Genomic DNA, 288,358 nt, shown 5'->3' on the forward strand with positions numbered 1-288,358 from the left:
AACCTACAGATAAATTATTAAAATTGTAAGCTCTATTAGTAAGGTTGCTGGCTAGGATCATTATCAGAAATCGACTGCATTCCTGTACACCAGCAACACACGGAAAATATAATTGAAAAAACACCATTCATTACAACATCTAGAATAATCAAATACTAGGAACATATCTGTCTACACAGACTGTATGGAGAGAATTATAAAACTCTGTTGGAATCCATTAAATAAAAGCTAAAACATGGAGAGATAAGTCATGTTCGTGGTTTGGAAGACTCGGTTTTATGAAGATGTCAGTTGTCCCCAAACTGGCCTGTAGACTCGATGCAAGTGCAATAAAAATCTCAACAGATATGTTGTGTGAAACTTGACAATCTAATTTAAAAACATGTGTGGAGTTGTAAACAACAAGAAGAGCAAAAACATCCTAGAAGAACAAGGTGGGGAGATCTGCCTTCCCGATAGCAAGACCTGTAATAAAGTTATGGTAATTAAGAGAGTGTGATAGAGGCACAGAAATGGACAAATAGACCTGTGGAACAGAAGAGAGCTTAGAAGCAGATTTATGCATATTATATCTTATATAATAAAGAGCTAATATGCTAATTAGACCAAACAGCTGAACGACCTTTAGGATGTCATTCCTGACGAAGTCACGGCAGCTGGGGCTGAGGCAGAGGCGGTTAGGGGTGATCAGGCAGGCAGGCAAGTGGTTAGAGATGATCAGGCAGGCAGATGAGCAGTTAGGGACGATCAGGCAGGCAGGCAGAGTGGTTAGGGGTGATCAGGCAGGCAGAGGGGTTAGGGGTGATCAGGAAGGCAGGCAAGCCAGCTGTTAGGAGCCAGCAGTCCTGAATTGCGAGAGGGATGTCTGATTGGGATCCCTGCGGGATCGGGCCTAAACTGGCAGTCGGAGATTCCCCAAGGGGACCTGGATTGTGAGAGGGTGCAAGCCAGGCTGAGGGACACCCCGCCCCCCTGCACGAAGTTCGTGCACCGGGCTCTAGTGTATATATATTTTTTCCATTGATTTTTTTAGAGAAAGTGGAAGGGAGCGGGAGAGTTAGAGAGAGAAACATCGATGTGAGAAAGACACATCGATTGGTTGCCTCCCACACATGCCCCAACCAGGGCTGGGGATCGAGCCTGCAACCAAGGTACGTGTCCTTGACTGGAATCAAACCCGGAACCCTTCAGCCTGCGGGCTGACGCTCTATCCACTGAGCCAAACCGGCTAGGGCACAGATTTATGCATATTTAGACCTTTGGTAACATGACTACAGAATAGTAAGGAAAAGACAGACTTGCACTAAGTGGTACTGGGCATGTTGGGAGCCATAGCATCAAAACAGAAACTGAGCCAAAACCGGTTTGGCTCAGTGGATAGAGCGTCAGCCTGCGGACTGAAGGGTCCCAGGTTCGATTCTGGTCAAGGGCATGTACCTTGGTTGCGGGCACATCCCCAGTAGGAGGTGTGCAAGAGGCAGCTGATCGATGTTTCTCTCTCATCGATGTTTCTGACTATCTATCCCTCTTCCTTCCTCTCTGTAAAAAATCAATAAAATATATTTAAAAACAAACAAACAAACAAACAAACAGAAACTGAGACTGGTTAGAGGTGAAGGCAAACACTCTATCCAAATGACTGGTTGGAAGAAGTTCAGAGAAGGTGACTCCTTGGACAAAATTTAAAGTTTTTACTGAGGCAAAGCTCAGGGTGGAAAAGTACTGGGAAAGCATGTCAGCTGACTCTGAGGATGGATGGTCACACAGCTTGTCTTTTTTCAACATCCCCATGCCTTTTTCTGGTCAGCCAGTTCCAGTTCAAGGTGCTCACTACTCAGAATCTGATCTTGCTCCTTGGAATTTATTGCTTCTTGGAATTTATTGCAAGTATGTGCTTGTTTTTCAATTCCTAGAACTGCCCTTAGGCACAGACATTCAGTTCAAGGTTCAGGAGTGGAAAAGGATAGCTTTAGACAATAAAAAGAAATAAATAAATAAAATTAAATAAAAATAAAAATAAATAATTTCAAGTAGCTGAAGGACTTAAATAGGAGAGACAAAACTACAAAGACAATAAAGGAGACTTGATGATTTTGGGGTAGAAAAGTGTTTCTTTCTGGGGGGGTTTCTTAAATAGACATCAAATACACTAACAGAAAAATGATTGCCAAATTCGACTACATTAAAACAAGTACTTCCACTCATCAAAATACATCACATCAAGAGTGAAAACATCATCTTCAAACTGGGAGAAGATATTTTCCATATCTATGGCCTACAAAGCTTTAGTACACAGAATATATAAAGAATTCCTGCTGATAAATAAGGAATAAGTGAAACTACAATTCAGAAAAATGGGCAAAATTCATTAACAGTAGTTTCATAAAAGAGGAAGACAAATGATCCATAAATATGTGAAAAAGGTCTTTAATTGCCCAGCTGGCGTGGCTCCGTGGTTGAGCATCGACCCATGAACCAGACAGTCATGGTTCCATTCCCAGTCAGGGCACATATCTGGGTTGCGGGCTCAACCACCAGTAGATGTGCAGGAGGCAGCCGATCAATGATTCCGTCATCATTGATGATTCTATCTCTCTCTCCCTCTCCCTTCCTCTCTGAAATCAATAAAACCTTTAAAAAAAAAAGGCCTTTAATCTCATCAGTTATCAGGGGAAACCCAAAGTAAAAAATAATAAGATACAACTTCTCATCCATAAGATTGGCAAAAATTGAAAAACGGATGGTATTGCATGTTCTCAAGGAAGTGGGATAATGAGAACATTACACTCCCCCTGCTCGCTGGTAGGAGTATAAATTGGTTCAATCACTTTGGGAAGCTGGCATTGTATAATGAAGTGAAGTGTGCACTGACCCTTTGACCCGGCAAGTCAATCACTGGGTGTATTCTTTAGAGAAATTCTTGCATATGTGGCCCACAAGACCTGCAATGATATTTATAGAAGCTTTATTTCAATTAGGTAAAACCCAGAAACAATACACATGTCCTTCTATGGTTGATGGTCTAAATGAGTAGAGCCCTTTTCATATAATAGGATGTTACACAGAATGGGTGAAAATGGGCTAACTGCTACTGCAAGCAACAATATGATGGATCTTAAGACATAAAGCAAGTAAAAGGAGAAAACCACAGAAGAATATATACATATGATTTAGTTTTTATGAAGTTTAAAAACAAGCAAGGCTATTATGTTGGAAGACAGGTCAGGGGTTACATTAGGGGTGAGGAGGAGCTGGTGATGCGAAGGGGGGAGGCCAATCAATTTGTTTACTCTTTGATCATTCTTAGAGCTGAAAACTTATCTGTGTTCTTTTCTGTAGGCACACTATACTTCAAAAAAAGAAGTTAAGCCCAGCTGGTGTGGCTCAGTGGTTGAGCATTGACTTATGAACCAGGAGGTCATGTTTGATTCCGGTCAAGGGCACATGCCCAGGTTGCGGGCTTGATCCCCAGTGGGGGGCATGCAGAAGGCAGCCAATCAATGATTATCTCTCAGCATCGATGCTTCTATTTCTCTCTCCCTCTCCCTTCCTCTCTGAAATCAATACAAATGTATTTTGAAAAAAAGAAGTTAGAAAATTCTGGGGCATCGAGCCTCAGGGTACCTCAAGAATTTAAAAAATACAGGCAAAATTAAATATATATTGCCAAACATAATGGCAAAAACTGTAAAGAAAACCGATGAAATAACACAATGTACAGGACAGTGGGAGGAGAGAGGATTATGAGCTTGGAGTGTAAATTGTTACAACTATTCTGTGGAACAATATAAAAAAACATAAAATGGTCATAGCCTATAACATAATTCCACATTCAGCAACTTAAGGAACTTGGAGAAGATATCCTATATAATAAAAAGCTAATATGCAAATAGACCAAATGGCAGAACAACTAAACAACTGGTCGCTATGATGTGCGCTGACCACTAGGGGCGCACGCGGAACATGGCGGGTGTCGGTCATGGTGGGATGGTGGAGCAAGTCAGCAGGGGCACCAGACAAAGGCAGGACACCAGTCGCTGTCATCAGGGTGAGCCTCTGGTGGTTACTGAAAATGCTTTACTCCCACGCGACGTGGCAGCTTGCACCTGCTGCCAGTGCTGGCCCTGCTCGCACCTGCTGCCGGCGCTTGGAGCTGGCCCCAATCGCCCCTGAGGGCTTCTCCACCTCCCCCTGCTCATGAGGGACGATTGAGGCAGCAGCCACTGCTTGCACCCGCTGATGGTGCTGGCCCCGATTGCACCTGCTGCTGGCGCCATCCCCAATCACTCTGCACTGTCAGAGGGCGCGAGCAGGGCCAGTGCCATCAGCACGTGGGAGCTGCAGAGGCAGGAGCGGGACTGCCGGCAAAGGGGAACAGGGGCCGCAGCAGGAGGGGCTGGGTGGGGACATGCAGGATGGGCCAAAACCCACCCCTTTGCCCAGAGCAGCCTCTTGGCCCACAGTTCCTTTCAAGGTGCATGAATTCATGCACTAGGCCCCTAGTAAAGATTATAAAGATGTGTGTAAGGATGCTTATCAAATTGTTTGTGTAGCAGAGTCCCAAATGCTACTAATCCTGAACTTGATGTTCAGAAAAATACAGCTCTTCTGTTGTTTTTTAAAATATATTTTTAAAATTGATTTCAGAGAGGAAGGGAGAGGGAGAGAGATAGAAACATCATTGATGAGAGAGAATCAATCGGCTGCCTCCTGCACACCACACACTGGGGATTGAGACCACAACCCGGGCACGTGCCCTGACCGAAAATCGAACCATGACCTCCTGGTTCATAGGCTGATGCTCAACCACTGAGCCACGCCAGCCGGGCTGACTCTGGTTTCTTTGCTGCTGTTTGAACATACCAGGGGTGTTCTCTCAGTCCAGCACCTGTGCCTTCTGCACCTTCTGCCTGGAACACCTATTGTTGCCTTTAAATAATCTGAATCCTCCACTGGCAGGGGCAGGGGCACTCCACAGGAACCAGGATGAATGTCTGTTTTACTACCTGCCCGGAATAGTGCCAGGCTCACAGTAGGTGTTCAATAAGTGTCCACTGAGTGAATGATTTCAAATGCAGAACAGCAAAAGGGAAAAGCCAGTGAATAATTTATAAAACCATTATCTTCTGCATTATATTTATAACTAGTGACCTGGTGCATGGATTCGTGCACATTGAAAGGAAATTAATTAGAAGGTGGCTGGCGGGGTGGGACTGGGCAAGATGGGCTGGACATGCCCTGGAGCCAACCTCCTGCGGTCCCTCCCCGGCTGGCTGCACTTGGGGTGGTGTCTTGGCTCAAAGGGCTTCTGTGGAGTGAGCGGGTTCCCTCCAGCAGGTGGGGTCCCTCGGCCTGGCCTGCAGGGATCGGGCCGAAACTGGCTCTCTGACATCCCCTGAGGGGTCTTGGAATGCGAGAGGGCACTCTGCAAAGTTGCTGTCATACAGGGTGTGGAATGCAAATGCAAGTGTACGGTAAACCAGATTCGGGGCCAACAGTGCCCCAGCAACTACATAACCCACGGCCAAAGGTGGAATCACATGGCCCCATGAGGAATTGGGCTCCCTCCTCTTTGGTTTCAAGGTGCGTCACCTGAAAACCACCGCTGCCAAGTCACTGCAGGTCAGCAGTTCCTGTGTTGAGTGTTTGCACCCTGGTGGTCAGTGCGCATCATTGTGACCAGTTGGATGGTCAGACACTTAGCATATTATCCTTTTATATATATAGATAGTGAAAACGTAGAAAAACCTTAAATACAGTCACACACTGATGAAGGATGAGGAGACTTCTGAGAAATGTTAAGTGGTTGCATTGTTATGCAAACATCATAGGGAGCCTGTACACAAACCTAGATGGTGCAGCCTACTGCATGCCTTGGCTGTATGGTACAGCCTATTGCTTATAGCTCTACCAGCCTGTATAGCACGTCACTGTACTAACCTGAGAGTAAATCAAGCACAAGAGAAAATAATGCAATCAAGAGACATGATGGCCCAGCTGGTGTGGCTCAGTGGTTGAGCATTGACCTATGAATCAGGAGGTCATGGCTCGATTCTCTGTCAGGGACTATATGGAAAAAAATACGTAGACATTTATTGATAGGGAAAGATATCCATGATATGTCACAGTGAAGAAAAAAGTAAGCTACAAAATAGCATGCACTGTGTGCTATTTGGTAAAAGAAAAAGTATCCATGTGAATGAGTTTCTGTGACTGTGTGTGTGTGTGTCAGGATTTCTCAATCCTGTGTTCCAATTTCTGCACGTTATACCCTCTCCTGGAGATTCATATTTGCCTTTAAAGGCTTTTAGAGGTCCTACAACAAAGAAACAAACAACATGGAAACAGACTCACAGATACAGAGAACAGACTGACAGCTGTCAGAAGGGAGGGGGTTTGGGGAACCTCATAGACACAGAGAGCAGTATGGTGATTACCAGAGGGAAAGGGGATGGGGGGAAATAGAAGGGGGTAAAGGGGGGATAAATGGTGATGGAAGGAGACTTGACTTGGGGTGGTGAGCACGCCATACAACATACAGATGATGTATTATAGAAGTGTACACCTGAAACCCATATAATTTTATTAACCAACTAGAGGCCTGGTGCATGAAATTCTTGCACTGGGGGGGGTCCCTCAGCCCAGCCTGCACCCTCTTGCAATCTGGGACCCCTCAGGGGATGTTCGACTGCTGGCTTAGGCCCGATCCCCGAGGGTATCGGGCCTAAGCCGGCAGTCGGACATCCCTCTTGCAGTCCAGGATCCCTCGCTCCTTACCACCACCTACTCGCTGCTCCTTACTGCTCCGCTCACTGCTCCTTAGCACTTCCATGGAGGCGGGAGAGGCTCCCGCCACCACCACTGCACTCGCCAGCCATGAGCACGGCTTCCAGCTGAGTGGTGCTCCCCCTGTGGGAGCACACTGATCATCAGGGAGCAGCTTCTGCATTGAGCATCTGCCCCCCCAGTGGTCAGTGTGGATCATAGCAACCCGTCATTCTGCCATTTGGTCGATTTGCATATTAGGGTTTTATTATATAGGATGTCATCCCAATAAATTCAATTTAAAAATTAGAAAAAAGAAATATGCTTACATCTGGTTAATCCAGCATCTCTCAAAACTTAATTGAGCCCTGGCTGGTTTGCTCAGTGGATAGAGCGTCGGCCTGAGGACTGAAGGGTCCCGGGTTCGATTCTGGTCAAGGGCACATGCCCAGGTTGCAGGTTTGATCCCCAGTGGGGGGCATGCAGGAGGCAGCCGATCAGTGATTCTCTCTCATCATTGATGTTTCTCTCCCTCTCCCTTCCTCTCTGAAATCAATAAAAAATATATTAAAAAAACTTAATTGACCTCAGAGCCCCTATTGTCTCATAACATTTATTAAAACAGAAGTATTGTTTCATAGAACAAATTTTGGGAAACTGGTACTATGAGCATAAAAAGATTTGAAAAGAGACACACCAAAATGTTAAGAATGTTTATTTTTGGGCTCTAGGATTATGGGTACTCTTTCTTCTTTTTGTATTTTATGAAAAAAAAATTTTGCAACAAGCATGTGTTACTTTTATAATCAAGACAGTAATAAGGGTATTCCCATTTTCAATTGCATGTTTTAAAGGAGAAAATAAGGCAAAATAGTGTAAGATAAAGACAATTTATTTTTTAATGTTTTTTTTGAAATTGATAGATACGTTCTCATTATAAGCAAATGGCACACTCCACTTTCTTGAAATCCAGCAAATTAAACTCCATGCTTGCCCAATGGAATCTTCTAGTACTTTACTGGTCTGGTTCACCCACAAGAATGCTGGGGGAAAAAGAGAAAATAAAGAATGCTGAACAAAGTTTAAACTCCTCTACACTCTCCTGGTCTGCCCAGTTACTTCGTAGTTACGTCATCTTTTCCAAGATAGGAAATTAGACAGCTTTTTCTCTTAATATGAACCAAATGCTTTGATCTGAACCAAATGCTTTGGTGACTTGAGAAAATGCTTCTGGTATAGGTAGGATTGGAGGTGAAGGTATAAGTATGGTCAGATAGTTTTTCTTCTTTTGTTTTTAAAGTATCTTTGAAAAAATATTCTAATCGCCCTGCCGGCTTGGCTTAGTGGTTGAGCGTTGACCTATGAACCAGGAGGTCACGGTTCAATTCCTGGTCAGGGCACATGCCCGGGTTTTGGGCTCGATACCCAGCGGGGGTGTGTGCAGGAGGCAGCCAATCAATGATTCTCTCTCATCATTGATGTTTCTCTCTCTCTCTCCCTCTTCATTCCTCTCTGGAATCCATAAAAATATATATATATATTTTTTAACACAAAGGTTTTATTATAGTTTTTTTTTAAATATATTTTATTGATTTTTTACAGAGAGGAAGGGAGAGGGATAGAGAGTCAGAAACATCGATGAGAGAGAAACATCGATCAGCTGCCTCCTGCACACCCCCCACTGGGGACGTGCCCACAACCAAGGTACATGCCCCTGACTGGAATCGAACCCGGGACCCTTCAGTCCGCAGGCCGACGCTCCATCCACGGAGCCAAACCGGTCAGGGCCATAAAAATATATTTTTAAAAATAAAAAAATACTGATCAAACAATACAGTTTGTTGTGGAAAGATTAGAAAGTGCAGATGGACAAAACTAAACATGAAATTAAATAACAACAGCAGTAATAATAATTAAAACCACCTACTCACTACTACAAGGAGTTAACCCATGTCTAATAGTTTGATTTGGTCCTTAAAGGCTTTCCCCCTGTACATATGGTTTTTAATAACAAATCAGATTAAATTATATATCTTCTGTTATAACCTGTTTTTTTCCAGTCAACAGTGTTTCATTAATATGATTCCGTGTAATTGTTCTTTTACAACAATGTTTTGGTTACTATATAGTACTCATTGTATGAATATTCAATGCTATCTTAACCAACCAATGGACATTTGTTTCTAGCTTTTCACTATTACAAACAGTACTAAAAAGTCCTTATATATGTATCTTTGCATACTTGGTAGTGCCTGTCAGCCCCCCTGATTGGCACTGGAGTTCCAGAGGCTTCCATGTTGATTTCCTCAGCTAACCAGAAGCTGGCTTAAGCCTTCATTACAGCTGCAGCTAATGGTGTATCAGAGGCACAAGATCAAAAACTATGTCTAGGCCCAGCTGGTGTGGCTCAGTGGTTGAGCTTTGACCCATGAACCAGGAGGTCATAGGTTTGATTCCTGGTCAGGGCACATGCCTGGGTTGCAGGCTTGATCCCCAGTGTGGGGCATGCAGGGGCAGCCGATCCATGATTCTCTCTCATCATTGATGTTCCTATCTCTCTCTCTCTCCCTTCCTCTCTGAAATCAATAAAAAGATATTTAAAAAAAAAAAAAAAGAGGCACAGAGAGATTGCTTCTTGGCCTTTTGGCTAAGATCAAGTGTAGTATTTGTTCTTATCAGTTTACTATCTGGTATGTCCTCTAGCCGAGGACAATACACTGAGTGGCCAGATTATTATGATCTCTGAATGCATAATAATCTGGCCACTCAGTGTATATCCTATACAATAAAAGGCTAATACGCAAATTGTCCCCTTGACCAGGAGTTCGACCAGCAGGCAGGCTGGCCAGCCACCCATGTCCCCTCCCCCTGGCCAGGCTGGCTGGACCCCACCCATGCACGAATTCATGCACCGGGCCGCTAATATATATATATATCCTATCTAATAAAAGAGTAATATGCAAATTGACCATCACTCCAACACACAAAATGTCTGCCCACATGTGGTCAAAGATGGCTGCCCCCATGTGGACACAAGATGGCCAGCAGAGGAGGGCAGTTTGGAGGGACCAGGCCTGCAAGGGAGGGCAGTTGGGGGTGATCAAGCCTGCAGGGGAGGGCAGTTAGGGGTAACCAGGCCTGTAGGGCAGGGCAGTTAGGGGCAATCAGGCTGGCAGGGGGGCAGTTAGGCATCAATCAGGCTGGCAGGGGAGTGTTTAGGGGGTGATCAGGCTGGCAGGCAGAAGTGGTTAGGGGCAATCAGGAAGGCAGGCAGGCGAGCAGTTGGGAGCCAGCAGTCCTGGATTGTGAGAGGGATGTCCGACTGCCCGTTTAGGCCCGATCCCAGTAAATCAACTGAACAGCAGAACAACCAGTCGCTATGACACACACTGACCACCAGGGGGCAGACGCTCAATGCAGGAGCTGCCCCCTGGTGGTCAGTTCACTCCACAGAGGGAGCTCTGCTCAGCCAGAAGCCAGGCTCACTGCTGGCAAGTGCAGCAGCGGTGCAGGAGCCTCTCCCGCCTCCACGGCAGCGTAAAGGATGTCTGACTGCTGGCTTAGGCCTGCTCCCCGAGGACATCCCCCGAGGGCTCCCAGACTGTGAGAGGGCACAGGCCAGGCTGAGGGACTCCCCCACCCCCCAAGTGCACCGGGCCTCTAGCATATATATATATATATGTATGTATGTATGTATATATATGTATGTATATGTATATATATGTGTGTGTGTGTGTGTGTGTGTGTGTGTATATATATATATATATATATATATATATATATATATATATATATACTGTGTCTATGAAACAACCTTGGGTATAGTTACTGGCACATAGAACCGGTTGGAGCCAAATAGAAGTCAGCTAAGTTTTTGAGAGAAGCTTATTGCTAAAGAAACCATGAACCAAAACAAAATAAGCTATTCATTGTCTGAGCCTTAAAACAGTATTTGGGCACAGGCTTCGAAGGCTCCTAGGAGAGTGTGCTCCCCAACACTGACTTCAGATGCAGCCATAGAGAATAATGGACAGGAAGGGCCTCCCAGGGGATGGGCAATGGGCCAGGGAGCTCCTCCTATAAAGCAAGGTGCTGGCCTAATCCATGTCTGCTCAGCAGATTCCACGACTAGTACAGAGCAGTGCCTGCTGTGTCTCCCATTTTTCCTCTTTCCATATGGGAAGGTTGAAGGTGGCTATCCTCTTCCTGCTCCATCATTGTATATGGGGCGTGGAGATCAGGGGCAGATAACAAGCTGCCTAGTGAAAGGCACCTCAGGGCAGTGAGGGCATGAGGGCAGGCCAGAAAGAGCAAAACCGAAGGAGATAGTGATGAAAACATGGACAAGGAGGTTTGGAATGCAGGATCAAAAAAGCCAGTACTATGAAAGAGAGATAAACCAAGAATTTAATGAAAGTAAGATCAGAGGGAAAATGATAGATACAGGAGACAATTTCTTTGTAGAGGAAAAGCAAAATAATACAACAGGAAAAAAATACTTCAAGGTTTAATTTTTTAAAATGTTGCAGATATAAAGGAAGAGTTGAGTCTATGGTCATAATGAGCACATCAAGTCACAGGAAAAATTGGCACTTGGCACTGGAGCATGTAGTACACTCTCATAGTACTCTTTTATTAGATAGGATATATATATATATTAGAGGCCCGGTGCATGAATTTGTGCATGGGTGGGGTCCAGCCAGCCTGGCCAGGGGGAGGGGACATGGGTGGCTGGCCAGCCTGCCTGCTGGCAGTGGGACATCCCTCGAGGGGTCCCAGATTGGAGAGGGTGCACGAATTTCGTGCACAGGGCCTCTAGTATATATATATATATATATATATATATATATATATATATATGTATATATATATATATATGTATATGTGTATATATATATATATATATATACACACACACACACACACACACACACACACACACACACTGAGTGGCCAGATTATTATGTGTTCAGAGATCATAATAATCTGGCCACTCAGTGTAATTTTGGAGCAGGGAGATGGAATAGAGCTTGCTCCATGCACTCTGCACATTAACCCAGTATTGCAGTACTTCTGGGAAAAGTGCACACACACAAAAGAAGCAAAGAGAAACTGTTTGCAATCCTTGCTGTGAAATGTATTAATACAAAAACCAGCTCTGGCCAGTTTTCTCAGTGGTTAGAGTGTCGGCCCACCGACCAAAGGCTGGAGGATTGGATTCCTGGTCAAGGGCAAGTACCTTGGTTGCAGGCTCAATCCCCGGGCCCCATCGGGGTGCATGTGGGAGGCAACCAATCAACGTGTCTCTCTCACATCCATGTCTCTCTCTCTCTCTCTCTCTCTCTCTCCATACCCCTGCTCCCTCCCCTCCACTCTCTCTAAAAAAATCAATGGGAAAAATAACCTCAGGTGAGGATTAAAAAAAAAAAGCAATAGGTACTATGAGAGTGTACTACATGCTCCAGTGCCAAGTGCCAATTTTTCCTGTGACTTGATGTGCTCATTATGACCATAGCCTCAACTCTTCCTTTATATCTGCAACATTTAAAAAAATTAAACCTTGAAGTATTCTTTTTTCCTGTTGTATTATTTTGCTTTTCCTCTACAAAGAAATTGTCTCCTATATCTATCCTTTTCCCTCTGATCTTACTTTCATTACAATCTTGGGTTATCTCTCTTTCATAGTACTGGCTTTTTTGATCCTGCATTCCAAACCTCCTTGTCCATGTTTTCATCACTATCTCCTTCGGTTTTGCTCTTTCTGGCCTGCCCTCATGCCCTCACTGCCCTGAGGGGCCTTTCACGAGGCAGCTTGTTCCCAGTGAGGGCTCACTGGGTTTTCTCCTCAGGCTGAGCCATTTACTTCAAAGGAGAAAGTATTTCTCTTGGTCCGTTGCCTGCTTTATCTTCACAGAAGTGCCTCTGGACGTGCCTTTTAACCAATCCTTCAGATGTTTCTCATGCAGCTGGCCTGCTGGCCATCGGTTCAGTAACATGACTTAAAAAGGTACAGAATCAGATATATCTTGACTTTGTTGTAGGCAGTTAGACAGACAGGAGCAGAGCCAGGGCGATGGGCCAGGTACAGGTCTCCAGGGTGGAAAGCCCCAGGTGCCTAGCAATGGACAATCAATGGTGGGGTGGGACCTCGCCCCCAGGGTGACCTTCCCTCCCCTAGCAGATCGCTGGTCCTGTGGTTTGGAGCCCCTGGCCTTTCCTCCCAAGAGATGACATCCAGGCCTCAGTGGCATTTCAGCTCCAGGCCCAGATAAGCGCCCAAACCTGTGACCTCAGGACCAGCTGCATGGAATAATGGCCCCCTGCCCTGGTGCCGGCCAATCAATCAGTGGGGACCACAACCCTGACAGGACACACCTGGAAAACTGCTGGATATTCTATTGAGATCTTCCCCTAAAATCTCCGCCCTTAAAACCCTTAGGATGGAGGACCCAGTGTGCTCTCTCTCCTGGGAGCAAGCTCAGGCCTTTTCCTTTCCTTTCTCCCTCCCCCTCTCTGCCCCAGGCAAGTTACCTTTAGCTTTCTCATTCCCAAGCTCCACGGGCCTTTTTTTTTTTTTTTTTTTTTTTTACCTTCATACCTTGTTTCCTAAGCCCATTTCGCCTAGGATTTACTATTCTGCCTCTAGAATTTACCCAGGAAACGTTCTCTTACAGTTGGGGTCTTGCTCTGAATTCTTTCCTAACCAGGACCCGAGAACCAAGGTTGCTGAACCCAGGGTTGGTCTGACTCCACAGGTCAGACACCTGCTGCTGTTCCCTCCACCTACAACAACTTCGGCTTCTTTAGCTGGGAAATGCAGTCTTCCTCTGCGTTTGTGATGAAGGAATAGGACTGGTGGACGTATAGCCCGTCTCTGTCACAGTCTGTCTTCCTGACCACCAATACCTTTTTCACTCTTCCTTCCATACACAGCACACGGCTGCCCTGTAGTGCACACAGAACCATGACACCCAGACTCCCCCTTGGAAACGACCTGGTTTTTCCAGCTGCCAAGAGTTCTGTCAATCAATACTCAGCTTCTAGCTGTTAGCAATTTCAGGGTTTGCCTCAGCTGTCAAGAGCTGCCTGTACTTCCCACATCCATTAACGAACTGAGGTGTGGTTATACGGGTCCAGCTATTTCAGGCTAAGGTGGGACAGCTCTGATGGGGTCAACCAAGGCTTCGTTGAACTTGCAAGGCAGTTGAACTTCTCCTTCCCCCGGTGCCCCCCAATACCTTCCACAGGCATTGATCACTGATAATACTCTGTGTACCAAAGTCTTATTTCACTGTCCGCTTCCAGAACACCTGACTTGTGGCACAACATTTCTCCAAGACTCAAATCCAGTCCTAACCTTGTCCAACTCAAAGTCCAGCGTATCTGGGTGATGCTTTCTTCTCTCAAGTCTGGGTGTAGCTCTTCCTGGTTAAGTGGCCTATGAACTGAAACAAGTTATCTGCCCCCGATCTCCACGCCCCATATACAATGATGGAGCGGGAAGAGGATAGCCACCTTCAACCTTCCCATATGGAAAGAGGAAAATTGGGAGACACAGCAGGCACTGCTCTGTACTAGTCGTGGAATCTGCTGAGCAGACATGGATTAGGCCAGCACCTTGCTTTATAGGAGGAGCTCCCTGGCCCATTGCCCATCTCCTGGGAGGCTCTTCCTGTCCATTATTCCCTATGGCTGCATCTGAAGTCAGTGTTGGGGAGCACAGTCTCCTAGGAGCCTTCGAAGCCTGTGCCCAAATACTGTTTTAAGGCTCAGACAATGAATAGCTTATTTTGTTTTGGTTCATGGTTTCTTTAGCAATAAGCTTCTCTCAGAAACTTAGCTGACTTCTATTTGGCTCCAACCGGTTCTATGTGCCAGTAACTAAACTATACCCAAGGTTGTTTCGTAGACACAGTATATATATATATATATATATATATATATATATATATATACACACACACACACACATATACATACATATACATACATATATATATATATATATATATATATATATATATATATATATATGCTAGAGGCCCGGTGCACTTGGGGGGTGGGGGAGTCCCTCAGCCTGGCCTGTGCCCTCTCACAGTCTGGGAGCCCTCGGGGGATGTCCTCGGGGAGCAGGCCTAAGCCAGCAGTCAGACATCCTTTACACTGCCGTGGAGGCGGGAGAGGCTCCTGCACCGCTGCTGCACTTGCCAGCAGTGAGCCTGGCTTCTGGCTGAGCAGAGTTCCCTCTGTGTAGTTCACTGACCACCGGGGGGCAGCTCCTGCGTTGAGCGTCTGCCCCCTGGTGGTCAGTGTGTGTCATAGCGACTGGTTGTTCTGCTGTTCAGTTGATTTGCATATTAGCCTTTTATTATATAGGATATATACACTGAGTGGCTAGATTATTATGATCTCTGAATGCATAATAATCTGGCCACTCAGTGTATATCCTGTATAATAAAAGGCTAATATGCAAATTGTCCCCTGGACCAGGAGTTCGACCAGCAGGCAGGCCAGCCAACCACCCATGTCCTCTCCCCCTGGCAAGGCTGGCCAGACCCCACCCATGCAAGAATTCATGCACTGGGCCTCTAATATATACACTGCATTCAGAGATCATAATTATCTGGCCACTCAGTGTATATATATATTTCACAAAGGAAGGGAGAGGCAGAGAGGGAGAGAAACATCAATGATGAGAGAGAATCATTGATTGGCTGCTTCCTGCACACCCCCCCAATGGGGATTGAGTCCTGACCAGGAATTGAACTGTGACCTCCTGCTTCATAGGTCATTGCTCAACCAGTGAGCCACACTGGCTGGGCTTAGACATAGTTCTTGATCCTGTGATCATTTTGGGGTTCTTAGGAGTCATAGGTGGAGATGTTACACCCTCAATCTAATCTTTTCCCGCAGCTACTTGATTAGATTGGAAAGTTTGAACAGCCCTTTACCACACAAAGCCTTCTATAATCCCATCACATTTTCATAGGTTTCCCCACTTGGACTGTGTCCCACCATAGCACTGACCCACCAGCTTTGTCATTATTTCTCTGTCCCTCTAGCAACCAGGACAGAGACAGTTAGGTAGGTAGCTCTTGGTAAGTCCAAAACGAATTAATGAAATTTAGGCTTTTCTAACTACGTAACTATATTGTTTACTATTTAAGGAATCTCTTTGGCTTCATGTGACTTATGTAGAGCAGCAATTTTCAACCTTTTTCATCTCATGGCATGACCAAACGACTAAAATTCTGTGGCACACCAAATAATATTAAATTTTATGCCTCTCTGACAAAAAAATAGATAGAATTTTGATTCATTCACACTGGACAGCTATTGTGTTGGCTGTAGTCATTTTTAAATTTAAAAATCTAAGGGAAAAGAGGTCAGTGCCCCTGACTAAATAGTCTATTATGGCTTGTTTTAAAAATTCTTGCAGCACACTGGTTGAAAATCAATGATGTAGATAAATATTTTGGTAAATTTTCAGGCAATTGAAAAAAACAGTTAATTATATATTTTCCAAGTATAGTTCCTAAACCAAAAGGAAGGATAATTAAGAGTTAACAAAGTTAGTAAAAAAAAAAAAAAGTGATCAGTTGCAAACACTGGTTATTAAAGGTCACCTGTAAGTTGCTGGTAATGGACAGAGCAGGTTGGAGGAAAAAAAGAAAGTAGAGGCGACTTTTGAAAAGGGGGCACATGGCCTTTCAGAGTTTTGTTCCCAGAATTGAGGAGATGGAAGGGCTAGGTAGACAGTGAGGGGACCATGGGGGTGGGTACTGGAGGAAGTAGAACCTGGGGAGCCCAGCTGGTGAAATTTACTAAAGAAACCCAGCTGCACGGGGAAAAGGGAAAGAAGGGCGCTTGCATACTTAAGCTTTAAAATGTATAGATGTTGCTAAGACCAGCAGCTTGCAGATAACCAATCACAAGGCAGTGAGGCGTATAACCAATCACAAGAATGTTACTAGGGCAGAATTCTTTGAAAGGACCAATCAGGAGCTAGCAAGGCATGTATCTACCTCTAGAAAAAGAAACTCCCTCTCGCGCTCTCTCTCGTATGGCTTATGGCCATGTGGGACTCTACACATCGACTAATAGACTTCAATTCGCTTGGATGCTGAACTACACCCAATTGCAACATGGAACGGAATCTCTGGACCCTGACCTGCTCCTGGAACCCCAGCTGCACCTTTTCCAGGACTGGCTTCTCTCAATAAACTTTACTTCTGCTAACCATTTTTGTCCACAAATCCATTCTTCGGTTTTGCAAGACAATGAACTCGGACTCAAACACCACACCTTGGGTTTAGAATCACATTCCTTATCATTTCCCCTGAGTTACCTATGTGCAGGCTGGTGTGGAATCTGAATGTTCCTGTCTCTTCCTCAGGTTCCCTTTCTCCTCCCCTCCCCTCATCCCACAGCAGCTTACGTGAGGCAGCAGAGGGTTCCCATTATTGCGGTGCTCACAAGAAAGGCAAATATGGCTGCCCGAGGTAGGGAGCTTTTGATGAGATCCCACAAGTAACCCCTGACGTTGTTCAGCCAGGACCTGTAGTTTCCTGCAGAAAGAGCATCGAGTTTCAGTGAGGAGCGGTCAAGTACATAAATGAAGAGGCTATGATTTCAACCCTGATTCAAGTTCAAATAGTTGTCCCAGGTATAATGCTTACAGTTGGCCAGAGCCCATATCCTTATCTATTTTGCTTTGCTGCCTCTAAGATGTTCAAGGGGTCCACATTAAAAAAAAAGAAAAAAAGTATCCACAGCCCTAGCCAGTTTGGCTCAGTGGATAGAGCGTCAGCCTGCCAACTTAAGGGTCCCAGGTTCGATTCTGGTCAAGGGCCCATGCCCAGGCTGTGGGCTCGATCCCCTAGGGGGTGTGCAGAAGGCAGCTGATCCATGATTCTCTCTCATCATTGATGTTTCTCTCTCTCTCTCCCTCTCCCTTCCTCTCTGAAATCAATAAAAAGATATATTTTTAAAAAGGTAGCCACAGATGGATATAATCTTTGCCTCCTTATGAGTCAAATAGAAACAATAATCTCTGCCCTAGACATCTTAGGGGCTGGTTTGAGATCTTGGTGAGTAAATGGGGTACTTTATGAAAGAGGAGTATGAATTAACTAGAGGCCCGGTGGATGAAAATCATGCATGGCGGGGGAGGGGGGTCCCTCAGCCCGGCCTGCGACCTCTCACAGTCTGGGAACCCTCGTGGGATGTCTGTCAGTCAGACATCCTTAGTACTGCCATGGAGGCGGGAGAGGCTCCTGCCACTGCCACTGGGCTCACCAGCCGTGAGCCCAGCTTCTGGCTAAGTGCACTGACCACCAGGGGGCAGCTCCTGCATTGAGTGTCTGCCCCCTGGTGGTCAGTGCACATCATAGTGACTGTTGATTTGCATATTGGCCTTTTATTATATAAGACTAGTGGCCTGGTGCATGAAATTCGTGCAGGGGGGTGGGGGAAGTGTCCCTCAGCCCGGCCTGCACCCTCTCCAATCTGGGACCCCTCAGGGGATGTCCGACTGCCAGTTTAGGCCCGATCCCTCTCGCAATCTGGGACCGCTGGCTTGTAACTGCTCACCTGCCTGCCTGCCTGATCACCCCTAACCACTCTGCCTACTGGCCTGCTTGCCCCCAACTGCTCCCCCCCCAGCCTGCTCACCCCCAACTGCCCCCCACTGCCGGCCTGCTCGCCCCCAACTGCCCCCCCTGCCGGCCTGATTGCCCCCAACTGCCCCCCACTGCCAGCCTGCTCACCTCCAACTGCCCCCCCTGCCAGCCTAATTCCCCCAACTGCCCCCCACTGCCGGCCTGCTTGCCCCAACTGCGCCCCCTGCCAGCCTGATCACCCCCAACTGCCTCTGCCTTGGCCCTGCCACCATGGCTTTGTCCAGAAGGATGTCTGGAAGATCTCCTGGTCTAATTAGCATATTAACCTTTTATTAGTATAGATCAGTGGTTGGCAAACTCATTAGTCAACAGAGCCAAATATCAACAGTACAACGATTGAAATTTATTTTGAGAGCCAAATTTTTAAAACTTAAACTTCTTCTAACGCCACTTCTTCAAAATAGACTCGCTCAGGCCGTGGTATTTTGTGGAAGAGCCACACTCAAGGGGCCAAAGAGCCGCATGTGGCTCGCGAGCCGCGGTTTGCCGACCACTGGTATAGATACCTAACATGTTGTTGCCCACAGTATGTTTGGGAGTTCTGCAGGAGGCTGAGTGAGGGTAGTTGAGTGTCCCAGAAAGAGAAAGGAGAAGGACACCAACGCCAGGAGCATCCAAAGGGGGAAGGGGCCAGGGCAACTGGCAGAAGGAGCTTTAGAGGGAGTCCACTGATTAAGGTAAGGCTCGAGACAGTGGGTGTTTTCTTTAGGAAGTGAACATTACTTTAAAATAGAAAATCAGTATTTCCTGACCTGAGGCATGCATGTTATGTTTTAGGAAGGCAGGAACATTCATTCTAACAACAGACAAACCCCCTGAGAGAGGTTTTGATCCGTCCTCCTTTCGTAGTCTAAAAGCAGTTAAAGATGACATAGGGGAAACCAGAGGTTCCAAGAAGCAAGTTAGAGAGCACAGCAGAAATCCAACGATCAGCAACTTCTGGAGGTTCATGGCCTCTCGCGAGGGCCACTGAGCTGCGCTCGCTCAGCCAAGGAAAGATGGATTTTTCCCTGGCTCTTTCCAAGGCAGCTTTGTCTGAAAAGTTACAAAATGATGGGTTAGTTTTGTTAAAAAAAAAAAAAAAAAAAAAAAAAAAAAAAAATATATATATATATATATATATATATATATATATATATATATTATTGATTTCAGAGAGGATGGGAGAGATAGAAAACATCAAGGATGAGAGAGAATCATTGATCTGCTGCCTCCTGCACACCCCCTACTAGGGATCAAGTCTGTAACCCAGGCATGTGCTCTTGACTGGAATTGAACACAAGACCCTCCAGGCTGCAGGCCGATGCTCTATCCACTGAGCCAAACCAGCTAGGGCCAGGCAGTTCCTCTTAAACGGCCACACACTGAACTCAGACTCACTCCCTCTGAGCTCCAGAGTTGGGCAGAAGCTTGAAAGGCACCACAGACATATGGGGAGGAACTGAATTGTTTGCCATCAGGGTAAGACCTGGTCGGGTAGCTTTCTCCCAGACAGAAGTGCTGGCAGAGGCCATTGTTCCTTTGATGAGCCCTCCCCCCACAGAGCCGTCATCTGAGACTCCATTAACTGGGCTCACACTCTTTTCCCCACTCTGGTGATTCCCAAAGTGCCGCACCCTCCCCCCCAATTTTGGAACGACCCAAGCTGTTTCTAGTGGCTTTTCCACAGCAATGGCCTGTCTTGGCTCATGCTTCAGATTTCCTAAAATCTCGCAAGCAAGCAGCTGCTGGCTTCAGAGTGTCCCTTACTTCTTCCTAAGTGGCACCAGCCCTGGCATCAGGAGCAGCCAGCCTTTGTTCGCAGCTTGGCCTCTACTGGGTACCTGCAAGCCCAGCAGAAATAGCAGCCATTTGCAGATCACTTTGTAGCTCATGCTGGGTGGTCCTGAGCAGAACACAGGCAGTGGTTGACCTTGGCCTGCACCTCTCAGGAGGCCCCAGAGCCAGTGCACCCAGTAGACCATGTCCAAGCATTACCACCCAACCACCTCCACAAGTGACACACTTAAGGAGCAGACTCAGTGAGCACAAGAGCCCCACTGAAGAAAGTCCTTCTGTGTGGGATGGGGCCCTGCACAGCTGATCCTCCACAGTGGTTGGTGGTCAGAGGTTGGTGGTTGATGGTTCCAGCCAGTCCTTGTAGCTGATTGGCCTGGGGGGTAAGTTCCTCCCATTGACATGCCAACAGCCATCAAGGCTCAACTACAAAAGGAGGGTGTACACAACCCACACTGGGGCACACATCTTGAGTGATTGGGGAGGCTGTGTCATTTTGGACTCTAAAGAACACCTACTACATTAGGCCACTCAACCAAGTCTGGGAGATGTAGCAGCTCTACCTAATACATAGAAACAAACACAGGGAGGCTACCAAAATGAGGAGACAAAGAAACAAACAGAAATCTGATGGGTAGTTTCTGGGAAGACTTTTTGCTCTATTGATCAAAGAGAAGGTGCTACCATTTTTCCTTTGTGCTGCCTTGACCATTGTTGAAGTGTTAGCCGAAGTTGGAGCAGCCATCTTGTGACCATGAGGCAATGTACATGAGGAAAAGGTCAAGAAAGTGACATCTATTCTGGCTCTGAGAACTTCAGGCCTCTAAACGAACACGTCCATTTGCCTACTTTGAGACTGCTTTTATGAGAAAAATAACTCCCTATTTGAGTCACTGTAATTTGGGGTTTCTGTTATTTAAGACATTTATAACTGATAAACTCATCCACTAGGTGATAGGGTTCAAAGACAGCCATGTCAGGTGGGAAACCACTTACCTGAAAATTGACTTAGCACCAAGGGATCCAAAGAAGCAGTGAATTTGGCCTCAGTCTTCAAAGCACAACGGAAGAAGCTGGTAACAGTCTCCCCCTTACATCTGTGAAGTTCCAAATAGAATTCTACCACTCCTTATGACGTCATTACTGCAGTTGAACTGCACCCAGCCTCTCTCCATTTGACAGTTAAGCATACAGACATCTTTTTCTGTCTATGCATAAACATCTATGTTGATTCTGAAACCAATCCTTACAGTAGCTGTAGCCTCTTAACACTTGAAGAATTCTAAGATATTTTATTTGCCACATGGTAGCTACTACAGTTTACAATAGTGTATATATGGAACTTTAATAGATGAAAATGGTGGCATTTTACATCAGTAGAGGAAAGAGAGATGGTTTAATATAATGATTGGCCACCCATTTGTATGCACTAAAGTGAGAGCCCTATGCACAAAAACAAACTCTAGATGGATTAAGAAAAAGTAAAACCCTATACATAGTGAAATAAAATATGGATGAATGTTTTTATAATCAACGTGGAAGAAGCTAATCTGAGCATGTCATAAAACCCAACAGTCATAAATGAAAATGCTGATAAATGTATTGCATAAAAATATAAAGCTTTCATACAGCAAAATATTATAAAGATAGATTAATGACAAATTAGGTAATGCATTTTTTTAACATATATGACATCTTCTCCAAGATTCTGATTGGTCACAATCTCTAGAAAACTTATAAAAGGAGGTTAATAGGATGAGCCACAGGCCCCACTGATGCACTTAGTCCTAAGAGATACCCCCTGTTCCCTTGTGTGCCCAGTATATTACTCGCTGCCCCTATTGTGTATACCAGGGTCAATTACTCCTGATGGTATGGTAACTCTTTTTTTTAAAATATATTTTATTGATATTTTACAGAGAGGAAGGGAGAGGGATAGAGAGCTAGAAACATCGATGAGAGAGAAACATCGATCAGCTGCCTCCTACACACCTCCCACTGGGGATGTGCCCGCAACCAAGGTACATGCCCTTGACCGGAATCGAACCTGGGACCCTTCAGTCTGCAGGCCGACGCTCTATCCACTGAGCCAAACCGGTTTCAGCAGGTATGGTAACTCTTACCTGTGAGGTAAGAAAGGAGAGAATGCTAATTGAGTAAGCATCTCTTTCTTGATCATGCCTGGTGCCTCCTTTTTCTTAGATCCTCTCTTCTAACCTCTCTAGAGAATCAATTTCTACTCATGTTGCTGTGTGGAACTGAATAGAAAATTGTAAACTGTAGGATTAAACTACTGTTCAAATTGTCTAATTCAACAGTTTCTCAAGCAATTTAGCATGCCACCTGTGCTTCCATTTCCAGAGTTAACCAAAGCCACTAATTCCTGGCTGTTTTGAAGGATTCTTAGTGTAAATCCAGTTGTTTCTTGGCTATGTTCTGTTCTGGTCTTTCCTTAATCCTTCCTTGTACTAAGAGACTATATTTGATCTGAAGATTCAAATTTGTTTATTATTATTACTAGGGGTCTGGCCGGCCTGCTCCTATGGGAGCTGATTGGGCAAGGCCGGAGTGGGGGAGGGACTGCGGGAGGTTGGCCAGCAGACCCCACCCCCGATCGGGGTTGGTGGGGGCCGTTAAGGGGGAGTGGCCTCCCCTTGATCGGGCCGGTTGGCCAGCCGTAGTGCACGTCATAGCGACTGGTTGTCTGGTCGTTCCAGTCATTCTGGTCGTTCTGGTCCCTTGGCTTTTATATATATATATATAGATTATTATTTTATCTCAAATAAAAATTTTTATATTGTTTTATTTGACCACATTCATTCTGATCTTTCCTTCAGGACTTTCAATTTCTTATCATGGTAAGAACGTTTAACATGAGATCTAACCTCTTAACAAATTTTGAAGGCACAATACCTTATTACCTATAGAAAGTAGGCTGTATGGCAGATCTCTAGTACTTATTCATGTAGCATAACTGAAACTATACCTGTTGGACAGAAATTCTCCATTGCTCTCTCAGTTTCCTTCTATATAAGCTCTGCTGGATCAATGCTTCATTTCTAATTTTTAAAATTTTATTTTGGTTATATCACTTTTTATTGTGAGTTCAATGTAATATGGTTTTCTAACTCAGTAATTTATTTATTTTTTAAAATATGTGTTTATTGATTTCAGAGAGGAAGGGTGAGGGAGATAGAGATAGAAACATCAATGATGAGAGAATCATTGATCAGCTGCTTCCTGCAATGCCCCACATTGGGGATCAAGCCCGCAACCTGGGTATGTGTCCTGACCGGGAATTGAACCAACCATGACCTCCTGGTTCATAGTTTGATGCTCAACCACTGAGCCACACTGACCCAGCAGTGCCTCTCTTTTTAAAAATATCATCATTTACACTTTTATTTCAAGGGTAAAACACAACTCTCAAAGGCCACTTGTTTATATGTGTCAATGTCTTATTTAACTGCTTGTTTAGGAAATCGGCAGGAAGACAAAAAAGCTGGTTCTAAGAACATTTGAGAAATAAAGATGTATATATAGTCAATGGGAAAAGAATGCCAAAACCAGATTATTAAATTATACTATTTCAGATTTAGTCAAAGATAGCTTGAGTAGCGATTGCCTTTTATAATGCACTTTGTGGCACAAAGGTCCCTGAATATCATCTAACAAAACTATTACTGTGAATCGATGAAATACTCTGTAGCATTTCCCTTTGGAACCTGTAAAAAAATTAATAAATTAGACGTGAGTATTTAACCTTTTACAGAAATAAAACCATATCACCTTTGGGGTTAACTTCTCTACCAGGCTATAAAGCAAAACAAGTTATTGATTCCTGTAAATTAACCTTTAACCTTAAAAGAATCTTATAGGACCATAAACCATTTGCACTTTGATCAGCTGTGGACTGTGATTGTGCAGGGTGGGGCAAAAGGAGGTTTACAGTTGTGAGTACACAAAACACAGAGTTTATTCTTGTATTAGTGATCCTAACCTATTATATTTTTTGTTGATTAGAATTAAGACCAAATGGCTTTATTTCTACATCTTTCTGATATTTTTAAAGCCCTGTACCCTTAAAAATCTTATTAAGTCTTTAGACACTCTTGTCAGAAAACACACATATGCATTCATACATAAATGTATTTAATCCAGAGGATTTGGGGGCTCTTGTATCCCATCTATGAGCCACAGTTTAAGAACACTAGTTTTAGCCCTAGCTGATTTAGCTCAGTGGATAGAGCAGCGGCCTGCAGACTGAAGGGTCCCAGGTTAGATTCTGGTCAAGGGCTCATGCCCGGGTTGCAGATTCAATCCCCGTGGCGGGGGAGGACCTGCAAGAGGCAGCTGATCGATGATTCTCTCTCATCATTGATGTTTCTATCTCTCTCTCCCTCTCCCTTCCTCTGAGAAATAAATAAAAAAGAACATTATGTATCTGTATACATAAAAGCCTAAGCGACCAGTCGACTGGTAGCTATGATGCGCACTGACAACCAGGGGGCAGATGCTCAACACAGAAGCTGCTGAGCTGTAGTGACTTGGCAGCTGCGGTTCTCAGGTGATGTACGGGAACCAGAGAGGAGGGAGCCAGATTCCATGGTGCATAACCCGAGAACTGCCCCCAGGACCCCTCAGGGGATGTCGGAGAGCCAGTTTCAGCCAAATTCCCACAGGCCAGGCTGAGGGACCACCCCACCAGTGCACAAATTCGTGCACTGGGCTTCTAGTATATATATATAATTGTTTATTGATGGAGCCCACAACCCGGGCATGTGCCCTTGACTGGAATCAAAATGTGACCTCCTGGTTCATAGGTCGACGCTCAACTACTGAGCCATGCTGGCTGGGCTAGAACACTAGTTTCTGAGTTAAGAACATGCCACTAACAGTGCCCCAAGATGGCTAACTAAGGCAAGAACATCTATTTTTAAGGAGGCAAAACCAGACTTTAATGGAGTCATCCTTATCTCCATTTTAACTTCGAGGTTGTGATGATCCGATCCCCAAATATGTGTTGCTCCATGTTTGACCAGGATAATAAAAAAGTGAGAGTTTTATTTTCAATGTTCGAAGCCTAATCTGAAATGCTTACATCAGGCCTGTCTCGGCCAAGTTTAGATACATTGTTTTTCTACAGAGGAGGAAGTGGTGGCTGTGGGAGAGGCCCCATTTGTCCGGAGGAGAATGCTTTCCAGATGGGTTTCTTCAGATATATCTTTTTGTCTGACTACACGGAAGGAAGGACCAGTCTTTCAGCAGCTGCAGAAATGCTTAAGAATTAAGTAGTATGCAACACTCCTCTAAAATGCAGGCTTAATGACAAGTGCTTTGGTAAACTTCAGGGAAGTGTCTGCTTGGACTGCGTTTTTCTTTTTCTTAAATTTAATTTTTTTTTATTAAGGTATTATATGTGTACATATCTTACCATTGCCCCTCCCCCACCCCACTCCCATACATGCCCTCACCCCCCAATGTTTTGCATCCGTTGGTTACTCTTATATGCATGCATATAAGTCCTTCAGTTGATCTCTTATTTCCCCCACCTCTCCCTAACCTTCCCGCTGTAATTTGACAGACTGTTTGATGCTTTACTGCCTCTGTATCTATCTTTTTGTTCATCAGTTTATACTGTTTTTCATTATCCCCAAATGAGTGAGATCATGTGGTATTTTTCTTTCATTGACTGGCTTATTTCACTTAGCATAATGTTCTCTAATTCCATCCAGGTGCCTACAAATGGTAGTAATTCCTTCTTTTTTATGGCAGCATAGTATTCCATTGTGTAGATGTACCATAGTTTTCTAATCCACTCATCTGCTGATGGGCACTTAGGCTGTTTCCAAATCTTAGCTATTGTAAATTGTGCTGCTATGAACATAGGGGTGCATATATCCTTTCTGATTGGTGTTTCTGATTTCTTAGGATATATTCCTAGGAGTGGGATTACTGGGTCAAATGGGAGTTCCATTTTCAGTTTTTTGAGGAAACTCCATACTGTTCTCCACAGTGGCTGCACCAGTCTGCATTCCCACCAGCAGTGCACGAGGGTTCCTTTTTCTCCGCATCCTCGCCAACACTTGTCGTTTGTTGATTTGTTGATGATAGCCATTCTGACAGGTGTAAGATGGTATCGCATTGTCGTTTTGATTTGCATCTCTCAGATAATTAGTGACTTTGAGCATGTTTTTATGTGTCTCTTGGCCTTCCTTCTGTCTTCTTTCGAAAAGATTCTATTTAGTTTCGTTGCCCATTTTTTTATTGGATCATTTATCTTCCTTTTATTAAGTTGTATAAGCTGCCTGTAGATGTTGGAGATTAAACCTTTATCAGTGATAACATTTGCAAATATGTTCTCCCATACAGTGGGGTTTCTTGGACTGCGTTTCTTTAAAAAAATAAATATATATATATATATATATGTTTAGCCCTAGCTGGTGTGGCTCAGTGGATAGAACGTCTGCCTGTGGACTGAAGGGTCCCAGGTTTGATTCTGGCCAAGGGCACATGCCTGGGTTGTGGGCTTGATCCCCAGTGGGGGGTGTGCAGGAGGCAGCCGATTCATGATTCTCTCTCATCATTGATGTTTCTATCTCTCTCCCTTCCTCTCTGAAAGCAATAAAGAAATATATTAAGCTGGGCCCTCCCTGGAGAAGAAACCTGAGGTCCCCGAGATATGTGATCAGTTCTGGGGCCCGGCCAGCAGGCCAGGGGATCCCAAGGCAGGTGCTGGGCGTGGAGGCCACGGGGGCATAGGCTACCAAGGAGACAGAATTGAACCTCACATCACCCTGCTTGGCCCCGGAGGATGACTGGTTAGCCAGAGACGGGTAAGATTCCTCAGGAAAGGAACAACCTAAGACAGGCATAGTCGCAGAGGGGCCATCAGGAGAGAACTTGGGGATCATCAGAGGTGGGGCACAGACCCTGACCCCCCCAACCTTGCAGGGGCCTGAACCCTCGCCCCGTCTGAGGGAGGTCTCCTGCTCCCATGGCTGCTTTGCTTCCCACGCCCAGCTCAGAATGGGACACAGGTGACAGACAGTGTGACTTGGCCCAGCTCAGATTGGGACCCAGGTAACAGACAGAGACTTGGCTGACAGCAGCTGCCCTATATCTAAATCCAGCCTAGCACCAGGAATGCTCAGGGCCTACTCAAGAATGCAAATAATCCTTTCCACTAATATTTACAGGGTAAACTAAGATTGTTGGTAGAGTATTAAATTTGACAGTAAAATAATAATCAAGTTTTCAGATTAATTTAAATAGGCTAATTCAAATAAGTGAATATTCAAGAAAATTTAATTGTACTGGACAAAAAGCTGTTCCTAAAGAGTTAACTAAAATTTCTATTGGGAGAGGATCCAAGATGGCGGCGTAGGTAAACACCTAAACTGCTGCCTCGCACAACAATTTCAAAACTACAACTAAAAGACAGAACGTCTATCACCCAGAACCACGGGAAAGCTGGCTGAGTGGAAGTTCTACAACTAGAAGGAAAGAGCAAACAGCATTGAGGGGTGCACAAGTGCGGAAAAGCTGAGGTACGGAGACGCGCGAATCGGGAGCACTGCTGTTTTCAACCCGAAGGGAGACAAGCTCCCGATTACTCCGAACTCCAGTTTCTGGGGAGACGCGGGGAACCCAAACTCCTACAGGGAGAAGCTGGACTGTCTGCCGTGGGGTCGGAAAGTGAGGGAGGCTTGCTTGCAGGGCTGCGCGCAGGAATAATTGTTTACTGTGCTGGGGCTCGGGACGCGGGGACACAGTCAGAGATGCAGAGCCGACTTCTGGCAGCCATCGCTGTTTGCCACGCCCTAGCCTAGTGACGCCCTGAGACCCCGCCCTGCACAACCTACAAACCCACCCAAACTCCAAGCAGCGGCTTTAGCATATGAATGGCCTGCCCTTTGCAGCTTAACCTAGCAAACTTGCAGCCCGGGTCAGACAGCTCCAAAACCTCCAAACCCCAAGCAAAGAGGAGAAAACTGTAGTTCTCGCTGTAGCGCCTGCTGGGTGGCCTCAGACAGTAGCTGACCTGCACCCCATTGGAGATCCAGAAGCCAGTGTACCTAGTGGTCAGTGTGAGACACCAGATTTCAACTCCTCACATCCATAAGTGACACATTCAAGAGGCAGACTCAGTGAGCACCAAAGCCCCACCGAAACAAGTCCTGCACCATAAGCGTGTCTCCAGCGCAGCAGTTCCTCCATTATAGACACAGTGGGTCCTCACAGCCAATTGGGCTGGAGGTCAATTCCTCCCAGTGTACCAATAGCAATCAAAGCTTAACTACACCAAGACTTTGCACTCAGCCCACAAAGGGGTGTACCAAAGGCGTCCACCTCAAGTGATTGGGGAGGCTGAGCTACTGGCCCCTATAGGTCACCTACCACACAAAGCCACTCCATCAACACAAGGAAGCAGCAAAATGCGGAGACCAGGAAACATGTCACGAATGAGAGGAATGGAAGAAAGCAAACTACTGGACGACATAGAGTTCAGAACCACATTTATAAGGTTACTCAAGAATCTTCTAAAAACCGCTGAGGAACTTAGTGAGACCTTTAAGGATCTTAATGAGAATACCAAAAAAATGGAAAAGGACCAGTCAGAAATTAAGCATACACTGTCTGAAATAAAGAATATACAGAAACTCAACTGTAGATCAACGTACCCCAAGAATCAAACCAAAGATCTGAAATATGAGGAAACAAAAAACACCCAACCAGAAAAACAAAAAGAAAAAATCCAAAAATATGAAGATAGTGTAAGGAGCCTCTGGGACAACTTTAAGCGTACCAACATCCGAATTTTTGGGGTGCCAGAGGAAGAGAGAGAGCAAAATATTGAAAACCTATTAGAAGAAATAATGACAGAAAACTTTCCCTACCTGGTGAAAGAAATAGACTTACAAGTCCAGGAAGCACACAGAACCCCATACAAGAGGAATCCAAAGAGGACCACACCAAGACACATCATAATTAAAATGCCAAGGGCAAAAGACAAAGAGAGAATCTTGAAAGCAGCAAGAGAAAAACGGTTAGTTACCTACAAGGGAGCACCCATACGACTGTCAGCTGATTTCTCGGCAGAAACTATGCAGGCCAGACGAGAGTGGCAAGAAATATTCAAAGTGATGAACAGCAAGAACCTACAACCAAGATTACTCTACCCAGCAAAGCTATCATTCAGAGTTGAAGGTCAGATAAAGAGCTTCACAGACAAGAAAAAGCTAAAGGAGTTCATCACCACCAAACCAGGATTACATGAAATGCTGAAGGGTGTTCTTTAAGAAGAGGAGGAAGAAGAAAAAGGTAAAGATAAAAATTATGAACAACAAAGTGACATCAAATACATATCTATCAACAAGTGAATCTAAAAATCAAGTGAATAAAAAATCTGAAGAACAGAATGGACTGGTGAATATAATAGAATCAGGGACATAGAAAGGGAGTGGACTGACAATTCTCAGGGGGGAGGGGGTGTAAGGGGTGCGGGAAGAGATTGGACAAAAAGCTTACACCTATGGATGAAGACAGTGGCGGGGGGTAAGGGCATGGGGTGGGGTGGGGAATCAGGTGGAGGGGAGCTATGGGGGGAAAAAAGAGGAACACCTGTAATAATCTGAACAATAAAGATTTATTAAAAATAAATAAATAAATAAATAAATAAATAAATAAATAAATAAATAAATAAATAAAATAAAATTTCTATTGGTAGTTCATCTCATGGTAAAATTCCTGAACATGCAATGAAACTAAAGCAGTCATATTTTTGTGCAAAAAATTAAAATTTAAAGTTATCAAGACTGCATTATAAAATTTACAAAAGCCTCCATTAATCAAAAAAGGGGGGATAGTAGGGTAATATCATGTAAGGAAAAATATCCTATAAGTAAATTACATCTAGAAAATTTTTACTTTACAAAATTAATTTTTATTTGTAATGCTAACCGCAAGACACGCATGAAAAACACACATGGTGTCTAAATAAGACAAAGGAAAATCGTTTGGGCAAAAATAAAAAGGATCCCAAATCAATTATATAGAAAAGATTCCTTTATTAACTTTTGGTCGAGAATATGTTTGTATATTTTCAGAAAACAACTCCAAGACCATGTGGATTCCTGCAACAGAAAGGAATTGACAGGTCTGCTCCAACCACGAAGACAAGAGGAGAAACAGTCCAGAGATGGGAGACGCTGATGACGCCTTGCCACGCTAGCAGTCAGCAGCTGTGCGACGCAGCAAGTTGCCTAGGACCAAACCAGAGAGGGTTGGACCTGCATTGCCACCATGTGCCCACCATCCAGATATCATTGCTGACATGTACACATAAGGAACTGTTTGACATTGAAACGGGGAATCAAAACTGTTGGACATTGAAATTGGGACTCAAACATTTTTTGTTATTATATGTTTATTTCTAGTCTGCAGTGGCAAGATTTTTTAAAGGAAGAAAAGGGGGAAAAATAGATACAGAAGCAAAGAAGCATTGAACAGACTGTCAAACTACAGCAGGAAGGCAGAGGAGGTTTTGGGGTGGGGGGCTGTAAGAGATCAACTGAAGGACTTGTATGCATGCATGTAAGCATAACCAATGGATAAAAGACACTGGGGGGGCAGGTAAAGGCATGTACTGGGGGGAAGGGTAGGGTGGGGGAGGTCAATGGGGGAAAAAAAGAGACATATGTACTACTATTTTTAATACTTCAAACAATTAAAAAAAATAATAAATAAATAAAAACCAGAGGGGGGGGGGAAGAAATATATTAAAAAACTAGAGGCCTGTTGCAGGAAGATTCCTGCAAGAATAGGGCTTCCTTGGGCTTATTCCTGCAAGAATAGGGCTTCCTGCGGCCGGAGCAAAGCAGAGAAGCGAGCGAAGCCCGCCTCCCTCCATCCCGTCTCCACTGCCGTGCTCCCTTCTCCGCCGCTTCACTCCCTTCTGCAGCACTTGGCTTCCTTCTATGCTGTCTTCAGTCTTCGCTCCTAGCCTGAGCACGCAAATTAACTGACATCTTTGTTGGGTTAATTTGCATACTTGCTCCTGATTGGCTGGTGGGTGTAGCGGAGGTATGGTCAATTTGCATGTTTCTCTTTTATTAGTGTAGATGTTTATTGATTTCAGAGAGGAAGGGAGAGGGAGATAGAAACATCAATGATGAGAGAGAATCATGGATCATCTGCCTCCTGCACACCTCACACTGGGGATCGAGCCCGCAATGTGCCCTGACCGGGAATCAAACCGTGACCTCCTGGTTCATAGGTCGACACTCAAGCACTGAGCTATGCTGGCCAGGCTGCATCCTTTCAAAACACAGAAAAATGATAGTGCCAAGAGCAGTGAAGGGCACGAAGTAACCCAGAAGCCAGGCTCACAGGTAGAAGGCAAGTCTCAGAGGCATGTTGGACTGGAGTTAAGGTACGCTCTGGGCCTAGGAGGGAGGGGCAAAGGGACCGGCAAGGGCTTTGCTTCAACTGGGACAGTCCAGGCCAAACTGGGATGGTTAGTTATGCTAGTGGTGCCATGCTAATAGCTTTGGGAGGGGCATTTAAGACAACCCTATGATTGTATACTATATAAACGATTGTATTTTACTACATTTTATGACGGGAATTCTATGTTATAGTGGTTTTATTGGATCAGGAGAATTTATGAAGGTCTCAGAACCAGTCCCTTGAAAATGTCAACGTTCTCATACTTTATTTCTGTTTTTTAAATATGTTTTTATTGATTTCAGAGAGGAAGGGAGAGGGAAAGAGAGAGAGAAACACCAATGATGAGAGAGAATCATTGTTCGGCTGCCTCCTGCACACCCCACACTGGGGACTGAGCCTGCAACCCAGGCATATGCCCTGACCGGGAATTGAACTGTGACTTCCTGGTTCATAGGTCAACGCTCAACCACTGAACCACACCAGCCGGGCTCATACTGTATTTCTTGTCCTGCTCAGGACAGCTGCTGCGCCTCGCAGCCCAGAATCTCCAGCCTCAGGGCAATGTGGTTCTCCCAGCTCCGGGGGTGAATTCTCAGGTAGCGCATCAGGAGCGGTGGTTCTAGCGAGTTCACCACGGGTGTGAGGGAGTCTTGATTTCCCTGAAAAACCTAAAAGAGGAATGACAGCATTTATTTGTTGTCTGGCAGGAAAATAATTATGTTTTCCCAACATGGCCAGGAGAAGTGGGTGTGACATCTAGAATTAAGGGCACTCTGCTTACTGCTGTGCAGGCCTTGTCTTTAGTTCCTGGACAGTGCCAACTCCTTTTATCATGAGAGCCTTTGTATATGTGGTTTCCAGTGTTGAGAATGCTCTTACCCCTCCTGTTATCCCATTTTTATCCTTTGGGTCTTGGTTTAAATACTACCTCTTGCCCAGCTGGTGTGGCTCAGTGGCCTACGAGCCAGGAGATGACAGTTTGATTCCCGGTCAGGGCACATGCCTGGGTTGCAGGCTTGATCCCCAATAGGGGGCGTGCAGGAGGCAGCCAATCAATGATTCTTTCTTATCATTGATGTTTCTATCTCTCTCTCCCTCTCCCTTCCTCTCTGAAATCAATAAAAATAAATTTACCAAATAAAACTAAGGTCATTCTTCTACATAACCACAGGATAACATTATACCCAACAAATGTAATATTGATATCACAATGATATCTTCATATAGTTTTCCAATCCAGAATTTAATAAAAGATCTCACATTTCATTTATTTATCATATCTCTTTGAATGTTCTTTAATCTAGAACAGACTCCTACTCTCTGGTCTTTTGTGACCTTCATGACATTGACTTTATTTATTTATTTGTTTGTTTGTTTGTTTGTTTGGATTTGGAACATTTACTTTGGAAATTTGGGGCATTGGCATTTTAAAAAATATATATTTTTATTGATTTCAGAGAGGAAGGGAGAGGGAGAGAGAGATAGAAACATCAGTGATGAGAGAGAATCATTGATTGGCTATCTCCTGCATGCCCCCTACTGGGGATCGAGCCCACAGCCCAGGCATGTGCCCTTGACCCGAATCGAACCTGGGACCCTTCAGTCCTCAGGCCAACGCTCTATCCACTGAGCCAAACCATTTAGGGCAGGGCATTGGCATTTTTAAAAAAGTCCAGCACCATTGTGCTGTAAATGTCCTACATTCTAAATTTGTGTGACTGTTTTCTCATTATTAGGTTTTGGTTAAACATTTTCAGTGAGAATACTAAGTAGGTGATGTGTCTTTCCCATTACACTGCATCAGGGGACACATGATACCAGTTTGTCCCATTATTGACATGAAGTTTGATCACTTGGTTAAAGTGATGTCCACCAGATCTGTTTGTTATAGAGGTAACTATCTCCCTTTCCTAGCCAACAATCTGTGAAACGATGTAAATATTCTGTTCCCCATCAGGCTTTCAACCAATGGTTTTGGCATCCATTAAAGTTCCCTGCAAGCATTAAATAGTATACTGATAGTTGCAAATTGATTTCCTAATTTTGTCATTTCTTCCACATTTTTATCTTATGGCAGAAGGCAGAGGCACAAGATGAGTCAAACACACAATCACATTTAAGGCTTCTGTTTGGAAGTGGTGTATGTCATGTCTACCTACATTCCATTAGTCAAAATGAGTACTATTGCCAAGTTCAAAGTCAATGGAGTTTTCAAGGAAGGAGGGAATGAAAAAGCAAGAACAAACACTAATACCCTTTACCTCATCTGCCATTTTCTGTTCATTTAGAAATTCCTTATTTTTCCTTGTTCTATCAATAAGAGGTGGTTTTATAAAAGTTTGGGCGACCTATTAGGTTTCTTAGTCCATGAGTACCCCCTACTGTTGATAAAGTGAAGTGCAATCTATTTCTTTAATAGATGGGCCAGTAAGGGGTTGTTTCTTGTGATTTGTTTTTGCTTTTTACAGGACACTTAATTTTCACCGTTTGAATTCTGTTTTTTTTTTTTTTATTAAATATCTGATTTTCAAGATTTTTTTAAAATATATTTTTATTGATTTGTTACAGAGAGGAAGGAAGAGGGACAGATAGTCAGAAACATCGATGAGAGAGAAACATCGATCAGCTGCCTCCTGCACACCTCCCACTGGGGATGTGCCCGCAACCAAGTTACATGCCCTTGACCGGAATCGAACCTGGGACCTTTCAGTCCGCAGGCCGACGCTCTATCCACTGAGCCAAACCGGTTTTGGCACCGTTTGAATTCTTTTTGCTCATCACAAAGCCTGCAAGATATGTATCCCCGTACATCAGAAAAAAAATGCTTTTTCAAATCTGCCGCCTCTAGTCCCACATACTTTCAATCTCTTTCCTTCAAGTTATCCACAAGCCAATGCTCCGATGCAGCAGTTTCATCACTCAGGGTGTGACACTCTTTTTGGAAGTGATTTTGCAGACTTGAATGGGAATTATACCATTGGCTCTCCTGGGTGTCCAGCTTGCGGATTCACCCTGTAGATCTGGGGACTTGTCAGCCCTCCATAATCACGTGAGCCAATTCCTTATAATAAATCTCTTTATACATACACTCCCATGCACCCATGCACACACATGCACATCCTATTGGTTGTTTCTCTGGAGAACCCTGACTACTACTCGTGTACGTGGAATCATACAATATTTGTCCTTTTATGTCTGGCCTATTTAACTTGGCATAATGTTTTCAAAGTTCATCCAGAATATCCTCCAGAATATACACTGAGTGGCCAGATTATTATGATGTCTGAACGCATTATCATCTGGCCACTCAGTGTACTTAGGTATAAGGGAAAGCTTGCAAATCTTGATATTTCAAGGGATCAGGAGATAGTGGTCCCCAGCCTCTGGCTAGTAAGTCCTCTGCTTCTTTCTAACTACCCACAATTCAGCTCTTATACATGGAAAAACCTTATTTTAACATCCGAACTCTGTGGTCAGTCTACACTGAGTGGCCAGATTATTATTATTATGTGTTCAGAGATCATAATAATCTGGCCACTCAGTGTATATTACCTATACTCTAAGTCTTTCATTCAGCTTTGAGAGACCAGGGAATTCTTGAAGGAGATGATATTTATCTGAGACTTTTGAAGGATGAGCAAGGTGACAGGGACAGTGGGAAGTCCCTAGAAAAAAATGTTCCGGGTAGAAGAAATGGTATGTGTAAAAGCCTGTTGTCAGAAGGAACATGCAATTTTTAGGGGCCTGGGAGTTTATTAGTATGTGTGGAGCTTAGAGAGCAAAGGAGCAAGTGGCAAGAGACTGTACTAGAGAGATTAGTGAGGGCCACATCATTCTTGGTGAAAAAGAAGATAAAAGACACCATAGAGATGAATTATATATCCCCTCATAACTCATGAGATAGCAAGACTTTATACCATGTCCTCTAGTTAGCATAATTTGTTGACGTATCTAACAAATCAACATCAAAAAGGAAGACTGTCTGGGTCACTAAAGTTCAAGATCAATGAGGCGTGGGAATCTAAGGTGCTGATGAGGAATACAGACACCAATAAGCATTTGGGAAATACCTGTCATTCTTCTTTACCCCTCTGATTCTTGCCACAATCCTGGATGATATGAAAATTCATGAGGAAAATCAACTTTGGGCTCTACTCTGCCCTTTTCTGGGGATTATACATCCTTGCTTGGAGTCACTGTGTCCTCCCCAAATGCTTTTCCTGGTGTCCTATTACTACAGATACTCGGCCAAGTTTATCCTGAAAGTTGGATCCTATATCAACCTTGTTGTGCTCTTAAATGGCAAGCTCTAGGAGAGCAGCATACCTTTACTTGGCCATTCTGAAGACACGGAGTCCAGTTATGGCCATCTTGACTGCTGGAGATGAGAAACTCCTTCACATACATGCTGGTAAGGAGAGATTTCACCCCCTGGGTGGTTATTCCTGTGACTTTCATTGTCTTCCGGAAGTCCACTTGCAGCCACTCTTCTGGACTATTCACCTGAGGAATAATCTAGTTAGACTAGTTTCCTGTTGGTCAGGATTTGCTCCCAGAAATCCCTGAATTCCTTCTTAACCATGTCACAGCACTTACACTCTGCATTTTAATTGTCTCTTTGTCAGTCCCCCTTTTTATACTCTAAGTAACTTGAGGGCTATCATTCTTCATGATTCATTTCAGTATCCCCAGGGTCAGCTATTGAATAGATACTTAATAAATGTTTGATGAATGAATATATGAGCCATATAAAGATTGGCTACATTATTAAAAGTTTAGCAATGTGTTTATACAACCTATTTTGTTTAATGTAAGCCCCCAGCCTGGCTGGTGTGGCTCAGCGGTTGAACACCGACCTATGAACGGTTCAATTCCCATCCCAGTCAGGGCAAAAGCTTGGGTTGTATGCTTGATCCTCAGTAGGGGGCATGCAAGAGGCAGCCAATCAATGATTCTCTCTCATCATTGATGCTTCTCTCTCTCTCTCTCCCTCTCCCTGCCCCTCTGAAATCAATAAAAAATATATTTAAAAATAAAATAAATTAAGCCCCTGAAGGAGCAGACACCATTAACTCCATTCATCCCAAAAAGCTATTCAGCGGTTGAAAACGCACAGTCTGAGTGGTTCTGGAAAAGAACTGTGCCCAATGAACTGTTACAGGATTGGAACCCTTTTCTTTGAGACACTGAGAAATCTGCATAGAGAGCTAATTATTGATATTTCTTTCTGTGAAAACGCACTTCAGCTAAAATTCTATGACACGTATTAGCCTACTACTGCATCTAGAGATTCCGTTTCCAGTTAGGGATCATTTCCCCCAATGAATGCTGTGTGAAATCTCATGGCACCACTAAATATCTGTGGGTTTTTCTGCCCACAGTCAACCTTCCTTGACACACTTGGGGAACAACCAGGTGACATAAATGCCTCTGCAGAAACAGTCAAGGGCTTTCTTCATTCTTTCCCAACCACTACTTCCCACTCTGCCTCAGTTGAATAGAACATTTGTTGTCTCTTACCCGGGGTCTCCAGGCATTAGTCCTCCCCTGGAGGTGAAGTCGGGCTTGTGAAGGAGACCAGGTGGCAAACATATTGTTTAAGTAGGAGGAGGCAGTAATCTGTGCATCTGCTATTGCTTTATTTTCCATTCCTAGTGGAATGCTGCAGCCTCAAAGAAATGAAAGGAGAATGTAACCACAAGGACAAGATGCAGCCCTGGTTCCACTAGCCTGCCTCCACTGACACTTGAGGACTACTGTCATCATGACGTCATTTCAAAGGAATGAACTTTTGCATTGATTCTGTTATTGGTAACATACTCCCCCCCCCTTTTTCTGGTCAGATCTGCTCAGCTTTGACTTTGATTTATTTGCCTTGTTAATAGTAGAGTAGGAGGTGGCTTCCCATGGGGAATCCCATGATTAGAATGACCAAGTCCTGCCCAGCTGGCGTGGCTCAGTGGTTGGGCATTGACTTATGAACCAGGAGGTCACTGTTCGATTCCAGGTCAGGGTTGTGGGCTCGATCCCCAGTGTGGGGTGTGCAGGAGGCAGCTGATCAATGATTCTCTCTCATCATTGATGTTCCGCTCTTTCCCTCTCCCTTCCTCTCTGAAATCAATAAAAATACATATTTTTAAAAAAGAATGACCAAGTCCTGGGTTTGTCCAGGACTCTGCTGGTTTTAGCATTAACAGTTCTATGTGCTGAGAAAACCCACAGCCTCTGGAAAACTAGGACTATTAATTATTCTATTCATGGTTGGGAGATGGAAGGATATGGGATGACATGGCACTTACTGTTTAAATCACAGCCCATCAATTCCATGCGGAGAGTGCTGCGGATGCTGTAGTGTGTTGGGTGCAAACGGATGTACCGAGCAATAATTGGAGGGTTAAAAATATTGTGTTTTATTCCAGATGAATCCACATTGCCAAAAAAGACCTGTAGAGAGGGATTAGCACAGATACATGGAAAGTGAAGACAGAGCAAAAAGCAATTCCTCCCAATCATATTTTCCTTTGTGCATTTCTCAAAAGCATCCAACATTCAAAACCATTTTGGCTAGACAGATGTTAGGATAGAGTACAAGAAGGAGAAAAATACCAGGAAGAGGAATGGAATAAGGGAAATGGGGTCTGGGCAGGTAAAGTAGTCTATTTTGGGGTCCCATAAAAAGTTCACCAATGTTGAGGAAGCCATCTGGGGCTTTGCTAATCCAGTGTGGGTCACAGACCAGTAGCATCAGCGTCACTTGGGAGCAATTAGAAATGTCACATCTTGGGCCTTATTCTAGAACTACTGAATCAGAACATAAAATTGGTGAGGCACTAGCTTAGGGCAGAGTCAGCTAGGAAAGAGGACTGGGAATCGGCAGCTTACCACACTGGTCTCAACTGTCTACCAAGAATGTGGGCTCTGCAGTCAAATGCTCTAACCAATGTCACCCCAATAAATTTAAAAAATACTCTAGGCTCTGTGTGCATGTGTGAACTGCCGGGCATTAATGAATGATTCCTTATGTATGAATTTATGAGAAAAATGTTAATATCCAACATGTGAAATTTAGGACCTTGACATGCCTACATTCTAGAGAGAAGCACATGACCTATTTAAGGGAAAAGGAACACAGTTTGAGAAATATGGTAGTAATGACAATTCCAAAGGCCTAGAATTAAAACATGGCATACAGTGCAAGAAAAGTTGAAAATCATCTCTCATAAAATACCTGGCATTTTGTATCTACTTGAATACACTGAAATAGGGATCAATGTGCTTGTTATACAAGGTGGGGCAAAAGTAGGTTAACAGTTGTTCATATGAGAAATAATACAATACTTAATAAATAGTAATAATACAAGAATGAACTCTGTTTTGTGTACTCAACTGTAAACCTACTTTTGCCCCACCCTGAATCACACATCAGAGTTATAGTATTATGAAGAATTTTTAAAAATTGAATCCTCTCTCTTTTTTTATGAGCTTGATTAAAGGCTTATCAATCTTGCCCTAGCTGGTTTGGCTCAGTGGTAGAACATAGGCCAGTGGACTGAAGGGTCCCGGGTTCGATTCCAGTCAAGGGCACATACCTCCTCCCCGGCCTGGGCCTTGTTAGTGGCTCATGCAGGAGGCAACCAATCAATGTGTTTCTCTCACATCAATGTTTCTCCCTGTCTTTCTGTCTCTTCTACTCTCTCCAAGAATCAATGGAAAAATATCCTCGGGTGAGGATTAAGAAAAAAAAAATTATCAATCTTGTTTATCTTTTCAAAGAATCAGCACTGATTTTTTAGATTCCATTTTGTTTATTTCTGATCTGATACTTATTTTTATCTTTTTTTCTACTCACTTTGGGCTTTGATTGTTGTTCTTTTTTCCAGTTTCCTTTAGTTTCTTTAAGTGTTAGGTTAGAATGTTTATTTGAAAATGTTCTTGCTTTTTCAGGTAGTAAACTGTAATGCTATGAATTTCCTTCTTAGGAATGTTTTCACTGCATCCCCTAAATATTAGGTTGTTGTGTTCCCATTTTCATTTGTTTCAAGATACCTTTTGATTTCTTCCTTTATCTCACTGTTAACCCATTCATTGTTTAGTAGTAACATGCTATTAAGCCTCCAGGTGTTTGTGTTTTTCATATTTTTCTTGTGATTGATTTCTAGTTTCATACCGTTATGGTCAGAGAAGATGTTGATATGATTTCAATCTTCTTAAATTTATTGAGACTTGTTTTGTGTCCTAAAATGTGGTCTATCCTAGAAAATGTTCCATGTGCACTTGAAAAGAATGTATGTTCTGCTGCTTTGTGGTGAAATGCTTTGAAGATATCAAGTAAATCCATCTGATCTAGTGTGTCATTTAAGGCAGCTGTTTCCTTGTTGATTTTCTGTCTGGAAGCTCTACCCATTGATGTCAATGGGTTGTTAAAATCCCATACTATGATTGTATTAGTGTCAGCATCTCCCTTTATGTCCATCAAGATTTGCTTTATATATTTAGATGCTCCTATGTTGGATGCATAAATGTTTACAAGGGTTATATCCTCTTGTTGAATTGATCCCTTTATCATTATGTAGTTTCCTTCTTTGTCTTATTATAACTGTTGGGGCATGTTTCTTTGTCTACCCATTTTTGGCTCCCTTTATTTGTTTCCGTGTTAGTTAGATATGTTGTGTTTCCCAATCTTGCTGTGATGGCCTTATGTGGTTGGTGTCCTATGAGGCTCAATAGCACAGTCTTCCTGATGACCCAAGCAAGGTGCTACAGGAATGTCCCTTCTATGGGTTATGTGAGCCTTCTTATTGTAATTGAATCTTGATTGCTGTTGGCATGTCTGTGCATAGGGTCAACCCATAGGCTGGCTGACTGTGGAGACTGAACATGACTATAGTGCATGAGCTGCTGTGCGGGTGCTGGTTCGCCTCAGCAGGGCCTGGTGCCTGTCGACCTCTCCCTTTGGATGTGCCACTTGTGGAGCTAATTCAATCCTGATCTGATGTTATTTGAAGCAGGTGCATTTGTTCTGGGGGCTCTTGGGAGGACTCTGGTTCAGGTCAATGCCAGATGCTGCCTGTGACTGGCCTTGGGCAACCTGTTTGGAACTACAGTTTGTGGCTGCCTCTACTGGGCCTTGGTGTGCATGGGAAGGAACAAAGCTGTGAACCAAGACTGGCTTCCACTAGGGGGAAGGTCAGTAAAAGGCCCAAGGCATCTGAGATCTGCCTCTGCCTGCTTCTACCTCCTGGCAGCCTATTTGGCTCAGTCACTGAAAGTGTCTCTGGTGGTACTAGAGTTTCATGAGGAAGGGACTCAGTGAGTCACCAGGTAGGAGAAAGTAGTGTTCACCAGATTGATACAGGTTCAATGTTGGTGTCAGTGCTGGGTCTGTGGCCACTCAGCAAATGTCCCAGGGTATACCAAATCTAGCTGCCATCCTCCAGGTGCCCATAGACCTTTGTGGAAGGGCAAGGCCTCACAAAATTGTCAGGGTGAGGCCAGCAGAGTTTATCAGGCCCAAACAGACCAAGATTTGGCCCTGTGAAGGGAGGGCTCAATACCAGTCAGGTGTGTGAGGGGAAAATGGCCCCTGTCCTTGAGCCACACAACTCAGTGTGTTCCAGATTCTGCCAGGAGCTCAAGCTCAGCAGGGCAGGGCTGCTGAGAGTTGGGAGGGCAGGGCCAGTGGATCTCCCATGATGGGGACGCATCAGTCAGGCTTGGGGGAAGGCCCCGTCCCCAGAGCCACGAATCTCAATCACTGACACTGTCTGAGTCTGCCCAGATCTCTACACCCCTGCCCAGGCAGTTGATTCCTCAGCAGGGTGTGAGCTCTGCAGGGTAAGGTGACAGTGAGTCCAGAGGGTGGGGCTATTGCATTCCCCCAGGCTGATGATGTAAGGGAGTACTCCATCCAAGAAAAATGACTTCTGTGGTATGGGAGAGGGACTCAGCACAGGGATCCTGGTGGCTGTCCCTTCATCTCTATCCCAAGAGTCACAAACCCCTGCTTCCCCCCACGTGACTCTAGTCTGCTCTGCCCTCCCATCACCAGAGCCCAGGGTGTGTGGTTGTGAATGAGATTTTTGTGTGCTGGCCCTTTAAGAGGGTGCCTGGGTTTCTAGCAGGCTTCTGCCAATTCCTGGCAGTTAGAATTCCCACTGATTTTCACAGCCAGATGCTACGTGGGCTCTCTTCCTGGCTCTGGTGCTGTGGGCTGAGAAGCCCAGTGTGGGGCTGAGACCTCTCACTCCTCAGGGATAAAATTTGCTGCTGAGATATCCCTCCAGATTCTCAGGCCTGCCCCATGAGAACAGGGCCAGCCCTTTTCGAGTCTCTGCACTTCCTACCAGTCTTGATGTGGCTTCTTCTGTAAATCCTTGGTTATAAGACTTCTGTTCAGCTAGTCTTTGGTTGGTTACTCAGGTTAATTGTTCTATATTTTAGTTGTAATTCCAGTTTGGTTTTTGGAGGAGGTGAGTGTACACCTACTCTGACACCATCTTGGATCTTTCCTCTACGAAATATTTAAAGAAAGATTAATGCCAATCTTTTCCAAACTCTTCCAAAAGATAGAAAAGGAGAGAAAACTTCCCAACTTATCCTACAAGGCCAGCATTACCTTGACACCAAATCCACCAAATCCTTGATATCCAAATCTTGTGATATATATACCACAAGAAAAAAGTTACAGACCAATTTTCTTCACCAATATGGATGCAAAATCCTCATAAGAATTTTAGCAAAATGAACCCAAGAGTATAGTATAAACATTACATTCCATGTCCAGGTAGAATTATCACAGGGATGCAATGGTGGTTCAACATCAGAAAAGTGATTAATCAACATCACATTCGTGAACTAAAAATAAAAACCCATATGACCATCTCAACTGATGCGGAAAAATAATCAACAAAATCCAACAACATAAATTTCCTCAACATAAAAGAGGGCATTTAGAAAATACCTAAAACTAATGTCATACTCAGTGGTGGAAGATAAAAACTTTCCCCCTAACATCAGAATAGGACAACAATGTTTGCCTTCACTGCTTCTATTCAAGGTTGTAAGGGAAGTCCTAGCTAGAATAATAAGGTAAGAAAAATAAATAAAATACATCCAAATTGGAAAGGAAGAAGTAAAACTACCTTTATTTTCAGATGACATTATCTTATATATTAGAAATCCCTAAAGAATCCACAAAAGATTATTAAAGTTAATAAATAGATTCAATAAAGTTTCAGGATACAACCCCCCCTCCAAGTTGTATCTCTATAAACTAGCAATGAAAAATCCGAAATGAAATTAACAAGTCTATTTAAAATAGCATCAAAAGAAATAAAACACACAGGAATAAATTTAGCCAAGGAGGTGCATGACTTGTGCATGAAAAACTATAAGGAATTGCTGAAAGAAATTAAAGATGACCTTAAAAATGGAAAGATATCAGCACTCATGAATTGGAAGTCTTAACATTGCTAAGATGGCAATTCTAACCAAAGTTATCAACAGAGTAAATGCAATTGCTATCACAATCGCAATGATTTGTTACAGAAATGTAAAAGCCAATGCTAAATTCAAATGGAATTTCAAGGGACTTTAAATAGCCAAAATAATCTTGAGAAAGGAAAAAAGTTTGAGGATGCACACTTGCCTATTTCAAAACAGCATAAAGCTACAATTATCAAAACTATGTGGTGTTAGCATAAGGACAGATAATTAGATCAATGGAATAAAATTAAGAGTCATTAAATAAACCCATAATGCTATTCATGGGTGTACACCCCAAAGAACTGAAAACAGGTGCTCAAATGGAACCCTGTACTAGACTGTTTATTGCAGCACTACTCAAAATAGCCAAAAGGTGGAAATTACCCAAACATCCATCAACTGAGGAACTAATGCACAACATGTAGTCCACCATACAATGGAATATTATTCAGCCATGAAAAGGGAATGAAGTGCTGATTTACGTGGTTGAATTATAACGAGAATATTATGCTTAGTGAAAATAGCCAGACACAAAAGGCCAACTATTTATTGTATGATTCCTTCTCTAAGAAGTTTCCAGAATTGGTAAACCTCTACGAACAGGAAGCAGATTCATGGTTGCCTGGGGTCTAGGGGAGGAGGAAGGGGATGTGGAAGTGGGGAGAGGAGGAGAGCAGTGGGAGTGACTGCCACACAGGGTACAGGGGAGATTCTAACGTTTTGGAAGTAGTTATGCTGGCTGTCCAACACCAGGAGTGTATACCCTGTGCCACCTATTGTATATTTGTTGTACAATGTTCTGGTCCAGTGGACAGTGAGAGTTCCCTCAAAGAGAAGGTCCCGTAAGCAAGGGTGCATAGGGTGCTGCCAGCATCCCTTCTTTGCAGGCCCAGGCCCAGGCCCAGCAGGGCCAATGGGAAAGCAGTGACCTCACGGAACTTATAGGTTACAGGGCCTGTACCTGGACCAATGAGGGGCCGGTCCATGGTCGCTAGGATACAGAGCAGGAAGCCTCTGTACTGGCCATTTGGAGCGGTTGAGACCAACTGGCACCTTCCTGCACCTGACCGCACTGAACCGCACCGCACAGCACTGCAGCGCTAGGCCGGTCGGAGACAGTGCACCCCAGCGCCATCATGTCTGGGCAAAGGAGCCGGGGAGGGTCTTCTGATCACCAGAGGCGGAACCGCCACCGCAGCCGCACCACCAGAGCAGATTTGACCTTTTCTGTGAGCCACCTGGAGCGCCTCCTGCGGGACGGCCACTACACCCAGCGTCTCAGCTCCAACGCACCTGTGTACCTGGCAGCCATCATCCAGTACCTGACGGCCACGGTCCTGGAGCTGGCGGGCAACGAGGCCCAGAAAATCGGCTGCAGGCGCATCACCCCAGAGCTGCTGGACATGGCGATCCACAACAACGCACTGCTCAGCGGCTTCTTCGAGAACACCACCATATCCCAAGTGGCCCCGGGCAGGCAGTAGCTTCCCAACAAGACCCGGGTTCCCGGGGCCTCGACCCATCACAGCCCAGGCAGCCTGGCGCCTTGGGCAAAGTTATTGAAAATAAAGTGTTGAAGGAAACCCATGTGCCTGCTTCAGTCACTTTGTGTGGAGGTGGTTGGAGGGATGGGGCTGGTGGTGGTGTGTCCCTGGGAGCGGGGGTGGAGTTGGGGATGACAAGAGAGGAGCAGCCCCTCATGGTGACAGTGCAGGGGGTGGTCCAGGGCGGGAGAGGCCGGCTGGGGTGAGGGTAGGCTGGGGTATGGAAAACTCCCCCATCGCCTCTGAGCAAGTCAGAACCTGGCAACGTCCCCAGAAGGCTGGTGTTCACTGGGGTGGAGTGCAAGACCATGACTCAGGCATCGTGATAGGGTGAAGGTGCAATGCCAACCCGCGTGCAGAATGAAGGGGTGGGCGGAGTGGTTTGCATAGACTCCCATGGGGCAGTGGCTTTGACGGGAAGATTGGGGACTGCTGAGGGGAAGACAAGGAGAAAGATGCAAAATCGGAAGGAGGGTCAAGCGGGATCACGAGTTTAGTTTTGGTCCTGTTCCTTTAGAGATGCTGGAGACACCCTTAGCAACCTGGGTAAACAAGCTGTCACCAAGCAACAGAGGGCTTGCGGCCAGGCCCCGCCCCAGGACCCGTGATTTGTTTATGCTCTTTGCACCAGGCCAGGCCCCGCCCCAGGACGCCGATATTTTGCATATCACCACGGCAACTAGGGGGCGCGGGGCTTAGGTGCGGGAGCCTGCGTGCGGCAGACGCAGGGCACCTTGCAGCCAGGCGCCAGCACCCGCAGGTCCACCCTGCTGCGTCACCGCGACCGGAAGCGCTCGGGCTGGGAACATGGCGGCGTCCTCCGGCGGCTTGGGTGGCGGTGCGGGCCCGGGGCCCGAGACCGGGGACTTCCTGGCGAGGTACCGGCAGGTGTCTAACAAGCTGAAGAAGCGGTTCCTGCGGAAGCCGAACGTGGCGGAGGCCGGCGAGCAGTTCGCCCAGCTGGGCCGCGAGCTGCGCGCCCAGGAGTGCCTGCCCTACGCGGCCTGGTGCCAGTTGGCCGTGGCGCGCTGCCACCAGGCGCTGTTCCACGGGCCGGGGGAGGCCCTGGCGCTCACCGAGGCCGCCCGCCTCTTCCTGCAGCAGGAGCTCGACGCGCGCCAGCGCCTCGCCTGCCCCGCCGCCTACGGGGAGCCCCTGCAGGCGGCCGCCAGCGCCCTGGGCGCCGCCGTGCGCCTGCACCTCGAGCTGGGCCAGCCGGCCGCCGCCGCCGCCCTCTGCCTGGAGCTGGCCGCCGCCCTGCGCGACCTGGGCCAGCCGGCCGCCGCCGCCGGCCACTTCCAGCGCGCCGCCCAGCTGCAGCTGTCGCAGCTGCCCCTGGCCGCGCTGCAGGCGCTCGGGGACGCCGCCTCCTGCCAGCTGCTGGCGCGCGACTACAACGGCGCCCTGGCCATCTTCACGCGCATGCAGCGCCTGGCGCAGGAGCACGGCAGCCACCCGGTGCAGCCGCCGCCGCCGCTCCCGCTGCAGCCACAGTCGCAGGTACAGTCGCAGCCGCTAGGCCTCCAGCATGGACCCGGCGCGGCCCCCGCCCCGACCGCCGCGCTGCTCCCTCCGAACGCCGGCTCTGCGGCCGCGCCCTCCCCCGCGGTGCTGGGCGCCTTCTCAGACATCCTGGTCCGGTGCGAGGTGTCCCGCGTGCTGTTGCTGCTGCTCCTGCAGCCACCGCCCGCCAAGCTGCTGCCGGAGCACGCCCACACCCTGGAGAAGTACTCCTGGGAGGCTTTTGACAGCCAGGGCCAGGAGAGCAGCGGCCAGCTCCCCGAAGACCTCTTCCTGCTGCTGCAGTCCCTGGTCATGGCCACCCACGAGAAGGACACAGAAGCCGTCAAGGCGCTGCAGGTGGAGCTGTGGCCACTGCTGAGCGCCGAGCAGAACCACCTGCTTCACCTCGTGCTGCAAGAAACCATCTCCCCCTCGGGACAGGGGATCGGATGACTCACATTAGCCTCGTGACTTTGCTGCCAGACCTCAGGCACCGCCTTTGCATTTGGAGGGAAATAAAAGATATTGATCACAGCGGTTCTACCTTTGTTAGCTTATTCCTCTTGCCACCACAGAAATTTAATTGATACATTTCCATAATAGTGGGGGGAAAAAACAGTATGATGGATGGGGTAGAACACATGGCTCGCTTCCCCAAAACTGCAACATAAAAATGAGACTCCTTTTTAAAAAATATCCTCACCGGAAGAGAGCCGCTGCTTTTGATTTTTAGGGAGAGAGTGGGAGGGAGGAGGGAGGGGGGGAGAGAGAGACATCGATGTGAGAGCTGTACATCGATTGGTTGCCTCCTGCATGCGCCCCAACAGGGGATGGGGATCAAACCTGCAGCCCAGGTACCTGCCCTTGACGGGAATCAAATCTGCAATCCTTGCAGGTCTACGCTCTAACCACTGAGCAACAGACCAGGGCAAAATGAGAATCCTTTTATCCTTTTTCTCTTCCACCCAAGTTGATCCACCCCATGCACCCACGCTCTAGTTTTTGTTTCATTGTCAGGAATTTATTGCACACACTGTAAATAAGCTATGTGGGGTTTTTTATGGTGACTAATTTATTGTCGTATTTCTCCTTCGTTTTATCTGCCTCATACTTATTGGTGGGAATCAGCTGATTGGTACAATTGTTGCTGTAGCCCTAAATCCATGGTAAAGCCATTCCAATACTCCTCACTTTGCTTTAGATTTAGTTCACCTATAAAATGGGTATAACTTATCTACCTGGCAGGAGGCAGAAAGCAGAAACAGGTAGTTCTTAGTTCCAAGATGTGTTCATTTATTTGAAGTTGACAGTGCATCTGGTCTGGTATATGGGCTATGCCGGACAGTGAATCTACAGAGATCATTTGCCCTGTGGTCCTCCCTCAGCTGCAATACAAATAAATGTATTCCGTGCAAGGTCGTTTCAAGGGTAGACTGAAGGGGAGTGGGGCCCAACCTAAATGTGTCAGGTGTGCACTGAAATTCACATTTATGGTTCTATTCTGAGAGGTATCTGTACTACCCAGGACCATTTTTATTTGTAGCGATCTCTCTGTAAGTCTTAAATATATAAAATAGGCATGGTTCTTTGGTATTGTGTGATCATGTATATGCAAGCCAGTGTCATTCCCTAAAATCATCATGGCATGCTATTTATTTATTTAATTTTTTAATGATTTCTGAGAGGAAGTGAGAGGGTGAGAGAGAGAAATAGGAACATCAATGATGAGAGGGAATCATCAATCAGCTCTTCTGCATGTCCGCTACTGGGGATCAAGTCCATAACTCGGGCATGTGCCCTTGACTGGAATTGAACCTGGGACCCTTCAGTCCACAGGCTGACGCTCTAGCCACTGAGCCAAACCAGCTAGGCTAGTGGTCGGCAAACTCACTAGTCAACAGAGCCAAATATCAACAGTACAACGATTGAAATTTCTTTTGAGAGCCAAATTTTTTAAACTTAAACTTCTTCTAACGCCACTTCTTCAAAATAGACTCGCCCAGGCCGTGGTATTTTGTGGAAGAGCCACACTCAAGGGGCCAAAGAGCCACATGTGGCTCGCGAGCCGCAGTTTGCTGACCACGGAGCTAGGCGATAGCATGCCATTTAAAAACACTAAATTTCCAAGGCTTTTCGGTCTAAATGTTACATGCAAACCCACTTAGCTGTTTTTTGTTTTAATGCAATCCTATATAATAAAGAGCTAATGTGCTAATTAGACCGAACAGCCAAACGACCTTCCAGATGTCCTTCCGGAAGACCTTCTGGATGAAGCCGGGGTTGTGAGGGCCGAGCCCCTTGCACGAATTTCGTGCATCGGGCCTCTAGTTTATTATATTTACAGTTTTGAGAGTGATAATAAGAACTTCAGAATATACTCTTTGGGTATACTTCAGAGTTCTCATCCTTTAGGCTGAAATTGTATACAGTACTAATCTTTTGGGGTGAGATTGAAGGACACAGTTTGGGGGTAGGTTTTTGTTTTGTATTTTTTGAGGGGATATGTGGATGATTGTCTCTATGAATTAAGTGCCTCAAAATGGGTGGGAATTTTATTTATTTATTTATTAAATTATTATTGTTTTCTTTGTTAATCCTCACCTGAGGATATTTTCCCATTGATTTTCAGAGAGTGGAAGAGAGAGGGAGAGACAGAGACAAGCATCGATGTGAGAGAAACACATTGATTGGTTGCCTCCTGCACGCACCCTGACCAGGGCCCCAGGCTGGGCAGCAGTCTGCAACCAAGGTATGTGCTCTTGACCAGAATCAAACCCAGAACCCTTTGGTCTGTAGGCTGACGCTCTATCCACTGAACCAAACCAGCTAGGGCTGGGTGGGAATTTAAAATATATATATATATATATATATATATATATATATATATATATATTGATTTCAGAGAGGAAGGGAGAGGGAGAGAGAGAGAGAGATAGTAACATCAATGATGAGAGAGAATCATTGATCGGCTGCCTCCTGCACACCCCCTATACTGGGGATCGAGCCCACAACCCGGCATGTGCCCTGACCCGGAATTGAACCATGACCTCCTGGTTCATAGGTCGATGCTCAACCAGTGAGCACACGGGCCGGACAAAATGGATGGGACTTTCCTGCTTCTATTTCTACAGTGTGGAAGCAATAGGAAAGGAGTGACAGCATACACCTATTTGTGACAGATTGAGCCACCATTCCTGTGCTCTCATTGGCTGCCAGGAAAGGTCCTTTGGTACCCTAAAAGCCTAGTCCAGTTTATTGCAAAAGTGGTAAGGGTGCATGCTGCTTTGTGCTTTGCTGTTTTGGGTATACTCTTCTCACCCTGTTCTGTAGGCCCGGCTGGCTATCTTACTGTCTTATGACACGAATGCTTAGGAGTTATGTAATGTGACTAATGGTAGTATTTGGGTTTGGGTTTAAGAAAAACCCTCCCGCCCTAGCCGGTTTGGCTCAGTGGATAGAGCGTCGGCCTGCGGACTGAAGGGTCCCAGGTTCGATTCTGGCCAAGGGCACATGCCTGGGTTGCGGGCTCGATCTCCAGTGGGGGGCGTGCAGGAGGCAGCCGATCAATGATTCTCTCTCATCATTGATGTTCTATCTCTCTATCCCTCTCCCTTCCTCTCTGAAATCAATAAAAATATATTTTAAAAAAATCCTCCTTAGGCTTCTGATCTAAACTTCTTGCATTAAGGAGGTGGGTGTAGGGGTTACCAGAGAGGCAAGTATTGGGTATACAAGTATAATTTTAGGAAACACTAAATGTTGTTTTCCATTCGCCATTGGCTCATTTATGTATGTCCCTCAGAGATTTCATAGTATAGATAGCTGGGCCCAAGTCAGATTTCCACGATTTTGACAGAGTTCTCTTGCCACATATTAACTTAATACCCAAATTAACACTGATTTCTAACATGACCAAAAATAAATATTTTAAAGGATACAGCCAGTCTTTTTAACTTGAAAACCAGAGGGAAAGATTTGCATCATTGAAACGTTCATTTAAAATAAGCATTCAAAATATTATCAACCTGAAAATGGCAGTGAATCATTGATCTTTAAAGGGTTTTGGGGGTTCCCTTTCCTCCCTTTATGGGGGGGGCTTCTGTGATGAGAAATATTGATTATGAAAAATATTTCGGTTTGGTCATGGTGGCTCAGTGGTTGAGCGTTGACCTATGAATCAGGGGGTCACGGTTTGATTCCCAGTCAGGGCACATGCCCAGGTTGTGGGCTCCACCCCCAATTGTGCAGGAGGCAGCCCATTCGCTCTCATCATTGGTGTTTCTCTCTCTCTTTCCCTCTCCCTTCCTCTCTGAAACCAATAAAAATATATTTAAAATATTTTATATGTGAATGGTACAAATATATAAAACATTTGAGAACCACTGCACTGGAGGAAGATTACTAAGACTGAAATTTATAAATTAGACAAGCTCTGGAACAGAAGGTTCTGGTTAATGCTAACTGCGCCTATACTGCCATTAGACTAGACCACCAGTCTGCAAACCTTTTCTGTAAAAGACCAGCCAAAATATTTTAATCTTTTCAGGCCACAAATGATCTCTGTAGCGTAGTTTTCTTTGTTTTTGCAACTTTAAATATGTAAAAACCATTCTTAACTCACAGCCCATACAAAAAGCAGGTTGTAGTCCAAATCCATGGGTTCTAGTTTACTCATCCTTTTGCTAGAACCTAGAACATAGTACAGTTGACCCTGGAACTGCACTGGCCCACTTATACTTGGATATTTTCAACTGACCCATGCAGTTCAAAGCCACAATGTTCAAGGGCCAACTGACCCATGCAGTTCAAAGCCACAATGTTCAAGGTAATTTGGAATCCACCTAAGTGGAGGGCCGTCCTAAATTATAAGCGAAAAGGGAACATTGTTCACTGCTGGTGGGAGTGCAGACTGGTGCAGCCACTATGGAGAACAGTATGGAGTTTCCTCAAAAAACTAAAAATGGAACTCCCATTTGACCCAGTGATCCCACTTCTGGGAATGTATCCTAAACACCTCAAAACACCAATCAGAAAGAATATACGCACCCCTATGTTCATAGCAAGGTTTGGAAATGGCCCAAGTGCCCATCAGTATATAAGTGGATAAGAAAGCTGTAGTACATTTACACAATGGAATACTATGCAGCATTAAAAAAGAAGGGTCTCTTACCCTTTGAGACAGCATGGAGGGACCTGGAGAGTATTATGCTAAGTGCAACAAGCCAGTCAGAGAAAGACAAGTATCACATGATCTCAGTCATATGTGGAATCTAATGAACAAAACTGATTGACCAAGAAAATAAGTCCTGAGACATGGAACAGATTGACATATCTCAGAAGGGTTGGGGGGGAGGGTGAGAAGAGAAAAACCAAAGAACTTATATACTTATATGCATAGCCTATGGGCACAGATAATAGTATGGTGAAGGCTGGGGTGGGGGAAATGGGGGTCATCTGTAATACTGTCAACAATAAAAATATATATTAAAAAACTATAAGCAGATTTTCAACTGCCTGTGCTATAGGTGCCCAAACCCCTGAGCTGTTCAAGGATCAACTGTAGTTAATAACTTAAAGGAATGACCCTTATGAGAGTGGTTAATAACTATTTTATCATTATCATTGAACACGAAAGATAAAAAATGAATGAACTAGTCCTTCAACTGCAGATTCTAGGAAACAAAAAATAAACTAAAAGAAAGTGAAAGACAATTCTAAAAGTTTTGAACAGAAATTAATGAATTACAAAACAATACTTTAAAATCTATGTTCAATTTTAAGACGCAGAGTTGATTCTTGGAATATCTGAAGGAATAGACAAACACCCGCTAAGTCTGATAAAGAAGGGAAAAGAGATCCCTAGCTGGTTTGGCTCAGTGGATAGAGCACTGGCCTGTGGACTGAAAGGTCCCGGGTTGGATTCAGGTCAAGGGCACGTGCCTGGGGGTTGCAGGCTAAATCCCCAGTAGGGAGCGTGCAGGAGGCAGCCAATCAATGATTCTCTCTCATCATTGATGTTTCTATCCCTTTCTCCCTCTCTCTTCCTCCCTAAAATCAATGAAAATATTTTTTTAAAAAAAAAAGAAGGGAAAAGAGTGTGTGTGTGCATGTGTGTAGATATATGACATGGGAAGGGAGACAGGACTCTAATGTACACATTTACAGAAATTAATTAACAAAATGAGGTGCCAGTGGTCAAGTATATACCACCTAATAAGGCACAAGTTGCTTTTCCATCTAACTTTCATTACACACGTGATTACTACATTAATTAAACTATTTTAGAGCAATAGTTTAATGTAAAAAAATGGAAGCTTTTCCACTTTATTTTCAAGTTTAATAAAACTCTCATGCCAAAACCTGATAATAGAGCCCCTGAAAAGGTAAACCAGTTTTATTTATTAGTAAGATAGAAAAGATCTAAATAGGATGGTAGCAAATTGGATCCAGATAAGTTTTTTTGTTTGTTTGTTATCCTCCTCCGAGGATATTTTCCATTTATTTTTATTTTATTTTTATTTTTTAAATATCCTATATAATAAAAGCCTAATATGCTAAGTGTCCAGTCATCCATTCAACCAATCAAAGCATAATATGCTAATGATATGCTGAGACCGCTCAACTGCTTGCTTGTGAGCTTGCTGTTGGGGTCTGGCTGATCAGGACTGAGCAAGATGGGCCGGACACGCCCTGGAGCCCTCCTGCGGTCCCTCCCTGGCTCCGATTGTGCACCGATGGGGTCCCTCAGCCTGGCCTGTGCTCTCTAGCAATCCAGGACCCCTTGGGGGATGTTGGAGAGCCGGTTTGGGCCCGATTCCACTCAACGCAGGAGCTGCCCCTTGGTGGTCAGTGAGCTCCCATGGGGGGGTGTGGGGGCGTGCTGCTCAGCCAGAAGCTGGCTCAAGGCTGGTGAGCGCAGCGGTGGTGGCAGGAGCTTCTCCTGCCTCCTTGGCAGCACTAAGGATGTCTGACTAGCCATCAGTCGGACATCCCCCGAGGGCTCCCAGACTGAGAGAGGGTGCAGGCCAGGCTGAGGGGACCCTCCCATGCCCCCAAGTGCACGAATTCGTGCACTGTGCCTCTAGTATATATACATAATTTTAGAATATTTAATTATTGAAGTACAAGTTTAGTCCACACAAAGTACAAAGTTTAGTTGCACAAAATGTTAAAATAGATTATTCAGAACTTCCTTTAAAAGTTTTAAACGTCTAAAATCAAGTCTAGGAACTTGAGTAAGGTAGCTAAATAAAAGCAATTTTTAATTTTTTCTTCTCATTCTATAAAAATATATTTTTATTGATTTCAGAGAGAAAGGGAGAGGGAGATAGAAACATCAACGATGAGAGAGAATCACTGATCTGCTGCCTCCCGCATGCCCCCCACTGGGGATCGAGCCCACAACCCTCACATGTGCCCTTGACCAGAATCAAACCTGGGACCCCTCAGTCTGCAGGCTGACGCTCTATCCACTGAGCCAAACCAGTAAGGGCTTCCATTGATTTTTAGAGAGAGTGGAAGGGAAGGGGCTGGAGTGCAGGGAACAGAATCAAACCCAGGACCCTTCAGTCTGCGGGCCAATGCTCTACCCAATGAGCCAAACCGGCCAGGGCCCCAGATAAGTTTAATTTTTTTTTTATATTTTATTGATATTTTACAGAGAGGAAGGGAGAAGGATAGAGAGCTAGAAACATCGATGAGAGAGAAACATCGATCGGCTGCCTCCTGCACACCCCCCACCAGGGATGTGCCCGCAACCAATGTACATGCCCTTGACCAGAATCGAACCCGGGACCCCCGAGTCCACAGGCCGACGCTCTATCCACTGAGCCAAACCAGTTTCGGCAACCCAGATAAGTTTTAAATGATTAATACACTATGACTGAGGGCAGTTTTCCCAGGAATGTAGTACAGGGCTGTGCTGGAGCTCACTAGTACTGGCTTGTGAGAGCCAATTGTGTTCATGGGTTCCAAGCTCTGCATTCAGTGACATTACACCAGCAGCTTGGAACCTGGTGAAAAGGGAGTATTTGCATCATAGAAATCAGCAAATGCTACAGAGAAGGCCTTTCCCCCATCAAACCTTCCTGCATTTTGCCCCAGAGCCAGTTGTTAAACATTTGCTAGCACACCACTGAATGTAAATACACACTGAGTGGCCAGATTATTATGATCTCTGAATGCATAAGCAAACAGTTGAGCGGTCTCAGCATATCATTAGCATATATATATATATATATATATATATATATATATATATATACACACACACACACACACTGAGTGGCCAGATTATTATGTGTTCAGAGATCATAATAATCTGGCCACTCGGTGTAATTTGACAATAGGAAAGAAAAAATGTGATCATAGCAAAAATGCTCAAAAAGCATTTGATGAAATTCTGCAGCCAGTCCAAGTAAAGTAAGAATAGAAGGAAACTTTTTAAATAGGACAAAAGGTATTTGTTTGAAACTAACCGTGAACATTATATAAAACAGTAAAATGTGGGCTCCATCCCCATTAAAGCCAGGAATAAGATAGGCTTATTTGTTTTATATTATCTATCTATCTGTATATGTGACTGTGTGTCGGTGTCTATGTATATTAATATGTTAATCATAGGAACATTTAGGATGATTGCTATTTCCTGTTTACCAGGTCTTGTCAGCATGTCATCAGTGTAATGGACCAGTATGGTGTTTTGCGGGGGGTGACAAGATGTTTGGAGTCCCTTGGTTTTATATTATGACAAAAAAACAAGAAAGCTGGCATTAACCTGAGGCATGAACAGTAAAGTTAATACCCTTGTTCCTACTTCATAAATGCAAATATATTCTAATTTTGCTTATCAATGGGAATAACCAAAAAACATTTTCCAGGTCAGTAGTTCCATATCAGGTGCCTGCTTCTGTCTTCATTTATTCCAGAAGAGATACCACATCTGGAATTTGCCATATTTTTGTCATCACCACCTGATACATTTGTGATGATCTGTCATTTTCCCATGATTCATCTGGGTTTCATAAGGGCTACAAGACTAGTTAGGAATGTAACATAATAGGTCATTTGCAAAGTGGTGGGGCCCTGGGCTATAGTAACAGCAGTGTCCACAAAGCAGAAGAGGCGTGAGAGACATTACAAAGAAAGAATTGGCTGGATTTGTGAATCAATTCATTAGAGGGCATAAAAATGAGGGAAGAGCAGATGATGCTGCTAAGGTTTTAAGCCTGTTTAAGGGTCTTGGGCTTGCCCCTAGAGAATTCATCATTTCCCACGTTTCATCCATTCCTTTGTGTGGAAGATGCAAATCTTCACCTGCATTGGTGCTTTTGCCCCATTTCATCTACTGCCTGCTGGACATTTAACCTGATTGCCCTACTATCACCTCAAACTTAGATTATCCATAAGCAAACTCACAATCTTATCAGTCCACCCAGTCCTGAGTCACATGTTTCTGTCAACAGAGCATCTCTTCATTTCTATTATCTATGAGATCCTTGATACTACCACATTTTTTGTCCATCTATATATATAAAAGCCTAGGTGACTGTTATGACCGGTTGACCGGTCACTATGATGCACACTGACCACTTGGGGGCAGATGCTCAATGCAGGAGCTGCCCCGGTGGTCAATGTGCTCTCACAGCAGGAGCGCCTCTCAGCGAGCTTACTGAGTGGTGGTGGCAGGCTCAGCAGGGTCGGGATGAGTGGGAGCCATGAGGCAACTGGCCCAGGCTCGGGGCTCCTCCCCGGCCACCTGCCACTTCGCACACTACTACATCCCTCGGCCAGGCCTGTGGGGATCGGTCTGAAACTGGCAATCCGACATCCCCCGTGGGGTCCTGGATTGCAAGAGGGTGCAGGCCAAGCTGAGGGACCCCACCGGTGCACGAATCCATGCACCAGGCCTCTAGTATATCCATAATCACACCTACTACACACACATGGAAAACTCTGGGAGTTAAGTCTGTAGATGCTAGGAGCATTTGTCCTATATCTGAAATCTGTCAAAAGCTCTTTAAAAGATTCATGCATTCTCTGGAAAGGACTAATTACATACCATTAAGGTCCCAGTGGAATTCCCTCGATAGCTCTGCCACTTCAGCCCATCGATACTATACATGATGATAAACTGAGAGATGTAGAGGCTGGAGAACTTGTGACGGGCACCCTGGGTCATGATGCTGTGAATAATCATTGGTGCCAACAGATCCACCTGCCAATTAAAACAAAACTTTATTTTAAATGTATGGACCACCTTCTGAAATTAAGTATTGGCTTAAGGAGAATCTACATTGACACAGATATGCCCAGTATTACCTTGGATGTGCAGGTGAAGCAGATACCAATGTTGAAATGTGGGTGTGTGTGAAGCCATGGGGTATATGATAGAATGAGTAGGAAAGGAGCTTATTTGTAAAAATATATATATTTTTTTATTTCAGAGAGGAAGGGAGAGGGAGAGAGATAGAAACATCAATGATGAGAGAGAACCATTGATTGGCTGCCTCCTGCATGCCCCCTACTGGGGATGGAGCCCACAATCCCGGGCATGTACCCTGACCAGAATCAAACCATGATCTCCTTGTTCATAGATCAATGCTCAACCAATGAGCCAGGCCAACCAGGCAAAAGGTGCTTATTGAGTTTCTAGCCTACTTCCTGTAAAACCAGACACTTGGAAAGAATTGAAGCGTTTCCTCTACTCACATCCTTTGTGCTGTACACATGAACCCACATAACCTAGTGCTTTGCCCATACCTCAGCCTAGCCAAAGTCAATTTCCTCCTCTCTCTCCAGCCCAGCCCCCAGCCTAACATTTCTATCTGTGATAAAATGCTTCTCCTCCTTCAAGTGTTAGTTCAGAAACTACTTCTGGTTAGACTTTCCTACTACCCCAGACAAATGTAGTGCTGCTGCTTCTATGCTTCCACTCCATCTATACTAATAAAAGGGTGATATGCTAATTAGACCGGGAGACCTTCTGGACGTCCTTCCCAACAAAGCTATGGTGGCAGGGCCAAGGCAGAGGTGGTTAGGTGCAATCAGGCTGGCAGGGGAGGGCAGTTGGAGGTGAGCAGGCAAGCAGGGGGGGGCAGTTGGGGGTGAGCAGGCTGGTGGTGGGGGACATTTGGGGGCAATCAGGCCGGCAGGCAGAGTGGTTAGGGGTGATCAGGCAGGCAGGCAGGTGAACAATTAGGAGTCAGCGGTCCCAGATTGTGAAAGGGATGTCCTAGATTGGAGAGGGTGCAGGCCGGGCTGAGGGATAGACAGCCTTGCCCCCCCGCCCCCCCCCCCGTGCACGAATTTCATGCACCGGGCCACTAGTTTTGTATAATAACTTCATTATAACAAATTATTGCACCATGTTATAAAGGTTTCTTTGCTTATCTGCCTTCTTTGTTAGATTGAAATCCTTAAGGCAATGAACCTATTTGAGTGGCCCAACCTTTCAGTGTCTCAGCTTCTTCATCTGTAAAGTGGAGATAATAATGGTGTTTATCTCAAAGGTTTACCAGAAGGATTCAAGAGTTGACACGTGTGGCCAGCGTGGCTGAATGGTTGAGCATTGACCTATGAACCAGGAGGTTATGATTTGATTCCCTGTCAGGGCACATGCCCAGGTTAGGGCTCGATCCCCAGTAAGGGGGTGTGTAGGAGGCAGCCGATCAATGATTCTCTCATCATTGATGTTTCTCTCTCTCTCTCCCTCTCTGAAATCAATAAATAAAATATATTTTTAAAAAGCTTAGTGATCAAGTCAATAAATTCTGTGAAACTGGGAAGACTAGGAAATGCTTTGGGATACGGAATCTTGGCAAGCTGGAACAATGGGTCAAGTCTAAGAAGCGGGATCCTTACAGGGTATATTCCTCAGGGTTCTTTGGCATAGAAAACCCTCTACTAGTCTCATCAGACTGTATCCAGTGAGGGAGATATAATTCCCCAAGTGGAAAAAAGGGTGCTATTACAAAACAATAAATACACAGAACAGATGCAAAGCAGCCAAACAGATTAAAATGTCCACTACACAGGGATATATATAAGGTTGAATGAAAGTGGTAACTACAGGAATACAAGGTGAGAACATGTGGTTTGGCAGCCTCACAAACAAACAAAAATACTTGGGGATTAGTGCACAGTCCTCTCAAATCGAGTCATAATTGGCAGCGCCTACAAAACAAATAAAAAAGATGAACTAATGTGGCAATAACAGATGTGCTCTTTGCGCCTGCTTGCTGGTAAGCTCGTTTATTTTTTCCTGATTCCTATTCAGTAGTTTTAACCTCAGGAAAAAGAGAAGAACAGATGCCATCTCACAAAGAAAAAAAAAGGTAGGGGAATGTCCTCAGCTAACTAAGAAGAGAAAGAAGAAAGCTGGTACATTATGAGAAGTGGATGGAGCTGTGGGAAGCAGGTGGTAAAACATGTGTACCTTAGTCCCTCTCCAGGGTGTAAGTACCAGAAGTGGGAGGCATGTTAGGTCGAGAGCAAAGCCGGAAGCAGAAGTTTCCTCCCTTTTCCTGTTTGGGCTCTAGAAGGAACCTATCCTCGTGGTTAGGCAGAGAGGTTGAGTTGGCACTCCCAAGCTGCGCTCAGCTCTCCTGTGGCATGGAAGGGACACAGAAGTTCCCGTATGTATGCCCTTGAAGGGGGTCATAGTCCTGATTGATCACATGTTGACATGATACTATTTTTGTATATGTTGTACTAAATAAAATGCTATTAACATGAACTTCACATATCTCTTTTATAAGATAGCTACTAGGAAGTGTAAAATGACACATGTGGTTTGCACTTGTGGTTCACATTATATTTCTATTGGACAGTGCTGCTCTAGAGGAAATGGGGAAGTGAGAAGAGCTGAAAGACTGAGTCATTTCAAAAGAAACTGAGTTAACCGAAAGGCACTGTTTCAGTTCCTGGCTCCAAGTTAGTTTACAAGATTGGACTAACTTCAGTAGGTGCTGCCTACCACCCAGCGGTATAGAATTTGTGAAGAAGATGGATTCAGTTCTCTCAAATAAAGAAGCCAACTTTCCTTGGCTTGTGTGATGGGAGAATGAGCCATTTGTTTCTGTGTTAAAATAAAGAGATTGGAGGACCACAGGCCACCTGGGCAGTTGGAGGCATCTAATCACAGAATACACGATCTTGGGAGGTGGTGAGTTCAATGATGTGGAAAGTATTCCGATGTGCTAATCCCAGGAGAAAGATGAAAAACCATAAATAGAACACCTCAGCATGCTCCATTCTATTCCCCAGTTCTCCCCTCATCTGTTACCTGGAGTTCGATGAGAATGTATAAAAGAGATGTGCAGTGCTGTGAGCTTGCAAGAGGGAATGTGTGATGCATTTTCTAACCTTGATCCAGGAAAAGGGATCCTTGGTGCTCCAGGCATTGATTGATCCAGAATAATGAAGTCTGGCCAGCTTTGGGGCCCACTGTCCTTTGCCCAAGAAAAGGGAGAGAGATTAGGTTCAGCTGGGTTGGTTCTAGGCACATAGGAATAAAATTACTTTCTCTTTTTTTGAAAATATATTTTTATTGATATCAGAGAGGAAGGGAGAGGGAGAGAGGAGACAGAAACTTCAATGATGAGAGAGAATCATTGATCGGCTGCCTCCTGCACGCCTCCCACCGGGGATCGAGCCCGGGCATGTGCCCTGACCCTGGTTCATAGGTCGACACTCAACCACTGAGCCACGCCGGCCAGGCAAAATTACTCTCTTGAGAAATGTCAAGCCTAGCTGTGAAGATGATAAAGGCACAAAGTAAGTAGTATCGATTACTACCTATGTGTTTTGCTTACCCTTATTGTCCTTTTTATTTTCTAAAATGTGATAATTTTGTTGACCGTTAGTCCCTCTAATTAGCTGACACTGGGATGGTACCAGCACTACCAAATATTATTATTTCTTTATTACACAATGTATGTTCGTTGTGGAAAAATTAGAAAATGAAAAGTAAAAGTAAAACATAACTAAATAGAAAAGCGAAATAAGCCAGTTAGAGAAAGACAAGTATCACGTGATCTCACTTATATGTGGAATCTAATGAACAAAATAAACTGATGAACAAAACAGGTCCAGAGACATGGAAGCCTGGGACAGAATGAGGAATCCCAGGGGGGAGGGGGCGGGTGGGTGGTAAGAGATTAACCAAAGAACTTACATGCATATATGCATAACCCATGGACACAGATATTAGTGTGGGGAAGGCTTGGGGTGGGGTGGGACCAGGTAGAGGGGGGCAATGGGGGGACATCTGTAATACTCTCAACAATAAAGATAAATAGAATAAAAGTGCAGCTTCCTGTTACAGTATAGAGAATGGACTCAAGGGGAATAATATCAAAGGCAGGCAGGACATTTAAGGAGGCAGTGGCATTAGCCAGGTGAGAAGTGATGGTGGCCTGAATTAGGATGGTCACAGTGGGAAATGAAGAGGAAATACATTTGAGAGGCACCTATGGAGTAAAATTAATAGAAGATTGAGATGGATTGGTTATCTGAATTTATCCAACAAAAGTAAAAAAGATAGCTCAGTGGGTGGGGCTCAGTGGTTGAACTCAACCTATGAACCAGGAGGTAATGGTTTGATTCCCAATTCCCGATTCCCAGTCAGGGCACATGCCCAGGTGGCGTGCTTGATTGTCAGTAGGGGGCGTGCAGGAGGCAGCTGATCAATGAGTCTCTCTCCTCATTGATGTTTTTATCTCTCCATCTCCCTTCCTCTCTGAAATCAGTAAGAATATATTTAAAGAGGAGTAAAAACTATATATACTCATTCCAGTTCTTAGAGAGAAAATAATATTTACCATATTGTCCTGAAGCTGTAATCTGAAAATCTCTGATGCGCCCGGAAGCCATTCCCAGTGGATTCTGACACTCTGAAATCAAATGAGGGAAACACAGTAGCTAGAAGTGCAGAAAATCGAGCTTCACAAATGCAAGTCAACAAAAATGGGAGCATACCAACAAATGCTCATACTTTGTTTACTATGTGCCAATGATTGTATGAAACATTTTATTGTATAATCTCATTTAATTCACCCCAACAGGTAGGTGCTAGAACTATTCACATTTTTCAGCTGAGGAAACTAGGGTCTATACCAGCCGTGGGCAAACTACGGCCCGCGGGCCGGATCCGGCTGTTCTATCCGGTTCTCTTGCTCTCCCCGCCGCTCCTTTACTTTGAATTTATATTAGTTCACACAAACACTCCATCCATGCTTTTGTTCCGGCCCTCCGGTCCAGTTTAAGAACCCATTGTGGCCCTCGAGTCAAAAAGTTTGCCCACCCCTGGTCTATACATTAGGTAGACCAGTGGCTTTCTTACTTGTTTAAGGTTAAATATCAAGCTCTTCCAAGCAATATTTGGAGTTCTCTTTAGTAATCAAACCAAAATTAAGTTTCAAAATTTGCTCTTGGAGATCTTGGAGCTTCACAAAGTTGTGAAAATGAAGAGATAGTTTTTTTTTATCATTAGTTTGTTCAATATGAGGGGATCAAAAGTAGGTTCACAGAAGTTCATATGGAAAATAATACAATAATTAATAAATCATACTACAAAAATAAACTCTGTATTTCACATACTCACAACTGTAAACCTACTGTTGCCCCACTCTGTATTTAGAGCTTCAAGTTCACAGTGTTCAAAGCTTCAAGCATAACCGCCTTCCTCTGAAGACTCATAATTTCTACCAGCAATATTTATTTCAGATTCCCTAATGACTGTGAGCTTGTATTTATTAATTGACAAAGGCAACCTCTCTAGGAAGGAGAAAAGGTGGGTTGAGTAGGCAGCTAGCCTCTGCCCATATCACTACTCACTCTTGTTGTACACCAGGAAAAGAGTGCTCATCCCAGCTTGTAGGTGTTCGCCAATAAGGCATTCTACCCGCCAAATTCCAACTTTGGATGGTAGCATTTCCACTGTCTCAAAAACCCCTTATAAAAAACAAAAGGAACAAAAACATTTCTTTTCACTAAAAAATGAGCATGAGATACATTGGCTTATGCAGAATATCAACAGAGATCTACCGAAGTCAATCCCACCACCGATGGATCCTGAAACCCAAAGTGCTTGCTATCGGACCCCTATTTGGGGGCACTGGAGATTGAGTTCTTTTTTTAAAAAAAATATTTATTTATTTATGAGAGAGAGAGAGAGAGAGAGAGAGAGAGAGAGAGAGAGAGAGAGAGAGAGAGAGACTGACTTGTTGTTCCACTTATTTATACATTCATTTGTTGATCCTTTTTAAAAAATATATATTTTATTGATTTTTTACAGAGAGGAAGGGAGAGGGATAGAGAGTTAGAAACATCAATGAGAGAGAAACATCAATCAGCTGCCTCCTGCACACCCCCTACTGGGGATGTGACCGCAACCAAGGTGCATGCCCTTGACCGGAATCGAACCTGGGACCCTTGAGTCCGCAAGCCAACGCTCTATCCACTGAGCCAAACCGGTTAGGGCCATTGGTTGATTCTTATATGTGCCCTGACCAGGGATTGAAGCCCAAAACCTTGGCGTAACAGGACGATGCTCTAACCAACTGAGCTAGCTGGCCAGGCCTGGAGATTGAGTTCTGACAGCCTCCCACCCTGGCAAATGGGAGAGAGGGCAACAGAATGCTTTGATGGCAGAGACAGGTGGAAGCTACTGCATAGGCCTGTCCTCAGGGTTTTTCAGAGCCACAGGTGTGTTTCTCATTGACCAGATGTGGGCCCCCTGGGAGAGAAAAGCCAGGGAGGTCCTCCCAGATGTAACCCACTGGAGCTGTCTTGAGGGCTAAAGTAACTCCATCAGCAGAGAGCTGGAAGTGCATGCTGAGGGCCTGAGGAATGAGTGAGCAATCACTTGGGGTAAAGGTGGAACCAACCAACCAGGTCAAGGGGATTCCATGAAAGAGGGTCCCCAAAAGAGCCCCCTGAAAGTCCCCTGCAAGAAGAGTCAGTTTTAAATATCTTCCAGGTAGCCCAGCTGGTGTGGCTCAGTGGTTGAGCGTCGACCTATGAACCAGGAGGTCAGGGTTCGATTCCCAGTCAGGGCACATACCGGGTTGGGGGCTCGATCCTCAGTGTGGGACATGCAGGAGGCAGCTGATCGATGTTTCTCTCTCATCGTTGATGTTTCCCTCTCTCTCTGGCAGTCGGACATCCTTAGTGCTGCCACAGAGGCGGGAGAGGCTTCTGCTACGGCTGCTGCACTAGCCAGCTGTGAGCCTGGCTTCTGGCTAAGCGGTGCTCTCCCTGTGGGAGCACACTGACCACCAGGGGGCAGCTCCTGCGTTGAGGGTCTGCCCCCTGGTGGTCAGTGCACATCATAGCGACCAGTAGTTCTGCTGTTTGGTCGATTTGCATATTAGCCTTTTATTATAAAGGGACAGTGGAGAACTAAAATGCAGTTGTGTTTTGATCAACACTGTCAGTGGTACTTAACATATTGGTAACAGACATAAACAAGTCACTTCTTGGATAACTACTGGTGCCATGTAGGATTTAAGATGGAAAAAAATCCCTTCTTTTTCTAGGAAAGTGTTACACCATGAATTATCCATTTATTCTGTTCTATTTCCTTTATAGCACATTATCTGTACCTGAAATGATGATATTCACTTATTAATTTATTTATTATCTTTCTGTAGGGTAAAGTTACTTGAAAAAGTAAGTTACCCACGAACAGGAAGCTTGCCTGCTTTTTTTCACGGACCATATCCCCAGTGCCTAGACCAGAGGTCGGCAAACTGCGGCTCGCGAGCCACATGCGGCTCTTTGGCCCCTTGAGTGTGGCTCTTCCACAAAATACCACGGCCTGGGCGAGTCTATGTTGAAGAAGTGGCGTTAGAAGAATTTTAAGTTTAAAAAATTTGGCTCTCAAAAGAAATTTCAATCGTTGTACTGTTGATATTTGGCTCTGTTGACCAATGAGTTTGCTGACCACTGGCCTAGACCATTTCAAGCAAATACACAATAAGTCCAGTAGGTAAAAGAAAGAGCGCAAACCAGCCCATACCTGGATAGAGGTTGTAGACTGCCATTTTGTACTCCTCTTTTTTCCGTACAGTGAAGACGTGTCCACTGAAATGAATAGAATGGATGTTTTCATTGCTGCCCATGCTGAGCAGATACCATCGGATCCTTTGATCCTGAGCCATTACTAAGCCAGGTAGAGTATCCATCACATAGCCATTGATCGCTGGAGAAGGAGAACAGAGAAGGCTGTTAAAATCTATTTTTAAAAAATGATGTTTTAGCCCTAACCGGTTTGGCTCAGTGGATAGAGCCTCGGCCTGTGGACTGAAAGGTCCCGGGTTCGGTTCCGGTCAAGGGCATGTACCTTGGTTGCGGACACATACCCAGTGGGGGGGGGTGTGCAGGAGGCAGCTGATCGATGTTTCTCTCTCATCGATGTTTCTAACTCTCTATCCCTCTCCCTTCCTCTCTGTAAAAAATCAATAAAATATATTTTTAAAAAATGATGTTTTATTGATTGCAGAGAGGAAGGGAGAGGGAGAGAGAGAGAGAGAGAGAAGCAGCAATGATGAGAGAGAATCATTGATGGGGCTGCCTCCTGCACGCCGGGAATCGAACCGTGACCTCCTGGTTCATAGGATGACACTCAACCGCTGAGCCACACTGGCCAGGCTAGAAGTTTCTTTTCCTCCACCCCAGTCCAAAATACTGATTCTTTGAAGATTCCACTCCCATACACACACTCTCAAGTCATACAGTGTCCAAGCCTCGGGCTCGAGGCTCCTTTGTCATAGTGCACACTGCTTTTCACAGTGAGTGCTATTTGGGCGTGGGCTATATTACCATGGAAGCGATACTTTTCTTTAAAAGCAGGGTCCTCCATCCGGATATCGCAGGGAGCCTTGCAGTTCCTTTCCATGTTTTCAGTGAAGTACCAGCTCTTGGTCTCATCAAAAATAGTGAAAAACAGAGCAAATTCCTTCACTGTCACTTGTCTCCCGTGAGCAGGGTTCAGAGTGTTGGCGCGGCAGATCAGAAGGGGTCCAATCAAACCCGAATGCATATCTTTCTCCTGAGAGGGAAGACACCAATCCTGTTAGTATAAGCTCCCCCACCTCTAAAGCAGCGTAGGTTTCTCATCAACTTTTATGCCACTCCAACCTACTCCCCATCTTCCCACAGTATGATTCATCCTCCTCAGTAGATTTCAGAATGGTATTTCTAAAACACAAATATGATGCTATCTCCCTCTATTTTTTTATTAAAAATTTTAATATGCCTTTATTGATTTTAGAGAGAGGAAGGGAGAGGGAGAGGGAGAGGGAGAGAGATAGAAACACCAATGATGAGAGAGAATCATTGATCGGCTGCCTGCTGCCTGCCCCACACTGGGGATCGAGCCCGCAACCAGGCATGTACCCTGACCGAGAATCGAACCAGTGACCTCCTGGTTCATGGGTCGACGCTTAACCATTGAGTCACACTGGCCGGGCTACCTCCCCCTATTTAAAACTTCCCATTATGCTTAGGATAAATACCCAGATTCTTAGCAGATATTGCAAAGACCATTTCTTTTATTTTTTTTTTCAACATTTTTTATTTAACCATTTTAGAGAGAGAAACATCAGTTTGTTGTTCCACTTATGTATGCATTCACTGGCTGCTTCTTGGATGTGCCCTGACCAGGATGGAACCCACATCCTTGGCACATTAGGACGATGTTCTAACCAACTGAGCTACCCGGCCAGGGCACAGCCCCTTCTGTTGAAAAGCCTGTCCTTTCCTATTGAATTAACTTGGTCCCTTTATAGAAAATTGATTCCATATGTGTGGGTCTATATCTGGACTCTTTTATATTCTCCTGATTTATAAGACCATTTCTTTTTTTTAAATATATTTTATTGATTTTTTTACAGAGAGGAAGGGAGAGGGATAGAGAGTTAGAATCATCGATGAGAGAGAAACATCGATCAGCTGCCTCCTGCACACCTCCCACTGGGGCCGTGCCCGCAACCAAGGTACATGCCCTTGACCGGAATCGAACCTGGGACCTTTCAGTCCGCAGGCTGACGCTCTATCCACTGAGCCAAACCGGTTTCGGCAAGACCATTTCTTTTAAACCAGAAAGTGGCCGGCACAATGTAGACCTGCTTACCAGATCAACATCAGAAAAATAAGCCCAGGCTTTGCAGTCAAACTCATCGTCAGTGGGCGCCATCTGATGTTGCACTTTCCAAAAGTAGATTCTGGTTTCATTGGGCTCCACGAACTTTTTTCTAGGTTCTGTTCCTTGCCTCTGATCTTCCTCATACGAAATAAGGCTGGAGTAGAAGGAGTACGGACGAGTGGCCTGGTTTCTGAAAGTTACCTGCAGAGCAAAAAAGAAAAAGAAAAAGAAAAAGAAAAAGAATGCAAGTATTTCAGCGTTTACATCCCTAATCGTAATGCCTGTTTTGGCTCTGTCCAAGTTTTAATACCCAGAGAAAGTGGTACATAGGATGGATATTGTAAGAAGCCAAACCTAAAGATCTATAGAGGAAACGCTGAGGAATTTTTTTTTTAAAATATATTTTATTGATACTTTACAGAGAGGAAGGGAGAGGGGATAGAGAGCTAGAAACATCGATGAGAGAGAAACATCGACCAGCTGCCTCTTGCACACCCCCCACTGGGGATGTGCCCGCAGCCAAGGTACATGCCCTCGACCGGAATCGAACCCGGGACCCTTCAGTCCGCAGGCCGACGCTCCATCCACTGAGCCAAACCGGTTAGCCGCTGAGGAATTTTTGAATTAACAATGTTTTAAGGCATAGACTCAAAGGAGGAAATTCCTAAATACTAAAAGCAATTCCAAAGTAAAAGGGAAAATACCGCCACAGGGGGTTTAAGAGACAATAATCTCAGGACTTGGTACTTAAGGTTCTTCATGACAAATTTCAGGATGAATGCACATAATCTTTTTAAAAGCCTCGTTTTCAGATTTGAAAAAAATGATACATGTTTCATAGGACATATGAAAAGTAAAATAAAAATCAAGGCACCATCCCATAATTTTGTATCCTTCTATATCCTTAATGCAAACCATCAATTGGGACAATGATTGACGATTTTTGGGGAAAAAAAATAAAACTAATTTGACCTTTGGCTCCCACAATGCACCAAAATAACTTTGTCTATAGAAATTATTGATGGATTAAAAAGTTAATTTTTAAGAAATTAAATTGTAAAAGGAAGTTCAAGAAAGTATAGGTGATTTTAAGAAAAAGTCTCGCCCTGCCCGGTGTGGCTCAGTGGATGGAGCATCGGCCTGTGGACTGAGGGGTCCCGGGTTCGATCCCGGTCAAGGGCATGTACCTTGGTTGCGGGCACATCCCCTGTGGGGGGTGTGCAGGAGGCAGCTGATCGATGTTTCTCTCTCATCGATGTTTCTAGCTCTCTATCCCTCTCCCTTCCTCTCTGTAAAAAAGCAATAAAATATATTTAAAAAAAAAAGAAAGAAAAGAAAAAGTCTCTGTATGGGGAATGATTTTTATAAACATGAAAGCTATGAAAGTGGCATAAAAAAAGATTATAGGTTACTTCCTGTTTTTAATGTAAAAACCACTATATATAAAATTAAGAGACAACAAACTTGGAAAAATACTATTTACTAAAATGATCAATGATCATTAGTAAGTCAATGATCTATAATATATGAGGTAATATAAATTAATAAGAAAAGCACTCCTCCAAAATTGTCAAATGTGCAAAGAACATTAACAGATCATTCATTACAGAAAGTCTTAAACTGTTCACATACATTTCACTTTTAGAATTTTATCCTAGGAAAAGTTGTGATTGTAGCATTATTTAAATAGTGAAAAAAACCTATTACAGGGTTATTCAAAGTGCATGGATAAGTAAATCATAAATTCATGTAATAGACTATTATGCTATCACTTTAAAAAGATACTTAGGAAGTATTTTTTTATTTATTTTATTTATTTTTTTATTGTTTAAACTATTACAAATAGTAGTACATACACTGAGTGGCCCGATTATTGTGATCTCTGAATGCATAATAATCGGGCCACTCAGTGTGTGTGTGTATGTGTGTGTGTGTGTAAATATATATACATATATATATATATATATATATATATATATATATACATACACACATACATATATATATATGTATATGTGTATATATATATGTATATGTGTGTGTGTGTATATATAGATAGATATATATATATATATTAGAGGCCCTGTGCATCAATTCGTGCATGGGTGGGATCTGGCCAGCCTGGCCAGGGGGAGGGGACATGGGTGGTTGTCCGGCCTGCCTGCTGGTTGAACTCCTGGTCGAGGGGACAATTTGCATATTAGCCTTTTATTATATAGGATATACACTGAGGCGCCAGATTATTATGTGTTCAGAGATCATAATAATCTGGCCACTCAGTGTATGTCTCCTTTTTTTTCCCCCATTGAACTTAGGAAGTATTTTTAAATGACATTAGAAATGTTTATGATGTAAATTTAATCAAAATAGAAGTAGAATTATACATTATGTAATTTTGAATACATAAATAGAAGAATACATAGGAAAAAGATAAGAACATACATCAAAATGATATTTACGAGATTATTTTTCAACTTCTTTATTTTCTATATTTTAAATTTTTCAAAGATGATAATACATTATTTTTATACTCAGAGACAAAAAATACACAGGATTCATTTCCTTGTGATTCCATTGTCCTCAACTCACCCTGATATTGTCTTCGACTTCTGCTCTTATACATGGCCCCAGGAGTCCCAAGTGCTCATTCAGTTCTCCACGGTATAAGGGCTGAGTAAAGGAGCCATCGGTAAATTCCTGGAAAATCACCTTCTTGAACTGAGCCCTGAAGACAAAAGCAGAGGAAAAGCAATATCCTTATGGACCAGGTGTGTAGAAAAACCTTTCTTTTTTTTCCTTTTTTAAAAAAATATTTTTATTGATTTCAGAGAGGAAAGGAGAGGGAGAGAGAGACAGAAACATCAATGATGAGAATCATTGATCGGCTGCCCCCACATGCTCCCCACGGGGGATTGAGCCTGCAACCTAGGCATGTGCCCTGACCGGGAATTGAACTGTGACCTCCTGGTTCCTAGGTCGATGCTCAACCACTGAGCCATACTGGCTGGACAAGAATGTTCCAGTTTCAGGGCTTTTGCACTTCCTGTTCCCTTTGCGTGGACACATCTCTTAGAGCTCTGTTAGTTGGTCTATCATCATTTAGGTCTCAACTCCATAAAGGATTTCTCTGACCACCACAGCTAAAGTAACACCCCAGTGTTACTCTATCATATTATTAAATTCTATCTTCTGAATAGCATCATCAAGACCCCCTATTTATTTTTCCATTCATTTATTATATTTTGCCCTCCCCAATAGAATGTAAGCTCCTACTTTGCTGCACTCATGCTTACCAAATTGTCTGGCATGTAGTAGGTGCTCAATAAATATTTGTTGACTGCTTGACTCTCCTTATGTTTACCTTCCAAATTTCTGTTTTCTCTCCCCTGCCCAACCTCCTTCTGTTCCCCTAAATTTGCCCTCTGTACCCCAGCACCATGAAAAACAACTTTTCCTACATCCTCAACTTTTTTGTCACACACTTCACTTCTTCCTCCTGCCTCTCCAGGGCCCTCTCACAACACCATGTCTTTTACTGCAGCTCATAAGGCTGATAACGTTGATTTTCTGCCTACTCTCCATTGCTGCTTCTTGACTCTGACACTTCTACCCTTCTGTAAGCCCCTCGCCTTCTTCTCCATCCCACCAGAGTACGAGTTTCATCTGGATTTACCATCCTCTTTCATTGTTGGGCTCATCTAACCTCCCATTTCCTCCTCAGCTTCATCTAGACGTTTCCATCTGGTTCTCAGGGGTCTTCTATAAAGCAATCTGGAGTCACACTGCTGAAGATTGGCTGTCCCTTTCCTATTGTTTCAGTATTAGTAAAATCAAAGGTCATAGCAGGACAAAGGAATAATCAATATACCCATACCTGTTTCTTGGTGCATGGGGGGATTTGCTCAATCCATAATCCCAGAGCCGCTCCACTGCAGCAATAAAATAGTGTCGTGTTCTCTTTTGAAAGCTGCGAGGGCCCTGACCTTCATCCTCACCATATATTTGAAAATCTTCTCTCTTCGTTTCCATTGAGAAGGTATCATCATAGTCCATGTCATGTTCCTCTGGCTGAAGAGGAGTAGGGGTTATTTCCCTTTGATGGGGTTTCAAGACTGGTGGATTTTGAAGGCCCAATCTTCCAGTCCCGCCTTGTTTTGCCTGGGTGGCTTCGCTTTGGGACTTATCTTGTCTTTCGTATATTGATGTTATTGAATGACTGTTTTCATAGGGGTCTAGGGGTGAAACGGTGTCTTTTGTCTTAAAAGCTATGTTTTGTTGTGACTTCTCTTGGGATTTCCACTCTTCTCTTGGTATCTGGGTAGCATATTGATTATCCCAGGTGAAGAGATCTAGCAGCTTGGAGGGAGTCTTTTCAGAGCTTTCAGTTGCCCACTTCAGAAAAGCCATTTTCCCAGGTCTATTTACTTCGTTCAATTTAACAGCGTCCTGTGTTTTCGGAAGGAAGATCTCTTCTACCAGGTCCTGGTGGCCAGGAGAACCATTGCCAGTTTTCATAGGCGAAGAGTCTACCTGATGAATAAGAACTTCAGGAAGTGATTCCACTTTGCCAGATGCTTCAGACAAGCCTGGTTTCAAGAGAAGAGTATTCTCAAGTTTCTTGTATATGAGTGATTTTGTAGCATTTTCTCCCAGAGAGCTAATATTTTCTTGACCTCTAATCATTTCCATTAGGAAGGCTAAAGAAAGATTTCTTTTGTCTCCTTGTAAGACATGACTGCTTTCTTGGACTCCAGAACTCCTTTCCCTAAAGGTATAATTATAGGCTGGTGCTAGAAGATGAGAAGGGTTGTCTTGGGGTGGGATCTTGGTCACATCTGTAGGTCTAATTGATGGAAATGCTGATGCTTTTACAGTAGGTAATGCAGAGCCATCTGTTTGAATGATGCCATGAGTTCTCATAGAAAAATCTGATAAGAGGGACTGAGTAATGGCCCTTTTCTTCTTCTCATGGTACTCTATCTGTGTGAGGGTGGCCTGGGTCAAATATTTCATGTTTTTGGACCACTGGGTTGAGGTGTCATTCAAAATTACGCCCCCTTCAAGCTTTATTTCTTCTTTTGGGAGTCTAAAGCGTTTTAAATCCCGCTTACCACGCTGAGCAATAACATTCTGTGGACTTGGATTTGGAGATAGCCTTGTGGTGTTTGGATACTTCTCTGCCACTTGTTCTGTTTGATTTCCCAAGCCTTCCAAGTTTGCTTCCTCCCTTATTTTTGAGAAATGGGTCATGTGAATCCCTGCTCTAGTTGCTGAATCATTTAATGACCTGGTGCCTTGAAGTATTGGCGTATATGTGCCCTCATTTAAACTGTCTACATTTTGCTTAGTGCTTAATAAGGAAAGGTTCTTCAGGAAATTCTTAGTGCCATTCACTGTATACACGTGAGGCAAAACTATGTTCTCTTGGATTAACTTTTCCTTCATTCCTATATCTTCCTGGGATAGTTTTTCTTGATTGTGTGTATCATTTCCTTGGATATTAGTCAAGTTAGTAAAAAATATGACTTTACTGTTTGGAGAAATCATCTCTTTGAGTCCCTGGTCCTTTGTAAATTCATCCTCTTCTACTACCACTTTATTCTTCTCTGACAAGAAGTTCTGATCTTTCACAGGTTTTCCTGATCCTAAAGGTACCAATTGCTTTAGACCAGGCCTTTGTCCAGAGCTTAGGGAGTTCTTGTCATGGGTCTTTTTCATCCAATTTGCTGAATCTGGCAGGATGGATGTATCTGGATTTTCTGCACCTACTGGAACAGGACCCTCTTGTTTATGATGGACCATTTCCATACTTTTTGGTGAAGTTGTTTTATCTGACACATAATTTAGCTCCAAAGCTGTAGTATTTTTGTCCATGAGCGTTTTATCATGAATCAAAGAAGTCACTTCTTGAACCTCATCATTACTTTTTAATGTAATATCTTGCCAGACTGATGTACTATTCTCAATTAATAATGTTGGGCCATCAGTGTGAGTCTTTCTATTCATCGTTGAGTTAACTGGTGCCTTGTTTGTCTTTACTAAAGAGACATTAATTTTGAAGAAAGAATTATCGTTGGTTGGTGAAGTAGGTTCATGTACTCCTTCCTCTTTAAATAACCTATCACCCTCCATTGATGATACATGTTCTCCTAGTGAACTTTCTTGACTATTCATTAAAGCTGCTTCTAACAACTTGGAATCATTATCTCCCTTACTTAAGTCCAAAGGCACACCAGACCTAATAAGGAGAGATGTGTTTTTGTCCAATACAATGGTGCCTAATTGATTACTAAAGTGAATTGGCATATTTGGGGGTCCTAAGGAACCTGTCTTTTCAGTACCTGCTGTCAACTCTTCTGATGGAATTGTTGGTAAAGTTGTTAGATTGTTTGATAAATTAGAAATTGTTAAATCAAGTTTCTTTGAGTCTACTTTTATAGTTGACCGCAAATTCTTGTTTAATCTTAATTGTAGTTCTGGCTCAGGAGTAAATACTCTGTCCCTACTGTTATGGGGCTCTGGCCTGAGATGTGCCATTTCAGATGGGCCTTTGTTTCTTTCTATTGGTCCAGGTAAATGATCATCAGCCTCATATGTAGTTTCTTGGGGATCAGATAAGGATAATCCATGTGGAGTAGGGTTCTGTCCCAAGAGCATCAACAAATCATCAGAGGAAACACTTTGTACTTCATGCAGCGGTGTTCTCTCTCCAGACCAAAGCTCAATCTTCTCCATATCATTTTCTGGAGCTGTAGTGACTCCAAATTGATTCTGCCTAGTGCTGGGGTGCCTTGAATTCCGGGAGAAGCTTCTGGGTCCAATGACATAATTTTCATTCAGCAAGGAAGTTGGAATGTCTTCATATGTGTCCTCATAATAATCACCAGTGTTTCTGTTGTTACAACTAGAAACCTTCAGTAAGGCTGTCATGCCTCTGTTCCGAAAGTCTGAGTTGTGGCACCCCAGAACCCACAGACCTGGAGATGAGGAAGAATAAGACTCTGGTTACTCATAACCTAGGTACCAAGCTAGTTTTGTGTTAGAGGGTATCTCCTATTCCCAGATGAATGAAAAAATACTAGTTGGTACCATTATATTATAGGTAAAACTAGACACCCAATGCATGAAAATTCATGCAAGAGTAGGCCTTCCTTCTCTCGGCTGCTGGCACCGGCTTCCCTCTGGCACCCGGGACCAGGGCTTCCCTCCTCCGGCTGCCCGCAGGCATCCAGGACCCCGGCTAGCTTCCCCTGGGCCACCCACAGGCACCCGGGACCTGGCTGGCTTCCCTTCGTCAGGAAGGACATCGGAAGACATCTAGTCTAATTAACATAGTACCCTTTTATTATTATAGACTAGAGCAGCCGTGGGCAAACTACGGCCCGCGGGCCGGATCCGGCCCGTTCGGCTGTTCTATCCGGCCCGTGGAGCCAAAAGAGCGGAGGGTTCTCTTGCTCTCCCCTCCGCTCCTTTACTTTGAATTTATATTAGTTCACACAAACACTCCATCCATGCTTTTGTTCCGGCCCTCTGGTCCAGTTTAAGAACCCATTGTGGCCCTCGAGTCAAAAAGTTTGCCCACCCCTGGACTAGAGGCTTGGTGCATGAAAATTCATGCACTGGAGGGGGGTCCCTCAGCCCGGTCTGCCCCCTCTCACAGTCTGGGAGCCCTCAGGGGTGGGAGGTGACCCAGAGATCAGGGGAAGGCGATGCCCCATCACACCTCTGATGCTGCCACTGCCGGCACCGCAAGCCTTGCCGGTCCTGGTTACCTGAGCCTTGGGCAGCCCTGGGCAACTGGGCAGCCACCACCTGAGGCTTGCCTGCACCACAGGCTGGCCCTGGGCAGCTGGGCAGCCACCATCCAAGGCTTGCCTGAGCCTCGGGCCGGCCCTGAGAAGCTGGGGGGCTGAGGGGACTGGGGGACTCCAGCAGCAGGTGTGTGGAGTGGCCAGGCCTGGAGGGGGGCAGGCCCGGCCTTGCCGCATGCCTGCCACCCCGGCAGGGCTGAGGGGACTGGGCGCTGCCATCTTGTGGCTGTGGGCACTGCCATCTTTGAGGACATGGCAGTCAATTAGCATATTCCCTCCTTATTGGCTGTGGGCGCCGCCATCTTTGAGGGCGGGCAGTCAATTAGCATATTCCCTCCTTACTGGCTGTGGGTGCCACCATCTTTGCAATGGCATGAGGGTCAATTAGCATATTCCTTCTTTATTAGATAGGATTGGGTTAAATTTATGCCACATGTAACAGTAGCTTAGCAATGGTAGCAAAAGTGAGATCTGCATGGCTGCTGTTGTGGTATATCTGTTTGTGACCATAAGAAAGGATTGTGATTAAAAGCGAATAGATGTTGGAATAAAAATGGAGAAATGTAATTAGCATGCACAATAGTGGAGAGTCTTAATAGTCACACAGAGCTCTAATGATGACAATGCCTTAACTCAGGAAAGGTTATATAGGCTAGCTGTTACTGCTATATAACATAGTGACACAGGTTCTAGAGTCAGATTGCCTGGATTCAAATCCTAGCCCTTCAATTTACCAGCTGTGTGACTCTGAGCAAGTCAATTGAGCTCTCTGATTCTAGTTTTCCAGTTTATAAATGAGGCTAATAGTATTTAGCCCATCATATAATGCCTTCTAATCATATAACACAATGCCTAGCATCCACAGCATCACCAATTTGCAGAGTAAGAAAGCACAAGGGAGTAGGACTTAGGTTTAGAATACACATACAAATCCCACTACAATGTTAGCAATATTCATTTCTAATGTGGACAGGTTTATCCAAGTGAAGGAATTTCATGGATAATCTACCTTTAAAGTAGATGCATAAGCATAAGTGAAAAACAAACACACCTTTACCAAGCTACGCATCAGGTACCTAAACAGCCTCATCATCTGACACAATATCTGAAAACAAAACCTTAAGTGAGTCCAGCTTTCCCTCAAAGGGAAATATTTCCCCAAAATACACTGAGTGGCCAGATTATTACGATCTCTGAATGCATAATTATCTGGCCACTCAGTGTATATCCTATAGAATAAAAGGCTAATATGCAAATTGTCCCCTCGACCAGGAGTTCAACCAGCAGGCAGGCCGACACACACACACACACACACACACACACACACACACACACACACACAGAGTGGCCAGATTATTATGCATTCAGAGATCATAATAATCTGGCCACTCAGTGTATATTTCCACAGAGCCCTGTGAAACTATGGAACTCCATGGAAAAGGTTTCTATGATCAAATAAATTTTGGAATTAATGCACATTTCACTCTATGTGCAGCCAGATAATCAATCAAATGGGAAATGAGAATAAAGGCAGTTTCTAATGTACAAAGAACCAGAAAATCTACCTTTAATGCAACCATGCTCAGGAAATTATTAGAGAACGTTTTCTACCAAAATGAAAGAGTATATTAAAAAATAGGCAGCCTGGCCAGCGTGGCTCAGTGGTTGAGCATTGACCCAGGAACCAGGAGGTCACAGTTTGATTCCTGGTCAGGGCACATACCCAGGTTGTGGGCGGGAGGCATCTAATGAATGATTCTCTCTCATTATTGATGTTTCTATCTCTCTCTCCCTCTCCCTTCCTCTCTGAAATAAATAAAAATATTTTAAACAAATAAAATAAAAATTAATTAAAAATAGGCAGACAGGAACCAGGGACCTATCTTGAGGGAGCATAATGAAAAGTCCCAAGGCAATTAACAGCCTCAGACCTAAAAAGAACAACCAGCCCACACTGGAGTAGGAGGATGCATGGGTCTAGGACAGTGGTCGGCAAACTCATTAGTCAACAGAGCCAAATATCAACAGTACAATGATTGAAATTTCTTTTGAGAGCCAAAAACCGACTTCTGCGCATGGGCCACGAAGTCTCAATCACACTACGTGTGCGCCTGCACGTGGTATTTTGTGGAAGAGCCACACTCAAGGGACCAAAGAGCCGCATGTGGCTCGCGAGCCGCAGTTTGCCAACCACTGGTCTAGGAGGTCAGTATCTAAGCAAGAAAGAATATGTTATACGATAGAACTATTTTTATTTTTTTTAAATATATTTTTATTAATTTCAGAGAGGAAGGAAGAGGGAGAGAGAGATAGAAATATCAATGATGAGAGAGAATCATTGATTGGCTGCCTCCTGCATGGTCCCCACTGGGGATCAAGCCCACAACCTGGGCATGTGCCCTTGACCGGAATCGAACCTGGGACCCTTTAGTTCGCAGGTCGATGCTCTATCCACTGAGCAAACCGGCTAGGGCTGGAACTATTTTTAAAAAGATAATTAGAGAAAAAAACAATACAAGAAAAACAGGAACACAATTAAGGGTTTCAGTTAAACAAGTTATAAAAATAAAAAATGTACTCCTATTTGGTTCCACAGTGAACATTTATAGTTCACTACGATTTCATTAAACATAGGGATATAAGTATATCATACGTTTGGGGATTGCGAGCCTCATTTAATGATATTTAAAGCAAAATTTTAAAAATGTTAGTTCATGTCTTTTATTAACCCATATACAATTACTTGTCTTCTGGTTTGTTGAAGCACTAATGCCTGTAAAATGGCTGGCCATAAAAACTCCAGCACCACATTCATCTGAAGGGCACTCCCCACAAAGGTGATGGCTTTTGCCATTCTTATCCACTTTGTAGTATTTCAGGACAGCCTGGTTAATCTTCTTTCTCTTACGCTTGTTCTTTTTTCAAAATATTTTTTATTGATTTCAGAGAGGAAGGGAGAGGGAGAGAGAGAAGCATCAATGATGAGAGAGAATCATTGATCGGCTGCCCCACACACAACCCCCACTGACCAAGAATCAAACCGTGACCTCCTGGTTCATAGGTCAACACTTAACACTGAGCCACACCAGCTGGGCCAAAGGTAGTTTTTAGAGCAAAGACTTTTTAAAGAAAATTTCTTTATTGATTAAGGTGTTACATATGTGTCCTTATTCCCTCATTACCCCCCATACCCCCCATTCATGACCCCACCCCCCTGGTGTCTGTGTCCATTGGTTAGGCTTATATGCATGCATACAAGTCCTTTGGTTGATCTCTCCCCCTTACCCCCACCCTCCCCTACCTTCCCTCTGAGGTGTGATGGTCTGATCGATGTTTCTCTGTCTCTGGATCTGTTTTGTGGTGCTGTCATTAAAATGCCTTGCCATTACCCCAAATCACTTGAACCACTTAATCTCTGCCCAAATGTGGGCCAGTGGACCAAAAAGAATGAGTGGCTAGTGGTGCAATCACAGCTGTTACTAAAAGAATAAAGTAAATAACTAACCTGGGTTTTCCATTGACATGAAGACAGTTTCTCCGGAAAACGGGAATAGGGTAAGTGTGTCTTTGTAGACCGTTTTGTGTTTAAAGGTATATCCAGAGAAGAAGACAGAAAGGAAGTCAGTCTGTGCTCCAACACTTAGAATGTACCAGTAAGCCACCTCATGCAAGCAAACCGACAGCTGCAAACTACCAAAAACATAGCCATTGATGCCTGCAAAAGAAATGGAGAACAAGAGGTTTTAGCAGTATCAGGGTTTACTATTTTGGATTGTCGTGATAGGATCAGATATGATTGTTATGTCCAAGAAGAGACAGCATTATACCTTCCAGAAAAGTCGATTGTTAATACTTGGTCAGCTAAGTCCTAATCCCAAGGGCAGAAGAGTCATAGAGCATTACGGTAGAGATGGCTTTGAGTGCTATATGGGGGTGCGGGTGGGGAGCAGGGCATTTGCATGGTCTCAAAGTGTCTCTCTCCAAACGGCTTATAGTTGCAAGGGGGAAAGTAGTAACCACACAGAGGAAAAATCAGGAAGAAAAAAAATTTGATCACGTGAAACAAATGAATATCTGTAATGTTCCAGATTCAAGGACTAACAGGTTTCAAAAAAGTAGGACATCCCGGCCAGTGTGGCTCAGTGGTTGAGCGTTGACCTATGAACCAGGAGGTCATGGTTCGATTCTGATAGGGCACATTCCCCAGTGTGGGGCGTGTAGGAGGCAGCCAATCAATGATTCTCTCTCATCACTGATGTTTCTATCTCTCTCTCTCCCTCTCCTTCCTTTCTAAAATCAAGAAAAATATTTTTAAAACTTTTAAAAAGTTCTCTAAATATTTGTTGCTTTCTAAATAAAAAAATATGTTTTATGATCATATGCACTTATATAAAATTGTATATGTTTGTATGTAATGATTTTTAAGGAACTATGACTTGCATGGCAGATAAAGCAATCCATTATATGGACATCAATTTGGTGGCGTCAATTTCCCTTTGTCTAGTACTCATTAGACAGGTGCTGCTTTACTTACTGTGCATGATGTTAGAAACTTGGAACTCTGGATCCTGGGGCTGCATTCCATCTGCATCGGGGAGGAAGCGCTGCATATTCTCTGTGAGGTACCAGCTTCGGTTCTCATCAAATATAGAAAACAGGATGACATTTCTCTTGTCTGACATCATCTGTTAATTACACCCATGAAAGAAGGAAATACTACTACTATGGTCAAGTAGGAATTTGCAGTCTACAATAGAAGTGATAGCATGCATGTGATATATCTATAATCCTTTGGTTCAATTCCACTTCTCCATAGGTCACTATTATGGCATGGACCAGAGCCTGGGAGTGGGAGTGGGTGTTATGAGCAGTAAGAATATGTTTTTTGTTTGTTTGAAAACCCTCACCAGAGGATATTTTCCCATTGATTTTTAGAGAGTGGAAGAGAGAGGGAAAGGCAGAAAGAAATACCAATGTGAGAGAAACACATCAAATGATTGCCTCCTGCACGCACCTGACCAGGGCCCAGGCTGGGAAGGATCCTGCAACTGAGGTACGTGCCCTTGACCGGAATCGAACCTGGGACCCTTCGGTCCGCAGACCGACATTCTATCCACTGAGCCAAACCGGCTAGGGCAGCAGTATGCATATGTTTAAAGTGAATGTGTCCTCAGGACAAGAGGTTGACTGGACCCATTAAACTTCATTTATTCTGGAGCCAAAGCCACATGCTGGCTGATTTTTTGGTACAGTCTGTAGCCTCATTCTTTCCATGTTCAGAATAGAGGAGTTTTACTCGTAAAGACCCAAGTGATTATTCAGTGTCTTTCTTAAGTAAGTTAGTCACATCAAGTAAGATTAATGCCTTTCCTAAACTTCCATCTAGCAACTGCCCTTGCACAAGGCTGCCAATCTATGAAAAAATTAAAAATAGGCGCTAGCTTGTTTGGCTCAGTTGATAGAGCGCCAGCCCTCGGACTAAAGGGACCCAGGTTCAATTTCGGTCAAGGGCACATACTTCAGTTGCAGGCTCATTCCCCAGCCCTGATTGGGGCACATGCGGGAAGCAACAAATCGATGTCTCTCTCTCTGTCTCTCCCCCTTCCTTCCACTCTCTCTAAAAATCAATGGAAAAATATCCTTGAGTGAGCATTAACAAAAAATTTTTTAAAATATTTTGATTTTTTAGAGAGAGAAAGGGAGAGGATAGAAAGATGGAAACATTGATGAGAGAGAATCATCAATCAGCTGCCTCCTGCATGGCCCCAATGGGGGATCAAGCCTGAAACCAAGGCACATGCTCTTGACTGGACTCAAACCCGGGACCCTTTATTCCACTGGCCAACACTCTATCCATTGAGCCAAACCAGTTAGGGCAAAAAATTAAAAAAAAAATAGAAAACAGAAATCAAATAACAAAGCTCAGATAAACCGTAAAATGTTAACTAATACAAATACCTTAGGTTTTCTGTTGAAAAAACTGTGTTTTTCAGAAGATCAGTTTGTGTAAGAACCAGTTATGAGTTAGTCAATTGCTAATTGAATCTTTTAAGATTTAATGTGTAAACTTCACTAACATGTATCAATTTCATTTTGCATAATCTACTGCTACAGAAACCAAAATTCTGAGGGGAAGAGATTGAAGTATATACTAGTAGACGTACATTTTAGTCCTCTTCCCCAAAATAGTGGAGAAACCATAATTAGGAAAAATTTGTCAAGACAGGTACTTGGTCAAATTGATACCGCTCTGGGTTTGTGTGCCACATGTTTTTTCTGCATTAAAATTCATGTGCTTTAGTCTCTAAAGTTCCAGGTGTCCTCAAACTACGGCCCGCGGGCCACATGCGGCCCGCCGGGTGCCGCTGCCTGTCCTGCTTAGCAGCCGACTCGTCCCAGGCCCGCAGTGCGCATAGGAATTTGTTCATAGTTTTTTTTTTTAAGCTATAGTCCGGCACTCCAACGGTCTGAGGGATAGTGAACTGGCCCCCTGTTTAAAAAGTTTGAGGACCCCTGCTGAGTCTAAACCAATGAAGAGTTTTCAGATTAGTAGGAATCTTATGTATCATAACCAAATGGACATATAGTCAAGCCTCAGCAATATGGCCATGCGTTTTTGTGAAGTTTTCTTATTCAGAGAATTTAACTTTATTTTTTAAAGTAGCAGAAGTGGTCCAAATTCTAGTCATATTCTGAAATATTTTATATCTTTCCCTGTATTTTGCTCAAAAAATATTTATTGAACTCTAGAGAAGTCTAGGCTGTGATAAGATTTGTGTGTCATCAAAAAATAGGTGATAATTGCCCTAGCCCAGGGGTGGGCAAACTTTTTGACTCGAGGGCCACAATGGGTTCTTAAACTGGACTGGAGGGCCAGAACAAAAGCATGGATGGAGTGTTTGTGTGAACTAATATAAATTCAAAGTAAAGGAGCGGAGGGGAGAGCAAGAGAACCTGATAGAACAGCCAGATCCGGCCCGCGGGCCGTAGTTTGCCCAAGGCTGCCCTAGCCGGTTTGGCTTCATGCATAGAGCATTGGCCTGCAGACTGAAGGGTCCCGGGTTTGATACCAGTCAAGGGCACATGCCCAGGTTGTGGGCTTGATCCCCAGTGGGGAGCATGCAGGAGACAGCCAATCAATGATTCTCTCTCATCATTGATGTTTCTATCTCTCTCTCCCTCTCCCTTCCTCTCTGAGATCAATAAAAATATATTTTAAAAAAATAAAATAGATAATAATTGAGCATATTAAAAGGGGCAAGATCACCTACAAAGAGTGGAATTTTAAACTAGGTATGAGTATTATAGAAATAATCTAGGGCGCAGGTCTCCTATCTATCCAGCAGGCAAGATTATTACACCAAACTCAAAATCAATTAACACATGTGAGAGACCCAATGCATTTCTTTTACTGGCCAATATCGCAGATTACTGTATTTTCTGCATTCTACTGGGAGACATACACTGAGGGAGTATAGGAAATCTTATGTGGAAGTTCATAGACATCATCATTCCATTTTCAGCTTCAAATTCAGCACTTGGAAAGAGAAGAACTCACCTGGTTTCCCCTTTGATCTACAGATTCTTTGTAGCAGATGAGGAGAGGGCCAATGAGCCCTGAAGCCAGATCTCTCTCTGGATTAACGAAGCTTGAGTAATAGCGGGTCAGGCACCGAGGATCTGATTTAGTTGGCCCATCTTCTACAGTCACTTTCCATCTGTACTTGAATATATTTCCTGGCATAATTGGCATATCTTTCAGATGTTTCACACCTACCCACATGCAAACCCCAGAATAGCTTGATTAGAGTATAACAAGCCACATATTGGTAATCATATTGCTATTGCAAGAGCTCTACACATCTATATGTACATAAGATGTTTTTCAATAAGTGGAAACTAAATTTGCACCTATTAGAAGTTTAAGATTCATACAATTTAAAAAAATAATCTTTATTGATTTCAGAGAGGAAGGGAGAGGGAGAGAGAGATAGAAACATCAATGATAAGAGAGAATCATTTATTGGGTGCCTCCTGCATGCCCCACACTGGGGACCGAGCCCACAACCTGGCATGTGCCCTGACCAGGAATCGAACCGTGATCTCCTGGTTCATAGGTCAATGCTCAACCACTGAGCAATGCCGGTTGGGCACCCCCATAATTTTCTAAAACTACATATGTATGTTTAAAGCAACAATTATAGCATTTTCTTGAGTGCCTTATAAAGTACATAAATGAAATAAATCTGGAAAGTATAGCATAAAGGATTGTGGGTGATAAATGTGCCTATATGGTGCATAACAGCTGGGGCAAGGCCCAGCATAATTTTAGTTGTTATTGAGACTGTGACCTCATCGGTACCTACAGGTAAGTAAGAACTATAAAACAGAGTTAACACTTACTTTTTGGCAATCTCCCTTCATGCAAAGGCCTGACATCAGTGATTCCATGAGGGAAGATGTTATATGGTCGGCTTGCTTGATTCTTAAATATAATCTGAAAGTATAAATGAGCTAGAAGATCAAGTCCTAACACAACCAGGATCAAGAAGAAAAGTGTGGCCTATATCCAGAAAACAAAAGCTTCTCTGCATCCACATTATAGGAGTTTGTTCTTTGTTTCAAGATTTTTTGGTCTATGGGGGTCCTTTGCAATTCTATCTATATTTTAGGATTAGCTTGTCAATTTCTATGAAAAAGGCAGTTGGGATTTTGATAGGGATTGACTTGAATCCTATATAATAAAAGGCTAATATGCAAATCAACCGAATGGCAGAACAACTGGTCACTATGATGCGCACTGATCATCAGGGGGCAGATGCTCAATGCAGGAGCTGCCCCCTGGTGGTCAGTGCACTCTCACAGGGGGAGGGCCACTCAGCCAGAAGCCCTGAGCCAGGCTCATGGCTGGCGAGCACAGCAGCAGTGGCGACAGTGCTAAGGATGTCCAACTGTAGGCCTAAGCGATCAGACATCCCACGAGGGCTCCCGGACTACAAGAGGGTGTAGGTCGGACTGAGGGACCCCTGCAAGTGCTCGAATATTGTGCACTGGGCCTCTAGTCTGTAGATAAATTTGGAAGAGTCTTAATAGTAATTGACTCTTCCAATCCATGAACATAATATATCTTTCCATTTATTTACATTTTTAGATTATCTAAGTAGTGGTTAGTAGCTTTCAGTGCACAAGTCCCTTTTTGTTAATTTTTTTTTTTAAATAAATCTTTATTCAGATTATTACAATTATTTCTCCTTTTTCCCCCCATAGCTCCCCTCCACCCCTTTCCCACCCCACCTTCTGCCCTTACCTCCCCCCCACTGTCCTCATCCATAGGTGTATGATTTTTGTCCATTCTCTTCATGAACCCCCCCATACCCCTTTCCCCCTGAGAATTATCAGCCCACTCCCTTTCTATGCCCCTGATTCTATTATATTCACCAGATTATTCTGCTCCTCAGGTTTTTAATTCACTTGATTTTTAGGTTGGCTTGTTGATAGATATGTATTTGTTGTTCATAATTTTTTCCCTTTACTTTTTTCTTCTTCCTCTTCTTTAAGAATACCTTTCAGCATTTCATATAGTACTGGTTTGGTGGTGATGAACTCCTTCAGCTTTTTCTTATCTGTGAAGCTCTTTATCTGCCCTTCAATTCTGAATGATAGCTTTGCTGGGTAGAGTAATCTTGGTTGTAGGTTCTTGCTATTCATCACATTGAAAATTTCTTGCCACTCCCGTCTGGCCTGCATAGTTTCTGTTGAGAAGTCAGCTGACAGTCGTATGGGTGCTCCCTTGTAGGTAATTAACTGTTTTTCTCTTGCTGCTTTTAATATTCTCTCTTTGTCTTTTGCTCTTGGCATTTTAATTATGATGTGTCTTGGTGTGGTCCTCTTTGGATTCCTTTTGTTTGGGGTTCTGTGGGCTTCCTGGACTTGTAAGTCTATTTCTTTCACCAGGTGGGGGAAGTTTTCGGTCATTATTTCTTCAAATAGGTTTTCAGTATCTTGCTCTCTCTCTTCTTCTGGCACCCCCATAATTCTGATGTTGGTACACTTGAAGTTGTCCCAGAGTCTTCTTACATTATCTTCAACTTTTTGGATTTTTTTTTTTGCTTTTTGCTTTTTCGGTTGAGTGTTTTTTGCTTCTTTGTATTTCAATTCTTTGACTTGATTCTTGTGTTCCTCTATTCTGTTTCTGGGTCTCTGTATAATATTTTTTATTTCAGTCAGTGTATGTTTAATTTCTAGTTGGTCCTTTTTCATATCTTCGAGGGTCTCGTTATATTTATCGGCCTTTTCTAGGATATTCTTAAAAAGTCTTATAACGGTGGTTTTGAATTCTATATCCAGTCGTTTGTTTTCCTCCATTTCTTTCGTTTGTGATCTGATTCTTTGACCCCGCATTTTCACTGAATCCCTGAGTTGGTAAGGTAGATATTTGTGCTAGGTTTCCAATATGGCCCAGTGGGTCTGCTTCCCCAGTTAACCTGAGGTGGACACTCTTGGTGCACCCCTTTGTGGACTGTGTGTACAGCCTTGTTGTAATTAAGTCTTTATTGTTGTTGGTATCACTGGGAAGAATTGACCTCCGGGCCAGTTGGCTGTAAGGATCAGCTGTGTCTATGCTGGGAGAAGCCCGGTGCTGGAGACAGCCTTATAGGATTAGACTTGCCAAATTGCAATAGCCTCTGTGCTCAGCTTGGATGGGGTGGAGTCTCAGTCTTGGCTTCCTGTCAGCCCCGCCCCTGCGCGCATGTGCGCTTTCAGTCCTCCGCCTTCCCCAGCTCGAGTCTCCGCCTGAGAGTCCAGACTCCCCCCACAAGAGCGTGGGTCCCCAGGGGCTCGCCTGGAACTGGGGTTCACTGCAGTCAGAACTGGGGCTCGGTGCAGTCAGAATCCTCTGACTCCCCTCCACTAGGGAAAGCCTGTGGCAACCCCCGCAGCCTTTGTGCGCACCGGCGCGGTGCGTGTGCGCACTTTCAGTCCTCCGCCTTCCCCGGCTCCTGAGTCTCCGCCCGAGAGTCCAGACTCCTCCTACAAGAGCATGGGTCCCCAGGGGCTCGCCTGGAACCGGGGTTCACTGCAGTCAGAACTGGGGCTCAGTCAGGATCCTCTGACTCCCTTTCACTAGGGAAAGCCTATGGCTACCTCCGCAGCCTTTGTGCGCACTGGCCCGTGTGCGCCTTCAGACTTCTGCCTTTCCCAGCTCGCGGTCCGAGGCTTCCTTCCCCCTTCCGCCAGAGGAAGTCAGCCAAGCTCTCAGCCGCCCTTCCTCTCTGCGCGCACAAAGCCCCTTTGCCGTACCTCCAATTCTCTGTGAGCTTTTCTCCTTCCTTCTAGTTGTAGAATTTTCACTCAGCCAGCTTTCCTGTGGTTCTGGATGGTGTCCGTTCTGTCTTTTAGTTGTAGTTTTGAAATTGTTGTGCGAGGCAGCAGTTTAGGTGTTTACCTATGCCGCCATCTTGGTTTCTCCCCCTTTTTGTTAAATTTATTCCAAATTATTTTTTTGATATTATAGTGAATGAAATTATTTTAATTTCATTATCAGAGTATCTACACTAATAAAAGAGTAAGATGCAAATCGAGCATACCTGTGTGACACCACCAGCCAATCAGGAGCGAGTATGCACATTAACACAACGAAGATGGCGGGTTAATTTGCATATGCAGGTGCTGAGTGGCTGGGGGAGGGGTGTGGGATGCTTGCATTGTCACCATGGCGACAACGCAGGCGTTCCGCACTGCCTCAGCCGCTGTGGGCCTCTGGGCAGCATGGGAAGGTGGAAAGGCAGCTCCAGCCCGAGCAAAGGCAGTGCCAGTAGCCAGGGGAAGGAAGGCTCATTCTTGCACGAATCTTTGTGCATCGGGCCTCTAGTTCACTGATAGGAATATACAGAAATATGTAGAAATACAACTTATTTTTTAATATTGATCTTGTATCTCACAACCTTGCTAAACTTGTTTATTCTAACAACTTTTTAGCAGGATTTTCTACACATAATATTATGTTACTTACAAATAAAGAGTATTATTTCTTCCTTTTCAATCCAAATGCCTCTAATTCCTTTTTTTGTGTGGCTCATTTCACTGGCTTCCAGTGCAGTATTAAATAAAAGTGACAAGAGTGGACATCTTAGCTTGTTCCCAATCTCAAGGGGAAAACATTCAGTTTTTCACCACATTATGAAGTTTTCTTAGATATTCTTCATCAAGTTAAGGACCTTGACTTCTGTTGCTAGTTCCCTCAGAATTTTTCCGATCATGAATGGGTAGTGGATTTTGTCAAACCCCTTTCTCCACCTATTACATGAGCATGTGCTTCTTTTCTTTTATTGAAATACTATGGTGTAGTTCTTTATAGGCTGTCCAAAAAATAGACTATGAGCCAAATCTGGCTCACAGGCCACAGTTTGCTGATTCCTGTACTATATAATTGGTGGGAAAAGTTTTAGAAGAATATGTATCAAAGCCTAAGCAATGAATATTTCAAAGGAGTGGCAGGTTTAATGAGTGGCATTAAATTTTTAAACAAATTTATAATACACATTTGTGTAGTATTTATGATTTTTAAAAGATAATGCCCATTAGAGATAAGGCTGAATTATGAAGTTTTAAGAATCTCAAATCCTTCCAGACTTTTTCTTCTTACCCAACCTTATATCTTTTCCTCAACTTACCAACAGTGTATCTCCAACTTCTCCATAAAGTAAAGGTCCCAGGATTCCTGATTCATATTGAATAGCCTCACGAGTTTTAAATGTTTCATTTGTGTATGCCATAAATCGGACTTTTCTGTACTTTCTACCAATCCGCTGAGGACCATTATTCAAATATAGACTTTTATAACTGCTGAACGAGAAACAAAAAGATGAGAGGTTGAAATGGAGAATTCTAGGGAGAGGACAGGTAGCTAAAATCCAACTCTAAAACAGCTGAATGATTTAACTGAGGAAAAGAGTTGGAAAAGTACATGCATCCTTAATACTTAGCTATTTTTTTAAATTAAAACTTTATTGTTGAAAGTATTACATGTCCCCTTCTTTCCCCCACTAACCCCTTCTAGCCTGCCCCAGCCCATCCCAGGCCTTCACCACCCTATTGTCTGTGTCCATGGGTCATGTATATATGCATACAAATTCTTTCGTTGATCACTTCCCACCTACCTACCCTCCCCCACCTTTCCTCTGAGATTCTGTATTCTGTTCTACGCTTTTATGTCTCTGGATCTAGTTTGTTCATCAGTTTGTTTTGTTCATTCGATTCCACGCAGGAGTGAGAGCATGTGATACTTGTCTTTCTCTGACTGGCTTATCTCGCTTAGCATAATACTTTCCAGGTCCCTCCATACATCCTTGATGCTTAGCTATTTTGGTTTCCAAACATATTAATGTCCTTGACATTTGATTTCATGCCTGCACCTACCCCAAATGTGGTTTGAAGATTTATTGTTTTGAATAACTAGGAAGAACCTTTTGAGTATTGGGAAGAGATAGTAGCAAGAGTCAAAAGGTGCTTACCTGTCATTGGGGGTAGGGACTGAGGGAGCATAGTCCCAGTCCTCCTCTTCAGCAGCAATATAGTGGACCCAAGTTTTAGGATGCTTCTTGGCAACTGAGCGGATTTGGATAAAGGGAGAAGAGTCGTCATCATCAAAGCTGACAACATCCATGTCAGAGTCATAAAAATCATCATCATCATCATCATATTCCTCTTTTTCATTATTTTTTTTCCGTAGTTGGGGTTCCTCTGGGCAGCTCTCCACTTTGACATAAGCTTCCATACCATCTGGAGTCAGACAAACAAAACCATGTCAAATTCCTACAAAACTTTCTTGCCTTAACTTCTATGACATCATTCTCTGTCATTAGGCCTTCAAGGCCCTCTCTCTTTTTTAAGAAAATATATTTTTTTTGATTTCCTAGAGGAAGGGAGAAAGAGAGAGATAGAAATAGAAACATCAATGATGAGAGAGAATCATTGATCAGCTGCCTCCTGCATGCCCTACATTTTCTCATAAATCATCTCTTCAGCTATGTATGACCTGCCATCTCTCCACAGTATCAAGGCCGAGTTAATGGGATCAGGCTGGAAAACCAATAATATACTGTCCTCCTCACTTTTGCCATTTCATTTATCCTGAACCCATCTTCCTTGCCTCTATCACAGGTATTGAACTAAAATGTCACCAATACTACAAGTACTCAAGCCCCCTTATACGCAAGGCAACATCTTTACTCTGACAGCTGGCAACCAGGGAATCTCAGTTGAGGTCTAACATAATCCTATACTGGACAGTGGACAGAAAATTTAATTAAAATAAGAGCTGGATACTTATCATTCTAGTTTTTAAGATCCACAAATATTACCATGTTGGTGCGAAGAGATATGGCAAAACAGTAGAAACTGGCCAAGGTCCATCAGGTGTGTCTGAGCAGTAAGGAAGGTTATTGGTGAGATCTCCAAGGAGGCCTGTCGATGGTTCCTCACAAGAAATGTGTGACCTTCAAGGAAAATTGAGTGCACTTCGGGGGTGGTGCCCATTCCAATCACATGCCAATAGACCAATTTCTTGTGACATCCAATCAGACCTGTAAAGTTGGAATAGGATAGCTATGGTCATGAAGTAGAGAAATTGCAATGGAAAACCTTTTCTAAGATAGGATGAACAGCCTGGCCGGTGTGGCTCAGTGGTTGAGCGTCGACCTATGAACCATTAGGTCACAGTTCAATTCCCAGTCAGGGCACATGCCCGGGTTGCGGGCTCAGCCAATGATTCTCTCATCGTTGATGTTTCTCTCTCCCTCCCTCATCATTCCACTTTGAGATCAATGAAAATATTTTTAAAAGTACAGGATGAACAAATTGACCTTATAAATTTTATTATCTTGACTTGAAACCAAACTTTCTAAGGACTCTGGGGTACTGTGAAAGCAACAGCTCTTGCCAGAGTCACGAATGATTGTCATGCTGCTAATTCCAATGGGTATTTTTTAGACTTCATTTGCACCTGTTGACCATTCATCCCTTCTTGTGATTCTCTCCTCCACTGGCCTCTATACCAACACCTCTCTGGGTTTTGTTCCCCTGTTGCTTAGACTGCTTCTTCTTCTGTCTCCTTCCCTGATCCCTCCTTCTCTAACTCACCCATTAAATGACAGATCACCTCAGTGCTCAGCTTTAGGCCTTATTCTCTTGTTGATCAATATTTTCTCCCGGATCAATATCATCCATTCTCATGGTGTTAATGATCATCTGATAACTCTCCTGTTTCAGACCTCTCCCATAACTCCAGACTCATACAATCGCCTTTTCAATATCTTCACCTGGATATTTCATAAAACCCACATATCCAAAATCAAATCTGAGATCTTTATTACCTCATCTTCTTTCAGAGCCTCATTTCAGTGATTGGTACTATCCTGCATTCAATTATGTGAGAGTTATTACTGTCTTCATTCTCACTTCTCACATCCAATCTTACACCAATTATGACAATGTGATTAATAACACTAATATTTACTGAGCACTTTATTTCAAGCACTGTCCAAAGGCTTTCCCAAGTTTTAACTCATTCACTCCTCACAATAACCCTATGAATGTAGAAATTACTATCATCACCCTTCCCTTAGAGGAGAGAAAACTGATGTCCAGGGAGGTTCTTTAACTTGCTCAAATTTGAACCCAAGCAGCTGTATTTTTAGATATCATACTAGGGCACAACTGTTTTCTATTTTGGCTCCTGGAGATTTCAAATATATCTGTTTTTCACTATCCTTACTACCCCAACTATCTTAAGCCAAGCTAGCTACCATTATCTCTTACCTGAACCACTGGAATAGCTTTGTTACAGGTCTTCCCACATCTGGTCATACTCCCTTCCAAGCTTTTCACTCACAAGGAACTTATGTGGTATGTTTGCATTTCAGATCTGATTATAGTATGCTTCAGCCCAAAACCATTCAGTGACTCCCATTCCATATAGAATCAAGTCCAAACTCTCTAGGAAGGCCTAGAAATTGCTGAATGGCTGGATCCCTGTACCTCTCCAGTCTCATCTCTTGGTTTGTAATTTTGTGTTTATTATTATTTGATTATAACATGTCTGCCTATTATGCTACTAGAGGCCCAGTGCATGAATTCGTGCACAGGTGGGGTCCGGCCCACCTGCCCCACTTGGGGCCGATTGGGCGGGCCGGCCAGGGGGAGGGGCTGTGGGTGGTTGGCTGGCCTGCCCTGCCCCCAATGGGGGGGCGGGTCAATTGGGGGCGGGGCCAGTTGGGGTGAGGGGCTGTGGGCAATTGGCCGGCCGGCCCCACCCTAGATTGGGATGGGGGGGCTTATCAGGGGTGGGGCCAGCCTGGGGGAGGGGCCGCAGGCAGTTGGCCAGCGGCCCCGCTCCCTGGCCAAACACCCAGTCAAAGGGACAATTTGCATATTAGCCTTTTATTATATAGAATAAGCTATATGAGAGCAGGGACTTGCATGATTTGAAAATTCTTTTCTAATTCTAAAATCATGTATTCATGATAGAATTATTGGAAATACAGTAAAGAATTAAGAAAATACCTGTCCTCGTCCTTTATTATTTTCTTGTGTTTCTAAATTTTCCATTTTCCTCTTTCTTGGCTTACATTCTAGTTTTACTTAATATATCTTTAATGGCTTCTAAGGACTACCATTTCTAAAAATGTCTTTATTCTTCCCCCAATGCTGATTTATAGTTTGGCTATGAACTCTAGGTTGAAAACGACTTTTACCTTAGAACTTTAAAGTACTGCTTCATTATATTGCCAATCTAATTCTCATGTCTTTGTATGTGACTGTTTCTCCCAGGTCTCTGTGTTCTTGGAATTCCACAATAATAATTTTGTGTTGGGACCTTTTTTATTTATTTATCCTGCTGTGAAATTTTAATACAAAGACTCAAATCTTTTTTATTCTTAACACATTCCTTTGATTTTTAAAATCTATATTTGAACATATTCTTAATCTCTTTTTTGGTTTTACTTTCTGAGAGATTTTTTTCTATTCGACCTACTTTCTATTTTGTATTTTGACCATTGTAGTCCTAATTTTGTGAGAATATTCATGTTTTGATTATTTTTTCATAGAATCCTATTATTACTTTATTAATGCAGGATCTTATAGAATCTTTAAAATATATATATATGTATATATATTGATTTCAGAGAGGAAGGGAGAGGGAGAGGGAGAAACATCAATGATGAGAGAGAATCATTGATTGGCTGCCTTCTGCACACCCCCTACTGGGGATCAAGCCTCCAACCTGCGCATGTGCCCTTGGCTGGAATCGAACCCAGGACCCTTCAATCCGCAGGCCAACACTCTATTCACTGAGCCAAACCAGCTAGGATGAACCTGAGGATTCTTCAGTGAGTGTGTACATACCTGGAAGAGACCGGTTTACATAGCCATTGATTGTGTGCATTTCAGTCCGGGGCCGAGCAGATGCAGGATCCGTATCCTGTGTGGAGGACTCATATGTTTCTGAATGCCAACTTTTTCCTGATGAGAGAGGATGCAAATGTAGGGCCAACTGAGTGTCTGTCTCATGACTGACCCTCCTTTTCTTCTCCCCTCTCTCGCATGGGGCAAAGACTGCTCATACCTTAAGCATTTCTTCTTCTTTTTTTTTTTAAAAAATATTTTTATTCATTTCAGAAAGGAAGGAGAGGGAGAGAGAGATAGAAACATCGATGAGGAGAGAGAACATTGATTTCCAGTCAGGGCACATGCCTGGGGTGCAGGAGGCGGCTGATCAATGATTCTCTCTCATTGTTCATGTTTCTATATCTCTCTTCTTCTCCTTTCCTCTCTGAAATCAATAAAAATAAAGAAATAAGTAAGTAAATAAATACAAGTTAAGAGGTGAAGATAAAAGAAGGTATATTCATTGAAGCAGAGAGTAGAATGGTGGTTTCCAAGAGCTGGGGTGGGGAAAATGGGGAGATATTAGTCAAGGGTACAAACTTTCAGTTTTAAAATGAATAAGTTCTGGGGATATAAAGTACAGACATGATAATCATAGTTACTAAGAGTGTGCTGAACACTGGGAATACGCTAAGAGAGTAGATTTCACATACACTTGTTACACACAAATGGTCACTGTGAGGAGATGGATGTTAATTAGCTTGACTATAGTTAACTATTTCACTATATATATGTATGTAAAATCATCACCTTAAATACATACAATGTACAATTTTCACTAAAATTTTCTTAAGCAAAAAGTCCTTGTTTGTGGATTTAATGAGAGGGCTTAGGCTAACCTGTGACCCAGCTCCTGTATCTTCTTATATCAGCTGTCAATGAAATCAAGGGTGCATTTAGGGGTGGGGATTCATTGTCATTTCCACCTCCTTCATTTCTGAACAGTAAAGAAATTTATGATCTTTCTAGAATCACTTCCTCTGGACAATAGCAGTTCTCATCTCAAATATCAGAATAAATTAATGTATTTGCTTTCTTTCAGTTCAAAATTCAGAGTGCAGCTCACTAACCTTCATCAAATACAGCAAAAAGTAGTACAAATTCGTGTGTCCTTTCTTTGGCCAGACTCCCTGCAAAAGAAGCAAGGGCATTCATTGTATATTGAAAATCCTTTCCCAGCAATTTGACACTAGGAGGAGACATTACTTCATCAACAGCCTGAGAGTAGCACAGACGTAGTCCTGCCTCTTGTTAACTTTACCATAACATCATTTCTTTGGTGTGAGGTCTCCTATACCAATGCTTCTAAAATTATTTGGGTGCTCGCTTCGGCAGCACATATACTAAAATTGGAATGATACAGAGAAGATTAGCATGGCCCCTGCGCAAGGATGACACGCAAAGTCGTGAAGCGTTCCATATTTAAAAACAAACAAACAACTATTTGGGGTAAAGAACCTTTTTTTTTTTTCAAATTTCAAATTTCAAATTTGTTGCAGACCACGACTTTTGTAAAATGTAATAAAAATGAATTACTAGCCCAGCCGGCGTGGGTCAGTGGTTGAGCATCGACCTATGAACGAAGAGGTTGTGGTCCGATTCCCGGTTAGGGCACATGCCCGGGGTTGCAGGCTCTATCCCCAATATGAGGTGGGAAGAGATTAACTAAAGAACTTATATGCATATATGCATTACCTGTGGGACACAGACAATAGGGTGGTGAAGGCCTGGGACGGGGCGGGAACCAGGTGGAGGGAGGCAATGGGGGGAAAAAGAGGGACATCTGTAATAATCTCAACAATAAAGATTTAAAAAATAGATATATTTTTTAAAAAGATATATAAAATACAAGCCCATGTAATCATATTTTATATAGTATATACATATGTGTTCAGAGCAAATATAAGAGAAAAAGAAAAATTACAAAATGTGCCTATAAGCAATTAATATAGAGAATTTCTATTATGTTTAACATTTTTACTTCTGCAGTTGTAAATAAACAAAAAAGTTGTGCCGAAACTGGTTTGGCTCAGTGGATAGAGTGTCGGCTTGCGGACTGTAAGGGTCCCAGGTTCGATTCCGGTCAAGGGCATGTACCTTGGTTGCGGGCACATCCCCAGTAGGAGGTGTGCAGGAGGCAGCTGATCGATGTTTCTAACTCTCTATCCCTCTCCCTTCCTCTCTGTAAAAAATCAATAAAATATATTTAAAAATAAAAAAGTTGTGAGCAAAATAACAACTGTCTCTATTAAACACCTCAGTCACACTTTATTTTTTTTATTTTTTAAAATATATTTTATTGATTTTTTACAGAGAGGAAGGGAGAGGGATAGAGAGTTAGAAACATCGATGAGAGAGAAACATCTATCAGCTGCCTCCTACACACCCCCTACCGAGGATGTGCCTGCAACCAAGGTACCTGCCCTTGACCAGAATCGAACCTGGGACCCATGAGTCCACAGGCCGATGCTCTATCCACTGAGCCAAACTGGTTAGGGCCTCAGTCACACTTTAAATGAACACCATGTACACCAATATTTAGAATTGTTAATGTTAAAAATGAGCTTGCTTCATGCATTAATGGTTGAATTTGTTGGTTGTCTTTCTTAGCATTTCTTCATTTTGGGGGGAAGTTTTCTTTGAAGCCTTATTTTGAGTAGGAAGATTTTTGCTTATGATATTCTCCTTTTGTCTCTCTTGTACCCTGGATGCTTGGAAAGTAAAAGTTGGACAAACAAAGTAACTCACCTACACAATTTAAAATACAAGCAAAGTTATCTGAAAACACTTTAATTACTTTATTTTTAAAATTATCAAGTAGTGGCCCTAGCCGATTTGGCTCAGTGCAGTGGTCGGCAAACCGTGGCTCGCGAGCCACATGTGGCTCTTTGGCCCCTTGAGTGTGGCTCTTCCACAAAATACCACGGCCTGGGCGAGTCTATTTTGAAGAAGTGGCATTAGAAGAAGTTTAAGTTTAAAAAATTTGGCTCTCAAAAGAAATTTCAATTGTTGCACTGTTGATATTTGGCTCTGTTAACTAATGAGTTTGCTGACCACTGGCTCAATGGATAGAGAATCGGCCTATGGAATGAAGGGTCCCGGGTTTGATTCCGGTCAAGGACATGTACCTCGGCTGCAGGCTTGATCCCTGGCCCCTGTCGGGGCATGTGCAGGAGGCAACCAATTGATGTGTCTCTCTCACATCATTGTTTCTCTCTCCCTCTCTCCCCATGCCTTCCACTCTCTTGAAAAATCAATGGAAAAAATACCCTCAGGTGAGTATTAACAAAAAACAAAACAAAAAATGCATTGTGGCAACATAGGATGAACACCTGTTCCTCTAGGAAACTAGATTACGTTCCTTTTCACAGGCATGATGCTAGCAGGGGTCGGCAAACCCATTAGTCAACAGAGCCAAATATCAACAGTACAACGATTGAAATTTCTTTTGAGAGCCAAATTTTTTAAACTTAAACTTCTTCTAACGCCACTTCTTCAAAATAGACTCGCCCATGCCGTGCTATTTTGTGGAAGAGCCACACTCAAGGGGCCAAAGAGCCGCATGTGACTCGCGAGCCGCAGTTGGCCGACCACAGCGCTAGGGGAAAGGAACCTCTTTCAGAGTAAAGAACATAAATGTTATCTTTTATGGATAGACCCAGATGTTTGTATTTCCCTGCTTATTTCCTCTCAATCCTACCTTTCCTTACACTTACCTTCTCTACAAACCAGGAGGGTTCCAATGAGACCTGAATTCAGGTCTTTCACCAGGTCCACATGAGAAAAATAGGAGTAGGTGAGACATGGTGGGTCAGAGGCCATTGGGCCATTCTCCTTCAGGACCTCCCAGACATAGGTATGACTTTCACCAGGAATGACTTTATCATCTTCCTTCTCCCTTTGGCTGGTCTGATCCTCATATTCAGCACCTAAAGCAAGAATGCATAAAATTGTCATTTTTATGCCCATTGTCCACTCAGGGAAACATATCAAGTTTACTGTCACCAGTAGATTCTACACAAGCAACAGCCTTTCTGCATCTTTATTTGGAAGACTAATAAGCAGCAGCTATAGCTCGGCAAGCATGGCTCAGTTGTTGAGCGTCGACCTATGAACCAGGCAGTCACGGTTTGATTCCCGGTCAGGGCACGTGCCTGGGTTGTAGGCTCGATCCCCAGTGTGGAACATGCAGGAGACAGCTGGCCAGTGATTCTCTCTCATCATTGATGTTTCTATCTCTCTCTTCCTCTCCCTTCCTTTCTGAAATCAATAAAAAAAATGACAGGCATGCAAAGCCATAGAGCAGTGGTCGGCAAACTCATTAGTCAACAGAGCCAAATGTCAACAGTACAACGATTGAAATTTCTTTTGAGAGCCAAATTTTTTAAACTTAAACTATATAGGTAGGTACGTTGTTATTAACTTAATTAGGGTACTCCTAAGCTGGCCTTTGCTAAAAACTCAAGGGGCCAAAGAACCGCATGTGATACAAAACATATCAGTGGTCACCTGGGACTGGGGTTGGGAATGAGGCATGAACTTGAAAGAGAGAACTTCTTTAAGTGTCCTAAAGCTGGATTGTGTTGATGACTGCACAACTGTCTAAATTTACTAAAAGTCATCAAACTACCTTAAATGGGTGAATTTTGTGGTATCTAATTTGTACCTCAATAAAGCTACTTAAAAATGCTATGAGGTAGCTACCCACAAAAATCAATTGGAGATGGATCACAGACCTACATGTGAAGGGAAAAATAATAAAACTTCTAGAGGAAAGCATAGGAGACAATCTTCATGACTTTGGGATAGGCAAATGTCTTAATAAACAGGACACAACGCTCTAAAATAAAAGAAAAATGTGATAAATTTTTGTGTTTCATTAACTGTTGAATTTCCATGCTTCATTAACTTTAAGAACATGTGTTTATGAAAATAAAATTTAGTAAAAATTCAACCAACAGACTAGAAGACATGCAAATATTTATATGTCATTGGATTTGTATTTTGAATATTAAGTACCTCCACAAGTCGTTAAGAAAATAATAAACAACTCATTTGTTTTCAACAGGATAAACACTTAAACACTACATCAGATACTTTACAAAAGGATATGGGAAAAGTCAACAAACTCATAGAATGATATTCAACATCATCACTTGACAATCGGGGGCTCCCAGACTAGCATAAGAAGGTCAGGTGCTTCTTGATTATAACATCCTATATAATAAAACCCTAAAATGCAAATCAACCAAATGGTGGAATGACCGGTTGCTATGATGCACACTGACCACCAGGGGGCAGATGCTCAATACAGCAGCTGTCCCCTGGTGGTCAGTGTGCTCCCACAGGGGGAGCGCCGCTCAGCCAGAAACCAGGTTCACGGCTGGCGAGCACAGCAGTGGTGGCGGGGAGCCTCTCCTACATCTGCGGCAGCACTAAGGACCCCTGTTCGATGCTTTACTGCCTCTGTATCTATCTTTTTTTTCAACAGGTTATAATGTTCTTTATTATCCATAAATAAGTAAGATCATGTGGTATTTTTCTTTCATTGCCTGGCTTATTTCACTTAACATAATGCTCTCCAGTTCCATCCATGCTGCAGCAAATGGTAAGAATTCCTTCTTTTTACAGCAGCCTAGTATTCCACTGTGTAGATGTACCATGGTTTTCTAATCCACTCATCTGCTGATGGGCACTTAGGCTGTTTCCAAATCTTAGCTATGGTGAATTGTGCTGCTATGAACATAGGGGTGCATATATCCTTTCTGATTCGTGTTTCTAGTTTCTTGGGATATATTCCTAGAAGTGGGATTACTGGGTCAAATGGGAGCTCCATTTTTAGATTTTTGAGGAAACTCCATACTGTTCTCCACAGTGGCTGCACCAGTCTGCATTCCCACCAGCAGTGCACGAGGGTTCCTTTTTCTCCGCATCCTCGCCAGCATTTGTCGTTTGTTAATTTGTTGTTGACAGCCATTCTGACAGGTGTGCATTCTCGGATAATTAGTGACTTTTGATTTGCATCTCTCAGAATATTAGTGACTTTGAGCATGTTTTCATATGTCTCTTGGCCTTCCTTATGTCTTCTTTGGAAAAGTATCTATTAAGGTCTGCTGTCCATTTTTGATTCGGTTGTTTATCTCCTTTTGTTAAGTTGTATGAGTTCCCTGTAAATGTTGGAGATTAAACCCTTATCATTGATATCATTGGCAAATATGTTCTCCCATGCAGTGGGCTTTCTTGTTGTTCTGTTGATGGTTTCATTTGCTGTGCAAAAGCTTTTTATTTTGATGTAGTCCCATTTGTTTATTTTCTCTTTAGCTTCCATTGCCCTAGGAGTGGTATTGGTGAAGAAATTGCTTTGGCATATCTGAGATTTCTCTGCCTGTGGATTCCTCTAGTATTTTTATGGTTTCCCGTCTTATGTTTGTCCTGTATCCATTTTGAGTTTATTTTTGTGTATGGTGTAAGTTGGTGGTCTAGTTTCATTTTTTTGCATGTATCTGTCCAATTTTCCCAACACCATTTATTGAAGAGACTGTCTTGACTCCATTGTATGTTCATGCCTCCTTTGTCAAATATTAATTGAGCATAGTGGTTTGGGTGGATATCTGGATTCTCTATTCTATTCCATTGATCTATATGTCTGTTCTTGTGCCAGTACCAGGCAGTTTTGAGAACAGTGGCTTTGTAGTATAGCTTGAAATCTGGTATTGAGATCCCACGAATATGGCATGTTCTTCCATCTGTTTACATCTTCCTCTATCTCTTTTTTCAGTGTCCTGTAGTTTTCTGTGTATAGGTCTTTTACCTCCTTAGTTAAGTTTATTCCTAGGTATCTTAATTTTTTTGGTGCAATGGCAAATGGGATTGCCTTTTTAGTCTCTCTTTCTGTAAGTTCACTATTGGTGTATAGAAATGCCATAGATTTCTTGGCATTCATTTTGTATCCTGCTACACTGCCGAATTCATTTATTAAGTCTATTAGTTTTTTGATGGAGTCTTCCAGGTTTTTTATGTACAATATCATGTCATCTGCAAATAAGGACAGCTTTACTTTTTCTTTTCCAATTTGGATGCCTTTTATTTCTTCTTCTTGTCTAACTGCAATGGCTAATACTTCCAGTACTATGTCGAACAAGAGTGGTGAGTGTGGGCATCCCTGTCTTGTTCCTGTTCTTCGGGGAAATGGTTTTAGTTTTTGCCCATTGAGTATGATGTTAGCTGTGTGTTTATCATATATGGCTTTTATTATGTTGAGGTATGATCCTTCTATTACCACCTTGTTGAGAGTTTTTATCAAGAAAGGGTGTTGGATTTTGTCAAATGCTTTTTCTGCATCAATTGATATGACTATGTGATTTTTATCTCTCAATTTGTTTATGTGATGTATCACGTTTATTGATTTGCGGATATTGTACCATCCTTGCATCCCTGGGATAAATCCTACTTGGTCGTGGTGTATGATCTTTCTGATGTAGTGCTGGATCCGCTTTGCTAGAATTTTGTTGAGGATTTTAGCATCTATGTTCATGAGGGATATTGGCCTGTAATTTTCTTTCATTGTGTTGTCTTTATCTGGTTTTGGTATTAGGGTGATGCTGACTTCATAGAAGGAGCTTGGAAGTGTTCCTTCCTCTTGAATTTTTTGGAATAGTCTGAGGAGGATAGGTTTTAGTTCTTCTTTGAATGTTTGGTAAAACTCCCCTGTGAAGCCGTCTGGGCCTGGGCTTTTGTTTGCTGGAAGCTCTTTGATGACTGCTTCAATTTCTTCCATAGTTATTGGCCTATTGAGATGTTTAGATTCTTCCTGATTGAGTTTTGGAAGGTTATATTTTTCTAGGAATATGTCCATTTCCTCCAGGTTGTCCAGTTTGTTGGAATAGAGTTGTTCATAGTATTTTTTAACAATCCTTTGTATTTCAGTGGGGTCTGTTGTTATTTCACCTCTTTCATTTCTGATTTTGTTTATTTGAGTCCTCTCTCTTTGCTTCTTGGTGAGCCTGGCTAGAGGTTCATCAATCCTATTATTCTTTCAAAGAACCAGCTCTTAGTTTTGTTGATCTTTTGTATTTTTTTTTTTTTGTCTCAATGTTGTTTATCTGCACTCTGATCTTTATTTCCTTCCTTCTGCTTACACTGGGCTTTTTTTGTTGCTCTCTTTCTAACTCTTTGAGTTGTAGGGTTAGGTAATTTATTACCATTGTTTCTTGTTTTTTGCAGTAGACTTGTAGAGCTATGAACTTCCCTCTCAAGACTGCTTTTGCTGTGTCCCATAGATTTTGGATTGTTGTGTTTTCATTGTCATTTGTTGCCATGATGTTTTTTATTTCTTCCTTGATCTCTCTGGTAACCCAGTCATTGTTTATTAGCATGCTGTTTAGTCTCCATGTGTTTGTTTTTTTTGGATGGTTTTTAATATAGTTGATTTCCAGTTTTATACCACTGTGATCTGAGAAGATGCTTGATATGATTTCTATCTTCTTGAATTTGAAGAGACTTTGCCTATGACCCAACATATGGTCTATCTTTGAGAATGACCCATGTGCACTTGAGAAGAATATATATTCTGTGGCTTTGGGGTGAAATGTTCTAAAGATGTCAATTAATTCCATCTGGTCTAGTGAGTCATTTAGGATTGATGTTTCTTTGTTGATTTTTTGTTTAGAGGATTTGTCCAATGGTGATAGTGGGGTATTAAAATCTCCTACTATTATTGTATTGCTGTCAATCTCTCCTTTGATATCCTCCAGGAGTTTCTTTATGTATTTTGGTGCTCCTGTATTGGGTGGGAATATGTTTACCAGCGTTATCTCTTCTTGTTGGATTGCTCCCTTTAGTATTATGAAGTGGCCTTCCTTATCTCGTTATGTCCTTCACTTTGAGATCTAATTTGTCAGATATAAGTATTGCTACCCCAGCTTTTTTTTTTCATTTCCATTTGCCTGAAAAACCTTTTTCGATCCCTTCACCCTCAGTCTGTGTGCGTCTTTTTTTCTGAGGTGGGTTCCTTGTAGACAGCAGATATATGGGTCATGTTTTCTTATCCAATCCGTTACCCTATGTCTTTTGATTGGGGAATTTAATCCATTTACATTTAAAGTTATTATTGATAGGTACTTATTTGTCGCCATTTTTATTCTTTACCCTGTATTCCTTCTTTGCTTCCTATTTCTTTGTGTTTTTTTGTTTTGTTTTGTTTTGTTTTGTTTTTTGTTGTTGTTTTTTTTTGCAGCAGACCCTGCAGCATTTCTTGCATTGCTGGTTTGGTGGTAATAAATTCCCTTATTCCTTTTTTGTCTGTGAAGCTCCTGATTTCACCTTCAATTTTGATTGATAGCCTTGCTGGGTACAGTATTCTTGGATTCAGACCCTTCCTTTGCATGACTTTGTATATTTCATTCTATTCCCTTCTGGCCTGATGAGTTTCTGTTGAGAAATCAGTCACTAGTCTGATGGGGGTTCCTTTGTAGGTAACTTTCTGTCTCTCTCTGGCCGCTTTTAAGAGTCTTACTTTGTCGTTGGTGTTTGCCAATTTAATTATAATGTGCCTTGGTATCAGTCTTTTGGGGTTCATTTTACTTGGGACTCTGTGTGCTTCTTGGATTTGTGTGGGATTTTTCTTTCGTGTATCAGGGAAGTTTTCTGTCATTATTTCTTCAAACAGGTTTTCTATTCCTTGCTCTGTTTCCTCTCCTTCTGGAACCCCCAATTATGCGGATGTTGTTTTGTTTGGTGGTGTCCCAAAGTTCCCTTAGGCTCTCCTCCTGCTTTTTAATTTTTTTTCTAGAAGCTGCTCTACTTGGGTATTTTTTCCTACCTTGTCTTCTAGCTCACTTCTGTTCCTCTGCTTCTTCTACTCTACTCTTGATGCTTTCAATTGAGTTCTTTACAGCAGCAATGTCATTTTTAATTTCTTTTTGGTTCTTCTTCATTTCCTCTTGGTTCTTACTCATATTGTCGAATTTGTCTTCCATTCTTTTCAGCCACCTTATGACCATTTCTCTGAATTCTTTCTCTGGCAGGTTGCTTGCCTCCATTTCGTTTACTTCCTTTTCTGGTGATGCCTGCTTTTCTTTCATATGCGAACTGTTTCTTTGTCTCCCTATGGTCTCTCTTCTCCGGGGGGTTTGGTTATGTAGTTCTCTCTCTCCTTTCCGTAGTGGAGTGTAGAGCTCCTCTGAATCCGCATATTTGCGCCAATTGGGGACCGGTGTTCTGGGCTTTGCAGCTGTTCGGTGGGTGCCGCAGTTGTAGATTTTCAGGCTTCTGATAATATCCACTTTCCCCTTCAATATGGCGCGGTCTCCGTGTCCGAGCCAGTCGCTCTGGGAGGGAACCCAGCAGTAGTGGGGGCTGCCCGGTCATGGGAGCCCCGTCCAGCAGTCCCCCACCGTCTCCTGGAGTATAGCTGTCCCTCGAGTCACTAACAAATACTCCCCGTGCGACCCTCAGCTGTTCTTTCTATCTGCTCCAGGACAAGGCTCGGGACACGTCTGTCTATTCCGCCACCATTTTTTTGATCCCTAGTCCACGTCGCTGCAAGGCTCCCTGAGGTGGACGAGGGTCCGGCGGCTGCGGCCGGATTGCTTGTGGCTTGGTGGCCCTGCTCCCCTGAAGCTGGATGAGCAAGCCCCTAGATTTATTTTAAATGCTCCTAAGTAGATAAGCCTCATGGAAATAGCCAACCCATCTCTAGCCAGAGCTTGGAATAATTTTTCTTCTATACTACCTGCCCCATCCTATCTCCTTCCCCCAATCCAGGTCAGCCCTGGCCTTATGAGTGGAACCCAGAAAATTAAGGTCTTCCAATCTCAGAATAAGAAATGGGTCAACATATAAGCACAGTTAGGCTGTACAACATGAAGCATGTGCTCCAATAATTTATTAAGGATTTTCTTGAATCTTCTTGATCTATCTATCTGGACAATATCATAGTCAATTGTGGCACCCTCTTCACTCCTTTCCTGCATTGTGAAGTTAAGAAGAAGATTGTTGAAGTGGGGACTGTGGGCAAACAAGTTGTTTGTTTTAACAAGGTCAGCTTGTGCTTCTGCTAGTTGTCTCTCACCCCTGGTGGCATCCATATTTAGAAATGGGGGGAGGGGAAGAGAAAATATCTGAAATGTCAGAATCTAAAAAAGGAGAAGGAAAATTCTGTTTCAACTTTATGCCATGAGTCTTGATTCTTCTCTAGTAAGTTTTCTGTGCATAGGAAGGCAGATGAAGTGGGAATTTTAGGATCTGTGGCTTGGATTCCCATGGGAGAAAAGGGGACCAAATGAAAATTTGGGGGATCAGACTAAAATGACAATGTTCTTAACTTCATGAAATAGGCCTAGGTTAGCCTCTTACCTCTACTACTCACTAGTTTTATGACCATATACTCAATATTCTTCTACCCCTAGATTACAGGACAATAGGAGGACATTTGACTCACCTTCAGACGCTTTCCAGTAGGAAACACCAACAGCATGAAGACTGACAGCATGAGAAGCCATGTTCTTAAGTGTAATGACCACCGTGTCAGAAACCTCAGCCCGAATGGTAGGACCCAGCAGACCTGCAAGAATGAGATGGACCCCAAAGGTCACTTGGAGGATGGCACTCCAGAAAACCTGTTGTTATGGAAGTTATGGTCCAAGTTGTTATGAAAGTTATGGAGAAGCTTGTCCCCGTGGTTACTGATAAAAAGTGGTAGTTAAATGAATGAATGTAGAAACTGCTATCACCAGCTCAACCTTATGATTGTTCTGAGGACACAGTTCTGCCAATTCCTTCAATGCATTCATTCATTTAACTAATAGTAGCTGCGTTCCTACTACAGTGTATTCTAGAGACTGTCCTAGGCCAGTGGTTGGCAAACTCATTAGTCAACAGAGCCAAATATCAACAGTACAACTATTGAAATTTCTTTTGAGAGCCAAATTTTTTAAACTTAAACTTCTTCTAACGCCACTTCTTCAAAATAAACTCGCCCAGGCCATGGTATTTTGTGGAAGAGCCACACTCAAGGGGATAAAGAGCCACGTGTGGCTCGCGAGCCGCAGTTTGCCGACCACTGTCCTAGGCAGCGGAGATGTAGTGAATAAGACAGATCATGGAGATCACATTTGAGAGACATTAAGCACATAAAAAATAAATAAGCCCAGCCAGTGTGGCCCAATGGTTGAGCATTGACTCATGAACCAAGAGGTCATGGTTGATTTCCAGTCAGGGTACATGCCCGGGTTGCGGCCTCAATCCCCAGTAGGGGGCATGCAGGAGGCAGCCAATCAATGATTCCTGAATAGGTGGGTTGATATCTCTCTCTAGAATTTGGGGATACTTGTCACCTATAATTTTTAGCAATAATTATAAGATAGAAAATGTTTCATCTTAACATCTTGTTGCATGCTTACTTGACATCTAAGTGAAGGTATCAAGCAAGCAGTCAGAACTGAAGATATAAACTTAAGATTATTAGCATAGAGATGATATTTTAAAGCTATAAGACTGAACAAGATCATCTAGGGATTGAAGGTAGAGAGAAAAAAAAACAAATGCAGGTCCACGACCCTTGGCACTCTAATATCTACAGTAAAAGCAGAGGAGGAGGGCCAAGCAGAAAAAATTGAAAATATTCACCCAGTCTTTTTCCCCGATAGGTGGTAGTAGATACCCAGTTTTATAGTAAACAATCAATACTGTTTTCATACCCATCCATGGTGGCCTGGGCTTGGCAGTGTTGAAAAAGTGATCCGTGAACTCTACAAAGACAGTCTTTTTGTATATGACTGAGGTGTTGAATGGAAAAGATCTTGGCACTTCAGGAGGAATCCTGTGTGAAAAAAAGGAAAAAGTTATACGATAAATCATAGCCCTAGCTGGTTTGGCTCAGTGGATAGAGCATTAGCCTGCAGACTGAAGGGTCCCAGGTTTGATTCTGGTCAAGGGCACATGCCGGGGTTGCGGGCTTGATCCCCAGTGGGGGGTGGGCAGGAGGCAGCCGATAAATGATTATCTCATCATTGATGTTTCTATCTCTCTCTCCCTTTCTCTCTGAAATCAATAAAAACATTTTTTTACAAAATGATAAATCAGCCTTAGCTGGTTTGGCTTAGTGGATAGAGCATGGGTCTGCAGACTGAAGGGTTCCAGGTTCAATTCTGGTCAAGGGCACATGCCCAGGTTGTGGGCTCAATCCCCAGTAGGGGGGGCATGCAGGAGGCAGCCAATCAATGATTCTCATCATTCCTGTTTCTCTTTTTTTTCTCTCTTTCTCCTTTCCTCCCTGAAATCAATACAAATATATTTGGGAAAAAAAGGTAACTCATATAATTGATACCCATACAGTACATCAGCTAAAAAATCATTTGCCAAAGCAACAACTACAGCATCCTTCAATTTCATCTCTAAAACAGACTATAACTTTTATCTAAGTACCTTGTATTCAAATTTTGTCAGTATGCACCTAAATTTATACTTTCCTTCATAAAGATACCAGAAATAAGGAATACAACAAAGAAAACGACCTTCCAATGTAGACTATGTATATTGAGACCTAAAGGTGCCAGGAGCTGTAATTTAGAGTCAATTCTCCATTAATACTAATTATTTCTTAAAATATATCTTTATTGCTTTCAGAGAAGAAAGGACAGGGTGTGTGAGAGAGAGAAATATCATTGATGAAAGAGAATCATTGATTGGCTGCCTCCTGCACACCCCACACTGGGGATTGAGCCTGAAACCCAAGCATGTGCCCTGATGGGGAATCGAACTGTGACCTCCTGGTTCATAGGTCGATGTTCAACCACTGAGCCATGCCAGCTGAGCAAATGCTCATTCTTGTCTCCAGTCAGATATTCCCAATTATCCATTTATTTGCGGATCAGCTACTAAATCAGAAATCTTATAATTAATTATATAAATGTTCCCAAAATGTTTCCTATGCCTAAAGGACAAAACTCTTTTAGGTGAAGGCTGGTTCCCCAAACCTTTTCCTCTCTCCCTACCTGACAAGTTAGGTTGTTGTTTCCTGAGGCCCAGTTTAAGTTGAGTAGTCAAAAGGACCAATGCGAATCCTAGTGAAGAAGGCCCCCATGAATTGGTAGAAAATACCAAGTGGCTGAGGTGATTATTTCCACACACTAGTTTTCATCTGCTAATTATTTTTGCACCCCAGGGAGTGTTTCTGCAGTTTTCTTTATGCCATAGAGACCCTCTCCTGGATTATGCTTCTAGACATCTAACTCTTATCTCTCACCATATTTTACCCACTGGTTTTGTTTCAACAATCAAGGGTCTATAGGCACAGGCATGGACATTTCAGAAATGAATATTCATGTGGAGAAAGCAAGGCTCTTGCCCTGGAAGAAACTTTTCACATGTAGATCCTGGTCTTCAAACCTTGATCAGTCAAAAAAAAAAAATTGAGCACTCACTCGCCCCACAGATGTATAGTCATTCACTTATAAACCATACTAGAGGCCCGGTGCACGAATTTGTGCATGGGTGGGGTCCCTCAGCATGGCCAGTGATCGGGGCCATAGGGGCCATCTCACTCAGTCCCGATCAGGGCCAATGGTGGCTGGCCAGCCAGGGGGAGGATGGTGGGAGGTTGGCTGGTAGCGGGAGGTTGGTTGTGGGAGTGCACTGACCACCAGGGGGCAGCTCCTGTGTTGAGCATCTGCCCTCTGGTGGTCAGTGCATGTCATAGTGACTGGTTGACTGGTCGTTCAGTCATCTGGTTGTAATGGTCACTTAGGCTTTTATATGAAGAGATACTACATGCCACTGTGCCATCATAAAACACATGCTAGAAATAAATATGAAAGAAGAGAGGTTTTTAAAGATATATAATTACACTAGAGGCCCGATGCACAAAATTTGTGCACTGGGGGGCTGTACCTCAGCCCAGCCTGCACCCTCTCCAATCTGGTACCCCTCAGGGGATGTCTGACTACTGCTTTAGGCCCGATCCCGCAGTCAGACATCCCTCTCGTAATCCGGAACTGCTGGCTCCCAACTGCTCGCCTGCCTGCCTGCCTGATTGCCCCTAACCGCTTCTGTCTGCCAGCCTGATCACCACCTAACCATTCCCCTGCCAGCCTGATTGACGCCTAACTGCTCCCCTGCCAGCCCGATCGCCCCAACTGCCCTCCCCTGCCTGCCAGGTCGCCCCCAACTGCCCTCCCCTGCTGGCCCAGTTGCCCCTAACTGCCCTTCCCTGCAGGCCCGGTCGCCCCCAACTGCCCTCCCTGCAGACCTAGTAGCCCCTAACTGCCCTCCCCTGCAGGCCTGGGCCCCCCCTGCTGCCCTCCCCTGCTGGCCTGGTCCTTCCCAACTGCCCTCCTTCTCCTGCAGGCCCGGTTGTCCACAACTGCCCTCCCCTGCCAGCCATCTTGTGGTGGCCATCTTGTGACCACATAGGGGTGGCCATCTTGTGACCACATAGGGGTGGCCATCTTGTGACCACATGGGGGCGGCCATCTTGTGCAAGGGCATGATGGTCAATTTGCATATTACCTTTGTATTATATAGGATGTGGAGTGGGTGTTGTTTCTGATGTCTTGTTGACTCTCAATGGCTTATGAAAAGCAGGAAATATGCCTGGCCGGTGTGGCTAAGTGGTTGAGCATCGACCTATGAATCAGGAGGTCAAAGTTCGATTCCCGGTCAGGGCACATGCCTGGGTTGCAGGCTCGATCCCTAGTGTGAGGACAACATACTGCAGGAAGCAGCTGATCAATGATTCTCTCTCATCATTGATGATTCTATCCTTCTCTCGCTCTCCTTTTGTCTCTGAAATCCATAAAAAATATATATGAGTGTGTAAGGAAAGTGGGAGATGTGATGGAAGGAGGACAACACAAATAAATGGTGATACACTTGGTATGGGATACCACTGAAGAAAGAACCCCAAACATTAACTAGCAAGACATATACACTCTTATTACAAATGACAACAATAAGGATAAGGTGCGGGGGAAAGGAGAGCAGCTTCCAACTGTGGATATTAGTATGCTTGGAGCAAAAGCCACACCATACCTAGGTTTACCAGGATGTGAAATCCATAACAAGGTACCTGACATTTATTGCTTATTTCTTTCTCAATCTTTTGCTGAAATAACAAAAATATCAATGTTTATTTTAGGAGCAGCCACACCAGAGAATCATTCATTCCTGTAAGAAATTTTTTTCCTTTTTCTTATAAAGGCTTTAGTAGGAATGCTGAGGTAGAGAAGGAAAATGCAATATAAAATTATGAAAGTTGCTAAACTGAAAAATCAGTGATGTACAATGAATAAATCAAAAGATACCTTGAAGGAAATGAAAATGAAAACACAACAACAACCCCAAATCTATGGGACAAGGCGAAGGCAGTCCTAAGAGAGAATTTCATAGTATTATGGGCCTATCTGAAGAAACAACAAAAAAAATCTCAAATAAACAATCTAACTTCACACTAAAAGGAACTTGAAAAAACAAAAACAAAGCTCAAAGTGAGTAGAAGGAAGGAAATAATAAAGACTGGAGCAGGGGAGAAACCAAGACGGCGGCATAGGTAAGCACATAAACTGCTGCCTCGCACAATTTCAAATCTACAACTAAAAGACAGAACGGACACCATCCAGAACCACAGGAAACCTGGCTGAGTGAAAATTCTACAACTAGAAGGAAAGAGAAAAGCTCACAGAGAATTGGAGGTATGGCAAAGGGTCTTTGTGCGCGCAGAGGGAAGGGCGGCTGAGAGCCTGGCTGACTTTCTCTGGCAGAAGGGGGAAGGAAGCCCCCGACCGCACTGAACCCCAGTTCTGACTGCACTGAAGCCCAGTCCCGGGTGAAACCCCATGGACACAGGCTCATACAGGGGGAGTCTGGACTGTCAGGTAGAGAGAAAGGCACCCGGAGACTCGGAGACTCAGGGGAGACCCGGGAGAGCCCCGGCAGGCAGGGTTCTGGAGGCGCGCGCACCAGTGTGCACAAAGGTTACGGAGGTAGCCACAGGCTTTCCCTAGTGGAAGGGAGTCAGAAGCTCCTGACTGCACTGAGCCCCAGTTCTGACTGCACTGAGCCCCAGTTCCAGGAGAGCCCCTGGGGACCCACGCTTTTGTGGGGGGAATCTGGACTCTCGGGCGGAGACTCGGGAGCCGGGGAAGGCAAAGGTCTGCAGGTGCGCGCATGCCAGTGCGCACAAAGGCTGCAGAGGTTGCCACAGGCTTTCCCTAGTGGAAGGGAGTCAGAAGCCGGGGAAGGCAGAGGTCTGCAGGCGTGCACGCGCACAAGGGCAAGGCTGACTGGAAGCCAAGACTGTCTGCTCTGCCCTGAGACTCCACCCCATCCAAGCTGAGCACAGAGGCTATTGCAATTTGGCAAGTCTAATCCTATAAGGCTGTCTCCAGCACCGAACTTCTCCCAGCATAGACACAGCTGATCCTTACAGCCAACTGGCCTGGAGGTCAATTCCTCCCAGTGATACCAACAACAATCAAGACTTAATTACAACAAGGCTATACACACAGTCCACAAAGGGGTGCACCAAGAGTGTCCACCTCAGGTTAACTGGGGAGGCCGACCCCCTGGGCCATATAGGAAACCTAGCACACAAATCTACCCTACCAACTCAGGGAAGCAGTGAAAATGCGGCGTCAAAGAAACAGATCACAAACAAAAGAAATGGAGGAAAACAAATGACTGGATATAGAATTCAAAACCACGGTTATAAGGCTTTTCAAGAATATCCTAGAAAAGGCCGATAAATATAACGAGACCCTCGAAGATATGAAAAAGGACCAACTAGAAATTAAACATACACTGACTGAAATAAGAAATATTATACAGAGACCCAACAACAGACTAAAGGAACACAAGAATCAAGTCAAAGATTTGAAATACAAAAAAGCAAAAAACACTCAACTGAAAAAGCAAAAAGAAAAAAAAATCCAAAAAGTTGAAGATAGTGTAAGAAGCCTCTGGGACAACTTCAAGCGTACCAACATCAGAATTATGGGGGTGCCAGAAGAAGAGAGAGAGCAAGATACTGAAAACCTATTTGAAGAAATAATGACTGAAAACTTCCCCCACCTGGTGAAAGAAATAGACTTACAAGTCCAGGAAGCACACAGAACCCCAAACAAAAGGAATCCAAAGAGGACCACACCAAGACACATCATAATTAAAATGCCAAGAGCAAAAGACAAAGAGAGAATCTTAAAAGCAGCAGGAGAAAAACAGTTAGTTACCTACAATGGAGTACCCATACGATTGTCAGCTGATTTCTCAACAGAAACTATGCAGGCCAGACAGGAGTGGCAAGAAATTTTCAAAGTGATGAATAGCAAGAACCTACAACCAAGATTACTCTACCCAGCAAAGCTATCATTCAGAATTGAAGGGCAGATAAAGAGCTTCACAGATAAGAAAAAGCTAAAGGAGTTCATCACCACCAAACCAGTATTATATGAAATGCTGAAAGGTATTCTTAAAGAAGAGGGAGAAGAAAAAAGTAAAGATAAAAATTATGAACAACAAATACATATCTATCAACAAGTGAACCTAAAAATCAAGTGAATTAAAAACCTGAGAAACAGAATAATCTGGTGAATATAATAGAATCAGGGGTATAGAAAGGGAGTGGACTGATAATTCTCAGGGGGAAAGGGGTATGGGGGGGTTCAGGAAGAGACTGGACAAAAATCATACACCCATGGATGAGGACAGTGGGGGGGAGGTAAGGGCAGAAGGTGGGGTGGGAACCGGGTGGAGGGGAGCTATGGGGGGAAAAAGGAGAAACAATTGTAATAATCTGAATAAAGATTTATTTTTAAAAAAAGAATAAACTGGTTCCAAAGTCCTAAAAAAAAAAAAAAAAAAAAAAAGACTGGAGCAGAAATAAATGAAATAGACTTAAAAAAAAAACAATACAAAAGGTCAATGAAACCAAGAGCTGGTTCTTTCAAAAGATAAAGTTTGATGAACCTTTAGCCAGACTCATTAAAAAAAAAAAAGGCAGAGCACTAGCTGGTTTGGCTCAGTGGATAGAGCACTGGCCTGTGGACTGAAGGGTCCCGGGTTCCATTCCAGTCAAGGGCACATGCCCAGGTTGTGGGCTAGATCCCCATTAGGGGACGTGCAGGAGGCAGCCAATCAATGATTCTGTCATCATTGATGTTTCTATCTCTCTCTCCCTCCCCCTTCTTCTCTGAAATAAATAAAAATATATTTTAAAAAAGATAGGAGTCAAACAAATAAAATCGGAAATGAAAGAGGAGAACTAACAACTGACAACAAATAAATACAAGGTATTGTAAGAAAATATTATGAACAACTATATGCCAACAAATTGGACCATCTGGACCAAATGGATAAATTCCTAGAAACATACAATTTTCCAAAACTGAATCAGGAAAAAATCAGATAATCTGAATAGACAGATTACTACTAGTAAAATCAGAGGCATAATAAAAAACTCCCAACAAACAAAAGTCCTGTACCAGATGGCTTCACATGTTTGTTTTTTTCCAAAGCATTCAAAGAAGAACTAACATCTATTCCTTGTCAATCTATTCCAAAAAATTCAAGAAGAGGGAAGGCTCCCAAGGTTATTTTATGAGGCCAGCATTATCCTAATTCCAAAATCAGATAAAGACACTACAAAGAAAGAAAATTATAGGCCAAAGTCCCTGATGAACATAGATGCTAAAATCCTCAACAAAATATTAGCAAACCAAATCTAGCAATACATTAAAAAGATCACACACCATGATCCAGTGGGATTTATTCTGGGGACACAAAGTTGATACAATATCTAGAAATCAATAAACATGCTACACCACATAAACAAAATGAAGAACAAAAAAACCCCACATGATCATATCAATAGATGCAGAAAAAACATTTGATAAAATCCAGCATTAATTTATGATAAAAAGTCTCAGCAAAATGGGAATAGAGAGAACATCACTCAACATAATAAAGGCCATATACAACAAAATCACAGCCAACATCATACTCCATGGGCAAAAACTGCAGATGTTTCCCTTAAGATCGGGAGCAAGGCATGGATGTGCGCATTCACCACTCTTACTTGACATCCTACTGGAAGTAATAGCCACAGCAATCAGCCAAGAAGACAAAATAAAAGGCATCCAAAATGGAAAAAAAGAAGTAAAACTGTCATCATTTGCAGATGACATGATACTACATATAAACAACCCTAAAGATTCTACCAAAAACTACTAGAACTAAGAAATGAATTCAGTGAAGAAGCAGGATACAAAATAAATACCTAGAAATCAGTTGCATTTTTATCCTATCTAATAAAGAGGGAATATGCTAATTGACCATCACACCCTCACAAATATGGCGGCACCCACAGCCAATAAGGAGGGAATATGCTAATTGACTGTCACGCCCTCAAAGATGGTGACGCCCACAGCCACAAGATGGTGGTGCCCAGTCCCCTCAGCCCCGCTGGGACAGCAGGCATGCGGCACGGCCGGGCCCGCTCCGCGTGCCTGCCTCTGGAGTCCCCCAGTCCCCTCAGCCCCCCAGCCACCCAGGGCCGGACAAGGTGCAGACAAGCCTCGGATGGCGGCTGCCCAGCCACACAGGGCAGGCCTGAGGTGCAGGCAAGGCTCAGATGGCGGCTGCCCAGCCGCCCAGGGCAGCCTGAGGCTCAGGTAACCAGGGCTGGCCAAGGCTTGCACTGCCGGCAGTGGCAGCAGCAGACGTGTGATGGGGCGTCACCTTCCCCTGATCGCTGGTCGCCTCCCACCCCTGAGGGCTCCTGGACTGTGGTAGGGGGCAGGCCAGGCTGAGGGACCCCCCTCCAGTGCATGAATTTTCATGCACCGGGCCTCTAGTAGTTATAGGAAAACTTGCAATGTAATCCAGCTTTCAAAATGTTTTTTGGAGGAACCTGTCTACAAAGTAGAGTAGCTATCATTTAAGTGAAGATACAAGAGCAGGAGAAACCTAGATAGTGATTCTAATCTTGCAAAAAGGTAATAGAGGTGAATCTATAATAATAAAAGCATAATATGCTAATTAGATTAGACTGCTGAATGACCTTCTGGACATCCTTCCAGACGTCATTCTGGACAACCTTCCAGATGAAGCAGGGGCTATAAGGGCCAAGGCAAGCCGCTGCGGCTGCGAGGGCCAACTCCTTTCCACAAATTTTGTGCACCGGGCCTATAATGAACTGTCAAAAAGAGTAGATGTGAGGCCATAATACCTTTTTTTGTGAGGCACACAGTTACCCTCCACCCACCCAAACCAGGAAACACTGGTGAAGGTGGTAAAATGCATCCAGGTTCACATCAGGGTGATACCTGAGTAGGTCCCCAAGTTTGTGCTCCTAGAGTTTTGATGAGGGGTATGGCCCAGAGACGCATGTTTGAACTATTCTAGTGAACAATAAAAATCCATCAAATTGCAGACACAGCAGACCCTGCAATGTGAGTTTCCAGGAGTCACACCCAACTATAACTGCACGGAATGTTCGAAAAGAGAGGGATGGACAGACAGCTGCTCACAGAAGGAGGCTCTGTGAGCCCCAGACATGTCGATGTGGAAACCAAGGCAGAAAGAATTAGCTGAGGAAACCAGGGAGACTGCCTCTTAAGAAAACAGAAAGGGTTGGGTGAGCCTTAGAATGGTGAGCCTACGCCTAACAGTGAGCACTCACTCACATAAAGTCAACTGTTGGAAGCACGAGGAGAAACTGACCAGCATACAGTCACAGAGGAAGACCTTCACACCCTTGGAGGGACTTAGGCTGAAAAGGCTTCTTGAACTTGCACATTGGTGTTTTTTTAAAATATATTTTTATTGATTTCAGAGAGGAAGGGAGAAGGAGAGACAGAAACATCAATGATGAGAGAGAATCATTGATTGGCTGCCTCCTACATGCCCGCCCCCCCACTGGAGATGGAGCTGTGACCTCCTGGTTCATAGGTAGGCTCAGCCACTGAGCCATGACAGCCGGGCCTGAGCATTGTTTTGAGTTGATCTCTCTCAAAGGGACCAAATGATTCGGGCAAAGGTGAGGCTGAGTTCATTCTCACCTCTCTAGGCACGCTCCCCTCCCACAGAGCCCTGCATTTCACTCCATTCCAGGGTTTTCTGGGCATCCACCGGAGAAAGCACGTAGCAGGAGCAGCTCTGCCAACCCAAGGTCATGACAAATGACTTTCTGTACTGGCTGAGGGCCAGACGCTAGAGTACTGATAAGAAAGCTCTTCCAGTAAAAGGAGTTGATTTACTGAGGAAGGAATGAGGGCCTGCATTTTTAGAGAGCCACCAGCATGCTGCAGGAGCAGGTTATCAGAGGTTCATCTTGTCCACTCCTGGTACACTGCACCTTACTTTAAATCACACCCATGGCTATATGGGGGATCCCTGCTGACCAGTTACTAGTGGAGGAAAAAGCCTGAGCTGTATTAACAGATGGGACGTCTTGATATGCAGATGCAAGCCAAAAAATGATTGCTGTAAATCCCCCAAGGGGCCCAACTTTGGCCATTGTTGTTGATTGCCCACTTTGGGTAGAAAGAGAAATGGCCTGCCCTAGCCAGTTTGACTCAGTGGCTGGAGCGTCAGCCTGGGGACTGAAGGGTCTCGGGTTCGATTCTGGTCAAGGGCACATGCCTGGGTTGCAGGCTCGATCTCCAGTAGGGAGCATGCAGGAGGCAGCCGATCAATGATCCTCTCTCATCATTGATGTTTCTATCTCTCTCTCCCTCTCCCTTCCTCTCTAAAATCAATAAAAAATATATTAGAAAAAAAAAGAAGAAAGAGAAATGGCCCAAGGTTCAAATATATACAGACTAATGGACAACAGCAAATGGCTTGGTTGTCTGATCAGGAGCCTTGAAAGAAAGGACTGAAATATCAGGGACAAAAATGTCTCTGGGAAAGGCTTATTTAGTGAGTAGATACAAAATAGAAAGATTATTTCATATGTTAATGCCATCAGAGAGCATCTATCATGGAAGAAGCACAAAACAATAATGTGGACAAAATTACTAGCCATTAACATCAGCCATCCCAGTGCTAAGTGTTTCTGGTGGCAGGGAGAGAATTTATACATGGACACAAATGCCTGGATTCCTTCTGACTAAAGCAGATCTGGCTAGTGTAGCCCCCCAAAGTCCAACCTGTCAGCAATAGAAACCATGCTGAGTTCCCAATATGGTACTGCCTATCATGGAGACCAGCCAGCCAGTTGACTGCATTGGACTTCTTCCGTCCTAGAAGGCAGAGCACTTCATTCTGATTGAAAGAGACATGCATTCCAGGTACATGTTTAGCCTTTCCTGCCAGTACCACTCACTGAGGGCTTACAGAGGGTTTGAGTCCCTGATGTGGGATCTGATATAACATCATGTCAGACCAGGGGCCCCACTGTACAGCCAAGGATGTGCTGGAGTGCACCCATGACCATAGTCTTCATTGGCTTTATCACATGCTCCCCCATCCAGAAGGTTCTACACAGAGCAGTGGAATGACCTCTTAAAGCACAGCTAAAGATGCAGACTGCACAAGGCCCTGTGAGGATGGAGGGCCAATCTCCAAGGTGCTGTATAAGCATTCATGCAAAGATGCTTGTGTCTCCAATAAAAGGGTACCTGGGTTTAGGAACAAGAGTGGCAGCAACAAAAGCTCTATTTACCATCACTCCCCATGACCCACCTAGCGACTCTGTGTTGCCCCTCCCTGCAGCTCTGGGCCTGGCAGTCTAGAAGGCTCCCACAGCAGAAACACAAGAGTCTCACTGAATGAGAAGCTAAAGGTGACGCCTGGGCACCTGGGGCTACTCCTAAGTACCAAAGGAACAGCAGGCCAGACTTGGGAGTTCCAAAGCTGTGCTCACGAGTAGGGGAGGTGTCGTCACACTGGGGCAGGCAAGAATGTGCTACACTGAAGGGCAACCATAACACCTTCAGGGCACAGTGCAATGGCCCTGGGACCTGGAGAAACTGCCCTGATTCAGGTGAGGATGTGGGGGGTGAGAGTGGGGACTGTGGTGGAGATAGGGATGGGGTGGCCAGGAAAAAACTCAACCCCCATCCACAAGTGGGGAGGGGACAGCTAGAGGATGGCCCTGGGTCAGGAGCCCAAGACTCCTCCCTTTCTTTCCCAAAGCACCCCACAGGCCCTTCCCAAAGCAGGCCACACCCCTTCCCACAGAAGGCCATGCCCCCTTCCCAGGATAGCCAGTGCTTAATGACTAATCCGTATAGTATCTATACTAATAAAAGGGTAGTATGCTAATTAGACCTGACGTCAGGACCATCCAGACGTCCTTCCAGACAAAGCTGCAGTGGCTGCCTGAGGCTCAGGCAAGCCAGGGATGGCGGCTGCCCAGTGGCCTGAGGCTCAGTTAGGGGGCAATCAGGCTGGCAGGGGAGCAGTTAGGGGGTGATCAGGCCAGTAGGGGAGCCGTTAGGGGCATCAGGCTGGTAGGCAGAGGCGGTTAGGGGTGATCAGGCAGGCAGGTAGGAAAGTGGTTAGGAGCCAGCAGTCCCGGATTGCGAGAGGGATGTCCAACTGCCAGTTTAGGCCCAATCCCTGTAGTCGGACATCCCCTGAGGGGTCCCAGATTGGAGAGGGTGCAGGCCAGGCTGAGGGACACCCCTCCATGCACGGATTTCGTACACTGGGCCCCTAGTATATAATAATAAAAGCGTAATATGCTAATTATACTGGAGGTCCTTCTGGACGACCTTCTGGACGAAGCCAGGGCTGTGAGGGAAGCCCGGGTCCCAGAGGCCGCAGCTGGGGGAAGGAAGGCCTACTCTTGCACGAATTTCGTGCATCAGGCCTCTAGTGGAACTATAAAGGCCTGGCCACGTTGGCCCAACTTGGGACAACTCAGAAGGGTCATTTCCCGCTTCAGAGCTCCCTATATGGTCGGCCTGCACTGCAGCCCAGCTTCTCCCTCTGCCCACCCCTGCCTCTGCCCTGTCCTTCCCTTCCCTTCCCGTTTTGGTCCTCAGAGCACTCTAAAGCAACTTCCTGCACATTCATCTCTGTTTCACAATATGCTTCCAGGGAACACAACCAGTGACATTAATTCATATTTAAATGTGCTCCAATTTCATCCACCTCTAAAAATTTCCATGGCACTAGCCTTGGCATAGACCTGCATGGTTTTTAGATATTTAAACATTATTTGATGCCGATATCGTTGTGTGCACTCTTCCCTTCAGTCCATTTGTCCCACCTCCTGGCCACTTTGAGACTTAAGTCCTTCCAAACTTATCAACTCATCCTCACTTTGTTCCTTTTCCGCTTTTCCCATTTTGTCTCCTAGGTTCTGCTGAGTCTATCCTACTCAGTTTCCCCAAAGTTTCCATTGGTTTCTAACAAGACGCAGGTCCAGCTCTTCAGGACAAAATGGCTGCCCCGGCCCCGGGCTCAGGTATGGCTCAGCACCAGACACGCTGCCATTTCTCCTGTACCCCCCACTCTCTCCAGACTCCAGGGGTCCGCACCTTCTCCCTCACCCCAGCCAAGGGTCACTTTAGACAATTGTGTTGAAGTTGGGCGGATTGCCAACACCTACAATCTGACAGAAGTGGATAAATATGTTAACAGTTTTGTCTTGGAGAATTTTCCTGCATTGCTAAGCACTGGGGAGTTCTTGAAACTCCCCTTTGAGCGTCTTGCCTTCGTGCTTTCCAGTAATAGCCTTAAGCACAGCACTGAACTTGAGCTCTTTAAGGCTACCTGTCACTGGCTACGACTGGAAGAGCCTCGGATGGACTTTGCTGCAAAATTAATGAAGAACATACAATTTCCACTGATGACACTACAAGAGCTGATTAATTATGTGCAAACCGTGGATTTCATGAGAACTGACAATACTTGTGTGAATCTCCTTTTGGAAGCCAGCAATTACCAAATGATGCCATACATGCAGCCAGTTATACAGTCAGACAGGACTGCCATTCGGTCTGACACCACTCATTTGGTTACACTAGGAGGAGTGCTGAGGCAGCAGCTGGTTGTCAGCAAGGAATTGCGCATGTATGATGAAAAGGCCCATGAATGGAAATCATTAGCCCCTATGGATGCCCCAAGGTACCAGCATGGCATTGCTGTCATTGGAAATTTCCTCTATGTCGTTGGAGGACAGAGTAATTATGACACAAAAGGAAAAACCGCTGTCGATACAGTCTTCAGATTTGAGCCTCGATACAATAAATGGATGCAAGTTGCATCTTTAAATGAAAAGCGCACCTTCTTCCACCTAAGTGCCCTCAAAGGATAGCTGTATGCAGTTGGTGGACGAAATGCAGCTGGTGAACTTCCTACAGTAGAATGTTATAATCCAAGAACAAAAGAATGGACCTACATTGCCAAAATGAGTGAGCCCCACTATGGCCATGCTGGGACTGTGTATGGAGGAGTAATGTATATTTCAGGAGGAATTACTCATGACACTTTCCAAAAGGAGCTCATGTGCTTTGACCCTGATACTGACAAATGGATTCAGAAGGCGCCAATGACCACCGTCACAGGTCTGCATTGCTTGTGTACAGTGGGAGAAAGGCTCTATGTCATTGGTGGCAATCACTTCAGAGGAACAAGCAATTATGATGATGTCCTAAGCTGTGAATACTACTCACCTATCCTTGACCAGTGGACCCCAATTGCTGCCATGTTAAGAGGGCAGAGTGATGTTGGGGTCGCTGTCTTTGAAAATAAAATCTATGTGGTTGGTGGGTATTCCTGGAATAATCGTTGTATGGTAGAGATAGTGCAGAAATATGATCCAGATAAAGATGAATGGCATAAGGTTTTTGATCTCCCCGAGTCCCTTGGTGGCATCTGGGCTTGCACACTCACAGTTTTTCCACCTGAAGAAACCACACCATCACCTTCTAGAGCAGCCTTGGGCAAACTACGGCCCACGGGCCAGATCCGGCTGTTCTATCCGGTTCTCTTGCTCTCCCCTCCGCTCCTTTACTTTGAATTTATATTAGTTCACACAAACACTCCATCCATGCTTTTGTTCCGGCCCTCCGGTCCAGTTTAAAAACCCATTGTGGCCCTCGAGTCAAAAAGTTTACCCACCCCTGTTCTAGAGAGTCCCCTCTTTCTGCACATTAAGATCACCCCTACAACTAAGATGCTGAAGTCCTATCTTTGCAATGTGCCATGATTCTCTTCTTTTGTTGCCCCCTCTTAAATAGTGTATGTTAGGATTAGCCTCCAGTAATTGATGCAGATATTGGGAAAAAGACAACATTGATGTTATTTGTGCTGTTTGTTTGACTTGGAGTGTTTATAAAGTGGTAACAAAAACGATTCTGGAAATGTATCCCATAGAAGCTGATGTTTAACATACAAAAAGAAACAAAAGTTATTGTCTTTAAAAAAAAAAAAGACTCAGATCTATGTCCATAGATAGGTATTTGACATGCACTAGCACAGTTTAGTATTTCTGACTAACATGAAAATATAAGACACACAGAAAGTGTTTACTAGAGGAGAAACCAAGATGGTGGCATAGATAAGCACCTAAACTGCTGCCTCACACAACAATTTCAAAACTACAACTAAAAGACAGAACGGACACCATCCAGAACCACAGGAAAGCTGGCTGAGTGAAAATTCTACAACTAGAAGGAAAGAGAAAAGCTCACAGAGAATTGGAGGTATGGCAAAGGGTCTTTGTGCGCGCAGAGAGGAAGGGTGGCTGAGAGCCTGGCTGACTTTCTCTGGCGGAAGGGGGAAGGAAGCCCCCGACCGCACTGAACCCCAGTTCTGACTGCACTGAACCCCAGCCCCGGGTGAAACCCCGTGGACCCAGGCTCATACAGGGCGTGTCTGGACTGTCAGGTAGAGAGAAAGGCACCCGGAGACTCGGAGACCCGGGGGAGACCTGGGGGAGCCCCGGTGGGCAGGGGTCTGGAGACGCGCGCGCCAGTGTGCACAAAGTCTGCGGAGGTTGCCACAGGCTTTCCCTAGTGGAAGGGAAGTCAGAAGCTCCTGACTGCACTGAGCCCCAGTTCTGACTGCACTGAACCCCAGTTCCAGGCGAGCCCTTGGGGACCCACGCTCTTACAGGGGGAGTCTGGACTCTCGGGCGGAGACTCGGGAGCCGGGGAAGGCAGAGGTCTGAAGGCGCACGTGTGCCAGTGCGCACAAAGGTTGCGGAAGTTGCCACAGGCTTTCCCTAGTGGAAGGGAAGTCAGAAGCTCCTGACTGCACTGAGCCCCAGTTCTGACTGCACTGAAACCCAGTTCCAGGCGAGCCCCTGGGGACCCACACTCTTGTGGGGGGAATCTGGACTCTCGGGCGGAGACTCGGGAGCTGGGGAAGGCGGAGGTCTGAAGGCGCGCGTGTGCGCGCGCAAGGGCAAGGCTGACTGGAAGCCAAGACTGTCTGCTCTGCCCTGAGACTCCACCCCATCCAAGCTGAGCACAGAGGCTAGACTTGCAATTTGGCAAGTCTAATCCTATAAGGCTGTCTCCAGCACCGAACTTCTCCCAGCGTAGACACAGCTGATCCTTACAGCCAACTGGCCTGGAGGTCAATTCCTCCCAGTGATACCAACAACAATCAAGACTTACTACAACAAGGCTGTACACACAGTCCACAAAGGGGTGCACCAAGAGTGTCCACCTCAGGTTAACTGGGAAGGCCGACCCACTGGGCCATATAGGAAACCTAGCACACAAATCTACCCTACCAATTCAGGGAAGCAGCGAAAATGTGGCGTCAAAGAAACAGATCACAAATGAAAGAAATGGAGGAAAACAAATGACTGGATATAGAATTGAAAACCACGGTTATAAGGCTTTTGAAGAATATCCTAGAAAAGGCCGATAAATATAATGAGACCCTTGAAGATATGAAAAAGGACCAACTAGAAATTAAACATACACTGACTGAAATAAAAAATATTATACAGAGACCCAACAACAGACTAGAGGAACACAAGAATCAAGTCAAAGAATTGAAATACAAAGAAGCAAAAAACACTCAACAGAAAAAGCAAAAAGAAAAAAAAAATCCAAAAAGTTGAAGATAGTGTAAGAAGCCTCTGGGACAACTTCAAGCGTACCAACATCAGAATTATGGGGGTGCCAGAAGAAGAGAGAGAGCAAGATACTGAAAACCTATTTGAAGAAATAATGACTGAAAACTTCCCCCACCTGGTGAAAGAAATAGACTTACAAGTCCAGGAAGCGCACAGAACCCCAAACAAAAGGAATCCAAAGAGGACCACACCAAGACACATCATAATTAAAATGCCAAGAGCAAAAGACAAAGAGAGAATCTTAAAAGCAGCAGGAGAAAAACAGTTAATTACCTACAAGGGAGCACCCATACGATTGTCAGCTGATTTCTCAACAGAAACCATGCAGGCCAGACGGGAGTGGCAAGAAATTTTCAAAGTGATGAATAGCAAGAACCTACAACCAAGATTACTCTACCCAGCAAAGCTATCATTCAGAATTGAAGGGCAGATAAAGAGCTTCACAGATAAGAAAAAGCTAAAGGAGTTCATCACCACCAAACCAGTATTATATGAAATGCTGAAAGGTTTTCTTAAAGAAGAGGGAGAAGAAAAAAGTAAAGATAAAAATTATGAACAACAAATACATATCTATCAACAAGTGAACCTAAAAATCAAGTGAATTAAAAACCCGAGGAACAGAATAATCTGGTGAATATAATAGAATCAGGGGTATAGAAAGGGAGTGGACAGATAATTCTCAGGGGGAAAGGGGTATGGGGGGGGCGTTCAGGAAGAGACTGGACAAAAATCATACACCTATGGATGAGTACAGTGGGGGGGAGGTAAGGGCAGAAGGTGGGGTGGGAACCGGGTGGAGGGGAGCTATGGGGGGAAAAAGGAGAAACAATTGTAATAATCTGAATAAAGATTTATTTTTTTTTAAAAAAGAAAGTGTTTACTAGAGCAAGAGCTTGGAAAAGCAGAGAGGGAGAAGGATCAACAGTAGACAAAAATTGCCCGGCCAGCGTGGCTCAGTGGTTGAGCGTTAACCTATGAACCAGGAGGTCACGGTTCAATTCCTGGTCAGGGCACATGCCAGGGTTGTGGGTTCCATCCCCAGTGTGGGATGTGCAGATCAATTACTCGCATCATTAATGTTTCTATCTCTCTCTTCCTTCTCCCTTCCGCTCTGAAATCAATAAAAATATAATTTTTTAAAAAGAGTAGACAGAAACACATGTTTCTCCCTCTGAGGGAAGAGTGAAAAAAAACAGAAGCTGGATGAAGAAACAAGGTTGTGAGACAGAGAAACAGGAGGGCTAGGCCTAGGTTCAGAGTAGGTCTCTCCATTCAAAGGGACATACTAGACATTCCTAAGAGCATCAGCAGCAGCGAGGTGTGGGGTTCAGTTCAGAGATGAGCCTAACCAGGACCATAGAGCTCCCCAGCTAGACCTTTTCCATTAGAGGGAATATTTTTCACTGGAACAAAAATACGTGCCTGTCTCAGTTTCAGGGTAATCTGCACAGTAAGTGACAAAATGTTCCAGGATTCATAGGTTTTACTCCTTCCTAACTTTTGTGGGGGTTTTTGTTTGTGCTTTTCCCTTGAGACTTGATATATAAGTCTTGCCAAATATATTTGGCAACAACGTCCTTGACATGAACTGTTCTTTCACATTTTATCTAAAACCAATCAGAAAACCTGTTCTATTTCCTGACCCTTGCTTAGAAGAAGCTGAGCAGCTGCAGGAACAGATAATATAAAACTGAATTTCCCCAGATGTTTATTTCAAAGCTTGGCAGAGCTTGTCAGGATGTGTCCAGAGTCAGCTGATCCTGTTAGTATCAAAATAATCTAGACTATAAAATGGTATCACAAAAATAAAAGTTCTAGCCCTAGCTGGTTTGGCTCAGTGGATAGAGCGCTGGCCTGCAGACTAAAGAGTCCCGGGTTCGATTCTGGTCAAGGACACATGCCTGGGTTGTGGGCTCAATCCCCAGGAGGGGGCGTGCAGGAGGCAGCTGATCAATGATTCTCTCCCATCATTGATGTTTCTAACTCTCTGTCCCTCTCCTTTCCCCTCCAAAATAAATAAAAATGCATTACAAAAAAATGAAAAACAAAAACCATAACTACTATTCCAACTTTCAAAAAATAAAATAAAAATTCTACCAACTTTTTCTTGGTAAGTACATGTGACTGCCTATACAACAACACAAAGCTAGATAACAAATAAATGCTTTTCTCCATTCAATTCAATTTTTTACTCAGACTATTATTCACTATGCCACATTTCTGACTAACATGAAAATATGTTGCATGTAGAGGGAAGCTACAAAATAAAGCACAATGCATTAAGTACAATTATCTCAATATTAATTTTTAACTGTATCAACATTAATGGGTACGTGGCTAACTGTTCAGTTAGATACCAGGCTATCGACCAGCTGGGCCTCTACTTCCAGGTCATTAACACTGCACAACTTCCGCTATATAAACTATACAAAGAACTTATATCCCTTCCTCATACCATATGTACACAGTGAAATACTACTACACAGTGATTAAAATGATGAAAAATACTGGCAACTTCAAATGTTGTTCAGGATGTGTGGAAATTGGCACTTTGACGCATTGTTGGTGGGAGTATAAAATGGTACAGCCATTCCGGAAATCTGTTGGCAGTCCCTTATAAAGTTAAACATGCATTTACAATATGATCCAGCAATTTCACTCCTAGATATTTAATATATTTTTTTAAAATATATTTTATTGATATTTTACAGAGAGGAAGGGAGAGGGATAGAGAGCTAGAAACATCGATGAGAGAGAGACATCGATCAGCTGCCTCCTGCACACCTCCCACTGGGGATGTGCCCGCAACCAAGGTACATGCCCTTGACCGGAATCGAACCCGGGACCCTTCAGTCCGCAGGCTGACGCTCTATCCACTGAGCCAAACCGGTTTTGGCTCACTCCTAGATATTTAGCTAAAATAAATTAAAACAGATGTCCACACAAAAAACTTGTACAGGAATGTTCATAGTAGGTTTATTTATATTAGTCCCCAAACCGGAAACATTCCAAAGGTCCAGGTGACAGTGAATGGATATGCAAATTATGATATGTTCCCATAATGGAGCAGTAATCAGCAATAAAAAGGCTAGAACTGCTGCATGCAACAACCTGGATGAATTTCCAAATCATGATGCTGAAGTTAAAAAGCCAGACATTGAAGAGTGCAAACTATATGATTCTATTGATATAAAACTCTTAAAACGTAAAAAACGAGTCTGTGATTCCAGAAAGCAGCTTGTTGCTAGAGGCCTGGTCAGGGGAAGGAAACTCAATGAAAAGTTGCAGAATGGTTGATATAAATGTTCATATGTTGATTAGGGTGGTGCTTATGTAACTGCTATGCATTTGTGAAAACTTAACAAACTGCACATTTAAAAATCTGTGCATTTGATCTAGCTGGTTTGGCTCAGTGGATAGAGCGTCAGCCTGCGGACTGAAGGGTCCTAGGTTCGATTCTGGTCGAGGGCACATGCCCAGGTTTTGGGCTTGATCCCCAGTACCTCAATGATTCTCTCTTATCATTGATGTTTCTCTCTCTCTCACTCTCCCTTCCTCTCTGAAATCAATAAAAATATATTTAAAAAAAATTTTTAATAAAGAGAATGAGTCTCATTTAAAAAATAAAATCAAATCTGTGCATTTGCCCTACCCAGTTTGGTTCAGTGGATAGAGCCTCGTCCCGCAGACTGAAGGGTCCCGGGTTTGATTCCAGTCAAGAGCATGTTCGCTGATCCCTGTCCCAGTCAGGGCGAGTGTGGGAGGCAACCAATTGATGTGTCTCTCTCACATTGATATTTCCCTTTCTCTGTCTCTCCCCATCCCTTCCACTTTCTCTAAAAATCAATGGAGCCGAAACCGGTTTGGCTCAGTGGATAGAGCGTCGGCCTGCGGACTGAAGGGTTCCTGGTTCGATTCCGGTCAAGGGCATGTACCTAGGTTGCGGGCACATCCCCAGTGGGGGGTGTGCAGGAGGCAGCTGATCGATGTTTCTCTCTCATAGATGTTTCTAGCTCTCTATCCCTCTCCCTTTTTGTTGTTGATTAACAACAACAAAATAATAATAAAATAAAATCTGTGCACTTCATTGTATGTAAGTTATACCCATGGTAGGCAAAATTTTGTCCCTCATGACCTTTGCTTATGCCCATGAATATGTTACCTGGCCAAAAACGACAACCAACAACATATGGAATTATGGTTGCTAATTAGCTGACCTTAAGAGGGGAGAGTTATCTGGGTAGGCCCAAGGTAATCAATCACAAAGGTTCTTTTTTGTTTGTTTGTTTGTATGTAAATCATCATTGAGGATATGTTTCCATCGATTTTTAGAGAGAGTGAAAGGGAGGGGAGAGACAGAGAGAAAGAAACATCAATGATGAGAGAGAATCATGTACCTCAGTGACAAGCTCTGGGGATCGAGCTTGTCACTGAGGTACATGCCCTTTGACCAGAATCGCACCTGGGACCCTTCAGTCCTTGGGCCAACACTCTTATTCACTGAGCCAAACTGGCTAGGGCCACGAAGTGGAAGAGGGAGGCAGAAAAGAAGGTCTGAGAGATGTAGTGGAAATTTAAGTCAGGCAGATTCAAAGCATGAGAAAGACTTAATGCACTCTTGTTAGTTTGAAGATGGGGGGGCACTACATGGAAATTGAGAGGAGGAACTGAATTCTAAATAAGCCTGGAAGTGAACTCCCCCCAGAGCCTCCAATAAGGAACACAGCCCTGTCCACACCTTGATTTTGGCCTTGTGTGACCCTGAGCAAAGTACCCAGTCATGCCCACTGAAACTGTGAGATAATAAATGGATTTTCTCGCATGCTTCTAAGTTTGAGGTAACTTGTTACACAGCAGTAGGAAACTAATAGAATACTCAAAATAGAGCTAAATATTAAAAATAACAAGCAAACAAAATTCAATTAAAATCATGTTTCTAAATGAAATCAAAGAGGATATTATAAACTATACTGAAAACAATGAAAAGTAAACTCTTCATACCCCAACCTATGGAATATGGAAAAGATGTTCTCAGAGAAAAATATGTACCATTAAGAGCCTTCACTATTTTAAAGAAGGACAAAAAAGAGAAAAGTACATATCACTTTTCCTAAGGTATTAGAAAAATACAGCACAATAAACTGAAAGAAGCTAAGAAGAGATCATTGATAAGGGCAAAATCTAAAAAAATGAATTAAATTTTAAAATAACTACAAAGCCCTGGCCAGGTGGTTCAGGTGGTTGGAGCATCGTCCTGTACACCAAAAGGTTGATGGTTCTAAAAAAAAAAGTGGAGGGTTCAATCCTTGGTTGGAGCATGTGCAGGAGGCAGCTGATCAATGATTCTCTCTCATCATTGATGTTTCTATCTCTCTCTCCCTCTCCCTTCCTCTCTGAAATCAATGAAAAATATATTTTAAAAAAAGAAAAAGAGATATAACTACAGACACAGAATAGTTTAACAATATCACAAGATGATTATGTAACTTGATATCAACACATTATCAAATACAGGGATAACTGCTTTCCAGGAAAATATATATAACCAAATTTGCCTGAAGAAGAGGTAGAAAAATCTGAATAAATTGATGACCATAGGCAATATTGAAAAGGTTATTTAGTAGTACAAAATGAACCAGAACCCTCAAAGTATAGGAGATAATAATATATTACTTTATTAATTAATGGGATCTCATTGCTCTCCTTCTCTCTCTCTGGAAGCTATGTTCTCTCTCTTATGCTCCTTGCCTCTTTGCCCTTTCTCCATCCTCCAGTTTCCAGAGTGGCAGCATCTATATATATATAAAAGCCTAAGTGACCAGCTGACTGGCCGATAGTTATGACGCACACTGACCAGCAGGGGGCAGATGCTCAACGCAGGAGCGGAAACCACAGGTATGGAAACATGAAATAGACTGATGAATCTCAGAGGGAAGGGAGGAGGGGGGAGGGCGGGAAGAGATTAACCAAAGATCTTATATGCATACTAGAGGCCCGGTGCATGGATTGGTTCACGAGTGGGGTCCCTTGGCCTGGCCTATGCCCTCTTGCAATCCGGGACCCCTTAGGGGATGTCGAACTGCTGTTTTCAGCCCCATCTCCACAGGCCAAGCCAAGGGACCCCACCAGTGAACAAATCCATGCACCGGGCCTCTAGTGTGACAATAAGAGTCAATGGACAGGCAGCCATCTTAGAAGTGCCAGCGGTCAAAATGAAGTTCAATCCCTTTGTGACTTCTGACCAGAGCAAGAACTGTAAAAGGCATTTCAATGCACCTTCCCACATTCAAAGGACTATTATGTCTTTTCCTCTGTCCAAAGAGCTGAGACAGAAGTACAATGTTCAATCCATGCCCATCCGAAAGGATGATGAAGTTCAGGTGTTCAAGGACATTACAAAGAGCAGCAAATTGGCAAAGTAGCCCCGGTTTACAGGAAGACGTATGCCGTCTACATTGAATGAGTGTAATGGGAGAAAGCTAATGGTACAACTGTTCATGGGGGCATTCACCCCAGCAAGGCGGTGATCACTAGAGTAAAGCTGGACAAAGGCTGCAAAAAGATCGTTGAACGTAAAGCCAAATCTCGCGCAGTAGGAAAGGAAAAGGGCAAATACAAGGAAGAAACAATTGAGAAGATGCAGGAATAAAGTAATATTATATACAACTTTCATTACAAACTTAAAATGGAAAAAAAAAAAGATCCAATGGACAAAACAGAACAAAATATCAACGAATAGGTCAGATCTATGAAAGGGACAGGCAGTTAGCATTTGCGCTAATAGCACAGATGCACGCATGTCTTGCCTGGAAATGCTTTTTCAGGGCTTAACTAGCATCACAGCCATTCTAACCTGTTGTCTGGCCCTTCCTCCAACCAGTCATATCCCCACAACCCTGGTCAAACTCTACAGAATGTGCCTTTACCTTGTATCCACGTGGAGCTCACTGAGCAGTTCACTTTGCATGTAGTCCCAGGACAGTTCAACTGCGCCCAGGTAGTGTCTTCTGGTGGCACTAAAGCTGACCGGCAAAAGGCACAGAAAGAAGCAGGGGGCCAGCTCTATTTGCATGGCTCTTACGGCTAGGAAATGTTCAATTGGAGAAATGAAAGATTAATTCTTCTCTAAAACATCCTTGGCTCCCAAGAGAAAAAAAAAAAAAAGGCAAATCTTCTATGATGTAGTGAAAAGTCCCAAAATTTCTGCAGAGGGTTTTAGGGAACGTTACCTGCTGGATGTGACAGCAGCAGCACTGAGCAGTAAGGGATAGGATTGCTTCCTTTTTGGCAGTGGGACGCAACCACAGGAAGAACTGACTAGGAAAAGGGCGGCTGAGCTAAAGCTTAACCCATTCACCTCTGAGAGCGGTAAGAGCACGAGAATACTGCTTTAATCAGAACCTTTAAGGAAAGGAAGAGAGGGGGGGGGAGGTCAAGGTAGTCATATTCCCAGCCTACTCCGACCCTCTTCCTTAGTAGCAGCAACAGATTCTGGAATCCACTTGCATAAGCAAGAGTAACCAGTATCCTAATAGCCTCCCTACTTCTCCCCTTGCCCCTCACACGGCCACCACTAAGTGACTTTTTAAAGCTATGAAGTGGCCTGGCCCGTGTGGCTCAATGGTTGAGTGTCGACCCATGAACCAAGAGGTCACCAGTTCGATTTCTGGTCAAGGCACATGCCCGGGTTGTGGGCTCGATCCCCAGTGTGGGGTGTGCAGGAGGCAGCCAATCAGTGATTCTCTCTCATCATTGATGTTTCTCTCTCTCCCTCTCCCTTCCTCTCTCTCTCAAAATCAATAGAAACATATTTAAAAAACACACACACAAGCCGAAACCGGTTTGGCTCAGTGGATAGAGCGTCGGCCTGCAGACTGAAAGGTTCCGGGTTCGATTCCAGTCAAGGGCATGTACCTTGGTTGCGGGCACATCCCCAGTGGGAGGTGTGCAGGAGGCAGCTGATCGATGTTTCTCTCTCATCGATGTTTCTAGCTCTCTATCCCTCTCCCTTCCTCTCTGTGAAATATCAATAAAATATATTTAAAAAACACACACACACACACACAAAAAAACCTATAAGGCGGATCCTGGCACTCCTTTGCTTAGAACCCTCCGCTGACCTCTGACCTCACTTGGAGTAAGATCCCGGGTATCTACCAGGGCCTAGTGCATCTACCATGATCTACATGTCCCTTCCTCCGACCTCTGTGGTCTCATCTCACTCTGGCTACTGACCTTGCTCTTCCTTAAAATACAAAGCAAACTCTTGTGCCTAGAACTGGCCACTCGCTATTTCCTCTTCTTGAAACACCTTCCCCCCAGATCCCCACTCCCACATCTCCTTCAAGTCTTGGCTCAAATCTTGCCTTCCCAATGAGCTCCAATAAGGACCAACCTTACATGGTAAGCTCTGTACCCACACTGGCACTATTGATATCCCTCCTGGCTTCTTTTTTATTTACTTTTCAAAAAAATATTTTAAAAAATCAAAACATTGATTTCAGAGAGGAAGGAAGAGGGAGAGAGAGAAACATCCATGATGAGAGAGAATCATTGATCGGCTGCATCCTTCATGCCCCACACTGGGGATCAAGCCTGCAACCTAGGCATGTGCCCTGACTGGGAATGGAACCTTGACCTCCTGGTTCATAGGTCCACACTCAAGCACTGAGCCATACCGGCTGGACCTGGCTTTGTTTTTATACATAGCATTCATAACCACCAGAAATGTATGTGTCTATTTATCTTGCATCGTTGTTACTTGAGGCTTCTGAAGTTTGCTTACATTTGGCTCAGGTATAGGATGCTCTATCGCCTTACATCAGAAACCTGCCATGCTTAGTTCAAGCAGAGACCCTATTGGGTTAATGTACATTAGGGGGAGTGAGGGCCTCCCCACGGCCCTCAAAGTATAGGAGATAATAAGAAGAAACTTGACCAGGGTTGCAATAAGAAATGTTATCACTGAGAGTTCAGTCCTGCCTGGGTAAGAATGTGTTTGGCAGCAATTGGCAAAATGTTGTCCAGCTTGGAAACAAGCCAGAGGAAGGCCCTTTGATAAAAATGTGCTGTACCTCTCTGTACCAGGCACCAGGATGCAGAGGTAATAACTGCCCGTACTACATGCCAGGAACTGTTGTAAGTGCTTTCTAATGCTGCTATTCTTTTGAAAAATATATTTTTATTGATTTCAGAGAGGAAGGGAGAGGGAGAGAGAGATAGAAACATAGATGAGAGAGAAACATTGATTGGCTGCCTCCTGCACACCCCACAATGGGGATCAAGCCCGCAACCCGGGCATGTGCCCTGACCAGGAATCGAACAGGTGACCTCTCAGTGCATAGGATGATGCTCGACCACTAAGCCACACCGTATGCAGCTGTAATTCTTGTCTTCATTTTACAGGTGATGAAACTGAAGCATAGAGAGGTTAGGCAACTTGGCCATGGTCACCCAGTTTGTAAGTGGTAGCATTCAAACCCAGGTAATCTGATTCCAGAAGTCATGCTTCTAACCCCCAAGCCTCAGAGATGAATAAAATCCAGGTCCTGCTTTCTAGGAGACATAGTCCAATGGGGGAGACAGAAAAGTAGCCCCATAGTTACAATACAGGATGATAAATTCTCTGCCAGCTGCTTTACACATTATTTGATTTAATCCTCACAATGCGACTGCAAAGAAAGGTGTTTCAGGAAGAGGAAATAGCGAGTGCGAAGTTCTAGGCACGAGTTTGCTTTGTATTTTATTTTTTTATTATTATTTTTTAAATATATTTTATTGATTTTTTACAGAGAGGAAGGGAGAGGGATAGAGAGTTAGAAACATCAATGAGAGAGAAACATCGATCAGCTGCCTCCTGCACACCCCCCACTGGGGATGTGCCTGCAACCAAGGTACATGCCCTTGACCGGAATCGAACCTGGGACCCTTGAGTCCGCAGGCCGATGCTCTATCCACTGAGCCAAACCGGTCAGGGCTGCTTTGTATTTTAAGGAAGAGCAAGGAGGTCAGTAGCCAGAGTGAGATGAGACCACAGAGGTCGGAGGAAGGGACATGCAGATCATGGTAAATGCACTACACCCTGGTAGAGACCTAGGATCTTACTCTGAGTGAGATCAGAGGCCAGCGGAGGGTTCTGCAAAGGAGCGACAGGATCTGCTTTATAATTTTTTGGGTTTTTTTTTTTTAAATATATTTTATTGGTTTTTTACAGAGAGGAAGGAAGAGGGATAGTCAGAAACATCGATGAGAGAGAAACATCGATCAGCTGCCTCCTGCACACCTCCCAATGGGGATGTGCCCACAACCAAGTTACATGCCCTTGACCGGAATCGAACCCGGGACCCCTCAGTCTGCAGGCCGACGCTCTATCCACTGAGCCAAACCGGTTTTGGCAAATTTTTTGGGTTTTAAAAAAATATGTTTTTATTGATTTTGAGAGAGAGAGGAAGGGAGAGGGAGAGAGAGAGAGATGAAGCATCGAGGTGCACAGAGATTAAATGGTTTGCCTAAGGCTATGCAACTACCCACCTATCCTAGCCAGACACTGTCCTGGGCACTGGGTGCACAGTTGTGAAAAATAAAAACAGCTGAGAGACAATAAGCAATACTTCTAATACATTAGTATCTTATTCACTGTGTTAGAAGGTAAAATAAATGTGCACAAAAGAAAGTACAGTCAACCCTTCGTACCTATGGCTTCTGCCTCCTGGGGTTGGGGATCCTCAGATGTGGAGAGCCAATGGTAATCATTGTTCTACACCATCTATATACACTGAGTGACCAGATTATTATGATCTCTGAATGCATAATAATCTGGCCACTCAGTGTATATATACATATGTATATATATATTAGAGGCCCAGTGCATGAATTTGTGCATGGGTGGGGTCCGGCCAGCCTGGCCAGGGGGAGGGGACATGGGCAGTTGGCCGGCCTGCCTGCTGGGCGAACTCCTGGTTGAGGGGACAATTTGCATATTAGCCTTTTATTATATAGGATATACACTGAGTGGCCAGATTATTATGCGTTCAGAGATCATAATAATCTGGCCACTCAGTGTATATAAAAGCCTACACAACTGTCTGACTATTCAACCGGTAGCTATGACATGCACTGATCACAAGGGGGCAGGTGCTCAACGCACAGGCATGGAAACAGAGGGAAGGGGGTGGTGGGAGGGCAGGAAGAGATTAACCGAAGATCTTATATGCATATTAATGGCCTGGTGCATGGATTCGTGCACCAGTGGGGTCCCTTGGCCCAAAGTCAAGTCCAGCCGTGGGCAAACTATGGCCCGTGGGCCGGATCCGGCCCGTTCGACTATTTTATCTGGCCCGCGGAGCCGAAAGAGCAGAGGGTTCTCTTGCTCTCCCCTCCGCTCCTTTACTTTGAATTTATATTAGTTCACACAAACACTCCATCCATGCTTTTGTTCCGGCCCTCCGGTCCAGTTTAAGAACCCATTGTGGCCCTCGAGTCAAAAAGTTTTCCCACCCCTGGTCAAGTCTCTTTCTGTGGTAGGCAATTAGCACCATTTGCCAACCACACCCAAGGACAGATGAAGTTAAGAGAATAAATCACATCAGCATAAAGCTGGTGGGTATTCTATTGAGATCCTCCCTTAGGATCTCCCCTAAATCCCCAGCCTTTATTACACCTCAAAGGGAGGGTCGAGCCTGAGCTCTCTTTCCCAGGAGCACACCCAGTACCTTTCCCCTCCTCCTCCTCCTCTACTTCCTCCACAGGCATGCATCTCCTAAACTCTAAGGGACCCCAGGAAGTTTGCAACCAGGGTAGCAATGGACAGCAGCAGTTCGTCCTGGCAAACCCCCTAAACTTGTCCCCAAGACCCATTTTTTTCTAACTTCTTAGTGAACCCAGGCAGCCCAGCCTAGGCTCATTTCCCCACCTAGTATTTCTAGTATCCTAGGCCCTTCCTTGTTTCACTGTCACCAGCATTTTAAAAAAATATATTTTTATTGATTTCAGAGAGGAAGGGAGAGGGAGAGAGAGAGAGAAACATCAATGATGAGAATCATTGACTGACTGCCTCCTGCACACCCTGACTGGGTATGGAGCCAGCAACCTGGCTCATGCCCTGACCAGAAATCTAACCATGACCTCCTGATTCACTGGTCAATGCTTAACCATTGTGCCACAATAGCCAGGCATTGTCCCAGCTTTAATAAACGTCCTCTAAAATTCACCTGGATTCACGTTGTGAAATTTTTTTCTGTACAAAATCAAGAACCCACACACAACTGGCTGGCCCTAGGCAGACCCCTAGGACCAAGTCCCCTTCCCCCAGCCCACTTTACCTCTGGTAATCATCATACTGTTGCCTGTGTCCATGAAGTTTTTTGTTTTTTTTCTCAATCTCTTCACCATTTTCACAGCAATTACCTTTTACTGGTAGACTCGTCTTTCTGGTCCTGGTGGAGAAAATAGACTTTAGGGAGACAAGAATAGGAACAGGTCAACCTGTTAACTGGGTGTGACCTGAGCTAAAATGTTAGCATTGGGGGAGTGAGAAATGGCTAGATTCACTGTGAAGGGAGCATTTATGGGGGTTTCTAATGAATTGGATTTGTGGGGTTTGAGAGGAGTTTGGAATAACACCAAGGTTTTTGGATCAGTAAAGTTGCCATTAACTGAGATGGGGTGACAGAGTAGTTTAGGGGTGAGCTGGGGGCATGTGCCCTGACACAAAGTTCAAGGGCTCCATAGGCACTGAAGGCAAAGAAGCTCTTTTCTTTTTTTAAGCTAGAATATTTAAATCCAATTTCTTTATTTTATATCTTCATTGTTGAAAGTGTATGTCCTTTTGCCCCATTGACCCCCTCCAGCCCGCGCCCGTCCCCCTCCCCAGGCCTTCAGCACCCTACTGTCTGTGTTGATGGGTTATGCATATATGCTTACAAGGTCTTTGGTTGATCACCTCCCACCCACCTACCTTCCCCCGCCTTCCCTTACAGATCCCGAACTCTGTTTCACCAGAAACTCTTTTCTTTCTGAGCGCTTCCATTACTGATTGTTTATCAGCGTCGGGATCATTTGCTCAATGGTTACATAAGCAAAAAGGAAAAGCCTGTTTTCTTTATTTTTTAGTAAAATCATCTTTACTAGGGAAGAACCCGGTTTCATCCACGCCCATGGAATTCCCTGCTACGTGAGCTCCCCAAAGCGCCGCTGAGAAACTGTGCGCGGGGGTTTTTCTGCGCATGCGCGGCGCATCTGCTGGGCGGGGCCTTGGGGCTAATGACGCGATCCCAGGAGCCTTGTGACGCAGTTGCGCGCTGAGGTTGGGAGACACCTCCTGGATCCCAGCCCGCCCTCTTCCTCTGAGGCCTCCGGCATGGAAACATCTGAACCACGTGCCGGAAACCAGCTCACACCGACGCCTGCGCGCCACTCCTTGTCGTTTGGCGCCGAGCTGCCGCGCATATCATCGCGAGACCAGCTCGCCGAAATGGCCGCGTCCACTCAAGGTAAGAACGAGCACGCGCGCCGCCGGCGCCGCGGCAGCAGCCTTCTTGGGCTGCGGAAGGGGGAGGCTCCATAGCCCGGCAGAGCTCCCCCGGGAGCCCTAACAGCGCAGGGACGGGGTGGGCGTCCGGGGTTTGCCCCTGTCCCGGGCCGTTCCCAGGGTCCGGCCAAGGTCAGGCGCCAGTCACGGGCCGATCGGCCCGGGGTGTTGCCTCCTGTTGGGCTCAGACTTCCGGCGCCGCCTCCAAAACCTAAGCTCTGAGACATTCCGTCCCTGTTCCATCCCTGTTCTCGGTAGGTTTGGCACTTTGAGACTAAAGCGGCTTATTTCTCCCTTTGAACGCTCATGTCAAACCCCTGGCAAGTGTTTTTCTGTGTGCAAGGCGCCTCCCCGGCGCTGTTGATGGTTTTTAAAGAGTAGTATCCTTGGGATGGTACTTTGAAATAGGCTTTTCTTAGTCTGCGTAGTCAAAGGAAGATTCCCAATCCCAATAATATAATACGCAGGGGAACAAGTCTTTAAATCATGCTCTTACCCTACTTTGAATGCTTCATAGTTATAGTCAATTCAGTACTTGTTTACAAGATTCAAGTAGTAAACAGAGCCATGTGGAACAGACTGACAATCTCAGGGAAAGGGGGTTTGGGTGGGTGGAAAGAGATTAACAAAAGAATTTATATGCATAACCAACCCATGGACGACGCAGCATCTGTAATACTTTAAACCAGTGGTCGGCAAACTCAGTCAACAGAGCGGCAAACCGCGGTTTGCCGACCACTGCTTTAAACAAATATAAAAATAGTTTTTATTGGTTTCAGAGAGGAAGGGAGAGGGAGAGATAGAAACATCAATGAGAGAGAATCGTTGATCGGCTGCCTCCTGCACGCCCCCTACTGGCGATGGAGCCCATAACCTGGGCGTGTGCCCAGACTGGGAATCCAAGGGTTTCCTCCTGGTTCATAGGTCAATCAATGCTCAACCACTGAGCCACACCAGCCAGGCTAAAGATAAATTTTAAAAAGTCAATTATATAAACTTAAAATTACATAAATTATGCCCTGGCTGGTGTGGTTCAGTGGATAGAGCATCTGCCTGTGGACTGAAGGGGTCCCCAGTTCAATTTCCGTCAAGGGCACTTGCCCAGGTTGCAGGTGGGGGGCATGCAGGAGGCAGCTGATCAATACTCTCTCATCATTGTTTCTCTCTTTCCTTCTCCCTTCTTTTCTGAAACCAATTAAAAAATTACATAAATTATGTTAAAACAAAGACAGTGAAAATAGTCAAAACATCACTTTATTATTTGCCATGATTTACTGGTATTTATGCTCTTAAGGCTATTTACACTTAATGTATCTATGTGATGGAAATAGCAGTATGCTGCACTACTGTATCTCTTCCCAAACTGTGTTCAGTGATGTCACAATTCAGTGATGTCACACTCACAGTGAGCGAATACACCAAGGAAATGGGCACACACTACAAATCAGACCTCCCCCCAAAACTGGTTGTTAAACATTTATAAACATACCACTGAATATAGGTGACTAAGGGATTGCAATGCACAATGTAATTATTTTCCTGCAGAGCAGTTTGCCCTTATTCACTTCAAATGTGTAGGTTGATCAAGTATTTTCACCTAGGAAATTATTACCAGAAATTTTGAGGTTGACATCATGAATTTCAATCTTTATCATAGCAATAATCACATAATGCTGTGATCACTGATTTCCTGTACAGTGCTTAGCAGTGTTTGTTGAATGACTGGAGTTGTGTGAACTAAATGTCTCTAATTTGATCCCCCTTTTGACTGGAGCCCTTTTTGAGCTAAGGGGCTTGGTAAAATTACATGAAAGCAAAACTCAAAACTCATTCTTATTTTCAGTGATATTTAACCAAGGGAAAGAGTGAAAACTATGGAGTCCTTGAACTTTGTGGCAGTAATGTCTTCTTTCTTTTTTCTTTAAATATATTTTTACTAAAGGCCTGGTGCATGAAATAGGTGCACTGGGGGGCGGTGTCCCTCAGCCCAGCCTGCACCCTCTCCAATCTGGTACCCCTCGGGGGATATGCGACTGTCGGTTTAGGAATCGGGCCTAAAACGGCAGTCGGACATCCCTCTCACAATCCGGACTGCTGGCTCCCAAATGCTCGCCTGCCTGCCTGATTGCCCCTAACCGCTTCTGCCTGCCAGCCGGATCGCCCCCTAACCACTCCCCTGCCAGCCTTATCGACGACTAACTGCTTCCCTGCCAGCCCAATTGCCCCCAACTGCCTGCCCCTGCTGGCCCGATCACCCCCAACTGCCCTCCCCTGCTGACCCGATTGCCCCCAACTGCCCTCCCTGCCAGCCTGGTCGCCCCCAACTGTCCTCCTCTGCTGGCCTGGTTGCCCCCAGCTGCCCTCCCCTATTGGCCTGGTTCCCCCCAACTGCCCTCCCCTGCAGGCATCATCCCCCCCAACTGCCCTCCCCTGCAGGCATCATCCCCCCCAACTGCCCTCCCTCTCCTGCAGGCCTGGTTGCCCCCAACTGCCCTCCCCTGCAGGCCTGGTTCCCCCCAACTGCCCTCCCCTGCAGGCATCATCCCCCCCAATTGCCCTCCCCTGCAGGCATCATCCCCCCCAACTGCCCTCCCTCTCCTGCAGGCCTGGTTGCCCCCAACTGCCCTCCCCTGCAGGCCTGGTTCCCCCCAACTGTCCTCCCCTGCTGGCCTGGTTCCCCCCAACTGCCCTCCCCTGCAGGCCTGGTCACCCCCAAATGTCCTCCCCTGCAAGCCTGGTCGCCCCCAACTGCCTTCCCCTGCTGGCCTGGTCGCCCCCAACTGCCCTCCCCTGCCAGCCCGGTCACCCGTAACTGCCCTCCCCTGCCGGCCTGGTCACCCCTAACTGCCCTCCCATGCAGGCCTGGTCCCCCCCAACTGCACTTCCTCCCCTGCTGGCCTGGTCGCCCCTAACTGCCTTCCCCTGTAGGCCTGATTGCCCACAACTGCCCTCCCCTGCCGGCCATCTTGTGGTGGCCATTTTGTGACCACATGGGGGTGGCCATCTTGTGCGAGGGTGTGACGGTGAATTTACATATTACCTCTTTATTATATAGGATTGCTTTCAGAGAGGGAGAGAGAGAGAAACATCAGTGATGAGAGAGAATCATTGATTGGCTGCCTCCTGCACACCCCCTTACTGACAATCGAGCCTGGATCCCAGGCATGGGCCCTGACATGGAATCGAACCACGATCTCCTGGTTCATAGGTTGAAACTCAACCACTGAGCCACGCTGGCCGAACAGCAGTAATGTTTTCTTATGTTAGAAAACAGTTTTTTATTTAACTACTTGTGAGGCCATAGAAGGCCCAATTTTTCAAACATCCATACTTTGGATCTGGGGAATTGGGATCTATAATCCATCGTGAATTAATTCTTGAATTGTATTTTGTGTATGATATCTAAGGTAGGGATTGAGGTTTTTGTTTTTACAGACACCTAATAGTTCTAATACAATTTGTTGAAGAGTTTCATTTCCCATTTAATTACCTTGGTGCCATGTTTTGAAAGTCAAATGACTATATGTGTATCCTTAGGTCAGTTCTACACTGTGTCAAATATGGTAGCTTTGTAAGTCTTGAAATTCTTTGACCTTTGTTCTTTCCCCCTCCAAATTGCTTTGGTCACTTATGGCACTTTGTGTTTTCCTAAATGATTGCAGCAACATCTTCCATTCCACATGTTTTTTTTCACTGTGACTTTGACATTCCTTCTGAGACAGGCTAGTAAGCCAGGATACACCCAATAGGGAAACTGAAACAGATAGTTAAACAGCAGTTTGCAGCCATCTAGTAATTTCTCTCTTCCCTAAACCAGGGACACTAAGAGTAAATGGTTTACATTTCTCCCCCAACAGAGGGAAAATAGCTTAAACCACCCTACTCACAGAGACAGCAGGAATCCAATTAGTGTCATTTGCCAACCACACCCAAGGACAGATGGAGTTACGAGAATAAATCTCATTTTGGTACATCAGCATAAAGTTGATGAGTATTCTATTATATCCTCCCCGAAGTGCCCAGCCTTTAAAACCCCTCAAAAATCAAGGTCCACCGTGAGCTCCCTCCCCCACTCCCTTCTTCCCCTACAGGCATGCATCTCCTAAACTCAACCAGACCTCAGTTCTTATCTTCTTGAAGGAAAGATTTCAATCAAGAGACAGAATGTAGAGAAGCAAGCAAGAATTTATTGACCGAAGCAAAAACACACTTAGGACAGTGGAATGCAGAAGGGCATAGAAGAAGCAACAGGAGAGCCTAGGCTGGGCTGCTTTGGCTCACTGGGAAGTCAGAGGAAAGGGGGCCTTGGAGACAGGTTCAGGGGGTTAGCCCAGGACAAGCCGCCACTGCCCATTGCTCCCCTGGTTGCAAGTGTCATGAGTTCCCTTAGAGGTTTGGGGATACATGCCTATGGGGGGAAGAGAGAGGAAGGGAATGGCACAGGCATGGTCCCAGGAGGGAGAGCACCCTGGGACTGAGCTGTTGCTGCCCATTGCATCCCTGGTTGTAAGTATCATGGGGTCCTTTATATGTTTGGGCACACATGGCAGGGGATAGGGGGGAGGAGGAGGGGGAGCACACAGGGACCTTAATTTTCAGGGGTTTTAAAGTTTGGGTGTTTAGGAGAGGTCTTAGGGGTGGATCAATAGAATATTCATCAGCTTTATGCTGACCAAAACGAGTTTCTCTTAATTTGTCTGTCCTTGGGTGTGGCTAGCAAATGGCACTAGTTGGATTTCTATTATCTTTCTCTCTATGAGTAGGGTGACTTAAGCTATTTATCCTCTGGTTGGGGAGGAGAAGTGTCCTTGGTTTAGGGAAGATAGGATTTACTCGGTGGCTGTAAACTGCTATTTAACTATCTGTTTTAGTTTCTCCTATTCCACTTGTCCTGGAATTTTCCTAGCTTCTTACTATTCTATATCAATCACTAAGTGACCCCACAAGGCTTGCAACCAGGGCAGTGAGGGGTAGTGGCATTTCATGCCAAGCAACCCCCCCTGAACCTGTCTCCAAGGCCTCCTTCTCTCTGTCGTTTTAGAGAGCTAAAGCAACCCAGCCTAGGCTCATTAACCCACTTAGTACTTCTCCTATTATCCTAAGCCCTTCCTTGTCTCCAGCTTTAATAAACATCCTCTAAAATTCACTGGGAGTCGTGAAACTTTTCCTTCATGAAGTCAAGAATCCACACACTACTGGCCAGGTCCCCTTTCTGGTAACACTTCCACTGAATTGATGGGGTCTGTGTTCCCTCTTGAATCTGAGCGGGAGTTTGTGGCTGGTCCAACAGGATGCAATGGAAATAACAGTGCTTGGCTTCTGAGGCTAGGCCTTAAATAGTCATTCTGTCCACCACTCAGACTCCCTCCCTCTCTCACTTTCTCCTTTGGAACAGGCACCCTTGAACCTAGACACCATGCTCTAAGGCAGTCCAAACTAACCACATAGAGGGGCAGCCTGTGTGTGTGACTGTAGTAGATGATTTCAGACCCCTGCCTGTAAATCTTGTAGTTGAAGCCTCGCACATCATGCAACTGGCATGTGCTGTGATGCTGCATCCTGTCTGAATGCCTGATCCACAGAGTCTGAGAGCACCATCAGTAATTGTTTTGCTCCATGAAGTTTTGGGGGTAATTTGTTGTATAGCCATAGGAACTGGAACAGTATGCTGGGCCCTTTGCATCTTCATATTCATTTTAGAAGCAGTTTGTCAATCCTATATAATAAAAGCCTAATATGCTAAGTGTCCAGTCATCTGGTGACTGGTCAGCTGTTCAAACGATCAAAGCGTAATATGCTAATGATATGCTAAAGCCGCTCAACCACTTGCTAAGACATGCACTGACCACCATGGGGCAGTCAACCAGTCACTATTATGTGCACTGACGACCAGGGGGCAGATGCTCCGACCAGTAGGTTTGCTTGCTGCTGGGGTCTGGCCGATCAGGACTGAGCAAGATGGGCCGGACATGCCCTGGAGCCCTCCCGCAGTCAACCTCCCATGTCCCTCACTGGCCGGCCCCAATCAGCCCCGGCCAGCCCTGATTGGCCCTGATTGGGACTGGGCAAGACGGGGCCGGACATGCCCTGAAGCCCTCCTATGGTCCCTCCTCAGCCCCAGTCATGCACTGGTGGGGTCCCTTGGCCTGACCTGTGCCCTCTCGCAATCTGGGACCCCTTGGGGGATGTCGGAGAGCCAGTTTCAGCCTGATCACACAGGCCACTCCCCTCGGGAGGATACCAGAGTCAGGGCTCATGGCTGGCAAGTACTGCTGGGGCGGCCCCAAGCCGATCAGGACTGATTGGGCAGGTGCCCGTGGCAGGTGCAGTGGGGCTGGGATGAGCAGGAGTGGCAGGTAAGAGCTGCAGGCGGCCTTGGACCACAGGTTTCGGCCTAATCCCCACAGGCTACCCAGAGGGACCCCACCCATGCATGAATTCATGCATGAATTCGTGCACCAGGCCTCTAGTTGCTAGATAAAAACCTGCTTTTTGATTGGGATTCCATTGAGTCTATAGATCAGAATGGAGAGAATGAACATCTTAAAATTATCTATACTAATAACAGAGAAATACGCAAATTGTCCGGGACTCTGTCATAGTAACAGTAATGACCAAACAGCAGGCTGCATGGGACGACCAGGCCGGCAGGGGGTTAGTGAGGGATGACCAAATGACTGAACAGCAGGCTGCATGGGGCGACCAGGTCGGTAGGGGAGGCAGTTGGGGGTGACCAGGCCGGCAGGGCGGGCAGTCAGGAGCAACCAGGCCAGCGGGGCAGGCAGTTAGGGGTGACCAGGCTGGCAGGGGGGGCAGTTAGGAGCAACCAGGCCAGCAGGGGAGGCAGTTGGGGGTGACCAGGCCAGCGGGGGGGGTAGTTGCGGGCAACCAGGCTGGCAGGGGGGCAGTTGGGGGCAACCAGGCTGGCAGGGGGGGGCAGTGAGGGGTGATGGGGCTGGCAGAGGGGGGCAGTTGGGGGCCACCAGACCAGAGGGGGGAGCAGTTGGGGGCGACGACGCCAGCAGGGGGGACAGTTAGGGGTGATCAGGCCGGCAGGCAGGTGAGCAGTTAGGAGCCAGTGGTCCCGGATTGTGAGAGGGATGTCCAATTGCTGGTTTAGGCGGGATCGGGCCTAAACCGGCAATTGGACATCCCCTGAGGGGTCCCGGATTGGAGAGGGTGCAGGCTGGGCAGAGGGGACCCCCCGCACCCTGTGCACGAATTTCGTGCACCGGACCTCTAGTTGTCTTATAAAACATAGAGTAATATATCTCCATTAATTTAGGTTATTCTTCATTTTCTCTCTGCTGTTTTGTTCTTTACAGTGTAGAGATCTTGTGCATCTTTCATTAAATTTATTCCTACATTATCTTCCCACAGAGAAAAGGATTAGACATGTTATTAACTCTATTTCCCTTTTAGGGCAAATCACTTAACTTCTGAGCTTCCATTTCTTTTTTTTTTAAATATTTTTTATTGATTTCAGAGAGGAAGGGAAAGGGAGAGAGTGATAGAAACATCAGTGATGAGAGAGAATCATTGACTGGCTGCCTTCTGCACGCCCCCCATTGGGGATGGAGTCTGAAACCTGGGTGTGTGCTCCGACTGGGAATTGAACAGGGACCTCCTAGTTCATGGGTCGATGCTCAACCACTGAGCTACACCAGCCAGGCCTGGGCTTCCATTTATTATTATAAAATGGGGTTAATAAATAGTACCTTGTTTATTGCATAGCACTTTGCCTGGTGACTAGTAAGAGCTCAATTAAACATTACCTCATATTATCACTGGAGATCCACATAATGCTCAGAATCTAGCAATTTGTGGGCCATTGAATATTATTGAGTTACTCCTGAAAAGGAGAAGAAAATAAAAGAAATCCATTTCATTTAGAATGCATTATTAAGAATTACTAGTAGTTTTTCCTATATCTTTTTGGTGGTCTTTTTAAAAAATATATTTTTATTAATTTCAGAGAGGAAGAGAAAGATAGAAACATCAATGATGAGAGAGAAAAATTGATCGGCCACCACCTCCACGCCCCCTACTGGAGATCGAGCCTGAAACCTGGGCATGTGCCCTTGACCGAAATTGAACCCGGGACCCTTCAGTCCGCAGGCCAATGCTCTATCCACTGAGCCAAATCAGCTAGGGCTTTTTTATGGTTTTTTAAATACGAGAGGAAAAACTAGAGTTACTGTCTCTAAATCATCTAGGTTGTTTTCCTCTAAGACAAATATTATTTGTTGATTTCAGTCGGATTTTTAGGAATTGCCAGTCAGAATTTCAGAGCTAATTTCCTATTTAAAATAGAATAATATTGGGAGGTTCTTATTCCAACTACCTCTTTTTAAATCTCTTAATCTAGTTAGGAATGGTAGTAATTTATTGGAAAAGTGTCCATGTTCTTATTCACTATCTTCATCCTTGTAGGGCATTTTGAGTCACTGGACCTTGCAGAATATGCTAAGAAGCAGCCATGGTGGCGCAAGCTGTTTGGGCCGGAAACTGGGCCCTCGGCTGAAAAGTACAGCGTCGCAACACAGCTGTTAATCGGAGGAGTCACTGGATGGTGAGTGATGTGAAAGATGTCTGGTGTCTTTATTTACATGCTTTAGTATAAGGGTGATAGGAATCACCTCCGTTAGCCAATAAAAGCATGTTGGCTTCTGTGAAATAGATCACTTAATGTATAGCATATATCAAAACATATTAAAGTGTGATTTAGTGGTTACACAAATTACTACATGCCATATAATCATTTCCTTCTCACAACTCTGAAATCGGTATTGTTATCATCTATCCTCATTTCCCCCAGTTTTAGTGAGAAGTAATCTATACATATAAAGAGGTAACATGCTAATTTGTCCATTACGGTGTCCCAGTCGTGACCAGTCTGTGGGTGGGGACAGGGGCGGGGACTTCTGTCCCCAGTGCTAACGTCACGCTGCCTGTGTGCATCTCCGTTCAGTGCTGACGTGACACTGAGGGGGGGGCTGGGCTTGACGGGGGACCTCAAGATGCACCCCCCCACCCCGGCACTGGGCCAGGGGACCTCAGGCCGCGCACCTCGCCCGGTGGGGCGTGATGGGGGACCTCAGGCCACACCCCCTGCCCCAGTGCCAGGCCGGGACACCTCATGCCGTGCTCCCCAACCCGGCACCAGGCCAGGAGACCTCAGGCTGCGCCCCCTTCCCCGGCACCAGGCCGGGAGACCTCAGGCTGTGCCCCCGGCACCGGACCGGGAGACCTCAGGCCGCACCCCCGTCCCCAGGGCTTGACAGGGTACCTCAGGCTGCACCCCCCACCCAGCGGTTCTTGATGGGGGACCTCAGGCTGCGCCCAGGCTCCGGGCCGGGAGACCTCAGGCCATGCCTTCCGCCTCAGCACCGGGCCGGTGGACCTAAGGCTATGCCCCCCGCCCGGCGGGGCTTGACAGGGGACTTGAGACTGCGCCCCCCCACCCGGCACCGGGCTGGGGGACCTGAGGCTGCGCCCCCACCTGGAGGGACTTGACGGGGGTGGGGCCAGCTGGGTCTGGGTCTCACCCAATGGGTGTGGGGCCAGCCGGGTCTGTGTCTCCTGGGTTTTCGAAGTGCGTGTGGGTGGTGGGTGGGGACTTCACTCTAGGTCCCGCAGCGTGCCCCAGACTCTGACAGGAGGGAGATTTTATGTACATTTTACTAATTTTCTTTCATCTATGACACTTCTATTACAGAGAAAGGGCAAATAGCAATATTAAAATATTTCTTCTAATTAATTCCCTTTTAATGTGCATAAATTTCATGCACCGGGCCACTAGTTGACATATATCACTGTATAAGTTTAAGGCGTACAGCATGATGGCTTGATTTACATATATTGTGAAATGATTACCACAGTAGGATTGGTTAACATCCATCATTTCATATAGATACAATAAAAAGAAAGAAGAAAAAGTCTCCTTGTGATGAGGACTCTTAGGATTTGCTCTCTTAATAACTCTCCTATTTATCATACAGCAGTGTTAACTATAGTAATCATGTACTTTACATCACTGGTATTTATTTGTCTTACAACTACAAGTTAGTAATCTTTGGACAAACTTCCTCCAATTCTCCCTCCCCCTGTTATCTTTTTCTTTTTGTTTTTTGTTTTGTTTTGTTAATCCTCACCCCAGGGTATTTTTCCCCCATTGATTTTTTTTCTTTTTTAAAAAAATATTTTTATTTATTTCAGAGAGGAAGGGTGAGGGAGATAGAGAAACATCAATGATGAGAGGGAATCATTGATTGGCTTCCTCCTGCATGTTGGACCGAGCCTGCAACCCAGGCATGTGCTCCTGACCGGAATCGAACCTGGAACCCTTCGGTCTGCAGGCCGATGCTCTATCCACTGAGCCAAACCGGCTAGGGCTACCCCATTGATTTTTTAGAGAGAATGGAAGGGAGGGGGAGAGACCAGAGAGAGAAACATTGATGTGAGACACATTGATTGGTTGCTTCCTCCATGTGCCCTGACTGGGGCAGGGATCGAGCCTGCAACCCAGGTACGTGGCCACTCAGTGTATATTCTATATAATAAAAGGCTAATATGCAAATTGTCCCCTTGACCAGGAGTTCGACCAGCAGGCAGGCCAGCCAACCGCCCATGTCCCCTCCCCCTGGCCAGGCTGGCCAGACCCCACCCATGCACAAATTCATGCACCGGGCCTCTAATATATATACATATATACACTGAGTGGCCAGATTATTATGTGTTCAGAGATCATAATAATCTGGCCACTCAGTGTATAAATGAGATAATACAGTATTTGTTTTTCTCTTTCTGACTTATTTCACTTAGCATAATGCCCTGCAGGTCCATCCATGTTGTTGCAAATGGTAAGATTTTCTCAATTTTTTAAGGCTAAATGATATTTCAAATATATATATATACACACACACACACACACACACACATATATATAATAGTTTTAATATTTTATTATATATATATCATAACTCTTTTTGTGTATTTAACAGCCTGTCGACTTGTCTGATGGTGGTTTGGTTCTTGTAGGTGCACAGGTTTCATATTCCAGAAGGTTGGAAAGTTGGCTGCAACAGCTGTGGGAGGAGGATTTTTTCTCCTTCAGGTCTGTATGTGAAATATTCCTAGATGTTTGGAAATCCCGCTTGCCCATTAGGGATGTGGTATGAGGAGCTGTAGTGTAACCTTTACTATATTACACTAGAATAATCTTTGCACTTGTATACATGTACTATTTGAAATGCCAGTGACCTTTGAGTCAGGCTTCATCAATTACTAGTTGCATTTTATTTTCTCATTTATAACATGGGGACATAAGTACCTATTTTTCCCTCTCACTCTAACCACGGAAACAACACCAGCCAGGGCTCTAACTTAAAACTTTTTAGAGAGGGGTAAGTGTATAAATAAAGTAAAAGAATTTCCAGGAGTCATCGAAGGGCTGTCTATTGAATTCTGTTGCCAGGCATAAGGCCTTGTACATAGGGTGGATGCTGAGTAGATGTTGAGTGAATATCATTGTCATACAAAGTCCTGGATGGCAAATGTCTCCAGAAATGGAGGCAGAAGGGTTTTCGATAAAGCACTTTAGTGATTTTTCCTGACAAAAAGAAATAATGAGCCTATGTTTCTTATTTCTTGCTGTTGTTGAAACTATAGATTGCAAACCATACTGGCTACATCAAAATTGACTGGCAACGAGTAGAGAAGGACATGAAGAAGGCCAAGGAACAGCTGAAGATCCGCAAGAGCAACCACTTACCTACAGAGGTTAAAAGCAAAGCCGAGGAGGTGCGACTGTTTTGTTTATGTGAAGTGTGTGAAGGGTGCAGACAATTTTGCGTGTCCAAAAATGGGCCTAGACATCTATTTGTCAGCTTTGGATGGAATAGCTTCACGTCAGACATTTTAAAATATATATATATTTTTATTGATTTCAGAGAGGAAGGGAGAGAGAGAAAGATAAACATTAATGCTGAGCAAGAATCATTGATCAGCTGCCTCTTGCACACCCAAACTGGGGATTGAGCCCACAACCTGGGCATGTGCCCTGACCGGGAATCTAACCATGACCTCCTGGTTCATAGGTCGATGCTCAACCACTGAGCCATGCCGGCTGGGCTCAGGCATTTTTTTTAAACCTCACCCAGGGACATGCTTAGAGAGAGGGAGGGAGGGGGGGGGGGGGAGAGAGAGAGAGAGAGAGAGAGAGAGAGAGAGAGAGAAAGAAAAAAAAAAAAACAGAAACGGAGAGAGAGAAACAGAAACAGAGAGAGAGAAACAGAAACAGAAACATCAATTGGTTGTCTTCTGTACATGCCCCGACTGGGAATCGAACCTACAACCTTTCAGTGCACTGGATGACACTCAACCAACTGAGCCACTCCGGCCAGGCCAGAGACATTTTTTTTAAAAGTTGGGCGATTGAAGTGTTTGGTGACTTATCAGTGAGTGAGAATGCAAAGTGATATGTGCCCGTACATGAGTCCATCATCTCTTGAACTAGTTCTTGTAGAGATGGGGGCAATGCAACAAGTGAGGAGGAGTATAAGGATGCAGATGGCATAGCCAATACAATAATTTTTGTATCCATGCATACAGAGCTCTTCAATGTCCCTACTTGACCAATTCTACATACACTGAGTGGGCAGATTATTATGATCTCTGAACGCCTAATAATCTGACCACTCAGTGTATATCCTATATAATAAAAGGCTAATATGCAAATTGTCCCCTCAACCAGGAGTTGGACCAGCAGGCAGGCCGGCCAACCGCCCATGTTTCCTCCCTCTGGCCAGGCTAGCCAGACCCCACCCATGCACGAATTCATGCACTGGGCCTCCAAAATATATATGTATATGTATATGTATATGTATATGTATATGTATATGTATCCTATCTAATAAAAGAGTAATATGCAAATTGACCATCACTGCAACACACAAGATGGCTGCCCCCATGTGGTCAAAGATGGCTGCCCCCATGTGGACACAGGATGGCCGCCACAAGATGGCCAGCAGGGGAGGGCAGTTGGGAGGAACCAGGTCTGCAAGGGAGGGCAGTTGTGGGCAATCAGGCCAGCAGGGGAGGGCAGTTGGGAGGGACCAGGCCTACAAGGGAGGGCAGTTGGGGGTGATCAAGCCTGCAGGGGATGGCAGTTAGGGGTGACCAGGCCGGCAGAGGAGGTAAGTTGGGGGCGACCGGGCCTGCAGGGGAGAGTAGTTGGGGGGGATGATGCCTGCAGGGGAGGGCAGTTGGGGGGAACCAGGCCAACAGGGGAGGGTAGTTGGGGGCAACCAGGCCGGCAGGGGAGGACAGTTGGGGGCGACCAGGCTGGCAGGTAGGGCAGTTGAGGGCAATCGGGCCAGCAGGGGAGGGCAGTTAGGGGCAATCAGGCTGGCAGGGGATCAGTTAGTCGTCGATCAGACTGGCAGGGGAGTGGTTAGGGGATGATCTGGCTGGCAGGTAGAAGCAGTTAGGGGCAATTAGGAAGGCAGGCAGGTGAGCAGTTGGGAGCCAGCAGTCCTGGATTGTGAGAGGGATGTCCGACTGCCCGTTTAGGACTGATCTGGGATCGGGCCTAAACGGGCAGTCAGACATCCCTCGAGGGGTCCCAGATTGGAGAGGGTGCAGGCTGGGCTGAGGGACACCCGCACCCCCCCCCCCCCCCCCCCGTGCACAAATTTTGTTCACCGGGCCTCGTGTACACACACACACACACACACACACACACACACACACACACACACACACAGAGTGTCCAGATTATTATGCGTTCAGAGATCATAATAATCTGGCCACTCAGTGTGTAACTAGTAGAATGTCTAGCCTTGGGGGTGGCAACCTTTCTTGCAAAGGACCAAATGGTAAATATTTTCAGCTTTGTAAGCCATGTGGTTATAAATACTGAACTCCACTGTATAGCACGAAAATAGTCATAAATGATATTCAGACAAAGTGGGTGCAGCTGTGATATGATGGAAGTTGATTTTAAAGCACGCAGCCAGCTGGATTTGACCCAGGGGGTGTGGTTTGCACAAAACCAGGTTAGGTTATATTGGCTGGCACTGGAGGAACAGGAAAAAGTTTTCCTTTTTAAAAGGATATGTTTTGCTACTGCTTTATTAGCCCAGCTGGTGTGGCGCAGTGGTTGAGGGTTGACCTATGAACCAGGAGATCACTGTTTGATTCCCAGTCAGGGCACATGCCCAGGGTTGTGGGCTCAATCCCCAGTAGGGGGCATGCAGGAGGCAGCCAATTATTGATTATCTCTCATCATTGATGTTTCTATCTCCCTTCCTCTCTGAAATCAATAAAAATATATTTGAAAAAGAGAAATATGTTAGATGTCCCAAAGTAATAATTACAATGAACTGTAGAGAAATAAATGGCTGGCACCTTCCATAGCCTGGAGCAATGGAGTTCTGGATTCACAGAGAAAGGGGAAGGATTTATGATTTAGTGGTAAACTGAACTAGGCCTTGTCTTTGAGGCACTCACACTCTAGTAGCAGTGACAGGAGAAAGTCATGTAATCAAATAGAATAGGTGGTAATAGGTGAACTCGGGTTAAGCGTTGGCAGATTAAACATAGCATTTCTCTGCTTCCTTCTGAAATATATCTAAATGATAGCAACAAAATAAAAGTGGTCCCACAAGGACCAAGGGAACAGGAGAGGAATATCAGTAGACAACAAATGTTAGCAAATTTGGGGGAGTTGCAAAGCACGTAGCTGAGTAGTAAATGACTTAGCAGACTAGAAAAAGGCTGAACAGACCATTCCGCATAGCCAGGTATATGAGAACAGTTTTTTTAAAAAAATACATTTTATTGATATTTTACAGAGAGGAAGGGAGAGGGATAGAGAGCTAGAAACATCGATGAGAGAGAAACATCGATCAGCTGCCTCCTGCACACCTCCCACTGGGGATGTGCCCGCAACCAAGGTACATGCCCTTGACCAGAATCAAACCTGGGACCCTTCAGTCTGCAGGCCGACGCTCTATCCACTGAGCCAAACCGGTTTCGGCGAGAAGAGTTTTTTTTGTGTGTGTGTGTTTTTTTTAATTGAGTTAAAGATTTTTTAATTTTTTTTAATTTTTATTTTTTAAATTTTTTTTATTTCAAGAAAAATGATCTTTAGTAATGCTACATGCAGTAAACATTAATATCTAAAGAAAAATGATTTTAAATATAATAATGTTACATGCAGTAAACACCCATTATTCAAGAAAAACGTTCTTAAATATAATACTAGAGGCCTGGTGCATGAAATTTGTGCACGGGGGATGGGGCAGGGAGGGTGTCCCTCAGCCTGGCCTGCACCCTCTCCAATTTGGGACCCCTCAGGGGATAACCGGCAGTCAGACATCCCTCTCACAATCCAGAACTGCTGGCTCCTAACTGCTCGCCTGCCTGCCTGATTGCCCCTAACTGCTTCTGCCTGCCAGCCTGATCGTCCCTAACTGCTCCCCTGCTGGCTTGATTGCCCCTAACCACCTCTGCCTCGACCCCACACCCGGGACCCAGGATTCCCTCCTCCAGCCAACCACAGGCACCTGGGATCCAGGCTTCCCTCCCTCTGGTCAGCCATAGGCGCCCAGGCCGGCTGCAGCTTCAGGGGATGGTGGGCAGGTGCCTCCGCCTGGGCTGTAGCCACAAGTGCTGGTGCCCAGGACTGCGAGGTGGGCGGCTTCTCCGTCTCCCAGGCCACAGCCAGCCACAGGTACTGGTCCCCGGGACTGCGGGGTGGGTGGCTTCTCCATCTACCAGGCTGTAGCCAGCTGCAGGTGCTGGTGCCTGGACCGCAGGCGGGCGGCTTCTCCGTCTTCCCTGAGATGCAGTAGGGGTGACTTCTCCAGCTGGCTGCGGCCTGGGATCACAGGGCAGGCAGCTTCTTCATCTCCCAGGCTGCAGCCAGCCTCAGTTGCTGGCACCCGGTTTCTCATCTCCCCCAGGATGTGGGGCAGGCGGCTTCTCCAGCTGGCTGCGGCCTGGGATCACGGGGCAGGTGGCTTCTTCATCTCCTGGGCCACACCCAGCCTCAGGCACTGGGGCCCAGTTTCTCCATCTCCCCCAGGACATGGGGCAGGCGGACGTGAGGCTTCTGCTGCTGGCTATGGCCTGGGATCATGGGGCAGGTGGCTTCTTGGTCTCCCTGGCTGCAGCCAGCCTCAGTCGCTGGCGACCGACTTCTCCGACTCCCACAGGCCCAGAACGGCTGGGGGGCGGGGCTGCCGCCATCTTTTCAGTTTATTTTGCATACTCATTGATTGGATATTGGGCGTAGCAGAGTGACGGTAATTTGCATGTTTCTCCTTTATTAATGTAGACTAGAGGGCTGGTGCATGAAATTCATGCACAGGTAGGGTCCCTAGGCCTGGCCAGTGATCAGGGCTGATCAGGTTCCCCCACTCCCCACCTCCTCCTTTCCTCGCCGCCCATGCGCCGCCACCACTTGGTTCCCCACCTCCTGGCCTCCCTGCCTCCTTGTTCCCTTGCTCTCTCAGCACCCCACCACTGCCACTGGTCTCTCACCATGTTCCACGCCGCCCCCTGGTAGTTGGCTCACGTCATAGTGAGCGATCGAACTCCCGGTCGAACACCCAGGGGGACAATTTGCATATTAGCCTTTTATTATATAGGATTAAATGCAATAAACATTAATATTTCACTGTAACCCGTTTGACTCAGTGGATAGAGCGCCGTCCTGGGGACTGAAAGGACCCAGGTTTGATTCTGGTCAAGGGCATGTACCTTGGCTGCAGGCACATCCCCAGTATGAGATGTGCAGGAGGCAGCTGATCAATGTTTCTCTCTCGTCGATGTTTCTAACTCTCTATCCTTCTCCCTTCCTCTCTGTAAAAAATCAATAAAATATATATTTTTAAAAACGTTAATATTTCAAGAAAAAAGGATTTTAAGTATAATATTACCAAAACTGTACTAACATAGTATGATATCACAAAGGTTGTAAGAAATATTAAAAATCTGCATATAAGGACAGTTTCTGTATGGTGGCAGTTGGTTGGCAAAGCTGGTCTTTTTTTATTTATTTATTTAAATTTCTTTATTGGTTAAGGTATTACATATGTGTCCTTATTCCCCCATTACCCCCACCTCCCATTCATGCCCCCACCCCCCTGTTGTCTGTGTCCATTGATTAGGATTACATGCATGCATATAAGTCCTTTGGTTGATCTCTCCTCCTTACCCCCACCCGCCCCTACCTTCCCTGAGGTTTGACGTTCTGATTGATGTTTCTCTGTCTCTGGATCTATTTTTGTTCATCAGTTTATGTTTTTCATTATATTCCACAAATGAGTGAGATCATGTGGTATTTGTCTTTCTCTGATTGGCTTATTTCATTTAGCCAATGCTCTCCATCTCCATCCATGTTGTTGCAAATGGTAAGAACTCCTTCTTTTTTACTGCAGCATAGTATTCCATTGTGTAGATATACCACAGTTTTTTAGTCCACTCATCTGCTGATGGGCACTTAGGCTGTTTCCAAATCTTAGCTATGGTGAATTGTGCTACTATGAACATAGGGGTGCATATATCCTTTCTGATTCGTGTTTCTAGTTTCTTGGGATATATTCCTAGAAGTGGGATTACTGGGTCAAATGGGAGCTCCATTTTTAGTTTTTTGAGGAAATTCCATACTGGTCTCCACAGTGGCTGCACCAGTCTGCATTCCCACCAGCAGTGCACGAGGGTTGCTTTTTCTCCGCATTCTCGCCAGCACTTGTCATTTGTTGATTTGTTGATAATAGCCATTCTGACAGGTGTGAGATGGTACCGCATTGTTGTTTTGATTTGCATCTCTCTGATGATTAATGACTTTGAGCAGGTTTTCATATGTCTTTTTGCCTTTCTTCTGTCTTCTTTCAAAAAGTGTCTATTTAGATCAGTTGCCCATTTTTTTGATTGGGTTGTTTATCTTCTTTTTGTTAAGCTGCATGAATTCCCTGTAAATGTTGGAGATTAAACCCTTATCATTGATATCATTGGCAAATATGTTCTCCCATACAGTGGGCTTTCTTGTTGTTTTACTGATGGTCTTCTTTGCTGTGCAAAAGCTTTTTATTTTGATGTAGTCCCATTTGTTTATTTTTTCTTTAGTTTCCATTGCCCTAGGAGCAGTATCAGTGAAGAAATTGCTTTAGCATATGTCAGAGATTTTTCTGGCTTTGGATTCCTCTAGTATTTTTATGGATTCTTGTCATATGTTTAAGTCCTTGATCCATTTTGAGTTTATTTTTGTGTATGGTGTAAGTTGGTGGTCTAGTTTCATTTTTTGCATGTATCTGTCCAATTTTCCTAAAACCATTTATTGAAGAGACTGTCTTGACTCCATTGTATGTTCATGCCTGCTTTGTCAAATATTAATTGAGCATAGTGATTTGGGTCGATTTCTCGGTTCTCTATTCTATTCCATTGATCTATATGTCTGTTCTTGTGCCAGTACCAGGCAGTTTTGAGAACAGTGGCTTTGTAATACAGCTTGAAATCTGGTATTGAGATCGCACCTACTTTGTTCTTCTTTCTCAGGATTGCTGTGGCTATTCGGGGTCTTTTTTTATTCCAGATGAATTTTTGGGGAGTTCTTTCTAAATCTGTGAAATATGCTGTTGGTATTTTAATGGGGAGTGCATTGAATCTATAGATTGCTTTGGGTAGTATGGAAATTTTAATGATGTTGATTCTCCCAATCCATGAAAATGGTATGTTCTTACATCTGTTTACGTCTTCCTCTATTTTTTCAGTGTCCTGTAGTTTTCCGCATATAGGTCTTTTAGCTCCTTAGTTAAGTTTATTCCTAGGTATCTTAATTTTTTGGTGCAATGGTAAATGGGATTGCCTTTTTAGTCTCTCTTTCTGTAAGTTCACTATTGGTGTATAGAAATGCCATAGATTCTTGGCATTAATTTTGTATCCTGCAACATTGCCGAATTCATTAAGTCTGTTAGTTTTTTGATGGAGTCTTCCGGGTTTTTTATGTACAATATCATGTCATCTGCAAATAAGGACAGCTTTACTTCTTCTTTTCCAATTTGGATGCCTTTTATTTCTTCTTCTTGTCTAACTGCAATGGCTAATACTTCCAGTACTATGTCGAACAGGAGTGGTGAGAGTGGGCATCCCTGTCTTGTTCCTGTTCTTAGGGGAAATGGTTTTAGTTTTCGCCCATTGAGTATGATGTTAGCTGTGTGTTTATCATATATGGCTTTTATTATGTTGAGGTATGATCCTTCTATTCCCACCTTGTTGAGAGTTTTTATCAAGAAAGGGTGTTGGATTTTGTCAAATACTTTTTCTGCATCAATTGATATGACTATGTAGTTTTCATCTCTCAATTTGTTTATGTGATGTATCACATTTATTGATTTGCGGATATTGTACCATCCTTGCCTTCCTGGGATAAATCCTACTTGGTCGTGGGGTATGATTTTTCTGATGTAGTGCTGTATCTGATTTGCTAGAATTTTGTTGAGGATTTTGGCATCTGTGTTCATGAGGGATATTGGCCTGTAATTCTCCTTCATTGTGTTGTCTTTATCTGGTTTTGATATTAGGGTGATGCTGGCTTCATAGAAGGAGCTTGGAAGTGTTCCTTCCTCTTGAATTTTTTGGAATAGTCTGAGGAGGATAGGTTTTAGTTCTTCCTTGAATGTTTGGTAAAACTCCCCTGTGAAGCCGTCTGGCTCTGGGCTTTTGTTTGCTGGGAGCTTTTTCATGACTGCTTCAATTTCTTCCATACTTACTGGCCTATTGAGATGTTTAGATTCTTCCTGATTGAGTTTTGGAAGGTTATATTTTTCTAGGAATATGTCCATTTCCTCCAGGTTGTCCAGTTTGTTGGAATAGATTTGTTCGTAGTATTTTTTAACAATCCTTTGTATTTCAGTGGGGTCTGTTGCTATTTCACCTCTTTCATTTCTGATTTTGTTTATTTGGGTCCTCTCCCTTTGCTTCTTGGTGAGCCTGGCTAGAGGTTCATCAATCCTGTTTATCCTTTCAAAGAACCAGGTCTTGGTTTTGTTGATCTTTTGTATTTTTTTTTGTCTCAATGTTGTTTATCTGCACTCTGATCTTTATTTCCTTCCTTCTGCTTACACTGGGCTTTTCTTGTTGCTCTTTTTCTAACTGTTTGAGTTGTAGGGTTAGGTAATTTATTACCATTGTTTCTTGTTTATTGCAGTAGACTTGTAGAGCTATGAACTTCCCTCTCAAGACTGCTTTCTCTGTGTCCCATAGATTTTGGATTGTTGTGTTTTCATTGTCATTTGTTGCCTTGATGTTTTTTATTTCTTCCTTGATCTCTCTGGTAACCCAATCATTGTTTAATAGCATGCTGTTTAATCTCCATGTGTTTGATTTTTTTGGATTGTTTTTATTGTAGTTGATTTCCAGTTTTATGCCACTGTGATCTGATAAGATGCTTGATATGATTTCTATCTTCTTGAATTTGAAGAAACTTTGCCTATGACCCAACATATCCTCTATCTTTGAAAATGACCCATGTGCACTTGAGAAGAATGTATATTCTGTGGCTTTGGGGTGAAATGTTCTGAAGATGTCAATTAATTCCATCTGGTCTAGTGAGTCATTTAGGATTGATGTTTCTTTGCTTATTTTTTGTTTAGAGGATTTGTCCAATGGTGATAGTGGGGTATTAAAGTCTCCTACTATGATTGTATTGCTGTCAATCTCCCCCTTGATATCCTCCAGGAGTTTCTTTATGTATTTGGTTGCTCCTGTATTGGGTGCGTATATGTTTACCAGAGTTATTTCTTCTTGTTGGATTGCTCCCTTTAGTATTATGAAGTGGCCTTCCTTATCTCTTGTTATGTCCTTCAGTTTGAGATCTAATTTGTCAGATATAAGTATTGCTACCCCAGCTTTTTTTTTCATTTCCATTTGCTTGAAAAACCTTTTTCCATCCCTTCACGTTCAGTCTGTGTGGGTCTTTTTTTCTAAGGTGGGTTTCTTGTAGACAGCAGAAATATGGGTCGTGTTTTCTTATCCAATCCGTTACCCTATGTCTTTGATTGAGGAATTTAATGCATTTACATTTAAAGTTATTATTGATAGGTACTTATTTGTCGCCATTTTTATTCTTTACCCTGTGTTCCTTCTTCGCTTCCTTTTTTTTTTTTTTTTTTTTTTTTTTTTTTTTTTTTTTTTTTTTTTACAGCAGACCCTTTAGCATTTCTTGCATTGATGGTTTGGTGGCAATAAATTCCCTTAGTCCTTTTTTTGTCTGTGAAGCTCCTGATTTCACCTTTCATTTTGATTGACAGCCTTGCTGGGTACAGTATTCTTGGATTCAGACCCTTCCTTTGCATGACTTTGTTTATTTCATTCCATTCCCTTCTGGCCTAATGAGTTTTTGTTGAGAAATCAGTCGCTAGTCTGATGGGGGTTCCTTTGTAGGTAACTTTCTGTCTCTCTCTGGCCGCTTTTAAGAGTCTTACTTTGTCGTTGGTGTTTGCCAATTTAATTATAATGTGCCTTGGCTTCGGTCTTTTGGGATTCATTTTGCTTGGGACTCTGTGATCTTCTTGGATTTGTGTGGGTTTTTTCTTCCGTGTATCAGGGAAATTTTCTGTCATTATTTCTTTAAACAGGTTTTCTATTCCTTGCTCAGTTTCTTCTCCTTCTGGCAACCCTATTATGTGGATGTTGTTTTGTTTGGTATTGTCCCAAAGTTCCCTTAGGCTCTCCTCCTGCTTTTTAATTTTTTTTCTAGAAGCTGCTCTACTTGGGTATTTTTTCCTACCTTGTCTTCTAGCTCACTGATGCGGTCCTCTGCTTCTTCTAGTCTATTCTAGATGCTTTCTATTGAGTTCCTTACAGCAGCGATGTCATTTTTCATTTCTTCTTGGTTCTTCTTCATTTCCTCTTGGTTCTTACTCATATTGTTGAATTTGTCTTCCATTCTTTTCATCCACCTTATGACCATTTCTCTGAATTCTTTCTCTGGCAGGTTGCTTGCCTCCATTTCGTTTACTTCCTTTTTTGGTGATGCCTGCTTTTTTTTAATATGCGGGCTGTTTCTTTGTCTCCCCATGGTCTCTCTTCTCCAGGTGTCTGGTTATGTAGTTCTCTCTCTCCTTTCCGTGGTGGAGTGTATAGCTCCTTTGAATCCGTGTTTTTGTTCCAATTGGGGACCAGTGCTCTTGGGTTCGCAGGTGTTTGGTGGATGCCGCAGTTGTAGATTTTCAGGCTTCCGATAACATCCACTTTCCCCTTCAAGGTGGCGTGGTCTCTGTGTCCGAGCTGGTGGCTCTGGGAGGGAACCCAGCAGCAGTGAGGGCTGCCCGGTCATGGGAGCCCCGTCCAGCAGTCCCCCACCTTCTCCTGGAATATAGCTGTCTCTTAACTCTCTAACAGACACTCCCTGTGCGACCCACAGCTGTTTTTTTCTATCTGATCCAGGACAAGGCTCGGGACACGTCTGTCTATTCCACTGCCATTTTTTTTCTCCCAGCAAAGCTGGTCTTTTACCCAGAGTAGGAAGTGGCATCTATGGGGGTTCAGGAGCCCAGATAGTTCCTCCCTTTAGTTCCCTCCTTCCATCCCTCTTCCTCAAGCTCATTTATGAAACTTACACTTTTCTCATTTTGGCAAAACTTTATATTTTAAAATGCGTTTTTATTGATTTTAGAGAGAGGAACGGATTTCATAGTGAGGAACATCATTGATGTTTAAGTTAGAAACATTAATGATGAAAGAGAATAATTGTTTAGCTGCCTCCTGCATGCCCCTACTGTGTATCAAGCCCACAACCTGGGCATGTGTCCTGACTGGGAATCCAACTGTGACCTCCTGGTTCATAGGTTCACACTCAGCCACTGAGCCACACCAGCCTGGATGCCAAAACTTTATTATTCAAACAGTTATAAAACATGATTGTTGAACCAAACTTCTTTAGTTATACTGGAAGAATAATATTAAAAAGTTGAAGGTTAATGTTTGATTAAACCAACTTTTGACTCGCAGAGGGAACTTGTTATAAACTAACCAAAAGGTTTGGAATTGGTTTATTCCACAACTATTTGTATTCCTGTTAATGGCCTGGCACTGTCACATGCCTCAGGATAGTGGCTGGTTCCCCTCTCAGAGCTTGTCATGGTCTTATTTGGGAGGTGGGGAGTGAAAACAATAAATTCAGTATTTAGCCACAACAGTGACTTCAGTGAGAACACTTTTAGTGGTGTGGTGGAGTTGAAAGCCAAACTATAGCAATTTGAGAAATGAGTAGGAAGTAAGAAAGTAAAAGTAATGAATGAAGGCAATTACTTCAGGAAGTTGTATGATTTTTTTTTCCATTCCCCCTGATGGCAGATGGCAAAGACAATGCCTCAAGTAGGGAAATGTGAGGACCAGTTGAGCCGGGATGGCGGGGGGGAGTGAAAGTGACACAGGAAGACCTGGGTCGAGTATGAGTGAGGAGGCTATCGGGTCACAGGAGAATATAGTAGTAGAGTAGAAAAGGTCAGAGGAAGTTCAGGATGTGAGTGGCTTTAAGTGGTTGGGTGATGAAGTTATTGTACTTCAGTTCAAAAGAAATGATTAGGCCAGAATGCTGGATGTGTTGTTTCCATGAACACTTTAAAAAATCTTGTTGAAAGTATCACACTAGTCCCTCTTTTCCCCCCATTGACCCCTTCTAGCCCACCCCACCCCAGGCCTTCATCACCACATTGTCTATGTCCATTGGGTTATGCATATATGCATACAAGTTCTTTGGTTGATCACTTCCCACCCTTCCATACCTTCCATCTGAGAGCCCTCAGCCCATGAACACTTTTTAAAAATGTTTTTATTGATTTCAAAGAGAGGAAGGGAAAGCGAGCGAGAGAGAGAGAAACATCAATGATGAGAGAATCATTGACCAGCTGCCTCTTGCACATCCCCTACTGAGGATCGAGCTCACCACCAGGACATGTTCCCTGACAGGGAATCGAACTATGAACTCCTGGTTCATAGGTCCATGCTCAACCACCCAGCCACACCAGCCAGGCCCCATTAACACTTTTTTTCAAAATATATTTTTTTATTGATTTCAGAGAGGAAGGGAGAGAGAGATAGAAACATCAATGATGAGAGAATCATTGATCGGCTGCCTCCTGCACACCCCCTACTAGGGATCGAGCCCCATCCAGGGCATGTGCCTTTGACCAGAATTGAACCTGGGGCCCTTCAGTCCTCAGGCCGATGCTCTATCCACTGAGCCAAACCAGCTAGGGCTCCATGAACACTTTTGAAGGTGGTGGTTATACTTGGAAGAAAGTTCTCTTACCAACATTCTCTCTTAAGTGGAGATTATAGAGCATACACATGGGAGCTTCAGATGAGTAGGAACTTGACTGGATGTAGGAGGCTTTGGGAACTTAAGAAAATAAGGACCTCATCTCTTAGTCATCGTCTGATGTAGTGAAGTGTGACAATAAGAATACATAGCATCTCCTTGAAAGAAGGTGTCAGAGGGGGATGGGTGGATGGACAGATTGATGGATGGATAGGATGAATGTAAGGAGAAATTTGGAGTTGAGATTCAGAGTGAGCAGCCTCCACTGGACAGCAGGTGTTGAAGAAAGTGGAAGGAGTGAAATTGGAAATCTTGAATTGCTCTAACCAGTTTATTGAATACTACTCTTTCCCCATAACTGCCCCCATGAACTCTGTCCTTCCCTGTCCCTGTGTGAACTTTTGGGGAGGATTTCTTAGCTCTATTCCTAAAGACAGAATCCATTGGTGTGGGAGGCAGCCAATCGATGTGTCTCTCAACATCGATGTTGCACTCTGTCTCTCCCCCTCCCTTCCACTCTCACTTGACTTCACCTCCTCAGCCCCTGTATGACCCGTTATGTGGTCACACAAAGTCCTGTCTTGAAAACATCTGTTGAATTTGATCACTGTGCACTAGCACCCCTGCCACCACCTTGATCCAAACACCTACCATCTCACCTCCTGATCTGTGTCCTGCTTCCTACTGGGGTCCCTGTAGTCTTATTCTCCCCACAGCAGCCAGGGCTCTTTTTCACATGCAGGTCTGTTCATGGCTTCCCTTACCCTGTGGGTAAAGTACAAACTACTCAACAGATGAGGGGATTGACATTGTCAAGATGGCAGAGATAAGAGACTATATATATATATATATATGTGTGTGTGTGTGTGTGTGTGTGTGTGTGTGTGTGTGTGTGTGTAATATGCAAATTGACTGGATTGCAGAATGACTGGTCAGCTATGACACGCACTGACCAGGGGACAGACACTCAATGCAGGAGCTGCCCCCAGCCAACAGGCCCCGATCGCCCAATGGGGAACCGGGAACCGGGGGTTGTTGGCAGCGGTACCAGGGCCCCATCGCCCCCCACACAGAAGGCGACTGGCAGTGGGCAGGGCCAGCTGCCTGGGAAAATTGGCCCTGATCACAGGCCAGGCCTAGGGACCCTACCCATACATGAATTTCATGCGCCAGGCCTCTAGTTTCTAATAATAATAAGATCCTTAGCAATATAGCTTATTGCGCTGTCTCCTGTTTCCCAGATGGTGTCGTTTGTGAAGAAGAACGTTCTAGTGACTGGTGGATTTTTCGGAGGTTTTCTGCTTGGCATGGCATCCTAAGGAGGACTTCCTCGTTTCCGTTATTCCCGGTTTCTGTACCTAGATCAGCCTCTACACTCCATCATAGGACATCAAGTCTCCTCCTTCTCTTCTCCTGTGCCTTCCTCCCTGCTATAGCATATCTGAATGGCTTCTATAGGCATCTGTTGATATGAACTGATAATGACCCTACTGTGAGCCTCATGACAACAACGGAAGAGACAATAGACTACCTGTCCTCCCAGAACACTCCCCACTTGACTGAGCTATAGGTTAGGAATGTTCCTTTCCCCCCGACATAAGATACTTACTAGCACACAGTGCAATATAGCTCACTGTGGAGGATAAGTGGATTCTCAAAGGTGCCCCAAACTTGAATTAGAACAGGAATAACAAGCACATAGATACCTTATTATGTGCGGCATGGAAAGGAACTGAATACATTTGCCTTTAAGCACGAAAGATTTTTGGTGTCTATTTTCTTTTTTAGTTGGCTTTGGATTACAGAAAGAGGTATTTATAACTTGCAATTATTCTGACAAAATGGTGGCATAAACGCTATAATTGAAAAGTTATGGATGTAGGATGAACTTGTGCTAAACATATATGATGAACTGAAGATACGGTGTTTGGTGGGGAAAACTTTAGGGAAATCAACCAATAGATACATCATTGGATAATCAGACTTAATGAATCATTTTGGGATGTTAAGATGTTATCTGGGGATGGGAGGTTTCCACCATACAGGATAATGTGTCTCATGGCTATTCCCAAAGCATTTATTTATGGTCAAATAAATGACTTTAGCTGGGAGGAGGAAGCTCTTGGATTTTTTTTTCATACAGTTTTAAGCTTTGAAATGTGAAGTATTCTTTACTTCTTGACAAAGCATTAGGGGTAGTTGGCTCCTTTGTGCCAATTCTGTTTCTTTATCCAGTTAGTATAAAATACGTAACATTTGAACCAGTTTTAAAGAGGTAGCATCCCTGTCCTGGCTGGTTTGACTCTGGTTAGAGTGTCAGCCCATGGACTGAAGGGTCCCAGGTTCAATTCCGGTCAAGGGCATGTACCTGGGTTGCATGCTCGATCCCCAGCCCTGATAGGGGCAAGTGCTGGAGGCAACCAATGGATGGGTCTCTCTCACATCGATGTTGCTCTCTCTCTGTCTCTCCCCCTCCCACTCTCTCTAAAAATCAATGGAAAAATATCCTTGGGTGAGGGTTCACAATAAAATAAAAAGGTAGCATCCCAGGTATTCAGAATTGAGAATGGTGGCAATAACACATGTGAAATAAATTATTTCCATCATGACTCTGACTCTTAGACTTTTTCTTTAAAACAAAAGCTTAGCTTTAGCCGGTTTGGCTTAGTGGATAGGATGCAGGGGTCCTCAAACTACGGCCCGCGGGCCACATGCGGCCCGCCGAGGACATTTATCCGGCCCGCCGGGTACCGCTGCCTGTCCTGCTTAGCAGCCGACGTCCCGGGCCTGCAGTACACATAGGAATTTGTTCATAGTTTTTTTTTAAACTATAGTCCGGCCCTCCAACGGTCTGAGGGACAGTGAACTGGCCCCCTGTTTAAAAAGTTTGAGGACCCCTGAAGCGTCAGCCTACGGACTGAAGGGTCCCGGGTTCAGTTCCGGCCAGGGGCACATGCCTGCGTTGTGGGTTTGATCCCCCCCAGTGGGGGACATGCAGGAGGCAGCTTATCAGTGATTTTCATCATTGGTGTTTCTATCTCTCTCCCTATCTTAAATCAATTTAAAAATATTAAAAAAGTTTATAGACACACATAGGCTTAGAGTCTTGGTGGATTTTGCTGTAATGGCCTGATACTACATCTGCAGCCCTATCTAGAATACCTGCTTCTAGAGGGCAAGGCTTGTGTGTTCACCATTATACCATGGAGACTAGCACTTAATAGGTACTCACCATTTGCCGAATATATGAATAATGACCTCATACAAACGTATCTGGAAAAAGGGCTGATGCAAAGATTGAGAGTTTATTTTTTTATTTTTTAAAGAATTAAGACTTTATGAGTTCTGAGAATACAAAAATCTTGGAATTTGTTTTTTAAATATATTTTTATTGATTTCAGAGCATAAGGGAGAGGGAGAGATGGGAACATTAATGATGAGAGAGAATCATTGATTGGCTGCCTCCTGCACACCTCTTAACAGGGATCGAGCCCACAACCTGGGCTTATGCCCTTGACCAGAACCAACCTGGGACCTTCTAGTCCACAGGCTGATGCTCTATCCACTAAGCCAAACCAACTAGGGCTGGAATTTGTTTTTAAACTTGCAGTTAATCCCTTGCAAAATGTATGCTTTTAAGGCCTTTCTTTTAAAATGTTTGCCTTTTAACTTACCTTGGGATGGTATATTGAATGTGGAAATTGTAGCTACCAGTGGATTTGTGGAACTTTTTAGAATTCATCCATTTGCTCCACTCATCTGCTGATGGGCACTTAGGCTGTTTCCAAATCTTGGCTATTGTAAATTGTGCTGCTATGAACATAGGGGTGCATATATCCTTTCTGATTGGTGCATTTTTCTCCTTATATTACGGTAGTACTTTATGGCAGCTTAAGTTATTTTGCTTGCAATGTTTATAAATCATCCTCAGTAGTAATACTATGAGCCTCTTTGTTGCATATTTTTATATAAGAACTTAAAAATATTTTCACTTTTTATTATGGAAGCTTTCAAATATATACAAAAGTAGAGAAAATGATACACTTGATCCCTTATGTATCTATCACCCACCTACAATGATAATCAAATTATAGCTCGTTTTATGATTTATTTTAAAATAAATACCAAATGTGTCATTTTATATTTTAGTATGTATCTCTAAAAGGAAAGAGCTCTTTAAAAATCATAAATCCAATACCCTATTATTTAAAAAACTAACAATCCCTTAATTGCATCAAATATGTAGTCAGTGTTCAAAGTTCCCTCTCAAGTTTTACATTGGGTTTGTTTGAATCAATCCATATAAGACATCCATTTGGATGTCTCGAGTCTCAGTTTTATATGTTCTTTTTATTTTGACTTCCAGTATATTTATTGAAGAACGGTTATTTGTTCCCTAGTTCCCCACATTCTGATGCCTGGGTACCCGGGTTATGCCAAATATGGCAAGGCTGAAGCCTTTCATGACTACCCATGTGACTCACCCAGACCAATGGAATGGTGACTATGAAACCTAACTGAAGTGCCCTGTGCACCTTTGGGTTGCATTTGGGGAGAGTGGCTACTGAATGCCTCTCCAGTAAGCTGTGGGTTGCCTTTTGTCCATCTTTTTTTTAAATCTGATTTATCAGTGATGACAACAAAGGTTACGAGGTTGGTTTAAGAGCTTCTTTGAGTGGGTTATAATACTGTCTAATAAAATAGTAATATGCAAATTGACCATCACTCCGTCACAAAGATGGCTGCACCCACAGCTGAGGCCAAGTTCCCATAAGGAGCCTTAACAAGCAATCAGCAGGGACCTTAGGCTACGCCCTCCCCTGCCCCCATGGGGCTTGACAGGGGACCTCAGGCCGTGTCCCCTGCCCTGGCGTCAGACTGGGAGACCTCAGGCCACACCCCCCGCCCCAGTGCCAGGCCAGGGGACCTGAGGCCACACCCCCCACCTGGTGGGGCTTGACAGGGGACCTCAAGGTGCACTTTCTGTCCTGGTGCTGGGCTAGGGAACCTCAGGCCTCACCCCCCGCCTGGTGGGGCTTGATGGGGGACCTCAGGCTGCACCCCCTACTCTAGCACCAGGCCAGGGGACCTGAGGCTGTGCCCCCCTGCCTGACTGGGCTTGACAGGGGATCTCAGGCCATGCCCCTGACCCAGCGGGGCTTCACAGGGGACCTCAAGGTGCATCCCCAGTGCTGGGTTGGGGGAACTCAGGCTGCACCCCCACCCAGCGGGGCTTGACGGGGGACCTGAGGCTGCTCCCCCGCCCTGGTCTGGGCTGGGGGAACTCAGGCCACGCCCCCCGTCCTGGCGCCGGGCCAGGGGACCTGAGGCTATGCCCCCTGCCTGGTGGGGCTTGGCAAGGGTGGGACTGGCCCGGTCTGGATCTAGCCCAATGCGGGGAGGGGGCGGCTGAGTCTGGTTCTCACGCGATTTTGAGGCACATGTGGGTGGGTGGGGACTTGACTCTGGGTCCCATGGTGCGCCCCAGACTCTGACAGGAGGAAGGTTTTCATATACATTTTACTAATTTTCTTTCATCTCTGACACGTCTAGTATAGAGAAAGGGCAAATAGCAATATTAAATTATTTCCTCTAATTAATCCCCTTTTAATGTGCACAAATATCATGCACTGGGCCACTAGTCTTAATAATAAAGACCCAGGTTGAAACAACCGCTCCCGACCAAATGCTGACCATCCTGAAGTCAGCGCAGGGTTGCTCAGCTGCAGCCTGGTGACCCAGCAGTGACTGCCCAGGTGGCTGAGACCCAGAAAGTGAGTCGGTCTGATCTGCAGCCTCAGTGGAAGGTGTTGATCACTGTACTTACCTCTCTATTTCTCTCCCTCTTTATTTCTGATCTTCCTAAGCAGCCTGGCTTTTCTTTCTCTCCTGGGGGGCGAGAGGGCTGTTAAGCCCCACCTCTTTGATCAGGCCCAGAGATAGGCCTGGAGAGGCTGACTGGCATAGGAACTAACCATTCAGAACCAAAGGTGGGCGCTGTGGAGAACCAGTGGCTGCTTAGGAGGTAGAGCTTTTGACGCTGACTGGCATAGAAACCGGCCAATCAGAACCACAGGTGGGTGCTGTGGGGAGCCAATGTCTGCCTAGGAGGTGGAGCTTCTGATGCTGACTGGCATAGGAACTGACTAATCAGAACCAAAGGTGGGTGCTCTGTGGAGCCAATGGCTGCCTAGGAGGCGGAACTTTTGGCACTGACTGGCGTAGAAACCGACCAATGAGAACCAAATCTGGATGCTGTGGGGAGCCAATGGCTGCCTAGGAGGCGGAGCTTTTGTCACTGACTGGCATTTGAACCGACCAATCAGAACCAAAGATGGGTGCTGTGGGGAGCCAATGGCTGCCGAGGAGGAGCAGCTTTTGACGCTGACTGGCATAGAAACTGACCAATCGGAACCAAAGGTGGGTGCTCTGGGGAGCCAATGGCTGCCTAGGAGGCAGAGCTTCTGATGCTGACTGGCATAGGAACTGACCAATGAGAACCAAATCTCGGTGCTGTGGGGAGCCAATGGCTGCCTAGGAGGCAGAGCTTCTGAGGTTGACTGCATTAGGAACCGACGAATGAGAAGCAAAGGTGGGTGCTGTGGAGAGCAAATGGCTGCCTAGGAGGAGGAGCTTTTGACGCTGACTGGCATAGGAACTGACCAATCAGAACCAAAGGTGGGTGCTGTGGGGAGCCAATGGCTGCCTAGGAGGCGGAGCTCTTGGCACTGACTGGCATAGAAACCGACCAATGAGAACCAAATCTGGATGCTGTGGGGAGCCAATGGCTGCTTAGGAGGCAGAGCTTTTGACGCTGACTGGCAAGGAAACCGACCAATGAGAATGAAATATGGGTGTGGTGGGTAGCCAATGGCTGCCTAGGAGGCAGTTCTGATGCTTACTGGCATAGGAACCAACCAATTAGAACCAAAGTTGGGTGTTGTGGGGAACCAATGGCTGCCTAGGAGGCGGAGCTTTTGACACTGGCATAGGAACCGACCTGTCAGAACCAAAGGTGGGTGCTGTGGGGAGCCAATGGCTGCCTAGGAGGCGAAGCTTTTGACGCTGACTGGCATAGGAACTGACAAGTCAGAACCAAAATGTGTGCTTGGTGAGCCAATGGCTGCCTAGAAGGTGAAGCTTCTGACGCTGACTGGCATAGAAACCGATCAATCAGAACCAAAGGAGGGTGCTGTGGGGAGCCAATGGCTGCCTAGGAGGTGTAGCTTCTGATGCTGACTGGCATAGGAACTGACCAATGAGAACCAATCTCGGTGCTGTGGGGAGCCAATGGCTGCTTAGAAGGAGCAGCTTTTGAGGCTGACTGGCATAGGAACCGACCAATCAGAACCAAAGGAGGGTGCTGTGAGGAACCAATTGCTGTCTAGGAGGTGGAGCTTTTGACACTGACTGGCATAGAAACCGACCAATGAGAACGAAATATTGGTGTGGTGGGTAGCCAATGGCTGCCTAGGAGGCAGAGCTTCTGACACTGACTGGCATAGGAACCTTCAATCAGAACCAAATCTGGATTCTGTGGGGAACAAATGGCTGCCTAGAAGGCGGAGCTTTTGAAACTGACTGTAATAGGAACCGACCAATCAGAACCAAAAGGTGGGTGCTGTGGAGAAGCAATGGCTGTCTAGAAGGTGGAGCTTCTGACGCTGACTGGCATAGGAACTGACCAATCAGAATCAAAGGTGGGTGCTTTGGGGAGCCAATGGGCTGCCTAGGAGGTGGAGCTTTTGACGCTGACTGGCATAGAAACCAACCAATGACAATGAAATATGGGTGTGGTAGGTAGCCAATGGCTGCCTAGGAGGTGAAGCTTCTGATGCTGACTGGCATAGGAACCAACCAATCAGAACCAAAGGTGGGTGCTTGGGGAGCCAATGGCTGCCTAGGTGGCAGAGCTTCTGACACTGACTGGCATAGGAACTGACCAATCAGAACCAAAGGTGGGTGCTCAGTGGAGCCAATGGCTGCCTAGGAGGCGGAACTTTTGGCGCTGACTGGCATAGAAACTGACCAATGAGAACCAAATCTGGATGCTGTGGGGAGCCAATGGCTGCCTAGGAGGAGCAGCTTTTGACGCTGACTGGCATAGGAACCGACCAATCAAAACTAAAGGAGGGTGCTGTGAGGAACCAATTGCTGTCTAGGAGGTGGAGCTTTTGATGCTGACTGGCATAGAAACCTACCAATCAGAACCAAATCTGGATGTTGTGGGAGCCTATGGCTGCCTAGGAGGCGGAGCTTTTGAATCTGACTGTAATAGTAACCGACCAATCAGAACCAAAAGGTGGGTGCTGTGGGGACGCAATGGCTGTCTAGGAGGTGGAGCTTCTGACGCTGACTGGCATAGGAACTGACCAATCAGAATCAAAGGTGGGTGCTGTGGGAGCCAATGGCTGCCTAGGAGGCGGAGCTTTTGACGCTGACTGGCATAGAAACCGACCAATGACAATGAAATATGGGTGTGGTGGGTAGCCAATGGCTGCCTAGGAGGTGAAGCTTCTGATGCTGACTGGCATAGGAACCAACCAATCAGAACCAAAGGTGGGTGCTCTGGGGAGCCAATGGCTGCCTAGGTGGCAGAGCTTCTGACACTGACTGGCATAGGAACTGACTAATCAGAACCACAGGTGGGTGCTCTGTGGAGCCAATGGCTGCCTAGGAGGTGGAACTTTTGGCCCTGACTGGCATAGAAACCGACCAATGAGAACCAAATCTGGATGCTGTGGGGAGCCAATGGCTGCCTAGGAGGCGGAGCTTTTGTCACTGACTGGCATATGAACCGACCAATCAGAACCAAAGATGGGTGCTGTGCGGAGCCAATGGCTGCCTAGGAGGAGCAGCTTTTGACGCTGACTGGCATAGGAACCGACCAATCAAAACTAAAGGAGGGTGCTGTGAGGAACCAATTGCTGTCTAGGAGGTGGAGCTTTTGATGCTGACTGGCATAGAAACCTACCAATCAGAACCAAATCTGGATGTTGTGGGAGCCTATGGCTGCCTAGGAGGCGGAGCTTTTGAGTCTGACTGTAATAGGAACTGACCAATCAGAACCAAAAGGTGGGTGCTGTGGAGAAGCAATGGCTGTCTAGGAGGTGGAGCTTCTGACGCTGACTGGCATAGGAACTGACCAATCAGAATCAAAGGTGGGTGCTGTGGGGAGCCAATGGCTGCCTAGGAGGCGGAGCTTTTGACGCTGACTGGCATAGAAACCGACCAATGACAATGAAATATGGGTGTGGTGGGTAGCCAATGGCTGCCTAGGAGGTGAAGCTTCTGATGCTGACTGGCATAGGAACCGACCAATCAGAACCAAAGGTGGGTGCTCTGGGGAGCCAATGGCTGCCTAGGTGGTGGAGCTTCTGACACTGACTGGCATAGAAACTGACCAATCGGAACCAAAGGTGGGTGCTCTGGGGAGCCAATGGCTGCCTAGGAAGCAGAGCTTCTGACTCTGACTGGCATAGGAACCCACCAATTAGAACCAAAGTTGGGTGTTGTGGGGAACTAATGGCTGCCTAGGAGGCAGAGCTTCTGATGCTGACTGGCATAGGAACCGACTAATGAGAACCAAAGGTGGAGAGCCAGTGGCTGCCTAGGAGGAGCAGCTTTTGACGCTGACTTGTATAGGAACTGACCAATCAGAACCAAAGGTGGGTGCGGTAGGGAACCAATGGCTGTGTAGGATGCGGAGCTTTTGACGCTGACTGGCATGGAAACCGACCAATGAGAACCGGTTAGGATGAGGACTTGGGGCTGGATACAATAGAGCCATAATGCTTGGGTCCCTTCTCTCCCAAGTTCTTCCTGGCGTCAGAGGAGAGAGGAGAGGGATCCAGGGGCATTTTCCCTTTACAAGGCTATGTTCTGGCTCAACAAATACTCGGGATGTTTTCTTTCTCCCTATGGAAAGACCCCTCAGTGCTGTTTGAGCTCACAGATTCTTGCCTGAGCATCTCTGTTGTCATGCCACTGTCACTGTGAGAACATACTAATAAGATTTTGCTCCTGTTTCCCTGTTTGGTTCAATCTCTCACCACTCAGCCTAGGACCCTTAAGCAACAGGACAGAGGGGCGTGGTTTGACTTCCTTGCCCTGTCTAATACTTGGGTGAAAGCCCTCCCTACTGGACCTGGGCAGTTACCCATCTCATGGATGCTGGCAGAAGACAGGGGGTGATTAAAGTTGGAAGACATTATTTTTGTTTGTTTCAAATGTTTTATTTGAATAATTAAATCCTACTGGGGAAGGAGCCAATAACCGAGGCGTGTGCCCTGACTGGGAATCGGACTGTGACCTCCTGGTTCATGGGTTGATGTTCAACCACTGAGCCACACGCGGGCCGGGCCAGCCTGAGTTTTTCACATGCCTCAAGTGTTTCTAATGAGCAGCCAAGGTTGAAAACTACGGAAATACAGAGTGGGAAGCTGGTGCTAATACAATTATAGTTATGCTATTAAAAGTGAATACTTGTGCCCTAACTGGTTTGGCTCAGTAGATAGAGCATTGGCCTGCAGACTGAAGGGTCCCAGGTTCGATTCCGGTCAAGGGCATGTACCTTGGTTGCGGGCACATCCCCAGTAGGGAGTGTGCAGGAGGCAGCTGATCGATGTTTCTCTCTCATCGATGTTTCTAACTCTCTATCCTTCTCCCTTCCTCTCTGTAAAAAATCAATAAAATATATTTTAAAATAATGAATACTTGTGCCCTAGCTGGCTTAGCTCAGTGGCTAGAGCATTGGCCTGCAGGCTGAAGGGACCCAGGTTCGATTCCGATCAAGGGCATATGCTTTGGGTTGCGGGAGCCCCCCGTAGGGGGTGTGCAGGAGGCAGCTGACCAATAATTCTCTCTCATCATTGAAGTTTCTATCTCTCCCTCTCCATCTCTCTGAAATCAATAAAAAATAAATAAAAGTGAATACTTGTCCGATGTTGCTCAGTTGGTTGCACATGGGAACCATCCCTAGTAGGGGGCGTGCAGGAGGCAGCCAATCAATCCTGATGTTTCTCTCCCTCTCCCTTTCTCTCTCTCTAAAAAAATAAATAAATAAGTGATTACTTAACAGACCCTTTAAAGCTTTTTAAGTTAAATGCCATACAACTTCAGGTGCTGAACCTAGCATAATGGCAGACAGTGCCCTTCCCTGCATCCACTCCACACTATCCCCATAACATTTAATACACTGTAATACTACACTTACGTTCAGCACCTGAAGTTGTATGGCATTTGTCCCCAGGAGATGCTACAGCTATTAGGTGAAAGGTTGTGGGATATTCGTAGGGCATCAACATACACTAAGTGGCCAGATTATTATGATCTCTGAACGCATAATAATCTGGCCACTCAGTGTATATCCTATATAATAAAAGGCTAATATGCAAATTGTCCCCACGGCCAGGAGTTCGACCAGCAGGCTGGCCGGCCAACTGCCCATGTCCCCTCCCCCTGGCCAGGCTGGCCGGACCCCACCCATGCACGAATTCATGCACCAGGCCTCTAATACACACACACACACACACACACACACACACACTCTGAATGGCCAGATTATTATGCGTTCAGAGATCATAATAATCTGGCCACTCAGTGTATAGCCCCACATATCCATTATAGAGGGAAAAGGAACTTTGCAGCCTAGAGGTCTGTCAGTCACTACTTAACCAAGTGATTAAACTTATCATCACTAAGAGCCCATTTACAAGCTTTTTAGCCACTAAAATGCAGGATGAGATCATAGTTCTTACCTTCCCAGTTCTCCCTGAAGACAGATTCAGTGCGAATCATGGTCCCTAACACATAAAACACAGTAACTTTAAGCTTCTCTGTTGGCTATTTGATTTTTCTGTCATAGTAGCTAAGAAGAGTAAGATTTCAATCAGTGTCTGCCAATAGATGTTGTCTTAAACTGAGACAGGACTGAATTTAAAAGATAGGAAGGAACGATTGATTTGAAGCTTTCAAATCCCTAAATAAAGTAATGTACCTTAGAAAAAATATTTTTTATTGCTTTTAGAAAAAAAAATTTGAAGTTTGAAATGAGTAACTCAATAAAAATAATTTTCTAGTAAAGCATAGAAAAGCAATCTATTTGATCATGTGATTCCTAATGTAAATCCCAGCACCACTATCCATTGACCATTTTAAATGTAATTTAGACTTGTATATGATATAAACATAGTTTTAAAATGTTTTATTAAATTGTTTCACTAATGCTCGGCTTGCGTGGCTCAATGGTTGAGCATCGACCTATGAACCAGGAAGTCACAGTTGGATTCCCAGTCTGGGTGCATGCCCAGATTGTGCGCTCTATCCCCAGTAGGGGGCGTGCAGGAGGCAGCCAACCAATGATTCTCATCATTGATGTTTCTGTCTCTCCCTCTCCCTTCCTCTCTGAAATCAATAAATTGTTTCACTACTAACACAAGGGTTCATTTGGATGATTTCATGAACTTGTAGCACTGTTAACCTGGTACGTGGACCAAACATCTCTAAGGCACCATTTCTCCAAGTCTCTCTGGAGAACATTCACCCTAGAGATGTCCGCAGAGTGGGTTCGCTGGCTACAACTTTGAAAACTACTGCATACAATAGTCCTTGCAAAGAGGCATAATTCATATTAGCATATGAAAAGCTCTGAAATCTTAAAGGAAAGAAACCTCTTTACTTGTGTGCAACATAAGAGCTCTAATTTCAGGAGCACCAGGCTGCTCTTTGATAGTCTGAAAAAACCATGTAGGGGACCAGAGGAGAAGGACATAGCCTTTATTTATTTTTAAATATATTTTTATTGATTTCAGAGAGGAAGGGAGAGGGAGAGATTAAAAACATCTATGATGAGAGAGAATCATTGATGGGCCGCGTCCTGCACACCCCCTTCTGGGGATCGAGCCTGCAACCTGGGCATGTGCCCTGACCAGGAATCAAACCTTGATCTTCTGGTTCATAGGTCAACACTCAACCACTGAGCCACGCCGGCAGGCCAGGACAAAGCCTTTATTACTTACACATGGGGAAGATCCAATGGCTGCCTGTTGGGTAAGTTTCCCAACCCTGCCAGGGTCTGGCGGGGGCTTATCTAGAAGAGGGGAGGGGGCGGTACCATGTTTGGAATAGCTTGAGTGCAGGCCAAGGACAAACAGGGTCTGCTGAGACTTGTTGGCTGTCAAGGACGTGGGAAGACACCTGGGTCTGTGCTGCTCTGTTTCTTGTGGCCACTGGCCAGGCGAACAACATTCAACTGACTGGGGGCAGGGCGGGGGAATTGGGCTATATCCTTGCGTGACCACATACTGGGTCTAACCTAGCATGCCCCAGACATATCTGAACACAGAAGACTTCCTCTCCCTATTATAGAAATTCCTAGAAACACTTTGGGGAATGGTCCTTTAAAGAACAGTTCGTCTCAAATAATAATGGTATTTGCACATCAGGGACTATCTCAGTCTATTCACAGCAATGCAGGCTTTGTCTAGCATGCTGGAAGAGGCGAGGAAGGATCCTTGTATGGACTGATTGTTTGTGCGCCCCAAAGTTCACATTTGAAATTCTAACCCCCAATGTAATGGTAATTGCCTGTGGGGCCTTTGGAAGGTGATTAGTTCATGGGGTAGAGCCCTCATGAAGGGTTAATACCCTTATGAAAGAGGCCCCACAGAGCCCCCTCTCCCCTTCCACCACATGAAGACACAGTGAGAAGGCAGCCATCTACAAATCAGGCAGCAGGCTCTCACCAGATACTCAATCTGTGGTTCCTTGGCCTTGGCCTTCCAGCTGCTAGAACTGTGAGAAAGAAATGTCTGTGGTATTTTGTCATAGCAGCTTAGACTAAGATAGGAGCCTATCAGAATTTGTTCCTGCTCTTGCTTAGAAAGTCATCTTTTTCTTTTTTGGTTGGGGGGAAGGGAGGAAAGCAAATGGCCTGTTTGATACTGGCCACCCCCATCCAGTATAAGAAGTCACTAATAGTCCTAGCCAGTTTGGCTCAGTGGATAGAGTGTCGGCCTGTGGACTGAAGGGTCTCAGATTTGATTCTGATCAAGGGCATGTACATTGCTTGCAAGCTTGGTCCCGGCCCTAGTTGCAGTGTGAGTGGGAAGCAACCAATTGATGTGTCTCTCTCACATTCATGTTTCTATCTCTCCCACTGTAAACATCAATGGGAAAAAATCCTCAGGTGAGTATTAACCACACACCACACACACACACACACACACACACACACACACACACACACACAAAGAAGTCACTGACAACTGTCAACAGGTTTCCTTTAGCAGCCTTGTATTAATACCAGGACCTGCTGTAATCAGTTTTGATTATCCTCCTATAGAATAAAAGGCTAATATGCAAATAGAACGGCGGAACAACCGAACAACCGGTCGCTATGACGTGCGCTGACCAACAAGGGGCATATGTGGAACATGGTGGGCATCGGCTGCGGCAGGATGGTGGAGCAGGTGAGTGGGGGCGCCAGACCAAGGCAGGGCACCAGTCACTGCCATTGGGGTGAGCCTCTGGTGGTTACTGAAAATTCTTTGCTCCCGCAAGCTGTGGTCCCTCCTGGAGCTCACACCTGCTACTGGTGCCCAGGGCTGGCACCATCTGTGCATGGGAGCAGCGGCTGGAGCGGGGCTGCCAGCAGACAGGGGACCGGGGGGCCAAGGCGGGAGGAGCCAGGCAGGGGCACGGATGGGCCGAGACCCGCCCCTGTGCTGGGCCCCTAGTAAGAATATAAAGAGTAGATAAACCACCTAAGATTCTAATTCAGTTGCTGCCTGTCTGACTTCCAGTAAAGTTCTCTCATGATAAATTAGGGGTCATTAAAAACAAGAATCATTTCTATGCCTTTTCTACCACTCACTCACTATGACATGCCTTCTGGCCAGGCACTGTGATGGGGATGCAAAAGCAGAAAGAAATTCTCTTTCTTGCATTTGGGAAGATACTTTGCTTTAAATTATTGGAAATACTAGAGGCCTGGTGCATGGATTCATGCACCGGTGGGGTCCCTTGGCCTGGCCTGCGCCCTCTCACAATCCAGGACCCCTTGAGGGATGTTGGACTGCCGTTTCTGCCAGGCTGAGGGACCCCACTGGTGCAAGAATCTGTGCACCAGGCCAGTTTCGGCCTGATCCCCACAGGCCTGGCTGAGGGACCCCACCGGTGCATGAATCTGTGTACTGGGCCTCTAGTATGCATATACACTGAGTGGCCAGATTATTATGATCTCTGAACACATAATAATCTGGCCACTCAGTATATATCCTATATAATAAAAGGCTAATATGCAAATTGTCCCTTAGACCAGGAGGTTCGACCAGCAGGCAGGCCGGCCAACCGCCCATGTCCCCTCCCCCTGGCCAGGCTGGCTGGACCCCACCCATGCACGAATTCATGCACCGGGCCTCTAATATATATATATACACACACACACATACACACTGAGTGGCCAGATTATTATGTGTTCAGAGATCATGATAATATGGCCACTCAGTGTAAGATCTTTGGTTAATCTCTTCCCACCCTCCCCCCTCCCGCCTTCCCTCTGAGATTCATTAGTCTGTTCCATGTTTCCATGTCTGTGCGTTGAGTGACTGCCCCCTGGTGGTCAGTGCGTGTCATAGCTACTGGTTGAATGGTCCCTTAGGCTTTTCTATATATAGATAATGGGTATGGGGTTGGGTTAGAGAAACCTTTGAATTTAGCATGTAATCTATCAAAGCTGTCACAGGAGGGATGTTTTCACCGAACACTTCACTTGACTGATTAAATTATTGTCTACTAGTGACTGAACTTAATCTTCTCTAGCCCCTCTCCCCTTCCCCAGAAGTTGGGCGTGGGCATGGGGGTGGAGACTAAAAGTTCCAACCTTCTAATCATGTGGTTCCCATGGCAACCAGCCCCCAGCCATGGGTTACCTAGGAGCTTTCCTCATTAAAAGTCACCTCATTAATATAACAGGACACCTTTATCTTTCTTATCACTTAGGAAATTCCAAAGGGTTTAGGAGGTTTGTGTCTAGAATGGAGACAAAAACCAAATATATATTTCCTGTAAGTGATGATATCACAGTACCAAACCAAAATTTTTTCACATAACAGGTTTATTTTAGCAGCTCAGTTTTATTACATTCTACATATTTGTTTAATATATTTCTATCTGTTCTGCATAGGTGGCATATTTATTAACTTTTATAGTTGACTTTTTCATTTGCTATTTGCTGCTACCTGACCTCAAGAGTCAGGAGGATAAATAGAGCTTGCTTGGTGGAAACGTGGTGCAGCATTGAACTTCTCCGCAGAACTTTACTTTGATGTGGACTTCAGTGTCAGCTTTTCTTCCTCTTCTTTTTCAAATCCTGAACAGACGAGAGATCTTCCCTTGGGATAGCGAGCACAACACTTACGAAGTTCTTGGATGACAGCCTGACACTTAGATTCCATGTAGTTGTTGGCTGAAAAACACAGGCAGAATCTAGTCATGATCTCATAGGACTAAGGCACGGGGTGGGGGGGGCGGTTATAGTAGATCAATGCTTCCCACTCCTTTTTACTTCACTGTATGTATGTACAGACCTGGACGGAAGAGGATATATCAAAGTCCACTGAATTCTTCCTGATTTAGAGACCAGGAAGAAAAGTGTGATTTACAGAGTGGTCAAAAGGTATTTTTCTGTATCATTTTCTTTTCTTTTTTTAAATATATTTTATTGATTTTTTTTTTTTACAGAGAGGAAGGGAGAGAGATAGAGAGTTAGAAACATCGATGAGAGAGAAACATCGATCAGCTGCCTCCTGCACACTCCCTACTGGGGATGTGCCGCAACCAAAGTACATGCCCTTGACCGGAATCGAACCTGGGACCCTTGAGTCCACAGGCCGACGCTCTATCCACTGAGCCAAACCAGCCAGGACTCTTTTCTTTTTTAAAAAAATACATTTTAAATTTTTTTTATTGATTTCAGAGAGGAAGGGAGAGAAACATCAACGATGAGAGAGTATCATTGATCGGCTGCCTCTTGCACACACCCCACTGGGGATCAAGCCTGCAACCCAGGCATGCGCCCTGACCAGGAATTGAACTGTGACCTTCTGGTTCATAGGTCGACCTCAAAGCTCAACCAACTGGGCTCATTTTCCTTAAGGTTGAGTTAACAGTTTATGTTCCTTGGTCGCTAACTCCTTTACAATTTTGTGAATTAGAAAAATGTGCATACCCTGCATGTTATTTGCATACAGTTTAAGGTGGCTGCTAGACCTTCCCTACCGAGTCTGTGCATCAGAGGTTTGAAACTGCAGCCTCAGGGTTAACCCTTTTTTACAGTTGTGAGCTAATAATGGTTTTTACATTTTTAAAGGGTTATAATTTGCTTCCCCTCCTTCCCTCTCTCTCTCCAACAAAGACCTCCTGGCCTCCAAAGCCTAAACTACTTCCTGTTTGGACCTTTATAGAAAATATTTGCAGACCCTGATATACATAGATCCTAAGTCAAGGAGGACTTGACCTAACGGTTCTAGATCAGCTTCAATTGACTCGAGTCCCTCGATACTAAAATGGGGTGCATGGGAGTTAGCCTGTGATAGGAAAGACAATTCTGATCACCCAGAGTATAGTGGAGTTGCTGAGTCCAGGCTTGTAGCCAGACCAGCGGGATTCAAACCCTCACTTAACCCTTAGTAATTGTGTGACCCTGGGCAAGTTATGTAACTTCTGTGTTGATTTCCACATCTGTAAAATGGAGGTCATAGTGACATCTACCTCATGGATGAATTTATCAAATGACATAATATGTTTAAAGCCCTTTTGGCTGTGATTGTCATCCAGGGAATGATTAATGTTAACTCTTAGTCCTTCCAGCCCTCAATCCTCCCACACTGTGGCAAGGGGTGTAACTAGTTCTAACTTGATTCTTATTCTCCCTAAGTCATGGGTTGCTAGTTCAAATCAGTTAATTTATTTGGAAGAAATTAATTGTGAAAAAGATTTTTCATTTTTCTTAAATTTGGAGAAAGGGATGAATAAAATGGCATTATACATGAACACTTTAGATCAAAAGATTTTATAGAGAATATTGTTTACATCATAAAATGGAAAGTTCAAGAATAGACATTTAAAAAAGAAAATATACAAACAAGGATTTTCATTGATGCCGAGTCTTTGGGGCTGATAAAAAGAACAACTGGTCTCTTGTAGTTGGTTCACAGATAAAGTGGAAAATATATTAAAAACATTGAACATAGTACCTTGTAAACATTTCTGTATTTCACAGGCTTGTTTCTGGCACGGATCCTTCTGCAGCATATCCAGTAAACTAAAATAAGAAAAATGATTTTTATTTTGTCTTTTATTTATAAAGACTTTAAAGCCTCTCTAGAAGGAATTTTCTTCAGAGACAAGCAGTATGCCCTTCCAATTGCTGGAAGACAATTACACTGAAAAATACTCTTCCCGTTCATAGGATGAATCAACTGTATTTTTTATGATATCCATTTCATTTGATTCGAAAGATGTAAGTAGCTTTACATGGAAATACCCTTAAATTCAATAAATTCATCCTGAATATTGTAAACCAGTGTTGGGCTAGAGGAACCGACGCCATAGCCTGAAGGACCTGCCCACTGTCCAACTCTGTCATTGACAAAACTACCCTTGGCAATGATCAAGCTTCTTGGGCCTTTCCCCTTATTATTAATGTGTAAACTGGGGATACCTACCTCAAAGCATTGGTGGGAGAATTAAATGTGATAAAGTATATGAAGTGCATAGAATTGTGCCTGGAAGGCAGTAAGGACTTGCTATGTGGTAGTTATTGTTCCCAAGATTTTTAAAAAGCAAACTAAGGGGGGTTTTTTGCATATAAACTGTTATAACTATTTTAACTCGGGAAATTATCAGGCAGTAAATGCTTTCTTAGGGATCAGCAATATTTGGCCCTGAGATAAGTGCTAGTTTAGCAGCTAAAATGTTTTTGTTGTTGTTTTCTTGGAACTCTTACAGAGAAGACTTATTTAAAATATCTGTAACCAGAGAATAATCTTAAGTGCCCACCATTTTGATTATTAGCAACGTCTAAGAATTTGAAGACACAATTTCAGAAAGAAAAAGGGCCAGGAGCCCTTGTAGCTAATTTCATTAATGCAAATAACCTCCTTTCCCCCCCCCACCAGAGCTCCCTAAGTTCTTAGTAGATCCAAGTTAGGTCAGTACTGGGATGGGAAACACTGGAGCAAAACCCAAGATATTTACAGGATGGGAGAAGGAAAGGCAGGTGAATTGCTGCAGGGCAAAGAAACGACCAATAGATGTTGATGCTGCTAGGAGCTGCTCTCTTCTCTCTAAATCAGTACCAAGTCCTTGGTGATCAGAGTATCTGTTGTGTAGCAGGTGCTGACTTTTGTGGGATTCATCAGATCCCAGTTCCGGCTGATGATGTCCATTAAAGGTGTTATGGCAATTTCCAAAGGAGTCAGCTTCAAGTTACGAATCCTGACTAAGTGCTTTTGTTGACTCGCTTTCTGCCTGTGTAACCCCCTCTCTGCAGTTCCACTTGCGGTGTTCTTCATGACCCTTCCTAAACTTCTGTGTTCTTGAGCAGTTTTTCAACCCATTCCCTCCCCCAGGCCCACAGGTGGGTGCACTGCAGTGGTGGATGAAGTGATTGCCATATACTGAACAGAACAGAGGAGCATTTCTTCCTAGAATCCCAGCACCTGGAAAAAAACAGATCATTAAAATCACCACAACCGAACAGAGTGAGAAAAAAGAAAGAGATACAGTGGAGAAACAAAAATACATACCAGGTTAATCATCAGGCAAAAGCTTAAGCAACAGCTCCTGGACTCCCCTGACCTGTCAGAAAAAGAAAAGTTTATAGAGTACTCTGTTACAAAGAGCCCCAATATGATGGAAAACGATTAAGCAACATGTGTACCATTAAATGATGCTGGATCTGCCACAAGCGAGAGTTGTTATCCATGTAGCGCTGCTCAGGGTAGAGTTGCCACATGAGAGGTAGCTGGGAGGTAAGAAGGTGACTTGGCCTAACTGCGTCACCTAAGGGAACCTGAACTTGCTGGATTCGTGCCATTAGGAAACTCGTCCCCTGATGGAAAGAAATGATCAAAAATAAAACCAAAGACTTTCAGGATACTGTGACTAGTTAGAAACCAAGTTGATTGAAAGCAAAAACAATAAAGAAATAAGCAAAACGGAAAGTTACCTGTTCCACGACGGCCACCCACGTGCGCTGGTATTCGTCTCGGTAGATACCCTCTTGGTGAACCCAGAGGCGATCGGGTGGAGCCCCCACATCCTCTCCTGCCATTCTGGGCTTTGAGTTCCAATTCTAGCCCTGCTTTTCTCCACCTAAGCCTGCAGCACCCGTGCACAGGACACAGGTGTGACTTTTTGGGTTTGAATGAACTCATCAGTGAGCAAGGTGTCCTGGTACTAGCAACCACCAACCAGAACCAAACTTCATATATGTCTACGGGCACAGTCTAAATAGAACCAAGGCCATCTGAAGTGACACTCAGGCAGAGCCTTGGCTTGACTACAAAGCACTCAAGAATTCAGTTAGGTAAGGAGTTCTGTGGAAATGTAGGACTAGCATTATAGGAAGCTGGGCAGTGGTCTCAAGTTTGCATTCACAAAGCAGTGTCTGATGAAGTGTAGTTAGCAACAGAATATGCGTAGGAGTGTGCCTAAGGACACACTTATTTGGGCAGGAATGCATTATGAAAGACAGACGTACGCCCCATTCCCCATGTAAAAGCAGTTTTCCTTTTAAAAGGTAATACTATGAAGGTGAATCATGTGCATGGCTTTCTAAATTGAAATTAAAAGTTTGTTTTAAAAGCAAATGACCTATTTATCAGTTTATAGAAGCTGGGCATTTCCAGAAGGGGGGATGCGTATTAGGGAAAATATTTAAGGTAGCTTCATGGAATTTCTGAGCTGCAAGAGGCTTTGGGACAATGGCGATTTGGAGCTGAGTGGGAGAAAATTACAATTATCCACCTAGGTCCTTGTTTCATCTTAGTAATGCTTTTCAGGATGTCACAGGAGTCCATTTTTCCATACAAGTGTGGGTTTAAATTATGATTTCCCAAGTCGGAAGCCCAGGAAAGTCCCTCTGCCCTTTGAGAGGTATAAAGCAATCCCACCTCCTGGACCAACTCTTTACATGGGGCAAACTGGACTCGAAACCCATACATCCTCTGCCCAGCCCTGGATCTCATTTCAGGGCCTCACAATAACATCACCTGCACTTTGCATTTTGTACGGCACAGTTTGTGGTGTTTCTACTTTGGGCAGAGCACAGGTACAACACTGGAGGATCTCCCCACAAAACACAGGCCTCCTATTCCAGTTGGGTTGCCATTGGGTGGGAGAGGAACTGCAGCACAGCTTGGGAAGTTGTTAAACCCTCCAGTGAGACTGTCCAGAACAAATGAGATGCCAGAACACAGAACGAACGATGCAGCCCAGGACAAAGTGAGCCAGAAAGGATTAAACTAAGCCCTTTGTTCAAGAACAACAATCTGAGCCTGATTTTTTTCTAAACTGTTAGTTTACCTTCCCTTAAAAGGAATGTAGAAAATATCTTTTATAGATTTAAGAAATGGTCTGATTTTAGTGAATAATTTAGGAACATCACAGTTGCTTTGCCCAGTGTACCCTGACGCTGAGTCCATTGTCAGCTCCTGTCTTATAGGGCTCTTTCATTTCAAATTTCCTGTCTTACATGGTTCCCTCATTTCAGATTCACCTGAAGTGAAACCCCTTCTCCTTAACCAAATTCTGATTTCTCTCAATGGCAACACCACCCCTGCTGTTCCTGCAGAAATTTACTAGTTATCTTGAACCCCTTCATCTGCTTCAGTTGCTACATGCGATCTGTCACCAATTCTAGGAAGAACCACTACCACTGTATTTGAGATAAACTTTCTCCCAAACACCAGCTAATTTTAGCTCTATATCCTTGCTCTTGCTCTCCACTTGCCTAAAATGCCGCCTCGGGTCTCTCTACCTCAGTACTATTATGGCCGAGTGCAAGTGTCTGCCTTCTTGCCTCCCTATGACCACTATAGCATTTATGTCTAAACTCATATTTTAGCCTCTAATTATATATTTCTTTGCATATTTGCTCTGCTTATTTCACAAGTCCTGGCTCTCCCCAAATACAGTACTTGAAGCTCTTCAGTAGCAGGAATGATACAGTACTGGGCACCCCCCAAGTCTCAAATACTAATCAAATAGATATTGTTCTGCCTCTCCTGCCTCTCCTCTTCCCCGGGGCTTTGGAAAGGAGTGATACAAACAAAAACCCAGTGAATGCTAATATCAAAAGAAAATATATTCAAGTCTGGATGTCAAGTACAAAAGAAGTAAGTGTGGCTACTTTTTTTTTTAAAGTAGAAACCAAGTGTTAATGGGTTTCAGTACCATCTCAACTTCACAGATAGGTCCTAGCAACAACGGACATTATTGACATTTAAATTTGTTTTGAAAAGCGAAATTGTACTGGTTACACTGACATGAAAAGGAAATTATTCCAGTGGGCAAACAAATCGGAGATGATGGTCTGAGTTACTATGAATCACTACAGAGGCCTATGAGTCATTACAAAATATGCTCGAAAGGCAGCATGATGTGCTGTTGTGACCCAAAGGCCAATATGCTGGGCATCAGCATACGACTCCGGACTTGCTTATGCTACTACTCAGGGAGCATGAAGGCCCAGTAAAAGGCGACTGCAGTGATCAAGGGACTGAGAAGCCATCATGTGAACATTAACCAACATCCTCAGCAGAGAACTGCAAAAGCAAAGGCTGAGTGAGAGGGATTAAGATCAAAGCCCACAAAATCACAGGGTGTATGAATGGAACACCATTTCTCTAAATGTGATTCTTGAAACACTTGCTCCTAACTTTTTCCTTGGTCAAATAAGTTTGGGAATCCGGTAGCGTCATAAAGCATGTTAACACAGTAAAAGCTCTGGCAAGTTATGTAGTAAAGAAACTTTATTTCGTTTAACACTTCCCAAATTTATTTGACTAGAGAGCATTTCTCTGCACATAAGACTTGCTCACAAAATTCAGGACCCCTTGAAGTAGGATGAATCTCTTAAAACCTCAAGATAAGCTTAGGTACAAGGTGCACTACAATACACAGAACATAAACTTGTTCCCCTCAACTCAAGGAATACTGCCAGCTGCAAATTCAAATACATTAAAAAAGTGTTTATATAGCTTTATCATCCAAGGGGTGATAAAGTGATAAAAGTGATTGTCCCCATGGGGTCACCTTAATGCCACAATCAGAAACCACACTGGCCTAGAGAGACTATTTATTAGTAAGGGGTTTCTGTAAATTAATTATGTTTTAAATGGATGATATAAAATATAGAAGGCTTCCTTAGGTAGTAATCTAAGTAAAATCATTATTTTTCCTTTACAGAATAAATTATTTTGTGTCTTTTTAAAAAGACAGTTTGCTTTAATTTCCAGATGTTTTAACACTTTTTAAACATTAATCAGTTAAATACACTTATTTCACTTGAAGTCAATGAACTCACCCAATTATAATGGATGAGGATACCAAGAACATATGCCCTGGAATCAGACTGGCCTGTGTATAAATCCTGGTTTTGCCACTTACTAGCTTTGTGACCTCAGTTAAATTTTCTACACCTGTTTTCTGATTTGAAAAAATAATTAAAGAACATATTGATTAGAATAGTCAGCAATTATTTAGCACTTCCTATGTGTTTTATATACATTGACACTTTTAATCTTCATAATTATCTGATTAGATTAATACTATATTTCCCCCGCTTGATTAATACTATATTTCCCCCCCTTAATTAATACTATATTTCCCCCACTTAAAGATGAGGGAAGTAGCCCTGGTCGGGTGGGCAGCAGGTCCGATTCCCAGTTAAGGCACATACCTAGATGGCGGGTTCCGTCCCACGTTGGGGCTGCACACAGGAGGCAACCAAATGGTAGTTCTCTCTCTCTCAGATCAATAAAAACACATCCTCAGGAGAGGGTTATTAAAAAAAAGATAAGAGAAGGCACAGAGAAGTTAGGTAACTTGCTTGAGGTCACACTGCTAGGAAGTTGCAGAGCCGGATTCCAAAGGGGCAGCTTACATACACAAAGTATGTAAGTACTTAGTAGATCGCCTAGCACATATTAAGCTTGCCATACCTGTTATTAAACGTTTAGGGCTATAAAATGAAGCCATGAGCATTATAAAAGTTAGAGAATGTCATTCTAGATTATGAGCTCAACATCAACAAAGGTGTTTTCCTTTTTGAAGGTGCCTTAAAGACAATTTATATAAACTCAAAATATCCCATCACTGAACATAATAACAGCCACTCTTGCCCCATCAGGGTAGAGCCATACTAGCCATGAAAAGTAATTGAAAATATGTGGTTGCAAAATCGAAACTTAAGCGGAAATTTACGTGGGTCCAATGTAATTGCACACTTGAAATTTCTCCCGAGCTTCATCATTATCAAAATAAATTACGGAAAGTTGTGCCATGTGATCCTTAAGCATTAGGTAAAAATGGAGGTTGCTGGCATACACACCACAGATAGTTCTACTGGATGAGGGCCCTATCTGTGGAAAGACTTGGGTTGGAACTGACTAGGGAGAAAAGAGCAAAGCATCAACACCTCTTCAGGTAGCACCTTGGGAATGTTCCCTTTCCAGTACTGCCATGTCTACCTGGCTTCCAAACTCCACAGGGAATAGATAGAAAGCGAGATCAAACAAACAGAAACACGGATAGGCTGTGGAGGTGGCCCGGCATAGATTTTTCTTTGATTTTGAATCGTTCCCCAAATCCACTGTAATTCCTAACCTTGTGAGTTGAAAGATCGCTACTTTCAACCCATGGCACATTTGGCATACGGCGAAAGAAAATTACTTTTACCTATCATTTCACCATGTCTGAGAGCGTCCAGACAAGGGAGCCGAGGAAACTCGTATAGTGGATAACTACTGTGATACACCCGACCTTGAATAAAATCTGAAGTCCCCCATTCCCCTTCCCTGGAACAAATAGGTACGTCAAAGTCTTTGCAGAGAGTAGCAGCAGCCAAGTTTGAGAGTGATACTTTTCAGATACAGTATAGCACTGTTTCTGCAAGAGGTTACTCACATGAATATAATGTTTCTTGGGCTAATTAATCCGCCTCGAAATCAGCGAGGCTAAAACTTCCAGGTCCCCCACCTCGGGCCAGTCAAGCGGGGATCAGGACGTGAGCCTGCGGCGAGCCGAGGGGCATCTGGGGCCGAGGTCACCCGTACCGAAGTTTCCAGGCAAGGGCCGGCAAGCGGAAGTGGTCCAGGGAGAGTGGGACAAAATTCAGGGGCCGCAACTTGGAAACAAAACGAAATAAAATCTTAACTATCTTAGGACGGAATTTCCAAAGAGCGTCCCACTGGCTGGAGCGTCCGCGCGGCGGAGCTGCCTCAGGGTTGTCCCTGGAGCGTGTAGGCCGCGTCAGCGGGCGGGCAAAATGGGCGCCGGCGCTCCCGAGGCGCCTGCCCCGTAGCCCCGGCGCCGCTCACAGACCGCGTCTGCCTGCGGCCCTGGAGCACCGCCTCCCAGCCGCCCCTGCGTCCCGGACTCCCGGCCTGAACCCCTTTCCGCGGCCGGCCACAGTCCTCTGCCCCAACGGCCACGCCTGCCCTAACCGGCGCGGGCGTTTCCCAGGTGCCGCTGGGCCGCCCCGCCCCCGCCCAAGCTCCGCCCCCACCCAAGCTCCGCCTCCGCCACACACGCCCTCCTCGTCCGCGCTCCCTAAGCTCCGCGGCCGCCCCGCCCGCGCTCCCCAAGCCCCGCCCCCGCGGAACCCGCTTGCTGGAGCTCAGGGTTGGTCGGGCCTAAGTGGGCCCTAGGCGGACGTGAGCCGGGTCGAACCAAGATGGCGATGCAGGTGGTGCAGGCGGTGCAGGCGGTTCATCTGGAGTCAGATGCTTTCCTAGTTTGTCTCAACCACGCTCTGAGCACAGAGAAGGAGGAGGTGATGGGACTGTGCATAGGGGAGGTGAGTAGGTCAGTGAGTTAGCCTGGCCGGAACCCTGATGAGCAGCTCAGCGTTTCCTTGGGGTCGGTGTTAGCAGCGCCCAGGGCTGCGGAGGCCACAGGCACCCTGGCTTTGATACTGGGACAGATCCTTTGGATGGTCCTGTCGCGGAGTTTGGGTATCCTCGGGTTGCTAGACGCTTGGTTAACCTCCCATCACCCCCCAGCGTTCCGCATAAGCTAGGGGTGGGGGAGAGCTTTTTTCTCTACTAATCTCTAGCCTCTTATGTAAATCTGGAGTTATCACCCCATTGACCAAACCCTAAAATCAGGCCAGAAAGACAATATAGCACAATAGGACATCAGTGTATTAAGACGCTACTGACCACTGTTAGGGCAGCTGCAATCTTTCCTCTAGGATGCATTTTAATTGTATCAAAGGACCTAAGAGAGGAGGTGGTTTCCAAGACACAAAGTTTCTGCAGCGTTGAAGTGTTGCAGAGGAGTGAAAGAGGATGAGGAATAGAGCTTAGTTGCTTACAATCCGAAGTAAAAATTCTCCAGTTTTTCATGCTCGCATGCCCTATTTTTCGTATAATCTGTATCATGTACATCCAATAAGCGTAATGTGATCAATAATGTTTTCTCCTCTTTCTCACTCTAGTTGAATGATGACACCAGGTAAGACAATATTTGTTTACTCGTATCTTTTGGTCTGTATGCCATTAACTCAGAGGTATGACAAGCTTGGCAATATTGGTTAGGGATTGTATTTTAGATTACCATGATCAGTCTGGAGCTCCCTTAATGATACACTTTGAATAACTTCCCAATCCTGAAGGTTGGTTTCCACCTAACTTCCTAGTAGGAGGATTTTCAGTTGGTATATGTGTGACCTTATGTGAAAAATGTGGTTTAGGGAAACAAGATCATGAGTGAACGTGTGAACGCTCTTACAGATAGAATTTTGTTGACTGATATGGTGCTATTATTTTCCATTTTCTTGCTTGATATGTTTTATGTTCTGTTTCCCCTAAAATGACAGTGAGATACTGGTCATTTTCTTTGTGGCAGATAATGTGCATATTAAGAGACATTTCCCCCTATTGACCCATTCCTTCATCTAAACTGGCTTTTCCATCTCCATGGCTTTCTGTCTCCTGCTGGTGAGCCCTACAGTGATCTCAGAGATCCCCAGTAGCTTGGATGCTTCGAAGTTTTAATTTAAACCTGGAAGCATAGCAGAATGTGTACTCTCATGCCCACCTCTTTAATATCAAGGATAATAGGAGTTTAGCTTTGCTCATGAAAACTTTATACACTCAGCCACATATGTGTGTGTGTCAGACTGCTTCTCACAGCTTTAGCTTCAGTTTACTTTCCTTCTTCTTCCTTTGTCTCTGCTAAGGTTTTATTGTTCCCTTTTTTCTAATTTATCCCCAAAAGGAGTGACTCCAAATTTACATATACTGGAACTGAAATGCGCACAGTCACTGAAAAGGTATGTGTGCTTGAATTTGCATGATGGAGACTTGCAGTTGGGGAGGGATTTCTGTGCTCTGTTTGATGAACTCAGCCAGGGATTGGTCCCTTTTGTGGAGGGCCGCATTTGTGGCTGAGTGGCGTGTTCTCTCTAGTTACATCTACTCACTAGGAATGGGACCAATTTTCTGTTCTTTGTAGCAAGTTTTTACTATTTGATCAAGATGAGTAATCACTGTCAGCTCTCCTCCTTGATGACATCTGTCTGTTTCCTGGCTGGCTGATGTCATTGTTATCTTTTTATCCTGAGTCCCAATATCTACTCAGGCAAAAACCTTCTCTCCTTACAGGCAAACTGTCCAAAGCTCATAGTTTTTAGTCTGCCTTGACTTTCTCTTTTCTGGTTTGTTCTAGTCATATGGTCTAGAGCAGTGGTTGGCAAACTCATTAGTCAACAGAGCCAAATATCAACAGTACAACGGTTGAAATTTCTTTTGAGAGCCAAATTTTTTAAACTTAAACTTCTTCTAATGCCACTTCTTCAAAATAGACTCACTCAGGCTGTGGTATTTTGTGGAAGAGCCACACTCAAGGGGCCAAAGAGCCGCATGTGGTTCGCGAGCCGCAGTTTGCCAACCACTGCCCTAGCCAGTTTGGCTCAGTGGATAGAGCGTCAGCCTGCGAACTGGAAGGTCCCAGGTTCTATTACGGCCAACGGCACATGTCTGGGTTGTGGGCTCGATCCCCAGTAGGAGGGCGTGCAGGAGGCAGCTGGTCCATGATTTTCTTTCATCATTGATGTTTCCATCTCTCTCTCTTCCTTCCTCTCTGAAATCAATAAGAATATATTTTTAAAAAAAGAAATACCCTGTCTTTCTTCTGTGCCTTCAACCTTTGCCTGTCATCTGGCTCTTTTCCCTTGGGATACAAATGTGCTTACATCACTTTCATTTTCAGAAGGGAAAGAAAAATGACTTCTCAATCCTGTATCTCCCTGTAGTAATTACTCTCACATCCTTCCTTTACTAGCCAGACCTTCTTTACCTTCTCCATTCAAACCCACCAAAATCTGCTTTCCAGTTCTGCCTCTCCAGCCCCTCCTCATTGCTACATCCCTGGATTGTTTTTTGGTGCTTCTCTTAATCTTTCAATTTGGAACTCAGAACTCCCATGAGGGTTTTTGTTTGTTTTGTGTTTTGTTTTTTTGTTTTTGCAGTATCTCCTTATTCCTCCCCTTCCCTATTCTTTTTGGACTATTCCACCCCTGCCTATGCATTAATCATTCTCCAAGTTTCTGCCTTGGCCTCCTTCTCTTCCCAGAATGTTTTTTTTAAAATATTTTTACTAGAGGCCCAGCGCATGAAATCATGTGCAGGTAGGGTCCCTAGGCCTAGCCTGTGATCAGGGCCATCTTCCACCCACTTGCCAGTCCCCAGTCCCACCCACTGCCGCCACCCACCCGGTTCCCCTCACCAGTCCCCAGTCCTGCCCCGCTGCCACCACCCACCCAGTTCCACATTCACCATCCGGTGATCAGAGCCTGTGGGCCAGTGGGGAGGGGGAGGGACCGAGAGGTGCTCAATGCACCTCATAGTGACTGGTTGAGTGGTCGTTCTGGTTGTTATGCCATTATGGTCGCTGGGCTTTTATTATATAGGATTGATTTTAGAGAGGAAGGGAGAGGGAGAGAGAGATAGAAACATCAATGATGAGAGAGAATCATTGATTGGGCCGCCTCCTGCACACCCCCCACTGGGGATCAAGCCCACAACCTGGGCATGTGTCCTGACCAGGAATTGAACCCTGACCTCCTGGTTCATAGGTCAACGCTTAACCACTGAGCCACGTCAGCTGGCAACATTACCTCTCCTGTGGCTTTAGTTGCAACAGACATTGAGGTTAGAGAGATCTGTCTTCAGATCCTTTCTCTGATACTTACTGTGTCACTTTGGGCATGTTACTTAACATCCTCAAGCTTCTCATTTTTTATCTGTAAAACAGAGATAATGATTGTCACCAACCTCATAGAGTTGTTGGGAAAGTTGGATTTGGGTAATGTAAGTAAAACACTCACCTGTAAAATGGGTATAACAATCGTACTAACCTCACTGGGTCATTGGGAGAGTTAATTTAATACATGAAAAGAACTTTTACAAGTGTCTGACACATGGCAGGTAGACAGTAAATATTAGCTATTTTGACTGTCATTGTTGTTAACCAGTAGATACTAGTTATTATTCCAGGCTCTAGAATGTCATAGTCAACTGTCTAGTGGACATCCAAGTTTAGCTAAACATGGGCATCTTTTAAAATTATATATATATATATCTCCTATATAATAAAGAGCAAATGGTCATCATGCCCTCATGCCATAACAGCTCAGACAGTCAACACTGGTAAGAGAGGAATGGGGACCAGTCAGGCACAGATGAGCTTGCGAGAGAAGAATGGGGACCAGCTAGGCTGCAGCCCGGGCGAGGAACAAGCCGCCCTCCCTGCAGTCCTGTGCGCCAGCAGCTGTGCCTGCGCCTGTGGCCCAGAGGAGGGACAAGCTGCCCGCCCCGCAGTCCTAGGTGCCAGCGCCTGCACCTGTGGCCTGGGAGAGGGACAAGCCACCCACCCTGTGGTCCTGGGCGCCAGCGCCAGCAGCTGCAGCCCGGGTGAAGCCGCCCGCCCACGGTCTCCTGCAGCTGTGGCCAGCCCAGGTGAAGCCTGCCCAGGTCCTGGGTGACTGTGGCTGGACAGAGGGAGGGAAGCCTGGATCCCGAGTGCCTGCGACCAGCCGGAGGAAGGAATCCTGGGTCCTGGGTGTGGGGTGAGGCAGAGGCAGTTAGGGGCAATCAGGCCAGCAGGGGAGCAGTTAGGGGAGATCAGTCAGGCAGGCAGAGGTGGTTAGGGGCCATCAGGCAGGCAAGCGAGCAGTTAGGGGCCAGCGGTCCCAGATTGCGAGAGGCAGTTGGACATCCCCTGAGGGGTCCTGGATTGGAGAGGGTGCAGGCCGGGCTGAGGGATTCTACCCCCGCTCTGGGCCTCTAGTGTGTGTGTGTGTGTGTGTGTGTGTGTGTGTGTGTGTGTGTGTGTGTATATACATACACACACACACACACACTAATATATACTAGAGGCCTGGTGCACTAATTTGTGCACATTGAAAGGACATTAATTAGAAGAAATATTTTAGAGGCTGGGAAGGGACCCCAGGAGGGCTCCAGGGCATGTCCAGCCCGTCTTGCTCAGTCCCCGTCGGCCAGACCCCAGCAGCAAGCTAACTTACTGGTTGGAGCATCTGCCCCCTGGTGGTCAGTGTGCGTCATAGCGACTGGTCAAACGGTCGGACACTTAGCATATTAGGCTTTTATTATATAGGATATTTATTGATTTCAGAGAGGAAAGAAGAGGGAGAAAGAGATAGAAACATCAGTGATGAGAGATATTGATTGGCTGCCTCCTCCACACCCCCACTGGGGATTGAGCCTGCAACCGAGGCATGTGCCCTGACTGGAATCAAACCATGACCTCCTGGTTCATAGGTCAATGCTCAACGACTGAGACACACTGGCTGGGCTAAACACAGGCATCTTAAACTAACATGTTCAAAACTGAACCTTTCCTCTTCCTCAGTCCCTCCAACATCGCTGCCACAGTAGTTCCCAAGCCTGGATTCACCCAGTAATCTTTACAAAATCCCGAGGGTGGTTCAATTGGTCTGGGGTGTGACCTGAGCAATAGAATTTGGAAAAGCTATCCAGGCCGTTCTTATGTGCAGCCAAGTTTGGTAACCACTGCCTGCCACTGAGACCCATAAACCTAAATTGCTTTCATATTTGTTTCCAATGCTTCATCCCAACTACTGCTACCTTATTTGAGGTCCTCATCACTTCTTTCTTCGATTCCTGTGCTAGCCTCTCCATCAGTTTCCTTGATTTGAGTCTCTCTCGATGCTAGTCCTTTCTTACTGCTTAGGATGTAATCTTTTGAGAACATAAGTCTGATATACCTCTGCTTAAAATCCTTAGGATGAAGTCCCATTAGTGAAGCATTCAGGGCCTGTCAGGATCTCATTTCTGTTTATGTCCTTACTAGAGGCCCGGTGCATGAAAGTTCATGCACTGGAGGGGGGTCCCTCAGCCCGGCCTGCCCCATCTCACAGTCCAGGAGCCCTCAGGGACGGGAGGTGACCCAGTGATCAGGGGAAGGCGATGCCCCATCACACCTCTGCTGCTGCCATTGCCGGCAGTGCAAGCCTTGGCCAGCCCTGGTTACCTGAGCCTCGGGCAGCCCTGGGCGGCTGAGCAGCCTCCATCTGAGGCTTGCCTGCACTTCGGGCTGGCCCTGGGAGGCTGGGTAGCTGCCATCCGAGGCTTGCCTGCGCCTCAGGCTGGCCCTGAGCAGCCAGGGCTGAGGGGACTGGGGGACTCCAGAGGCAGGCGCGCATGCGCCTGCTGCCCCAGCGGGGCTGAGGGGACTGGGTCCCGCCATCTTGTGGCTGTGGGTGCCACCATCTTTGAGGGCGTGGCAGTCAATTAGCATATTCCCTCCTTATTGGCTATGGGTGCTGCCATCTTTGAGGATGGGGCAGTCAATTAGCATATTCCCTCCTTATTGGCTGTGGGTGCCGACATCTTTGAGGGTGGGGCAGTCAATTAGCATATTCCCTCCTTGTTGGCTGTGGGTGCCGCCATCTTTGAGGGTGGGGCAGTCAATTAGCATATTCCCTCCTTATTGGCTGTGAGCATCACCATCTTTGCGATGGTGTGAGGGTCAATTAGCATATTCCCTCTTTATTAGCTCGAACTAGAGGCCCGGCGCTCGCCAGCTGTGAGCCTGGCTTCTGGCTGAGTGGTGCTCCTCCTGTGGGAGCACACTGACCACCAGGGAGGCAGCTCCTGTGTTGAGCATCTGCACCCTGGTGGTCAGTGCACATCATAGTGACTGGTCGTTCTGCCGTTCGGTCGATTTGCATATTAGGGTTTTATTATATAGGATATTTCTTTACATGGATCCAAGTTCTAACCATGGTAAATTATGTCAGTTTCCACATTATGCTCTGCTGTTTCACTCCTTGTATCTCCTGGTTGTTATGCATGGACTGCTTCCCTCTTCTCTGCTTGATTAACAACTTATCCCTGGCAGATCAGCCTGGGTGCCACTTGCCTCCTTTAAGTAGCCTGCCCTAACCTGTAGGCTAGGTTAGATAGCCTCCTCTGTGCTACCCTATCTCCTTGAGGATATCAATTACAGTGCTTATATGTTATCATGGAGTTGTTTCCTTGTCTCTCTTCCTGGATGTCACTACTGTATCCTGTTTATCATTGTACCCTTAGACCACTCTGTAGTGCCTTCCGTATAGTATATACTCAGTAAATACATATTGTATGAATGAACGTAAGTCCTCTACAATAGGAAATTAGTGTTACGTGCCCATTACCCATGGAAAGCCACGCCAGGAGGTGCAAACTTTCTGGAAAGGGCCAGATGGTAAATATTTTTAGTTTTGTGGGCCGAGACCATGCGGTCTCTGTTGCAGTTACTCAGCTCTGCACTGTAGCACAAAAGCAGCTGCAATACATACATGAATGAACGTGGTCAGATTTGGTCTAAAGCAGCCAAGTCAGACCATAGTTTGCCAAGCCACAGGAACAAAAGGAACTGGTTTTAGTAACTTAATTCCAAGACTGAAAAGGTGTAGGGGCCGATCTAGCCACGTTGGAATATCTTACTACTTATGTGACTATGACCATAACAGTCTTCCTCTGGCCCTTCAGCTACCTGTGGCTTTCAGGGATACCTGTTAGTCCTTTGTGGCCTTTATGCTTGTTTTATTTTTGTTTTTCATCTATTCCTGGGCTGGTCTTGCCATTCTATCCTGAATTTCTTTTGCTCATTCTTCTTGGATACTGAAACCTTCTCTGACTAGAGACAAAGAGAATATTCACCCTTGGCATCAGCTCCTACTAAAATGCATTTCCAATCTTAATGACATAATTTTATTTTTCAAGAGTCTATTCCCTTATCTTAAATTCTGTGTCAGTTTGTACCATCCAAATACAGTGGAACCTCAGTTCTCGAACTTAATTTGTTCCAGAAGGCTGTTCGAGAAGTGATTTGTTCGAAAACTGAATCATTTTCTCCCATTATAAATAGAATTAATCTATTCCAGACCCCCAAATGATTCCTTGTTGTAACTTTTCTTATATACAGTACATGTCTAATTTACTGTTTAATCTGCAAATAAACACTTATTATCTTAAGTTTATCAAGCCACCCCTACTAGCCTTAAAGGAATCACTTTCAGCATTTGGTCCAGGGATGTCCTTCAGGTCAGCATGCAGCATCTTTGCTTGTTCACATAAAACTGCCTCTGAAGTGCTGTCACTGCCTAACTGCTTTTCCTTTATCCAAATCAACAACAGTTTTTCTACCTCTTCAATTGCCCGTGATCATTGTTTCTTTCACATATTTAGCAACATTGGCACTCTTGATGGCTGCTTTATGTTTTAAAAATATGCTAATCCTTGATTTCTCCAGCAACAAAAGCATTCTTTCCTTTATTGTCTGAGAGGTATCAGCTTGAAAGGATTGTCAGTGGAAGTTTGCTTTGACAACAGAGACCTTTTCTCTGAACAACTTGGTCAAGAACCGAATTGTTGGAAATGGGAGAGGTTTGAGAAACGAGGTTTGATTGTAGATATTAAACTTCATAAGAATTCAGGGACCTTATCTTTTTAGTTAGTGTTGGCATGGCATATCTTTTCCATTCTTTTATGTTTTAGCCTTTCTGTGTATTAATATTTAAAGTGTATATTGTTAGGAACCTATAGTTTTGATAATCCAGTTTGATAATCTTTTTAATTGGGGTATTTAGTCCAATTACCTTTATTGTAATGATTGATATACATGGGTTATTGCTGCCATCTTTTTGCTTTATATTTGACCCACTTTGCTTTATGTTCTTCTCTCTGTTCTTGCCTTCTTTTGGATTTATTGACTGTGTTTTATTATTCCACTTTGATCCTCCATTAATTAGTTATAGCCTTCTTTTACTTTCCTTTCAGTAGGTATCCTACATATTATAATATATTAGAGGCCTGGTGCACAAAAATTCATGCACTGGCGGTGGGGGGGGGCGGTCCCTCAGCCAGGCCTGCACCCTCTAACAATCCAGGACCCCTCGGGTAGGGTCCCTAGGCCTGGCCTGAGATCAGGGCCTATCGGGGCTTTCCTTCCCCAGGCTGCAGGCAGCTGGCCCCACCCCCACCGCTGCCACTGCTTGCCATCTGTGCAGCGCTGCCCCCCCTCCCCTGCCACCTCTGCAGGTGACAGGCTGGGGTGCAATGGCTTGGCGGGCCTGGGCCTCCCTCTTTCTTTGCTGGGGGGCGGGGCCAGTCCGGCGAGGGGCCGTCTGCCTACCTGATCACCCTAACCGCTGGCCTATCTACCTGATCTCCCTAACCACTTGCCTGCCTACTTGATCACCCCTAACCACTGGCCTGCCTACCTGATCACCCCTAACCACTGGTCTGCCTACCTGATCACCCCTAACCACTCTGCCTGCCTGCCTGATTGCCCCTAACTGCTTGCTTGGGGGAGGGGCCATCTGTCTATCTGATCTCCTCTAACTGCTGGCCTGCCTACCTGATCACCCCTAACCACTTACCTGCCTACCTGATCACCCCTAACTGCTGGGCTGCCTACTTGATCACCCCTAACCCCTCTGCCTGCCTACCTGATTGCCCCTTACCGCTTGCTTGGGGGCGGGACCAGCACTGACTTCTGGTTGGTCAGCCTCCGGTCATTACTTGTCGTTACGACCCAGGGTTTTTATATATTAGGATATTTTTGATTTGTTAGTCTAATACAAATGGATATTTTTTTTTTACTATTTCTCTGCTAATACTAGAACCTAAGAACACTTTTTCTTATGGTTGAGTAGTATTCCATTGTATATATGTACCATATTTTTATCCAGTCATCAATTTAGGGACATTTTGGTTGTTTTTATGTCTTGGCCACCATGAATAATGCTGTAATGAACATAGGGGTGTATATATCTTTGCAAATAAATGTTTTCAATTCTTTGTGTAGATACCCAGGAGAGGGATTACTGGGGCATATGGTAACTCTATTCTTAATTTTTTGAGGAACATCCATACTGTTTTCTTTTTTTAAAAAATGTGTTTTTATTTATTTCAGAGAGAGGGAGGGAGAGGGAGAATGAGATGGAAACATCAATGACGAGAGAGACTCATTAATTGGCTGCCTCCTGCATGCCCCCTATTGGGGGTTGAGCCTGCAACCTGGGCATGTGCCCTGACTGGGAATTGAACTGTGACCTCCTTCCTGGTTCATAGCTCGATGTCAACCACTGAGCCAAACCGGCCGGGCCATACTGTTTTCCATAGCGGCTGTACCAGTTTACATTCCCACCAGCAGTGAATGTGGGTTCCTTTTTCTCCACATCATCTCCTACACTTGTTATTACTTATCTTGTTGATAATAGCCATTCTAACAGGTGTGAGGTGGTACAGTGGAGGAAAAGAAGCCTCTTCAATAAATGGTTCTGGGAAGCCTGGCCTGTGTTTCTAAGTGGTTAGAGCATGGACCCCATGCACCAAAGGATTGCAGGTTCGATCCCCAGTCCCCATGGGGGTGCATGTGGGAGGCAACCCATCAATGTCTCTCTCCCACATTGATGTTCCTTTCTCTCTCTCTCTCTCTCCCCCCCACCTTCCACTTGCTCTAAGAATCAATGGGAAAAATATCCTCAGGGGGGAAGTTTAACAAAAATAAAAAATTAAAAAATAAATGGTGTTGGGAAAATTGGAAAGCTACATGCAAAAGAATGAGACTAGACTACTGTTTGTCCCCATATACAAAAATAAACTCAAAATGGATCAAAGACCTAAATATAAGATCTGAAATAATAAATTACACAGAAAGAAAACATAGGTACTAAACTTATGAACTTTGGCCTTAGAAAAGATTTTATGAATTTGACCCCAAAGGCAAAGAAAGTAAAAGCAAAAATAAATGAATGGGACTATGTCAAACACAAAAGCTTCTGTGCAACAAAAGAAACCACCAAAAAACCAAAAAGGCAACAACTGAATAGGAGACGATATTTGCAAACAACAGCTCCGACAAGGTGTTAATATCCAAAAACTAGAAAGAACTCATCCAACTTAACACCAAAATAATTATCCAATTAAGAAATTGGTGGAGGACCTGAACAGACACTTCTCACAAGAAGACATACAAATGGCCAACAGATATATGAAGAGGTGCTTGACTTCACAAGCTATTAGGGAAATGCAAATCAAAACTACAGTGAAAAGTCAGCTCTTTGTCTTGTTGCTCCTTGGAAGGTCAAGTGTCTTTCTGTCTCTGCTTTTGATTTTCTATATTGTGTACTCTGTGCCTGCCAGACACTGTATGCTCACTGGGGTAAAAACATAACTAAAACATGTTCCCTGCTCTTAGGATCTTACATTCTAGTAGAGGAGGAAATTATGTCAACAAAGAGAACACAACATGATATAAACTCTAGCAAAGATGTATATTTGTATTATTAAAAAATGTATGACAGGGGAGAATGATCAGTTCTTTATAGGATGAGCTTTTAAAGGCTCATCAATGGGAATTTAAAGGCTATGAGAGAGTTCACCAGGTGGACAAAGGCATGAAAGGGGACCACATTTCAAGCTCAATAGCCACATTGCATAATGGCTGCTGTACTGCACTGTGTAGGTCTGTAGCTTACTTGAAAATCTCCTCTTAGATTTTATCCATGTCCCTGCAACATCTGGCAATGCCACACCCATCTTTCCCCTGAAACTTTTGAACCATTTCATTGTTCTGGTTTTGACTCCTCTGTCATTCTTCCTGGCTCCTCTTATTGTACTCCATCCGAAATGTGGGAACCCCCCTTGATTTAGGCCTGGACCTCTGGGCTGTCTCTCCACACTATTCCTTGCTTTTATTTGCATCTTCTCATCCCAGATCAACTCGCTCATCTTCCTTCCTTCCATCCTGATCCTTGCTAAACTTAGATCTGCCTCCCATTTCACCAGTTCAACCTTAAAACTTCAGAGTCATCCTTGACACTTTCCTGTCTTCTATCACCCATGGTCCATAAGCTACCAAATCTTGTGGATTCTTCCTTCTTAACGAATCTCCAATCTCTTTCTTCCATCTCTGCCATCCAGTTAGTCCAGTACGTTATCATCACTTCATGTCCAGGCAATCTGAAATATTTTCCTTTGTACAGTTCATCCTGCAGGTCATCTGTTGGCATTTGAGGTCCTGCACATTTTTACTTTAATCTTCTTTCTCCGCCTTACTATCTGCCATTCCATCTCATTTTCTTTTCAAATCAGTTAGCCAACTTGTCTCCAAAACTTATCACCCACATCCATTTGGCATCTTCAGAAATTCTCTCTATACACACACACACACACACACACACACACACACACACACAAGCATGCACACACATACGCACGCACGCACACACATGAGTGCACACATGCACGCACACAGCAGTCGGGAAATATGAACGCTTGTATGCCTTTTCTATGAAGATTTTTTTCTAACCTAAGTGACTCCTTTCCTCTGAGCTTCTGTAGCATTAATTTACTAATGTAGTAAATTAACGTGATGCTGCTCAACCAGACTGTTAGCATTTTAAACAGTTGAATTTTGAGCACTCTGAAAATTGTATTCTTTTGTGTGACAGTGTCTCGCACATAGTTGTAAATCAAATGATTGTAAGTTGATCATTCAAAAAGTCCTTCCTTGATCTAAATATTAGCTGTAGTATTGTTTTGAAATGTATATGGTGAGGTTAGATGTCTTTTATTTGAAACATTCCATTATTCGTGGGGAGAATGTCCGTTTTCTAAAATGGACTCTTTGACCTGACAATGTAATACAATGCAATTCTATAATTGCAGGGAGAGATATTGGAGAGAGACAGAAGTAAACATTTTTGTGGATTTTTCCTTAGATTGACACCGTCAGAATTGTTCACATTCATTCTGTCATCATCTTGCGACGTTCTGATAAGAGGAAGGACCGAGTGGAAATTTCGCCAGAGCAGCTATCTGCGGCCTCAACGGAGGCGGAGATATCCTTAGTGGTTGATGAGCAGTTTTTATGTGCTCTGGGGCGTCTAAGCCAGGTCCCTCTGTTTGCTACCTTAGCCTGCTTTAGGAGGAGGTTTCACAAGTTTTCTTCCTGGTGACTCCCAGTGTTCATATTTGCCCCTTAGATCCAATTGCTTGGTTAATCAGAATTTTAAAAAAATTAAAAATATTTTTATTGATTTCAGAGAGGAAGGGAGAGGGAGATAGAAACATCAATGATGAGAGAGAGTCATTGATCGGCTGCCTCCTGCACGCCCCACACGGGATGGAGCCTGCAACCCAGAATGTGCCCTGACCAGGAATCGAACCTCCTTGTTCATAGATCGACACTCAACCACTGAACCACGCCAGCCAGGCGGTTAATCAGAATTTTTGTCCACTTCTCCTTTTGAATGGCTTTTATTGAAGAATTAAAAATTTCTAACATTCCTTCTCTTAAATGCCCAGAAATCCCAAGGTCAAATCCTATGACAATGAACTCTATGAGGAGTCCCTTCGTCCTCCTTCCCCCCCCTTCAGTCCCTTATGCCCCTCTTCCCCAGTTTTCCTTGTATCATTTAATTTCTAGGCTTTTTACTATCTTGGTCTATGTTGTTTGGAAAGATTCTCTTTTTGAGGCTGCCTCTCAAAAAAAAAAATGCAATGCTGAGAACTGAATGCAATATTCCATGTAAAATACGACCTAAGTATGGTCAAATGGGACATTTGCTTCCTATGATCTGGACTCCATACTTCACCTAGTCTCCTCACGCACTTGTGCTGATCAGTGGTCTGTGGAATACTCCAGGGGGACCCTCTGTGGATCCACAGAGTTTTTCCCTCTGCTGCTTTCTTCCCAGTCCTCCACCCTGCCCACTCTAGCTGCTGGACTGTCCGATCCATCTCCCAAACCCAGGGAGCCGGGTTCCCTTTCCTGCTCTGTGGCCTGGACATTCTCTCAAGGGCTCACCTTGTTGGTTTTTATTTCCCATTTACTGGCCTTCCTGTTTCATATAATCGTTTGTTTGCTTGTCTCAGGCAGGAGAGAAGTCCAGTCCCCGTTACTCCATTTGAGCCAGAAGCAGCAAGCCCATTCATTGGTATTTAAGCAAACAAACACAAACTCTGCCAAAATAAAATTCCCAGAAAAGGCATGTGTTCTTGTGATTATGTATTGTAACTTCCAACTAAAACGAGTCCATTCTCAAAATGGGAGAGGGATGGCTGGACACATTGTTGCGTGTTAATGTACTGACAGGACAGTGAGTGTCTATCAAGCCCTTACTCCGCGCCAGACAAGATGCTACTTGCTTGGATTACCTCATTGACTCTTCACTGTGTGAGCTGGACTCCCCCAATCTGCAGCTGAAGAAAGGGGCTTTACAGCAGTTAAGTAATTTTTCTTGGCAACTGAAAAGAAAAGATTACTTAAAAAGTATTCTTTCTTAGACTCAGTCGTATAAAAAAGGGTTATTGTGTTTTAATGTAAGTTGCAGGGAAGTGAGCCAGCATTTTACACTTTCGCAGCAATAGTCTTAGTAAGTAGCATCTGAAGGGGAGAGCTTATCTCTGAGTTGAGTTCTTTATATTTTATTGATTTTTTTACAGAGAGGAAGGGAGAGGGATAGAGAGTTAGAAACATCGATGAGAGAGAAACATCGATCAGCTGCCTCCTGCACACCCCCCACCGAGGATGTGTCTGCAACCAAGGTACATGCCCTTGACTGGAATCGAACCTGGGACCCTTGAGTCCGCAGGCTGACGCTCTATCCACTGAGCCAAACCAGCCAGGGCTCTGAGTTGAGTTCTTATCTCAAGTTAGAGCCCCAGAATTATGGGAAATTTTTATTTCCAGAACAAAGGAGGAAACGATTCCTTTAGGGGCTATTTCTAGACAAGTGGGGAGACGGAACTAGGTTCATTGGATCTCTGCGCATGTGACAGGCACCTCACACAGACACCAGAGGTGTTACGGGACAGCCTCCTGACTCAGAGGGAGAGAGCTGTGCCCAACCTCGAGTCTTGTCTTCTCATAGAAATGAATTTAAATGAGAAAATTGCAGATGATTGCATTGTGATAAAGCCAATTTATTGAAGCAATTAAAGCAAGCGAATTTATTAAAGAAGCAAGGCAAGCAAATACGTTTCATTTCAACCAGCTAGGAGCACAGATGGGCTTTTCCGGCTAACCTGGAAAAGTGAGTACCTGGCAAGGGTTCTAGGTGTTGTAAGCCCTCCTGTCTATAGGTCAAAGATTCTCTTGTTGAATATCTTGGTAGAGATTGATTCTCAAGGTCCCTTTTAACTTTGTTGTGACCTTCCCAGAATTCATGAGAAGCACCGGGCAATTTTATCTTCCAAGCCTTGAGACTCCTGGCGTCTCTGCTTAGGGAGTAAAACTGCCCTTTTTTTCCTTCCCCCTTCCCTCCCCCCTCCTTTCCTGCATTCCTTCGTTAGGGAGGCTTTTAACCATTTGCTCTCAAGTGTCCTTGGCTGGGGAAGATAATGGCTTGTTATTTGCAGGCCAGCTGCAGATTGCCCACACGCTTTGGCCTTGTTTGAACTTTCCTGTCTCAGTTTCCCTATTCCTTCTGCCCTGGAATTTTCCTAGCTTCTTATTATCCTGTAACAAAACCACCCTGGTTGCTATTGTTGACATTGGTAGCCTGCCAGAGAGAAAGCAAATGAATTTTTAAAATCTTGTATTTTTCAAAAATGGGATTAGGATGGAGCGAGAGAGAGGACAGAAGAGTACTCCAGTTAATAATGTAAGTGACTTCCAAAGATTTAGAAAAGTTTTTCAGACAGCACAGTGATAAGTATTTCAGTGATCAAACATGAGCTAAGGAGAATGTAACTATATACAATAATGGCAATCGAGTGGATTTCACTTAAAAAAAAAAAGAGAGACTCCCTTTGTTTTTAAATAGGAAGTCTGGGAAATTCTGGGTATCGACCTTACTTCATTCTTTTATTGACATTCAATTGTAAATGGTTTGTTTTAAACCTCAGGATACTTTCTGAGCCCTTGTCAACATCACTGCTTTTTATTCCCACAAGTTGATATTACCTTGACAGACACACAGGTTGGCTGAACTAACAGGTCGTCCCATGAGAGTGGTGGGCTGGTATCACTCCCATCCTCATATAACTGTTTGGCCTTCACATGTTGGTAAGTAGGGGGTTGCAGTGTTTACTGTTCTTAGACATGAATATGATTTTCCTTTTCCATTACGTGGGCTATGGTTGCTTTAAAGCAAAAGTTAACTATCCTTAAACAGGTGTCCTAATTTTTATTGTGCTACTAGAGGCCCAGTGCACGAATTTGTGCACGGCGGAGGGTCCCTAAATCCGGCTTGCAATGACGCCTGCGTCCCACACCCCAGAGGCCTGCCCATCCGCCCTCCCTCTGCGGGCCGGGGCGTGCGGGACGCTGGGGCTGGTCACCAGCGTCCAGCACCCTGGCTGCTATGGGCGCCTCCATCTTTGTGACAGAGTGACGGTTAATTTGCATATTACCCTTTTATTAGATAGGATGTTTTAAAAGTAATGGTTTACATCATATTGATTATTTTTAATAGAGATAAAATTTCAGCACTCCATTTTGAATGAGCAGCACTGTAGTCAGACAACCAAGTCAAAGTGTCAGGTAGACAATTGGATATATGATTCTGGAGTTTGAGGTAGAAGTCTGGGACTAGAGTTTATTGTGTGTGAGTTGGGAGTAGTTAGTGTAGAGATGAGGTATGAAGCCGTGGAACAGGATGAAATCCCCCAGGGAGTGAGTATAGCCCTTGGTATGCCACTATGTCAGGAGGGGGAAGATGGGAAGGATCCAACAAGAGACTGGCAAAGATCAGTCACGACGGTAAGCGGACATAGGGGAAGAGTGGGAGTGGGAGGCCAAGAGAAGACAGCTTTAAGGAGGGTACAGTCGGGTAAATTGAGGGCCAAGAATAGATCATTGGTGATCTTTTTTTTAAATATATTTTATTGATTTTTCACAGAGAGGAAGGGAGAGGGATAGAGAGTTAGAAACATCAATAAGAGAGAAACATCGATCAGCTGCCTCCTGCACACCCCCCACTGGGGATGTGCCCGCAACCAAGGTACATGCCCTTGACCGGAATTGAACCGGGGCCCCCTCAGTCCCCAGGCCGACGCTCGAAGCCACTGAGCCAAACCGGTTAGGGCTCGTTGGTGATCTTGATAAAAGCACTGTGGGTGGGATGGTATGGACAGTAATCTTTTTCAGACTCAGATAGCCGTTCTTCAACGGTGGTTGTGGATGAAATGGAATGGAAAGAATGCTTATGAAGTACCTTTGATGTGCTAAAAAGTCTTGCAATTTAAAAAATACAAAGCCCTATGAACGTAGGGATGATGTTTATTCTTATTTTACAGATGAAGAAATAGGCTTAGAGGTATTAACAATTTTACCAAGGTCATAGAGCAGTACAGAGACGGTTTATACAATGCTATTTATTTTCTGCAACAGTTTCAGCAACAGTTACTAGGTACTGTTTGGTCTTACTCTTTACTTAGGAAGACAATGGGGAGAAGTCCCAATCCAGATCAAAAAATAATAAGGGTAAAGAATGTTTAAGACAGGGGTGTGCAAACTTTCTGACTTGAGGGCCACAATGGGTTCTTAAACTGGACCGGAGGGCCGGAACAAAAGCATGGATGGAGTGTTTGTGTGAACTAATATAAATTCAAAGTAAAGGAGCAGAGGGGAGAGCAAGAGAACCCTCCACTCTTTCAGCTCCGCGGGCCGGATAGAACAGCCGAACGGGCCAGATCCGGCCCGCGGGCCGTAGTTTGTCCACGGCTGGTTTAAGAACATATTGCTGCCCGGTGGTTTGGCTCAGTGGTTGAATGTTGACCTATGAACCAGGAGGTCATGGTCTGATTCCTGGTCAGGGCACATGCCCAGGTTGTGGGCCCAATCCCGGGAGTGTGGGGCATGCAGGCGGTAGCCGATAAGTGATTCTCTCTCATCATTAATCGTTTCTATCTCTCCCTCCCTCTTCCTTTCTGAAATCAATAAAAATATATTTTAAAATAAAAGAACATATTGCAGCTCTAACCGGTTTTGCTCAGTGGATAGAGCGTCAGCCTGCGGACTGAAAGGTCCCAGGTTCGATTCCGGTCAAGGGCATGTACCTTGGTTGCAGGCACATCCCCAGTAGGGGGTGTGCAGGAGGCAGCTGATCGATGTCTCTCTCTCATCGATGTTTCTAACTCTCTATCCCTCTCTCTTCCTCTCTGTAAAAAACCAATAAAATATATTTTAAAAAAAAGAACATATTGCCAAATGAAGTGGGTATAAGTCACTGGACCAAACCACGCACTGCAGTGTTTTGTTATAATACCCGATCTTTTGTATCCTTCATATAAACAATGGAATGAAGACTTCAGATCTTTAGATTTTGCCTCTGTTTAGTCTTTGGTAATCTTTTAACTAATCCTTACAAATGTTATTTGATGCCTGTTTAGGATTTCCTTTTCAAAAATTGCATAAGCATGTAGTGAGATTTTGTTTCTACTCTTTGGAATGTTAAATTTATTGCAATCACTTCTATACAGTGGTTTCCTGTATAAGAATTTCTTTTGTAATAGGTCTATGCTTCTGCTTTTTAGTATCAAGTCTAATATATTCACTTGCCCAGAAGCTGTCCATCAAAAAGTTTATTCTAGGAAATCTTTTTAAAAAACATATCTTTATTGATTTCAGAGAGGAAGGGAGAGGGAGAGAGACAAAAACATCAATGATGAGAGAGAATCATTGATTGGCTGCCTCCTGCACATCCCCAGTTGGGGATGGAGCCTGCAACCCGGGCATGTGCCCTGACCGGGAATTGAACTGTGACCTCCTGGTTCATAGGTCAACACTCAACCACTGAATCCTGGTGGCTGGGCTCTAGGAAATCTCTTTTGTCTTCTTCCAGTGCCCTCCTTTCTCTTCGGGTACCCTAGAAGCAATTATCAAGTTTTGGGGGCTAATTTAAGTTTTCCATTTTTCTTTTTCTATGCTACGTTTCATAGGAGGGCTAGTCTTAGGGTAGGCAGCCTAGAGTTATTAATAAGTTTTCTAATTTAATTGCAGCTATCCCATAGTATTTTTCTAACCTAGTGAAATATTTATACTTTGACAGCCATATTGTACTGAAGATATATTCCTTTTCTGCCTGTAGAATCTGAATCTTGGGAGGATTGTGTATCACTTTTAAATCTTTATGGCTATGAGATACAGTTTATTGACAGCAGATTTTTATTTTTATTTTCAGATGTTCGCACACAAGCCATGTATCAGATGATGGATCAAGGCTTTGTAGGACTTATTTTTTCCTGTTTCATAGAAGATAAAAACACAAAGGTATTGTGTGTGTGTGCCTGTATATGCGTGTGTGTGTGTGTGTGTGTGTGTGTGTGTGTGTGTTAAACACACACACACAGAATAGAGAAAAATCTTTTTGCAATTTCAATAGGGTGGCCAGGGAATGTTTCAATGAGAAAGGTCATTGAGGCAGGACCTGAAGAAAGTGAGGGAGCAAGTCTTGTGGATTTCTTGGGGGAAGAGCGTTCCAGGCAGAGGAAATAGCCAGTGCAAAGAACCTGAGGTGAGTGTGTCATGTTCAAGGGACAGTCAGTGTGGCTGCAGCAGAGTGAGGAAGGCCGTGACCACATGTCCCAGTATGCCTCTGTCAGCCCCAGTTTTACCCCAATATCCCCATCTCCTGTGCAGTTAATTTACTTCTTGGAAGTGTCCTGGTGTGGATGAGAACTCATTTGGTTATCCTACCATGAGGTCTGAAAGATAACAGGGGCCAGATCTTGTAAGGCCTTGACTTTGAGTGGAGAAGCCACTAGAGAAGTGATTTTCAACCTTTTTCATCTCATGGCACACATAAACTAACTACTAAAATTCTGTGGCACACTGAAAAATGTATTTTTTTTGCCGATCTGACAAATAAAATAGGTATAATTTTGATTCATTCATACCAAACAGCTATTGTTGTGTTGGCTGTTGTCATTTTAAAAAATACATGTATATTTTTTGTCCTAGCTGGTTTGACTCAGTGGATAGAGCATCGGCCTGTGGACTGAAGGGTCCTGGGTTCGATTGCAGTTAAGGACACGTGCCTAGGTTGCGAGCTCAACCCCTGGTGGGAGGCGAGCGGGAGGCATATATATCAATATATATTTATTGATTGATTTCAGAGAAGAAGGGAGAAAGAGATAGAAACATCAATGATGAGAGAGAATCACTTATCGGCTGCCTCCTGCACGTCCCCTACTGGGGATTGAGCCCACAACCCAGGCATGTGCCCTGACTAGGAATCGAACCATGACCTCTTGGTTCATAGGTCAACACTCAACCACTGAGCCATGCCAGCTGGGTAGCCGTTGTAATTTTTTATTTGACATTCTAAGGGAAAAGAGGTCAGTGCCCCTGGCTAGTCAGATATTGCACATTTCAAAAATTCTTGCGGCACACCAGTGTGCCGTGGCACACCAGTTGAAAATCACTGCACTAGAGGGTGATTTTATGTTTTAATGGGACATTTTTGGTTACTGGGCTAATAATAATTTGGATAGGGAGTAGGGTGGGATTGTGGGAAGGGGGAGGGCTATGGAATCCATGGCATCCATGAAAGAAGTTCGGAAGATATTACAGTAATCTTGCAAGAAATGATGGAGGTTTGACCATAGTAGTAGGAATGGAGGCAATGCGAAGTGGCCAGATTCTGCATATATTTTGATGGCTAATAATAGTAACAAGTGCTACCATTTATCACCTATTGTATGGCACATACTTATTAGGTGTTTTACATAAATATGCTCTAACCCTGACAACAAGCCAATGTGGATCCATTATTATCCATATTTTATGGGTGAGCACACTGAAGCTCAGAGATGTTAAGCAGCCTGATCAATGGCTGGCTAGTCTTGCCACTCTCTATTTAGAGTGCTTCTGTTTGAGTTTTATGTTCATGTTAAGAGATTTTGCTATGTGTCCATTCAAACAAAAAAATTACTTTTTAACATTGTTGGTATGAATTTTGCTAACAATATCAAGTGAGTCCTATCATTAGCTCATCAGTTATATTCTTAGAATCTATGTTAACGATGAATATCCTTCATAAAATCACCTTGAAAAAATATTGATTTAGAGAGGAAGGGAGAGATAGAAACGTTAATGATGAGAATCATTGATCGGCTGTCTCCTGCACAGCCTCCACTGGATCGAGCCCACAACCCGGGCATGTGCCCTGACTGGAATCAAACCATGATCTGGTTCATAGGTCAACAATCAACCACTAAGCCACGTTGGCCGGGCCATAAAATCACGTTTCCACAAACATTGAAGTTCAGTATTTTGAACTTTATACTTCATTTGAAATGCTTTTGGTTTTGTCATCATAAATTTATTTGTTGTCATTGTAAATGGCTATTGAATAAGTGTGTCGGCTTCCAACAGAGCAGTCTGAATATTCTGGTTCTTAGCTTCTTGGTTCTCATGTTTGTGAGCAGTTCTCTACTGTCATATGAGCAGGTGTTTGATTGTGGCCACTGTGTATTTTGTTTTGTGTGTTTTTTCAAATGGGAACTTTTTTTTATTTCAAGAAAAATGATTTTAAATATAATAATGTTACATGCAATAAACATTAATATTTTAAGAACAACAATCTTATATAATACATGCAATAAACATTAATATCTCACGAAAAACGATTTTAAATATAATAATGTTACATACAGTAAACCAATTATTCAAGAAAACCGATCTTACATATAATATTACATGCAATAAACATTATTATTTCAAGAAAAAAAGGATTTTAAGTATAATAATATTACCAAAACTGCACTAATATAGTATGATATCACAAAAGTTGTAGGAAATATTAAAAATCTGCTAATAGCAGGATTACTTCTATTATATTCTAAAATATTATTTTTTCCCCTCTGGCTCTATTTTTGTTCATCAGTTTATGTTGTTCATTATATTCCACAAATGAGTGAGATCATATGATTGTTTATCTTTCTCCGACTGGCTTATTTCACTTAGCATAATGCTCTCCAGGTCCATCCATGTGATTGTGGCCACTGTGTGTTGAGTTAGTTATATGATACTTACAGAAGCTGATTTATGGCATATTCCATCTCTGTGATCTCTTTTAACCTTCCACTTTCAGAGTGGTCTTTGAACTTGAGGTTAGAGTCCACAACATTGCTATACCTTTTTCAGAATTAATCCTTGTCTGTGTGACCTTTCTTTTTTATTTATTTATTTTTTTGTAGACTGGCCGGGTACTCTACACTTGCTTTCAATCCATTCAGGCCCAAAAGAGCTCAGAGTAAGTATGACAGAGACGTATGTATGTATTGGTGGGCTAATTTCTAGTCCAGGAAATTGATTGTTTTGTTTCTTTTTGTTGTTGTTAATCCTTACCTGAGGATATTTTTTCCATTGATTTTTCGAGAGTGGAAGGGACGGGGAGAGACAGAGAGAGAAACCTCAATGTGAGAGAGGCACATTGATTGGTTGCCTCCTGCATGCTTCCTGACCAGGGCTGGGGATTGAGCCTGCAACCGAGGTACATGTCGTTGACCAGAATCGAACCCAGGACCCTTCAGTCCATGGGCTCACACTCTATCCAGCAAGCCAAAAACGGGCTGTTTTGTTTCATTTTATTTCTCTGACTGGTAAGACTAAGAATTCTGTAGTCTACTTATTTCCACTAACATCTCTGTGAGGAGTTAGAATCTCTTTAGCATTTTGGGTATTGGGGACCTAGAAAGCTAGGGTCATACAAGCAGTCTTTAAATTGCAATTACATCCTCACAGTCCTGTCATTTCTTTCGTTTTTTAAAAATATATTTTTATTGATTTCAGAGAGGAAGGGAGAAGGAGAGAGAGATAGAAACATCAATGATGAGATCGGCTGCCTCCTGCACACCCTGACTGGGGATCGAGCCTGCAACCTGGGCACATGCCCCGACTGGAAATCAAACCAATGATGTCCTGGTTCATAGGTCTCCACTCAACCACTGTGCCACACCGGCTGGGCCTGTCCAGCATTTCTTGCATTTATTCTGAGTTGCACTGTTACCTTTCCTTTTTCTGGTGAATTGTAAATCAAAGACCAAGGATGTGGAGTACTGTGGATTTATATACACTATTGTCTTTGCTGTGCCATAAACTTAACTTTAGAATTACGGTTTCTCATTCAAATGTTTGCATTGGTTAGCTTTCTCAGTTAAATTCAATTAAACCTAAATTAGAAAAAAATCTTACCAATAATTTAATATCTGCTATATGCCAAGTAGGCACTGAGGATGCAAAGATGAAAGTCAGGCTGATTATCTAACTGGGAAACAGAAACAAAGAATGTTTAAAATTTTTTCTTATAATAATTGTTAAGTTATTATTATAGCATTGTAGCATTGTCTGAAATAGCAACAAATTGGAAGAAACATATGTCTGTCAGTGGAAAAAAACGGATAAAGAAAAGGTGATGTGTGTATATGTATGAATATATACCATTTTCAGCAACATGGATGGACCTGGAGAACATTATGTTAAGTGAAATAAGCCAGACACAGAAAGGCAAATCTTACATGCTCTCACTTATATGTGGAATCTAAAATAGTCAAACTCATAGAAGCAAGGAGTAGAATGGTGGTTGTTAGGGTTGGGGTGGCAGAGGAGAAAATGAGGAAGCGTTGGTAAAAGGATACAAAATTTCAGGATGAATTCTAGAGATCTAATATACAACAGGATAACTATAGTTAAAGCTACTATATTATATACTTGAAATTTGCTAATAAAGTAAATCAGTGTTCTCACGACAAAAAAGGTAACTATATGAGGTGATGAATATGTTGATTAGCTTGAGTGTGGTAATCATTTCACAGTGTATATATATCAAAATATCAATTTGTAAACCTTAAATATATATAACTAGAGGCCCGGTGCACGAGATTCGTGCATAGGGGTGGGGGGGTGTTCCTCAGCCCAGCCTGCACCCTCTCACAGTCCAGGAGCCCTCGGGGGATGTCCAACTTCCATGGAGGCGCTTGCCAGGCTTGAGCCCAGCTTCTGGGCTTCTGGCTGAGTGGTGGTCCCCCTGTGGAGTGCACTGACCATCAGGGGGCAGTTCCTGTGTTGAGTGTCTGCCCCCTGGTGGTCAGTGCACATCATAGCAACCCATCGTTCTGCTGTTCAGTCGATTTGCACATTACCCTTTTATTATATAGGATTCCTATTTGTCAATTATACCTCAAAAAGCTTGAGACAGACAAACAAAAAACTGACTTGAATTGATTGTCTTGCAGGTATGAGAGAATTGAAATCCCAATCCATATTGTACCTCATGTGAGCATTGGAAAAGTGTGCCTTGAATCAGCAGTTGAGCTGCCCAAGATCCTGTGCCAAGAGGAGCAGGATGCATATAGGAGGATCCACAGGTAGAAAGCTTCCTCACTTCTCTTCTCCACTTCTAAGGCCCAGTCCCTATTGTCCTCTTCTCTCCTTTCGTCTTAGCAGCTTCAACCCCTGGCCTAGTTGGGGCTCGAGTGGAAGGCAACAAATCGATGTGTCTCTCTCACATCGATGTTTCTCTCTTTCTCTCTTTCTCTCTTGCTCTCTCTCTCTCTCTTCATCCTCCCTCCCTTCCACTCTGTCTAAAAATCATTGAAAAATCCTGGTGAGGATTTAAAAAAAATATCTTTGAATTATATTACAGTTCTGAATAAAGTCACGTCTCAAAAATCATGCAAAATTTAACCATAATGGGAATTTGAATTATACATATTCATCTAATCCAGATTGCAGAGGTCTGGTACAGTGTTTCATTTTGTTACAGAGTCCATGACCATTTTGTTTTCCCTCCACTGCTGCTTTGTTGCTAACCTAAACTATTTTATCCCTTTAGTCTTACACATCTGGACTCAGTAACCAAGATCCATAATGGCTCAGGTAAGATTTTTTTCTTGTTTATAGGCAGTGATCGATCTCTGGAATACTCAGCTGACAGAAGCAAATTTAGTTGAAGTGACTGAAGTGATTGGTACAAGTTATCCTCATGTTTCCTTTCCCAAAAGCTTTGCCATTCATTAATCCTGCTCTCACCTTTTCTATCGAATGCCTTAGAAATTCAGATAATAGAAGTGCTACCTAGAGTAAGACTGGAGGAAAGATAGGGACAAGTTTTATGAGAGACCCCCTCAATGGTGTGCTGGTACGTGTTTAATAACCAATTCTCAGGGAGGAGGAGGGCCCTGATTTGGTGTGTTTGCCAGTTTCCATGGTATAATAGGTCTCCATGGCTGATTTCAAACAACTAATATGTCCTCAATCAGATCACAAACTTTCTGAAATTTCAACAATTGGCTCTCATGAGCTTGTCTAAGTTGGTTCCAGCATACCACTACCAGCCTATGGTGGTGGGAATCGAAAGAGTTGGATAGAAACACAGACAGAAAGACAGATGAAAGGGAGGGCATGAGGAAGGAAATTTTTCATGCCAATAAATATAGAAGGAAGCCCTATACTAGTACAAGGCCAAGGAACAGCAAACTCAATACAATACACAGCTACCCACCCACATTTCCTCTAGTCCTGAGTCGCAGGCCATTCTGTGCCATCTTTCCCAATGGCTGACGAAGTCACCAGTGAGGAAGAAGGGGAGGCTTTTAAGTGTTACAGGTAATTACTTTGAGAAGAAAAGAGAGAGATGGCTTAGTGTATCTGTCCCATCATTTCTATCTAAGGGAGTAAAGAGCTGGTCATTTTCTGCTCTCTGCTTAGCTAGGCTTCCCTCTGGCCCATGCATCCAGGGATGTTCAGGAGTGCCTCAGAAAAGGTAACTTGGCTCAACTGTTTTGCTTTTCCTCTGGATGGCCATACAAAATTGTCTGCCAGTCCTACTTATTGCACTTTTTCTACTTCCTCCTCCAACCCCTTCTTTCTGTGTTCATAGTTTGGGGAGCTGCTGGGGGTGGCGTGTTATCTCATCTGTGGTTTTCCTATTGAAGTGTTTACCAAGAACCTGTGCAGTCAGATGTCAGCAGTCAGCGGGCCTCTCCTACAGTGGTTGGAGGACAGACTGGAGCAAAACCAACATCATTTGCAGGAGTTGGAACAAGAAAAGGAAGAGCTTATGCAAGAACTTTCTTCTCTAGAATAAAGTGGGAGACAAAATGAAGTAAGAAACTTTTTTTTCAATGGTCTGAAAATTCACACACTTCATGTATAGGCAGACAATGGTGCAGCTCTTTTTATATCACAGTGGATGAGTTTTATGCATGGAATAAATACAGGACATCTTCCTAAAAGTTTCATTGGGGCTTAATGAACCCTCTCCCTGTAACTGGCCTGCAAAGAGCATTGAAAGATGACATAAGAGAATATGAAAGGTTTTTTAAAAAGGCTACAGCAGGTGTATTGGCAAGGACAGCCTATAATAAGATGTCTGAGGGATATATTTTAAATGCTTGTTTTCTCCTTGTTTAACTTGGAAATACTTATTTTCATTTTCAGATACACTCACTCCCTAGAACAAGTTGAAGGAAGAATAGTATTTAATGTTTCAGTTTTGTAGTTATGATGTTGCACAAGTAAATAAGTACATAAGGATTATGTCTTCCTTCTTGATCTCTGAAATATGTATTCTTTTTTTTCTTAGTGCAGGATTTACTTGAAATATGAATTCTGAGATACCTATCAAAGTGGAATCTATGTGGGTGTCTTTCTAACCAAATAGATGAATTCTAGCATATTTGAAGTAAAATTGTATCAAGCAGATCCTATTTACCTAGGAATTTCCATCTATCTATATAAAAGCCTAAGCGGTCGGCTGACTGGCCGACCGGCCGGTAGCTATGACATGCACTGAATACCAGGGGGCAGATGCTCAACGCAGTAGCAGAAACCATAGGCATGGGAACATGGAACAGACTGATAAATCTCAGAGGAAAGGGGGAGGGGGGAGGACGGAAAGAGATTAACCGAAGATCTTATATGCATACTAGAGGCCCAGTGCACGAAATTCCTGTACGGGGTGGGGGCGGGGTGTCCCTCAGCCCGGCCTGCACCCTTTTGCAATCCGGGACCCCTTGGGTACAGTCCCTAGGCCTGGCCTGTGATCAGGGCCTATCGGGGCTTTCCTTCCCCCGGCTGCTAGCCCTACCCTGGCCACTGCCACTGCTTGCCATCTGTGCGGCGATGTCCTCCCTCCCCCGCCACCAGTTGCTTCCCTCTGTGGGCGACAGGTGTGGGGTGTGATGGCTTGGCTGGCCTGGGTGGGGCGATCGCTGGCCAGCCCGCACACCCACCACAGTGTCACTGGCCGGTGGCCTGGACCTCCCTCTGTGGGGTGATCAATGGTGGGGCCCCCAAACCGATCGCCATGCAGAGGGAGGCCCCACCCACCCAGCCGGGGCTCCTTCTTTGGGGCACTCACAGGGCCTCCCCCTCCCTGATTGATCTCCCCGCCAGCCAGTGGCCTGGGCCTCCCTCTGCGGGGCGATTGTGGGGCAATGGCGGGGCCTCCCGACCAATCGCTTTGCACTTGCCTTGGCTGGCCTGGCGCCAGTGCATGTCATAGCGTGGTCGTCTGGAAGGTCGTCCCGACGGTCATTCTGCTGTTTGGTTGTTTGGTCTATTTGCATATTACGATTTTATTACTATAGACTAGAGGCCCAGTGCACGGATTCAAGCACCAGTGGGGTTCCTTGGCCTGGCCTGCGGGGATCAGGCTGAAACCGGCTCTCCGACATCCCCCAAACGGTCCTGGATTGCGAGAGGGCACAGGCCAGACCAAGAGACCCCACCAGTGCATGAATTGCACCGGGCCTCTAGTTATAATACAAATGTGTTTTTCCAGAAATATTTAGGATTTAGGAGATAACAAAAATGATACTTTAAAATGTTCTGTTGCACCCTAACCTGTTTGGCTCAGTGGGTAGAGTGTCAGCCTGTGGACTGAAGGGTCCTAGGTTCGATTCTGGCCAAGGGCACATGTCTTGGCTGAGGGCTCCATCCCCAGTGTGGGGCATGCAGGAGGCAGCTGATCAATGATTCTCTATCATTGATGTTTCTATCTCTCCCTTTCCCCTCCTCTCTGAAATGAGTAAAAATATATTTTAAAAAAGTTCTGTTGCATTATTCTTACCACGTGTAACCACAAATGTGGTCTTCAGAAAAGAGCCAAGCCTATTGCATACTGGAAATGACAGGGGGAACTGGAGGAGGTAGAAAGAAAATAAACAACAAGAGCCCCAATCCCAACAACAAAGTATCATTTTTTTGTTTTGTTTCTTATTTCTCCTTAGATTATTGTTTTTCATGTTTCAAAGTATAGTCCAGAACTACCTGCACCAGAATTACTTGAAGGTCAAACTTCATCTCTGGGGGAGGGACCCAGAAATTGTCATGAACTCCCCAGCTGATTCTAAGGCATGCTGAAGTTTGAAAACCACTACACTAGGGCATATGCAGTATAAATGCTATATTTTCCCAAATTTCTCACAGCCACAGTTTTTCTCTCTCTTTTTGTTTCCCTATAGGAAAAATTGAAAATATCCAAGTGTAAAATTAATTAACCTAAATCAATTTTGAAGAAAAAGTTGGAAGACTCACATTATTTGATTGAAGACTTACTATAAAGCAAGAGTAATCAAGATGGTAAGGTATATGCCCAATGGATTTTGACAAAGTTACCAAAGCAATTCAATGAAGGAAGGATAGTCTTTTCAACAAATGATACGGGAGTAATTGAACACCCAAAGGCAAAAAATGAACTTTGACATAATATGAAAACCTTATACAAAAATCAACACAACTATATCATGAACTTATATGTAAAAATTTTAGAAATAAAATCATGAAAAAATCTTCAGGATCTTGGACTAGGCAACAAGTTCTCAGCCTCCACCCCCAAAGCACAATCCTAAAAGGAAAAGTTGATATATTGGACTTCATCAAAATGAAAAACTTTTGCTTCACAAAAAATTTAAGAGGAAGAAATTGAGACTTATTTGCAAACCATATATCTGATCAATCTAGAACATATAACAGTAAAAACAAACAATTCAATTGCAAAAGATGTGAATAGGCTAAATGAATTTCACTAAAGAGGATAAATGGATAGCAAGTAAGCACATGGAAAGATGTTGAACTTAATTAGTCATCAGGGAATGCAAATCAAAATCACAATGATGTATTTGTATGCATTTATCAGAATGCTTAAAAGAAAAGATATTGAAAATATCAGATGCTGTTGAACATATAAACTGGATCCCTCTCATGCATGACTGATAGAAATGAAAAATGAAATTTTAATAAAGTTAAACATACATGTACCGTATGACTCAGCAGTTGAACTCATGGTCACTTATCACAGAGATATGAATACCTATGTTGGCAAGAAAACTTGTACACAAATGTTCTTAGCATCTTTCTAATAGCCCCAAGCTGTAAGCAAACCAGATGTCCTCCAATTGAGTGGTTAAACCAACCATCCATACTATGGAATACTACTATTCAATGTAAAGGAATAGACTATTGACACACACAACTTGAATGGTCCTCAAGGGTATCATGATGAATGAAAAAAAGTCTCAAAAGGTCACATAGGTATGATTGATTTATATAGCATTCTTGAAATGACAAAATTATAGAAACGAACAGATTAATGGTGACCAGGCATAGGGACTGGAGGGGTATGGGATATGTGTGACTATTAAGGGATAACACAAGCAGTTCCTTTGTGGTGATGGAACAATTCTGTGTCATGATTGTGGTGTTGATTAAATGAATTTCAATATGTGCTAAAACTACACACACCCACAAATGAATGCATGTAAAACCTGAATAAGTCCTGCAATCTGATAAGGAGTATTGTACCATTGTATCATGTGAAACTGGGTACGGTCTGCAGTCTAATAAAGAGTATTATACCATTTTCAATATGTTGGTTTTGTTTTTAATCTTTATTGTTGAGAACATTACAGATGTCCTCCTTTTTCCTCCCCATTATCCCTCTCCACCTGGCTCCTGCCCCACCCCACCCTATTCTTTGTGTCCATAGGTAATGCATATATGCATATGTTCTTTGGTTAATCTCTTCCCCAACCATCCCCTGCTTCCCTCTGAGAATCATCAGTCTGTTCCATGTTTCCATGCCTCTGGTTCTATTTTACTCATAAGTTTATTTTGTTCATTAGATTCCTTGTTCGTTTATTTTGATTTTTAGATTCAATTGTCAATAGCTAGGTATTCATTGCTATTTTATTATTCATATTTTTTCTTCTTCTTCCTCTTCCTAAAGAATACCCTTCAACATTTCATATAATACTGGTTTGGTAGTGATGAACTCCTTTAGCTTTTTCTTGTCTGAGAAGCTCTTTATCTGACCTTCCATTCTGAATGATAGCTTTGCTGGGTCGAGTAATCTTGGTTGTAGGTTCTTGCTATTCATCACTTTGAATATTTCTTGCCACTCCCGTCTGGCCTGCATAGTTTCTGTTGAGAAATCAGCTGACAGTCGTATGGGTGCTCCCTTGTAGGTAACTTACTGCTTTTCTCTTGCTGCTTTTAATATTCTCTCTTTGTGTTTAATCCTTGGCATTTTAATTATGATGTGTTTTGGTGTGGGCCTTTTTGGGTTCCTCTTGTTTAGGATCCTCTGTACTTCCTGGACTTGTAAGTCTATTCCACCAGGTAGGGTGGTCTGAGCAGAATCCAGGAGAGACTGATTTGTGTGGCTCTGGGGCCCCGGCCATTCCCCCACTTCACACAAGCCTGACCTGCACTCCCCCACACACCATGGGAGATACACTAGCCCCACCCTCCTGATTCCTGGTGGCCCTGCCTACTGAGCTCAGGCTTTTGAAGAGGTCCATGCAGAATCTAGGAGAGAAAGTTGTGTGGCTATAGGGCAGGGGCCATCTTTCCCTCCCATGCCTGATTGAAACCACCATGTCTCTGCAGAGCCCTCCCTTCACATGGCCGAATTTTGGTCTGTTTGGGTCTGATGAACTCTGCTGGCTTCACCTTGCTGACTCCCTGAGACCCTGCCTCATCAAAAAGGTCTGTGTGCACCTGGTGGGTGATTGCTGGCCTTAGTGTACCCCAGGACTTTTGCTGAGTGGTCTCAGACCCAGTACTGGCACAGAGTTTGAATCTGTATAAATCTGGTGAACACCACTTGGCCCTACCTGGAAAACATAGATGTTAAAATCCTCAACAAAATATGAGTATACTGAATCTATCTATACATTAAAAAGATCATACACTATGATCAAATGCAATTTTTTCCTGGGGTGCAAGTTTGGTACAATACCCGCCAAATCAATTAACATTATACATCACATAAACGAATGAGTGATAAAATCCTATGATCAGATCATATTGGTGCAGAAAAAGCATTTGATAAAATCCAGCACCCATTAAGATAAAAACACTCAGCAAAGTGGGAACAGAGGGAACGCATCTCAACATAATGAAGGCCATATATTACAATCCTAGAGCTATCATACTCAATGGGGAAAACTAAAAGCACTTCCCTGAAGATCAGAACAAGACAGGGATTTTCACTTTCACCACTCTTATTCAACAGAGAACTGAAAGTCCACAGCTATCAGAAAGAAGAAATAAAAGGCATCCAAATTGGAAAGGAAGAAGGAAAACTCATTATTTGCAGATGACGTGATACTGTACTAGTATATAGTGAATCCTGAAGTTTCCACCAAAAAACTACTAGAACTGATAAATTCAGTAAAGTAGCAGGATACAAAATAAATATCTAGAAATTGGTTGCATTTTTATACACCAACTAGAGGCCCAGTGCACGGATTCGTGTACTGGTGGGGTCTCTTGGCCTGGCCTGCACCCTCTCTCAATCTGGGACCCCTGGGGGGTGTCAGCTGGTTTCACCCCATCCCCCTAGGCCCGATCCTGACAGGAGGGAGCCCAATCCTGTGTGTTGAACGTCTGCACCCTGGTGGTCAGTGTGCATCATAGTGACCAGTCAGCCGGTCACTTAGGCTTTTATATATCCTATTAATAAATGTCTATGTGGCCCTAACCAGTTTGGCTCAGTGGATAGAGCGTCAGCCTGTGGACTGAAAGGTCCCGGGTTTGATTCTGGTCAAGGGTACATGCCTGGGTTGTGGGCTTAATCTCCAGTAGGGGATGTACAGGAGGCAGCCGATCAATGATTCTCTCTCATCATTGATGTTTCTCTCTCTCCTCCCTCTCCCTTTCTCACTGAAATAAATAAAAATACATTTTTTTAAAAAGCCTATGTAGTTGTCATGCCCTCACGCCGTGATGCCCTCATGCCACAACAAGTGATCACCAGGAGGCTGCGTGGGTGGGCGGGGCTGCACGGGTGGGTGGGGGCTTGATGCTATGTGTGTGGTGCAGAGGCGGGGCCTGTGGCTCTGGCCTACCTCTTTGGGGCAATCCATCGAGGAGCCCCGTATGGGTGGACAGGGCCTACCTCTTTGGGGCGATTGATCATGGGGTTCCTGCCCTGTGATAGGGTACAGGTTAGGCCAGGGTTGGGCAAACTTTTTGACTCGAGGGCCACAATGGGTTCTTAAACTGGACCGGAGGGCCGGAACAAAAGCATGGATGGAGTGTTTGTGTGAACTAATATAAATTCAAAGTAAAGGAGCGGAGGGGAGAGCAAGAGAACCCTCCACTCTTTCGGCTCCGTGGGCCGGATAGAACAGCCGAACGGGCCATAGTTTGCCCACGGCTGGGTTAGGCTGAGGGACCCTCCCCCGCCGAGTGCACAAATTTCGTGCACCGGGCCTCTAGTATATAGATAATGAACTATCAGAAAGGGAAACTAAGAAAACAATACCATTCACAATAGCTTCAAAAAATAAAATAGGATACCTAGGAATATATTTAATCAAGGAGATAAAAGACTTGTACTCAGAAAATTATTATTTCAAATATGTTTTTTGCCCTAGCCTGTTTGGCTCAGTGGATAGAGTGTTGGCCTGCAGACCGAAGGGTCCTGGGTTCAATTCCAGTCAAGGGCATGTACCTCAGTTGCAGGCTCCTCACAGGCCCAGGCCCATACAGGAGGCAACCAATTTATGTGTTTCTCTCACATTGATATATCTGTCTGTCTTTCCCTCTCTCTTACACTCTCTCTGAAAAATAAATGGAAAAATATCCTTAGGTGAGGATTTAAAAAAAAAAGTTTTATTGATTTTAGAGCAAGAGGAAGGGAGACAGAGAGAGAGAGAAACATCGGTCAGCTGCCTCCTGCATGCCCCCCCTCATTGGGGATCACACCTGCAACCTGGGCATGGGCCCTGACCTGTAATTGAACCAGCAACCTCTTGGTGAATGGGGTGATGCTCAACCAACTAAGTTACACCAGCCAGGGCTGTACTCAGAAAATTATAAGGCTCTAAAGAAAGAAACTGAAGATAAAAAAAAAGAAGCATATAACGTGCACAGGGATAAAAAGAATTAACAATGTTAAAATTTCCATACTACCCAAAGCAATCTATAAACTCAACATAATTCCTATCAAAATATCAATGATGTATTTCACAGAACTAGAACAAATAATCCAAAAATTTATATGGGACACAAAAGACCTCAAATAGCCACAGCAATCATGAAAAAGAAGAACAAAGTTGGAGGAGTCATGCTTACCTGATATCAAACTATACTACAAGACTATAGTAATCAAAACAGCATGGTACTGGCATAAAAACAGACATATGGATTAATGGAACAGTATAGAGAGCCCATAAATAAACCCATGCCTCCATTGTCAAATAATATTTGACAAAGGATGCAAGAACATACAATGGAGTAAGGCAATCTTAATAATAAAAGCCCAGGAGTGTAATGACGGCTCACGACCAAATGCTGACCATCGGGAAGTCAGCGCAGGACTGCCCAGCTGCAGCCTGGAGACCCAGCACTGAATGCCCAGGTGGCTGAGACCCAGAAAGTGAGTCAGGGTCTAATCTGCAGCCTCAGTGCAAGCTGTTGATCACTGTACTTATCTCTCTCTTTCCCTGCCTCTTTCATCCTGATCTTCGCCAGCAGCCAGGCTTTTCTTTCTCTCCCAGCCTCCACGGGGGCTTGACTCTGATCAGGCCCAGAAATTGGCCTGGAGATGCTGACTGGCATAGGAACTGACCAAACAAAACCAAATGTGTGTATTGTGGAGAACCAATGGCTGCCTAGGAGGCAGAGCTTCTGACGCTGACTGGCATAGGAAGTGACCAATGAGAACCAAACCTAGGAGCTGTGGGGAACCAATGACTGCTGAGGAGGCGGAGCTTTTGATGCTGACTGGCATAGGAACCGACCAATCAGAACCAAAGATGGGTGCAGTGAGGAACCAATGGCTGCCTAGGAGGCAGAGCTTCTGACCCTGACTGGCAAAGGAACTAACCAATTGAAACCAAAAGTGGGTGCCGTGGGGAGCCAATGGCTGCCTAGGAGGCAGAGCTTCTGGCGTTGACTAGCATAGGAACCGACCAATCAGAAGCAAAGTTTGGTACTGTGGGGAGCCAATGGCTGCCTAGGAGGTGGAGCTTCTGACGCTGACTGGCATAGGAACTGACCAATCAGAACCAAAGGTGGGTGCCGTGTGGAGCCAATGGCTGCATAGGAGGAGGAGTTTCTGATGCTGACTGGCATAGGAATTGACCAACCAGAACTAAAGGTGGGTGGTATGGGGAACCAATGGCTGCCCTGGAGGCAGGGCTTCTGACTCTGACTGGCATAGGAACTGACCAATGACAACCAAATCTTGGTGCTATGGGGAACAAATGGCTGCCTAGGAGGGGGAGCTTCTGACACTGACTGGCATAGGAACTGAACAATCAGAACCAAAGTTGGGTGCTATTGGGAACCAATGGCTGCCTAGGAGGAGGAGCTTCTGACACTGACTGGCATAGGAACTGAACAATCAGAACCAAAGTCGGGTGCTGTGGGGAGCCAATGGCTGCCTAGGAGGCAGAGCTTTTGAAGCTGAATGGCAAAGGAAATGACCAATCAGAATGAAAGGTGGGTGGTGTGGGGAATCAAAGGCTACCTAGAAGGCGGAGCTTCTGATGCTGACAGACATAGGAACTGACCACTTAGAACCAAATCTCCGTGCTGTGGGGAGCCAATGGCTGCCGAGGAGGAAGAATTTCTGACACTAACTGGCATAGGAACGGACCAATGAGAACCAAATCTGGGTGCTATGGGGAGCCAATGGGTGCCTAGGAGGAGGAGGTTCTGACGCTGACTGGCATAGGAACTGATCAATGAGAACCAAATCTCCGTGCTGTTGGGAAGCAATGGCTGCCTAGGAGGCTGAGCTTTTGACACTGAAAGGCATAGGAACTGACATTCAGAGCCAAAGGTGGGTGGTGTGTGAACCAATGGCTGCCTAGGAGGCGGAGCTTCTGACGCTGACTGGCAAAGGACGTGACCAATGAGAACCATACCTCAGTGCTGTGGAGAACCAGTGGCTGCCTAGGAGGCAGAGGTTCTGACGCTGACTGAAATAGGAACTGACCAATGAGAACCAAATATCAGTGCTGTGGGGAACCAATGGCTGCCTAGGAGGCAAAGCTTCTAATGCTGACTGGCATAGAAACTGACCAATCAGAACCAAAGTTGGGTGCTATGGGGAACCAATGGCTGCCTAGGTGGCAGAGCTTCTGACGTTGACTGGCATAGGAACTGACCAATGAGAACCAAATCTTAGTGCTATGGGAAACCAATGGCTGCCTAAGCAGCAGAGTTTTAATGCTGACTGGTATAGGAACCGACCATACAGAAACAAATGTGGGTGCTGTGGAGAGCCAATGGCTGCCTCAGAGGCAGAGTTTTTGATGCTGACTGTAATAGGAACCAAGCAATGAGAACCAAACCTTGGTGCTATGGGGAACAAATGGCTGCCTAGGAGGCGGAGCTTCTGACACTGACAGGCAAAGTAACCAACCAATCAGAACAAAAGGTGGGTGCTACTGGGAACCAATGGCTGCCTAGGAAGAAGGAGCTTCTGACAATGACTGGCAAAGGAACCAACCAATCAGAAGCAAAGGTGGGTGGTGTGGGGAACCAATTGATGCCTAGGAGGTCGAGTTTCTGACTGACAGGCATAGGAACTGACCAATCAGAACCAAAGTTGGGTGCTGTGGTGAGCCAATAGCTCCCTAAAAGGCAGAGCTTCAGACCCTAACTGTTATGGGAACCGACCAATGAGAGCCAAATCTGGGTGCTATGGGGAGCCAATGGTTGCCTAGGAGGCGGAGCTTCTGACACAGTCTGGCATAGGAACCGACCAATCAGAATCAAAGGCAGTGCTGTGGGGAGCCAATGGCTGTCTAGTGTGCAGTGCTTTTGAAGCTGACTGGCATAGGAACCGACCAATCAGAATGAAGGTGGGTGGTGTGGGGAACCAATGGCTGCCTAGGAGGCAGGGCTTCTAACACTGATTGGCATAGGAACTGTCCAATGAGAGTCAAATCTCCGTGCTGTTGGGAAGCAAAGGCTGCCTAGTAGGCGGAGCTTTTGACACTGAAATGCATAGCAACGGATCAATCAGAGCCAAAGTTGGGTGGAGTGGGAACCAATGGCTGCCTAGGAGGTGGAGCTTCTGATGCTGATTGGCATAGGGACTGACCAATGAGAACCAAACCTCAGTTGTGGGCAACAAATGGCTGCCTAGGAAGCGGAGCTTCTTACACTGACTGGCAAAGGAACAGACCAATCAGAACCAAAGGTGGGTGGTGTGGAGAACCAGGGGCTGCCTAGGGACAGAGCTACGGAGGCTGATGGGCATAGAAATCGACCAATGGAACCAAATATGGGTGCAGTGAGTAGCTAATGGCTGCCTAGGAGGCAGAGCTTCTGACCCAGTCTGGCATAGGAACAGACCAATCAGAAACAAAAGCAGTGCTGTGGGAAGCCAATGGCTGCCTAGGAGGTGGAGCTTTTGAAGCTGACTGACATAGGAACTGACCAATCAGAACCAAAGGTGAGTTGTTTGGGTAATCAATGGCTACCTAGGAGGCTGAGCTTCAGACGCTTACAGGCATAGGAAATGACCACTGATAACCAAAACTCCGAGCAGTGGGAAGCAAACGGCAGCCAAGTAGGCAGAATTTCTGATGCTAACTGGCATGGGAACTGACCAATGAGAACCAAAGTTGGGTGCTGGAGATACCAACGACTACCTAGGAGGTGAAGCTTCTGACACAGACTGGCATAGGAAATGACCTATCAGAACAAAATGTGGGTGTGGTGGGTAGCCAATGGCTGCCTAGAAGGTGGAGCTTCTGACCCTGACAGGCATAGGAACCGACCAATCAGAACCAAAGTTGGGTGGTGTGGGGAACCAATGGCTGCTTAGGAGGCAGGGCTTCTGATGCTAACTGGCATAGGAACTGTCCAATGAGAACCAAATCTTGGAGCTATGGGGAGCCAATGGCTGCCGAGGAGGCATAATTTCTGAAGCTGACTGGCATGAGAACTGACCAATGAGAACCAAATCTCGGTGCTGTTGGGAAGCAGTGGCTGCCTAGGAGGCAGAGCGTTTGACAGTGAAAGGCATAGGAACCGATCAATCAGAACCAAAGTTGGGTGGTGTGTGAATCAATGGCTGCCTAGGAGGCGGAGCTTCTGACGCTGATTGGCATAGGAAGTGACCAATGAGAACCATACCTCAGTGCTGTGGGGAGCCAATGGCTGCCAAGGAGGCATAATTTATGACGCTTACTGGCATAGCACCTGACCAATGAGAACCAAACCTCAGTGCTGTGGGGAATGAAGGGCTGCCTAGCAGGCGGAGTTACTGATGCTGACTGGCATAGGAACCGACCATTCAGAAACAAAGGTGGGTGCTTTGGAGAGGCAATGGCTGCCTAGGAGGCAGAGCTTCTGACGCTGACTGGCATAGGAACCGACCAATGAGAACCAAATCTTGGTGCTATGTGGAACCATTGGCTGCCTAGGAGGCAGAGCTTCTGGCCCAGTCTGGCATAGGAACCGACCAATCAGAACCAAAGGCAGTGCTGTGGGGAGCCAATGGCTGCCTAGTATGCAGTGCTTTTGAAGCTGACTGGCTAGGAACCAACCAATCAGAACCAAAGGTGGTGTTTTGGCGAATCAATGGCTACCTAGGAGGTGGAGCTTCGAACACTGACAGGCATAGAATATGACCACTGAAAACCAAATCTCAGTGCTGTGGGGAACTAATGGCTGCCTAGTATGCAGTGCTTTTGAAGCTGACTGGCATAGGAACCGACCAATCAGAACCAAAGGTGGGTGGTTTGGGGAATCAATGGCTATGTAGGCGGCGGAGCTTCGGATGCTGACAGGCATAGGAAATGACCACTGAGAACCAAATCTCCGTGCTGTGGGGAGCCAATGGCAGCCGAGGAGGCAGAATTTATGACACTAACTGGAATAGGAACTGACCAATGAGAACCAAAGTGGGTGCTGTGGGGAGTCAATGGCTGCCTAGGAGGTGGAACTTCTGACAGTGACTGGCAAAGTTACCGACCATTCAGAACCAAACATGGGTGCTTGGGAAACCAACAGCTGCCTAGCAGGTGGAGCTTCTGACCCTGGCTGGCACAGGAACTGACCAATCAGAATCAAAGGGGGGTGGTGTGGGGAGCCAATGGCTGCATAGGAGGGGGAGCTTATGACACTGATTGGCATAGGAACCGACCAATTAGAATCAAAGGTGTGTGTTGTGGGAACCAATGGCTGCCTAGGAGGCAGGGCTTCTGACGCTGACAGGCATAGGAACTGTCCAATGAGAAACAAATCTCGGTGCTATGGGGAGCCAATGGCTGCAGAGGAGGCGGAGTTTCTGACACTGACTGGCATAGGAACTGACCAATGAGAACCAAATCTCTGTGCTGTTGGGAAGCAATGGCTGCCTAGCATGCGGAGCTTTTGACACTGAAATGCATAGGAACCGATCAATCAGAGCCAAAGGTGGGTGGTATGGGCACCAATGGTTGCCTAGCAGGCGGAGCTTCTGATGCTGACTGGCATAGGCACTGACCAATGAGAACCAAATCCCAGTACTGTGGAGAACCAATGGCTGCCTAGGAGTCTGAGCTTCTGAGGCTGACTAGCATAGAAATCGACCAATGAGAACCAAATATGGGTGCAGAGGGTAGCCAATGGCTGCCTAGGAGGCCGAGCTTCTGACACAGATGGGCATAGGAATTGACCATCAGAACCAAAGGCGGGTTCTGTGGGGAGCCAATGGCTGCCAAGGAGGCAGAGCTTTTGAAGCTGACTGGCATAGGAACCGACCAATCAGAACTAAAGGTGGGTGATGTGGGGAATCAATGGCTACCTAGGATGCGGAGCTTCTGAGGCTGACAAGCATAGGAACTGACCAATGAGAATCAAACCTCAGTTGTGGGCAATGAATGGCTGCCTAGGAGGCGGAACTTCTTACACTGACTGGCAAAGGAACCGACCAATCAGAACCAAATGTGGGTGGTGTGGGAACCAGAAGCTGTCTAGGGACGGAGCTACTGAGGTTGACTGGCATAGAAATCAACTAATGGAACCAAGTATAGGTGCCGTGGGTAGCAAATAGCTCCCTAGGAGGCAGAGCTTCTGACCCAGTCTGGCATATGAACCGACCAATCAGAACCAAAGGCAGTGCTGTGGGGTGCCAATGGCTGCCCAGTAGGCAGTGCTTTTGAAGCTGACTGGCATAGGAACCGACCAATAGGAACCAAAGGTGGGTGGATTGGGGATTCAATGACTACCTAGGGGGCGGAGCTTCTGATGCTGAGTGGCATAGGAAGTGACCAATGAGAATGAACCATACCTCAGTGCTGTGGGGAACCAATGGCTTCCTAGGAGGCAGAGGATCTGACGCTGACTGGCATAGGAACTGACCAATCAGAACCAAAGGTGGGTGTTGGGCGGCCAATGGCTGCCTAGGAGGTGGAGCTTCTGACACTGAATGGCAAAGGATCCGACCAATCGAAACCAAAGGTGGGTGCTATGAGGAACCAATGGCTGCCTAGGAGGTGGAGATTCTGATGCTGACTGGCATAGAAAGCAACCAATCAAAAACAAAGGTGGGTGCTGTGGGGAGCCAATGGTTACCTAGGTGGCTAAGCTTTTGCCACTGACTGCATAGAAACCGACAAATGAGAACCAAATATGGGTGTGGTGGACAGCCAATGACTGCCTAGGAGGCAGAGCTTCGGACACTGACTGGGAAAGGAACCAATTAATCAGAACCAAAGGTGGGTTTTGTGGGGAACCAATGGCTGCTTAGGAGGCGGAGCATCTGACGCTGACTTGCATAGTAACCAACCAATCAGAACCACAGTTGGGTGCTTTGGGGAGCCAATGGTGGCCTAGGAGGCGGAGCTCTTGGAGCTGACTGACATAGGAACGACCAATCAGAACCAAAAGTGGGTGCTGTGGGGAGCGAATTGCTGCCGAAGAGGCAGAGCTACTGACACTGACTGGCATAGGAACTGACCAATGAGAACCAAATCTAGGTGCTGTTTGGAACCAATGGCTGCCCAGGAGGCGGAGCTTCAGTCACTGACTGTCATAGGAACTGACCAATCAGAACTAAAGTTGGGTGCTGTGGGGAGCCAATTGCTGCCTAGGAGGCAAAACTTTTGATGCTAGCTGGCAAACAAACAGAAATGAGAACAAATCTCAGTCCCGGGGGGGAACCAATGGCTGCCTAGGAAGAGGAGTTTCTGATGCTGACTGGCATAAGAACCAACCAATCAACACCAAGGTGGGTGGTGTGGGGAAGCAATGGCTGCTTAGCTGGTGGCACTTCTGACCCTAACTGGCATAAGATATGACCAATGAGAACCATACCTCAGTGCTGTGGGGAACCAATGGCTGCTTAGGATGCAGAGGATCTGACACTGACTGGCATAGGAACTGACCAATGAGAACCAAATCTGAGTGCTGTGGGGAACCATTGGCTGCCTAAGAGGCGGAGCTTCTGATGCTGACTGGCATAAGAACTAACCAATCAGAAACAAAGTTGGGTGCTGTGGGGAGCCAATGGCTGCCAAGGAGGCAGAATTTCTGAAGCCAACTGGCAGAGGAACCGACCAATGAGAACCAAATCTGGGTGCTATGGGGAGCCAATGGCTTCCTTGGAGGCAGAGCTACTGATGCTGACTGGCATAGAAACTGACCAATGAGAACAAAATCTTGGTGCTGTGGGGAATGAATGGCTGCCTATGAGGTGGAACTTCTCACACTGACTGGCAAAGGAACCGACCAGTCAGAACCAAAGGTGGGTGGTGTGGGAAACCAGGGGCTGCCTAGGGGCAGATCTTCTGATGCTGACTGGCATAGGAACCGACCAATCAGAACCAAAGGTGGGGGGTTTGGGGAACCAATGGCTGCTTAGGAGGCAGAGCTTCTGACTGGCATAGGAACTGACCACTGAGAACCAAATCTCCTTGCTGTGGGGAACCAATGAATGCCTAACAGGCAGAGTTTATGACACTGACTGGCATAGGACATGACTAATGAGGACCAAATCTTGGCGCTGTGGGGAGCCAATGGCTGCTGAGTAGGTGGAGCTTTTGCAGCTGACTGGCATAGGAACCGACCAATCAGAACCAAAGATGGGTGCTGTGGGGCTCCAATGGCTGCCTAGGAGGCAGAATTTCTGCATGCACAGGAACTGACCACTGAGAACCAAATCTTGGTGTTGTGGGGAGACAATGGCTGCCGAAGAAGCAGAATTTCTGACACTAATTGGCATAGGAACTGACCAATGAGAACCAAATCTCAGTGCTGTGCGGAACCAATGGCTGCCTAGGAGGTGGAGCTTCTGACACTGACTGGCATAGGAACCAACCAATCAGAACCAAAGTTGGGTGGTTTGGATAACCAATGGCTGCCTAGGAGGCGGAGCCTCTGACACTGACTGTCATAGGAACCGACCAATTAGAACCAAAGGTGGTGGTTTGGGGAACCAATGGCTGCCTAAGAGGTGGAGCTTCTGACTGACTGGCATAGGAACTGACCACTGAGAACCAAATTTCCTTGCTGTGGGGAACCAATGAGTGCCTAACAGGCAGAGTTTATGATGCTGACTGGCATGGGAAACGACCAATGAGGACCAAATCTCGGTGCTGTGGGGAGCCAATGGCTGCCTAGGAGGCCAGCTTCTGACGCTAACTGGCATAGGCACTGAGCAATGAAAACCAAATTTGTGTGCTGTGGGAAGCGAATAGCTGCCTAGTTTGCGGAGCTTTTGACGCTGACTGGTATAGGATCCGACCAATCAGAAATAACGGTGGGTGCTGTGGGAACCAATGGCTTCCTAGGAGGCAGAGCTTCTGACGCTAACTAGCATAAGTACCAACCAATGAATAACAAATTTGGCTGCTGTGGGGAGCCAATGGCTGCCTAAAAGGCGGAGCTTCTGATGTTGACTGGCATAGGAACTGACCAATCAGAACCAAAGTTGGGTGGTTTGGGGAACCAATGGCTGCCTAGGAGGCAGAATTTCTGATGCTAACTGGCCTAGGTACCAACCACTGAAAACCAAATTTGGGTGCTATGGGGAGCCAGTGGCTGCCTATGAGATGAAGCTTCTGATGCTGACTGGCATAGAAACCAACCAATGAGAACCAAACATGGGTGCGGTTGGTAGCCAATGGCTGCCAAGGAGGCGGAGCTTCTGAGACTGACTGGCATAGCAACCGACCAATCAGAACCAAATTGGCCAGCAGAGGAGGGCATTGGGGCATGACATCAAGCCTGCAAGGGAGGGCCGTTGGGGGCGAGATCATGCTGGCAGAGGAGGGCAGTTGGGGGCAACCAGGCTAGCAGGGGAGGGCAGTTAGGGGCCCTCAGGCTGGCAGGGGAGAGCAGTTAGGGGTGATCAGGCTGGCAGATAGAGGCAGTTAGGGGCAATCAGGCAGGCAGGCAGGTGAGCAGTTTAGGAGACAGTTGTCCCAGATTGTGAGAGGCATGTCTGACTGCCAATTTAGGCACAATTCCTGGGATCAGGCCTATAATGGCAGTTGGACATCCCCCAAGGGGTCCCCAATTGGAGAGGGTGCAGGCTGAGTTCAGGGAACGCCCCCTTCATGCACGAATTTCATGCACCGGGCCTCTAGTCTATTAAATAGTGTTGGGAAAATTGGACAGATACATGAAAAAAAATGAAGCTAGACCAACTTCCCATATTATATACAAGAATAAACTCAAAATTGGTGAAAGACTTAAATATAAGACTTGAAACTATAAAACTCCTAGAAGAAAACATGGGCAGTAAAATATCTGACATTTTTCTTAGCAATATTCTTTATGATATGTACTAGAGGCCCAATGAATGAAAATTCATGCACTGGAGGGTGGCAGTCCCTCAGCCCAGTCTGCCCCCTCTGACAGTCCAGGAGCCCTCAGGGGTGGGAGGCAACCTGGCAATCAGGGCAAGGTGATGCCCACATCACACATCACACCTCTGCTGCTGCCACTGCTGGCAATGCAAGCCTCGGCCAGCCCTGGTTACCTGAGCCTCAGGCGGTCCTGGGCGGCTGGGCAGCTGCCATCTGAGGCTTGCCTGCCACCTCGCACCTCGGGCCAGCCCTGGGTGGCTGGGGGGCTGAGGGGAATGGGGACTCCAGAGGCAGGTGTGCAGAGTGGCCAGACCTGCCTGGGGGTGGGCCCAGCCTTGCTGCACGCCTACCACCCCAGTAGGGCTGAGGGGACTGGGCGCCACCATCTTGTGGCTGTGGGTTCCGCCATCGTTGAGGGTGTGACAGTCAATTAGCATATTCCCTCCTTTTTGGCTGTGGGTGCCGCCATCTTTTGCGATGGCGTGAGGGTCAATTAGCATATTCCTTCTTTATTAGATAGGACTAGACGCCCGATGCTTGAAGATTCATGCAGAATGGGCCTTCCTTACCCTGGCTGCCAGCACAGCCTTTGCTCCACCTGGATCCGCCTTTCCGCCTTCCCACGCTGCCCAGAGGCCTGGAGTGGCTGGGGCAGTGTGAAACACCTGCATCATCACCATGGCAACGACGCAAGCATCCTGCCCGCCAGTGTATGCAAATTAACCCACCATCATTGTTGGGTTAATTTGCATACTCCTGATTGGCTGGTGGTGTCACGAAGGTACGGTCAATTTGCATCTTTCCGTTTTATTAGTGTAGATTCTTGAGCAAGGGAAACAGAAGAAAAATAAGCAAATGGAACTGCATCAAACTAAAAAGTTTTTTTTTTCTTTTAATTTTTTTAATTGTTTGAAGTATTACAAATAGTAGTACATATGTCTCTTTTTTTTCCCCCATTGACCTCCCCCCAGCCTCCCCTTCCCCCCAGTACATGCCTTTACCTGCCCCCCACCCAGCGTCTTTTATCCATTGGTTATGCTTATATGCATGTGTACAAGTCCTTCAGTTGATCTTTTACAGCCCCCGCCCTCAAAACCTCCTCTGCCTTCCCGCTGTAGTTTGACAGTCTGTTCAATGCTTCTTTGCTTCTGTATCTATTTTTTACCCTTTTCTTTCCTTTAAAAAATCTTGCCTCTGCAGACTAGAAATAAACATATTATAACAAAAAATGTTTGAGTCCCAATTTCAATGTCCAACAGTTCTGAGTCCCCGTTTCAATGTCAAACATTTCCTTATGTGTACATGTCAGCAATGATATCTGGATGGTGGGCACATGGTGGCAATGCAGGTCCGACCCTCTCTGGTTTGGTCCTAGGCAAGCTGCTGCGTCGCACAGCTGCTGACTGCTAGCGTGGCAAGGCGTCGTCAGCGTCTTCCATCTCTGGACTGTTTCTCCCCTTGTCTTCGTGGTTGGAGCAGACCTGTCAATTCCTCTCTGTTGCAGGAATCCACATGGTCTTGGAGTTGTTTTCTGAAAATATACAAACATATTCTCGACCAAAAGTTAATAAAGGAATCTTTTCTATATAATTGATTTGGGATCCTTTTTATTTTTGCCCAAACGATTTTCCTTTGTCTTATTTAGACACCATGTGTGTTTTTCATGGGTGTCTTGCTTTATCGGGGGGATCTCTGCCCTTCCCGGCTGCAAACTGTCTCACCAGCTGCGCCTCCTTCGCCAATTCAGGCTGGATTCCACTCGTTTTAGCTGCTCCCTCTATCTGCTCCGGGACAAGGCTCAGGACACATCCATCTATTCTGCTGCCATTTTTCTCTCCCAAACTAAAAAGTTTTTGAACAGCAAAGGAAACCATCAACAAAATGAAAAGACCACCTACTGAATTTGAGAACATATTCTCCAATGATACATATGATAAGGGGTTAATATCCAAATTTATAAAGAACTCATACAACTCAACACCAAATATCAAGCAATATGCCCTAGCTGGTTTGGCTCAGTGGATAGAGCGTCTGCCTGGGTTTAATTCCAGTCACAAGCATGTAACTGGATTGCAGGCTCCATCTCCATCCTGCTGGAGGCAACCAATCAATGTACCTTTCTCACATCGATGTTTCTCTCTCTGTGTTACTCTCCCTCCCTTCTACTCTCTCTAAAAATCAATGGAAAAAATATCCTCCAGTGAGGATTAACAAAAAAACTCTAGAAAACACACACACACACACACTCACACACACACACACAAGCAATCCAACAACAAAAAAAAAAAAACTGGAAAGGACCTGATTAGACACTTCTGCAAAGAGGACATAGAGATAGCCAAGAGACATGAAAAAATGCTCAATGCCACTAATCATTAGAGAAATGCAAATTAAAACTAGAGAGGTCGCCCTAACCAGTTTGGCTCAATGGATAGAGCGTCGGCCTGCGGACTCAAGGGTCCCAGGTTCGATTCTGGCCAAGGGCATGTACCTTAGTTGCAGGCACATACCCGGTGGGGAGTGTGCCGGAGGCAGCTGATCAATGTTTCTCTCTCATCGATGTTTCTAGCTCTCTATCCCTCTCCCTTCCTCTCTGTAAAGAATTAAAAATATATATTAAAAAAAACCTACAGAGAGGTCACCTCACACTTGAATTGAAGAATGGCTATCATCAATAAATCCACAAAAGGCAAGTGCTGGTGAGGATGTAGAGGAAAGGGAACCCATGTGCACTTTTGGTGGGAATGTAGACTGGTGTAGCCACTATGGAAAAAGTATGGAGTTTCCTCAAAAAATTAAAAACAAAACTGCCTTACTACCCAGCAATTCCAAACAAACCCAAAACACTAATTTGAAAGAATATTGCACCCCTATGTTCATTGCAGCATCATTTATAATTGCCAAAATATGGAAGCAACCCAAGCACCCATCAATAGATGAGTGGATAAAAAAGTGGTGTTGAGGAGGCTGAAAGGCTAATTCCAATGTAACCCTGATATTTGGGGGTTGGGGGGAACTAGCAATCTGAACCCATGCCAGCAAGCTCAGTGTACATTCTTGATAACCTATAATTAAGTCACTACCTCTTTCCCAGAAACTGGTCTTTTTTTTAAAATATATTTTTACTAGAGGCCCGGTGCATGAAATTTGTGCATGGGGGGTGTCCCTCAGCCCAGCCTGCACCCTCTCCAATCTGGGACCCCTCGAGGGATGTCCGACTGCCCGTTTAGGCAGTCGTATATCCCTCTCACAATCCAGGACTGCTGGCTCCCAACTGCTCGCCTGACTGCCTTCCTGATTGCCCCTAACCGCTTCTGCCTGCCAGCCTGATCACCCCCTAACCACTCCCCTGCCAGCCTGGTCACCCCTAACTGCCCTCCCCTGCAGGCCTGGTTACCACTAACTGCCCTCCCCTGCAGGCCTGGTTACCCCTAACCGCCCTCCCCTGCAGGCCTGGGTCCCCCCCCCCAACTGCCCTTTCCAGCAGACCCAGTCACCCCCTACTTCCCTCCTCTGCCAGCCAGGTCACCCCTAACTGCCCTCCCCTGCAGGCTTGATCACCCCCAACTGCCCTCCCTTGCAGGCCTGGTCCCTCCCAACTGCCCTCCCCTGCTGGCCATCATGTGGTGGCCATCTTGTGTCCACATGGGGGCAGGATCTTTGACCACATGGGGGCAGCCATCTTGTGTGTTGGAGTGATGGTCAATCTGCATATTACTCTTTTATTAGATAGGATAGAGGCCTGGTACATGGGTGGAGGCCAGCTGGTTTGCCCTGAAGGGTGTCCCGGATCAGGGTGGGGGTTCCCTTGGGGTGTGGGGCAGCCTGGGCGAGGGGCCTGTGGTGGTTTGCAGGCCGGCCATGCCCCCCGGTGACCCAAGCAGAGGTCCTGGGATCTGGGATTTATTTATCTTCTACAGTTGAAACTTTGTAGCCTAGAGTGGAGCCAAGCCTTCTGCTCACTCCGTGGCAGCAGCCATTTCTGATGGGATTTATGTATCTTCTATAATTGAAACTTTGTAGCCTTAAGCAGAGGCCAAAGCAGGCCAGGGCTGCAGAAACTTGGCTTCCTCCATCGCTGCGGGCAACCCTAGCCTCCTGCTCTCTCCAGCTCCATGGCTGCTGCCATTCCTGTTGGGCTTTTTTTACCTTCTATAATTGAAACTTTGTAGCATTGAGTGGAGGCCTGGGCTGGCAAGGGCAGGTGGAAAGCTTGGCTTCCTCCATTGCCAGGGAAACCCAAGCCTCCCTCCTGCTCTCTGTGGCTGCAGCTATCTTGGTTGGGTTTATTTGCATATTTCCTCCTGATTGGCTGGTGGGCGTGGCTGGTGGGCGTGGCTGGTGGGCGTGACAGAGTGATGGTTAATTTGCATATTACTCTTTTATTAGATAGGATTGATTTCAGAGAGGAAGTGAGAGGGAGAAAGAGAGATCGAAACATCAATGATGAGAGGGAACCATTGATTGGCTGCCTCCTGCACACCCCCTACTGGGGATCGAGCCTGCAACTTGGGCATGTGCCCTTGACCGGAATCGAACCTGGGACCCTTCGGTCTGCAGGCCAACGCTCTATCCACTGAGCCAAACTGGCTAGGGCTCCAAGAAACTGGTATTGCAGAACCTGTTACAGAGGTCATAAAACTGTGAACAGTGCACTGCCCCGGAGGGAGGTTATTAACGCTGGTGCCAGGCCAGACCATCAGATATGGCCTGGAGAACCCCAACACCTGGGTGCCTTCTTGCAATACCCGTGAAAAGGACCAGAAGCATAATCCATATTTGCAGGACAAAGACCCCAGGAAGATATAAAAGAGAAGCCCCCTGCATGTTACTTTACTCTGATTTGGAAAGTTATTCCCTGAGTCTGCTGGCGTAAATAAACAGTGTCACTCCTTTTCTCTAAAAGCGTTGCTTGGTTTTTCTTTGGTCTTCTACAACAACTGGTTCCCTGAGACCAGGAAGCCAACTGCGCTTGGCATTTTTGTCCTCCAGTGAGTGGACCAGGCTTGGGACTCTGGGGCGCAGGACAGGCCTCCGGAAGGTGCACGCTGCTGATTTTAGCAGAATTGAACCAGGGGACTCTGGGCACTCCTGGACTTCAGCCTAGGACCCGGCTGGCATCTGGAGAAAGTGGATGGACACCTCTGGACCTGTTGACAGAATCGGTAACGTAGGGGTCCCAGTCAGTGAGTCAGTCAGTCAGTCCCACTCCAAGTGAGTGGAAAGGGAAGCTTGATCACCTCCCCGGAAGTCATAGGACTTCGTCAGGTAACTTAGTTAGGAATCGGGTGGACTGTTTTTTTAAACTCTGAGTGAATGCCTGGTGAAAGTGTGTGAGTGTGGAGGGAGGGGGCCTGCCCTCTCCTCTCCTTTGTGTGGCTCCACGACTTCGGTTACGGAGTCCGAGTGGGCCCCAACCTGCGGTTCTACAATTTGTCATAAGGCATAACTGTGACTCACCCCCACATGGAGGTGACCAGGCCCAGGGTTTATACGGGTGCACCTTAGCTAAGACGAATCTAAGCTCCCAAGGGACGTGGCCAGGCGGGCATCTGAGTGAGGATCTGTAAAAACAGGTCACCCCCTCCCTTGTCTGTCTCTCGCCACTGATCATCATGGGGTCGGGACAGAGTAAACCCACTGTTCTCAATTGCATGTTGAAAAAATTTAAAAAACGGGTTTTAATGGGGATTATGGTATTAAAATGAACCTCAAAACACTGAGGAAATTCTGTGAAGTAGAATGGCCAGCCTTCGGGGTCGGCTGGCCCTCGGAAGGCTCTTTAGATGAAGGACTGGTCAGGGCGGTCTGGAATGCAGTCACGAAGGACCCCGTACACCCAGATCAGGCTCCTTACATAGACAGCTGGTTAGAAATTGCTCAAACCTTGCCGCCTTGGGTTTTATTCTGCGTGTGTAAGAAGGGACAGAGTAAGGTTTTAGTAGCAGGAGAAAAGAAGCAGGCAGGACAGGCGGAAGCAGAAGAGAAAAGGGCAGGAGAAAAGAAACAGGTCCCTCAGAAGGGAACCCAACCCCCTGTTCTGCCAGGACCCCCTGAGGAAGTCCCGCCAGTTTTACCACCTCCATATGAGCCACAGGCAGCACCAAGTGCTCCCCTTGCTAGCCTGGAAGTTCTGGAAAGTCTGCAAACACCGTCCCCCTCAGTCTCTCCTCAACCTGGCTCTCCAGAGCCTGTTGGACGGCGCTTGTGTTCAGCCGATCAAGGGCCCAAGCCACAACCGGCACGTCAGATGCCTCTCAGGGAGATTCGGGGTGTCAAAGTGCTTGGCGAAGATGGGACCCTGCAGGAGGGAGGGCCAGTCTATTATTATCATCCCTTTACCACAAGTGACATCCTGAATTGGAAACATCACACCCCAGCTTATTCTGAAAAACCTCAGGCCATGGTAGACCTCCTAGAAATGATCTTCCAGACCCAGAAGCCCACCTGGGTGGACTGCAAGCAGCTCCTTTTTGCATTCGTTAACACGGAGGAGCGCATGAGAGTAGCAAGAGAGGCTCGGAAGTGGCTCCAGACCCAGGCCACAGCAGGATATTAGACACAGACAGATGGGCCAGGGGGGCCTTCCCAGACAAGGAACCCAATTAGAACCCGAACTCAGAAGATGGAAGGGCCTGGCCTGAAAGATATCAGCTGGCCTTCCTTCATGGGGTCAGGGTCGGAGCCAAGAAGCCCACCAATATGGCTAAAATCTCTGAGGTTTTCCAGAAGCCTGATGAAAGTCCAGCAGCTTTCTATGAGAGACTATGTGAGACATACCGGATCTACACTCCCTTTAACCCTGAGCCCCCGGACACTCAAACCATGGTAAATGCTGCTTTTGTAGGCCAAGCCCATCCTGATGTCAGGAGAAAATTACAGAAGCTGGAAGGGTTTGCAGGAAAAAATGCTAGTGAACTGCTAGAGATAGCCAACAAGGTTTTCATCAACTGCGACAGTGTGGCAAGGAAGGAGGAAGAAAAGAGAATACAAAGAAGGGCCAATATAATAGCAACGGCTTTTAGAGGCTCAGGCTCCCAGACAGATCAGCAAGGATACAGATCAGGGGGAAAAGGAAGAGCGAGCCTGAGATGAGACCAGTGTGCCTATTGTAAGGAGACAGGGCACTGGAAGAATGAATGTCCCAAACGGCAAAGTAAAAAGACTGGGCCCCCTTTTCCGCCCATTTGCTATCAACCAGAGCCACCTGAAGCAGATCTCATTGGGCTGGCAATGGATGATTCCAACTAGGACAGACCGGGCTGGCTCACTTCAGCTGGGCCCCCATGATCCCATGGTCAGAATGAAAATTGGGGGCCAGACTGTGGACTTAATGGTTGATACAGGAGCTGAGAACTCAGTAGTCACTCAGAAAGTAGCGCCTCTCTCGGGAAAGGAAGTCACCATTATTGGAGCTACTGGGGACCAGACCCATAGACCATTCTGCTGCCCTCACCAATGCCAACTTGGCAGTCATCAAGTAATTCATGAATTCCTGTACTTGCCAGACTGTCCAGTATCTCTGATGGGTAGAGACCTTTTAGCCAAAATGGGGGCAGAAATCACTTTTGCTCCAGATGGCTCAGCACAGCTTCGCCTAAGTGAGGAGACCTCCCCAATGATCCTGTCCCTAGCAGTGCCAAGGGAGGAAGAATGGAGACTTTATACCCCCCAGTCAAAAGCCTCACCATTAGAACCTGAACTAGAGAAAGAATTCCCGCTGGTCTGGGCAGAAGGGAATCCTCCAGGCCTGGCTAAGGACCACGCCCTGCCCCAGTCCTAATCAACTTAAAGCCTGGGGCACAGCTTGTTAAAATCCGCCAGTATCCAATTCCGAGGGAAACGAAGGCTAGGGACTGAAAGAAAGCAGGCAGTATGTGCCATCCCAGTCCCTAGCCCCCCCGCGGCAGATTTGGGAATTCCTGGGAGCAGCAAGGTTTTGTCGAATTTGGATCCCAGGGTTTTCAGACCTGGCTAAAACCTCTCTATGAAGCTTTAAAAGGAGAAGAGAAGGCACCCATTGACTGGGGTCCCAAGAAGGAGAAAGCCTTCATCACCATAAGGGCAAAGCTCACTGAGGCCCCAGCACTAGGGCTACCAGATGTGATGGAAGACTAATCTTTTCGTACACGAGAACAGAGGGGTAGCCCTAGGAGTTCTAACCCAGGATTTTGGACCCTGGCAAAGACCAGTAGCCTATCTCTCCAAGCAGATTGACCCAGTTGCCTCCAGATGGCCCCCATGTCTCAGGGCCCTTGCAGCCACGGCATTGCTAGTCAAGGAAGTGGATAAGCTTACCTTAGGACAAAACTTAAATGTAAAAATACCTCATGCTTTTGTCACCTTGATGGAAGCAAGGGGGCAGCACTGGCTGACTCATGCTCAAATGACTCAGTATCAGGGGCTATTATGTGAGAACCTGCAGGTACGATTAGAAGCAGTGAGAACTCTTAATCCTGCCACCTTTCTACCCATTGCTGAGGGGGTCCCTGAGCATGATTGCCTGGAAGTCCTAGAGGAGGTTTATTCCAGCCGGTCAGATCTAACGGATAGGCCCCTACCAAACCCAGACTTGGTATTGTTCACAGACGGCAGCAGCTTCTTAGATGAAGGAAAAAGACGAGCTGGATATTCAGTGGTATCAAACTTTGAGACAATCGAGCTGGATATTCAGTGGTATCAAACTTTGAGACAATCGAGGCACAGGCCCTGCCTGAAGGATGTCAGCACAGAGGGCAGAACTTTGGGCCCTTGCCATAGCCTTAGACCTCAGTAAGGATAAGTGTGGCAACATCTACACTGACTCACGTTATGTCTTTGCTATCCATGGGGCCATATATAAGGAAAGGGGGCTCTTGACGGCCGGATGAAAAGGAATAAAAAAATCAGAATGAGATTTTAAAGTTACTAGAAGCAGTCTGGGAGCCCAAGGAAATAGCCGTCATCCATTGCAAAGGTCACCAGAAAGGGAAAGACTCAGTATCAGAAGGAAACGAATATGCTGACGCCATGGCCAAGCTGGCTGCTAAAGAACAAGTGGCATTGACAGATCATGTTGGCCCCCCAATTACCTGAACCTCCAAAATACACTCCTCAGGAAGAGGAATGGGCCCAACAAGAAGGGGGCAAGAGAACGAAAGAAGGCTGGTGGTTACTCCCAGATCATAGGGTCTATGTCCCAGAACAGTTAGCCCATAAGGTAGTCCTCCAGCAGCATGAACTTACTCATTTAGGGAAGACTACCCTAGAGGCTTTGTTAGGCAGATACTACCTAATTGCCCATCTTCCCTCCTTGTGTGCCTCAGTCTCTCAGCGTTGCCTCCTCTGTGCTCAGAACAATGCCAAAAGGGTCCTGTGGGACTGGTAGGAGTTCAGCGCTGTGGGAAAGCTCCTTTTGAGGACTTAGAAGTAGATTTTACAGAAATAGGGCCTAGCAGAGGAAATAACTTCTAGTCTTTGTTTTCACCTTTTCAGGCTGGGTTGAGGCATATCCCACTCGCACTGAAAAGGCGAGAGAAGTCACTAAGGCATTGCTGAAGGATATACACTGAGTGGCCAGATTATGAGCGCATAATAATCTGGCCACTCAGTGTATATCCTATATAATAAAAGGGTAATATGCAAATTGTCCCCTTGACCAGGAGTTCAACCAGCAGGCAGGCTGGCCAACCGCCCATGTCCCCTCTCCCTGGCCAGGCTGGCCAGACCCCACCCATGCACGAATTCATGCACTGGGCCTCTAATATATATATACTGAGTGGCCAGATTATTATGCATTCAGAGATCATAATAATCTGGCCACTCAGTGTAATTCCACAGTATGGAATGCCTCTGACCATAGGGTCCGATAATGGCCCAGCCTTTGTAGCCAAAATAGTACAACAGGTAGCCAAGGCTTTAGGAATTAAATGGAACCTACATACAGCTTACAGGCCTCAGAGTTCAGGGAAAGTAGAACGCATGAACTAGACTCTAAGGCAGGCTATGGCTAAGCTATGCCAAGAGACAACCTTACCCTGGACAGATATCTTGCCTCTTGTACTCCTGCGGGTACGCTGTGCCCCGAGGGCCAGGGTAGGTTTCTCTCCCTTTGAAATTCTATACGGTAGACTCCCTCCCTTAATTTGGCCAAAGGGAGATTTGGGGGAAATAGGAAACTTGGAAATCCAGAAGCAACTACAAGGACTTGGAAAAACTGTCTTTGAGGTCCACAGATGGGTTATTGATTGATTACCCATCTCTCTAGGAACAGCCGTACATCCTTATAAACCTGGAGACCAGGTTTGGATAAAAGACTGGAAAAAGGAGCCACTCAAGCCTACCTGGAAGAAACCCTATCCAGTCATATTAACCACCCTCACAGCTCTCAAGATTGCAGGACTGAACACCTGGATCCACCACTCCTGGGTGAAGGCAGCCCACCAGCCGAGTGATCCCCAGCCTGAGTGGAAGGTGACCTCTGACCAGAAACACGCCCTGCAGATCACCCTCAAGAAGACAGCAGACCTGGCTGATCAACCTGCTCCAAGGAATTCTGAAACGCCCTGCTGAATTCTCTCTAACACTAATCTTTCTTTCTTATCTCCTCATAAATATAACATGCTCTGGTATTTCTGGATAATCATTGGTTTTATCTTTCTAACAATTCTTATTTTGTCTTTTTATGAGTGCTGTTGGAACCTGAGACTAGTACTGGGAGGAGAACTCATCTGCTTGCTGGGACACAGAAGTACCATAAAATTACTGCTTCCCACACAGCAAGGAAACAAAGGCCTCATCTTGAATTGTTGGGTTACATCTTGTCATGCCATCCTTGGCTACATCTGCCTTGCAGGAATAGCCATAATACTACTCTTTGTCCTAGCGGTTCACTGTTGTGGACCCCCACTGAACAGAAATAGAGGAATAAAATTAGCTAGCACATACTTGCCTCCCATAGAGGCCACTGCCACGTGTCCTTGCTTAGAAATTCGCTACCCAAATATGCTGAGACCAGGTAGTCTATGGGAAAACCCAATCAAGCCAGATTTTTGTTAGCTATACTTATCAGCCTGCAGCATGTTACAACTCTGCTACCAAATGCATGTGTGTAGGGGGAGGGATTGTATTGGAAGGAAAAAATAATAAGACCTGACACGGCCAATGTGCAGCTAACTAATGTTGCTCCTATTTGTTTCAAGCAGTACCCAGGGCCAACATCCAACAGGCAGCCTCCCAGATGAACTATGCAACTCTACCCTCAAGGCTGAAAACACCACCTACCCCTGGTGCCCCCCTGCAGGAACATTCTATGTGTGTGGGACTGCTGCTTACCTCCGCCTGCCTGCAAACTGGATGGAAATGCCTTTAAACTTCAGATGGTTCTACAAACCAGAAGAACTCCCTACAAACCCCTCCAAGAGGAAGAAGTGGGATGCTAACCCCTTGGTCATTGCCCCTTTTCAGCAGGAAGCAGATAAAGAGCAGTCATTGTCCATGTTCACCATAACAACCCATAGTCGTTGTACCACAAGGCTAAGAGAAGCTTGTGGGACAAGAGGGGGGCAGGAATGAGGAGGCTAAAAGGCTAATTCCAATATAACCCTGATATTTGGTGGTGGTGGGGGGGGGACTAGCAATCTGAATCCATGCCAGCAAGCTCAGTGTACATTCTTGAAAACCTATAATTAAGTCACTACATCGTTCCCAGAAACTGGTCTTGCAGAACCTGTTACAGAGGCCATAAAACTATGAACAGTGCACTGCCCCGGAGGGAGGTTATTAACGCTGGCGCCAGACCAGACCATCAGATATGGCCTGCAGACTCCCAACACCTGGGGGCCTTCTTGCAAGGACCAGAAGCATAATCCATATTGGTAGGACAAAGACCCCAGGAAGATATAAAGGAGAAGCCCCCTGCATGTTACTTTACTCAGATTTGGAAAGTTATTCCCTGAGTCCACCGGTGTAAATAAAAAGTGTCACTCCTTTTCTTTAAAGTGTCACTTGGTTTTTCTTTGGTCTTCTGCAACAGTGGTACCTGCCCTAGCTGGTTTGGCTCAGTGGATAGAGCGTCGGCCTGCGGACCAGAGGGTCCCAGGTTCAATTCCAGTCAAGGGCACATGCTCAGTAGAAAGCGTGCAGAAGGCAGCCAATCAATGATTCTCTCTCATCATTGATGTTTCTATCTCTCTCTCCCTCTCCATTCCTCACTGAAATCAATTAAAATATACATATATAGTGGTGGTACCTGTATACAATGGAATATTATTCAGCCATTAAAAAAGAATGAAATCTTACCCTTTGCGAAAGCATGGAGGGACCTAGAGGGTATTATGTTTAGTGAAATAAGCCAATAAGAGCAAAAACAAATACCATATGATTTCACTTATATGTGGAATCTAAAGAACAAAATAATCAAACAAAAAATTGGAACACTCATAGACACAGAGGGTGGACTGGTGATTGCCAGAAGGGAGGGGTGTTGGAGGACTGGGAGAAAGAAGTGAAAGAATTAAGAAGTACAAAGTGGTAGTTACAAATAGGCACTGGGATTTAAAGTAAAGCATAGGGGGGAGATTAAAAATGGTGGTAGAGTAACTGGATGCTGCACAGTCATGCTCCCAGGAACAAACTAGAATTACAACTAAAATACAGAAAAACTTCCAGAATAATCAATGGAAAACTCACAGGAGAGAACCTTGATACTCAAGAACTGAAAGTGGAGACCACATACTGACTGGTAGGAGGAGCAGAGGTGTGAAAGGGCTGGCTGGTCGCCCACAGACAGCAACTGAAGTCCCAGAGAGATATCTCAGCTATGGGGGATTGCCACTGAGAACTCTGGGAACTAATCCCCAAGCTGGGCCCCCCAGCAGAGAGCACCAAAACTGAGGAGGGTACCCACGTAACATCTGGCTATGAAAAGCAGTGGGGTGCTATCTGCCAGGGAGTAACAACTGAAAATTCAGGCACCCTCTTAAAGGGCCAACACATTAAACTCCCTGTGGAGCCACCCACCTTGTGCTCTGGCAAAGGGAGGGTGAAGCAGATTGGAGCTGTGAGAGCAGAAGCCAAGACTGGGGACTCGGGGGGCATAGAGCTCAGAAGGCAGACACCCCAGGTTTTCTGGGCTGAGTCATTCCCTCACACAGTGGAGGACATCTTTCCCATATAGACATTTGCCTTGCCTGAGGGGAAGACAGCTGACACACCCTATTGGAAAACACATTGCCCTGAGGCCACTTAAGAAATTAAAAATAACAATTAGCCTCCAGGCAGAAGCAACTGTCCCACCCTGTTGAAAAAAAAACTTGACACACCTGAGGAGGATTGCCTGGGGGGCAATTCAAGTCAGAATCCTATCAGTCTGTTGGCAGAGGCAGTCTCTGGAGGCTTTGAGTCTATGCCCAATCTAATTAGTCAGAAACAGTCTTTAACACTGTCCTGCACTAGAAATTGAGAGGTATATATATGATCTACCTAATTCATAGCCACAAACCCAAACAGACAACCAAAATGAGGAAACAAAGAAACAACCCCCAAATGAAAGAACTAGAGAATTCTCCAGAAGAAGATATAAGTGAATTAGAAATAAGGAATTTATCTGAATCAGAGTTCAGAGTAATGATGGTAAAAATGCTCAACAGCATGAAAAAAGATATAGTAACTAAGAAAAAAGTCCGAGATAAAGAATGACATAACACAAAGAACACATTGGAAGGAACACACAGCAGATTAGGGGAAGCTAAGGACCAAATCAGTGAATTAGAAGGCAGAGTTGAAAATATCATTCAAACAGAGAACCGAAAAGGAAAAAACAATTAAAAAACAGGAGGACAGCTTAAGGGAGCTGTGGGACAATGTGAAACGTAACAATATTAGAATAGCAGGTGTGCCAGAAGAGGCAGAAAGGAAGAAAGGCATACAGAAGGTGTTTGAAGAAATAATGGTAGAAAACTTCCCTAACCTGGTAAAGGAAAAAGTCACACAAGTTCAGGAGGCACAGAGAAGCCAAAACAAGAAGAACCCAAACAGACCCATGCCCAGACACATCGTAATTAAAATGCCAAAAGTTAAAGAGAAAGACACAATCTTAAAGGCAGCAAGAGAAAAGAAAACTGTTACCTACAAAGGAGTTCCCATAAGGCTGACACCTGATTTCTCATCAGAAACTCTACAGGCCAAAAGGAATGGCATGTAGTACTCAAGGTAATGGAAAGCAAGTATCTGAGACCAACATTACTATACCCAGCAAGGCTATCATTCAAAATAGACGGTCAAATAAAGAGCTTCCTACATAAAAAAAAGGCTAAAGGAGGACATCACCACCAAGCCAGCATTACAAGAAATGCTAAAGGGATTGATGTAATGAGAAGAAGAAACAGAGAGAGAAACCTAGCCATACAGAATTAAAATGGCAATAAATAAGGACCTATCAATAATAACCCTAAATGTAAATGGATTAAGTGCTCCAATCAAAAGGCATAGGGTAGCTGAATGGATACAAAAAAATGATCCAACTATATGCTGTCTACAAGAGACCCACCTCAAAACATAAGACACACACAGGATGAGAGTGAAGGGGTGGGAAAAAATTTTCCATGCAAATGGAAACGAAAAAAAAAAAAAAGCTGGAGTAGCAATATTCATATCTGACAAAATAGACTTTAAAATGAAGGCCATCATAAGAGACAACAAAGGTCACTACATAATACTAAAGGGGTTGATCCAACAAGAGGGTATAACCCTGGTACACATTTATTCACCCAATATAGGAGCACCTAAATATATAAAAAAAACTTTGAGAGGACTTTAATGGAAAGATTGACAACAATACAGTCATAGTAGGGGCTTTAACACCCCTCTGACTGCACTGGATAGATCTTCCAGACAAAAACTTAACAAGGAAACAGAGACTCTAAAGGACACACTGGATCAGATGGATTTAATTGACATTTATAGAACATTACACCCCAATGCAGCAGAATATACATTCTTCTCAAGTGCATATGGATCATTCAAAAAGATAGACCACATGTTAGGACAGAAAACAAGTCTCTACAAGTTCAAGAAGATTGAAATCATATCAAGAATCTTCTCAGATCACAGTGCAATGAAATAAGAAATCAACAACAGTAAAAAACACCCCAAAACATTCAAACACATGGAGACTAAATAGCATATTATTAAACAACTACAGGCCTGGTGCACGAAATTAGTGCACTGGGTGGGGGGGTGTCCCTCAGCACAGCTTACACCCTAACACAATCCAGAACTGCTGGCTCCCAACCGCTCGCCTGCCTGCCTGATCACCACCTAACCACTCCCATGCCAGCTAGACTGATGCCTAACTGATGCCATGCTGGCCCGATTGCCCTCAACTGCCCTCCCCTTGATGGTCTGGTGTCCTCCCCTGCTGGCCCAGTAGCCCCTAACTACTCTCCTCTGCTGGCCTGGTCCACCCAAACTGCCACCCCTGATGGCCTGATACCCACCAATGGCCCTCTCCTGCTGGCCTGATCGCCCAAAACAGCCCTCAACTGATGGCCTGGTACCCTCCGATGCTGGCTCGGTAGGCCCTAACTACTCTCCCCTGATGGCCTGGTCCCCCACAACAGCCATCCTCTGCAGGCCTGATCCCCGTTAACTGCTCTACCCTGCTGGCCTGGTCGAACCCAACAGCCCTCCCCTGCTGGCCCAGTAGCCCCTAACTACTCTCCCCTGCAGGCCCAGTTTCCTCCAACTGCCCTCCCCATCAGGCCCAGTCACCCCCAACGGCTCTCCATTGCAGGCCTGGTCCACCCCAACTGCCCTCCCCTGCAGGCCTGGTCACCCCCAACAGCCCTCCCCTGCAGGCCTGGTTCTCTGCAACTGCCCTCCTCTGCAGGCCTGGTCACGCCCAACTGCCCTCGCCTCAGGCCCGGACCCCAAACAAACCTCCCTTGCAGACCTGCTCACCCAAAACTGCCCTCCAATGAAGGCCCGGTTCCCCCAACTGTCCTCCCCTGCAGGCCTGGTCCCCCCCAACTGCCCTCCCCTGCAGGCCTGCTCACGCCAACTGCCCTCCCCTGCAGGATTGGTCGCCCCCAACTGCACTTCCCTGCAGGCATGGTCACCCCCAATGGCCCTTCCCGGTAGACCCGGTCCCCCCCAACTGCCCTCCCCATCAGGCCAAGTCACCCCCAACGGCCCTCCCTTGCAGGCCTGGTCTGCCCAACTGCCCTTCCCTGCAGGCATGGTCAGCCCAAACTGCCCTTCCCATAGGCCCTGTTCCCCCCAACAGCCCTCCATTGCGGCCTGATCCACCCCAACTGCCCTCCCCTGCAGGCCTACTCACCCCCAACAGCCCTCCCCTGCAGGCTTGGTCCTCTGCAACTGCCCTCCCTGCAGGCCTGGTCGCCCCAACTGCCCTCCCCTCAGGCCCGGACCCCAAAAAGGACCTCCCTTGCAGACCTGCTTGCTCACAACTGCCCTCCCCGGCAGGCCCAGTTCCCCCAACTGTCCTCCTCTGCAGGCCTGGTCCCCCCCCAACGGCCCTCCTTTGCATGACTGGTCCCCCCCAACTGCCCTCCCCTGAAGGCCTGCTTACCCCAAATGCCCTCCCCTGTAGGCCAGGTGCCCCCAACTGCTCTTCCCTGCAAGCATGGTCACCCCCATCTACCCTTCCCGGTAGGCCCGGTCCCCCACAACTGCCCTCCCCATCAGGCCCAGTCACCGCCAAAGGCGCTCCCCTGCAGGCTTGCTCACCCCCAACAACCCTCCCCTGCAGGCCAGGTGGCCCCAAACTGCCCTGCCCTGCAGGCCTAGTCCCCCCGCAACTGCCCTCCCCTGCAGGCCTGGTTGCCCCCAACAGCCCTCTCCTGATGGCCTGGTGCCCTCCGATGCCGGCTCTGGAGGCCCTAACTACTCTCCCCTGCTGGCCTGGTCCCCCCCAACAGCCATCCCCTGCAGGCCTGATCTCCGCCAACTGCCCTCCCCTGACGGCCTGATCCCTCCCCACTGCCACCCCCTACAGGCCTGGTCCCCCACAACTGCACTCCCCTGCAGGGCTGCTCTCCTCCAATTGCCCTCCCCATGAGGCCCAGGCACCCTAAACAGCCCTTTCTTGCAAGCCTGGTCCACCCCAACTGCCCTCCCCTGCAGTCCTGCTTGCCCCCAACTGCCCTTCACTGCAGGCCTGGTCGTCCGCAACTGACCTACCCTTCAGGCCAGGTCCCCACCAACTGCCCTCCCCTGCAGGCCCAGTCACCCCCAACAGACCTCCCTTGCAGGCCTGCTTGCCCTCAACTGTCCTCCTTTGCAGGCCCAGTCCCCCCACAACGGCCCTCCTTTGCAGGACTGGTCCCCCACAACTGCCCTCCCCTGCAGGGCCGCTTGCCCCCAACTGCCCTCCCCTGCAGGCCTGGTCGCCCCAACTGCCCTTCCCTGCAGGCATGCTCACCCACAACGGCCCTTCCCGGTAGACCCGGTCCCCCCCAAATGCCCTCCCCATCCGGCCCAGTCACACCCAACGGCCCTCCCTTGCAGGCCAGGTCCACTTATATGCCCTCCCCTGCAGGCCTAGTCCCCCCCCCCAACTGCCCTCCCCTGCAGGCCTGGTCGCCCCAACTGCCCTTCCCTGCAGGCATGGTCACCCCCAACTGCCCTTCCCTGTCGGCCCTGTTCCCCCCAACAGCCCTCCATTGCAGGCCTGGTCCACCCCAACAGCCCTCCCCTGCAGGCCTACTCACGCCCAACAGCCCTCCCCTCATGCCTGGACCCCCAAACGTACCTCCCTTGCAGGCCTGCTTGCTCACAACTGCCATCCCCGGCAAGCCCAGTTCCCCCAACTGTCCTCCCCTGCAGGCCTGGTCCCCCCCCAACGGCCGTCCTTTGCATGACTGGTCCCCCCCAACTGCCCTCCCCTGCAGGCCTGCTCACCCCAACTGCCCTCCCCTGAAGGCCAGGTCGCCCCAAACTGCCCTTCCCTGCAGGCATGGTCCCCCCAACTGCCCTCACCTGCAGGCCTGCTCACCCCAACTGCCGTACCCTGCAGGCCAGGTCGCCCCCAACTGCCCTTCCTTTTCAGGCCTGGTCCCCCACAACTGCACTCCCCTGCAGGCCTGCTCCCCTCCAATTGCCCTACCCATGAGGCCCAGGCACCCCAAAGGGCCCTTTCTTGCAAGCCTGGTCCACCCCAACTGCCCTCCCCTGCAGTCCTGCTTGCCCCCAACTGCCCTCCACTGCAGGCCTGGTCGTCCGCAACTGCCCTACACTTCAGGCCTGGTCCCAACCAACTGCCCTCCCCTGCAGGCCCAGTCACCCCCAACGGACCTCCCTTGCAGGCCTGCTTGCTCACAACTGCCCTCCCCTGCAGGCCCGGTTTCCCCAACTGTCCTCCTTTGCAGGCCCAGTTCCCCCACAACGGCCCTCCTTTGCAGGACTGGTCCCCCCCAACTGCCCTCCCCTGCAGGCCCGCTTGCCCCCAACTGCCCTCCCCTGCAGGCCTGGTCGCCCTAACTGCCCTTCCCTGCAGGCATGCTCACCCCTAACGGCCCTTCCCGGTAGACCTGGTCCCCCCCAACTGCCCTCCCCATCTGGCCCAGTCACCCCCAACTGCCCTCCCTTGCATGCCTGGTCCACTTAAATGCCCTCCCCTGCAGGCCTAGTCCCCCCAAAAAAAAACTGCCCTTCCCTGTAGGCCCTGTTCCCCCCAACAGCCCTCCATTGCAGGCCTGGTCCACTCCAACTTCCCTCCCCTGCAGGCCTACTCACGCACAACAGCCCTCCCCTGCAGGCCTGGTCGCCTCAAACTGCCCTCCCCTCAGGCCTGGACACCCAAACGGACCTCCCTTGCAGGCCTGCTTGCTCACAACTGCCATCCCCGGCAGGCCTAGTTCCCCCAACTGTCCTCCCCTGAGGGCCTGGTCCCCCCCAACGGCCCTCCTTTGCATGAATGGTCCCCCCCAACTGCCCTCCCCTGCAGGCCTGCTCACCCCAACTGCCTTCCCCTGCAGGCCAGGTCGCCCCCAACTGCCCTTCCTTTTCAGGCCTGGTCCGCCCAACTGCCTTCCCCTGCAGGCTTGCTCACCCCCAACAGCCCTCCCCTGCAGGACTGGTCGCCCCCAACTGCCCTGCCCTGCAGGCCTAGTCCCCCCACCCCCCAACGGCCCTCCACTGCAGGACTGGCGCCCCCAACTGCCCTCCCCTGCAGGCCTGGTTGCCCCCAACAGCCCTCCCCTGATGGCCTGGTGCCCTCCGATGCCGGCTCAAGAGGCCCTAACTACTCTCCCCTGCTGGCCTGGTCCCCCCCAACAGCCATCCCGTGCAGGCCTGATCTCCGCCAACTGCCCTCCCCTGACGGCCTGGTCCCTCCCCAGTGCCACCCCCTACAGGCCTGGTCCCCCACAACTGCACTCCCCTGCAGGCCTGCTCCCCTCCAATTGCCCTACCCATGAGGCCCAGGCACCCCAAATGGCCCTTTCTTGCAAGCCTGGTCCACCCCAACTGCCCTCCCCTGCAGTCCTGCTTGCCCCCAACTGCCCTCCACTGCAGACCTGGTCGTCCGCAACTGCCCTACACTTCAGGCCTGGTCCCAACCAACTGCCCTCCGCTGCAGGCCCAGTCACCCCCAACGGACCTCCCTTTCAGGCCTGCTTGCTCACAACTGCCCTCCCCTGCAGGCCCGGTTTCCCCAATTGTCCTCCTTTGCAGGCCCAGTCCCCCCCCAATGGCCCTCCTTTGCAGGACTGTTCACCCCCAACTGCCCTCCCCTGCAGGCCCGCTTGCCCCCAACTGCCCTCCCCTGCAGGCCTGGTTGCCCCAACAGCCCTCCATTGCAGGCATGCTCACCACCAACAGTCCTTCCCGGTAGACCCGGTCCCCCTCAACTGCCCTCCCCATCCGGCCCAGTCACCCCCAACGGCCCTCCCACCCTGATTTCCACCCTAATGGGGCCCCTAGTAATTCCCCTGCAGGCCTGCTCACCCCAACTGCCCTCCGCTGCAGGCCAGGTCACCCCAACTGCCCTTCCCTTGCAGGCCTGGTCCGCCCAACTGCCCTCTCCTGCAGGCTTGCTCACCCCCAACAGCCCTCCCCTGCAGGCCTGGTCGCCCCCAACTGCCCTCCCCTGCAGGCCTGGTCGCCCCCAACTGCCCTCCCCTGCAGGCCTGGTGCCCTCCGATGCCGGCTCAAGAGGCCCTAACTACTCTCCCCTGTTGGCCTGGTCCCCCCCAACATCCATCCCCTGTAGGCCTGATCTCCGCCAACTGCCCTGCCCTGACGGCCTGGTCCCTCCCCACTGCCACCCCCTACAGGCCTGGTCCCCCACAACTGCACTCTCCTGCAGGCCAGGTCGCACCCAACTGCTCTTCCCTGCAAGCATGGTCACCCCCAACTGCCCTTCCCGGTTGGCCCGGTCCCCCGTAACTGCCCTCCCCATCAGGCCCAGTCACCCCCAACTGCCCTCCCCTGCAGGCTTGCTCACTCCCAACTGCCCTCCCCTGCAGGCCTGGTCGCCCCCAACTGCCCTGCCCTGCAGGCCTAGTCCCCCCACAACTGCCCTCCCCAACAGCCCTCTCCTGATGGCCTGGTGCCCTCCGATGCCGGCTCGGGAGGCCCTAACTACTCTCCCCTTCAGGCCTGGTCCCCACCAATTGCCCTCCCCTGCAGGCCCAGTCACCCCCAACGGACCTCCCTTGCAGGCCTGCTTGCCCTCAACTGCCCTCCTCTGCAGGCCCAGTTCCCCCAACTTTCCTCCTTTGCAGGCCCAGTCCCCCCACAACGGCCCTCCTTTGCAGGACTGGTCCCCTACAACTGCCCTCCCCTGCAGGCCCGCTTGCCCCAAACTGCCCTCCCCTGCAGGCATGCTCACCCCAACTGCCCTCCCCTGCATGCCAGGTCGCCCCCAACAGCCCTTCCCTTGCAGGCCTGGTCCGCCCAACTGCCCTCCCCTGCAGGCTTGCTCACCCCCAACTGCCCTGGCCTGCAGGCCTAGGCCCCCCCCATCTGCCCTCCCCTGCAGGCCTGGTCGCCCCCAACTGCCCTCCCCTGCAGGCCTGGTTGCCTCCAACAGCCCTCCCCTGATGGCCTGGTGCCCTCCGATGCCAGCTCAAGAGGCCCTAACTACTCTCCTCTGCTGGCCTGGTCCCCCCCAACAGCCATCCCCTGCAGGCCTGATCTCTGCCAACTGCTCTCCCCTGACGGCTGGTCCCTCCCCAATTGCCACCCCCTACAGGCCTGGTCCCCCACAACTGCAATCCCCTGCAGGCCTGCTCCCTTCCAATTGCCCTCCCCATGAGGCCCAGGCACCCCAAACGGCCAATTCTTGCAAGCCTGGTCCACCCCAACTGCCCTCCCCTGCAGTCCTGCTTGCCCCCAACTGCCCTCCACTGCAGGCCTGGTCGTCCGCAACTGCCCTACCCTTCAGGCCTGGTCCCCACCAACTGCCCTCCCCTGCAGGCCCAGTCACCCCCAACGGACCTCCCTTGCAGGCCTGCTTGCCCTCAACTGCCCTCCCATGCAGGCCCGGTTCCCCCAACTGTCCTCCTCTGCAGGCCCGGTCCCCCCGCAACGGCCCTCCTTTGCAGGACTGGTCCCCCCCAACTGCCCTCCCCTGCAGGCCTGGTCGCCCCCAACTGCCCTCCCCTGCAGGCCTGGTGCCCTCCGATTCCGGCTCAAGAGGCCCTAACTACTCTCCTCTGCTGGCCTGGTCCCCCACAACAGCCATCCCCTGCAGGCCTGATCTCCGCCAACTGCCCTCCCCTGACGGCCTGGTCCCTCCCCAGTGCCACCCCCTACAGGCCTGGTCCCCCACAACTGCACTCCCCTGCAGGCCTGCTCCCCTCCAATTGCCCTACCCATGAGGCCCAGGCACCCCAAATGGCCCTTTCTTGCAAGCCTGGTCCACCCCAACTGCCCTCCCCTGCAGTCCTGCTTGCCCCCAACTGCCCTCCACTGCAGACCTGGTCGTCCGCAACTGCCCTACACTTCAGGCCTGGTCCCAACCAACTGCCCTCCGCTGCAGGCCCAGTCACCCCCAACGGACCTCCCTTTCAGGCCTGCTTGCTCACAACTGCCCTCCCCTGCAGGCCCGGTTTCCCCAATTGTCCTCCTTTGCAGGCCCAGTCCCCCCCCAATGGCCCTCCTTTGCAGGACTGTTCACCCCCAACTGCCCTCCCCTGCAGGCCCGCTTGCCCCCAACTGCCCTCCCCTGCAGGCCTGGTTGCCCCAACAGCCCTCCATTGCAGGCATGCTCACCACCAACGGTCCTTCCCGGTAGACCCGGTCCCCCTCAACTGCCCTCCCCATCCGGCCCAGTCACCCCCAACGGCCCTCCCACCCTGATTTCCACCCTAATGGGGCCCCTAGTAATTCCCCTGCAGGCCTGCTCACCCCAACTGCCCTCCGCTGCAGGCCAGGTCACCCCAACTGCCCTTCCCTTGCAGGCCTGGTCCGCCCAACTGCCCTCTCCTGCAGGCTTGCTCACCCCCAACAGCCCTCCCCTGCAGGCCTGGTCGCCCCCAACTGCCCTCCCCTGCAGGCCTGGTTGCCCCCAACAGCCCTCCCCTGATGGCCTGGTGCCCTCCGATGCCGGCTCAAGAGGCCCTAACTACTCTCCCCTGCTGGCCTGGTCCCCCCCAACAGCCATCCCGTGCAGGCCTGATCTCCGCCAACTGCCCTCCCCTGACGGCCTGGTCCCTCCCCAGTGCCACCCCCTACAGGCCTGGTCCCCCACAACTGCACTCCCCTGCAGGCCTGCTCCCCTCCAATTGCCCTACCCATGAGGCCCAGGCACCCCAAATGGCCCTTTCTTGCAAGCCTGGTCCACCCCAACTGCCCTCCCCTGCAGTCCTGCTTGCCCCCAACTGCCCTCCACTGCAGACCTGGTCGTCCGCAACTGCCCTACACTTCAGGCCTGGTCCCAACCAACTGCCCTCCGCTGCAGGCCCAGTCACCCCCAACGGACCTCCCTTTCAGGCCTGCTTGCTCACAACTGCCCTCCCCTGCAGGCCCGGTTTCCCCAATTGTCCTCCTTTGCAGGCCCAGTCCCCCCCCAATGGCCCTCCTTTGCAGGACTGTTCACCCCCAACTGCCCTCCCCTGCAGGCCCGCTTGCCCCCAACTGCCCTCCCCTGCAGGCCTGGTTGCCCCAACAGCCCTCCATTGCAGGCATGCTCACCACCAACAGTCCTTCCCGGTAGACCCGGTCCCCCTCAACTGCCCTCCCCATCCGGCCCAGTCACCCCCAACGGCCCTCCCACCCTGATTTCCACCCTAATGGGGCCCCTAGTAATTCCCCTGCAGGCCTGCTCACCCCAACTGCCCTCCGCTGCAGGCCAGGTCACCCCAACTGCCCTTCCCTTGCAGGCCTGGTCCGCCCAACTGCCCTCTCCTGCAGGCTTGCTCACCCCCAACAGCCCTCCCCTGCAGGCCTGGTCGCCCCCAACTGCCCTCCCCTGCAGGCCTGGTCGCCCCCAACTGCCCTCCCCTGCAGGCCTGGTGCCCTCCGATGCCGGCTCAAGAGGCCCTAACTACTCTCCCCTGTTGGCCTGGTCCCCCCCAACATCCATCCCCTGTAGGCCTGATCTCCGCCAACTGCCCTGCCCTGACGGCCTGGTCCCTCCCCACTGCCACCCCCTACAGGCCTGGTCCCCCACAACTGCACTCTCCTGCAGGCCAGGTCGCACCCAACTGCTCTTCCCTGCAAGCATGGTCACCCCCAACTGCCCTTCCCGGTTGGCCCGGTCCCCCGTAACTGCCCTCCCCATCAGGCCCAGTCACCCCCAACTGCCCTCCCCTGCAGGCTTGCTCACTCCCAACTGCCCTCCCCTGCAGGCCTGGTCGCCCCCAACTGCCCTGCCCTGCAGGCCTAGTCCCCCCACAACTGCCCTCCCCAACAGCCCTCTCCTGATGGCCTGGTGCCCTCCGATGCCGGCTCGGGAGGCCCTAACTACTCTCCCCTTCAGGCCTGGTCCCCACCAATTGCCCTCCCCTGCAGGCCCAGTCACCCCCAACGGACCTCCCTTGCAGGCCTGCTTGCCCTCAACTGCCCTCCTCTGCAGGCCCAGTTCCCCCAACTTTCCTCCTTTGCAGGCCCAGTCCCCCCACAACGGCCCTCCTTTGCAGGACTGGTCCCCTACAACTGCCCTCCCCTGCAGGCCCGCTTGCCCCAAACTGCCCTCCCCTGCAGGCATGCTCACCCCAACTGCCCTCCCCTGCATGCCAGGTCGCCCCCAACAGCCCTTCCCTTGCAGGCCTGGTCCGCCCAACTGCCCTCCCCTGCAGGCTTGCTCACCCCCAACTGCCCTGGCCTGCAGGCCTAGGCCCCCCCCATCTGCCCTCCCCTGCAGGCCTGGTCGCCCCCAACTGCCCTCCCCTGCAGGCCTGGTTGCCTCCAACAGCCCTCCCCTGATGGCCTGGTGCCCTCCGATGCCAGCTCAAGAGGCCCTAACTACTCTCCTCTGCTGGCCTGGTCCCCCCCAACAGCCATCCCCTGCAGGCCTGATCTCTGCCAACTGCTCTCCCCTGACGGCTGGTCCCTCCCCAATTGCCACCCCCTACAGGCCTGGTCCCCCACAACTGCAATCCCCTGCAGGCCTGCTCCCTTCCAATTGCCCTCCCCATGAGGCCCAGGCACCCCAAACGGCCAATTCTTGCAAGCCTGGTCCACCCCAACTGCCCTCCCCTGCAGTCCTGCTTGCCCCCAACTGCCCTCCACTGCAGGCCTGGTCGTCCGCAACTGCCCTACCCTTCAGGCCTGGTCCCCACCAACTGCCCTCCCCTGCAGGCCCAGTCACCCCCAACGGACCTCCCTTGCAGGCCTGCTTGCCCTCAACTGCCCTCCCATGCAGGCCCGGTTCCCCCAACTGTCCTCCTCTGCAGGCCCGGTCCCCCCGCAACGGCCCTCCTTTGCAGGACTGGTCCCCCCCAACTGCCCTCCCCTGCAGGCCTGGTCGCCCCCAACTGCCCTCCCCTGCAGGCCTGGTGCCCTCCGATTCCGGCTCAAGAGGCCCTAACTACTCTCCTCTGCTGGCCTGGTCCCCCACAACAGCCATCCCCTGCAGGCCTGATCTCCGCCAACTGCCCTCCCCTGACGGCCTGGTCCCTCCCCAGTGCCACCCCCTACAGGCCTGGTCCCCCACAACTGCACTCCCCTGCAGGCCTGCTCCCCTCCAATTGCCCTACCCATGAGGCCCAGGCACCCCAAATGGCCCTTTCTTGCAAGCCTGGTCCACCCCAACTGCCCTCCCCTGCAGTCCTGCTTGCCCCCAACTGCCCTCCACTGCAGACCTGGTCGTCCGCAACTGCCCTACACTTCAGGCCTGGTCCCAACCAACTGCCCTCCGCTGCAGGCCCAGTCACCCCCAACGGACCTCCCTTTCAGGCCTGCTTGCTCACAACTGCCCTCCCCTGCAGGCCCGGTTTCCCCAATTGTCCTCCTTTGCAGGCCCAGTCCCCCCCCAATGGCCCTCCTTTGCAGGACTGTTCACCCCCAACTGCCCTCCCCTGCAGGCCCGCTTGCCCCCAACTGCCCTCCCCTGCAGGCCTGGTTGCCCCAACAGCCCTCCATTGCAGGCATGCTCACCACCAACGGTCCTTCCCGGTAGACCCGGTCCCCCTCAACTGCCCTCCCCATCCGGCCCAGTCACCCCCAACGGCCCTCCCACCCTGATTTCCACCCTAATGGGGCCCCTAGTAATTCCCCTGCAGGCCTGCTCACCCCAACTGCCCTCCGCTGCAGGCCAGGTCACCCCAACTGCCCTTCCCTTGCAGGCCTGGTCCGCCCAACTGCCCTCTCCTGCAGGCTTGCTCACCCCCAACAGCCCTCCCCTGCAGGCCTGGTCGCCCCCAACTGCCCTCCCCTGCAGGCCTGGTTGCCCCCAACAGCCCTCCCCTGATGGCCTGGTGCCCTCCGATGCCGGCTCAAGAGGCCCTAACTACTCTCCCCTGCTGGCCTGGTCCCCCCCAACAGCCATCCCGTGCAGGCCTGATCTCCGCCAACTGCCCTCCCCTGATGGCCTGGTCCCTCCCCAATGCCACCCCCTACAGGCCTGGTCCCCCACAACTGCACTCCCCTGCAGGCCTGCTCCCCTCCAATTGCCCTACCCATGAGGCCCAGGCACCCCAAATGGCCCTTTCTTGCAAGCCTGGTCCACCCCAACTGCCCTCCCCTGCAGTCCTGCTTGCCCCAACTGCCCTCCACTGCAGGCCTGGTCGTCAGCAACTGCCCTACCCTTCAGACCTGGTCCCCACCAACTGCCCTCCCCTGCAGGCCCAGTCACCCCCAACGGACCTCCCTTGCAGGCCTGCTTGCCGTCAACTGCCCTCCCATGCAGGCCCGGTTCCCCCAACTGTCCTCCTCTGCAGGCCCGGTCCCCCCCCCAACGGCCCTCCTTTGCAGGACTGGTCCCCCCCAACTGCCCTCCCCTGCAGGCCTGGTCGCCTCAAACTGCCCTCCCCTCAGGCCTGGACACCCAAACGGACCTCCCTTGCAGGCCTGCTTGCTCACAACTGCCATCCCCGGCAGGCCTAGTTCCCCCAACTGTCCTCCCCTGAGGGCCTGGTCCCCCCCAACGGCCCTCCTTTGCATGAATGGTCCCCCCCAACTGCCCTCCCCTGCAGGCCTGCTCACCCCAACTGCCTTCCCCTGCAGGCCAGGTCGCCCCCAACTGCCCTTCCTTTTCAGGCCTGGTCCGCCCAACTGCCTTCCCCTGCAGGCTTGCTCACCCCCAACAGCCCTCCCCTGCAGGACTGGTCGCCCCCAACTGCCCTGCCCTGCAGGCCTAGTCCCCCCCCCCCCCAACGGCCCTCCACTGCAGGACTGGCGCCCCCAACTGCCCTCCCCTGCAGGCCTGGTTGCCCCCAACAGCCCTCCCCTGATGGCCTGGTGCCCTCCGATGCCGGCTCAAGAGGCCCTAACTACTCTCCCCTGCTGGCCTGGTCCCCCCCAACAGCCATCCCCTGCAGGCCTGATCTCCGCCAACTGCCCTCCCCTGACGGCCTGGTCCCTCCCCAGTGCCACCCCCTACAGGCCTGGTCCCCCACAACTGCACTCCCCTGCAGGCCTGCTCCCCTCCAATTGCCCTACCCATGAGGCCCAGGCACCCCAAATGGCCCTTTCTTGCAAGCCTGGTCCACCCCAACTGCCCTCCCCTGCAGTCCTGCTTGCCCCCAACTGCCCTCCACTGCAGACCTGGTCGTCCGCAACTGCCCTACACTTCAGGCCTGGTCCCAACCAACTGCCCTCCGCTGCAGGCCCAGTCACCCCCAACGGACCTCCCTTTCAGGCCTGCTTGCTCACAACTGCCCTCCCCTGCAGGCCCGGTTTCCCCAATTGTCCTCCTTTGCAGGCCCAGTCCCCCCCCAATGGCCCTCCTTTGCAGGACTGTTCACCCCCAACTGCCCTCCCCTGCAGGCCCGCTTGCCCCCAACTGCCCTCCCCTGCAGGCCTGGTTGCCCCAACAGCCCTCCATTGCAGGCATGCTCACCACCAACGGTCCTTCCCGGTAGACCCGGTCCCCCTCAACTGCCCTCCCCATCCGGCCCAGTCACCCCCAACGGCCCTCCCACCCTGATTTCCACCCTAATGGGGCCCCTAGTAATTCCCCTGCAGGCCTGCTCACCCCAACTGCCCTCCGCTGCAGGCCAGGTCACCCCAACTGCCCTTCCCTTGCAGGCCTGGTCCGCCCAACTGCCCTCTCCTGCAGGCTTGCTCACCCCCAACAGCCCTCCCCTGCAGGCCTGGTCGCCCCCAACTGCCCTCCCCTGCAGGCCTGGTTGCCCCCAACAGCCCTCCCCTGATGGCCTGGTGCCCTCCGATGCCGGCTCAAGAGGCCCTAACTACTCTCCCCTGCTGGCCTGGTTCCCCCCAACAGCCATCCCCTGCAGGCCTGATCTCCGCCAACTGCCCTCCCCTGATGGCCTGGTCCCTCCCCAATGCCACCCCCTACAGGCCTGATCCCCCACAACTGCACTCCCCTGCAGGCCTGGTCCCCTCCAATTGCCCTACCCATGAGGCCCAGGCACCCCAAATGGCCCTTTCTTGCAAGCCTGGTCCACCCCAACTGCCCTTCCCTGCAGTCCTGCTTGCCCCAACTGCCCTCCACTGCAGGCCTGGTCGTCAGGAACTGCCCTACCCTTCAGACCTGGTCCCCACCAACTGCCCTCCCCTGCAGGCCCAGTCACCCCCAACGGACCTCCCTTGCAGGCCTGCTTGCCCTCAACTGCCCTCCCATGCAGGCCCGGTTCCCCCAACTGTCCTCCTCTGCAGGCCCGGTCCCCCCCCAACGGCCCTCCTTTGCAGGACTGGTCCCCCCCAACTGCCCTCCCCTGCAGGCCTGGTGCCCTCCGATGCCGGCTCAAGAGGCCCTAACTACTCTCCCCTGTTGGCCTGGTCCCCCCCAACATCCATCCCCTGTAGGCCTGATCTCCGCCAACTGCCCTGCCCTGACGGCCTTGTTCCTCCCCACTGCCACCCCCTACAGGCCTGGTCCCCCACAACTGCACTCTCCTGCAGGCCAGGTCGCACCCAACTGCTCTTCCCTGCAAGCATGGTCACCCCCAACTGCCCTTCCCGGTTGGCCCGGGTCTCGTAACTGCTCTCCCCATCAGGCCCAGTCACCCCCAACTGCCCTCCCCTGCAGGCTTGCTCACCCCCAACTGCCCTCCCCTGCAGGCCTGGTCGCCCCCAACTGCCCTGCCCTGCAGGCCTAGTCCCCCCACAACTGCCCTCCCCAACAGCCCTCTCCTGATGGCCTGGTGCCCTCCGATGCCGGCTCGGGAGGCCCTAACTACTCTCCCCTTCAGGCCTGGTCCCCACCAATTGCCCTCCCCTGCAGGCCCAGTCACCCCCAACGGACCTCCCTTGCAGGCCTGCTTGCCCTCAACTGCCCTCCCCTGCAGGCCCAGTTCCCCCAACTTTCCTCCTTTGCAGGCCCAGTCCCCCCACAACGGCCCTCCTTTGCAGGACTGGTCCCCTACAACTGCCCTCCCCTGCAGGCCCGCTTGCCCCAAACTGCCCTCCCCTGCAGGCATGCTCACCCCAACTGCCTTCCCCTGCATGCCAGGTCGCCCCCAACAGCCCTTCCCTTGCAGGCCTGGTCCGCCCAACTGCCCTCCCCTGCAGGCTTGCTCACCCCCAACTGCCCTGGCCTGCAGGCCTAGGCCCCCCCCATCTGCCCTCCCCTGCAGGCCTGGTCGCCCCCAACTGCCCTCCCCTGCAGGCCTGGTTGCCCCCAACAGCCCTCCCCTGATGGCCTGGTGCCCTCCGATGCCAGCTCAAGAGGCCCTAACTACTCTCCTCTGCTGGCCTGGTCCCCCCCAACAGCCATCCCCTGCAGGCCTGATCTCTGCCAACTGCTCTCCCCTGACGGCTGGTCCCTCCCCAATTGCCACCCCCTATAGGCCTGGTCCCTCCAACTGCACCCCCCTGCAGGCCTGCTCCCCTCCAATTGCCCTCCCCATGAGGCCCAGGCACCCCAATCGGCCCTTTCTTGCAAGCCTGGTCCACCCCAACTGCCTTCCCCTGCAGTCCTGCTTGCCCCAAACTGCCCTCCACTGCAGGCCTGGTCGTCCGCAACTGCCCTACCCTTCAGGCCTGGTCCCTACCAACTGCCCTCCCCTGCAGGCCCAGTCACCCCCAACGGACCTCCCTTGCAGGCCTGCTTGCCCTCAACTGCCCTCCCATGCAGGCCCGGTTCCCCCAACTGTCCTCCTCTGCAGGCCCGGTCCCCCCGCAACGGCCCTCCTTTGCAGGACTGGTCCCCCCCAACTGCCCTCCCCTGCAGGCCTGGTCGCCCCCAACTGCCCTCCCCTGCAGGCCTGGTGCCCTCCGATTCCGGCTCAAGAGGCCCTAACTACTCTCCTCTGCTGGCCTGGTCCCCCACAACAGCCATCCCCTGCAGGCCTGATCTCCGCCAACTGCCCTCCCCTGACGGCCTGGTCCCTCCCCACTGCCACCCCCTATAGGCCTGGTCCCTCCAACTGCACCCCCCTGCAGGCCTGCTCCCCTCCAATTGCCCTCCCCATGAGGCCCAGGCACCCCAATCGGCCCTTTCTTGCAAGCCTGGTCCACCCCAACTGCCTTCCCCTGCAGTCCTGCTTGCCCCAAACTGCCCTCCACTGCAGGCCTGGTCGTCCGCAACTGCCCTACCCTTCAGGCCTGGTCCCCACCAACTGCCCTCCCCTGCAGGCCCAGTCACCCCCAACGGACCTCCCTTCCAGGCCTGCTTGCTCACAACTGCCCTCCCTGGCAGGCCCAGTTCCCCCAACTGTCCTCCCCTGCAGGCCTTGTCCCCCCCAAACGGCCCTCCTTTGCATGACTGGTCCCCCCCACCTGCCCTCCCCTGCAGGCCTGCTCACCCCAACTGCCCTCCCCTGCATGCCTGCTTACCCCAACTGCCCTCCCCTGCAGGCCAGGTCGCCCCCAACTACCCTTCCCGGTAGGCCCGGTCCCCACAACTGCCCTCCCCATCAGGCCCAGTCACCCCCAACGGCACTCCCCTGCAAGCCTGGTCCGCCCAACTGCCCTCCCCTGCAGGCTTGCTCACCCCCAACAGCCCTCCCCTGCAGGCCTGGTCGCCCCCTACTGCCCAGCCCTGCAGGCCTAGTCCTCCCCCAACTGCCCTCCCCTGCAGGCCTGGTTGCCCCCAACAGCCCTCCCCTGATGGCCTGGTGCCCTCCGATGCTGGCTCAGGAAGCCCTAACTACTCTCCCCTGCTGGCCTGGTCCCCCACAACAGCCATCCCCTGCAGGCCTGATCTCCGCCAACTGCCCTCCCCTGACGCCCTTGTCCCTCCCCAATTCCACCCCCTACAGGCCTGGTCCCCCACAACTGGACTCCCCTGCAGGCCTGCTCCCCTCCAATTGCCCTCCCCATGAGGTCCAGGCACCCCAAACGGCCATTTCTTGCAAGCCTGGTCCACCCCAACTGCCCTCCCCTGCAGTCCTGCTTGCCCCCAACTGCCCTCCACTGCAGGCCTGGTCGTCTGCAACTGCCCTACCCTTCAGGCCTGGTCCCTACCAACTGCCCTCCCCTGCAGGCCCAGACACCCCCAACGGACCTCCCTTGCAGGCCTGCTTGCCCTCAACTGCCCTCCCATGCAGGCCCGGTTCCCCCAACTGTCCTCCTCTGCAGGCCCGGTCCCCCCGCAATGGCCCTCCTTTGCAGGACTGTTCCCCCCCAACTGCCCTCCCCTGCAGGCCTGGTCGCCCCCAACTGCCCTCCCCTGCAGGCCTGGTGCCCTCCGATTCCGGCTCAAGAGGCCCTAACTACTCTCCTCTGCTGGCCTGGTCCCCCACAACAGCCATCCCCTGCAGGCCTGATCTCCGCCAACTGCCCTCCCCTGACCGCCTGGTCCCTCCCCACTGCCACCCCCTATAGGCCTGGTCCCTCCAACTGCACCCCCCTGCAGGCCTGCTCCCCTCCAATTGCCCTCCCCATGAGGCCCAGGCACCCCAATCGGCCCTTTCTTGCAAGCCTGGTCCACCCCAACTGCCTTCCCCTGCAGTCCTGCTTGCCCCAAACTGCCCTCCACTGCAGGCCTGGTCGTCCGCAACTGCCCTACCCTTCAGGCCTGGTCCCTACCAACTGCCCTCCCCTGCAGGCCCAGTCACCCCCAACGGACCTCCCTTGCAGGCCTGCTTGCCCTCAACTGCCCTCCCATGCAGGCCCGGTTCCCCCAACTGTCCTCCTCTGCAGGCCCGGTCCCCCCGCAACGGCCCTCCTTTGCAGGACTGGTCCCCCCCAACTGCCCTCCCCTGCAGGCCTGGTCGCCCCCAACTGCCCTCCCCTGCAGGCCTGGTGCCCTCCGATTCCGGCTCAAGAGGCCCTAACTACTCTCCTTTGCTGGCCTGGTCCCCCACAACAGCCATCCCCTGCAGGCCTGATCTCCGCCAACTGCCCTCCCCTGATGGCCTGGTCCCTCCCCACTGCCACCCCCTATAGGCCTGGTCCCTCCAACTGCACCCCCCTGCAGGCCTGCTCCCCTCCAATTGCCCTCCCCATGAGGCCCAGGCACCCCAAATGGCCATTTCTTGCAAGCCTGGTCCACCCCAACTGCCCTCCCCTGCAGTTCTGCTTGCCCCCAAATGCCCTCCACTGCAGGCCTGGTCGTCTGCAACTGCCCTACCCTTCAGGCCTGGTCCCTACCAACTGCCCTCCCCTGCAGGCCCAGTCACCCCCAACGGACCTCCCTTGCAGGCCTGCTTGCCCTCAACTGCCCTCCCATGCAGGCCCGGTTCCCCCAACTGTCCTCCTCTGCAGGCCCGGTCCCCCCGCAATGGCCCTCCTTTGCAGGACTGGTCCCCCACAACTGCCCTCCCCTGCAGGCCTGGTCGCCCCCAACTGCCCTCCCCTGCAGGCCTGGTGCCCTCCGATTCCGGCTCAAGAGGCCCTAACTACTCTCCTGTGCTGGCCTGGTCCCCCACAACAGCCATCCCCTGCAGGCCTGGTCGTCCGCAACTGCCCTACCCTGCTGGTCTGGTCCCCACCAACTGCCCTTCCCTGCAGGCCCAGTTACCCCCAACGGACCTCCCTTGCTGGCCTTGTCTCGCCTAACTGCCCTCCCCTGCAGGCCTGATCCTCGTTAACTGCCCTCCCCCGCAGGCTTGGTTGCCCCCAACAGCCGTCCCCTCATAGCCTGGGGCCCTCAGATGCCGGCTCAGGAGGCCCTAACTACTCCCCCCTGCTGGCCTGGTCCCTCCCAAAAGCCATCCCCTGCAGGCCTGATCCCCGTTAACTGACCTCCCCTGCTGGCCTGATCACCCCCTACTGCCCTCCCTTGCAGACCTGGTAGCCCCTAACTACTCTCCCCTGCTGGCCTGGTCCCCCCCAACAGCCACCCCCTGCAGGCCTGATCTCCGCCAACTGCCCTCCCTTGCCGGCCTGGTCCCCTCTCACTTCCACCCCCTACAGGCCTGGTCCCTCATAACTGCCCTCCCTTCCAGGGCTGGTCCCCTCCAACTGCCTTCCCCATGAGGCCCAGTCACCCCCAATGGCCCTTTCTTGCAAGCCTGGTCCACCCCATCTGCCCTCCCGTGCAGGCCTGCTCGCCCCCAACTGCCCTCCCCTGCAGGCCTGGTTGCCCCCAACTGCCCTCCCTGCAGGCCCGTTCCCCCCCAACGGCCCTTCTTTGCAGGACTGGTCCCCCCCAACTGCCCTCCCCTGCAGGCCTGCTCACCCCCAACAGCCCTCCCCTGCAGGCCTGCTCGCCCCCAACTACCCTCCTCTGCAGGCCTGCTAGCCCCCAACTGCCCTTCCCTGCAGGCAAGGTCACCCCCATCTTCCCTCCCCTCCAGGCCCGGTCCCCTCCATCTGCCCTCCCCATCAGGCCCAGTCACCCCCAACGGCCCTCCATTGCAGGCCTGGTCCACCCCAACTGCCTTCCCCTGCAAGCCTGTTCACCCCCAACAGCCCTCCCCTGCAGGCCTGGTCCTCCGCAACTGCCCTCCCCTGCAGGCCTGTTCGCCCCCAACTGCCCTCCCCTGCAGGCCCTTTTCCCCCAACTGTCCTTCCCTCCAGGCCCGGTCCCCTCCAACTGCCCTCCTTTGCAGGACTGGTCCCCCCCAACAGCCCTCCCCTGCAGGCCTTCTGCCCCCAACAGCCCTCCCCTGCAGACCTGCTTGCCCCCAACTGCCCTCCCTTGCCACCCTGGTCCCCCCCCCCCACTGCCACCCCCTACAGGCCTGTGTAGAGGGCTGCCTGGGAAGGCACATGGGCATTTCTTTAAATTGTTGTCAGCTGAGCCTGAGGTGACTGGCAGAGCAGATCAGTACTGACTTTTTACCTTTGTCCAGGTGCGGGGAGTGGACTTTGATATGTAAATCCAGGCAAGCACCAGGAATACTAGGGCCTACTCAAGAATGCAAATAAGCTCCTTTGATCCTAAGTTTTGGTGATACTTCCTGGTATTTGGGGGTATAAAATAAATGTGCTGCGTGGGCTTTGGGGTCCCTGCCTCTCCATCAGAGAGGATGGCGTCCCACCTGGCTCCCAGCTTTGTTTCTATTTTTCTATCTGGTCTCTTTCTTTCTTTTATTTCTTAATCCCCAGCTCCTCCACTCAGGAACCGGACCTGTTCCTTTTCCGTGCTGGACGCGGAAAAGAGAGAACACCTCTACAGGCCTGGTCCCCCACAAGTGCCCTCCCCTGCAGGCCCGGTCCCCTCCAACTGCCCTCCCCATGAGGTCCAGTCATACCCAACAGCCCTTTCTTTCAAGCCTGGTCCACCCCAACTGCCCTTCCCTGCAGACCCATTCTCCCCCAATGGCCCTCCCTTGCAGGACTGGTCCCCCCCAAACGCCCTCCCCTTCAGGCTTGGTCGCCCCAAACTGCCCTTTCCTGCAGGCGTGTTCGCCCCCAACTGCCCTCGCCTCCTGGCCTCGTTGCCCCTAACGTCCCTCCCCTGCTGGCCTGATCACCCACAACTGCCCTCTCCTGACGGCCATCTTGTGTCAGCCATATTGTGACCCAATGGGTGCAGCCATATTTTGACCACATGGCGGTGGCCATCTTGTGCGAGAGTGTGATGGTCAATTTGCATATTACCTCTCTATTATATAGGACTAGAGGTCCGGTGCACCAAATTCGTGCATGGACCGGGGGTCCCCTCAGCCCAGCCTGTACCCTCTCCAATCGGGGACACCTCAGGGGATGTCCAACTGCTGGGGAATGGGCCTAAACCAGCACTCAGACATCCCTTTCACAATCTCGGACCACTGGCTCCTAACTGCTCACCTGCCTGCCTGTCTGATTGCCCCTAACTACCCCCTTGCCAGCCTAATCACCCATAACCACCTCTGCCTGTGGGCCTGATTACCCCCAACTGCCCTGGTCGCTCCTAACTGCCCCCCCTGCCGGCCTGGTCACCCTCAACTGCCCTCTCTCCCCTGCTGGCCTGGTTGCCCCCTCACCACCCCTCCTGCTAGCCTGGTCGCCCCTCACGGCCCCCCCTGCCAGCCTGGTCGCCCCTACTGCCCCTCCTGCCAGCCTGGTTGTCCCCACTGCCCCCCTCTGCCGGCCTGGTCGCCCTATGCAGCCTGCTGTTTGGTCATTTGTTCGTTCCTCACTAACTCCCCTGCCAGCCTTGTTGCCCCACACAGCCTGCTGTTCAGTCGTTACTGTGAGGACCTCCTGACCAATTTGCATATTACCTTTGTATTAGTATAGATGAATGGGTTACCATGGAGATCAAGAAAGAAATGAAAAACTTCCTGGAAACAAATGAAAATGAACATACAACAACCCAAAATCTCTGGGACACAGCAAAAGCAGTCCTGAGAGGGAAGTTCATAGCACTACAGGCACACCACAAAAAAACAAGAAAAATCAGCAATAAACTATTTAACCCTACAACTTAGAGAACTAGAATGAGGACAAGAAAAGCCCAAGGTAAGTAGAAGAAAGGGAATAATAAAGATTAGAGCACAAATAAATAACATAGGGACTTAAAAAAAGAATAATACAAAAATCAATGAAACCAAGACCTTTTTCTTTGAAAGGATAAACAAAATTGATAAACCATTAGCCAGACTCATCAAGAAACAAAGAGAGAGAACCCAAATAAATAAAATCAGAATTGAAAGTAGAGAAGTAACCCACTGACACCATAGAAATACAAAGGATTGTAAGAAAATACTATGGCCCTAACTGGTTTGCCTCAGTGGATAGAGCACTGGCCAGTGGACTGAAAAGTCCCAGGTTCGATTCCAGTCAAGGGCATGTACCTTGGTTGCAGGCACATCCCCAGTAGGAGGTGTGTAGGAGGCAGCTGATTGGTGTTTCTCTGTCATAGATGTTTCTAACTCTCTCTCCCTCTCCCTTCCTCTCTGTAAGAAATCAATAAAATATATTTAAAAAAAGAAAATACTATGAACAACTATATGCCAACAAGCTGGACAATGTGGATGAAATAGACAAATTCCTAGAAAAATACAATCTCCCAAAACTAAATCAGGAAGAATAAAAAAAACCTGAATAGGCCAATAACAACTGATGAAATAGAAGCAGTAATAAAAAAAACTCCCACCAAACAAAAGCCCAGGTCCCAATGGCTTCACAGGGGAGTTTTACCAAACACTCAAAGAAGAACTAACACTTATACTCCTCAAACTATTTCAGAAAACCCAAGAGGAAGGAACACTTCTAAACTCTTTTTATGAAGCCAGCATTATCCACAACCCAAAGCTAGATAAGGACACTACAAAGAAAGAGAATTACAGGCCAATATCCCTGATGAACATAGATCCTAAAATCCTCAACAAAATATTAGCAAATCACACCCAGCAATATATTAAAAAGATCATACATCATGATCAAGTGGGATTTATTCCAGGGATGCAAGGCTGGTACAATATTTGCAAATCAATAAACGTGATACATCGCATAAACAAATTGAAAAACAAAAATCATGTGATCATATCAATACATGCAGAAAAAGCATTCGACAAAATTCAACACACATCCTATATAATAAAAGGCTAATATGCAAATTGTCCCCTCGGGAGTTCGACTGACTAGGAGTTCGACTGCCTGCTGTGACTTGCGCTGACCACCAGGGGGTGGCGCAGAATGAAGGAAGGCCCTGGCTGGCAGCTGAAAGGAAGGCCCCAGCCAGCAGGCGGAAGGCCCTGATAGGCCCTGATTGCTGGCCAGGCTTAGGGACCCTACCCATGCATGAATTTTGTGCACCGGGCCTCTAGTTTTTGATAAAAACTCAGCAAAGTGGGAATAGAGGGAGTATATCTCAACATAATAAAGGACATATGTGACAAAGCTATAGCCAACATCATACTCAATGGGGAAAAACTAAAACCATTTCCCCTAAGAACAGGAACAAGACAGGGATGCCCACTTTCACCACTCCTGTTCAACATAGTACTGGAAGTGCTAGCCATAGTGATCAGATAAGAAGAAGAAATAAAAGGCATCCAAATTGGACAAAAAGAAGTAAAACTGTCATTATTTGCAGATGACATGATACTGTACATAGAAAACCATAAAGACTCCATCAAAAAACTATTAGACTTAATAAATGAATTTGGCAAGGTAGCAAGATACAAAATTAACACCCAGAATTCTATGGATTTTGTATACATCAATAATGAACTCACAGAAAGAGAAACTAAAAAAACAATCCCATTTACCATTGCAACAAAAAAAATTAAGATACCTAGGAATAAACTAAGGAAGTAAAAGACCTGTACTTGGAACACTATAGGACGTTGAAAAAAAGAGATACAGGAAAACATAAACAAATGGAAGAATATACCATTTCATGGATTAGTAGAATCATCATCATTAAAATGTCCATACTACCCAAAGCAATCTATAGATTCATTGCACTCCCCATTAAGATACCAACGGAATATTTCACAGACCTAGAACAAACTCTCCAAAAACTCATATGGAATAAAAAAAAAAGACCCTGAATAGCCACAGCAATCCTAAGAAAGAAGAACAAAGTTAGAGGGATCACAATACCAGATATCAAGCTATATTACAAAGCCACTGTTCTCAAAACTGCCTGGTACTGGCACAAGACCAATGGAACCAAACAGAGAACCCAGAAATAAACCCAACCCATTATGCTCAATTAATATTTGACAAAGGAGACAAGAGCAGACAATGGAGTCAAGATATTCTATTCAATAAATGGTGTTGGGAAATTTGGACAAATACATGCAAAAAAAAAATGAAACTAGACAACCAACCATACACAAACATAAACTCAAAATAGATAAAGGACTTAAATGTAAGATGGGAAACCATAACAATTTTAGAAGAATCCATAGGCAGCAAAATATCAGCAATATCTGTACCAATACAACTCCTAGGGCAATGGAAACTAAGGAGGAAATAAACAAATGGGACTACATCAAAATAAAAAGCTTCTGCACAGCAAAAGAAACCATCAACAAAACAACAAGAAAGCCCACTGCATGGGAGAACACATTTGCCAATGCTATCTTCGATAGGGTTTAATCTCCAAAATTTACAGGGAACTCATACAACTCAACAAATGGAAGATAAACAATCCAATCAAAAAATGGGCAAAGGACCTAAATAGACACTTTTCAAAAGAGGACATACAGAAGGCCAAGAGATATATGAAAAGATGCTCAAAGTCACTAATCATCCGAGAGATGCAAATCAAAACAACAATGAGGGACCATCTTATACCTGTCAGAATGGCTATCACCAACAAATCAACAAATGACAAATGTTGGTGAGGATGCGGAGAAAAAGGAACCCTCGTGCACTGCTGGTGAAAATGCAGACTGGTGCAGCCACTGTGGAGAACAGTATGGAGTTTCCTCAAAAAATTAAAAATGGAACTCCCATTTGACCCAGTAATCCCACTTCTAGGAATATATCCCAAGAAATCAGAAACACCAATCAGAAAGGATATATGCACCCCTATGTTCATAGCAGCACTATTCACCATAGCTAAGATTTGGAAACAGCCTAAGTGCCCATCAGCATATGAGTGGATTACAAACCTGTGGTACATCTACACAATGGAATACTACGCTGCTATAAAAAAGAAGGAATTCTTACCATTTGCAACAGCATGGATGGAGATGGAGAGCATTAAGCTAAGTGAAATAAACCATTCAGAGAAAGATAAATATCACATGATCTCATTCATTTGTGGAATATAATGAACAACATAAACTGATGAACAAAAATAGAGCCAGAGGAAAAAAATATTTTAGAATATAATAGAAGTAATCCTGTTATTTGCAGATTTTTAATATTTCCTACAACTTTTGTGATATTATACTACGTTAGTACAGTTTTGGTAATATTATTATATTTAAAATTGTTTTTCTTGAAATATTAATATTTATTGCATGTAACATTATACTTAAAATCATTTTTTTGAAATATTAATGTTTATTGCATGTAAATGGCTAATTATTTTGTATCTATAATCTGGTAATAGGTTTATTTTGTATATTGTAAAAAATAAAATTAAAAAATAAATTAAAATTAAAATTAAAAAAAAAAGTAAAGCATAGGGGCCCAACCAGCGTGTCTCAGTGGTTGAGCATCGACCTATGAACCAGGAAGTCACAGTTGGATTCCTGGTCAGGGCACATAGCCACGTTTGAGGCTCAATCCCCAGTAGGGACCATGCAGGAGGCAGTCGATCAATGATTCTCATCATTGATGTTTCTATTTCTCCCTCTTCCTTCCTCTCTGAAATCAGTAAAAATATATTTAAAAATAAATAAAGTAGTGAAGGAATTCTTACCATTTGCAACAGCATGGTTGAAACTAGAGAGCATTATGCTAAGTGAAATAAGCCAGTCAGTGAAAGAAAAATACCACATGATCTCACTCATTTATGGATAATAAAGGACATTATAAACTGATGAACAAAAATAGATACAGAGGCAGAGAAGCATCCAACAGACTGTCAAACTACAGCGGGAAGGCTGGGGAGTGTAGGGGGAAGTAAGAGATCAACCGAAGGACTTGTATGCGTGCATATAAGCATAACCAATGGATGCAAGACACTAGGGGGAGGAGGTGAGGGCATGTGCAGGGGGGCGGGTGGTGGGGGGGTAGGAGAGGCCGGGGGAAGGTCAATGGGGAAAAAAAAGGAGACATATGTACTACTATTTGTAATACTTTAAACAATTAAATAAATAAATAAATAAATAAATAAATAAATAAATAAATAAAGTAAAGCAAAGCATAGGGAATATTGTCAGTAATATTGTGATAACTATGGTACCAGATTGGTCCTGGAAGTATTAAGGGGAAACCTATGTAAAGTGTATGACTGTCTAACTAACCACTAAGCTATACAACCAAAATCAATGCAAAATAATATTGCAAGTAAACTGTAATTGAAAAACCATTTACTTTTTTTGAATTTTTTTCTGAACACATACATTTGATGTTCAAACCAGGGTAGGCATAACTTTGTGTAAGAAGGTGAACTAAACACTTCAATACAATTACTTATAGATGAAAAATTCACACTTCCAACATATGTACAAAATAAAGAATTTAAAGGCCATTGTTACATTTAGTATTTGCAGTTTTGGATGTATGCTGGCCAAGTATATAAAACTAGAATATTTTCAAGAAAATTTCACTCAGAACATTTACTTTGACAGAGCATATTTTGTGCCACAAAATAACTCAACAAATTTTAATTTACTGAAATCATAAGAAATAGGTTCTTTGCAACAAAGCAGTGCTTAACTCTAAATGCCTATATTATTAAAAGACAAGAACAAGAATCTTAAGTCAGCTAACCTACCTTAAGAAACCTGAAAATAAAGAGCAAAAGAAAGTGAAAGCAAGCAGAAGACAGGGAATAATATAGATAAGAATAGAAATAAATGGAATATTAGACAGACTATAGAGAAAAATCAATGAAACCTAAGGGTGAGATGATCAATAAAATTGTTAACTTTCTGGCTGGACCTATCAAGATAAAAATGAGACGACTTAAACATTCCCAATATCAAGAACGACAGAAGTAACATCACTACTGATTACACAGACATTAAAAAGATAATAAAGGAATACTATCAAACAAACTGTGTGGACTTGTGTATCTGATGCTGATTGAGGACATCACCGCAGGCAGGATATAGCTCCCATGTGTGTTCGAAGCCTCCCTAACAAAGGATTCCCTACGTACCATCACATGACCACTTCCAGAGCTTTCATCTGGAGCCCCCCAAATATCCCCCTTCCTCATACTATTCCTTCAGTGGTGTTGTTTATTGTGTTTTGAGTGTCTACTACGCAAAGGTTCTACGGTGGCTTTGCAGGAAGTGCCCCGCCCTAGGCCTCGTTCTGGGACCCATGACCAACTTTCCCAGTTTTCTTGCAGAAACATGTCTCGCGCCTCACATTTGAAAATCCCACCTCATAATGTAGCAGGTCTGCCTCAGGGTCTGGTGCAAGCTGACTGCAGGTCAGGCCTTTCTTTCGTCACCTCACCCGTCGCCAGGGGGTGGGGTCCGTTGCTCAGTCCGCTGCCCGCTCAGTCCGCAGACAGGAAGAGGAGGAGCCACACTTCAGCAGCCATCGCCCTCGTGGCCGGCGGTCTACGACGCACACATGGGGTCATCTGTGTCCAAGGCTGCCCTCGAAGCGACCACGGATGAGCTCGTGGAACCAGACTCGAAACACCTAGCTGGTGAGTAGGAAGTCCAGTGGGGGCGACTCACAAGACTAAGTAGGAAGAGTAGGAAGTCTAGTGGTCTGAGTGCCTCTACATGGCGGGCGGCACCCCACTCCCCTCCCCTCCCCCTCCCAGCCCTCCTCTCCCCGCTCTTCGCTGCTGTAGGACTGGTGAGATTGGATTTTCACTCCTCGTCACCTCTGATTGGGCCTAGAAGAGAACTACTGGACTTTTAAACTCCAAACTGTAAGTTATTCAAATAGTTTAAGGCACAACAGGTGGGGGAATAACAACACAGGCTTCTGAGAAAAGTCTCAATTCCAAAGGCCACCCCAGGCCCCCTGACATTCAATGGGTCTTCTGAAATAAAGGGAGGAAAAGTTTATCAAGCAGATCTTCCCTGATGGGCTGGTCTGGCTCAGTGGTTGAGCGTCCACCCATGAACCAGGAGGTCATGGTTGGATTCCCGGTCAGGCACATACTGGGTTTCCGGTTCTATCCTAATAGGGGCCGTGGGGAGGCAGCTGATCAATGATTCTCATCATTGATGTTTCTATCTCCCTCTTCCCTTCTCTCTGAAATCAATTTAAAAAAAAAAACCTATTAAGATCTCTTACCCTTTGAGACAGCATGGAGGGACCTGGAGAGTATTATGCTAAGCAAAATAAACCAGTTAGAGAAAGAGAAGTATCATACGATATCACTTTTATGTGGAATCTAATGAAGAAGATAAACTGATGTACTACAAAACAAATCCAGAGACATTGGACCATGCGACAGACTGATGTATTTTAGAAGGGGTGGGGGTGGGGGAAGAGATTAAACAAAGAATTTATATACATATATCATGGAAAAACAATGGTGCCTGGAAGGCCTGGGGAGGGGGCCGGAGGGAGGTGGAGGAGGTCAAATGGGAGGGGGGAAGAAGGGGACATTTGTAATCCTCTCAACAATAAAGTTTTTAAAAAATTGAAAAACAGATCTTCCCATAGGCAATCCTAATTTAAGGCCCATGAATAGGCTTTAGGGTTTCCATGGCAACCTTTTTTGTGTTTCCTGTGAATGTTTCCAGGGGAAAGAATTTTGATTCTCACAGTTAACTTTTGCTCAAAGACAGAAGAGATCTCCCCACTTCCTATTGTTTGAGTCCATTGTGAGTAGGGACTTTATAAATATTATGTGCTATTTGCTATACACATAAATCCTACTGCTTTTAAAACCTTCATAACGGACTCATTCTTTTGATCACCTCTTATTTTGGTATTTTCCTTTAAAACTCCATTGACTTACTATGTATTTGCCTTCTGAAATGTTATCTGATCATCATGACAATGTGCATGTATTATGGCAACTAACAGTTCACTAAGTGAAACAGGTTAATTTTCTTTTTTTTTTTTTTTAAATATTTTATTGATTTTTTTACAGAGAGGAAGGAAGAGGGATAGAGAGTTAGAAACATCGATGAGAGAGAAACATCGATCAGCTGCCTCCTGCACGCCCCCTACTGGGGATGTGCCCGCAACCAAGGTACATGCCCTTGACCGGAATCGAACCTGGGACCCTTGAGTCCGCAGGCTGACGCTCTATCCATTGAGCCAAACCGGTTTTGGCGAGGTTAATTTTCTTTATATATATATACTAGAGTCCCAGTGCAGGAATTTGTGCACAGGTGGGGTCTGGCTGGCCGGCCTGGCCCAATTGGGGAGGATCGAGGCTGGGCCTGTTGGGAGGAGGAGATGGCGGGAGGTTGGCTGGCCAGCCCGCCCTGATCGGCCCCATCAGGGCCGGGCTGGCTGGGGGAAGGGGCTACACCCCTGATTGGGGTTGGGGGGCCGATTGGGGGTGGGGGTGGCCATGGGGAGGGGCTGTGGGTGATGGGCCGGCCGGCCCTGCACCTGAATGGGGTTGGGGGTGCCAATCCGGGGGCCAGCGGCCTGGGGAAGGGGCCATGGGTGGTTGGCGGCCGGCTCTGCCCTTGATTAGGGTGAGGGGCCAATCTGGGGTGGGGCCAGGTGGGGGGAGGGGCTGCAGGAGTTTGGCCAGCTGGCCCAGCCCCCTATTGTGATGGGGGTACAATCGGGTGGGGCAGCCAGGGGAGGGGTTGCAGGAGGTTGGCCAGCCAGCACCACCCCCTATTGGGGTGGGGGGGTTCCATCAGGAGCGGGCTGGCCGGGGGGAGGGGCGGTGGGCGGATCAGGGTGATGGGGGCCCATCAGGGACATGGCGGGCTGGGGGGGAGGAGCTGTGGAGGTTGGCTGGCCAGCCCTGCCTCCTATTGGGGTGGGGGGGTGCAATCAGGGGGAGGGATTGTGGCCCTATCGTGGTGGGGCAGGCTGATCTGGGGTGGGGCTGGGGTGTAAGGGAGGGGCCGTTTGGCCGGCACCGCTCTTGATCTGGGTGGGAGAGTCCGATCAGGGGCAGGCCATCAGGGGGTAGGGGCCTCGAGGCCCTTACCCCCTGATCTGGCTGGTTCGCTGGTCACAGTGGGAGTCATAGTGACTGGTTGTTAGGTCATTATGGCTGTTATGGCAACTGGCTTATTATATAGATAGATTTGAAAATTTGCTGAATGTTATTCTGGGCAAGCTCCATTCTAGATTCTGGCACAATATACAGTATATTATCTAGTCCTGGATGGTAATGTAATATGTATGTACCAGAATGGGCTTCTCAAGACCTAAAGGACAAGCAGTAGTTATCTGTGTAAAAGATGCATGCAACCGAAGGGGGACACAAGTCACTATCATGATTTTCTGTTGTCTATATGCACTTGTTGAATAAATGAATCTGGGTTTGCAGTTAGGGTCAGCCCATTGCTCCAACCCATTGGCATATTTGTGACACACTCTCCTCAGTCCCTATTCTAGTGCTATGTATGTGAAGATGCTGATTAATGAAAAGGTGCTAGGGAAGAAGTTTGATAATGATAATTTCTAGTTTTGAAAGCAAAAAATATTTTGAGCTGATAAACAACAGGGAACTGTTGCATGTTCTTGAATGGGAAAATGAAATGATGAAAGATAGCTGTTGAGTGGCTGTATGAAATAAATTGAAGAATGGTTATAATCCCAAGGCAAGAAACTGGGAAGCTGTTGCAATAAAGCAAGGTCAAGGTTATGATGGCGAAGTGGACTCAAGAAGAAGTAATAAGGGGTTAAAAGATGCAAACAAAATGGTCAGATGTCTCTAGCCAGTTTGGCTCAGTGGATAGAGTGTCGGCCTGTGGACCAAAGGGTTCTGGGTTCGATTATGGTCAAAGGCATGTACTTCGGTTTCAGGCTCCTCCTGGCTGGGGCCCTGGTTGGGCGCAACCAATTGATGTGTTTCTCTCACATGATGTTTCTCTGTCTTTCCTGCTCTCTCCCTCTCTCTTCCACTCTCCCTAAAAAATCAATAGAAAAATACCCTCAGGTGAGGATTAATTAAAAAAATAAAAGGTCAGATGTAAGGTTACACTATAAAGACACTACCATGAACCTTCATGGTATGACACTTTCCTTAAGAGAGGCAGTATTGCCTGAGCTGTTTGTGCTCAGTGGATAGAGCATCAGCCTGCGAACTGAAGGGTCCCAGGTTCTATTCCAGTCAGGGGCACATGCCTGGGTTGCGGGCTCAGTCCAACATGCAGGATGCAGCCAATCAATGATTCCTTCTTATAATTGACTAGAGGCCTGGTGCACAAAATTCATGCACTGGGGAGGGGTGTCCCTCAGCCCAGCCTGCACCCTTTCCAATCTGGGACCCCTTGGAGGATGTCTGACTGCCGGTTTAGGGATCAGGCCTAAACCGGCAGTGAGACATCCCTCTCACAATCCGAGACTGCTGGCTCCCAGCTGCTCGCCTGCTTGCCAGCCTGATCACTCCCTAACCACTCCCCTGCCAGCCTGATCGACGCCTAAGTGCTCCCCTGCCTGCCCGATTGCCCCCAACTGCCTGCCCCTGCCGGCCTGATCACCCCCAAATGCCCTCCCCTGCTGGCCCTGAAACCCCCAACTGCCCTACCCTGCCTGCCCAGTCGCCCCCAACTGCCTTCCCCTGCTGGCCTGGTCACCCCTAGCTGCCCTCTCCTGCTGGCCTGGTCGCTCCCAACTGCCCTCCCCTGCAGGCCTGGTTGCCCCTAACTGCCCTCCCCTGCCAGCCCGATCACCCCTAACTGCCCTCCCCTGCAGGCCTGGTCCCCCCAACTGCCCTCCCCTGCTGGCCTGATTGTCCACAACTACCCTCCCCTGCAGGCCATCTTGTGGTGGCCATCTTTGACCACATGGGGGTGGCTATCTTTGACCACATGGGGGCGACCATCTTGTGTGAGGGCATGAGGGTCAATTTGCATATTACCTCTTTATTATATAGGATGTTTCTATCTCTTCCTCTCTGAGATAAAATATCTATATCTATAGATATATACACTGAGTGGCCAGATTATTATTATCTCTGAACGCATAATAATCTGGCACTCAGTGTATATCCTATATAATAAAGGGCTAATATGCAAATTGTTCCCTCGACCAGGAGTTTGACCAGCAGGCAGGCTGACCAACCGCCCTTGTCCCCTCCCCCTGGCCAGGCTGGCCGGACCCCACCCATGCACGAATTCATGCACCGGGCCTCTAATATATAGCCTATCTAATAAAAGAGTAATATGCAAATTAACCACCACTCCGCTACAGCAACAAGCCACGCCCACCAGCCAATCAGGAGCAAATATGCAAATAAACCCAACCAAAATGGCTACAGCCACAGAGAGCAGGAGGGAGGCTTGGGTTTCCCCGGCAATGGAGGAAGCCAAGCTTTCTGCCTGCCCTTGCCAGCCTCGGCCTCCACTCAAGGCTACAGTTTCAATGATAGAAGACACATAAATCCAAACAGAAATGGCAGCAGCCACGGAGCTGGAAAGAGCAGAAGGCTAGGGTTGCCCCCGGCGATGGAGGAAGCCAAGCTTTCTGCACACCCTGGCCGGCCCAGGCCTCCACTTAAGGCTACAGAGTTTCAATTATAGAAGATACATAAATCCCAAGAGAAATGACTTCCACCACAGAGCAAGCAGAAGGCTTGGCTCCGCTCCAGGCTACAGTTTCAATTGTAGAAGATAAATAAACCCCAGATACCAGGGCCTCTGCTTGGGCCACCAGGGGGCGTGGCTGGCCTGCAAACCACCACAGGCCCCTCGCCCAGGCCACTCCACACCCAAAGGGAACCCCCACCCTGATCCAGGACACCCTTCAGGGCAAAACAGCTGGCCCCCACATGTGCACCAGGCCTCTATCCTATCTAATAAAAGAGTAATATGCAGATTGACCATCACTCCAACACACAAGATGGCTGCCCCCATGTGGTCAAAGAATCCTGCCCCCATGTGGACACAAGATGGCCACCACAAGATGGCCAGCAAGGGAGGGCAGTTGGGAGGGACCAGGCCTGCAAGGGAGGGCAGTTGGGGGCGATCAAGCCTGCAGGGGAGGGCAGTTAGGGGTGACCAAGCCAGCAGAGGAGGGAAGTTGGGGGCAACCAGGCCTGCAGGGAAAGGCAGTTGGGAGGGACCCAGGCCTGCAGGGGAGAGCAGTTAGGGGTGACCAGGCCTGCAGGGGAGGGCAGTTGGGGGGGACCCAGGCCTGCAGGGGAGAGCAGTTGGGGGGGACCAGGCCTGCAGGGGAGGGCAGTTAGGGGCAAACAGACTGGCAGGGGAGCAGTTAGGCATCAATCAGGCTGGCAGGGGAGTGGTTAGGGGGTGATCAGGCTGGCAGGCAGAAGTGGTTAGGGGCAATCAGGAAGGCAGGCAGGCGAGCAGTTGGGAGCCAGCAGTCCTGGATTGTGAGAGGGATGTCCGACTGCCCGTTTAGGCCTGATCCCACTGGGATCGGGCTTAAACAGGCAGTCGGACATCCCTCGAGGGGTCCCAGATTGGATAGGGTGCAGGCTGGGCTGAGGGTCACTCTCCCCCTGTGCACGAATTTCGTGCACCGGGTCTCTAGTGTACACACACACACACACACACACACACACACACACACACTGAGTGGCCAGATTATTATGCATTCAGAGATCATAATAATCTGGCCACTCAGTGTAGATATAGATATTTTAAAAAAGAGAGGCAGTATGACATAATGATTAATGTCTTGGTGTCCAGGGTCAAACAAACTTGATTTCCAAGCCCAGCCCTGCCAATGAACTATTTGTGTGTCCTTGGCTATGTTACTTACCTTCATTTTTTTTAAAAAAAATATATTTTTATTGATTTCAGAGAGGAAGGGAGAGATAGATACATTAATGATGAGAGAGAATCATTGATCGGCTGCTTCCTGCACACCCCCTACTGGAGATCGAGCCTGCAACCTGGGAATGTGCTCTTGACCAGAATTGAACCCGGGACCCTTCAGTCCTTAAGCTGACACTCTAGCCACTGAGCCAAACCAGCTAGGGCTGATACTTAACTTCTTGAGTCCTATTCACTTAACAAGTATTTACCATAACCTGTTAGGTAGCAATTACTGTGCTGGGTCTCAGGGATATAGTGGTGACCAAAACAGACACAGTCCCTACCATCAAGTATATAGAGCAATAAGGTAGATAGGCATTACGTGTCATGTAATATGTCATTAAAAATTGATACTTATAATGCAGTAAAGTTAACAATTTGGGTTTTGAAAGCTAGTTCTCAGCCTGCATTGTAATGCTTGTCACTGTCTTCTAATTTAGATATCACTCACTACATTAATGCATCACATATGGGTGTCAAACGCCTGGCGGATGTTCTTTCTGATAAAGCGAAGAGCAGCAACTGGGTGGTGGTGTTCAAAGCCCTGGTTACTGTTCATCACCTTATGGTGCATGGAAATGAGGTGAGCGTGGCGTTTATACAATGGTAGTCATTTCCAACTGCAGAAATGTTCTTGGTTTGGCAAAGGCTTAACCACCTTTTACTTTCAATTGTGGCAAGTAGGGGAATTAATAGCCGTGGGTATTAAAAAAACTGATTTTTTTTCATTTTTGCATATGAATATATCTTTGTAATCAGTATTTGAGGTATATACTATTATTTTAGCCACTGGATAAAAAAGTGGACAATAGATTGGATATTTCACTCAATTCTTTAGATAAAGATTTAGACCCAAAAGAGAAAGCCCTCAAAGATGTATTGTTGCACATCTGACAAAGGGTTAATATCCAAAATACATAAGAAACTTAACAAAAGGAAGACAAACAATTAAAAAATGGGCAAAGGACTTAAATAGACATTTGTACAAAGGGGACATACAGATGGCCAAGAGGCATATGAAAATAGCTTAAAGTCACTGATCTTCAGAGAGATGCAAATTAAAACAACAATGAGGTATCACCTCACACCTGTCAGAATGGCTGTCATCAACAAATCAACAAATGACAAGTGCTGGCAAGGATGTGGAGAAAAGGGAACCCTAGTACACTACTGGTGGGAATGTAGACTGGTGCAGCCATTATGGAAAACAGTATGCAGTTTCCTCAAAAAGTTAAATATGGAACTGCCATTTGATCCCACTTCTAGGAATATATACTAAGAATACCAAAACACCAATCAGAAAGAATGTATGCACCCCTGTGTTCATAGCAGCACAGTTTGCAATAGCTAAGATCTGGAAACAGCCCAAATGCCCATCAGTAGACCAGTGGATAAAAAAGCCGAGGTACATTTACACCATGGAATACTATGCAGGATCTCTTACCCTTTGAGACAGCACGGAGGGACCTGGAGAGTATTATTCTAAGCGAAATAAGCCAGTCAGAGAAAGACAAGTATCACATGAAATCACTCATATGTGGAATCTAAAGAACAAAATAAACTGATGAACAAAATAGATCCAGAGATGTAGAAGCATAGAATAGACTGAGGAATCTCAGAGGGGAGGTAGGGGTGGGTGGGAAGAGAGCAACCAAAGAACTTATATGCATATATGCATAGCCCATGGACTCAGACAATAGGGTGGTAAAGGCCTGGGGCAGGGTGGGGGTGGGCTAGAAGGGATCAAAGGCGGGGGGGGGGGGGTGGGAAGGGACATATGCATTACTTTCAACAATAATGATTTTTTTTAAAAAAATGTATTTCTACATAACTGCTTTACTTTATCAGGAGAAACTGGATACCTGAGTATATTACATCACCTGTCCACCTCTCTTCACATACAAACACTCTTTGTATTTTATAGAACAATGGAAGTGTTCTATAACAAATTACTATTTTCTATTTCAAATTAACATTTTATCTCAGTAAGCTTTGCATTAAAAAATTAGGATTTAGAAATTTCCTGGATTTTGAAACTTACTATTAAGCAACAGGAATTACATAGTATGGTGTTGATAAAAATAGAGCACTTATATAAATAGAACTCAGTGGAGAGAGCTCAGAAGGAGAACTCTGCTTGTATGGGAGCTTGGTGGCATTAAAATGTGGGGGAAAGTATGGAATTTAAAATAAAGCCTTTGGTACAAGTAACATCCCTATGGAGAAAATAGAATGAGATCTTTATTTTAATCCTTATACCAAAATAAATTCCACATGAATAAAATATCTATATATGCAGAACCCTACATTTTAAAATCAAAGAAAATGTAGGAGAATATGGTGATGACCTTTTAGTAGGGAAGACACCATAAAGATGGAATAAGATTTTATATATTACACACAAAAGATTAATATTCAGAATACATTATTCATAAGAAAAGGGCAATACAATGGAATAATGAACAAAAGAAACGAACAGAGAATTTATAGAAAAGGAAACCAGAATGGCTGATAACCATCAGAGAACATGCTCAGAGAAGCAAAATTGAAAATGCATGGCAGCATCAAGAGTTGTGAAGATCTTGAGAAAATGGTAACTGACATACTGTTGGGTGACATGCAAATATTAGTTGTTGCAGTTTATCACTGTCAAAGGAAAGTGTTGAGACATGTTTGGTAAAACTGAAAATGCCCAACGACCCAGCAAGCCCACTACTCATAGCATATTTATCTATAATAATAAAAGCCTAAGCGACCATCGCAACCTAATGGACAACCGAACAGGCTGTGTGGGGCGACCAGGTCTGCAGGGGGGTTAGTGAGGGGTGACCAAATGACTGAACAGCAGGCTGCATGGGGTGACCAGGCCCGCAGGAGGGGCAATTGGGGGCAATCAGGCTGGCAGGGGGGGCAGTTGAGGGCAACCAGGCCAGCAGGAGGGCAGTTAGGGGAGACCAGGCTGGTGGGGAGGGGGGTCAGTTGGAGGCCACCAGGCTAGCAGGGGAGGCAGTAAGGGGCAACCAGGCCGGCGGGGGCGGGTAGTTGGGGGAGACTAGGCCAGCAGGAGGGCAGTTAGGGGGTGACCAGGCCAGCAGGAGGGCAGTTAAGGGGTGATCAGGCAGGCAGGCAGGTGAGCAGTTAGGAGCCAGTGGTCCTGGATTGTGAGAGGTATGTCCGACTGCCGGTTTAGGCCTGATCTCCAGGATCAGGCCTAAACCGGCAGTCGGACATCCCCTGCGGGGTCCCGGATTGGAGAGGATGCAGGCTGGGCTGAGGGGACCCCTCCCCCTGTGCACAAATTTCGTGCACCGGGCCTCCGTGGCAGTTGATGATCAGCCCTTGCCTCTCTCTCTCTCTCTCTGGGCCTCGCCAGCAGCCGCGCCTCTCTCTCTCTCCGAGAGGTCAGCAGTTCAGCCCGCTTGCCAGCAGCGATCAGCCCTGCCTCTCTGATCAGTCCCAGAGATAAGACCGGAGACTCTGGCATAGAAACTGACCAGTGAGAACCAAATCTGGGTGAACTGTGAAGGCAGAACCTATGGTGGGGGCTGAGGAGGAGTTTTAAGGGCAACAGCTGTTTGGTGTAAGGTGTAAGGAAGCACTTCAATTTTTTAATGACCGGTTTGGCAGTATGGCGCATATGGCTGGCTATCAGTCCAGATATAGGGATTATGTATTTTTGTCTGCCAAGAGCATCTCCTCCTGCTGAAAAAGTCTTTCCCCACCCCATTTAAGCAGTCCTATCCTATATAATCTATCTATACCAGTGGTCGGCAAACCACGGCTCGTGAGCCACATGCAGCTCTTTGGCCCCTTGAGTGTTCTAAAGCCACTTCTTCAAAATAGACTAGCCCAGGCCAAAAACCGACTTCTGCGCATGGGCCACGAAGTTTCAATCTCACTGTACGTGTGCACCCACACGTGGTATTTTGTGGAAGAGTCACACTCAAGGGGCCAAAGAGCCGCATGTGGCTCGTGAGCCGCAGTTTGCCAACCACTGATCTATACTAATAAAAGGGTAATATGCCAATTAAACCAGGTCAACTGACCATCTTCTGGATGTCCAACTTCCTTCTGGACAAAGACGTGGTGGGGGCCGAGGCAGAGGCAGTTAGGGGTGATCAGGCCAGCAGGCAGAGGCAGTTAGGAGCAATCAGGCAGGCAGGTAGAGAGGTTAGGGGTGATCAGGCAGGCAGGCAGAGCGGTTAGGGGCAATCAGGCAGGCAGGCAGAGGCAGTTAGGGATGATCAGGCAGTCAGACAGGTGAGTGGTTAGGAGCCAGCGGTCCCAGATTGTGGGATCGGGCCTAAACCGGCAGTCGGACATCCCCCAAGGGGTCCCTGATTGGAGAGGGTGCAGGCTGGGCCGAGGAAACGCCCCCATGCATGAATTTCATGCACCGGGCCACTAGTTTATAATATTTAGAAAGAAGAAATCATCCCATTAGCAATAGTAGGGAACAGATAACTAAAATTAGGTGCATTTATACAATGAAGTACTATACTGCATGAAATACAATCTATACCAACAAGGCTAGATCTCAAAAAGTAATGCTAATAGAGGAAGCAAGTTGCAAAATGGTAGAGTATAATATCATTTATATAAGTTTTTAAAATGCACTTAATATTTTCCATGGAATAAATAATATATGATGCTATAAAGGAAATAGACTAAAGATAGCACATTAAAATCACAATACAGGTATCTTCAGGTAGGAGAAGGAAATTGACCTTAAGGATGGGGCTAAGGGAATTTTTAACTTAATCTGTAATACTTTAATCCTCCTTTTTTAAAAATAGTCTTGAAGCAGATATGTCAGAAAGCAGTTGTCATTTCTGGGTAGTGGGATGGGGTACACAGATGTATAAAAATTGTATTTTTCTGTAAATTAAAGTATTAAGTGATTTACTATTAATTAAAATAATCAATCTGTAATAAGTAAATGTTCCAAAAATCAAAAAGGGGGAATGGCTAGATAGAAAGTCTTGGGGGAGGGGAGGAGGGAGGAATCGTGTGTATACATATGAGCTTTGATGTTTAATCCCTTATGTACTTGGGAGATATATAGACAGAGGACAATACTACAGGCCCTTATGCTGTGTAGCTCAGGATATGATCCCACTCACCTTAATGCTCATGAAGTATATAGAAGCTGTAGGATAGAATTATGTTAAGAATTCATTCCCAATTACAAAATCATTAATTAACTCTATTTGTGGACAAACTAATTTTTGGATTTCACACATTTGTTTGACAGCGTTTTATCCGTCATCTTGCATCTCGAAGCTCTTTGTTCACTTTACACAACTTCCTGGATAACAGTGTCATAGAAGGTAAGATGGTTCTTTTATGGAAATATCTCTATGTGGCCTGGCCAGCGTGGCTTAGTAGTTGAGCATCGACCTATGAACCAGGAGGTCAGGGTTCGAGTCCCACTCAGGGCACATTCCCAGGTTGCTGGCTCATTCCCCAGTGTGGGGCATGCAGGAGGCAGCTGATCAGTGATTCTTTCTCATCATTGATGTTTCTTTCTCTCCCTCTTCCTTCCTCTCTAAAATCAATAAAAATGTGTAAAAAATATTTCTACGTGGCAAGGAGGGAAAAATTCTGAAAACCATGTCTGGTTTAAGAAAATGGTTCTAAATTATAAAGGGTGTGGTGTGTTACACATTTTATGATGGTAAATAATTTCTAAATTCATTGGTACAAAACATTTGAGTACTTACTAAGAATAACAGTATATGCTATGTGCTAAAGTCAGAGGAAACTGAACTGTCCAGTATTTACTCAGTAAGGACTTCGTTGCTCAGTCTTCCAAAAATCATGGCACAGCCCTATGTCCCCTCTCTGCCTGAGTTTTATCCTTTCCACTTCTCACTAACCATCTCTGCGTTTTTCTTTTCTTTTGCTTGTCTATGAATCCTACATTGTAATGAAAGCACCATGCGGACGGGGATTTTTGTTTATTTATTGTTTCACTGCTGACCTTCTAGCATCTAGAACAGTGCCTGGCTCAGTAGGTACTCAACTATTGTTGAATGAATAAATAAATTGAATAAATGAATCAAGGTATGTTTGAGTCTGGCTGGCATGGCTCAGTGTTTGAGCGCCAACCTATGAACCAGGAGGTCACAGTTTGATATGCCCAGGTTGCAGGCTCGATCCCCAGTGTGGGCCATGTAGGAGGCAGCCAATCAATGATTCTCTTTCATTGATGTTTCTATCTTTCTCTCTTCCTCTCTGAAATCAGTAAAATATATATATATATATTTTTAAAAAGATATGTTTGGAAGTTGAGTAGTGAGAAATTGAGCTTCCTTCATGGCCCCTTTTTCTCTATTTTGCCTATGAAGTAGGGAACAAGGTAATTTTCTTCATGGAGAGAGGGTCGGGGAGGGATGACTACAATGAGATGAAAAATGCTAAGAATTTACAATAGTTTTCGTAGAAATGTGAAAGAAATCAATAAAGTTTAATTATTTCCTCTGTTCAGGAATGTCACCATCAGCACCACATCATGAGGTTATATCAAGGCTTTGAGGAAATAAAAAATAATCATTAGAAATTTGAGGAGTATTGGGCTAGATGATTAAAAAAGGCCATTCTAGCTTTTGTACTTCAAAGATAATTGTTGAAGTATTCTGGTGAATGTGGAATGAGAGGACTTTGCATTTATTGACATACTAGAGGCCCAGTGCACGAATTCATGCACAGGTGGGGTCTGGCCAGCCTGGCCCCAATCAGGGGGGATCGGAGCTGGGCAGGATGGGGGAAGGGGCCATGGGTGATTGGTCAGCGGGCTTGCCCCCGATTGGGATTGGGGGGCCGATTGGGGTGGGGCCAGCCATGGGGAGGAGCTGTGAGCAGTGGGCCAGCCGGCCCTACCCCTGAATGGGGTGGGTGGGGGATGCCGATCAGGAACCAGCTGCCTGGGGGAGGGGCCATGGGTGGTTGGCTGGCTGGCCCTGCCCCTGATTGGGGTGGGGGCACCAATCTGGGGTGCGGCCGGGCAGGGGGAGGGGCTGCAGGAGATTGGCCAGCCAGCCCTGCCCCCTATTGGGGTGGGAGGGGCGATCAGGGCTGGGGCTGGCCGGGGGAGGGGCTTCAGGAGATTGGCTAACCAGCCCCGCCCACCAAAAGGTGGTGATCAGGGGCAGGGCTGGCCAGGAGGAGGGGCTGCAGGCCAATCAGGGTGGTGGGTGCCCATGGGGGCAGGGGCGTGCAATCAGGGGCGGGCCTATTGTGGTGGGGCGGGCTGATTGGGGGTGGGGCTGGCTGGGGGGGAAGGATGGGGACGTTTGGCCGGCAGGCCCCCCCTCTTGATTGGAGTGGGAGAGTCTGATCAGGGGCAGGCTGGCAGCGGGGAGGGGCCGCAAGGTTGGCCGCTGGCCCCATCCCCTAAGTGGGCCGGTTTGCTGGCCACAGTGGGCATCATAGTGACTGGTTGTTAGGTTGTTATGGCCGTTAGGATAGATGCCTTTTTATATATATAGATATTGCAAATGGTTAATATTGGTTAAATTAGAAATAATGAAAATATTTTATTTTTAGGCTATGCTATGTCAACCTTCATCAGACGATACAGCAGGTACTTGAATGAAAAGTCACTCGCATATAGACTGATCTCATATGACGTCACCAAAACCAAGAGAGGGTCAGTAAATATCATTAGTTTGTAAGCAAGAAATACAGAAATACATATGTGCTCTAATATGTAGTTTGTAAAAACAACAACTGTATTTCAAGATGTTGATGTCATAGTGCTTCTGCAACTCTTGATTTTTAATGTTATGAATTTCTTGGATCTTTTATAGGCTGGATGGCTTTATGAGAAATATGAATACGAAAGACCTGCTAAACACACTTCCAGTTATTCAAACTCAGTTTGATGCTCTTCTTAGTTTTAATGTAAGACTTTATAAATCCTTTATCAAAATATTGGTAAATGGCATTGTTTGACTGTAGGTGGGGAAGAAATTTTTTTTAATTGTGGTGATAATTGATTACTCTTTCACTTAATTTCCAGGCAAATGCAAATGAACTAACTAATTGTATAATACGTGCTGCTTTCATGCTCCTCTTTAAGGATTCTCTTCGCCTCTTTGCAGCCTATAATGAAGGAATTCTCAATCTGCTAGGTAGGCTAAAGAATAAACATTACATACTTTTAAAAACTGGTAAGAACAGTTTATTTGTAAAAATATTTTATGTCTATGTTTAGACTCATTTGTTTTATTTTTTTTCCTGGTCTTTTACTTCCTTTGTTAATTTTTATTTTATTATTATTATTTTTTTAAAAATCTTTATTGTTGTAAGTATTACATATGTAACCTCCCCCCCCATCGATCCCCTCCAGCCCACCCCCACCCTCCACCCCAGGCCCTCAACACCCCACTGTCTGCGGCCATGGGTTATGCATATATGCATACAAGTAGACTCATTTGTTTTAGATTCAAAATAGAGGATACTTGCATGATCATATATGTTTTTAAATAATGAGACATTATATTGCTCTTTTGATTAAAAATTTGCTTAATTAGCCACAGAACTTTTCAGTATTTTTATAATAATTAGCCACAGAACTTTTCAGTATTTTTATGTACTAACTGACATTTTGGGGAAATTTACCAGGGAATCAACATGGGTTACCATCTTTCTGCATTAAGGCCCACTCCACGAAGGTCAAAAATACAGTTCTGACTTTTCTAGGAAAATAATAAGTAATTGTTGTTGTTTATATACAGGCATATATTTCTTAGTCTTTTCAGGAATTATCTGTCATTATTTCACCCTAGTGAATGATTATTTCATAGGAAGGGTTCTCCAGACTTCATTGATGAGAATTTGAGATTTTTCTTACACCTAAAAGTACCTAGTACATTTATAGAGTTACTAGAGGCCTGGTGAATGAAAATTCATGCACTGAAGTGGGGTCCCTCAGCCCAGCCTGCCCCCTCTCACAGTCTGGGAGCCCTCAGGGGCAGGAGGCAACCCGGCGATCAGGGGAAGGCGACACCCCATCACACCTCTGCTGCTGCCACTGCCAGCAGTGCAAACCTTGGCCGGCCCTGGTTACCTGAGTCTCGGGTGGCCCTGGGCGGCTGGGCAGCCGCCATCCAAGGCTTGCCTGTGTCTCAGGCCGGCCCTGGGTGCCTGGGGGGCTGAGGGGACTGGGGACTCAGGAGGCAGGTGCGCAGAGTGTACAGGCCCACCCCCAGGCCTGCTGCCCCAGCGGGGCTGAGGGGACTGGGTGCTGCCATCTTGTTGCTGTGGGTGCCACCATCTTTGAGGGCATGGCAGTCAATTAGCATATTCCCTCCTTATTAGCTGTGGGTGCCACCATCTTTGCGATGGTGTGAGGGTCAATTAGCATATTCCATCTTTATTAGATAGGATAAAAGAGTGGGAAGCACAGCCTCTTCCCTGAGAGCATTCATAGTTTCCAAAATGATTACATACTAGAAATTGAATCTAAATTATCCAAACAAACTCTGTATGCTATTAAATTCCAGATGTGCCCAGCTGGTGTGGCACAGTGGTTGAACATTGACCTATGAACCAGGAGGTCATGGTTCAATTCCCAGTCAAAGCACATGCCCGGGTTGTGGGCTCGATCCCCAGTAGGCAGCTGATAATGATTCTCTCATCATTGATGTTCCTCTCTCTCCCTCTTCCTTCCTCTCTCTGAAAACAATAAAAACATCTTTTTAACAATTCTAGGTATATTTTCAGAACCATTGTTTGGCATTCAGTAGTTAACCCATAAAAATCTTTTAAATATATATATATATATATATATATATATATATATATATATATATATATATATATTAGTGTTGTTGTTTTTTAAAACAGAAAATAACTGTATTAAAACTATAATTATTTTGCTCATGAAGTCCTGGGAGGGACAGGTGTGGGGTGGAGGGGGTCAATGGGAAAAAAGGGGGGGGGACATCTGCAATACTTTCAAAATAAAGATACATCTTTTAAAAACTATTAATTATTTTTAAAGTTAAATTCACATCCAAAATCAGCTTAAAATAGTATCATTAGAATGGAGTGAAACTTGAAAATTCCCAAGTTATTGGCTCCTTCATGGCAATTTTTTTTCTATTTTTAGACAAGTTTTTTCACATGACGAAGCGCCAGTGCAACGAAAGTCTGGACATTTACATCAAGTTCCTTGCAGGAACAACCAAATTTGAACAGTTCCTGAAGGTTGCAGAGGTATACAACTCTTTCTATCCAAGGCTTTTCTATTTTCTATATTAGTTTAGTATCCAATATAACTTTCCCCCCTACCACCACCACCACCACCACCCAAACACACAGAAATTCCTATTAGTTTTAACTGTTTTGTAAACAGTAAAACTAAAAACTAAAATTAAGTACCTCAAATGTACTATCCAAATGCAGTTGTGCACAAAAGTAACCTTACAAGGATTTCTTTAAAATATATATATATATAACTCTGAATGCATAATAATCTGGCCACTCAGTATATCCTATCTAATAAAAGAGTAATATGCAAATTAACCATCACTCTGCTACACCCAGCAGCCACGCCCACCAGCCAATCAGGAGCAAATATGCAAATAAACCCAACCAAGATGGCTACGGCCACAGAGAGCAGGAGGGAGGCTTGGGTTTCCCCGGCAATGGAGGAAGCCAAGCTTTCTGCCTGCCCTTGCTGGCCTAGGCCCCTCACCCAGGCTGCCCCACACCCCAAGGGAACCCCCACCCTGATCCGGGACACCCTTCAGGGCAAACCAGCTGGCCCCCACTCATGCACCAGGCCTCTATCCTATCTAATAAAAGAGTAATATGCAGGTTGACCATCACTCCAACACACAAGATGGCTGCCCCCATGTGGTCAAAGATCCTGCCCCCATGTGGACACAAGATGGCCACCACAAGATGGCCTGCAAGGGAGGGCAGTTGTGGGTGATCAGGCCAGCAAGGGAGGGCAATTAGGGGTGACCAAGCTGGCAGAGGAGGGAAGTTGGGGGCGACCAGGCCTAAAGGGAAAGGCAGTTGGGAGGGACCCAGGCCTGCAGGGGAGAGCAGTTGGGGGGGACCAGGCCTGCAGGGGAGGGCAGTTAGGGGCAAACAGGCTGGCAGGGGAGCAGTTAGTCATCAATCAGGCTTGAAAGGGAGTGGTTAGGGGGTGATCAGGCTGGCAGGCAGAAGCGGTTAGGGGCAATCAGGAAGGCAGGCAGGCGAGTAGTTGGGAGCCAGCAGTCCTGGATTGTGAGAGGGATGTCCGACTGCCCACCGGGATCAGGCTTAAACGGGCAGTCAGACATCCCTCAAGGGGTCCCAGATTGGAGAGGGTGCAGGCTGGGCTGAGGGACACCTCCCCCCGTGCACGAATTTCATGCACTGGGCCTCTAGTATATATATATATTAGAGGCCTGGTACATGAATTTGTGCGTGGGTGGGGTCCGGCCAGCCTGGCTAGGGGGAGGGGACATGGGCAGTTGGCCAGCCTGCCTGCTGGACGAACTCCTGGTCGAGGGAACAATTTGCATATTAGCCTTTTATTATATAGGATATACACTGAGTGGCCAGATTATTATACGTTCAGAGATCATAATAATCTGCCACTCAGTGTATATGTATGTGTGTGTGTGTGTGTGTGTGTGTGTATACACACACACACACACACACACATATATATATATATATATATATATATATATATATATATATATGTTGATTTCAGAGAGGAAGGGAGTGGAATAGAGAGATAGAAACATCAATGATGATAATGATGATGGGCTGCTTCCTGTATACCCCCTACTGGGATTGAGTCTGCAACCCAGTCATGTGCCCTGACCAGAAATCGAACTGTGACCTCCTGGTTCATAGATCAGTGCTCAACCAGTGAGCACACCAGCTGGACTTACAAGGATTTCTGTTTGCAGCCATGAGGCTAACCAGTCACATGCTTACCCTCTCAGCAGAAACAACTCTAAGACTGGGCCAAAATACATATGATGTAAGTCTTTTCAGGTACAACAGGTCTGTGATCAATGAGAGAAGGAAACAAATGAGGTGAGGCCCACATCTACCCTGATACTCAGAGGAACCCAAGCAGGATAAACACAAAGAGAATGACACCTAAGCAAGCAATACTAGAACTTCTGAAAACGGGGGGAAAAAAAGACATTACCCATGGGAGAGAATCACTAATTCTGACTTCTTGAAAAATTAGAACACATTTATAGGATATCTAGGTAGCAAAGATTTAATATCTGGCAAGTCTTGTCTTTTGCAGTTTTATCCTTGGGAGAAGTATATGTTTGTACTGAAGTGTACAAGGCATACTTTATCCTGATGTTTTTCTTTTTTTAAATATATTTTATTGATTTCAGAGAGGAAGGGAGAGGGACAGAGAGATAGAAATATCAATGATGAGAGAGAATCATTGATCGGCTGCCTCCTGCACGCCCCACACTGGGGATTGAGCCTACAACCTGGGCATGTGTCCTGACCGGGAATTGAACTGTGACCTCTTGGTTCACAGGTTGATGCTCAACCACTGAGCCACGCCAGCCGGTCTGATGTTTTTCTTGATCTATCAGGCATCCTCAAACTATGGCCCGCAGGCCACATGCGGCCCGCCGAGGACATTTATCCGGCCCGCTGGGTGCTGCTGCCTGTCCTGCTTAGCAGCCGACTCATCCCGGGCCCGCAGTGCACATAGGAATTTGTTCATAGTTTTGTTTTGTTTTTAACTATAGTCTGGCCCTCCAACAGTCTGAGGGACAGTGAACTGGCCCCCTGTTTAAAAAGTTTGAGGACCCCTGATCTAGATAGTTACCAGCCTAGCAGGGCATTCATGCTCTTGTGGTATTTTCTCTTTTTGGATATATTGATCTCACATTTACTTTTTTTTTGTTGCCACACTCTGCTATAATGTGTACTTTTCCCCCTTTATGTGAATTCAGCAAGTTGGAATCGACCAGAACAACATTCCATATCTTACTCAGGTCAGTGTATCTCTCCTATGTATTTAAATGACTTTCCTATCTTTATGTTTGTATGTTTATTATGTTAATCATAATCTGAGACTCCATCCTTTGCCATATACCTATATGTGTGTTTTTATTTCCCCATGAATAAGATATATGTATATACCAGCAATTTTCAGCCTTCTTAATCTCATGGCACACATAAACTAATTACTAAAATTCTGTGGCACATCAAAAAATATATTTTTGTTGATCTGACAAAAAAAAGGATAATTTTGATTCATTCACATTGGATGGCTATTGTGTTGCCTATTGTCATTTTTTAAAATTTGACAATCCAAGGGAAAAGAAGTCAGTGCTCCAAACTAAATAGTCAGGTATTGCATGTTTTAAAAATTGTGACACACCAGTTGAAAATCACTGGTATATACACATAGACTTAGGTCTTCTGAA

General features: G+C 46.2%; 9 protein-coding genes and 1 pseudogene across 14 annotated transcripts; 6 read left to right on the top strand and 4 right to left on the bottom strand.

Moving 5' to 3' along the window:
* Positions 1-17,199: 17,199 nt before the first annotated feature.
* On the bottom strand, positions 17,200-19,397 carry SMIM9 (small integral membrane protein 9; the record flags this gene model as incomplete). Its single annotated transcript, XM_080653209.1, has 2 exons — positions 17,200-17,333; positions 19,259-19,397. The coding sequence occupies 2 exons, from the start codon at positions 19,395-19,397 to the stop codon at positions 17,200-17,202; spliced, it is 273 nt and encodes a 90-aa protein (XP_080509335.1).
* A 12,516-nt stretch (positions 19,398-31,913) lies between these two features.
* On the bottom strand, positions 31,914-133,846 carry F8 (coagulation factor VIII). The gene is made up of 28 exons (XM_080653299.1): positions 133,609-133,846; positions 132,974-133,087; positions 127,580-127,736; positions 104,311-104,432; positions 103,053-103,175; positions 95,329-95,541; positions 92,683-92,742; positions 91,571-91,687; positions 88,528-88,749; positions 87,679-87,946; positions 86,839-87,010; positions 82,568-82,661; positions 81,723-81,937; positions 78,699-78,849; positions 77,670-77,879; positions 70,228-73,330; positions 68,943-69,078; positions 66,342-66,554; positions 65,030-65,258; positions 64,227-64,409; positions 62,042-62,158; positions 61,027-61,098; positions 59,570-59,655; positions 56,265-56,420; positions 37,973-38,117; positions 37,194-37,342; positions 36,000-36,176; positions 31,914-32,341 (listed from the first exon to the last, which is right to left on the bottom strand). The coding sequence occupies exons 2-28, from the start codon at positions 133,041-133,043 to the stop codon at positions 32,186-32,188; spliced, it is 7,116 nt and encodes a 2,371-aa protein (XP_080509425.1). The 5' UTR covers positions 133,044-133,087; positions 133,609-133,846; the 3' UTR covers positions 31,914-32,185.
* On the top strand, positions 44,221-44,644 carry H2AB1 (H2A.B variant histone 1). Its single transcript, XM_080653073.1, has one exon. The coding sequence runs from the start codon at positions 44,294-44,296 to the stop codon at positions 44,639-44,641; it is 348 nt and encodes a 115-aa protein (XP_080509199.1). The 5' UTR covers positions 44,221-44,293; the 3' UTR covers positions 44,642-44,644.
* F8A1 (coagulation factor VIII associated 1) lies at positions 45,387-46,735 on the top strand. The gene has a single exon (XM_080652112.1). It carries the CDS (start codon positions 45,509-45,511, stop codon positions 46,655-46,657), a length of 1,149 nt encoding a protein of 382 aa, XP_080508238.1. The 5' UTR covers positions 45,387-45,508; the 3' UTR covers positions 46,658-46,735.
* Positions 115,557-118,830, top strand: LOC308239456 (kelch-like protein 13; the record flags this gene model as incomplete). The annotated part of the gene is given in 5 exon segments (XM_080652263.1): positions 115,557-115,592; positions 116,916-117,023; positions 117,114-117,872; positions 117,876-118,544; positions 118,801-118,830. Coding segments are annotated over 5 exon segments (1,602 nt in total).
* On the top strand, positions 126,842-127,302 carry LOC308240384 (large ribosomal subunit protein uL24-like; annotated as a pseudogene). Its single transcript has one exon. The product of its transcript is annotated as a large ribosomal subunit protein uL24-like (transcript).
* A 60-nt stretch (positions 133,847-133,906) lies between the features above and the next one.
* On the top strand, positions 133,907-179,385 carry FUNDC2 (FUN14 domain containing 2; the record flags this gene model as incomplete). Of its 4 annotated transcripts, XR_013959816.1 has the most annotated exons (7): positions 134,011-134,143; positions 142,615-142,753; positions 145,222-145,297; positions 145,852-145,983; positions 171,474-171,562; positions 172,857-172,983; positions 178,147-179,385. XR_013959816.1 is itself a non-coding variant. In XM_080653942.1 (6 exons), 6 exons carry the CDS (start codon positions 134,011-134,013, stop codon positions 172,867-172,869), a joined length of 582 nt encoding a protein of 193 aa, XP_080510068.1. In that variant the 3' UTR covers positions 172,870-172,993. The 4 variants fall into 4 exon arrangements, 3 of the variants coding, with proteins under 3 accessions (XP_080510070.1, XP_080510068.1, XP_080510069.1); XM_080653942.1 differs by lacking the exon at positions 178,147-179,385 and having other exon boundaries at positions 172,857-172,993; XM_080653944.1 differs by lacking the exons at positions 171,474-171,562; positions 172,857-172,983; positions 178,147-179,385 and adding an exon at positions 159,754-162,652 and having other exon boundaries at positions 133,907-134,143.
* On the bottom strand, positions 174,618-183,844 carry CMC4 (C-X9-C motif containing 4). Its single transcript, XM_080653947.1, has 3 exons — positions 183,707-183,844; positions 176,770-176,837; positions 174,618-174,980 (listed from the first exon to the last, which is right to left on the bottom strand). The coding sequence occupies exons 2-3, from the start codon at positions 176,825-176,827 to the stop codon at positions 174,832-174,834; spliced, it is 207 nt and encodes a 68-aa protein (XP_080510073.1). The 5' UTR covers positions 176,828-176,837; positions 183,707-183,844; the 3' UTR covers positions 174,618-174,831.
* Positions 178,097-183,811, bottom strand: MTCP1 (mature T cell proliferation 1). The gene is made up of 5 exons (XM_080653946.1): positions 183,707-183,811; positions 178,746-178,897; positions 178,458-178,628; positions 178,324-178,375; positions 178,097-178,236 (listed from the first exon to the last, which is right to left on the bottom strand). The coding sequence occupies exons 2-4, from the start codon at positions 178,848-178,850 to the stop codon at positions 178,328-178,330; spliced, it is 324 nt and encodes a 107-aa protein (XP_080510072.1). The 5' UTR covers positions 178,851-178,897; positions 183,707-183,811; the 3' UTR covers positions 178,097-178,236; positions 178,324-178,327.
* A 558-nt stretch (positions 183,845-184,402) lies between the features above and the next one.
* On the top strand, positions 184,403-214,162 carry BRCC3 (BRCA1/BRCA2-containing complex subunit 3). Of its 2 annotated transcripts, XM_080653940.1 has the most exons (11): positions 184,403-184,598; positions 185,241-185,257; positions 186,023-186,077; positions 197,064-197,183; positions 200,266-200,353; positions 203,472-203,560; positions 206,491-206,546; positions 208,528-208,659; positions 209,127-209,170; positions 210,229-210,398; positions 212,761-214,162. In XM_080653940.1, the coding sequence occupies exons 1-10, from the start codon at positions 184,476-184,478 to the stop codon at positions 210,378-210,380; spliced, it is 876 nt and encodes a 291-aa protein (XP_080510066.1). In that variant the 5' UTR covers positions 184,403-184,475; the 3' UTR covers positions 210,381-210,398; positions 212,761-214,162. The 2 variants fall into 2 exon arrangements, with proteins under 2 accessions (XP_080510066.1, XP_080510067.1); XM_080653941.1 differs by lacking the exons at positions 185,241-185,257; positions 186,023-186,077.
* The last annotated feature ends 74,196 nt before the right edge of the window (positions 214,163-288,358 follow it).

This window comes from Plecotus auritus (genome assembly GCF_963455305.1).
Source record: "Plecotus auritus genome assembly, chromosome: X".
NCBI lineage: Eukaryota > Metazoa > Chordata > Mammalia > Chiroptera > Vespertilionidae > Plecotus > Plecotus auritus.

What these genes read in the sequence shown, in the direction of transcription:
- F8 (XM_080653299.1), bottom strand. Translation starts at nt 133,043, where the DNA reads ATGGTGAAGAGATTGAGAAAAAAAACAAAAAACTTCATGGACACAGGC. An exon ending in TGTAAACCGGTCTCTTCCAG is followed by an intron (nt 88,750 to 91,570) that starts GTATGTACACAC and finishes CCAACTTTACAG; the next exon opens with GTCTGATTGGATGTCACAAG. An exon ending in AGTTTCTAACATCATGCACA is followed by an intron (nt 77,880 to 78,698) that starts GTAAGTAAAGCA and finishes TTTCTTTTGCAG; the next exon opens with GCATCAATGGCTATGTTTTT.
- BRCC3 (XM_080653940.1), top strand. Translation starts at nt 184,476, where the DNA reads ATGGCGATGCAGGTGGTGCAGGCGGTGCAGGCGGTTCATCTGGAGTCA. An exon ending in GCATATAGGAGGATCCACAG is followed by an intron (nt 208,660 to 209,126) that starts GTAGAAAGCTTC and finishes TTATCCCTTTAG; the next exon opens with TCTTACACATCTGGACTCAG. An exon ending in CAAGATCCATAATGGCTCAG is followed by an intron (nt 209,171 to 210,228) that starts GTAAGATTTTTT and finishes TTCCTATTGAAG; the next exon opens with TGTTTACCAAGAACCTGTGC.
- MTCP1 (XM_080653946.1), bottom strand. Translation starts at nt 178,850, where the DNA reads ATGGCAGGAGAGGATGTGGGGGCTCCACCCGATCGCCTCTGGGTTCAC. An exon ending in GGGTGGCCGTCGTGGAACAG is followed by an intron (nt 178,629 to 178,745) that starts GTAACTTTCCGT and finishes TCTTTCCATCAG; the next exon opens with GGGACGAGTTTCCTAATGGC. An exon ending in AGATCCAGCATCATTTAATG is followed by an intron (nt 178,376 to 178,457) that starts GTACACATGTTG and finishes TTTTTCTGACAG; the next exon opens with GTCAGGGGAGTCCAGGAGCT.
- CMC4 (XM_080653947.1), bottom strand. Translation starts at nt 176,827, where the DNA reads ATGCTGCAGAAGGATCCGTGCCAGAAACAAGCCTGTGAAATACAGAAA. An exon ending in AATACAGAAATGTTTACAAG is followed by an intron (nt 174,981 to 176,769) that starts GTACTATGTTCA and finishes TGTGTTTTTCAG; the next exon opens with CCAACAACTACATGGAATCT.
- F8A1 (XM_080652112.1), top strand. Translation starts at nt 45,509, where the DNA reads ATGGCGGCGTCCTCCGGCGGCTTGGGTGGCGGTGCGGGCCCGGGGCCC.
- H2AB1 (XM_080653073.1), top strand. Translation starts at nt 44,294, where the DNA reads ATGTCTGGGCAAAGGAGCCGGGGAGGGTCTTCTGATCACCAGAGGCGG.